This window comes from Sphaeramia orbicularis, chromosome 5, assembly GCF_902148855.1.
Source record: "Sphaeramia orbicularis chromosome 5, fSphaOr1.1, whole genome shotgun sequence".
In the NCBI taxonomy this organism is placed as follows: domain Eukaryota; kingdom Metazoa; phylum Chordata; class Actinopteri; order Kurtiformes; family Apogonidae; genus Sphaeramia; species Sphaeramia orbicularis.
This window is the reverse complement of record NC_043961.1, coordinates 17,573,804-17,824,317: the sequence shown is the minus strand read 5'-3', so window position 1 is coordinate 17,824,317 and position 250,514 is coordinate 17,573,804. Positions and strand designations below refer to the sequence as shown.

Genomic DNA, 250,514 nt, shown 5'->3' with positions numbered 1-250,514 from the left:
TAAATAAAAGTAGGCAAAGTGGAGGACAAAATGTTACCAAAATTACCAAATATTGGAAAATGATTGACAAAAAAAAGAACAAAAATAGATATAAACTCATCAAAACAATCAACATGAGCAAAATTTTTAAAAATATGTACAAAACATTTGACAAAATAAACAACAAAGTGACTAAAATAAACAAAAATGGGCAAACTCCCTAAAAAAGAATTAAGAATAAGAACAAAAAAATAAATAAATATATAAAAATGATGAATAATTAACAAAATAAATGAAAAATAAAACAAAATGGACAGGAATTGAACAAATCATCAATAAAATTATAACAGTCATAAATTAAAAATAGACAAAAATATGTACAAACAATTTAACAAAATAATCAACAATGTGAAAGTAAACAAAAATGAGGAAAAACTTCCCCCCAAAAGTCAAGAATTTTAATTACAAAATTTTTTAAGAAAAATTGATGAATTGACAAAATAAATATAAATAAAACAAAATGGATAGGACTGTGACTAAATAATCAACAGAGTAAATAAAAATGCTTAAATACTCCTTGAAAATGATCCAATTATCTGGTGAAAGATCTTGATTTTGACTTGTTTTTCTATTTATTAACTGATTAAGTCCTGATAGATTTAATATAAAAGTTCAAATATAGATATGAGAATGTTTTCCATGTCTATAGTTGTACATATATTTCTATATTTGTGTGATGTCATCTGACCCAGTGGTCCAAGCTGTGGTCTGTGTCCCCATCCCCAGCCTCTGGTCACCAGGTCATTTACAGTAACAGTCGTTCTTCTGTCTGACTGATGTTCCATGTGAGTTTAACTTTAGATGGAGGACCTCCATAACCTTCTGATTTCCTCTTGTGTCTCTGTTGAGAATAAAGACGGGCTTAAACAAATGCTGTGTCTCCGGCGTCCAGTTACCAGGCAGCAGCAGTGGACTATGCAGAGCCGTTCATCTGATGGGGACGAGGACGTACAGGGAAAGGACAGGTCCACGGCCTCATACATACATATGCGTCACCATGTGGAGAAGGTCAGCGTTCTTCTGCCAGGACTCCAATCACATGTTCAGCACTCACCCTTTCTGTCCATGTGAAGCAGAGTTAATCAATATTTAACAAAAAAGAAAAAATAACTTTAAAAAATGGACAGAAATGAAAGCAATTATACAATAAATGAACCAAAAAACATGAAATATTCCACAAAATTAAGAAAAATGAACAAAATAATAATAATAATAAAGGATTAAAATGAACAAAAAAGAAAAGAAAATCTACAAAATTGAATGAAAAAAGGAACAAATCAATAAACTGAACAGAAATTAACAAAAAGGGGAAAAAAATTGTCAAAAATTAGACAAAAATCAATTCAGTAATACAATAACTGAACAAAAAAAACCATGAACTATTCCACAAAATGAAGAAAAGTAAACAAAATTACTTTTTAAAAAAAATTATTACAATGAACAAAAAAGAAAAAAAAAACAAAACAAAATGAAATTAAAAAAGGAAGAAAACACTCAATAAAATGAATAGAGATTAGCAAAAGGAAAAAATAATCCAAAAAATTTGAAAAATGAACGCAATAATACAATAAATGGGATTAGTGTTAAAAATAAAAATGTAATGGTTATAAATGTTACAAACCTACATAACTTTATGTTACAATTACAGATGACATCTATGTTATTCATTATGGGATACTTCTACAACTGAATTCATGTGATTGATCAATAATAATATTAATCTACCATTAATCCAGTAGACTTCATATTAAACCTCTGTTAGTCTTCGTGGCGTCCTGGTTTGTTTCCACCCCCCACCCCCCCGGGTCCAGTGTTATCTCCAGCCTTTTGTTCCATGTGTGAGTCAGAGTCTCGGTGAAGTGAGGACAGACTTGGCTCAGACTCAGCAGATCCACATTGTGTTCATGGCCTCCTTCATCCCCTGGCAACGTTTCAACATAAAGCCCTGTTTCTGTGAAAAGGAAGAAAAAAAATACTCCAGAGATGGTTTAGAGTCTGAAAAACAACCTGAGGAACATCCACAAGGTGTTTCTACATTAAACTGGAGGATGTTTAAAATCTGTGTTAAGACAGAAGAAGAATTCAAACTTTATAAAATAAACTTAATGTAACTTAAAACACAACAAAATCAGCAAAAACTGAACAAATCAAATTAATGTCACAAACAAAAAATTTGCAAAAACTGGGAAAATAAACAAAAATGAAATGAAAAACCCTTTTAAAAAATCAAGAATATGCATAAAAATGAACAAAAATGGGAAAAGAATTGAACAAAATAATCAACAAAATTAAAAAGGGAATAAACAAAAATGTACAAAACAAAATACTGGACAAAGTGAAAAAATAAACAAAGAAAATGGACAAACAAGTAACAAAATAATCACCAAAAAGCAAAAAAAAAACAAAAAACAAAAAAAAAACAACAACAAAGAAATCAAAAGTAACCTATGTATTAAAATAAGCAAAAATAGAAAATGGCACAAAAGAGGCAATAAAATCAACAGAAAATTGGCAAAAAAAAATTGGCCGAAAAAAGGGGAAAAAGTGACCAATAAAATGAACAAAAGTAGATACAAATGGTGCAAAATAACCAGCAAGATGAGCAAAAATGGAAAAAACAAATAAAAATGGGCAAAAACCTCTTAAAAAATCAAGAAAGAACAAATAATCAATAAAATTAAAAGCTCACCAAAAATGGGCAGAAATAAATGCATAAAAATATACAAAATACTTACCAAAATAACCAACAAAATGAGCAAAAAAAATTTGAAAAAGGCATAAAAATAAACAAATGGACAACATAATCAACTGAGTGAATAAAAATACCAATATACTACTTGAAAATTATACAATAAACTGGTGATAAATCTTGATTTGGACTTGTTTTTCTCTTTCTTAACTGATTACAACCATAGAACAGGATCATCTTAATAGATTATGACTAACTGATTAATTGATAATAGTTTACATATCCTGAAAAGTGATGAACAGGAACTAAAACAACTTATTATACTCAGTATTGATGTGTGTCAAGGGACAATTTGAGTCTCTGGACAATGTGAGTCGTGCATGCATAGAAGCATTTATCTCTGTCGGCCATCTTTTATGACTTTCTACGGCAACCTTGCTTGGACAAATCACTGTTGTATGCGTCAAATTATGTAAAAGTACGAAGACTTGACTTTACCTTCAAGGAGTATCTTTCTAGCTATCAGAAGTGATTTCAAGCATCACTTTATATGTCTACTTTTGGTTTCTTTCACAGCTGAGAGCCTATCCATCTGACAAACGTTTTGATCTAAATCTGGGGGAAAGTGAGCGGTGGAGGTTAATCGCAGTGAGTAGTGAGTGGTTTGTATTAGTGAGGTTGCCGCTGCGAGTCGTAAAAGATGGCCGACACAGAAAAATGTTTCTACACCTGTGCGACACATCATCTAGAGACTCACATCATCCCTTGACAATGGGGTCATCTAAAATGTCTGCTTTTCATTGCCAGGCCTGTCTTTCATGGTCTCTCCTCTACAAAAACAACTTCTCACCTCATAACTACTTAATTTGGAACGACAAAGACATTTTATATAAACACAAAACTCTTGTTATGGAATACTGGTTTGAAAATGACATCAAATGGGTAGATCAGTTGTTTAATGATGTGGGATTTTTACTTACTTATGGAGAATTTCTTGTAAAATACAATATCCCTGTGACTCCTGGAGATTATATGAAGGTTTCTGGAGCCATCCCTTCTGGTGTGTGTACACTTTTCAAAAACCAACAGAGGCTCGAAGTTCATAAACTGACTCCTTTATCTCCACCTGAAACACCACCAGGGAAGGTTTGTCTCTCCACTCACCCTGTCAATCACTACAGATCTATAAGAGCGTTATTCCAAAAAGATATAACAACAATACCCTGTGTTATATCTCACTGGAATAGGTTGGTAGATGATATACCATGGAAAAAGGTCTGGCTTCTACCTAATAGATATCTGATTACCAATAAAGTTAAAGAAATATCCTTTAAACCCATTCATAAATTCTATACAGATAAGTCTTATATTAAAAATAGATTTAAGAAAGATATTGATATAACTGTAGTTTTTGCAGTGAATGTCCTGAAACTGTTATTCATTTATTTTGGCACTGCCCTACTGTTAAAACTTTTTGGCAAAAACTCTGATTTTCTTCACAATAACACTGAAAGACATTTTATGTTGTTTTGGAGGAATGTATTGTTTGGCCTATCTCAAAGTAGCTTGCTCAAAAGTGACTCATTATACCTGGTAAATCTTTTAATTTCAGTGTCGAAATTTCACTTTCATTGTTGTAAATACTCAGCAAAAAAGCCATGCTTTACTGCATTCTATAATACTTTCAAACAATACATACTCTCAATTAAGCACTTAAGCGAAAAGCAATCCAAACTGTTGAAATCTGTACTTCTCTTGATATATTCATCTGAACTCTGACACCCCTGGTATAAGTTGGCATACTTTTTTTCTCTTTTTCCTGTCTTTCCTATCTTGTTTTTCTCCTCTCCTTTCTTTCTTTTCCTTATGTACATGATTATAACTGAGCATTTATATAATGACTTCTATTACAACTGATCACTTTGTATGATTGTTATGAAAAGCCTATATTTGTAATGTAAAAACTGTGCTGTTTTATATATATATATATATATATATATATATATATATATATATATATATATATATATATATATATATATAGACATACATATATATACATATATATGTTATATATTATAAAGTATATATATATATATATATATATATATATATATATATATAAAATATATATATATAAATATTTTATATATATATATATATATATATATATATATATATATATATATATATATATATATAAAAAGACAATGGAGTCATCTTTTTATATATATATATAAAAAAAAGACAATGGAGTCATCTCCAGAGGTCAGAGGTCAGCAGTCACGTCCGTCTTCTGCCTTTGAATCACTGCGGCTCATATTTCACGGTGTTGGTTCTTGTGTCTCAGATTTAAGACTCATCTTCACCCTGAGCTGCTGTTGACTCAGGCTTTTATTGGCCTCCCACTCATGTGTGTTCACGTGGTGGCGGCCGCCGTCGCATTGTGTGGTCACTATCTCAGACAACCATGCAGTGGAAAGCGGTGCAGAAAGCTGTAAACCCTGGACGAAGCATCCACGGGACACAAGGGAGGACAATCTGGATCTGGATTCATTGACCTGGACCCAGTTCCACTGAACTGAACCAAGCCATCTGTAATCAGTAGATCAAGACGTGTTCTGTCACCTGTTAAGTGTAATAATAGAACATACTTTTAATAGAACATACTATTAGCTCTACTGTCATTGAAGAGTAAGAATTAGATTATTATTATTATTGTTGTTGTTGTTGTTGTTGTTGTTATAATAGTAACTGAATATAATAATAATGATATAATTAAATATGATAATAATTATTGTAATAAGTATTTCAGTACTTCCGGCTCAAACGGAAGTTCATTTTCTAATAAGGAAGTCGACGTGACTCGTAAATGGCGCGTAAGGCAAAAGAAAAAAAAAAAAAAAAGTGAATGATTGACAAAATGGTGAATAGATACAGACAGAGAACAGTACACAGCGGTTTCCTTTAATCGAGGCAGGAAACAAGGTATTTAAGTGCATTAATGTGTGGATTAATTTCATTTTGAAAAAGTTTTGATGTATTTAATATGCTAACTGTTAACGTGTTACTATGCTAAGCTAATAAACTGTTCTTTGTTATGAATACATCATCCCGGCTCCAAATTGGTTTCTGATCCAAAGAAGAGTGAATGAAAGTAAATAAACCATCATTATAGCTCATTTCTTTCAGCTGGACACCACACTTTATGTATTTACTCATACATTTTTGCTGTTTCTCACCATTTTTCTTCATTTCTTTTGGCTGTCTTGATACTGTTGAACCTGTCACTACCGTTTACTCTTTAAACTCATTAAGAGAAAATAGAAATCAGATGAAGACAGACTTTATAAATAAAAACTTTATTGTATCAAAATGCAGAATATTTGCTGACAGTATAAATTTTGTTTACAGCCGTTCCCCTGGTCCAGTAGCAGTAACAGATTCAGTTACATCATCTAGACACCAGATGGCGCAACAGGGTAGTACATCGCAGCATGATGCCTTCACGTACTCCTCGGTGCTGAAATATGCTGAATTCAGGTACTTCTCATGCTAAACTTGAGCCTCTAATGTCTTAATCTTTTTGTTGTGCTTTTTCTTTGGAACAAGAATAAAATGGACCTCAGTTTGGTCTTTTTTTTTTTTTTTTTACTGTTTTTATTTTCTTCACATCTGTGATTTAACAATTTGCTTCCAACCTGTTTTCACTATTGTAATCATTTTTGTTGATAATTTGGGGTTTAACATGAGTGACTATTTTAGTGTTTACATCTAGATTCTTTAGTCTGTTTGAGTTGTATTTATTGAATTCAGAATATTTCTTCATGTCCTGTGTTTTTGACAGGACTTTTCCTGCTGCTAAAGGTTGCAAATGTATGTACATTTGTCCCCTGAATAAACACATGCCACAAGATAATTGGTTAAAAAATAAATATACTTAATATTCAGACTTATTGACCAGTAAAAAATACGCTCCATGGTTGAGTTTTGACAAATCCTGTGTGCTGAAATTTCATGGTTTACTGTGTTTTCACCAGTAGTTAATACTATAGGTATTCAGTTAATGGTGTATTTTTCAAAGTTTTAGTCTCAGGAAGACATTGAATTTCTCTCTTAAAGTTTGTCAACACATCCCTCACATAAATAAAGATATAAACAGTACAAACTTGTACAAAAAGGCACAAATTGACAGAATGCAGAAAATGAAATGGCTCATTCGAAATGTACAAATAAAGCTGGGCCCTGTGTGTCTGTGTAAAAGTCTCGACTCATCCATTCAGGCTGCGCTTTATTTCCATGTGCACATGGTACGTTTGCAGTCCTGAAGGATTTCAGCCATGCACTCAAAGGCGTCTCTGATCAGCAGCCCAGACGCTGGTCTTTGAGCTGTTGGTTGAACATGTTGCACAGCACAGATTTGGTTCCTGTTTAAGGATCTGGACCAGAATGTGGACCAGGATCTGGTGGGTTTAGGAGGCGTGCAGCCGTTTGCCGCTGCTCCTCTGGTTGAGTCCCGGTGTCTTGGACAGGGTTGTGGTCTGGGCTGTGGCCCCGTCCTGATGGACTGGTGCCGCCGCCTCTTCCTCCTCCTCCTCTTCCTCCTCCTCCAGTCTCAGGGTCTGAACAGTCCTCTGGTCCCGGGCCAACGCGAGGACCAGCTCTGCATCCATGGGTTCATCAGACATGAAGGGCTGACACACGGTTTGGACCAGGCCGATGACTGTACCAAGCACTGCAAACACAGACCCGACAAGGTAGACCTTCAGGAGACCCCGAGCTGGTTTCTGACTCAGCATCTCTTTGGCAAAGGGGATCAGCTCCTGCATCGTCTCCATGGCAACGTGATCTGAGGAAGGACGAGGGTTAGAGACGGATCTGAATCCCTTTTCATATAACAACCCAAATCCAGCAGCTTTGGTAACAGCTAAAGAATGTTCTCAGGTGGAGAAGAGGATTAGAGCTGGACTTAGATAAATGTTATGTGTGACAAGTTGAGCTGCAGAAATATGAAGCACTTTAGAAAGTTATGTTGGTGTGTTTTGATGTGTTTTTTTAGTCCACATTGATTTTATCACAAACTATATATATATATATATATATATAATGTATATATTCCGTGTGATTATAGAAATAAGTTTGTCCTTACGTCCTCAACATATGAAATGTTGAGATTTTGTTGTTTTCCTTCATGTTGAGTTTTGTTCTTTTGGTTTAATTATTTGTTTCATTTTAAGCTAAACTACCGCCTTCACCCATAAGTAGCTGGGATAGGCTCCAGCCAGCGACCCCAACGACCCTAGTGAGGATAAAGCAGGTTCAGAAAATGAATGAATGAATAAACTAACCTACCTTTTCTATACAAGATCTCTACTTGTCTTGGTTTAATATTGAAGCAGGTGTTACACATTTTCTGTAAGAATTAGACACAAAGCACTATAAATGACATTTAAATATAGTAAACTTAAACCCAGGTGAATCCAGATTTTATTATTTAAGGAACAGGATCTGTAACAATTATTCTATTAATTTATTTAAATTAATCAGGGAATCAGCTGATCTTTTTTCTTTTTTAATTAAGACAATTATGATTCCAGTCAAGTTTCCAAGTGAAATGAATGAAGAAAATAAAAAATGTGAGACAATGATCTGTGAGAATCCAGTTTAATTCACTGTTTATTACTTTATCTTATAATTTATCATGTTTTAGAGATCATTTTATCCCTTTTTTTACTGTGTTCATTTTGGGTCAGTGTATTTTTTTTTTTTATAGATTTTTGTTCATTATTTTTCTCTTATGTTAATTTTGTCAGAATTTAGTTAAGTATTTGTTCTATTTCATTCATTGTTTTTAATTTAGTGCCTATTTTGTAAATGTTTTGTCAGTTTTGTTAATCATTTTGCTCCTTTGTCAATTTTGCTGATAGTTTAGTTAAATCCTAATATTTGTAAAATAAATAAATAAATAATAATAATAATAATAATAATAATTTTGTTCCTTCAGTTGATTATTTCCTCTGTTTTGATAATTCAGTGTAACTTTTTTGTAAATCTTTCCAATTTAGTGCTTAATAGTGAGTAAAAATGAGCAAAGTGCTGTGTGAGTGCTTATTCAACCTTCTCATTTATTAACGTAACAGTCAACAGGTGAAAGTAATGTTTAGTTCTAGCCTTAAACATATCTATCAAACACATAAAACACAATATAAATATGAGTCAACTGTATATTCAGAAAAACACCAGTGTTAATGTGACTCAGTGTAAAATAAACTTACTGTTATTTGTTCTGTCAGATGTTCACTCTGGTTCCTCTACTGGTTCCAGTTGGTGGGGAGTCGTTGCTGTCACTGACTGAACCTGGTCTTTTATAACCCACTGATTCCACCCACTCATAAATATTCATGCAGAACAAACTCCAGTGCCTGGACGCAAAAAAAACCAAACTCAGAGCCAGAAACTTTGACCCAGTTATGTGTCAACGTCTAATACAGTCGACACGTTCACTAATCTGCTTCATTAAACTCCACTACACCCACTGGGATCCAAGGCCACATGAGACCAGAACAGCAGACATGTGAGATAAAAAACAATGAACAGATTTATTGTCGTTGGTTGTTTTTGGTGTTTTGGTGCAGGGTGGGTTGTTGGTTTGTTAAACCTCCTGTTCTGTTTGGATCAATTTGACCTTTTACTGATCAAAATGGGACCTAATCTCATCATCAGTATGAACTAATGCACATAAAACATGAACAAACAGAAAATATATTAACACAATGCCTTATCCCTGTGGTATCCCACCCATAGAGGTTCTTCTAATCCTCAAAAGTGCATAATATGAGCAGTGCGATAGTGATGTCAGTGTTTTTCATAAAGTTTGTTTTTAACTTTTTTTCTACATTTTTTTTCATCAACTTGAGCCACAAACAAAAATACCAAATTCTCAATAACTGTCATATTTTTAACCCTTTAAATGCCATGTTTGTAATATAAACAAACCATATTTTTTTGATGCAAAGACCAACATTGGTTAATATACATTATTATTTTTTTTGCTTGATTAAATGCTGAAATGTGTCAGTATGCGTTTTTTACTCATGTGATAGAAGGGTGTTAGTGTAGGAATTTAACATTGGTTACAATGTGCTGATATTAGTGGATGGGTCAAAATTTAAAAATCGTTTGAATTGTGACCTAAAATAAATTGTGACACATAATATGACCTTTTATAACATGAGGTGCAAAGTGTGCATAATATGCTCCCCTGGATACTGGAAGGTTAATCAAGTGTATTCACTAAAATGGATAAATTAAGTCTATTTTTATTTTCTACACATGGTAACTTTGTAATCTAAGACACATAAAATACTAAATTAAGTAAAGCAGATAAAATATTTGAGTGTATTTGAAGTGTTTTTTCATTCAGCTCATTCTGAACGGAGGGTTGAATTGGTCCAGTTGGGTTGAATTGGATGTTTTCCCATCAGTCTGTAAATCTACCACATCAACAGGCCCAAACCAGGCCAAAGGTTGAGTCAACCCTCTTACCCTGAACCGTGACTCTGCAGCCGTCGTGGTAAACTGTGGATGGGCACGTACTTCACACAGGAAGACAATGACTAATGGGAGTACAGGAAGTGGACAGATTGACGTCCTGAATCACAGCGTCCACTGTGTGAAGGGTAATGAAGACCAGAACACTGGGTCTGTGTCTTCAGGGTTCAGGGTCCTAAACATGATCAACTTTAACCCAAAAACTATCTACTGTCTCAGTCTGAACATCTAAACTAGACATTTCAGAGTGAAACCCTACACTTTACCTGACATTTTAATACATATTGATAGGATTAGTAGCTCAAAACTTGTACATGTTATAAAATAATAGATATTTCATGTCTTTGGGGGTTAAAAGGTGTAATTGTAATCTGGAATTTGAGCCTAGCCTCATAAGGACCTGTCAGAGGTCAGCTTAAGAGAAAAATGGTGCCACTGACAGGTTTGAAATAAACTTGTGCCCAATGATGAGGCTGGTGGATGTACAAAAGGCTAAATAAATGAAAAATAACATGACGTATTTGCTGCTAAGTAGCTTTACTGAACTAGAGAGGCATTCCAGATCAACAGCAGCTCATTCAGGACTCTTCTGGTACACAGTTACATTTTTGATTATTTTTGTTTTTTATTCATTTTGTTTATTTGGTTCTTTTTTTTATTTGATTTTGTTGATTTTTTTCCCCTTTTTTGTTCATTGTAAATCACTTTTTAATTATTTTGTTCATTTTTCATCATTTTGTGGAATATTTAGTGATATTTTTGTTCATTTGTTGTGTTGCCTTAATTTTCGTGCATTTTTAATTTTTTTTCTTTTCGTTTTTGTTCATTTTGTTGATTATGTTCTTTTTTTATTTGATTTTGTTAACTCCCTCCATTTTGTTCATTGCACTTCGTTTTTAAATTATTGTGTTTTTTTCTTAATTTTTTCCATTTTTTTTGTTATTGACCATTTTTGATTTAGTTAATGTGTTGGTTTCCTGTCTGTGTTCTCAGGAAAAGGAGACAGTGACTCATTTAATTACAGATTATGCACTGAGCTGTCTCATAACCCACCTCCATTCACTGTTTCACCTCTTCTGTCATATATTTGCTCCACTTTTTGACAACTACCTATGTCCTTTTCAGAGCCACTGGGTGGTGAAATGGTGGAAAGGTGTTAATCTTGGAGCTGGACTGGATTTAGACAGAGCCCTGATGTTTGGAGGTATTCTGCTGCTGTTGTCTTGGACAAAGCACTCTTGAAAAAGAGATTTTTAATCTTAGTGAGCTTGTTCCTGGTTAAAAAAAGCTTATAATAATGAATAAATTCCACCGGCTGATGCTGCTCCTACAGTCAAGGCCTTGTCCTAGATGTGGTGAGATTTAAGTTCACAAATTCTCCAGATCTGGAAACACAGAGATAGTTAAAATAGGTAAGACATGACCCCAGAGTCACGGACAGATCACAGTAAAACAACTGATAAGAGCAGGTATTACTTTACCACACCTTTCGTACCAACAGAGCTAATCTACGACTGTAAATATACAATCACACGTTTCCCAGCCTTTTCTGATCCACCATCAGGGTTCAGGGTGGTCACATGACCCACTTACTGTGGAGCGTTTGAAGTGGCTGATGGGTCATCATGAGGTCGACGTATGTATTGTGTGTGGTTTGTGAAGACCATAAAACAAACAGTTATGTCATGAACATACGATCCATCCTGGAGGAGTCGTAGGTCCACAGTGTAAAAGAGGAGAAAATCCACCTCCTCCTCCTCCTCTTCATGCAGCTTCTCTTCTGCCCAATCAGACTAAATACACAACTGCCCATAATCAATCAGAATTACAATACTGAATTAATCCCAGGGTAATTATTGTGTTACAGTTGCTCTGTCCAAATATAATAAAAGTATCAGGAAAAATTTTACAAAAATATTTGTAGCTCTAAAAGAAGAGCACTTTTTACAATATGTACTAGATAAATATTAATGTTAGAATAAAATATTTTTTACCTCTTCTCATCAAATTTTGTGACAGTGTGATTTATTTTTCATAGATAAAGCAACTGGGACTCCATATGTAATCATTCCACCTGGTCAGAGGTGTGATTAAATAGGAATAAAAATGAATATATAAACAACATTATTCCAAATGTATGGACAACAGTGTATAAAAACAGATGAACCTAATGCTGTTTAACGAAGTCACTTTGTGAAAGAATCTCTTTTTCATATGTTCAGATGATTTAAAACCTACATTTTAATCTTAGTTTTTCATTGAGTATAATGATGAAAATGTGATTTGGGTTGCACTACCATGAGTGTCCACGGGGGGCACTAGAGACAAGACGCAACTAAGATACAATAAAGAAATGCACGGCAAAATGTATTTACAATATATGTAATGATCTTATACGACAAGACAAGTTTATTTACATAATAAAGATCTATCTATCTATCTATCTGTCTATCTATCTATCTATCTATCTATCTATCTATCTAAAGGTAAGATATGACTTTATTCATCCCACCATGTTGGAAATTATACTGTTAATAGCAGCAAGTGACGCATGAAATATAAAGATATTTCTACACTAATAAAATCATGATTATGGATATTCTTTCCCATATCTACAGGTTGATCCTCCAGTGCAGACCTGGAAACAGGAAACACCACCAGGTTGTTACTAAATCACAGCCTGTGTCCGCGGTGAGCGAAGGCGTGACCAGACTTGTCTGAGCGGCATGGACTGTGTTGTGTCTTTTAGTCAGAGGACACACCCTGTACTTGGACTTAGTCAGTGTGTCTGCAGGGAAGGTGGAATTCAAACGGTGTGTGTATTCAGCTGCCCCGAGGCGGCGGATTCTGTTCATACAGGTGGTGATGAACGGGCTGGAGTTCCCAGTCACTCTGACGAACATCCAGACTGACGGTGGTACGGGGATGTTGGGATGGAAACGGACACAAAAGCGTGTTACATAACAGCACCACACCCGAATTCACTTCAATAATAACATAACGCTGTCACACGTGAATTGACTTATGAACAAAACCAATGGTGTCAAACTCATATTAGTTCAGGCTCCACACTCACACCAATGTGATCTAAAGTGGATCAGACCAATAAAATAATAACAGAATAACCTATAAAAAATAATCTAAATGCTTCTCTTTGTTTTAGTGTGAGAAAAGTAATATTACATGAAAATATTTACATCTATAAACTATCCTTCAAAAAATGGGAACAACCTGAAATTTCTTTAGAAAAATAAGTGCATTTTTAACAATGTTCCACTTCAGTTTATCATTTACACATGTTGCAACTTACAGATCACAGTGGGTTTACAAAAACAAAACATTTAGTAATTTTGAGATATTTGAGAAACTTGATCACAATTAACAGGAAAAAAAATCCAACGAATGTGAACAAAATAAAGAATAACAGACAAATCTTGTACAAAAATGAACAAAAAATTTGAGAAACATGAACAAAATGAATGAAAATGTGAACCTGAACAATCATGTACAACCTGAAGTTTCTTAAGAAAAATAAGTGCAATTTCAACAATATTGTTACAGCTTTTTATTAACACAACTTACAGATCCCAGTAGATCTACAAGTACACAAAACAATTAGTAACAGGCAGAATATTATTAAAATTGCACTTATTTTTCTTAAGATATTTCAGGTTGTTCATATTTGTTGAGGCTTTTCACATTTTATTGTGAAAGAATAGCTTGGAAATGTAATATGATGTAATTTTACTTTTACACATTAAACCAAAAAGGAAATTTGTAGTTGTCATTATTTTTAGGTTATTGTGTTATTTTAGTTGAGTTCATGTTGGTCTGAATGTGGAAGCTGAACTAAAACCAGTTCAGCACACTTGACTGTTCATATGTTCATTGTAATTTTTGCACTGAAGCGCCAGATTGGATGCTTCGGCGGGCCAGTTTTGGGTCGCGGGCCATATGTTTGACACACCTGAACTAAATGATATAACGGTCATACTCGTGTTTCTGTCCATGTACAATATACAATACATTTACAGATCAAGGCAACACTCAGATGTTATCGAGACACGTGTGTTTAAACTTCTGGTATTAAAAGAATTTGTTTTTTTCAGTCCAACACAAACACTAGAGATATGCATGAACCAAAGTCCACTATGCAACAGAAGTCAACGCACCTGTCATTTAATACAGATGATAAAACGTCCTGAAACAACAGACAGGAAACGTGACTACTGTGCACTACATCATGGGATATCCGCTTTAATACTTTCATGGTTTTTGTGATTGTTTTGTACATAAACATGAGGTGATCCATGCAGTTGAAACATAAAAACGTATAAATCTCACTCGCACATATTTTTCAAGTTCATTTACTCTCACATTATAATTTTATTTTCACTCTAATACATGCTGTTGTCATTAAATCTAATGTCGACATGTTAACCTTCCCCTATCCGGGTTAGCATATTATGCACACTTTGCACTTGCTGTTATATAAGGTCATTATTTTACATCATTTGGCAGAGTCATGGTTCAGGGTAACAGGGTTAACTCAACCTTTACCCTGGTTTGGGCCTGTTGATGTGGTACACGGACTGATGGGAAAACATCTAGTACCTGGACCAATTCAACCCTCCTGTTGTGTTCAGAAAGAGCTGAATGAAAAAACACTTCAAATACACTCATACATTTTATCTGCTTAACTTAACTTGGCATTTTATGCAGTTTAGGTGACAAAGTTACCATGTGTAGACACTAAAAATGGGCTTAATTTATCTATTTTAGCGAATACACTTGATTAACCTTCCAGTGTCCAGGTGAGTATATTATGCGCACTTAGTACTTCATGTTCTTAAAGGTCATTATTTTTCACAATTTGGTTTAGGTCAGAATTCACAATTTGTAAATTTTTTGGAAGGATTTGTAAAATTCTGACCCATCCACTAAAATTATCACATTGTAAACAATGTTAAATTTCTACACCAACACCCTTCTACCAATTGAGTACAAAATGTACATTGACACATTTTAGCATTTAACATTTGACGTAGCACAAAAAATAATAATGTATATTAACCAATGTTGGTGTTAATAATTGACATATGACAAGATGTTTTAAAAAAAAAATCCAATTTTTATGCAGAATATTGAAAAAAAAACAATTGTATTTTTTGCATAAAAAAGTATGGCATTTAAAGAGTTAAAAATGTGACTGTTATTGAGTATTTGGTATTTTTAAGGCTCAAGTTGATGAAATACAAAAATGTGTAAAAAAGTTCAAAATAAAGTTTATGAAAAACATTGTGACATTACTACGATGCTGCAGATTATGCGCTGTTGGTGGTTATGGAGGGCCTGTCTAAGTGGGAAACAGGAGAGATAATGTGTTATATTTCTGTGGTTCTGATCAGAGTTCAGGTTTTGTGTGCTGTTGTGTTGCCTGTGTCTTTCTTGCCTGTGCACTGTGTGTGTGTTATGTGTTGTGTTGATTCACGGTGTGGAGGGAGTGTCGAACCAGGGCGTGACTCTGACACATTGTGTATCACTCTGTCCAGGTGAGACGGCAGTGTTTAAGGAACAGCCAGCGCCGCCAGCACACACTTGAATACAGATCCCAGACCTGATACGTGGACCAGATGAGACACAAACCAACGCCAGCAGATTTCACCTCCACTCTGACTCTGAGCTTCTGTTCCAGACGGTTCAACACTATGAGGATACTGTTACTTGTGGCTGGTAAGACTTCAGTCTTATTCCTGTTTCTGAGGTGGTTTTGTTTTCATTGTCAGATTTCACTGACTTAAGAAACAATCAGAGCTGTCAAACCTTTTGTGGACGTTTATTGTGTGGAATCGATGCAGTTTGTTTTGAAATTATTTGTTCAGTTACTCCTCTCCCCTCGTCCCTAAACATTCTCATTTTTCTGCATCATAAATGATGACTCAGGTTCTTTTGCTTTCCATTTGTGTCGTGCATGTGTCTTGGATGTTTTTATTATATCTGTTTAGTTCCACTGGTGTCACATAAATCTGCATTATCCATTTGTCTTTTAAGACGGGAATTTATTTATTTAGTTTGAACTTCTGCTATAATAAGCCTTTTGCCACTGTTCCTTTGGCAGATCTTTCCAGTCATTTAGTCTCTTTTGTGAGTTTTCAGATGAGAGGAGTGTCCAAAAATGATCACTTTAGCCCACGCATCTGTAGATGTTCATCCAGCTCTAACAGTATACGTATACGTATACGTAACAGTAAACGTATTGGTTATGGCTGTAACTGACTCAATAGTCGTCTAGTTATTGACTACTGTAACAACTAGTCGACCAGTCACATTACAAACTGCAAATAAATAAATGTGTGTGTGTGTGTGTGTGTGTGTCTCGCTGTTGACAAACGTTTGAGATAAATGGACATTTAAAGACATAACCATATATCCTGTTCTTCCTCCTCCTCCTCTTTCTCTTCCCCCTCTTCTTCCTCCTCCGCCTCCTCTTCCTCCCCCTCCTCTTCTTCCTCTTGTTCTTCTTCCTCCCCCTCCTCCTCTTCCTCTTCGTCTTCCTACCTCTTCTCTTCCTCCTCCTCCTATTCCTCCTCCTTTTCCTATTTCTCCTCCATCTCCTCTTCCTCCTCCTTCTCTTTCTCCTTCTCCTCCTCCTCCAGCTCTGGCAGCTGCGTCCCAGGCCCAGGACGTGTGTTCTCTGGGGGCCTGTTACCCCCCCAGTGGTGACCTCCTCCTGGGCAGATCCCAGCGGCTCCAGGCCTCCTCCACCTGTGGCCTCATGGGCTCGGAGGTCTACTGTACCCCCTACCAACAGGTAGGACCAGACTCACTCGGGTCGCATGACCTCTGAGTCAGAGAATGAATGAGTTTTTATCAGTTTGAAATAACGTGTTTAAAAAAACAAACTGACTCAAAAGCAAACTACTTTTCATCTCCTCTGTATCTGTTAAGCGTTTCTCTACCAGGAACAACCTCAGAAACACTGATAATGTATCATAAACCAGAGAAAATCTGATCTAAACCTGATCCAAACCTGATCTAATGATGAACAGCTTCATGCAAAACTTCTGATTCTGATATTATGACACGTCCATGACCCCGTTTACATGACCTTAAAAGTCTGATAACTATTAGTAATCAGATAATTGTAATAATCAGATCTGACACGTTTACATGCACTAAAGAAATGCAGTTTAGACACTCCAGTCCATTATTGGATTTCTTTCAAAGTTCGTACATACATAGTGATTGTAGATTCAAACTTTCTGTTATTGTCTTCGACTCACGTTTGACCACGTGACTTCCATTTTCTACGATTTTAACTGTTTTTCCACATGTTCAGATGTAACAGAACTAAATAAATCAGATTAACCTGTATACATGCATGAAGACATGGGAGTACTGGGGACAAATCCGGGTGTGTTAATCTGATTTATTCTAATCAGATTACTGTTATCTGATAAAACAGATCAGATTATACTGTTTACATGATCAATAATAATATGATAACTCCAAAAATTAGGTACTGATCAGAGTATTAGTGTGGCTGTAAACAGGGTCAGTGTCATCAGTGTACATCTGTAGACCTATATCTGAAAATTAATCAATGTAAAGACATAAATGATAGGGCCAAAGACCCTGAGGGATCCCAGCACAGACTTATGATCTCTAATAATATGAATAACTCCAGAAATCTGAAAAATTAGTATTAATGTGCATGTAAATGGGCTCCATGTGTCTGGATGTTGAACCTGTTCAGTGCTGTGTCCATCCAGGCCACGTCTGGGCGTCTCTGTGGGTTTTAGTCTGTGGGTCAGAGGTCATGGTGAACAGACGCTGCCCATTTATGAAACTGTCTGCTTCCATTGCCAGAGTGTCATGTTGCAACTGTATTGTTTGTGCCCTTTTACCGTCCAACATGATTGCCTGGACAGGAGTCACGTTCACATAGCACGTAGATGTTCATGAAAACTCTGAGTAAATCCAAAGGTTATTAAATCTGAACAGGGAAAACTGAAGAAAAAGGGACTTTTTCAGTCAAATCTGTCATTAACTGAACATAAAACCATTCGTCTCCATCCACTGTCATTCATCAAACTCCATGGGTTTTACTGGTGAATCAATGTTGTACCTTATAACCACATAATTCTAATTACACACAACTATATTTTACACACTTATTATGTATATTTCTGTAATTATTACATTGATAATACATTGTCAAGATTGATAATACATTGTCTAGTACATATTGTACAAATTGCTGTTCTAATTTTTTGTCTTAATAGTGTTTTAATATGTATATTTGGTGTGTGTGTATGTATACATCTATATATTCAGAGCTATATATATATATATATATATATATATATATATATATATATATATATATATATATATATATATATATATATATATATGTTCCAATATTTAAAGCTTTATATACAGTATGTATATTTATATATATTTTTTCCTTCGTTTTTTTCTGTTGTATTGATAATTTGTTTCCTGCTACTTTTTATGATACTTGAATGAAGCGACCGTAACACCCAATAATTTCCCCTTGGGATTAATAAAGTATTCTGATTGTAGAAGATGACAGTGTTTCCACAGTAACTACGGAGCCTCTGAACATCGAAAATAGTCAAATATGCCACAGAAAAGCTAAGAAACTCCCTTTTATCTGAATCATTCAAATGTATTGACAGGATTAGTGGTTAAAAAGTTGTTAAACACTTTAGATCAGGTTCTGGTTCTGGTGTTAATGAAGTTTCATCACATTAAGAACCAGGCTGTTGTCGTAGAATCAGGTTTGCTTCATAGAGGAGACGTTATAAGAGACAGGATTTTGTTTTGCATGATTTTTATGGTGAAATGTGATTTGACGATGGTGTAATGCAGAACAAATAGACAACTGGACAGTAGCCCAGTGATTCCCAAACTACGGCCCGCAGTCAGGTCAAGGGTCATAAATGTTCACAAAGCATTATGCCAACAACTATGTTATAGGAAGTGTTAAAGACACTGAATTAAAAAAATGCATATTACAAGAGAAAATATGGGGAAAAAAAGAGAATTAAGTTGTAATATTGTGAGAAAAATAGTCCAAATATAACCTGAATAAAATCCCAACATTTCAAGACAGTCTGCATGTTACAGGAATAAAGTCATAATAATCTGAGAAAATAGTGTAAATATTACATGAATGAAGATATCATATTTGAAGAAAGAAGTATAATATTCTCAGGAAAAAACCTAAGAAAAAGTACTAGTATTATGAGAGTTGTCAAAATTCCCAGCTGACTGAAATGCAGCAAACTTACAGCTCAACAAATATATTATTTAATGCAATAGGATTTATTAATTTATTAATTAGTTAATGGAATACTCTTAAATATTATTACTTTTGTCTAAAACCTGCCTGCTTCCTTTTGATAACGGTCAGTTTTTTGTCTTTAAATATCCTGTTACAAACCATTATGCCAACAAACTAATGTGTAATACTATTAAAGTTAATCAAATGCAGTTGATGCAGTTTAAATATTTATTATGAACTAAAAGAAAAGAAGGTTGAATCTCACTGAACATGTGTGAAAAACATAGTTATATTTACTAAATATTCAACAAGTATTCACATAGTGGATTATATTTTTTTATTTTCTATTTATTAAAACATTAGTTAAAAATTAGTTAGATTCAGACAAATGTGTGTTAATGTAACTAATTCAATCTCATTTCTTAAAGCATCAAAATCAAGTGGAATTTCCACATGATTTAAACAATTAAAATTTTAATTTGTAACATGGATCAATTTTCTTATTTTTTATTGAAGTCGGCTAAGTGTTATATGATTACATGATAATTTTTCTACTGATTTTTTAAAATTTAAATATTATAAATATATTTAATTCCACTTAATATTAGCTAAAACCACCTTTAGTCTGTTTTATGAAGTAGATGATGGAATCTTTATTAAACTGATTGATCCTGGTCCCGGTTTTCACAGTGACGGTAAAGTGTTTGATCCAGATCCAGGCTCCAAGAGCAGCTAGTGCTGTTGGATATGAACTCTTTCACTGCTGCAGAATGGACAGTTTTCTTTTCTACCTGTTTCCAGTCCTCATTCAGACAGGAGTGGGGCTCAGACTCAGACTTTATCCCCTCGGGGATTAAAAACTGTGGATTCATGCAGTAAAAACCTGTCTGTGACTTAATGCAAACAGAGTGTTTGTACATTAGAAGTGATAAACAGCAGTGCCAAAACACACAAACCTTGGATTAAAAAAAGCCTCCACATCAGGTCACTTTTCACCCACATATGCAGTAGGAGAACATTTACAACTTAAGATTAGATCAGATTCAAAAGTAAAGAAAAGGATTCACATGGATTTACTCTGTCCTCAAGCATGTGGGTCTGAAACTGAAACTAAAGACACAAAATACAGAATGTTTGACCCACGACAGTATGGCGGTGTCCATGACCCTCACAGATGGCCCCTTTCTTTCTTTCTTTCTTTCTTTCTTTCTTTCTTTCTTTCTTTCTTTCTTCTTTCTTTCTTTCTTTCTTTTCTTCCTTCCTTCTTTCTTTCTTCCTTTCTTTCTTTCTTTCTTCTTTCTTTCTTTCTTATCCCAGACTGGGAAATTGGAGTGTTAGGATGAGACCCAGTAAAAATAGAATAAAAGATGGTGATTTTATTTTCAGCTGCTGAGTTTAAGGGGTAGATAAAGAATAAATAATACAAACCCACTGATGATCCAGGATTAGAAAACAGAAGTACCACTCAGACCCTGTGGAGACGTGGGCTGGTTCATAACACAGAACCAAAGTTAAAGAATCTGAACCAATGTGGTGTAAAAGGCCTGGATATGATGTGTCCAGTGAGTGGCCAGTGGACTGGCCTCGAAGGCAAACACTGGACCGTCAGGATGACCCAGTTTTAACACATGATCTAAACCTATTCTTGATGTGTTGATTCTGTGTTTTTACTTCAGAGGAGGATGAAATGCTGCCCATGTGACTCCAGAAACCCAGACAGTCAGCTGGCACATACCGTCCAGGACGTCCTCTCTACGGCCGGGCCGGACCGCTGGTGGCAGTCCAGGAAAGGTGAGGGATGGATCAGTACCAGACAGCAGATTATTAACTCTTTCATGTCCAGTGTTCATGTGTTCTCCAGTTGTTCTCTTGCATATTCATGGGTTTGGTTGTTTTTGTTCTGTATCAGTCAACACAGTGGACGCTGGTGCATCATTCCATACACTGACACCTATTGGCCAGTTAGGGGAAGTGCATTTTTTTTTTTTTTTACTCATAACAAAGATGACCAACAGGAAGTCAGCAATGCTGAACATTGCAGGAGTATCTTGTAAATACTTCTGTATCAGGACAGCCCCTGAAGGTAGAAAAAATATGGAAGCATCAAGTAACATCTAAGGATTAATATCATTGGTAAAAATTCCAAAGATGTCTTTTATATTAGAAGGAATTTGGAAAAAAACCCTTTATTTTACACCAATTATTTACATGTATTGATAGGATTAATGGATCAGTAGATAGTTTTGGTCACCAGTGGACATTTGGGTCTTTATGAGTTAAACTTATGGTGTACAGCTGAGTGAACATTTATGGAAGTCCATAAAAAACAGGTTAAAAAAAATTTGATTGCGTTGTTTTTTTTTCATGTATAAAGAGGAATAAAAACACCAGACTAAGGTTTTCATCATCCATGCATGAAAGGGTTAATAAACCACTGCTCTGTGTCATTTTTGAGGTTTGTCCTACTTTTGTCCATATTCTGATCCTGTCCTCTGGCACTGCAAAACAATCCATCAAAACCAGCGGAAAAATCAATACTGACCAAGACAAAGTGCATTTGATAAAACAAACAAGTAAATAGGGATGAAATGGACACTGATCATTTACACAGTACGTCCTGTTTCGATAAAAGCCTGTCACGTATCGTTAGTCTCATAGCATAATTGCCTGAGTCATCCAGTATATGGCCAAAAGTGTGTGGACACGTTGAATTCAGGTGTTTCTTTTCTAACAGGGGTCTGGGATACAAAACAATAATGACAAATGTCATATTATAGTTTTATATTGGGATAAATATCATTGCATTGGTTAATTTGGCTTAAATTGTTATCTTTGCTTCCAAAATGCCTCAGAGATGGTTTTGACTTAATTTCTCCCAACACTGACTTTTTTTTTTATCCATGACTATGATCTTAAATGTTCTACCTTTAAATTTCTAAAATGTTTTTTTGTGCTCTGACTGTAAATAATAATTTTCTACCTTAACTAACCATCTACTTTCTTCACATCTCACTGAAGAAGAAACATCTCCCATTAAACTTTAAGGACACATTGATGTTTCTAAACTATGTGGACATAAATATTGGGACACATCATGTCTACAGCTGTAAGATGTCCTGTTCATGAGGATCTGACATAGAAACATCAATATTAATAATCAGTATGATATTTACCACAATATAAAACTATATTATGACATTTGTCATTATGGTTTTGTATTTTAGCCCCTGTTAGAAAAGAAACACTTGAATTCAATGTGTCCACATACTTTTGACCATTTGTGTAAAATGCATTTTGGACATCATCTTGGACGTATGTTTGAAAAGTGTAGCTTCATAGTATTTGAAGTGAATCTGAAAATAACTCAATTAGAGAATGAAAAAGGTCATTATTTAATTTTTACGCAATAATTCACTAATGTACATATCTGTTCATGGAGTTAAAGGTTGTGAATGGTCTGAAAAGTATTGATAAATATTTATATTTTGCCTGTTTTTGGTGCTGAGTGTTTTGCGTGTGTCTGTGTATTGTCTCATGCTGTTGTGTTCTGTCCTGTAGGAGTGAGTCCGGTCACACTCCAGCTGGATCTCGGCAACTTGTTCCAACTTGACAACTTGGTCCTGAGCTTCAAGGTGTGATAGGATATGGTTTTATCCACACGTGTTCATCATGTTCTACTGTGTGTTCATAACATGTCTCCTAATGTCCACAGGGTCCTCGCCCCAGCGCCTTAGTAATCGAGAAAACGGAGGATGGCGGCAGGACGTGGCAGCCAGCCGTTTACATGGCCACAGATTGTCACAGAGCCTTCCCGGGGGTTTCCACGACAACGCCCCTGACCCTGGATCAGACCTACTGCTACACACTGCCCCCTACTGGAGGAAACCCCTACCAGGATCACACGGTATGGAAAACACACACCACCGAGGAAAAAAAGACAAACAACAGAATATTATCAAAAGAAAGCAGGCAGGTTTTAGACAAAAGTAATAATATTTAAGAGTATTCCATTAACAGAAATTAATAAATCCTGTATTATTAAAAAATACGTTTGTTCCGTAATAAAGTTGCTGCATTTCAGTCAGCTGGGAATTCTGACAACTCTCGTAATATTAGTAGTTTTTCTTATTAAAAAAACACAACATTTTTCCTTTAAATATGTCTTTTTCCCATATTATTAAGGCTTTTTCCTCAAAATATTACAACTTCTTTTTTCAAATATATCTTCATTTATGTAATATTTACACTATTTTCTCAGATTATTATGACTTTATTCCTCTAACATTCCAAATTTCTTCTTGAAATATTGTGATTTTATTCAGATTATATTTGGACTGTTTTTCTCAGAATATTACAATTTAATTCTAAAAAAAATTACTTTTTCTCTTGTAATATGCAGACTTTTATGTGAGTGTGTGTGTTTAACACTCCCTTTAACATAGTCATTAGTATTCTCTCTGTTCAGAATCAGTTTTAAGTTAATAAGTGGTAAAACAGAAAAGGGAGATTAACTTCCTGTGTGTTTTATGTTAATGGATTTTAATTTTCATTTAGAGGTAGAAAACTCTGCTGTTTGTCTTTTATAAGTTACAAATTCTGAGTTTTATTTTGGATAATGAATGTTTAAACTTTAGCTTTCTACGTAACACATTATTTACAGTGACATAAAAATGTGTCTTGTGGATCTAAAAGGTCGTTGAGGGAAAAGACTTTTGGTCAGAGCTGTGTAACTGTTAGTGAAATTAATGTATCGCATCATGAAAACCTACTGGTTCCTGTCCTACAGATCCAGTTCAGTCCTCTGCACCAGTACATGTACGTCCCAGTCCCTAAAAGCCAGAAGATCGAAGGTAAGTCTGTTGTCAGGACAACTGCGTCCTTCTGTCGTCAGGACAACCATGTCCTTCTGGTGATGTGACGTGAGGTGATGTGTGCTGGTTGTCATCGTCTGTCTCTGTCTGTCTCCGCCTGTCTCTGTCTTCACCTGTTTCCGTCCTACAGATGTGTCCGGGGTAACAGGGCTCAGGGTCCGTCTCATGGAGCTGGGAGACGTCCCCCGTCTTCCGGGTCGAGCCCTTAGTCAGTTCTACGCCCTGAAGGAGATGAGGGTGATGGGCAGGTGCATGTGCCACGGACACGCCCACAGATGTCTGCCCGAAACCCACAACAACCTTGCTTCTAACGGCATCCAGGTGTGTAGTTGGGTGGTTTTAGGTTCGGAACATTAATCGTATGCATCTGGTTCTGAACCGTATGGATCTACTGATCAGTGTCTGTGGTTCAAACACATCTGTGAACGTATGAATGTGTCTGTGCAGGTGAATCCTCAGTGTGACTGTCAGCACAACACGGCAGGAGTCAACTGTGAACGCTGCGCTGATCTGTACAACGACCTGCCCTGGAGACCTGCCGAGGAAGACCACACCCACACCTGCAAACGTATGACTACATATACTACATATACTATATAATACATTCTAGACCTGCAGAGGAAGACCACGCCCACACCTGCAAAAGTATGATTATACTATACTACATACTATATACTACATATTACATAGACTACATATTATATACTACATAATACATACTACATAAACTACATACTACATAGACTACATACTATATACTACATAATACACTCCAGACCTGCAGAGGAGGACCATGCCTATGCCTGCAAACATTTGATTTTACTATCCTACATACTATATACTACATACTACATGGACTACATATTATATACTATATACTACATACTTTATACTACATATACTATACATACTACATAATACATTCCAGACCTGCAGAGGAGGACCATGCCTACGCCTGCAAACGTATGATTATACTATACTGCATACTATATACTACATGGACTACATACTTTATACCACATATACTATATACTATATACTACATAATACACTCCAGACCTGCAGAGGAGGACCATGCCCACACCTGCATACATATAATTATACTATATTACATACTATACAGGGTAGGGAAGCAAAATTTACGATATTTTGAGGCAGGGATTGAAAGACAGTGTATGACCAATTAGTTTATTGAAAGTCATGAGAATTTATTTGCCACAAGAAAATTTACATAATAGAAAATGTTTTTATTCTATGTGTCCTCCTTCTTTCTCAATAACTGCCTTCACACGCTTCCTGAAACTTACGCAAGTGTTCCTCAAATATTCGGGTGACAACTTCTCCCATTCTTCTTTAATAGTATCTTCCAGACTTTCTCATAATAGTTTTGCTCATAGTCATTCTCTTCTTTACATTATAAACAGTCTTTATGGACACTCCAACTATTTTTGAAATCTCCTTTGGTGTGACGAGTGCATTCAGCAAATCACACACTCTGACGTTTGCTTTCCTGATAACTCATATGGGCAAAAGTTTCTGAAAAGGTATGGATAATAGTGTTAGGTATGATTATGACATCAATATATGTTTGGTTTCAAAACAATTGACGTAGTGCCTGCTGAGAAAAAACAACTAAATGTTCATTGTAAATTTTGCTTCCCCACCCTGTATACTACATAGACTACATACTATATACTACATATACTACAGCTGTGCTACATATCAGTGAAATAACTCTAAACTGTCTAAACTGTGACTGTGGAGTGAAACGGTGATATTTATCTCTATCTTATTGCATTTTATGCATTTTCCTTGTGTTTTGTGTCTTATGTAATTTTCATCTAATCTTCTTTTAAAAATAATTTAAAGCCTCCAAAAATAAAGATCTGGTTTCTTCACTTTTACTCAGGACTGAACTCTGTGACGGAAGCTCTGATTTGATCTTTGTGGTGATAAATGTGATGATTTGGTGTCCTATTTCCAGGCTGTGAGTGTAATAACCATGCCCAGCGTTGTCGGTTCGACCCGGTCGTGTTCGAGGCCAGTGGGCGGACCAGTGGCGGCGTGTGCGAGAACTGCATGCATCACACCACGGGGCCCAAGTGTGACCGCTGTGCTGCAGGATACCAGCCCAACCCCCGCAGCCGCATGGACCGACCTGACGCATGCATCCGTAAGTGTCACCTCAGACTTGGAGGGGCTCTGGGTTTATGTTCTCACAGGTTTTTTTTATTAAAGCTTTCATTCTTTCTTTGAATGTATACATTTTGGAGTTTGTATTTTTAAACCATATTGTCTCTATATCCTGTGTTATTTTTCAGTCTACAGGTCTTTTTCTCCATCCTATGTATAGTTTGCATGTTGATTTTTTATGTGTTTCTCCTCAGTTCAACACAGTAACTTTTTTTTTTAATTTTTTATTTAACCTTTATTTAACCAGGAAATGTCCCATTGAGATTAAGAACCTCTTTTACAAGGGTGTCCTGGCCAAGATAGGCAGCAGCAATGCAACACAGTTACAAAAATACATTCAACATACACACACACTCGACAAAAACAGATGATAAAAATTGCATGTACAGGCAGATTAAGAAAAGCAGGTGCAAGTGCAACTCAAACATAGTTAAACTAATGTACAGTATAACATATGTAGCTCCTGTGATTGTTGCAGGTTGTGTGTGCAGCGCTGACGGTACAGTGAACGGCAGTGGATGTGAAGACGTGACGGGCTCCTGTCGGTGTAAAGCCAACGTGGACGGACCACGATGCGAGCGTTGTAAGAGTGGATTCTACGGCCTGAACGGTGCTGACCCGCTAGGTTGCTCCAGTGAGTCTTTACCTTCTTTTACTGCCTGTAAATTACGGCAGTTTATGACTTAAACGTCTATAAATCCAGATAATCCTGCAGGTATGTAGGTCATTCACACACTGACCGTGAGAACAGTTTATCTGAATGTTAACACTTTGATACCACCTATAACACAAATGTATCATGGATTAATTATCACTGACCTCCACTCCAAATATAAGACTCAGCTCTGCAGTAAAAAGATATGACTGCCCTAATAGTCAGATTAATCTGTTCAGAAGCACAGGTTTTTGGGGTTTTTTTGTTTTGTTTTTTTTTCATTGTTTTTATTGCAATTTTTTTGTTTTCCATTCAACAAAACAGTGTCATCTAAAGACTAGACACAAAACAAAACATACATGACAGCTATTACATTAAAAATAAAACACTAAAACATAGCTTTATACAGAAGGTGATAGGTCAAACTTACAATGTACGGGAGTCACATTTATGAATATCATTTAAGTGCATAACAGTCCTTTTAATAGGGTGGAAGAGAGGTCCGTTCCAATATAGTCCAAAAATGGGCGCACTGTTATGTATGATATTGGTCAGATATTCTAGGGGGATCAGTTCGAAAATTATTTACCACAGATAGAAGGAATCTTGTCACTGACCCACTGCAAGAGAATATTTTTCCTTGCTGCAAATGTTAGAATGTTATACAGTCTTTTGCCAGCTGCTGTTTTCACATATTTACTTGGAAGACCCAGGATCAAGGACATGGGGTCCATTTGTATATCAGTATGAAAAATTGTCTCCATTTCACAGACAATTTAAGACTAAGATTTTTACAGTTTACGACAAGACCAGAAACAATGAGAGAAGCACATGTTTTAAAGTAGGGATTAAGACTGGTATTATATCGTTAGCCTCATCGCATAATTATGTAACTCATGCACAAATGGACAAAAGTATGTGGACAAGTTGAATTCAGGTGTTTCTTTTATAACAGGGGTCTGGGATACAAAACAGTAATGACTAATGTCATACTATAGTTTTATATTGGGATAAATAGCATTGCATTGGTTAGTTTGGTTTAAATTGTTATCTTTGCTTCTAAAATGACCAGAGATGGTTTTTACTTAATTTCTGTCAACACTGATTTTTTTTAAATCCATGACTATGAAACCTACAAAGTCCACTCTTTAAAAAACCAGGATTCAATTTGTCTTCAGTATTCAACGTTCCATGTTCTGTCTCCCATTCTCCAGAGTGTTCCTGTTCTCCAGATGGATCTCTGTCTGATGTCTGTGACCCAGTGACGGGTCAGTGTCTCTGTCGACCCCACTTCCATGGCCGCACATGTAACACGTGTGCGAAGGGTTTCTGGAAACCAATTGGGTCGACGCATTGCAAAGCGTGTGGATGCGATGCCACCAACTCACTGAGTGACGCTTGCGACCAGGTACCATATCAACTCTGTCGATTGTCACTGTGGCTTCTAGGACATTATTAATACAGACACCTGTTTCCACACAGTGATGCCTAGTTTATGTCTTTAACCCTTTGATGCCTGTGTGTCTGGACCCTCCACTCCAACATAAATGAGTCAAAATGACCCAGGTTAAATTCAATGTGTTGTCACGACACTTTTGTCATTTTTTCATGTTAATTAGTTGGGTCATTTTGACCCATTTATGCATCTAAGAGTTAAATGACAGTAAAACCTTTGTGTTCCTGTATTTCCTCCTTGTGTTGTGTTGTGTTTTATGACGCTCTCTTGGTTTGCAGTCAAGTGGTCAATGTCAGTGCAGACCTGGGTTTGGAGGCAGAACTTGTGCAGGATGTGCAGACGGTGCGTTCGGGGACCCTCTGATCGGTTGTCAGCGTGAGTCCACACAACTCTATATAACCATGTGGCTTAGACAAAGACGGTCATTTCCAGGTCCTGGGTGTTTGGAGCTGATGCTAAAGCTCATCTAAAAACCTCATTGTTGATGTTATGTGTTATATTATCTTCACAGTCTGGACAAACATAATTATCAGAATGAGTCGAACATCAGTAAATTTCACATTTCCTTATCCTCATATCATAATTACCTAACTCATAGACAAATGGACAAAAGTATGTGGACATGGTGAATTCAGGTGTTTCTTTTCTAACAGAGGTCTGGGAGACAAAACAATAATGACAAATGTCATAATGCAGTTTTATATTGCGATAAATACCATTACATTGGTTAATTTGGTTTCAATTGTTATCTTTGCTTCCAAAATGCCTCAGAGATGGGTTTGACTTCATTTCTCTCAACACTGAGTTTTTTTTAAATCCATGACTATGATTTTAAATGTTCTATCTCTAAATTTCTAAAATTTTTCGTGCTTTGACTGTAAATAATAATTTTCTACCACAACTAACCATCCATTTCCTTCACATCTCACTGAAGAAGAAACCTTTCCCATTAAACTTTAAGGAAATATTGATGTTTCTAAACTATATGAACATAAATATTGGGACACATCATGTCTACAGCTGTAAGATGTCCTGTTCATGAGGATCTGACAAAGAAACATCAATATTAATAATCAATATGACATTTATCTCAATGTAAAAATATATTGCGATATTTGTCATTATTGTTTTGGACCCCAGACCCCTATCAGAAAAGAAACACCTGAATTCAACTTGTCCATATACTTTTGTCCATTTGTGTATGAGTTAGGTAAATATGATATTAGGATAACCATATTAATAATGACTAGAAATAAACACAAATACTGGCACAAATATGAAAACATATACAGCACCAGTAACATATCTGTAACCAATCTGTCATTCCATTTCTATTCATTTACTCCATATTTCACTTATTTGGTCTCAGATTCCTCAACACTGACTGGTACCTGAGTCACCTGGTCATGTGATACGTTTTAGTTGTAAAAATCAGACCCTTCTCTGGTTGACATCTAATATTTATACTCTAGGGTCCAGACATTGGCCTCATTTGGTTCAATTCAGTGAGCTGGTATATGATATAATTTTCCATACAATCAGTTTGGACTTTGAGCTACAGTCATAAATACTTAGATTAATTTAACCCTCTTAACATTCACCAAGTCACTGTTGACCCATTCAAGGGTCAGAGTTAAGGTTACATATGGGCCATGTAGTTTAGGTAGAGTTTCATCCATATGTTAAACACAGAACCTAGGACATATTCCCTTTCAAAGGAAATTGAATTCATGCATTTTGGACGTAGACTTATTCTGCCATAATCATTTATCTATTTATCAATACATCCCTTTTACTCTGGTGTAGATCTTGAGGATGGTGTTGAGTTATTTCTGTTCTGACCTTTCTTCTCATAGATAGATAGATAGATGGATAGAGTGTTTGTAAAGCAAAAGTATAAACTTATATGTTCCCATCAAACACAACTCAATTGAATTAGTTTAACTCTTTCGGTGCCAGACAGTTAAGGGGCTAATAAGCGTTAAAAGTGCCACAGAATTTGGCCGTTTTTCAGTATTTCGCGTCGTTTTTATAATATTTGAAGAATCCTGCAGGAAACCGCTCAGTAACATCCGACTGATTGCTGATTAGATTCAAAACGCACCGGACGCAGCCGATTCATTATTGATCGTAATTTGCATAATTCATAATAATAATAATAATAATAATCTTTATTTATATAGCACTTTTCATACATTAAAAACTGTAGCACAAAGTGCTTTACATATCAGTTTAAAAATCAGTACCGCCCCCCACCCACACCCACCCACTCACCTGCACACACACACACACACACACACACACATATACATGCAAACCCACAAGCTCACACATACTTAAGAAGACTGACTGAGCACGGGTAGACCAGAAGAAAAATGTACAAGTAAAAGTAAAACATCAATTTAGGAGGCGCTGTCTCAGGGAGCCATCCGCACCAGGAGGCAGCCGCCGACCCCGGCGACCAGGCACCAGCAACACAGCCCTGCATCCCAACTAGTGGGAGAGGGCCAACTGGGACCCCCATCCACCAGAAAGGAGCAGACCCCAGTGAGAGAAGGCGCCACAGCCCCCAGAGTCCACAGCCGCCCCCCGGCATGGAGGGCTCCCTCTGATGAAACACCGGAGAATAAGAAACATTAAAAAGATATAAAAATATTATTCGGTCGCGTGACCTCAAATTCCCGTCTGATTGGTCTCAAAAGGGGGACACAGAAAGAACGTCATCGAAATGTGAGAAAGAAATGGGGGTGGATGGTTTGTCTGTACACAAATATGGCGTGTTCTCCAAAGCCGATCTGATCGGCCCGTGGCACTTTAAAGGTTGTATTCGTAAAGCCGATTTAATCGGCCCATGGCACTGAAAGAGTTAAATAAAGAACAGAACAAAACAATCCAGATATATTCCCTTCTTTAAATACCTCCTTTACTGTCATGGATTAAAGTGCTTTTCTTCATCCTTATATTTATTTAAATATTGTATTTTATATATTCCTGTAAACTGGTTTATGATTTTACTTTGCTTTAATTAATCTGTTAGTCTGTTCCATAATTTAACCCGTGGGATTCAAACACTCATCCTTTTACAGTTGCTCTGGCACAATATATTTATATATTCAGTTTCCTCTTTTTCTCTCGGAGAAAAATTTCTGTATTTTATTTGGAAGTAACTTCTGTCTTGCTTTAAATATTAGTTGTGCTGTTTTAAACTGAATCAAATCTGTAACTTTCATTTCTAAACAGAGTTCATTTGTGTAGTCCCTGTATCAGTCTAATGGCCTTTTTCTGCGTCATATTTATACTGTTTGTTTCTTTTCTCAGTGTGCCGGTGTAATCTTGAAGGAACCATCCCAGAGGTCTGCGATAAACTCACCGGAGCCTGTCAGTGTCGTCCGGGCGTCACCGGGACTCGCTGTGATTCCTGTGGTCGAGAACGCTGCAGCTCCTTCCCTGACTGCCCATCATGTCCGTCCTGCTTCTTCACCCTGGACGCTCAGATGCAGAACCTGAGCTCAGTTCTGAACGGGCTCTCCGTCGGTTTTCCCGCTCCACCTGGAGGCTCCGGCGATCCTGGAAATTTTGGTCCTCGTATCCATGCCCTGGAGTCCAGCCTGAACCGCATCCGTAACTCCATCCACCTTCCGCCAGACGCCGCCTCGCAGGTTGACGATGCTTTATCCGAGTTGGACCGACTCAGGTGAGGCCTTTTTGATTAAAATAAGCTCATTCCTATGATTACACAGTAAAAGGATGTAATAACTCTGCAATAATAGATCCTTTTACCTGATTAAAGCGTCCAATCCCTCCCATGTGATGATAGTCATTATTACTGATCATGGTTTTTATTACTGAGAATATATACATATATATATTTTTATTTTTACTTGTCACATAGTCTTTATAGGCATATTTATTTTATCTTGTATATATAGTGTCTGTTTTATTTATTGCTGTCTCCTGAGCCAGTTACATCAACATTTCATTTTTATTATTGCACAGTAAAAGGGTCTAATAACTGTGCAATAATAGATCCTTTTACTGGACCGATTTTTTTATTACTGATCTTGGCTTTTATTACTGATAATAGTTTACATATATATATATATATATATATATATATATATATGAAATGCTCTTCATCTCTGACAGTTTTGCACATTTAACATACCATTTACCTCTGACAGTTTGCACAATTACTCATACACTGCACATTTATGTAAATATATATTTACTTCGTAATAGTAGTTTGTGTTTTTATTTAGTTTTATAGTTTTTATAGTTTATGTTTTATCCTCATTCTCTTTTGCATGCCATTCTTAAATGCCACTTTGTTTTGTTTGTTTTAATTTTCTAGTTAAATTATTCTATTTTTATACATCTTAACTCCTCTTGTTCATTTCACTGTGGACGGTAAAATAAGATTTTCATTTTACAGGGAGACCTGTTCCTTTACTGAACATGACAATAAAACATTTTGAATCTTTGAATCTTGAATCTTTTATTACTGAACCACAGTTTTTTATACTTGACACATAGTCGTTGTAGGCATATTTATCTTATTTTGTATATATAGTGTCTGTTTTATTTATTGCTGCTGCCTCCTGAGCCAATTACATTGACATTTCATTTGTACATGTAAATCTGGAATGACAAATAAAGTCTGTCTATGTCTTGGTTTTTAATTACCTCTCAGTACTAGCACTCGGACACTCACTCTCTACTTTGATTGTTTTTGTCTTCCAGAGACCAAATCAACAACGTTAACAACGACCTTTCACCTTTGGAGCGAACACCTGGTCTGGACTCAGACCTGGACCAACTGCAGGCTCTGTTGAACCGGCTCAATGTGGAGTACAAGGCCAAGAATGATGCCCTGAAGAACTCCATCATTCCTATTGACACAGGTCAGAGCCAGAGACGCTGCAAACTCTCAACCCAGGCATTTTACAGTAATATTTATTATTTATTTTAACTTATTAACTTAAATATGCAAGTTGTTATTTATTTTTTTTTAACTGACCAACTTCTAAATTAATTGTGTCTTATGTGTTATATGTTGTGTGCTACATTTTGTATGTGATAGTTTTTTAGAGTATCTTTTTTGGAGGTGCACCCAGATCTAATTGTATGGAAATACAAGTCAGTTCACTTATGAAATGCACTCGTTTACACACACACACTAAAAATCCAATCATTATCCGATTTCTGGAGTAATCACATTATTCAAGTGATCATATAAACAGTATAATCTCATCTGTTTAATCAGAAAACAGCAGTAATCGGATTATGAGAAGTCAGATTAACAGACCTGGATTTATCCTCAATATTCCGATGTCTTTGTACATTTATATACCCATTAATCTGATTATGTATTATATCTGCGCATGTATGAAAAAAGAAAATCTTAGAAAATGATCGTGACATTAACAATAACAGGAAGTTTGAGTCTACCGTCATTACATAAATACATACTCCAAAAGAAATCTGGTAACGGACTGAAACATGTAAACCAGGGCTTTATGATTATCACATTTCTGAAGTGCATGTAAACATAGCAGATGGGATTATTATAATTGTCTGATTCCTCCCAGTTATTGAGTTTTCATGGTCATGTAAACGGGCTTAGTGACACTTCAACATGTCTGTATCTCATTTTCACTCAGAGACATTAAATGTACTCATGTCTCTTTCAGGAACTTTCAACACCATCAAGGATGCCTACAAAGAGTCGAAAGATGCAGCCAATAAAGTGGACGCCACTAAAGACACCGTCCAACAGTCAGCAGATGTTAGAGAGGACGCCCTGAACCTCAGGAACCAGGTTCAGCTGCCCAATATCAGAGACCTGAACAAACTGAACCACAGCATGGCCTCTGGACCCAACCTCACCCCGGTGGCCAAACAGGTACTGGGCCGAGCCTGAGGACAGGGGGGAAAAAAAGCATATTAACAGGGTTCCCACAAGGTCTTAAAAAGTCTTAAATTCACAAATCTGCATTTCACACCTAAAAAAAGTCTTTAAAAGGTATTATATTTGATATGGTAGATCTGAAGTTATGTTGCACTAAACTTGTTCGCTCTGTTGTGTTTAAATGTGTCTGTTAAATGTTCAAGCTACAAAGAAAGTAACGTTAGTCTACTCTGTTCCACCCATTCCAACCTGACAATTTATATTGAAATTAGGAACCAGTTATTGCTAACTTTGCAGCCCCTGGTGCGAAATGACTCCGAATGAACCGTGGGAATCAAGGCAATGGAGTAAATAAATACATTTTCCTAAATTCTAGGTGTCAAGAATTTTTGCCATTATGGCCATGAAATAGGCATTAAATTCTAAGTAGTCTGAAGATGGTCTTAAAAAGTCTTAAATTAAACTTTTAGAAACCTGTAGGAACTCTGATTAACCATTATAAGTTTTGAACTTTTAATGACATATTAAACTGTGACATAACATCTTCCTCCCTCGTATCATTGCTTTTTGTTGCAGGTCTGCGGCAGCCTTCGGTCCGAGCCTTGCACCCCTCTGCAGTGTGACGGAGGTGACTTTTGTCCACCGGAGGGCACTCCTCCTTGTGAAAAGGGGAAGAAGTGCATCGGTGCTCTGCCTCTGAGCAAATGGGCCATGACTGACGCTCAGGATGTCAAAGAGCGACTGGACAGACTTACCCAGAAGATCAGGGAGGCTGCAGAGATGGTACGTAAACGCCACACGTGGATTGGACTCAAGTGTCTCTAGAATCCACTCACTCAGGACTTTGTTTGATGATGTCCAGCTCCAGGACACACAGGATAGGACCAACCAGGTGAGAGACTCTGCAGGGAAACTCAACAACAGGGTGAAAAAGGCCAGACATGAGCTGGAAGGAGACTTAACGGACACCCGCAACGTTGTCAAAGAGCTCAAAGACTTCCTGTCAGGTAGGATTCACCAGCATCAATGCATAGAGGGGAGTTTGGCCATTTTTCAATACTTTTGATGTATTCAGCCCAACCTCACCTGTGTGACTGTACAGTTATTATTTTCATTTGCCAAGTTGTATTAACACACTGAACCTAAAATTACACAAAAAATAGGAAATCCCAATATGAAAAGTTCGATTCTTTACTATTGTTCACCAAAAATATGTTGAATGAACAATTTTTGTAACTTAGAATGACCATATAAATTGACAATAATAATCTTATACCCAACTATTTACATGAAAATGCAGGCGTTGCCTCAGGCTTTTTTTGTTTTTAGAAAATTGTATACAACTATTACAACTAATTACAACTATATACAAGTATTACAACGATATACATCTATATACAACTATTTATTTTATTTATTTTATTGGTTTATTTAATAGGGACCATGCACATTTATGAACATTGCTGTATAAAGAATACACTCATGTAAATGTGCCAAAATTAGTAAAAATAACTACTTTTCATCTGCAACTATGCAACTGTGCAACTATTACAACTAATTAGGAGTATTACAACGATATTCAACTATTACAGCTATATACAATTAGATAAAACTATTACAACTATGTACAATTATTTATAATAACAATCAGGTGTCACATGATGCCACACATCTGATTGGTTGATGTAATTCACTTTTCCACCTTAAAAGCCTGTTTTTACAGTTAGTTTCAGTTTTGTGAGCATTTAGTTGTAGTTAATGTTGGAGTTAAAGTGTGATTTATAGGAGCTGAAAATGGTTGATGATGTATAAGGATTATTTATCAAAGGCTCCAGATTGTGTAAAGTTTTCATTCTTGTGCTAAATAAACTGTCAATAATAATGGGGGAAACTAAAATAAAGCTCATCTGACTTGATATTTGGTTTCATTTTAGTTAGCTTTATTTTGCTTTAGTTGGTATTTGATGCATTTATCCAGTTTTTTTGTTTTTTGTTTTTTTTCATCTTCTGTCTGTCCTTCTGCCATGTCCTCGTCCTCCTCAGACCCTACATCCAACCTGAGCCACATCCAAGATGTCAGCGACTGGATCCTGAAGGCCAAGCAGCCTCTGAATCTGGCCGATCTGAAGCAGAAGGTGGAGCATCTGAAGGACCTGGCCGCTGGTCTGCCCGACAGCACGGCGGTCCTGAAGGAGGCGGAGCCACAGCTGGAGGCAGCCAGGAAGCTGCTGCAGGAAGCCCAGGATGCACGGTGGGTAACTGGGGAGTGGGGATGGGATGAGGGGAGCGTGGTCTAATGGTTGTTCAGCTAGAGTCACGTGTTCTAAGTCCAGCAGGGTTTCTGCACCTCCTTAAACACAGGTGTCAAACATACAGCCCATGGCCCAAAACCAGCTGCTAAAGAGTCCAGTCCCTCCCATGGGATGAATGTGTGAAATGCAAACATTACACTGAACATATTAATAATCAATGATGTTGAAACCATTATAGTTGAGGTTCCACATACAGACCAATGTGATCTCAAGTAAAATAATAACATAATAACCTATAAATAATGACAACTACAAAGTTTTCTATTTTTCTCATGTTTTAGTATAAAAAAAGGTAAAATTACATGGATATATTTACATTTAAAAACTATCCTTTAACAAACCAACCTTAAATGTCTAAAGAAAAGAAAGTGCAAGTTTAACAATATCATGCCTCAGCTTATTATTTACATTAATTAATTAATTCAGCAAACATTTCATGATAATATTTGAGATTGCGTAAAATTTTAAAGGTGTCTGAAAATTAGTTCCAACATGGTATGTTATTATTTTACTGTTTTGACCTGTTTTAGATCAGATCGGGCTGTATTTCACCCCTGAACTGAAATCACTTTGACAGCCCTGGTTTAAACTGTTGGACTCTGGAGACTCTGCTCCCTTAAGTCTTATTAAACACTCAAGGATGAGTAAATGATGTCTACTTGTGACCAACATTTGTAGCAACAGGTGAACCTCAGACAGGAAGTGGAACTGAATAATAACTGGATCACAGACAACCTGAACAAATGATTGTTTCTAACACCTTTAAAGTGTTTTTGATGAACTGAATAGGCTCGTCATCATCCAAACCCTCCTCGTCCTCTGAGACAAACAGGTCCGTGTTTTCAGAGCTAAACCTCACTCTAAAGGTCATCCTCTCTGCTCATTTCCAGGGAGACGGCAGAGGCCTTGAAGACTAATGTGGACGGGATGGAGGCCGGGTTCAGGACGTTGGAGGAGTCCCTCTCAGACATGGAGGACAAACTGCAGGACAGCATGGACCTCATAGACAACCTAAACCAGAACCTGAAGCAGGTGGGAGGAGGAGGAGTCAAAAACATGGACTTCACTCGGGTGAAGTGGACTGAGAATTAACATGGTTGTACTTGTTCAGGTCCAGGACCAGCTGAGTCCAGCTGAGGAGGCTTTGGACGATGTGTCCAAGCTGATGAGGCCAATGAAACCACAGCTGGATGAGCTCAGAGATCTGCTGCATAGAGGTGGTCAGTTGGCCCAGGATGCCCTGGATGACTCCAACCGAGCGGAGGACGAGGCAGCGGCTGCAGAGCAGGTACAGACCAGACCTGATCCTGGTCCTGCAGGTCCACTGGTCCATGTGCAGCTCCAGGATCTGTGTAACCTGAATGTTCTCCTGTGTGTAGGACCTTAAGGCTCTGGAGAAGGAGCTGCAGCGTCTGAAAGATGAAGCTGGTCCTGGTGAGGGGGCAGGTCCTGAAGGGGAGGCGGGGCAGATCGCGGACCGTGTGGCAAAGCTGCATCAGGACGCAGGAGCTCTGGCCAACATGACGGAGAACATGCTGAAGGCTCTGGAAGGTAAAACATACAATAACATAGGCACAAATGTAGACATTTCATATGAACGTCTGTTCAATATGTCATGGAAGTTTTCTAGCACTCTCGACACAATTTGAAGCAAAAACACAAAAAAACAACTGAATTGGGGTTAAAGCAGGTACATTGTTACATATGTAAGAATATTGAGACAACGGACCACACTAGTCCAGAGTCGTACTTTTTGCTGTCTACATCAGCAGTGAAGCTGCAGAGCTTATAACCATTCAGTTGTTCCCATGTTAGGTCAACTTGTAAGTGGTCAATCCCAAACTCCACCCATGTACCCATTTTACCTTAAACAGTAAAAAGGACACTTGGACAGTGAGGTCAGTGAGGTATTCTTTTTAGAGAAGGTAGATGGAAAAGCCCCGATATGTCAGTTTTAGAAAGTGAAGGAAACAAATAAGCCTGACATGTTCACAGCAGGTGGTCATATGTCATGTCATGTTTAAAATGAGAACACTGGAGATTCCAATATCCCACTTTCTTTGTCAGATATTTGAGTTTTGTTTCCCTCTGGATGTTCCTTTTATTTTGTACCTTTAGTGGATGAAATGTGCTACAGAAATAAACTTTATTTCCCTTATTTTGCTTTAGATCAAAACCACCACAAAAAAATGTTTGATGTTTTTGTTTCATCCATGGGTGCTCACTCTCTCTATTCATTGTATATCTCGTTTGACTGCTGCTGTTCTTGCCCTCAGGGGGCAGAGTCTCATTACTTTAACCCAATGACAACACTGTAACTTAAATCTAGTTTAGAATTATCTTTACTTTCAAATCTAAAATGGCAGGAGGGGCAAAGCGTTGTGTAATTGGGCATGGGTATTGGTAAGATCCGCCTCCTTTTCCCACTTGTTTTTAATTAGAAATCAGTTGTTCGCTGAAGAACTGGTTCTCCAGACGTTTAACTCCTGAATCAGATGCATGTTTAATTCTGAACTTTAATTCATCTGTTGTTTATATCATCAGCTGTAAAATGTGCGTCAGTAAAACTCAGACTTCGCCGTCTCTTCTTCAGGTAAAGCAGATTCCCTGAGGTCGCTCCAGGACCAAGTCCTCCACAAGTCCACCAGACTTCAAGGACTCGACGCCAAACTCCGAGACCTTCTGCAAAAACTTCGAAGTAAAGCATCTGAGTTGCAGGCCTGCCAGGGTTAAGGTCAGAGGTCAAACGTCCACACCGCCTCCTCGCCATCGCACACGCATCTGGAATCACTGCATCACATTCATTCTAATTTCACCACAGGAGCACGGCTCAGTGTTACATTATTTATTTTCATTGTTTTCATTTCTTGTTTGTGCAGAATCCACAGTATTTAATAAAAGTGTTAGTAGTTTGACTGGTGTCAGACGTTAATGAACAGGATAATGGGCACAGCAGGTGGAAACTCAACACAAGCAACAAAACTGGTCACTAAACACTGTTAATATGGAGGAGGTGATACAAAAAAAAGAACTGAATATGGGTTCATCTAGCACTTTGTGGCACTTGATAAGTTCTGTTGATTAGCATTAGCAGCTGATTTATGTACATGACAGAACAGTTGTGATAAATCCATCCCAAAACAAATAATCTCATCAATATAAAGAACTTTCTCCTTTCAGCATCGTGTGATGTGAAACAAACAAAACAACATCATGCAAAAAACAGTCCAAAAAAAGTCCATCTTGTTCAAACAGAAGAACGTGAATCTGAAAATTCCACCTGATCCATACCAAATGGACAGAAAACAGAAGAGCCGACCTCTGACCTCTACGTCTACATCAAAATACATGAACGTCTGGATAAAATACACACATTCTGAGGAAGTCGTGACTGTAATGACTCAGTCCTTATGTTTTATCACAGGGGTGTCAAACATATGGCCCGTGGACCAAAAGTGGCCACCAAAGAGTCCAATCCCTCCCATAGGATAAAAAAAATTACCTGAAGATATTAAACGTCAAAGGTGTCAAACTCATTTTAGTTCAGGTTCCACATTCAGACCAATAGGATCTAAAGTGAAATAATAACCTATAAATAATGACAACTATGATTGTATCTATGTTTTAGTGTAAAAAATTTTAATTATATTACATTACATTACATTAATTTACAATCTATTCTTTTACCAAAAATGTGAATAATCTAAACAGCTATGAACAACCTGAAATGTCATTACAGAAATCAGTGTAATTGTACCAATATTCTGTCTTTTATTAAATGTTTTGCATATTTGTAGATCCACTGATCTGTATGTTATAATGTACAAGAGGAAATGATAAACTGATTCAAAATATTGTGAAAATTGCATTTATTTTTCTAAATAAACTTAAAAATTTATTTTTCAGGTTGTTGATGGTTTTTCAGGTTATTCACATTTTCATAATGTAATGTTTCTTTTTTCACACTAAAATAAATGAAAACTTTGAATAAAATGACTATTGCTGTTATTCTGTTATTTTTTTACTGGACCCAGTTTAGACCATGTTGGGTTGTATGTGGAACCTGAACGTCTCTGTTTTATCAGTTTCACTGGATGAGAAACAGACAGCGTTCACGGTGACGGACGTTTTCTGCAGACAAACACTCCGGCAGACGTCACGAAGCGTAACAGCAGGTGAACGGACACCAACATCTGGAAAATGAAAAACACCAAGTTAGAAACAAAGCAGTGACGAAGAACACCAATGAAAGTCATAGCAGAAGTAAAGACCACATGACTCTGGTTTTAACCCATAAAGACTCAGAGGTACTTCTGTGGCAATTTACAAATGAATTTTTCTGTATTTTTAACCTGTCTTAAGTGATTGGTCACCATTTATTATAATATTAGCCTCTGTATTTTTCAGTTTTTCATTGTAAATCATGTATTTTCATATATTTGATTCACTGATCATGTAGATGTTCATAAAAGTTCAGAATAAAGTTGATGGTTATTGTATCAGAAAAAGAGAAAAGTGAAGAAAAAGTGACTTTTACAGCAAATCTATCATTAAATTAACATGAACATGAACATAAACCAAGTGTCTCCATCCACTGTCATTAGGGTTTATTATTTTTTCATCAGTTTCATTCAGTTTGTGGCTAATTTTGCTCTTGTTGCTTTTTTAAAAATGTATTTTATTAATTACTTTCTTTTGTTCATTTTTTGTTCTTATTTTCTTCATTTTCATTATTTTGTAAATTTTCTTATTTGATTTCATTCATTTTGTTAATTTTATTTTTTTATTTTGCTTGTTTTTGATCATTGTCTTGCCCATTTTTAAATTTTTTTCATTGACTTTAGTTCAGTTTTTGGCTTTTGTTTATTTGTCTGTGTTTTTTTGTTTTTGGTTTGTTTTTGTTTTTTTCCAGTTTTATTCATTTTATCCACTGTCATTGATCTAACTCCATGGATTTTACAAGTGAATCAAAGTTGTAGAAGATGACGGTGTTTCCACGGTAACTACAGAGCCTCTGAACATCCAAATGGGTCATATCTGATGACCATCTAAAGATGACAAACTGTATTTTACACCAATTATTTATATGTATTGATAGGATTAGTGGATCAACAGGTATTAAACAGTTTACATCAATAGATGTTTTGGGTCTTTATGGATTAAACTCTGACTCTTTACCTGAATCAGATTCTCAGGTGAGGTGGTCGATCACATGACAGAACAGACTCCAGACTGGGGGTGGTGGTCCCGTCTCTTCCCTCTGAATGAACAAAGACAAACATGGACTTTAAGACGTAGGACGAGGACAAACAAGGTCACACTTAAACCACAAAAACAGACACAATCCGTATCAAACTGAACCGTAGTTTGGATCAGGGACCAGATATGGATGTATGAGTGTATGGATCTGGGTTGTGGGCCAGTTGCAGACACTTAACCCTATGGTATCCAACCCCTAGAGGTCGTTCTAATCACCAAAAGGGCATAATATGCACAGTGTCATAGTAGTGTCAAAATGTTTTTCATTGTTTGTTTTTTAACTTAAAAAAAAAACAACTGTATTTCATCAGCTTAAGCCTTTCATTGTTTAATCAGACCCTGATCTATAAACCAAATGTCTATGCCTCCATCACGACTCAAGAGTCAAACCAACCTGAACTAGTTTAAATGAGTCTGAGTTTGTGATTTTGTGAATAATTTCACTTTTACATAAATAATTTGCTTCAGAGGTAAAACATGGTAAAAATTCCACACTTTGATAAAATGAATTAGAAACAAAAGACTGAACTGGTTTACTGGTGAATGTTTTTAATGTATATGATAAAGGTTCATACATAAGGAATAAATGATACAAATAATTTTATAATAATTTTGACTTCATTTTTGTTTAATATTGATTCAAATTTGATCAAGTTTCACTACTTTTCCTCTCCATGTGTTGTCGTATTGTTGATTGTAGATCGGTGTTATTGGTGGAAGTGGGCGTGGCCTATGTCAGGTGCAGCCCCATATAAAGAACATGTGAATAACATGAAGTATTTAATATGATTTTTTTTTTTGTCTAAATAATAGGCCTGTAATGGTACACAAAATTTTCGGTTCAGTACGTTTTCGGTTTTGAAAGCCACGGTTCATTTTTTTTTTTTGGTTCAGTACGGGAAGAGAGAAAAGCCCTCAAAATGCCTTTAATGCATTTATGCATTTTTGAACATTTTTCCCCTAATTTTTGAAGACAATAGAATATAGAAAAACAGGAATTGTATAATTCTGCTGCTATGAATTAAATAGAAAATAAAATAAATATTAGTAAATGTATTGCACTTTTCCTTGAAAGGGAGTTTTGAACAAACGACAAAAATCTAATCCCAGTTCTGTCAGTTCACATTCTGCATAAAAAAAAACAAACAAAAAAAATTCCACATGAAGTGCAACATTAAGAAGAGGGCTAACTGGTATTCTCTTTTAACAAACTTAAGAGCAACATTGACAATAAAATTAATCAAATTATTTATTTTAGGACAGTGAACCAACTGTTTAGGCCACTTTGTGTATTTGTGTCTGTGTGTGCAGGGTGCGATTTGTCAAAGCACGGGGTGGGGGGGCAGTTATATACTTGGGGGTGCGGTCCATAACTAACGCTGGCGTGAAACTTTACATACTTTCAGCGTCCAACTCCCAGGTTCTATTCCTCTATTATACAGAGTGTGTGTGAGAGAGAGCGAAACAGACAGACAGATACAACGTTCATCTTATCAACGTCTTTCCTCGTTCTCTTTCACCTAGACCTGATGTGATCCCAAACAGGACTGTAATGATGGCAGAGGGTCTTCAATCTCCTCCTTCCAGGCTGACATCATATTTGTTGGTTTTTGTTTTTTTTTTACCTTATATCAGCTGCTATTTCATATTTTGGGTCAATGTGCGCTCCTTCAATATATCCGTGTGGAACTTGCGCGGCTTTAAAGTTCCACATCGAACAACGTCTTTCGTTCCTTTTTCTTTTTCTCAACATACTGTGCTGTTTCGGTACAGATGTGTACCGAACCGAAAAAGGTACATATCAAAACGGTTCTGTTCAGTATGTGTACCATTACAGGCCTAGTAAATAATATATAAATAGAATTAAAGACGCTGTTGAGACTGGGATTAAACCCAGAACCGTTAGTATCTGATTGTTGATTCATGAATCGTCCTGGGGTCAAAGGTCATCTACACTGCATTTGGATCGATGCCGTCTGTTACACTTATTTAGAACACCCTGTTGACTCTGGGTCCAGAGTCCTGGTCCTCACCTCTGGGACAGCCTGAACGCGGCCTCACTCTCTGACTGGAAGGCGTGGATGTCTCTGGACTCCTGTGGATTCTGGAGATGTCCTGGTTCACTGTGGAGGGTCCTGAGGGGCCGACAGGGGCCCCTGCTGGGCTCCGGGTCGTTGAGCGGGTTCCCGTTGGGGTCCAGGGTCCCGGGCTCCGGCGGCTCCATGTGGTTCTGGGAGGAGCACTGGACCAGGATGCTGGGCATGGGCAGAGGAGTAGGCGTGGCCTCGCTATGGGACAGCTGCAGCTTCTTCATGTGGTGGATGGCCGTTGCTGCGTTGAAGGCCCGCTGTGGACGACGAAGACGGACAGATGTTAGAGGACAGACTGGACATTTTTCAGTGTAAATCCTGTATTTTTCTATATTTGATTCAATGATCATGTAAATGTTCATTAAACTTCAGAGTAAATTCAAAGGTTAATATATTAAAACGTAGAAAACTGAAGAAAAACTGACTTTTTAAGTCAAATCTCTCATTAACTGAACATAAACCCAGTGTGTCCATCTACTGTCATTGAGTCTTGTTTGTTTATAGTTTTTTTCTGAACCATGTCTTAGGTTTTACATGGTCTAGAATCCACTGACCTTCCATTTGGATTTGGCAAAGTTTTTCTCCATCTGTTCACAGACAGACTGGTAGATGTCCAGGTCTTTGGCTGTGTTCCCAGCAATCCTGAAATGAGACGGGACGTGGTTTAATGAGAAGACGGGTTTTATACAAGTGGCTGATGGACTCGGATCGGGACCAGGACTGACCAAGGATGTCTCAGAGCCTCCTCGGTGCTGAAGCGCTTCGTTGGGTTCTTCTCCATCATGTTCCTGATAAAGTCTTTGGCTGGTGAGACACAACAGGTCACACATTGAGGCCAGAAGTCGACGTGAATTTTACATAATATGGCGTTTTTGAGGCTTTGACAGTAATTTTAGACCTCCTGTGCTGGGCTCATTCATGTCTTTAGTCTCTGAACATGTTCTCCGGAGGTTTAACCCTTTCATGCATGAATTATGAGAACCTTAATCAAAAGTGTTTTTGTTCCTTTTCAAAAAAAACAATGTAATTGAATATTCATTCATTCATTCATTTTCTTAACCCGCTTTATCCTCACTAGGGTCACGGGGGTCGCTTGGAGCCTATCCCAGCTACATAGAGGCGAAGGCAGGGTACACCCTGGACAAGTCGCCAGTTCATCGCCGGGCTTGTAATTGAATATTTTCCAAACTTATTTTTCATCAGTGATTTCAACGTGGATGCTATGACTTATTTTATTAGTCATGTTGACGAACCTAAATAACTTTCCCTTTGCTTTATGAAACCATAAAATAGTTCCCTGTTAGTGTTTGACCTCCATGTTTCTAAGTTTAGAGCAGGATTTGTTCATATAACCTCAGAGCTTAAACTGATATAGACCAGAGTATCGCCTACCTTCACTGTCCAGTACTTTGACCTGCTTGGATTAAAACACCAGCAGTCAGAACAGAACAGATTAAACCAGGAGGACAAGTCCTCGTGACCTCGTAAAATCAGGACTGAAACCTTCATGAGGTCTCATTGAACAGAAACCCCTTTTAGATCCAGTTTCACCCTTTCATGCCCTGTGTTCAGTCCAGTGGTCGTCTGTTTTACAGCTCTGCTCTTGTATATTCATGGGTTTGGTTGTTTTAGTTCCATATCTGACAACACAGTGGACACTGGTGCATCATCCCATACACTGACACCAGAACATCCCAGAAATATCCTGTAAATCCTTCTATATCAGGACATGCCAGAAGGTAGAAAAAATATGGAATCATCAGATGACATCTAAGATTAATATTGGTCAAAATTACCCATTTATTTTATACTGAAAGAAATTTGTAATTAATTTGATTAGACTTTAAATTAGATTAGATAGAACTTTATTGATCCCTCAGGACATTAAGGCTCTAGTAGCAGCACACTGAATATATACATATAAGAAATATTATAAGAAAATAGTAATAATAACTATAAAACAGTAATGGAAAACAGGCAATTGAACATTAGAAAGTACTAGAAACAACAAATAACAGAGTAGTGATGATAACTAATTATGCTATAATATTATACACACAATAGTTGTTAAAAAAAAAAAAAAAAAAAAATATATATATATATATATACATACACACACATACATATGTGTTTGTGTATGTGTGTGTATATAATTTCATAATGAGAGGATAAAAGTTATAATAAAGTGATAACAGTAATAGTAGTCATAACAATGATATATATAAGTAATATGTAATAATAATAAGAAATAATAAGGAATAAGAAAAATAAATTGACAACAATAACAAACAAAACATGTGGATTAATCCCATGTAGACTAAATGTGTCCCCATCATCAGTGTCTGTATTTACAGTGTAATTCACACTATTACTCGTGAACCCTTGGGAACAAGCATTGCGCGTGCCAGTACTCTGGAGGCGTGGCTTCAGAGGGACATCTGAAGAAAGGAGTTTGGACTTTTGAATTGAGTATTTTCAAAATGTAGCTTGCTCGAACCATTTTTCTAGGATCTCATACCCTATCTTTAAGTTAAACTCATGGTGTCCAGATGAGTGGACATTTAAGAAACTCCATGAAAAATAGGTTCATAAAGAAATTCAATCACATTGTTTTATTCAAAGAGGAATAAAAAAACTAGACTAAGGTTTTCATAATTCATGCATGAAAGGGTTAAACATCTTAGAGACAAATCCCTGGAATCAGAGTGAGTTGTGAATGTGCAACAGGTGGAGGTGAAAGTGTTTCGTACCAGACTCGGAGATCTCGTCCCAGAACGGTGAGTGGAACGCGTACTCCGCCCTCATGATCTTGGAGAACAGACGAGTCTCATTTTCCTCGAAGAACGGAGGATAACCACTTAACCTGCAACACATGACATCACAACCAATCAGATGAGGAGGAGAACAGACTGGTACTCAACTGTCCAATCAGAACCTGGGACTCTGGATCCAGATCCAGATCCAGACCCCCTTTACCTTCAACACTAGACTGAAAACCCTTATGACCCAGTGTATAGTCAGGTCTGGTTCTGCTAATCCTGGACCTTCCCATAGTTTCAGCTGCATAGTCCTAGACTCCTAGACAAGGGATTCATGGCCAATGATAAACAATGAGTTTATTAACGTTCTGCTGCTGCTAGCTGATGATTTACACATTTAAAACATACAGTTTGATTTAAAAAAAAAAAAATGCTTTATCAGATGACTGAACATGTCCAAAACTGTTTTACCATAAATTGTGTTTCAGCTTTTTTAAATTTCACAACAACAAAAGCACTTGAACACAACACAAATGTAATTTCAAATTCCGAAGTGGAAAGGTTAATCTTCCTGATTGCACCTGAAAGCAGCATCAATTCATGGTGAAACTGGAGAATGAAATTTAGTTTTTTTGCTGAACTTACATCTTACACCCCCCATCCTGATCACCAAACTCTTAACTCTATGATTAATGATTATGACAGAATAAGTCTATGTTGGCTGATGATTTACACATTTATAAAATCTACAATTTGCAAAAAAAAAATTAAAAAAATTCTCTATCAGATGAATGAACACATCCAAAGCTGTTTTACCCAAGCATCAGGTCACCATAAATTGTGTTTCAGCCATTTTTCATTTCACTACCACTACAAAAGCACTTGAACACAACGCACTGGTGATTTTGAATTTACAAGCGGAAAGGTTCATCTTCCTGACAAAACCTGAAGGCAGCATCTGTTCATGAAGTTGCTTAAATGAATGATGTTTTATGATGAATAAAACAGAACTGAATACATGTGTAAATAACTAATACTGTAGTGTTTTTGTTACAGTGTTTGTTGGAAAGAAGAGACAAACAGTAGGTTTTCAACACTCTTCAAATTTTACACAATCTCAAATTCTATCATGAAATATTTGCCTTTTTGTGTTTCTGCATCAGACAGACACAAACAAATGATTTTTTTTTGTTTATTGTTAACAAAAAAAAATAACTTAAGTACATCAATGTCAGTTTCAACATGTCCAGTTTGGACTTGGATGGAACTGAGCATGTGCAGAAAGAGCATGTGCGTTTAATCTAATGGACCAATACTGGACACAGTTCAATGACTTCAGACTTATTCTTAAAGTAACATTTCATTATGACATTTGTCATTCTTGTTTTGTATCCCAGACCCCTGTTAGAAAAGAAATGCCTAAATTTAATGTGTCCACATACCTTTGTCCATTTGTGTATGACTTAAGTAATTATGCTATGAGGATAACAATTTGTCAAATACATGGGGTGAGCTAAACCATTTTCCACCACCGTCCATGTTGTAAATATTTGAATGCGTTTGTACTCACAGTATGTAAGTGATGACCCCGATCGACCAACAGTCCACGGTTTTACTGTACGGCTTCTGAGCCAAAACCTCTGGAGCTGCAGACGAACACAAACATCAGGTTTCGATCCTTTATTAAACCACTGAAAACATCACAGTTACTTCAGTAAAAACAGACAAAAGGTTGATTTTAGGACGAACAGTCACTGAATCACTGCTCACATTAGTTCAGTGTCAACATTTTTACACCTAAACATGGACAAATCTGTTTCATTTCTTAGAAAAAGATGAACCTACAAATATCTGTAAATAATCAGAATCTGACGAGTCTGAGATTTAAAATATAAAAAAATAAACAATAAATAAATATCAAAATAAACAAACACACATGAACTGAATGTGTCAACAGGTCGTGACCCATTTTACACTGTAAAACTGAATTAAATTATTTAATAATCACTTTATTATTAAATATTCACAACTGTTTAGTAAATCAAATTAAAACAAAGACAAGTCAACATGAACTTTTTCCACCTGAACCAGTTATTTCACAGTAAAATTTAAAGTAAGAGATTTTTGTTTTTAACTATTATGTTGATTATTTTGTTAATTTTTTTCTTTTTTTTTTTTGGTTTATTGATTAATTTGTTCATCTTTTGTTTGTTTCTTTGTTCATTTTGTTAACTATTTGGTTTATTTTTGTTCATTTATTAATGATTTTGTTCCATTTTTATTATTTATTTTGTGGTCACTCAAAATTTCCTCTTCATTTTCCGAATGTTTTGTTAATTTTTTCATTTCATTTTGTTTGATTATGTTGCTTATTTGTCTTTTTTTTATGACTACTTATTAGTAAAATATGGAGTAAAAGGTGAGCTGTAATCCTGTTGGTTTAAGTGAATAGTTCACTGTATTTCACAGTTTTCATTATTACCACTGCTTTACCTACTCATGATGAAATTATAGTGATGCGTTCAAATGTCAGTAGAAATAGCTGGTACTGTTCATTTCTCATTGGATCCATGTCCGATCTACTGTCTTTATCTTACTGGACGCTCAGGTGGACTCATGTTGACCCTTCTGTGATGAACCAGACTCACCCACGTATCCTGGCGTCCCGCATGCCGTCGACATCACGCCGGTCTCCAGCGTCTTGGACAAACCAAAGTCACTGATCATGATCTTGGCGTTTTCGTCCATGTTGTAGTACAGCAGGTTTTCAGGCTGTGGAAAGAGGCGGAGTTAACCAAACAGAATGAGCACAGACCCGGCAGTCCGGTCCGGTCCATTGGTCCTGTCCAGTCTAGTCCTGTCCAGTCTAGTCCAGTCCAGTGATCCTGTCTAGTGGTCCTGTCCAGTGTAATCCGGTCCGGTCCAGTCTGGTTGAGTTCAGTCCAGTGATCCTGTCCAGTGTCGTCCAGTCTAGTGAACGTGTCCAGTGATCCTGTCCAGTGTAGTCCGGTCCAGTCTGGTTGAGTCCAGTCCAGTGATCCTGTCCAGTGTAGTCCAGTCTGGCTTGGTCTAGTCCAGTCCAGTGGTCCTGTCTAGTGAACCTGTTCAGTGTAGTCCGGTCCAGTCTAGTCCAGTCCAGTGATCCTGTCCAGTGGCCGTGTCCAGTGTAGTCCGGTCCAGTCAGGTTGAGTCCAGTCCAGTGATCCTGTCCAGTGTCGTCCGGTCTGGTTTGGTCTAGTCCAGTGCAGTGGTCCTGTCTAGTGGACCTGTCCAGTGTAGTCTGGTCCAGTCTGGTCCAGTCTGGTGCAATGGTCCTGTCCATTGTAGTCCGGTCCAGTCTGGTCCAGTCCAGTCCAGGGATTCTGTCCAGTGGACCTGTCCAGTGTAGTCCGTTCTGGTCAGGTCCAATCCAGTGATCCTGTCCAGTATAGTCTGCTCAGCCCCGGTCTGGTCGAGTCCAGTCCAGTGATCTTGTCCAGTGTAGTCCGGTCTGGTTAGGTCTAGTCCAGTCCAGTGGTCCAGTCTGGTCCAGTGGTCCTATTCAGTCCGGTGGTCCTGTCCAGTCCAGTGGTCCTGTTCAGTGTAGTCCGGTCCAGTCTGGTGGTCCTGTCCAGTCCAGTGGTCCTGTTCAGTGTAATCTGGTCCAGCCTGGTCCAGTCTAGTGATCCTGTCCAGTGTAGTCCAGTCCGGTCCAGTCTGGTTGAGTCCAGTCCAGTGATCTTGTCCAGTGTAGTCCGGTCTGGTTTGGTCTAGTCCGGTCCAGTGGTCCTGTCCAGTGTAGTCCGGTCCAGTCCGGTGGTCCTGTCCAGTCTAGTCCAGTCCAGTGGTCCTGTCCAGTGTAGTCTGGTCCAGTCCAGTGGTCCTGTTCAGTGTAGTCTGGTCCAGCCTGGTCCAGTTGTCTCCGTACCTTCAGGTCTCTGTGGACGATGCTGTTCTCATGCAGATACGCAACGGCTTCAAGAACCTGTTTTATGACCGTCCTGGCATCCTTCTCCGTGTAAACGCCTTTACTGAGGATACGGTCGAACAGCTCACCACCGGACACCCTGAAAACACAAACAAATAACATATAAACAAATAAACAAACACGTAAATGTAAACAAACATAAACATTCAAATAAACAAAAACACATGAACACATTCGGGGGGTTTTTTCATTTTCATCAGATCTTGTTCCTTTTATTGATTAACTTGTTCATCTTTTGTTTCTTCATTTTGTTAATTGTTGCTAAATGTTTTGACCATGTTCATTTTTTTTTACATTTTACATTCATTTCATGTCCATTTAGTTGATTATTTTGTTCATTTTGGTGACCATTTTGTTAATTTTTTATTTATTTATTTTTTATGATTTTGTTCAGTTTTTGTCCCCTTTGTTGACTATGTTGCTGATTTCCAATTTCTTCAAACTTTTTTGCTTCATTTCACATCCATTTTGTTTATCATTATCATTTTTTTACCTTTTTTTGTCAAATTTGTTGACTATGTTGCTTACTTTAGTCATTTTTGTTGTTTTTTTTCATCACTGTCAAAAAAAATTATCTTCATTTTTTTGTTCCCTTCATTAATATTTTTTTGTTCATTATATTCATTTCTTATTTTCATTTTGATTTAACATTGATAACATGAACAGAATCAATTCCATTTTCATTCTATTAAAATTTCCTCTTATTCTTCTTATTTTCTGCAGCTGGTGGAGATACTACTGGTTTATGACATTAGCATGCAAATGATTGGCTTCACTGTCAAGGTTTTGTTAAATGTGAATATTTCCTGGTTTCTTTTTTTTTTCTTCTTCCTGTGACAGAACCTGCAGATATTTTTTATTTATTTATTTATTTTAGTTCATCTGTTATACTACTTTATTTATTCTTATTCAATGTTATTCATTTATTCTATTTCTTTCTTTCTTTTTTTTTTTTTTTCAATTACATGGCGTATAGTATCAAGTGATGAGAGAAACAGCCTTTCAGTTCTCTGTATGTCCTGTGCATTAGTGAATATTTCCTGTTTTCTGCAGATTTTGATGTATTTGATGTTGAATCCACTTACAGCTGCATGACCAGGTAATAATGTGTCCGAGTCTCATAGAAATCCTCCAGTCCCACCACGTTTTCATGTTTTATCCTGTTGTAAATAAAACACATATAAAACACATTAATGAGTAAAACTGTCTGTGCATGTTGTTCATTAACCCTTTAACCCTTGATGTGTTTTACCTTCGCAGGACGTTGACTTCGTTTTCCAGGTTACTGTGAGCCAGGTATTTCTTCTTCAGACACTTGAGGGCGAATAGTTTCCCCGTCGTCTTCTCTCGGACCATGAAAACCTCAGAGAAGGATCCTCTGAACCATCAGAAACACAACACAGGAGTTAATGTCCACGGTAACAAATCTCAAATTAGAGGTAACAGCAAAGGGAATAATGTTGAGAACAAGGTCTCCTCAATAAAAGGATCACATACATGTGTTATTTTCAACAAAAAGAACAAAAACTGAACGGAATTGTTTAAAAAATAACAGAATAATCTAAATTAAATCAAGATGAAAATAATAAACTTGAATAATATAATGAACAAAATCATCTTAAAATAACCAACAAAATGAACAGAAGGTAACTAAATAATCAACAAAATGAATGCAAAATGTACAAAATCATTTAAAATAAACCAAATGATCAAGAAAAGGAACAAAAAGGACTAAATATTACCAAAATAATTAATCAAACTTAATAAAAAAATGAACAAAATCATTTTCAAATTAACAAAATAATCAACAAAATAAAACTGAATGTAATCATGAAAAAAAACCCATCAAAATAAAATCAAGATAAGGAAAATAATGTCAAACATAAATAATAAAATTAATAAAATCATCTAAAAATTTACAAAATAACCAACAAAATGAACAAAACTTGCCTAATTAATTGAAAATGCATAAAAAAAAGTAATGCAGTCGTTTAAAACTGACAAAATACTCAACAAAATGAACAAAATAACCAGTAAAAATGACAATACTTAATACAAAAATTAACAAAACAATCAAAAGGAACAAAATGGACAAAACAATGAACAAAAGAAAACAAAATAAAAATGAGCAGAAAAATCAACAACGTGACTAAAAATGGACAAAATAACTAACAAAAAAAACAATAATCAATACAGAAATGAACAAAATAATGAATAAAATGAACAAAATCATTGAGAAGCTGAAAAAAAGAACAGAATAATCAACAAAATAACAAGAAATCAACAAAATAATCAAGAAAATGACCCACAATTAATAAAAAAAAATTGACACAAGAAAATAAGAAAAACTGATCATAAAAATTGACAAAATAATTTTAAAAATGAACAAAATAATCAAGAAAATGAACAAACCACAAAAATAAATACTGAGTCTTGGTTTCTCAGTCTGGACCACAAACATTTTCTATATATTTAATAAAAGGTTTATTTTTATTTATAAAATCAGGCCTGATGCAGTAAAATGAACATCGTGAAAAAAAAATTGTATATTAAAGAATCATTGCTGAAAAACACACTTAACCAGTAGATTTGTGTTTTTATTTGATATTTTCTAATGAATTCAGAGACAATGAGATGTCACATGGTTCATATAGAACAAACAGAACGTATAGAATAGAACAGAAGGTACAGACGGAAGTGGAAAGTCGACTTATACATAGATTAATAAATAGATTAATGCGATTAATCCATAGATTAATGTGATTAATTGACACCACTGGATGTTTTATAAACTCAGCAGAACTCGGCTCTGATCGGTGGACCATTTTAGATTCATGAGGATTTACAGACCAAAAATAGATTTTAAAATAGCAAACAAGTAAAGAAAGAAAGAATGACATATAAACTGAAATTGAAAACTGATGGAGACCTTTCACTGATTATGTCCAAAACATAAAAACATAGTCCTCGAAGGCGATGAAGGATGTTTACATGGAGTTATCATGTTTGGGAATATTTTATTTTATTTTATTAAAAAAAAAATAAAAAAAAAAAAAAATATATATATATATATATATATATATATATATATATATATATATATACACATATATATGTGTGTATGTGTATATACATATATATACACACACACACACACGTTTTTCATTTTATTTTATTTGTGTTCCTCTCTTTTTAGATATTTTTTTCATTTAATTATATGTATTTATTTTCCATTCCATTCATTTTGTCAGGATAATTAAAGTTAAAGATTTAATTATAGTTTTATATTTTATTTCATTGTTTTAATAGATGAACTGCTGTTTTTATATATTATATATAACAGAGAAGTTATGTTGTTGATATGTTTTTTGCATCTTATTTGTAAAACTTCTCATGAATCATGAGGTTGTTTTTCAGGAGAAGATTTACTTTGATTAGATCCAGAATGTGAATATGGTTAAAGCAGCATTTTCGATGAGTTTGAATCCATTTTCCTTATTTTCATTGTCTTTTTTCATTAGTTTTTACTACTTTACTGTTTTCTATTTGTAACAAACTCATTGATGTTGATTTGTTTCTGATTGGATCATGTTCCAGGTGCTTGTTTTACATATTTTTTCCTGATGAATTACAGTGAATAAACTAATGGAGCCAATGGATAAAACATCAATGTTCTGAACTGACCCACTGTGGACTGGTTCAGACCTGCTCCCTGGATCTGATCCAGACCAGTTCCCTGGGTCCGATCCAGACCTGTTATCTTGGTCTAATCCAGACCTCACTGACCCAGACGGACCAGATGCTTCTTTAATCCCAGGTTCTGGCGTTGATTCAAAGTATCAGAACAGATGAAACGGCAGTTCTTTCATTAAACCTGTTCCCTGGGTCTCATCCAGAACCGTTCCCTGGGTCTGATCCAGACCTGATCACTTAGTCTGATCCAGACCAGTTCCCTGGGTCCCATCCAGACCAGTTTCCAAGTGAATCCATCTAAGATCATCTGATTTTATCACAAGTGTTTGTTACTGTTTCTAATGCTGTCTTGAACAGTTTTTTGGGTCTAAAAGCTGAAAAACATTATGAACGCTTCTTTAAAGCTATACTGTATGATGTTGCATTTTTACACTTTTCTTTGTGTGTGTGTGTGTGTGTGTGTGTGTGTGTGTGTGTGTGTGTGTGTGTGTGTGTGTGTGTGTGTATATATATGTATATATACACCAAGTGTCTCCAGCTACTGTCATTTATCAGCATTTTGTGGCTTATTTTGTTCATGTTGCTCATTTTTTTCTTGATTTATTAGGAGTTTTTGTTCATTTTATTCATTCCTTAGGCTGTTTATTTTTAAAGTGTCTTTACTGAGTTGTTGAATGGATGTTCTAATGTGTGTGTCTCTAATTCAGTCCTTAAAACTCCAGGTCCATGTGCGTTCCCATGTCCTCGTCCATACGTCCAGTCGCTGTCACCGTTATAGTCACTGAGGCTTTAATCCTATAATGAAGTAGTTCTAGGATGTTCTGCTGCTCGCCGCTGACGTCACCACTCATTCACATCGACAGACGAGGCAGTGTTTAAGCAGCTTTAAGACTCCAACACCTTCACTGGTTACGGGTCAGTGCACTGCCAACCCACCGCCGCCAGTGTTTAGAGCAGAAACAGCCACAGGTGAAGTTGGTACTTTATGCTCTCAGGTCATTTGTAGAAACAGGAGAGCCCAGATTTCCCATAATGCACCTCATCTTTGAATCATTTCATCACGTTCCCATCATAACATCTGAGATATACTCTGTCCACATGTAAACTGAGGTTAAATCTGTCAAGTCAGATTATTTATAACAGTGTCTTATTATAAAAATGATCATAATAGTCACAGCAGAAGTCAGATCAGTGTTAATTTCAACTTTAAAGGTTGATCTGTGGTCCTGAAAGTTGACGAAACCAGATGAAAAAAACACTAAGATGAAGTCGAACTGAATAAAACGAGTTCAGTCTGAACTGAATATTTGAACCATGAAGACGAGTGAAAACTGTGTATTATGATGTTCATATTTATTGTGATATTGTGATAAATATTATTATTTCATTATAAGGCATCAACACTAACAGGCTCCTTCAATATAAAATGAAAACCCAAGCACTGAGCATGAGCAAAAACATACAAGTATATTTTTGATAAATGTGTTTATCTTATTTCAGTCTCATGTGTTGGATGTATAAAGGCGGCGGTGATTAAAACCCGCGGCCTCTCATCTCGGCGCGGTGAATGGATTGGATTTATACACTCCATTGACAAAAGCTTTGAGTGACGTGATTGGAGGATTATCTGGACTCAGACTTGGAACAGGTGATGCTTTTATATGAAACAAACCATGTTTTCAGAAAATCAGCTGAAGAAAAGGACTGTTTCCTTCTGTTGTTTAACCCTCCGGTATCAGAGTCCTTTAATCACCTAAAGTGCATAATATTTTTATTTTTTATTTTTATGAACTTGAGCCATAAACAAACATATTAAATACTCAATAACTGTCATATTTTTAACCCTTTAAATACCATGTTTGTAATGTAAACAAACCATATTTTTGATGCAAAAAACACAAAACTTTTTCCCCCCAATATTCTAAATAAGAATTGGATTAGTTTTTTGGGTTTTTTTTTTCATCCTGACATATGTCAATGGTTAACACCAACAGTGGTTAATATACATTATTTTTTTGTGCTAGGTCAAATGTGCGTTTTGTACTCAGTAGAAGGGTCTTAGTGTAGGAATTTAACATTGTTTACAATGTGCTGATTTTAGTGGACGGGTCAGAATTTTTAAAAAATCATACAAAAATGAACAACTTTGTTCCTGACCTAAACCAAATTGTGAAAAATAATATGACCTTTAATAACATGAAGTGTAAAGCGTGCATAATATGCTCACCTGGATACCAGAGGGTTAAACAAGAGCTGGTTCATCATCATCATGGCTTAGACTATTGATGTAACAAGGATTCAGGCAAAATTCTGGACCTGGTTTTAGTTTAGTCCGGTCTGGACCATATAGAGATGTGATGCTCCGCCCCTTCTGCAATGCATCATGGGACCTAACATCAGCAAAACCTGACTTCTAAAATGATCTTTTACACAATATATGAGTAAATGATGTAATAACACATTTCTTGTCTGTCACCTTTGTTTCCAATACATTTTTCTTTATAAATAAAGTCCCATGATGCATTGCAGAGGGAGCAGGGCTCCACCTATCTACACTCTTCCACTGTTTACGTCCTGTTTCAAAGATTTTTACCCGTGTACATATTTTCAGCTGTAGACAGTGTTCCAGGTCTTCGAGGGTTAAATCTTGGATGTTGATCATTTGTAAATATAATGATTAACAATGCATCAATTCAACAGCCAATCAGTGATCAATACCAGCCTGTGTTCATGTAAATGCAGGATGGTGATGCTGAAAGACTTAAAACACTTTGGTTTTTTCATATATAATGAAGTTTTCATTATTTCCAGGCTCAAACATGAGCCTTTCTGTGCATCCTGTTAAAGCACCAACGGACAAACGCTGTCGCCGTTACTTACGATCCCATCTTCCCCTTGAAGTCGAACACATCCTTGATGTTAGTGGTGCTCTTCTTCCAGGTGCAGACGATCTCCTTCCGCCCCATCGTGGCTCTGACGTCGCCGTAGACTCCTGAACAGAAACATGCTTTATTTTACATGTTTATACATAAGATAAGACTATTTACATCTTTCTGTAACTTTTTCATCAGAGATAATCAACTTATTCTAACAGTTAATAAATATGTACTAGATCAAATGAATTAATATTAAAAGGCCTAAAACTAAACTTTATCTGTATATTTTCACTTATGAAGTTGAATGACTGACATATCCATGGTCAATATGACATCTTAAATGGCCAGTTAGTGTAATTACAACATTAACATCATCAGGTTGCTAAGCTAGTCAGTCCTTTCATAGCGATATATTAGCATGAAAGTGTTGTGTTTTATTGTCTTTAACCTGCAGAGTTTGTGTAACATGTTTTGCTGCTGAAGATTTAATGACAAGACAAAAAAAATAAATCTCATTTTACTGTGTTTCAATCAGTTTGTGTTGCATTTTTGAATGTCATTTTACATTTATTTTTCTTCCTAGTTTTAGTTTTTGTCAACTTTAATGAGGCAACTGGAACTTGATACAAAAGAAAAACAAAACAAAGCAATAGATAACTCTTCTATTGATTTGTTGGATTCAAACCATATGTTTTCTATTTCATAAGTAACATAAACTTTTTACAATTTATTCATTTATGCAGCTGAAAGAGTAGAATATTGGATTTATGTATTTGACCTAAACATATAGCTTCTCTTACAAATCAGACGATTAAATCCCCAAATATCCTTCTATGCAGATGATACTCTATGATATGTAAGAAAATCACATTAATATATCAAAAATTTAGAAAAAAAAAAAGGGTTCCCATTTCATGTCATTGTTTCATGGGCAGCAAAACATGTTACACAAACTCAGCAAGTTAAAGACTATAAAACACTTCACTTTCACTTTGCTAATGTATTGCTATGAAAGGACTGCCTAGCTTAGCAACTTAGGCTAATGATGTAAATGTAATTACACTAAAAATGGGCCATTTAAGATGAAAATGAGCTCAGCAGGAAGGTTTTGGCGCAAAATTTATTTTTTGTTTTCAGGGTGTGAAAACTAGATCTATGACAAATTAAAATTCATTCTGATCTCACAACGTGTTCATTGGTTTGTATTAATGAATCTATATAAACATGTCAAAAACGGACTGAGCCAAATTCCATCAGAGAACCTGAACTCAGCAGTGGTTTCCAGGTTTTATCAGCTGATTTCTTTCAAAAACAAACAAAAAAGACAAAGACCATTGGTGCACTGGTCCAAAGATCAGTGGATTTTACCATACAGTTGGGAGCACAGCTATAAAATACCAAACTCAACCAAAAAACAGGAGTTAAAATCCAGCACATGAAGGGTTCGGTGATACATTCACCATCCTCCTATCAAATGAAACCCTGTCACATCAAAATTTTAGCTGTTTTACAGGCAGTTCATTGTACAATACTGTACATACTAAGAGCTTAATTTCATTCTATTTTAAATGATTTGATGGTAGTTTATATTCCATTCTGTTCTATTTTTTTATTCACTATTTTAATCCTATATATGATGTACACACCCAGACTTGGGGAAACAACTGTGAATGATAAGAAAGCTGATTCTTGAGTTTTATCTGATTTTTGTGAACTTTTCTCCATTTCACCAGAGTCTGATCCTGAAACACTGTTCATTAAACCCTGAAATATCTCACACACATCAAGGTAAAACATTGAGCTATGACCCCAGTGAGGAAATACTGAAGCTGGAGCAGAGGTGTCACACATATGTCTGCCTCCCCTCCACCCCAAAGGGTCTAATCCAGCCCTTCAGTGCAAAAATTACACTGATGATATATGACAGTGTCCAAATGGTTTAGTTCAGGTTCCACATTCAGACCAATATGATCTAAACGAAAATAATAGAATAATAACCTATAAAATAATGACAACTACAAATTTGGCCCTTGGTTTAATGTGAAAGAAGTAAAATTACATTATGAAAATGTCAACATTTAGAAACTTTCCTTTCACAATAAAATGAATAAACATAAATAAACATGAACTGCCTGAAATGTCTGAAGAAAAATAAGTGCAATTTAAAGATGTTCTGCCTGTTACTAAATGTTTTATGAATTTGTGATGTATAAGTCATGTTAATAATAAGCCAAGGCATAATATTGTTGAAATTTCAAATTGTTCAAGGACATTATAAAAGAAACGGGAAAGTGCAGTGTCCTGGAGAGTATTTTTTTTTTTTTTTTATGTTTATTGCAAGTCACTGTATTATTGTCTTTTAGGTTGTTGTTGTTTTTTTATTTGTTTTGTTTTTCTACTACTTAGATCTTTTATCTTTTTACTCTTGATTGTATTTTTTAATCTTTTATGCTTGTACTCACCGCACAAGAATTCCTGTGCACCTGAACAAGTGCACAAATGGCAAATAAACCTTATCTTATCTTATCTTATCTTATCTTATCTTATCTTATCTTATCTTATCTTATCTTATCTTAACTTATCTTATCTTATCTCATCTCATTTTAACTTACCTTGTCTCATTTTATCTTAACTTTTCTCATTTTAACTTAGCTCATTTTATCTTAATTTATCATTTTAACTTATCTCTTTTTAATTTATCTTATCTCATGTTATCTTAACTTATTTCATTTTAACGTATCTCATTTTATCTTATCAAGATTGTACACAATTGTTCGGGTTATTCACATTTTCATGTCATTTTACTTTTTTCATACTAAAACACAGAGAATATCAGATTATTATTCATAGGTTATAATGCCTTGGATTGTTTGATTGGTCACTTCAGATCACACTGGGCTGAATGTGGCCCCTGAACTAAAATGACTTTGACACCCATAATATAGAGTTAGTGTTTGAGTTGAGGTTGTAATCTCAGAGTATTTCTATCACCTCCAGGGGTCAAATGTGTAAGATGTTCCCTGTGGCACCATTACATAAACACTTATATACATGTCCAGGTCTGAGGACATTAACTAAAGCCCTTTTGTTCCTATCAGTTACATCGGCTTCAAAAAGGAAGAGGATTAACGGGGTAAATAGCAGTGGACACTTAATCTATCCATCCTTCTCTCCTGGACCTGGATCCTCCTGGACCCTCTGTGTCTGAGGACAAGGGAAGGATTAACGGCTGATTCCCTGACACCACGGCAACGGCTCCATTCATCAAACACATGCATCAATGAACTTTAGAGGAATATTAACTACTATAGTCCAGGTCCAAACTGCAGTCTGGATTTAATCTGGATTAATCAGGTCCATTATTTTACATGTGTAGGATAAATAGAAAAACAGGCCATTTAATCTGCATTTATTAATGCTATTTTTTTTTTTTTTAAATCATATTTTCTAGTTTCAAAAAGTTTGGTTAATTTAATGCTTTTTATGGAACCTAAAGTTAAAAGAGGCAACATTTGAGGTGTGTTAATACATTTAAAGCTATTTTAAGATGTTTACCACAGGATAATTAAATCAGTAAAGATTATATATGTCTCAAAAAGTTATTACTCAGGTCCCTAAAGGCAGAAAAGTTGGAAAATAACATTTAAGCGGCATTAAACACAACTTTTTAAACCAGGAGGTGATTAATTCATTCTATAAGACATGAAACATGGTAAAGCTACATTTCTATGATATTTACTATTTAAGAGGTTTGCAGAGGTTATAAATGCTTCATTAGACTCACTTCAACTTATTATGAATCATACTTATTCATAAGTGAACAGGTATTGAGCTTCAAGTAGCTAAAGTGGAGAAATATTATTAAATAATCTTAGGCTGCAAAATATAAGACTTTTTAACCTAAAATGGAATCTGTAAGCCATGAAACCAGACATAACCCACATGTCTAAGATATTTACTGCTAATTTAAGATGTTTTCTAAAGACATGGGTTCATTTGATTCCTCTGGGAGAAAAAAAACTACGAAACAAATGACTGAATTTTATGTACAAGCATAAATTTGTCAGATTTTTCTACATAAAACAGATGAAAATATATCTCAATCGGAGTAAAACTGTAAAACCAACCCCTTCCTGATGCATAAAACACTACTTTTAACCATCCAATGACTAAATATTATCCACACAATATAAACCATGATTAAAACTTTATTTCTAAGACATTTAACGCTACTTCATCTAGTTTTCCTCAGTCCATGGAGCAATAAAAGGATCAGTTCACAGAGTTTAAAACCTGTAAATACTCCTGGTTTATCAAACTGATCATAATGAGTCGATTCTGTGAAATGAATGGATTAAGAGCCTCCTTACCTGAGGAGCGGTGCCGAGAAGCCGCGCTAAGGTCTCCGTGGATTCACCTGAAGGATGAGCAAATGATCCACGGAGACACACGACGGCGGGCGGGGCCTCGGCTGCGGGGCGGGGCGTCACCATCAGTACATCCTCATCCTTAGCGGTTACTCAACAGGCTGCCTTTAATGACCCTAAACATGGGTCTGACATGGGCAGAATGCGGTCCGAGGAGCAGATCAGGTGTCCTGTCGAGTCAAAACACCGGTCCTCTAAGAAAAAACAAACAAACAAACAAAAAAAAAAAACAATACCTGGAGACCGGGGGAAATTTAATGCTAATCCTTTTTTTTTTTTTTTTTTTTCTTTTCTTTTTTTTTTTCTTTCTTTCTTTTTTTTTTTAATTTATCGTAATTTAAATTGATGATAATAATAATAATAATAATAATAATAATAATAATAATAATAATAAACAGACAGAATCAATTATGTCTCCTTTGACTGTAATCTATTTTATCTTTGACTCAAACCGCCTCTTAATTTTATTTTATTTATTTATTTTTGGGTGAAGACATGTCTACTAAGAAAACACAACATGATCATTTAGTAACACATAAAATAATTTGTCTTCTTTACCTACACTGTTTATGTAACTTGATGACCTTTGACCTGACGTAAAGTCGTACCTTCTCGTGCCGGTAGAGGAATAACAGAATTAGCTAACGCTACGATTAGCTTCACTCTGAAGAGGATAGAGTCAGGTTTTTGTCATCATTAAGTGTGTGTTGGTATGTTTTTTAGAAGTGAGCGGCTCATTTTGTTGATAACGGTGGGCGTTTTACAACATTTTAAGACATTTCTGCGGCTTTAGTCCGGTGAGTTATCGCTATTCATGAACATTAGCATTAGCTTGTCTGTGTTAACCGTTAGCGCCACCTTCAGGCCACTTTAGTGCATTTTTGTCGTTTGCTGATAATTATGTCGGTACCCATCTTATGGCATGACTTTCTACGAGAATATTTCTTTTTAGAAATATTTATTTAATCTAATGTTGTTACAAATGTCCACGTGTAAATGAAAAATGATCATATATTTGAAATATCTTTCCATGTTGTTTAAAACAAATAGCATCACGTGTTCAAATTGGCATTTAAGAGGTTAAAATAACGTTATTGAGCAATTGGTGGTTCTGAATAGCTCTGAAGTAACTTATAAGATTAATGCAGAAAAAAACAGAAAATAACTGATATATGATAATTTTATAGCTGTTGTTTGTGCAGATTTATTTTTGGCTACCAGTGGGGGGTAAATTAGAGGAACACATGACGGTTTATCTGTTTATCTATTTATCTGTTTTTTGCTGTGGTTTTCTACAGGACAGAATATCAAACTGCTCATTTTGGCATCTTAATACCTGACAAACTGCACTAGCAATATTATTTCAAAGAATCTAAAATCGCTCAGTCTCAAGAAGCTTTTGCAATTCACACTGATTTATCTGTGTGTATTTTTATTTTCTTTTACATGGATCGTATTCTTTCATCAATAATATTTGATTCTGTAAAGATACATATAAGAGGTAAATGAAAAACTAAATGCGCCTTGTGTGAATATCTGTACTTGTAATTCAGTGTTGGATTGTAAATTATATTGTTGTCGATTCTTGTTCCTCATCCTCCTCTGAAGGCCTCAGCATGTTCCTGTTTCACACACTTGTTCACCTTCAGGAGGACTCTTGTCAGTTTGTGGCTGGTTTTGTGTGTGTCTGCAATGTTTGTAGCGTGTGATCATGGATGTAGAACTCAGTGTGACATGTTTAATTTGACCTGCACATGGACACACATGTTAAATCCCTGTGATAAACAGAGTGTGTAAGTATATAGGCCTAAGTGGGTTTATATATGACGACCTCGTTATGAAACATTGAGGACATCCATCACTCATCAACCCTCTGGCAAAGGGAGGAAGTCCTCAAGGTTTTTTATTACCCTTTGAAACCCTTATGTCCACTTATAATAACATAGAAAAGAGTAGTTTCATTATAATGTGTTTTATCACAGAACAACACCGGATATCGGTAATGTTCTGCAGTAACACAATGGCCTTGTAAAGTAAAATGACACAAAAGATGCAATGAAACACAAAATTATGTTTAAGATACAACAAATAGATGTAAGAGACACAAGATAAAAATGAAATTAAAGATGCAATAACATGATAAAGTTAAGAGCTCAGCAAATGGAAACCAACGTAAGACACAACAAAATAAAAAGACACAAACTGGCAACTCTGTAGAAGATGAAACAAAATGAAAATGTTAAAGAACACTACAAATTAAAAATATAAAAGCTGTAACAAACTAAAAACCTGAAATGACGCTACAAAATGAAAATATTGCTGAACACAACAAAAGTAAAACAATGTGGGAAAAAAAGCCCAAAAATGAAAACAGCGTAGATGCAAAAAATCAAAAATGTTAAAAAGTACCAAAAAAATTTGAATGTGAAGAACCCGACAAAATGAAAACAAAGTAAAAGATGCAATGAAAATAAAAGTGTAAAAGATGCAACAACCTGAAAACATTGTAGAAGATGCAACCAAATGAATGTGTTAACCCAAGAAACTAACAACAATGGAAAAGACATAATGAGACAAGAATCTGAAAATAACTTGTGTCCGGTTGTTTTTTTGTTTGTTTATATACCAAACCAAAATGTCACTCGGGCCTTTTCAGGAATTTTATCGCAAAGTGCTTTGTGGGAATGGAAGTTCTACGCAGCCGCAACAAACATGGAGACAACAAGCAATGAAACCATGTCCACTACTCAGAATAAATGGAAAGAATCACATTAAGTCAATTGTCATCTTATAATACTGGGTATGTGATGGTGAAAAGCAATACTTAGACATCAGTGTCATTGCGTTTTCAGAATATGTCATTATGTCGGCTTATCATACACGCCTCACAAGCATACAGGGTATGGTCTGGCCCTCATCGCTCACGCCTTACAGTACGTGTATGATAAGCAAACAGACTGCTTGTGATGGAGTCATCTTCAAAGTTGTTCACTGTGAGGGAAGTGATTTAGGTGCGTAAGCACAGAAACACTAATGGATTAGTGATAATTACGCTATCACTGGGGTTGGACACATCTGAAGAAAAATTAGTGATGAAAGTAATACGCTGCGTTAAAGGTCTGAAACCCTCTGATGCTGTGGTTTGGTCGATGCTGCATCTATCGTGTATTATTGATGGACTGCAGGTGTTGACGGCTCTGATAAGCTCATTATATACGATGAGCTGCTGCAGAACAGTTCTAGGTATGGGCCACAGAGGCTGGTGGAGGATTATTATCATCAGTTTAAACCAAGGATGTCAAAGTCATTATAGTTCAGGTCCACATTCAACCCAGTGGGATCTGAAAGCAAGAAAATAATAGGTATAATAACTTAGAAATAGAAACTCCACATTTTGGTCAGAGTTTTTAGTGTGAAAAAAGTAAAATACATTATGAAAATATGAATAACGTCTGGGCCGGATTAGACCCTTTGGTGGCTGGATTTAGACAGTAAGACACAGAGAGAGATGACCACAAACACATCATCCTCTGGTTCAGTACAACACAGAACACTGGCATGATTGCTTTCAGGGATCTAGATCTGATGAACTCATGACAGTAGATTAACTTATATTAAGGAACTGAACCAGAAGAAATGAAACGGAAAAGAAACGACACAAACAACAAAAGGAAAAGTTCACTCAGACTCCGAAACTAGTGACATTTGTTTAATCTGTTTATGTTGGAGTTTCAGCTTTTACACAGATTTAACACGAGTCGTATCAAACAAACGTCGGTACCATGAACCTCATAATGACTGAAACAGACATTTATTAAGGTTGAATCATTTTGTTCATTTTTGTTAATTTTACTGATTTTTAAAAAAATAATAATTTTGTTCATTTTTAAAAATTATGTTGATCCTTTTTAAATGATTTTATTATTTATTAATTTTTGTTGTTTTGTTTCTCTGTTCTCCTCAATTCACACCTGTTTTATGAGACATTTGAATTCTTTATAAGCATTGTTGTTGATTATTTGGTTAATTTTTCTTCATTTTATTAATCATTTTGTTCATTTCATTGATTGTGTTGTTCATATTACTGATCATTTTAATAATTTTGTTTATGTTTGATTATTTTGTTGATTTCTTTTGATTATTTTGTTGATTTAAGTTGATTTTATTCTTTTTTTCAGTTTTAATATAACTATCTATATGTAATATAATGCTTGCCCTGAATAAAAAATAAAACCAAACAGTGAATTTAGATTAGAGGTCAGTTATAAAATCATTTGTTAAATTATCTCGATGAATATGATGAAGTCAAACCTCTGTGGCTAATTTGATCTGATTAAAGTCTGAGGACTTTGTCCATTATCTGACTAACTGAATCACCCAGGACTATAAACAGACTTCTGTCGCCCCCTGCTGCTGTGAAGGAGAATTACAATGAAAACCATCAACACAAACTGGAAACATTCTTTCAAAAGTCAGGTTTTTTTTTTTTTTTTCGTTTTTAATTATTCTGTGTTCTGTTTTTGTTCTTCTTTGTTTCATTACTTTTCTTATTTTATTGATTATTATATTTTCATTCATTTTCATTCCTAATTTTATAGACAATTGCTTATTGATTATTTTATTCATTTTGTTAATACTGTCTCGACTGTTTTTTTCCTTTTGTCTTCACTTTACTATAGTTTCGTTCAGTTTTTATTTGTTTTTTTTTCTTTTTGACTGTTTTGTTCCTATGTTCTCCTTAGTCCATTTTACATATGACTTGTTTTAACTGTTTAGGGGCTGATCAGTCTTGTGATGAGTGAGTTAAATATTCGTTAGATCTCAGTTTATTAAAGGTATCTTTCATGTATCAGCATTGAGATTAATGCTTTGCTAAAAGGGACAAAAAAAAACCCCACATGTTCATGCAAAATTCAGCAGCTCTGATTCAATCAACGTTTTCATTCAAATACAAAGTTTACAGGGTTTTTTTTTTTTTTTTTACTCTTTTCTTTGTCTTTATTGTGTAACTTTAAATCCTCATCATTTTCTTTCTGTTTTGTTTTTTTTTTTTTTCCAAACCAAATACAACCATCTTCAGAAAAACATGTCCATATTTGGTCTTTTATGACATTTTATCAAACACATTTAAATAAAAACAATCTATGTCATAATCAGTGACATAACTACAACAGAGTAAACTTTTTTCATTGAAACAGCAAAAAAAAAAAACCAAATAATAATAATAATAAAATCTATTAAAAGTTAATCATGAAGTGACAGGTTAATTGTACATGTGCAACCCTAACCCTGATGGACACTAGAGGGGGACAGAGGTCACTGTCAGGGTTAGGTGGAATTCTGTAGTTTGTTTAAAGGAGTGATATTTTGTTTTTTTAAATGGAATTATGCATTTTCAAACATTTACCTGTGGTCTACATAAATTGTAAATGCTATGCTTGGGTCTGAATTCTTCATTAATTCAACTCCACAGATCCATCTTCAACCCTATTTCTGACTAATGACCCCAGAAAGGTCGTTTTGAGCACTGGCCCTTTAAATGCACATGCACCACTTCAGGCCCCGCCCCCTCCAGGTTGTTGACTGTGGTGCTCTGTCCTGTTCAACCAACAACTGAACATTTTGGGTAATCGGCTCGAAGTTTGGACGTATTTTCAGAATGGACTACAACCGCTGCTGCTGATAAACAATTATGTTGTACTCGGAGAAATGTTCGTTGGAAGTCTTGACCTTACATTTGCAAATTTCGTGACATAATCAATTATAGATGTAACAAATTAAGCAAGAATTAAAACAGGTTGTAGAAATTCACTCAATTTTTGCCAAAATGAATATAAAGATAGCTTTGCAGCACCAGGAGGGTTCAAATTCAAACTTTTTGAACTATTAGGGTCCAGATACACGAATAAATGAACCAAAGACCAGGCTAATAAAAGTGGGTTTAGCAAAAATGACCCCTTTAGGGTTTAGTTTGTTGTATTTTTACATTATTTTCCAGATTCATTCAGGCTTTATTTAACTGAATTTTTGCTTAACGATAAATATTCTTCACTTGTTTATGATGCAGTGTTTCAGATGGATTTTTCTTTTTATGTCCTAGTTTTAATGCTGTGTTGTTTTATTATTTATTGTATCAGATATTGAGAATATCTATATAGTAAATTTGATCACAGGGTGATGCCTGATGCCAGCTAAATGATAAAAAACAAACAAACAAACAAACATAAAGTCACAAGTTTATAACAAATGTTTGAAGTAATAAAACTAACAGTGAGAAACAAAATATTAAAAACATTCACAGATGTAAGATTTATGAATTCATGATCAGAAAAAACAGGATGTGAAGTGGATTTGAGTTTTAAATGTGTTTATGTCCATGGTCTCTGTCCCCCATCGGACCAGGAGGCGTGGACCCGGGTCTCTGTCTCCCATCAGACCAGGAGACGAGGACCCGGGTCTCTGTCCCCCATCAGCCCAGCAGACGTGTACCCGGGTCTCTGTCTCCCATCAGACCAGGAGACGAGGACCCGGGTCTCTGTCCCCCATTGGACCAGGAGACGTGGACCAAGGTCTCTGTCCTCCTGACCAGGGGATGTGGACCTGGGTCTCTGTCCCCTGTTGGACTAGGACACATGGACCCAGTGGACCTGGGTCTTAGTGTTTTCTTCTCTAACAGGTGAAGCCCTCAGAGTCCGGACCTGGAGATGTGGACCCGGGTCTCTGTCCCCCCCCAGATCCGTCCTCGGGCTCCACCAGTCCCTGCAGGTACTTGATGTACCGGATGGCGGCCCGCAGAGTCTCCACCTTGCTCAGCCTCTTGTCGGCGCTGTGACCCGGCAGGTGGTCCCGCAGTTTAGCGTAGCCCTGGTTCACGCACTTGACCCGCTGGCGCTCGCGCTCATTCCTCTTCTGGATGAAGGCGGGCTCAAAGGGACACTCGTAGACACTGAAGTGTCCGTGGTGGTGGAAGGGGGGCAGGTAGGGCAGGAGAGGGCCTTTGTAGAACCCTCCCAGATTGGCCCTGTCCACAGGGGGAGGGTACAGGAGGAACGGGACCGGCCCCGACACTGGGTCCGAAGGTTGCGCCGCGCCATGGTCCTCACAGTGTCCGCTGGAGGGCGCCAGACCAAACCTCAGACCACCAGGACCGAAGAATGACGAAGAGAAGGTGGAGCTCATCCTGTGACCCCTGACCTTTGACCTCTGACCTGCTGATCAATACGTGGCCTGAGAGACGACAAAGGGACGGGTCATCATCAGCAGAGTCCTGCAGATCTGAGGAGACCGGGACAGGGTCAAAGACATGGACAGAGACCAGGACCAGGACTGGGACAAGGTCAGAGACAAAGTCAGAGACCAGGACCAGGACTGGGACAAGGTCAGAGACAAAGTCAGAGACCAGGACTAGGACTAGGACAAGGTCAGAGACATGGACTGGGTCAAATCATTTCCGTTCATATTGAAGTGTCATGTCTCATCATTTTGATTCTCTTTTTTGAGTGGAATTTCCTTCTGTTGTTTTGACATATTTCAGATATAAACAAATGTTTGTTCAGTCAATAGAGACATGAGTCATTTCAGTCACTTTCATTTCAGGTCTTTAAAATCGATGATAAAAAAAAATCTAAACTCTTCAGACCCATGTGAGTTAAACATTTAATCAATATGTTAATCAATATATTCTTATCTGTCCAGGCCGTTGGACCCAAGGAGACATGGAATCATCACCTGAACTTTCATCTGAGCCTGTGGACCTGACCCAGACCCCGTGGACCTGATCCGGACCCCTTGGACCTGATCCGGACCCCCTGGACCTGATCCAGACCCTGTGAACCTGATCTGGACCCCGTGGACCTGATCCAGATCCAGGTGGGTCCAGGTGTTGCTGATGCTGTTCTACGCATCGTCTTCACTTCTTTATTTTTCTCACTTTTCTGTTTTACACTAAACTACGTCTGGACACAAATCATCATTGTTGTTGTCACATAGTGTCCAGCTCACACAATCATTAGTTGATGCCTTTACTTGCACTACAGAAGCTGGGAAATATCAATGATGCTGATGAAAAAAAAAAAAAAACCTTTTTATCGTGAAATATTGTCGTGTGACACAACAGCAGCAGAATGTTAATAAAACCATCATTTATCATTGACCATGAATCCCTCATTGCTCTCCACCATGTTGAAAAGGTCAAAGGTTATTTTCGTCTCATGGTCTACATTTTTCCCAGTTCACCAGTGGAAAATATTACTTCAGGGGGCGTTCATGTGCAGTTTTGGAGTTCGTTTACCATAATTCCCATAGCATGTGAAGGCAGCATTCGGCCACAGAGATGTTTCACACTGAACTACATGTTTCTTTAACATCTTTAACAGAAACAATGACTTCCTTTACTTGTAAAATGTCATTTCACACAGCCTGACATCATATGTGTAAATGATAAATATACTCTCTATTGACTGAAGTTTGGTCCCATGAATCACAACAGAATTGAATTCACCTCAACTCGTTTTAATTCAGTTTTAATTAATGTTCTAAAAAATTGTGACACAAACTGATGTGAAGACTCAGTTCATCATCATTACAGTTCAATAAGCCATAAACCCATGATCAGCAGCATTACACACAGAACACAATAATTACACACAAATATTGATAGAAAATTTATAATTATCTGGTAAATTCTGCCTGGACAAAGGATAGTAATAATAACATTATTAGTAGTAATGATAAAAATAGCAATAATAGTAATGATAATTGTAATAATGATGATAATGATAGTAATTATACTAATAATGATAGTAATAATAATAAATATAATAATGATGATGGTGGTGATGGTGATAATAATAATAATAATGATAATAAATATAATAACAATAACAACCTAATTTCATCCAACAAACATGTATGAAATTCACTTTTATATGTTTTTTTTTTTTTCGAAATGATCCTAAAACATCATTATAATAAATGAAAATCATCAGAATCTTAGTGGAAATAAGTAAAAATGAAGCATCACAGGTAGAAAATGACATGTTCACATGTAATCCATAAAAACACATAAACAGAACAATTTCTGAAATGATGTGTCAGGCTTTTCTCATTTTGATTAATTAACATCATTAATCATTAAAAAAAATCATTTGATTTTCTATTTGTTTAATTCTTTGTGGTTCATTTTATCTTACAGTGACTTTACATGTGTATAAAACATGGTACAAAAGAAAACGTATTGATCTGTTGATTAATCAGGTGAATTTCTCTTTAGTTTAAAGTTAAAACTTGTGTAGTTGATAAGTTTAATTTTTGACTCAAAGCTGTGTTTTAAAATGTATTTTTCTTCATTTTAATTTTGATTTAACATGAAATCATGATTTAATCAGGTTTATATGTGTTAAATCTGCATTGAATGTACTAAGATACTTAATAAAATGGAACATGAGCATAAAAATAAATATGAATCCTTAAATAGAGGGGGTAAAAAAATGAATAAATGAAACTAGGAGATAAGAAACAAAGACATTTGATGAAACTTATTTAAGTTGCGTTAAAGTGATTTAATCAGGTTTAGAGTATTTTTGTCTGCCTTTAAATGTGACCATAAAATGGAAACAAATAAATACAAGGAAGATAAAACTTTCAGTGAAGAAAGCAAGATGATTAGATAGTATATAATAATATAAAGATAATATTAAATTAGATTATTAGATAACAGTATTTAGAGAAACTAATTTTAATTAAAAAAAAAAATTCTCATTTTAAAATGACAAAGGTTAACAATTAAACCACACTGAGAAGGAAAAAAAATAATGTTATTTAATAAAAATGAAATCCTTAAGCAAGAGCTTTTGAAATGTCAACTTTAGGTGTTTACTTCAGCGTTATAGAAAAATCATGTTAATATTAGAAACTTAAAATCCTGTAAATGAATGTGAAATGTGAAAAGAAAGTGTTAAAGATAAATTAATCTGTCTTTTAATCGTAGGTAAATATTAATTAATCCTTTGAACATGTTAAGAAAATGTAAAAGTACAAAATAATCAGTGAACATAAAGTTTTAGAGAATTAAACATATAAGCATAAGAATAAAATCTAAAACAATAAATGCTAAAATTACAAACTAAAAACATATAAAAACCGTTAATAAAGACATAGAACTAATTAAAGACATTAACCTGTCCGTTCGTCTGTCTGTTGTCTGTCCGTCGTCCCGTTTCCTCTCCTCTGTCTGATGTGATGAAGAGCTCAATCTTTACCTGCTTTTACACGCTGAAGCTCCACCCCCACAGGTGTGTGACGGACAGTAAACACACCGTGACAGGAAACGTAAATATCCCCCATGAATCTGAGCGTCGGTCGGTCAGCGTCTCGGCCTCGTCTCCACCATCATTTCGTCCCAAAATGAAGACTTTTAACCATGTTTCCGAAGGTTGACATGTTACAGTGTCATGGTGCGTTCGGGGAAACTCGGCTGCTTGGTTTTCATCTCTGTGTCGTTAAACATCAAACATCAAAGATCACGGCAGGAAAAAATGAGTGTTTGCAGTTTCCTCTTCCTAAATCCTGTGTTTCAGGATGAAAGGCGTGAACGCCACACGCCCTTCCTCTGTCAGTCTGTCATCACACGGAACGCACTGATGACTGTTTACATACAGGTAACCTGAGCCCTGAACGCACCGTGCACACCAACGCACCACGCACACGAAGGCACAGAGCACACGAACGCATCAGAAATATGAACACATGAACGCACTGATGACTGTTTACATATAGGTAACCTGAGCCCTGAACACACCGCACACATGAAGGCACAAAGCAGACGAACACACCAAACACGCGAATGCACTAGAAATATGAACACATGAACACACGAACACACTGATGACTTTTTACATACAGGTAACCTGAGCCCTGAACACACCACACACACGAACGCACCACGCACATGAAGGAATCGAGCTCACAAACACACCAAGCAAATGAACACATGACTACACTGATTGTTTACATACAAGTAATCTGACCCCTGAAGGCACCACGTACAAATATGCACTGAGAGCACAATCACACTGAGAATATGAACACATGAACACACTGACAACTGTTTACATATAGGTAACCTAACCTCTGAACGCACCACACACACCAACGCACCAAGGATATTAACACATGAACACTCTAATGATTGTTTACACTCAGCCAACAGCATTAACATATGAACACATGAATAGACTGCATCATCCCTCTGAGCATCTCGGTGTGATTTAATCATGACTGAACTCTATTCATCTGTTCATTGACTCCTCTTCCATTTCATTTACATCATTTCACACTAGTTGAATAAACCAAACGTGGTGTTGGTTTAACACATTCATTCACGGCGACTCCAGTTTGACTCTTCGACCTCAGCTTCCATTTCCACCTGGTTGTAAACTGTGATCTAAGACCAGACTCTTTATCTGGACAATAATCGATCTCACATTTCCATCTGGTGTTTTTAATCCGGTCTCTGAGTAAAACCTGCAGAGACTCATTCAAGCAGGTGTTAAATCAGTGCCGTCTCTTCTGTGTGGGTAAGAGTTGTGTGTATTTTTTGTCTTGTTGTGTCTTTGGTGCTTCTCTATTGTTGTGTTTGTCATGTGATATTCTTCAATGGTTTCATTAAAGCAGGGGTGTCAAACAGGCCAAAACCGGCTTGCCAAAGAGTCCAATCCCTCTCATGGGATGAATTAGTGAAATGCAAAAATTACACTAAAGATATTAACAATCAATGATGTTAAAGTCATTTTAGTTCAGGTTCCACATTCAGACCAATATGATCTGAAGTGGATCAGAACCAGTAAAATAAGAACAGAATAACCTATAAATAATGACAAATACAAAATGATCTCTTTTAGTGAATAAAAGTAAAATTACATGAAAATATTTTCATTTACAAACTACCCTTTTGCAAAAAATGTGAATAACCTGAAATGTCTTAAGAATTCAATACTTAGAATAATTAATCAGTGTAATTGTACCAATATTCTTCCTGTTCTTAAATGTTTTATTTTTAGATCCATTGTGATCCGTAAGTTGTAATGCACATGTGTAAATGATAAACTGAGACAGAATATTGTTAAAATTGCAATTATTTTTCTTCAGGTTGTTCATGGTTGTTCATGTTATTTGCATTTTTTAAAGGATAGTTTGTAAATGTAAACATTTTCATAATGTGATTAAAACATAGAGTTTGGAGTTGACATTGTTTATAGGTTATTATGTTATTTCACTTGAGATCATATTCAGCTGTATGTGGAACCTGAACTAAAATGAGTTTGACACCTGTGCATTAAGGCCTCTTCTTTTCTATGAGGTATTTTTTCATTGGTCTAAGTTGAAATCAGAGGCACAGTGATGTCAAATAAAAATGCATTAAAACAAAAACCTGGTTCTGAAGTATAAAGAGTGGAATCAGGGTAGACACAGATCTATTATTCTATGGACTGTTTGGTTGTGACTCTGGTTCTGGTTCTGGATGTGTTTGTGTTGGGTCAGACCTGGACCCGGACCCGGTCTGTCTTGTACTGTCCTCATAAAGTCTCCCGGCGTGAACAGATCCTGGTGTGGAGTCGCAGACCGTCCCAGAGGAAGTCTTCGTCCTCTTCATCCTAATCTCCAGGTCTCTGCGGGAGGAAGCTCCGACACACACTCCTGTTTGTTGTGGTTTAATGTGTGTGTGCGTTTGTCACATCAAACAGTGGCATGAAAAACCCAGACGTGCACAGACCTGAATCCACTGGATCAGTTCAGTTTGTTCCCAGTTTATTTCAGACCCGGTGGGCGGAGCTTTAGTGCACATGTTTGGCCTTCGTTTAATATGAATTTACCTTTAACATGCGTCTGTTACTTTATCTGATAAATGTCTCATCATGAAGCTCCTCCTGCACCTTTCACTTAAAACACCATAAAATCAGACCTTTTCACATCCTCCACTTCTACGCTTTTTCTGCATTATATCGTGTATTTTCAGTTATGACGACGTTAAACTATATCAGTAACTGTAGAGGCTCAGTCTGCAACTGATTTTTCTTAATTTTTTTGAGTATATTTTATGTTTTCATTCATATTTGTTAGTTTTGGTGAATATTTTGTTAATTTTTGTTACTTTTGATGAATATTTTATTAATTATTTGGTTAATTTTTGTTCATTTTATCGATAATTTTGTTCATTTTTGTTAATTTTGTTGAATCTTTTGCTGATTTTTGCTAGTTTTGTTGAGTATTTTGTTCATTTTTGTTTGTTTAATTTAATTTTTGTATTACTTATTTGGTTCATTTTTGTTCATTTTATTGTTAATCTGGGTAATTTTTATTAGTTTTGTTGAATATTTTGTTTATTTTTGTTAGTTTTGTTGAATATTTTTTAAATTTCTGTTACTTTTGTTGAATATTTTGTTTTTATTTGTTAGTTTTGTTGAATACTTTGTTCATTTTTGGTAATTTTATTGATAATTTGGTTCATTTTTGTTGTTGTGTTGAATATTTTGCTAATTTTTGTTAGTTTTGTAAAATTTTTTTGTATTTCGTTAGTTTTGTTGAATATTTTGTTAAGTTTTTATTAGTCTTGTTGAGTATTTTATTGATTATTCGGTTCATTTTTGGTCATTTTATTGATAATCTTGGTAATTTTCGTTAATTTTGCTGAATATTTTCATAATTTCGGTCACTTTTGTTGAATATTTTGTTATATTTGTTAGTTTTGTTCAATATTTTGTTCATTTTTGTTAGAAATTACCAAAATATTCAACAAAACTGTTACTTTTGTTGAATATTTTGTTCATTTTTGTTGTTTTTTTGAGTATTTTATTGATTATTTGGTTAAATTTTGGTCATATTATTAGTTTTGTTGAGTATTTTGTTCTTTTTTGTTAGTTTTGTTGATTTTTTTTATTTTTTTCCATGTATTAGTGCTATGCTGGCTTTTGCAGAGTTACTGTTAGGTACTAGGTTAGTTTTTTCATGTCTCTGGTTCTAATTTCCATTACAGATGAGTTAAATGTGTAAAAGCAAACGGTTCTGTGATAGGTTTCATGGAGACTTTGACGCCAATGAAAACGCCAACGCAGTGTGTCATAGCTAATTAAAATCTCTTTATTACAATCACATGTACATGGTCATATCCAAAAAGCTCACTGTAGTGAAAAGTGTTGTGTGCATTTGGACGAGGGTCAGCAGATGGAGTCGGACCAGTTCCAACAGCAGCAGCAGCAGCAGCGTGTGCTTTTAATTCACATCACATGAGGACGGCAGCGCTATTTTCAGCTCTGTGTGTGTCCTTGTGTAACGTAAGCAAAGAGAGTGAAGGAGGGGGCGGGTGGCGAGAAAAAATAAAACCTCTCATCGTCATCCATTATTCAGACTGTTTGAGTCACAGCAGAGAGAGGACAGGTTTTAAAGGAACACTTTCACTAAATCTTCCCGTCCTCGTCCTTAGTCAGATTTATCAGCTCTGCTGCGAAAAATGGAAGGAATGTGAAACTGTTCGCCTCATTCCAACCAAATATAGACAAATAGGTCTCATATTGAGCAGAAACTGGTTGGTAATAGTTAAAATAGACACAAATTACTCGTCATGAGATATTAATTTTGTGATAGAACAATTCAGTGTCCACTAACAGACGTGTAAAGCTTTAGATTTCTGTTTTTACATGTCATGAATCGAGGTAAAACATGTAAATCAGATTCTAAGCAGCTGGAAAGACATTTAACCCTTTTCTAAATCCTTTGTCCTCTGGTTATTGAAGCTTTTGGTTCAACATGGCATCACTAGATTTGGCCAAATGGATGATAATTAGATGTTATTTCCAATCAGTCAGCACATTGTGATTTCCTAACAGAACCAGAACAGTCAAATATGGATCCACAGACACCATCTCAGTTTGGATCATGAATGTGACGCTGTCATTAGCTTAAATCCTCTTTACTAATCAGAAATTTAAAGTGCTTAATGCTTATTTTGTTAAATAAATTTCATGTACTATATTTACCCAGTGCAAATCTTGTATATGTTAATGTTCTCCCAAAATACAAAATATTTAATCCTCTGGTACAACGTTTGACAACACCAAAGGGCATTTGTTGATATCAGTGAGATAAAACCAAGTTCTGTAGTAATAGCTCTGAAATATCCCTGGGAAGTTAACAGAAAAAACTTGAAAATGTATTTGAGAACTACATTCACATTATAGGTTTAAGTTGATAAACAAAATTTCAGCATACAATGCTTAGTAACATTAGCTAGCATAGCACATGACTGTTAGCAAACAGGAAAACACGTCAATAAACCAACATTACCAGTGTTTATCAGTGTTTCAACCTCAAAGTGTTCATTGCCTAACTTAATGAGAAAAAAATTTAGTATATTTATCATCTTTGTGTTTTGTGTTTTTTTTTTTTTTACCAACATTACAGGCTTTAACTGTAAAGACTAAGAATTCTAAGAAAATACTGTATTTCACATAAAAGTGAAATGCTAGCACTGTTAGCTTAAACACAGAGACTCATTTTCTTTGTTTGCTAAAAGGTGTGCATGAGCTAGCTAATGTCGGAAAGTTGAATATTAATTCTACTTAAATTTTTATCCTTAAATCAGTTGAAAATGCTTTACAACATAACAGAAACACCAGTAAGTTAGCAAGACATGCTTTTCTTTGTTTACTAATGATGGTGTTCTCAGTAGTTGAGTATTAACTTTTAGTTACTTAATTATATGATAACTTAAAGTCAGGTCATAGTGTAATATTTGAGGCTGAAAAAATATTGAATAACATGTTAAAGAAACACTAGTAATTTTTGTCTAAAGATACATTTTGTCATTGCTAACAGTGGTCTACTTAGCAAGCTAACATTAGTTAGCAACTTAACTTGGAGGAAATTAAGGAATTTTATTCATCAAATTTGTTATAGATGAATGTAGCTCTCGGAAAATTGTGTTTTACCTGTCCTTCTCTAATTTCTAAAGACCTCATTTAGTTTACACATAAGTAACACAAATAGATTTTGGCTTAAAATTTTAAAAATAACCAACATAAAATAAATAGAGACACTATGTTGTACTATTTTTTTTTATCTTTCTGCTGTCAGACACTAGTTTCATTTAAATACATATTTAAAAACATTAAAAATAAATATAGAAATTAAGTTTGAGTTACATATAAATCTCTGTATCGTCAATGTACATGTTTTACATTACATTGCATTACTGATTTAATTTTGAAAATGACTTTTTCCAGATGACCAAGTGGCATATATTAAACATTAGCACACATTAAGTGGCTAAATAATAACAATAAAAAAAACTTTAATTAGTGGTTTCCATATTCATACTGTTGTGGTATTTTGTGTCTACTAGGTATGTCAGGCCTCCAGTGTCATAAGGTTTTACAGTTGCCGACATTGGATGTGACTGTTTCTCATTTGTTGGATCTGGTATTTTATCATCTTTGACTGGTGAAGACGAACAAACGGATGTTAAATTTCTGCTTTGTATCAGTGTCTGTGACCCTTCTGGTGCTGTGAGTGTAAAGTTCTACACAATGATAATCTCTGCTGTATGTACAACCTCTGAAACACGTCTACAGAACCTATACCTCCTGACAAAATCAATATATACATGTCATAATGACACAAAACAACAGTAAAATTCAATTTAGCCATTTCAACAGATAATAATATTCACATTTTGTGTTCACTCTTTCAGAATGGTCAACCAAAGCATTACCAGCTGTTAAAGAAATTTCTTTGAGCATAAAAACTGTTCACATTTGTTTGTAACCATCACAAGAAAAATACTGAAATATGTCCAACACAATGACAATAAACTGATTTTTTTTTTCCTCCATAAATCACTAGGATAGTTTATAAAGAAAACATCAACACACTGTCATTCTATCTACAGTCGTTCCACTGGCCTTGTCCCGTTACTCAAAGGTTCATATAAAAAACGATGTGCAAAAAGTTGTTTTCACAGGTCCCTCTGGTGGAAAACAGAGTGAAGAGATAATATAATAAATATGTACATAATAACCTTTGCTCTTGGTGTTTTTACGATTACTGTGCACTTGTGGTGACTCGTCACTGTTTGTGCATCAGTTGGAATTAAAACTGTATTCGTTGGAAACCTGACGTCATCGTCGTAATAAAACTAGCTTGAGGTATTATTGCACATTATCCCGAACTGCAGACCTGGAATCAGCAGATCTCAGCTCTACCAACTCTTAGTGGAATGTCATAAACGCTGATTTGGGATCAGTCTATTTGGACTCTGGATAAATTTGACTTGAGGTGTTTTCTATTGGTCTTGGTGAACGTGTACGAGCAGTTTCCTGGCAGGTTGATCTGTAAACATCCAAGAAACAGGAACAGGAAACAATGAACTACGAAGGACAAAGAGTCTGAATGTTTCCAAATAAAGTCCAACGTTACAACCAAGATGTTCGCAGACAACTTCAGATCGATGTTTCTGATGCTTTATGTGCAATAACAATGAAATCCACCTGACCGTACACCAAAAAAGTCTCAACAGTAGCTGATTTTTGAAGATCTAGTGTTGACAAGAGAAAAAGTGACGCTGAAACTGGAGGAATAACAAGTCATCATTCCTTAAACCTACTACTAGGTGGGTTTCAATCCACCTGCTTTTATTTGCCTTTTCAATTTGTGGAATTAAAGGGGTGAAAATGAGAAAAATTTCAGAAACTGGTCAAATGTCTGCTTTGGGAGAGGTGAAGTTGGTGTATGGATAAAATGGAAATGTGTAATGGAAATAGATGCTAAATGCTCCTTTTACAGCCCCATAAAATAACTATGTGGTGATTTATTGCTTATTACCACTGGTAAATAACATAAAGAACAAGTTAACCAAGGTTAGTGAAGTTATGATCATTGTTAATAACTCTGATATAATCACATACCTTCTGGTTAAGGAATCGTCTTAAGTTATGGTTCCAGTCAGCAATGTATCTTCACTTCAAGTAGTATTTCAGCTGTAGTTTCACTGTATTTACCTACTTGATTACAGAGTGGTAACTACAAACCAATATACCATAATTTACCACATAGTTACAGGGTAAATACTGTAGTAGGGGACTGTAAAAAGAAATTCAGGAATTATTTCTGTGTTTGTGTGGACCCCATAAGGAGATACTGAATACGGCCATTTGATAAATGAAGAAGTTATGGGTTCCAAACCAACAATTCGATTCTAACGTCAACTTCTGGTGTTTTTTTTCTTGTGTCGGTCAACTTCTCCATCGTACACTAATATATGAAACACTGCATCAAACTGGAAAACTTTAGCCGATAAAAACATTCATAAGTTTCCGATGTTCAACTCATCATCTTCCATTTGCCTTTTTCTACAACTGACTCAACATAAAACTGTCCTAGTCTTTCTTCATTGGTTTAACAAGACAAACGACATTTCTCATTACACGTTCTTGTCTGTTCTGTTCTCACAATCTCGTGAAACAACATCAGTTGAGGTCTAAGTTCTGTTCCATTTAAAAGCTTGCACAAACCAAGATAGGATGGAATTCCCGAATATTGCTCTTGTCTCATCTGTTAAACCAAGGACAGACTGGTTGGTGACTCGTGTGGAAAATATCCCAAGATGCATTTCATGCTACTGTCAACTTACTCTCAAAGACAATGGTGGCTTCTGTGACGACTGCATTGGAGATTACCCACAACTGCTCGTTTTTACTTCAAGGAAATACTTTTTGGTGATTGTAGTCGTTTTATAGAAGTCAGTATATGTTTTAGAAAAGATAAATGATCACAAAACGGGCAGTCTCCCAAAAACAAACAACTAAATAATTATAAAAATCCCTTGACAGTTCAACCTTCACGTTAACATTAAATGTCAAAGCAAACCTTTTATAACTTTTGTAACGACAAAGCTAACCTGTCATTAATGACATCAGGGAGCCAATATCAGAAATACAGCAGAACCAGGGAGGAAAGTTACCAAGCAGCCATTCCAGTAACAGAGACTTGTGTTTTGAGGAAGTCTATTTTCTGGAGCTGTTCTTACCAAGACCAAATTTGCAGAGTTCACAAGTCTGAATTTGGTGAATTTTAAGTTTTAGAAACCATTGTTTTCGGTGGGTGGGTGTGACCATCGTTGTTGTGTAAACAATAGGCACAAACACAGAGAAGAATCTATGTTTTGAAAGATACTGGCTACGTGTAAATGTAGCCTTAGTTATCTAATTTCATGTCAGATTTACAGCATTATGAGGTAACAAAAACTCAGACTGCTACTATGGAGGTTTTCTACTCGGTTTCTTATGCTGTGTTTTTTTCTGACATCCTTCACAGCTCATTGCTTCCTGTTCCTGTCCAACAGTTTGGTGAGCGTTGCACAAACGATTAACCAGATCTCATTTTTCTCCATCTAGTTCCAAACCCTCCCACTGATGAGTGTTTTCACTGTAAACAGAGTATCTATAAAAACGGTCCAGGATGTAGTCTGTACCCTGGTCTCTTTGTCTGCATTGCTACAGTTTCTGTGTTCTGTGGCCCTGATGTGAAAGCAGTCATGCGATCGATTGATAGTGCACAGCCTGGACAATATTGCCCCCCAGGTTTTTATCCTCTAGTCAAAGATCGGATGAAGTAAATGTACCTTAAAATGTGGCGTGAGACACATAATGCGAACACTCATCATGCACCGACATATTTAGTCCAGTGCTGTACAGTGGTGACACACACACATAAAGCTATCAGTTGAGGTGAAGTACAGCGATGATGGTGAGGTTTCCAGTCACACACACATTGGATAAAACAACACTTTATAAAATCCTCTTCTGTCTTTCCCAGTTTCATCTCTGTGAGTCCAGTACAAAGACCGGCCCATATCTCATTCTTTATGGAAAACTGCAGTGTCATTTGCTCCAAAGAGGAAATTTGTAAAGAAATGGAGAAAGTGAAATTACAGTATGATTCTTGTTTCATTTTGTCCTCAAACCTCATTCCTAACAGTTGTTTCATCTTCTGTGACAGTAAACGGCATATTTGGGTTCTGGACTAAAAAAGACATTTGAGGATGACATCTTGGGTTTGAGAGAAAAAGCTTGTCATCACTTTGTTAATTCTATAGACCAACTGCTTAACTGACTGATCAACAATGAAAATAATCACCGGTTGCAGACCCACTGTTATGACTCTTTAACCCATGGTAGACCTGCATCTGTAGTAGATCCACAGAGATGAAACTGACGTCTGCAGCAGGATTTCTTGACACGTTGCCTTCGGTTGCAGGTTTCTCCATGGAGTTGGTGCAATTAGACGGTAGTGACGGTCAGCAGCGAGCTGGGACACAGCATGTCCTCATGGCTGTCCAGTCTGGTCCCATGGGTCAACAGCTCCTCCACTGTTGTCCAGTCGTCCAGCAGCTTCCGGTTCCTCAGGCGGCTCAACTTCCTCTGGCTCAGCTCTAGCACCGTGTTGCAACGGCCTTCAGTGAATGATCTGCTGTCCAACCCATTGCCATCACCCACAGAGGCTCCGCCCCCCATGGCAGCAGTAGTGGTGGCTCCTCCCCTGGCCACAGCCTCCCGTATTGTAGCTGTTCCTCTGGCCATCTGCTGCTGCTGCCTCTGCTCACGGGCCAACAGAAAGTGCTCCCTCCTCTCAGTGCGGCTCCAGTAGCGACCCATTAGCATATCGGTGCTGGTTTCCTCATCAGTGCTCATCCCGCTGCGTTCGTCTGCCAGCTGAGATGCACGGTCTCTGAGCAGCTGGTTCCTGGAGATCCTGGATGTGGTGCTGGGTCTGGACATGGGGTTCAGTTTTGGCTGAATACTGGAGTTCGGAGTGAGATTAGGATTAGGGCTGGAACTGGTATTCACGTGTCCTTTCTTTGCTTCCCATCCAACTGACGAACCAGTGCCTGTAAGTATGAAATACAAACACCTTAGTGAAGTGATATAAAAATTAGAAGCTTGAAGATTACCTAAACCATAGAGTTTTGGTCCAAGTACTAACATTAAAAGGGTGATCAGTAGTTATAAATTAACCCATCAAGACCCAGAGCTACTTTTGTTTCAGTTCCCAAATGAATTTTTCTCTTTATTTAACCTTTCTTAAGTGATTTATCACCATTAGTTACAATATCATCCTTTGTCTTTTGCTGTTTTTCAGTGAAAATCAGGTATTTTTCTATATTTAATTCTCTGATCATGTAGATTTTCATAAAAAGATCAGATTAAAGTTGAGGGTTATTATCAGAAACAGAGAAAACTGAAGACAGTGAGTTTTCCTGCAAAGATGTCATTAACTGGACACAAACCCAGTATGTCCATTGATCAAACTGTCATTGATCATATTCCATGGGTTTTTCTGGTGAATCAGTGTTGTAGAAGATGACAGTGTTACCACGTTCAGTACGGAGCCTCTGAACATCCAAATGGGTCATATCTGATGACCATGAAAAGATGACAAACTGCATTTTACACCAATTATTTACATGTATTGATAGAATTAGTGGATCAACAGGTATTGAACAGTTTAGATCAGTATATGGTTTTGGTTTCCAGTGGATCTTTGGGTCTTTATGGGTTAAATGAGTTTAATGGAACCCCACTGTTACCAGAGCCTATTCCTGTTTTTACACTGAAAGAAAACTGTGAGGATTTCCACCACATTTGTCTAATACTTCACAACAGTGATCACCAAATATGAAACTGTTACCCAAATGCCGTCTTACCTATGTGACCCTCCAGGGTGCTGTAGGTACCCCCTCCTCCCCCTCCACCCTGGGACTGGCGACTGGCTGGTTTAGGCCAGGTATCATTGACGTCGCCCAGGGTTGGAGGAGGGGGAGGGTGGATGTGGCTTTGCAGACGCTGCTGTTCTCTGGCTCGGCTCTCCCGCTCCATCTCCTCCTGGATCTGGACCTCCCTCTCCAGCTCCTCCTTCTGGATGAGTCTCTTCTGTTCCAGATCCCTCTCCAGCTCCCGGTCCCGTTCGTTCACCAGTGCATCAGGTATCCGGTTTCTTTCCTGCGAGTGCCACCAGTCGTGGTGAGTGTGCTGGCTGTTGGAGTTGTCGTAGAATCGTTCGTGGCTGCTGCTGGCCCTGATGTGGCCCAGACCATTAGGGTGTTGCTGTGGTGACAGATGCATCACCCCTGGCCCCAGCTCCGTCTCTTCTGGTAGACCTGGTGGCAGGATGTTATGAGGAGCGATTCCTCCGCAGTAGTGCAGGGTGGCAGCGCAGTAGGAGGGCGACGCGGGATGACTGGCCCTGCGGCGGTACTCCTGAGGCGGGGGCCGATGGTGCAGTGTTCGGCTCCTCCTCAACATCCCCATTGAGCCTGAGGCCTGGTGGTGCTGCTGTTGTATGGGAACCAGTGGCCTTCGGTGGCTGGACGGGGTACTGCAGGTGGACAGGACCGGTGCCGTCATTCGGGAGACAGCAGCATGAGTGTGGGAGGGGTTAAAGAGGGCGCCGCTGCTGGAGCTGTGACGGTTCAGACAAGGGCGGTCGGCTTTGTGGAACTGGACCGATGATACCCTGAAAATACAAAAAATAAATCAACAAAACAACAACACACTGACACATTTCTGATGTCACAGTGACACTGAAATTAGTCAAAACTAGAGGGTAACTTATGACGCATTATCACTGGGTCAAAATCAACTTACTCTGACTTTACGTGACATGGCTTAGTCTTAGTAAGTATGAGCCTTCTTTATACCAGTTAGTACCACTGTTTAGATTAACTGGTACTTTTGGCGTATGGGGCTCATGGTCCAAACATACAGGTGCTTTAGTCCCTGTGTGACCAGAGGTTGGTTTACATTGCTCACAGTAAATCAAGCTCATTCCTGTGGGACTTATGCCGCGTTTCCACTACGTGGAATTGACTCGACTCGGTCGACTCGACACAGGTACCAGGTCGTATTTCTGGTGACCGTTTCCATTACAGGATACTACTGACTTTACAGTACCTGGACGTCATAGTGATGCGGTGTGTTACTTCCGTGTCGTCTGCTCAGAGAGTTGCTGATAAACTCGCTTGTTGCATGTTGTCTTGTCAAGCTCACGCTGAATTTTTACGTCTGAATCTCCTTGACAAACCATGATGTAGTTTTACAGGCTGTCATCACGTGGATTAACCTACCGCTATATTTACTGTGAACTTCCGCATGTGTTTTTTGTAAAACGGTGGGTCGCAGAAACAACTCTCTGACCAATCAGTGGTCTGCAGTGTTTACATGTCACATTTTAGTATCTGGTCCCCAGTCCTGGAACCTCGGCAGAGGTGATGCCAAAAAACTAGTACCGGGTACCAGACACCAGGCCCTTTTTCGTAATGGAAAAGCAAAAAGGCCGAGTTGAGTCGAGTCGAGCCGATACCACGTAGTGGAAACGCGGCATTAGACTCCACCATGGCCACCAAACCATTCAATAAATGTAGTTAAACACTCAGGCTGGGATGGAGTTTTACACTAAAGAGACATAAAGTTCATTTTAACCATTTTGCCACTGAAGATGTAAAAACTTTAAAGTTATGAAATGGAGGAAAACAACAGAAAACATGAATAACATGACAATGTAAAACACACATTCTTTCACAGGAACATTCTAATGTACAAAGGTTTCTGTTTGCTTAAAGTCCAAACTAACCAAAAGATGATTTCAGATTATGGCATGTTATTGTCGATGACCAATCAGCAAAAGACATTCTTCTTAATACAGTATTTATTACCATCAAGTTATTTAACATTACTCTCCTGTTTGCAGTGTCTAACTGTCTTTGAACACATCAACTATATAACTTTACACATATATAATGGGCCCTTTTTAAACAAATTGAAATGTAATGTCATAACAATTTCATAATTTTTGTCTCCATTGACAGACTGTTCATTAGAAAGTCATCTCAATACAGTATATTGGTCAACATGGTAAAGTCAGTGCATCAGGTCTTTAGATGTAAGTGTTGGAACAGATCTGTATAAACTGCAGACGCTTCACTGATATATGAAATGTATAAATAAATCAATAACATACAACATGTATATAGATTCTCACTGCGTTGCTGCCAGCTCATTCCTGTCAGAAAAGCTCTGACTAGAACATTTTCTCAGCCCATCATCGTCGGCAGGTGTCTTTGGTCGTTACTATGGAAACACAGCAGTGTATATTTGCCTCTTTAGGCTTTAAATCATCCTGTTTTAATGACTGAAGCTCACAAACCCACATCAGAACAGACGTAGGCCTTTTCCCATACTGGTCACCTGATTACACAGGGCTGCAGGAACAGATGTATAGGATAATAGGCTGATTGTTCTGTAAATTCACCAATGAAATGCTTTAAAATAATCATTTCATCACATTCATTAGGTTTAATTACCTTGAAGTCTTGATAGTGACAGAGATGCTTTTGGAGATAATTTAGGCTGTGATGTTGTAAGTGTGAGAAAATTCCAACACCTCCGACTCAGTTTTCAAGAAGAGCTAATTTTTCCTACTCATCGGCTTATAATGAAGGTTCACACAGTATGACATTGACGTGAAACTAGCCTGGTGCTAAAAAGATAAAGTGAAAATGGGGACAAAAAACTACAATTAAAACAATGTGGAGGTACCACGGTGACACCAACATAAAAGACTTAACGAGACAAAAGATGAAAATGATGCAACAAGATAAAACGACAGTTGGCTTTCCACACAGATGGTAAAAATGTCCTTCAGAGGTCTATTTTTTACTTTTATACTCTGACTACACAGCCTGGACTTGTTATACATGTAAAAAAAGGTAGCGAGATGGAAGAGGAAATTGATGTTTAAAACATAGCAAAATGGACATGACATAGAAGATGAAACAGGTTGTTTTTTAGTGTGTAGTCTCAGCTCAGAGGATGGAGGAGAATGAAGTCTGAAATAGTCGCCCAATGGCAGGATTATTCCACCAGAAGATGTCCTGTGAGATGAACTACAGATATGGTTCACGTGATCAGGATGGAACCACCTCCACCTTACTATGACCCTGACATTTCTGGACTGTCCACCAGATGTTGCTCACCTGAACAGTCCTCGCGGTGGCAGATCCATGACGGGGCCGTGGTCCGCCTCCTCCATACCATGTTCGTGCTGCAGACGTGGACACGGCGGCTGCATGGTGAGTGTCTCAGGGATGGCCTCCAGCAGCTCGCGGTGGCTTTTTGGACAGCTGTCACGGCGTTCCCGCCTCTCACAGGGCTCAGCCTGATGCTGGTGCTGGTGTTGATGTTGCAGCCGGGCGTTGTACAGCCGCATCCGCTTCTCCAGCAGCCTCTGGAAGTGCCTGAACTCCCCGGTGCTCACACTGTAGAAACCAGAGTCGCTGAGCTCCGACGATATGAAGGACTCAGACGAAGGAGAGCCTCCACCTCCTAGACCCCCGCAGCCTCCAGGGACCAGGGCCCCATGGGGGTGGCAGTCCTCCAGGCCTCCCTCTTCAGTCTCCAGACCAGAGAGGTCCCCCTGGTGGAGGGATCCATCAGTCCAGCCCAGACCACTATCCAACTCATGGTGGAGGGGAAGGAAACCCAGCGGCTTCTCCAGCATGAAGTCATCGTCATCCGTCTGAAACGAGTTGTACTCATCGATAATATCATGCACACAACAGCTGTATTATCAGAAATCCATTTTATTTTCATTTGACACATTGCATCTATATTATAAAAGCAAAGTGGCCTCTGCGTGCGTGCGTGCATGCAGATGTGGCTTGGGATTCACACAAAATCTGCTAAGAGCTGACTGCTGCAGTTTGTCTTACTAATGTATTTTTGGTTAAGGACCAGACTAGCGAAAACGGCAAGTTGATAGGACCAGTATTTTGGGAGATATTAGTCATTTTGAAATACAATAGCCTTACAATCACGTTGCTATACCCAGAACGCTTTGGCGGTGACTGCTGGACAAATGTGGTACAGCATGCATGAATACACAACAGCATAAAAACTACCGCCTCTAGAACCCATGGATCCCCACTGGTCAACATGCCAGTCATAAGTGTTTATGGTAATGGCAAAATCTGAAAAACAAAAAAGGGAATTGCCTAAAAAGGTGTTTCAATTGAGATAGTTTTTCATAATTCATAAGAGGGTGGAGATAGATGAATGACCTGATCCCATTTCAGTCAAGTGCCAGTATTTCACAGTTGTGGGAGCTGCCGTGTTGCCTCTATATTAAGTCTTTCAGTAGAGCTGTGGAGTAAAACCCGACAGATTGTGAACAGTGGACCAATAGTCCACAGCATCATAGCGCTGAATGTAAGGTGTTTTAGATCAATAATGAGAAACATGCCAATGCAATGAATGTATTGTATATGTGCACATAGGGCTGGGGGATAAAACGATAACGATATGTTTTGCAAAATAACTTTTCCTCGACAGAAATATGAGACATGCTCGATACAATTTCGATAGAATTCATTCATCCATGTTTTGAAAGACATAAGAACAGCCAATCATAATTAAGTAGCACCTCACCGAACCAATCACACTAGAGCCTCATCAAGTTAGGTTGACCCACACAGCACAGGTGTAAACTAAGCTGCTTTATGTGGTCAGAGGACAGTACTGTAGGCTACAATAAACATGACTATAATAAACAATAGAAGTATTGTATTCTGTTGTTATTTACCATTTAAAAGAGAGCAATAACTCTGTCTCCTCTAGCATGTCTACCTGTCATACAAACATACTTTAGCACAGAACTGGAATATCTGGGACAACGATACAAACAGCTGATCAGTTAGCTGATCGATCATATAAGTTTCATTTCTTTTGTCAGAAGTTTCTTCTTTTCCACCTTTTTTTCTTTTACAGAAAAATCACCTCAAGTGAGTGAAACAATTTGTTTTTTTTTCCAGTTGTTTCCATTTCCATAAATATTTTCTGAAGGAAAACTTCAGCATGTGAATTAGATTGAGTTACTGAAGGACACCTATGGTGAATCTTTGGTTTAAACACATTGTGAGACGTCTCAGGTGTTTTACCTGACTGTGGCAGCCGTTGGGTTCTTCTAAGTTGGTGTTGCAGCATCCCATTAGGCAGTTCTGCTCCTTTGGACGACGACCAGTCAGTTCTGGATCCTGATGGTTAGACAGTTTTTAAACAAACATAAGTTATTGCTTTACTGTGAACTTTATAAAGGTGGAGCTGTGACTGTGTTTGTGTGTTAGCGCCACCTGGTGGCTGATGTCCACTGTGTCCCGGGGGGAGCTGGACAGGAAGCTGTAGCGTCCGTCACAGTGGTCTTGTGGCAGAGACAGATGGTTGTAATAATGTCTGAAAGAAGAGTAAACCAGACTGATGAATTATTACACACAATTGAACATTAAAACAGTACAGTCACTTATTTACATAAAACAATTTGAAGGACCCAAGTTTTCAACACAATGATAATGATATTAAAGGCAGAGACAACTTGAATAATATAGAAAAAAGAGCCCAGACATTATGTAGATTAGCATACAAGGCTAAAAGCAAAGTGCAGCACAATAAGGATAAATGCAAACTACAGTGTCAGTTAAAAAGCAAGAACCATTTCAAGTTACAGATAAGTAAAATCTTGTAGTTTAATACAGTTGAAAACAGATTCAGTATTTCTCTTTTTGGTAGATAAAGGAGGAGAAGATTTGTTTTTTACTACAAAACCACAATTTCAGTCAACGTTAGAATAACTGTCAATACGGACGTTAAAATTATCGTGTTATCAGTCAGGGGAAAAAAAAAATATTGACTTGATTCACAGTAACATTCATTTTAGCTTCATACACTTTAGGACATGTTTCAGTTTATGGAGGTGTTTGTAGGAGTATCATTTATACAGTTTACACAACAGTAAGGATAGTGTCGTCTGCATAAAGATGGACGTTAAAGCTGTATACAATAGACATCATGTCAGTGGTCCAAGGATAGAACCGTGGGGAGCTAAATTTGAAATCGCTACAATGAATGGATACTTCTGTGATATTTGTCATGTGTCATGTGATATCCTTATTTACTTTACCTGTCCGTCATTTACTTATTTACTTTACTTTTTAAATTATTTACCTGTCCTGGTAGGAGGGGCTGGAGGCACCAAGCCCCGCCCCCATCAGTGGGAGTGGTAGATTCAGGTGCTGCAGGTTAAGGGGGAGGGCCTCCCAGGTGCTCCGATCTGTATCATTCCCACGCCCCCTCTGACTCTTTATCTGCATGGTGATTGGACGCTGACTGGCTGCCAGAATCCGCAGAGCATCCCGCTGGCTCAGGTGTGCGAGGCTTCGCCCATTTAACTGACAGACAGAAGCAGATGAAAGTATTTTATAATAACTGGAAAATGTCATACTCTATTTTCAGAACTTGGAGTAGATTTAGTTTCATACGAACCTTCAGATAAAACCAGGATAAACTCAGATTACGTCCACATCAACACATATAAACATTAATCACCTGAGGACTGAGATACAACCCTGCTCTTTACCTTTTCTCTTCATCACCATACATGCAGTTTAATGAGAACTGTGTCATCAGCTGTGCAGATACTTAAATTGCAGGACTGAGTTGTTATTTTCCGGGGCTGCCATGGTGTTTCAGTAACAGTTTGACTCCGAAAAGAATATACTTTATGCACTTTTGAGATCATTTCCCAGTAACTTTAAAAGCAGCTGCATTAGAGGCACTGACCTGAAGTCCATTAAAGAGTACAGATCATCATCCTATACTGTACCCATCAGATCCAAACAAGCTGATCCTTAGAGACAACCTGCTAATGGTCAGAGGTTCAAAGTCACTAATGTAAGAGGACAATCCCTGATTTTAGAGTCCATGTCCGTGTATGATGACCCTTGAATAATACGTTACTTGACCTTTGAATCGTACATCTGTGGTTCTTCGATATGTTTTCATAGTAGTCCCTGTCCAACATAAGTTTGCTTCTCTTTTTTTTTGTCTAGATATTTGTCTGGTTTTGGATCCTCTGTCTGGTCTCCAGGGTCGTGACCCAATATTGGTGCTGACCATTTTCCAAAACCTTGAATAAAACAGAGCTCAGGGTTGACATTCTTTATTCAAATTTTCACCAAACCTACCGAGCTGTGGGTTTCATGGACTCTGACAGTATCATTATTTCCACTTGGAAGTGTACAACCTAGTAGTAAAATTCAGTATGCTGGGTCGGTCTGGGTTTTGCCAGGATCTTCTTGCTTCACAGCAGAATGGTTTGCCTTTTCTTCCTGTATTTGCATGGGTTCTCTCGGGGTACTCTCGCTACCTCCCACCATCCAAAGACATGCACCTTAATAGGTTAAAAGATAAATCTAAATTTTCTGTACATGTGAATATGAGAGTGAATGGTTGTTTGTTTGGCAACTGACAACACATCCAAGGGGTATGCTCGAACAGTTTAATCAAAAGCAACTGGATGGATGGATGGATGGAGTTTGGTTTTATATCAAATTGGGTTTTACACTGACCCAACCAGAGCATAAAACATTGCCCATAAGACTGTTGAAGACTGCTGCAAATATAAAACTATATTATGACATTTGTCATTGTTTTTTTGGGTTGTTTTTTTTTAATCCCAGAACCCTTTTAGAAAAGAAACACTTGAATTCAACTGGTCCACATACTTTTGTCCATTTGTGTATGAGTTAAGCAATTATGCTATGAGGCTAATGATACGTATGATTTCACTGTAGCAGCCTCTGACCATTTTACTCCACCTTTCTAATGAATATATATCTCTAATGCAGTGGCTCCTAAATCTTCTCCAAACCCAAATGTTCAAAAATATGTCATGAGTTATCATAATATGTATGTTTTCACTGACTTTTCAATAATTCAGTTAAATGCACTTTACTGGAATGTTAGAACATCAGTCATGGATTAAAAATGAAAAGTGATAATTAACAACAGTGACACACTGACACATGAAACAAACACTGGAAATACTGACAGTGAGCATTTTAATTAGTAATAAACCAGTGGGTTTAAGTCAGTTTCAATCCATTAGTGGATACATCATCATTAACATGTTTCAACTAAAGCAGAATAATAATTATAAAAAACTGACCACTTTTTCAGTCTCCACTCAGACAGAAACAGCACCGTAAACATTGTGTTCTTAACGTGTTTTTATGAAGTTACAACTTAAATCTTCCACCGATTCTTAAAAAACACATTCCCTGTGTTTCACATTGTCACTGATTGTCTATTTATTTGTGCACATCCATAATGCTAATGCTAACAAAACTTGACTCACTCTATAGAGTTAAAACAAAGTCTATTTACGTTATTTTCATTCACCTGTCATTTAGGACCAGAAATCTACCAAAAACTACTTTTGGGGCAACTTGCAATTAAATTTTTCTCCACATTTAACTTTAACATTTACTATTATCCTCTGCATTTCACATTTTTCAGTGTAAATCATGTATTTTTCTTATATTTAATTTACTGATCATTTAGATGTTCAGTGAAACTTAGAGTAAATTCAAAGGTTATTATATCAAAACAGGGAAAACTGAAGAAAACAAGACTACATCATGTTAATAAACCACTCCCACTTTGACCTTTGACAATAAAAGCATTGAACACTGCAGATCTGAACCCAAACCCACTGCTGCAATAAAACTCTTCAAACTAGACACTGTTTTACATTTACTACAGTTTCTCTTTGTTTCCCCAAACAATTATTACGCTGACTTTTCTCTACATTTAACCTTTTGTAAGTGATTTCTCACATATTTTATCTCTATTTAAACCTTACTAACCTACAACGAGTTTTGTGGTGCCTTCCAAATGAATTTTTCTCTACATTTAACCTTGATTTATCACCATTTATTATACTATTAACCTCTGTATTTTGCATTTGTCAGTGTAGATCCTTTATTTTCCTTTATTTAATTCACTGATTATGTAGATGTTCATTAAAGCTCAGAGTAAATTCAAAGATTATTATATCAAAACATAGAAAACTGAAGAAAAAGTGACTTTCTCAGTAAAATATATCATGAACTGAACATAAACCAAACATCTGCAACCTATTTTGCTCATGGCACTTATTAATTTTTTAAATTAATTTTGTTAATCATATCCCCGAAATCAAGTTTTGAGGATATAATGGTTTTACCCTGAGGTTTTACAGGTTTTTTTTACATGAAAAATTGGATTAGTTATTTTTTCATTTTTTTATCCTGGCATATGTCAATGATTAACACCAACATTGGTTAATATGCATTATTATTTTTTATTATACTAACCTTTATTGAACCAAGAAAAAATGACTTGGGATTAACCTTCCGGTATCCAGGTGAGCATGTTATGCACACTTTATACTTCACATTATTAAAGATCATACTATTTTTTACAATATGTATTAGGCCATAATCCAAAAGTTGTTCATTTTTGCATGATTTTTAAAAATTCTTGTCACAGCCACTGTATTATATTATTGTAATATACATATAATAATATAATATTCTACATTTTTATGTTTTCATCCTGGCATATGTCAATGATTAACAGTAACATTGGTTAATATATATTATTATTTTTTGTGCTAGGTCGAATGTTAAATGCTAAAATGTGTCAGTGGACATTTTGTACTCACTTGGTTGAAGGGTGTTAACGTAGGAATTTAACATAGTTTACACTGTGATGATTTTAGTGGATGGGTCAGAATTTTAAAAATCATGCAAAAATGAACAACTTTTGAATTCTGACCTAAAATTGTGTAAAACAGTATGTCCTTTTTTAACATAAGGTGCAAAGTGTGCGCAATATGCTCACCCGGATACCGGTAGGTTAGCAGTGTGCATTCATACACTGGTGCAGATGCATTTAGTGCCTTTAGGAAAATGGCCATTTACAACATCTGTCATCAACACACAGCAGTAGGAGGCTTTAAAAATACGACTACAACATAGATACAACTCTAATACAGAAAAACACTCCAGTATTTGCAGAAACATCATGTGTGGGAACAGAGTGTGTGTGTTTCATAGTTTAACACTAGTAGAAAATGTTCAGAGTGTTGTATCAGTATCAGTGCATGGAAACATAGTGTGTGTTCCTGCTGCCATCTTAACTCTGGGCTGTCGGTGTGTTTTTTATTGCAGGGTGAACACCGAACAGACTGAAACTGTGAATTCAGCAACGTTATGCAACCGGGCCACAAATACACACACACACACACACACACATACACACAGAGTCCAGAAGGAAAGAGTTAATTCACACACAAACAGAGGAAAGCTCCGCAGCCGTCGAATTAGACGCAGGAACAGTATCGTGAACTCCACACAACCATGAGTCACCCTCCACCACATACAACACACATGTAAAAAACACACACACATATGCACAACATGAACACAGACACGCAAAATGGCACCTGAGTGACTGACAGCAGCAGGAGGATGAGGATGGAACAGGTTTAAGGACAAAAACACACAAACCAGACACACAAATGCACTAACTGAACCAGCTCCACATCATCAATCACACGCAGATGCATCCTTCTGTCCATCCTTCCTTCCTTTCCTTCTTCCTTCATGTTTCTCTGCAGTCATTTTTCTCACCGTTTGATCGCCCATCCAGGGTCCAGAGAGCCAGCAGCCCATCGTCACGGCAACAGAGGAGGATGGCCGCCTCCTTGCAGCTCCAGAGAAAATCGACGACGCTGCTGTTTCCCCTGGCAGATCTCCTCCTCCTCCTCCTCCTCACTCTGTGCTCAGCATCTGTCCTCCTTCTGCTCTGATTCCTCTTCTCGTCCTTTTCGTTGTGTTTTTTCTTTATATCCGTTTATTCTTTTGGCCTCTGTGTCCTCTCCCCTCCCCCTTCTTCTCATGTCACTACTGCTGAACGCCAAAATCACACTCGTACATATATGCAGCACTGCAAACATGGGAATATGCGCAGGCAGGCGAGCAGAGGGAAACACGCAGGCACACCGTCAGGGTGCACTCTGATTGGTCAGGCTCCCCCGAGTGTCGTCAGCCAATCAGGCGCTGAGGTTGTGGCGGTTGTCGTTTCTCCTCTGGATCTCCTCGTCTCCTCAAGCAGAACTCAACGTCCTCCATCCATTTTAGAGCCGTAGTTAGGGCCATCCCGCAGACGCCACTGCTGCAGCTCAGGGCATGCTGGGAGATGAAGTTCCTCCTGCAGCGTATGCCTGAGGACGTAAGCAGTTGCCATAGTAACAGTTCAGGAACATTCACACAGCTGCAATTGTATGATGGGCTTTCGTCATGCTGTCGCTGCAGCTGCAGAGCTTTGCACATTTAAACCAAGAGCCAAAAGCAACGAAACCAAGCCAGGACAGAAGTATGTTAAAGTGTAATACCACTGATTGCCACTAGGGGCTGGAGACAAAACCACACTGAATCTACAGAAATACTGAGGCTGTTTACCTCACTTTGCTTTGTGTGTGTGTTAGCAAGAGAACTCAAAAAGTTATGGACGGTTTTGGATGAAAAATTCAGGAAATGTTGATACTGGCACAAGGAACAAATGATTCAGTTTTGGTGATGATTTGGTGGGGGGGGGACTGATCTGCCTTGGCAGAGGTCTGCGCTCTCCGAGCACTTTTCTTGTTTTCACATTGTGTATATTTGGATTTAGTTTTGTATTAAACCCAGTTTGTGCAATAAAAACAGAGTGCAAACATCACAAATACAGCCATTTGTGCAATATAAAGAGGTAGGGGAAGTTAGTGCACAGATGAACAGATGTAGTGAATGTGGAGCATGTGCAGTTATCTTGTCTTCTGTTTTTTGTCTTTCTTCAATTTATTTATTTTTAAGATAATTACTCTGGTTTCTTTCACATCACAGAAAAGGTTACTTTCAGCTGCACTTCATATTATGTATTATTAATTATACATATTGAACTTCATATTTATGAAAACAGACACATCGTTATAAATAAAATACTCTTCAGCTGCTTTTTTTTAGGCTCAAACAACATGGAGTTAAAGTCAGCTTTTCAGATCTAGGCTCTGAACATATGATCAACTTTACTCTGAAACTCCATGTTTATGAAATGAATGTGAGGAAATGAAAGGAGCATCAAGATTCTGGAACTTAAACTAAAAACGAAAAATCCACTTTTTTTTTTTTTTTTTTTTTTTTACAGACGCTACTTTCATTTTCATCTTGTAAATGACTTTAACTTCAGAGGATATCTGAGGTTTTCCAGATTTTTTGTACCTGAATTTGCCCAAATGCACATTGGAAGTATTTATTCATTTTTCATGACCTCTGATGTCACTTCCCTTTAAATTATATCTTCTCACCTTTAAATTCATCAAATCACATGTTAATTCATCTGTCCATCACTCAGTTTATGCCATCAGTTGTGAAGGCGTACAGCTGATGATGATGATGAGGATGGCGGCAGCGGGTTCCTGTCGCTGCCGTTTCTGAGCTGAAGTACGGGGGTGGAGAGACTCACACTCTGAGTCTGTGTCTAAATAAAGCCCACTCTGTGCTGTTGCTGTGAAGCTCAGATTCAACATTCAGTTTGTGATTCACAATCCAACATGGCTGCCGTTACAACACGTCTAAAGGAGCAGTCTGACGTTTTCCAGCATCCTCCGGCTCACGGATGGACTCAGCTTCAGCATTAACCTACCAGTATCTGGCTGAGCATATTATGCACACTTTTGCACTTCATTTTATAAAAGGTCATATTATTTTTGACAATTTGTTTTTGGTCAGAATTCAACAGTTGTTCATTATTGCATGATTTTTTAAAATTCTGACTCATCCATTAAAATCATCACATTGTAAACCATGTTAAATTCCTACACTAACACCCTTCTACCAAGTGAGTACAAAATGCACACTGACACATTTTAGCATTTAACATTGGACCTAGCACAAAAAATAATGTATATTAACCAATGTTGGTGTTAATCGTTGACATATGACAGGATGAAAAAAACAAACCAATTTTTATGAGGTTTATTAGGGAAAAAAAAAGGCAACATTTTGCATTTTGTTTTTTTGTTTTTTGTGTGTGTTAAAAATGGTTTGTTTACATTACAAACATTTATTGACAGTTATTGAGTATTTGGTATTTTTGTTTATGGTTCAAGTTGATGAAATACCAAAAAAAATTTTAAAAAACCAAACAAAAACAAATTGTATGAAAAATTTTTGACATAACTACGACACCGTGCATATTACGAGCTTTAGTGATTAGAAGCACCTCTATGGGCGGAATACTGTAGGGTTAATTAAAAAACAACAACAAAAAAAAACACTAAATAACTGTGGCTCAGTTGGTCAAGTCCAATGACCGAGGGGTCAGCCGTTCAAATCCTGCCTCAGACTGTCCAATCTGTCGAAGTGTCTTTGGGCAAGACACTGAACCCTAAATGGCTCCCAGTTTTATATTGGCGGCAGTGCCTTGCATGGCAGCAGCCACCTACTGGTGTATGAGTGTGTGTGAGAATGGGTAAAATGTTAGGTTTTGTAAAATGCTTTGGGCACCATAAAAGTGTGGAAAAGCGCTAAGTACCGACCATTTACCATTTAAAAAGATCAACTGATTTTTATTCATCTGTTTTCTGAATATTGAAATGTGTATTATTGCACATTAAAAGGTAAAGGAATTAGAGCTGCAGTGATCAATAGTCAAAATCTCTAATCAACTGTCACCAGATTGTACTTCAAGTGTCAAAGGACAGACTTCAGCATCTTTTCTATCCATGTGTTTTCATTCTACTGTCATGACCCCTCCCTTCTGGTCATGTGGGCTGCTTGTCTATCCTAACATTTGTCTGCAGGTGGAGTTAGGGGCGGACCAGCGCACGTGTGGCACGTCTGGGTCCGACGCGCCACGCCTATTTATGCCGGTGGTAAAGCGCCGGACACTCTCTCTCTCCTTCACCGCTCAGGCCGACACCAGCATTTTACACCATACAACACTCACACTTATTACATTCACTCACCTCAACACTCACCCCATTACTGATGCTAAAGATGCCACATCCCATACGAGTTATATTATTTGCACATTTGTCTTTATTTATTGTAAATAAATCACTTTATTCTTTACTGCACATTTTGTTGTTGGTGTCCTTTTGTCATGCCTGGAGCCGGGCCATGACACTACTCAACTATGGCCTAGTTTACACGACAACACTCTTGGATAAAAACAACAAAATATTTTATCAGATGTGCCTTTTGGTTAGACAGCAACTGTTTTTGGGGGTTGAAAATGCAAAAAAGTGAAACCATCTTCCAGAGTGGAAATCTTAAACGCTCCACTCTCGCATCACCATCTAAAGGGTTGAAAATGCAAAACTCTGTTTTCTCATCACGTATCATTTACATCACAGGCACACGCCAGTACAGGAAAACAACATGTCAGATTATTTCCCTGCAACAGACCTTCAAGTGGTGTTAAGCAATAACTCCACCTTCCCGTCTGTCCAGACAAAATTGTCAGTTTTTGTGTACTGCTTCGCCATGTTCTGTTTCTGTTTTGTGATTGTATTTCATGCTAGGAGAGAACAGGAAGAGAAGTAGAAAGGTTCTACGCAGGCACTTGGTCCTGGTGGTGGGGATGCCACCTAGCCACCTGGCATGCATGCTACATTGATAAACAGGACATTTCACAAACTTTTGCGTGCCCATCTGCATGCAGATTTTTTGTTTTGGGCTCTTTTTTTTTTTTAATAAATCAGTCCAGCTGCTTTTCGACAGCTGGCTGAACTCCTGAAATCACCACAACACTGCAAACAGTAAAAATAAAACATAACGTGCCTGCACTTGAAAACCCTCAGCCTTCAGTCCACACCAAAGTTTTTGCACATACAGACGGACGACGAACTGATGACAATGATGACAACAGGGCCGAGGGTAAAAACCACAAGGAAAACGGTGTTAAAAAAAAACGTCTAAAACCATCTATTTTTACCCCTCGGCTGAGGGGTGTTGTAATCGTTTTGTTGTCTATCTGTCCATTCAACGCCATAATCGCATTATCTGAAGAATGCATTGAGATATCTTCACCAAATTTACACTATGGCTACGTCTTGGCATGGAGCAGAATAGGTCACTTTGACCTACTTTATCAAGGTCTAGTGGGCTTGTGCAGTTATAATATGAGTACTTTCAAATATAAACATAGATGTAATAAGTTTTACACAAAGAGTCTAAATTATAGGGCAGTAACTTTCAGCAGAATCTTACACTATATTAGGCCGAGGGGTATTAAAAGTGTGCAGCACATCATGTTTATAGTGGGTCGGTCTCACTCACTGCTCTGTGTTTTACCCCCATTCCACAGACAGCAGGGGGTGCACTGAGCATGCTCAGATGTCTATGGAAAGAACAAGGTCTATTCTATCAACACACTTGGAAATTTAACTATTGAGCAAACAGTTGAATTCTTATGAATACTTAAAATAAATCATACATTCAGAGCAATCACCACAGACACATCAGGGGTTAAAGGGTTAATGCATTTACTGTTATATTTCCGTTGTTTTTTTTGGGTTTTTTTTTCATTTTATTGTTTATTTTCAAGGGACAGTGCACATCAACCAACATGTAAATGTATCCATTTTAGCTGAGCGTTAGTTTCCAGTCCTGTTGTTAAAAGGCACCCTAGAATAAATAAGACAACCATAAATACTACATATAAATAAAATATAAAATACTGTACAGAATACAGGAAACATAAAAAATACCAAATTATACATTTTAGACATTAAAAGCATAACCTAATGCATAGTTGAAGTCCCATTACAGGACCAGGATCAGTGAACACGTGTTTGGGAGTTGATTTTCACATCACATACAATAAGATGATAGAAATTTAGGAAGTTATCACACCAGGCAGGAGAGATTAGAAACCAAAAATGTCTTATGCAAATAGCTGAAAGAATCATAAAAACCACATAAAGTAACCAACATAAAGTCATCGATATAACATAAGAAAGAAAAATTTCAACAAAGTAAACAAATTTCGTCTGAGTACAAATTTCGTTTTATGTATAAACATGCAAATGACAATAAATTGAACCTTGAAAAAAATCACAGAAGCTCACGTTGACAGAAGATTTAACTTAATAAATGTCATGTCTGGATCAAAACAACAAAATGATCCACATGTGCACATTTTGACTGGACACCATCTGAAAAAACACAAAGAAAAACTATGGAAAAATACAGAGATTTTATAATATTTATAGAAAGTAAAGACAAGAAAAATATAGGGAAACAGAAATACAAACCTTGACCCTGTGGTCTCTACAGATCTAGTCGTCCTCTCATGTGGTCTATGTGGATTTGGTCATCCTACCATGGGGGGGGGGGGGGCTTATTATCAAATACCACATTAGCCCTGAATTTCTGATGCAACAAGATGTTCTCAGCACTCCTGTGTAATTTTTTTGAAATTTTCGTCCAAACCCCCCCCCCCCACCGAAAATAATTTTTTTAACTCGGAAAATCACAACTTTCACAGCTTCTCCACTCTTTTGTCCAGTGCAATGTATAAATATGTTCATGATGAGCCATTTAATGATCTTGTAAGTGCCATATTGTATCATAAGAGTACTTTGTACAATAAAAAGTCTAATGTCAAGGTCATGTTGTAGGTTAAAGGTCACCAAAATGCATAGTTTTTTCAAAAATTCATACCATTCCAACTTTTTATCAAATATGTCCTAAGTTCTCTTCCCTCTGGTTTCCTGGTGGGATCCCCCAAGGCCTTTGGCCCTTTCAAAGCCACATTAGAGACAAAATATTGCAACATGTACATTCCATTTGAATTTGCCACCATTAGTGTGGCTGGAAACACTAGCACACATTTTGGCAGGAACCACTAACACTTCATTCATTCATTCATTTTCTGAACCCACTTTATCCTCACTTGGTCACTTGGAGCCTATCCCAGCTACTTACAGGCGAAGGCAGGGTACACACTGGACATGTCTCCAGTTCATTGCAGGGCTGAACATATAGAGACAATCACTCTCACAACTATGGGTGATTTAGATTAACCAATTAACCTATCAGTGCATGTGTTTGGATGGTGGGAGGACCCAGAGTACCCGGAGAGAACCCACGCAGAGAATGGGAGAACATGCCAACTCCACACAGAACGGTCTCACCCCCATTGACTGGTTTTGGAATTGAACCCAGGACCTTCTTGCTGTGAGGCACCAGTGTTATCCACTGCACCACAGTGTCATCCGCAACAGGACATAGCCATGTAAATTGCAAAGTCATGTGAAACTATCATTTGTTATTTTTGACATGTCTATATGGATAATACATTGAGTAATACATTGGTTCTGTTGAATGTGTCTTATTGAATGGAAGTTGTTTGTGGTCAATAGATGTGTTATGAGGAGAGAACCAGAGACCAACATTTTGAAGAACCCACATTAACAGCTTAATTCCATGAAATATGCATTTTTGACCATTTGGGTGACCTTTGACCTATAATTTGACCTTGACACTACACCTTTTGTAGTGCAAAACACTCTTAAGACATGACATGTCTCACAAAAAAAACATTTAAGGGCCCAGCATGAGCATATTGCTACATTGTACTTTATCAAAAGTGAAGGTTTGAAATTTGCCAAAAACCCCATGTTTTCAGGGTTGAAAAAGTAATTTTTGGGGTGGGAGTGGGGGGGGGGGGGGGGGTTGGGTTTGATTTGAAATTTTTTCACATTTTTGTATTCCCAAGACATGGGAGAATTAGAAAATCTGGGCTCAAGTTGAATCTGAAAATTTTCCTGAAATAAGCCCCCCCCACCCCACCCCCCACTACCATGTGGTCTGTGTGGATCTGATCTTCCTCCCATATGGTATCAGCAGATCTGGTCTTCCTCCCATGTGGTCTATGTGGATCTGGTCTGCCTACCATGTTGTCTCTGTGAATCTGGTCTCCCTACCATGTGGTCTCTGCGGATCTGGTCTTCCTCCCATGTGGTCTACGTGGATTTAGTCTTCCTACCATGTGGTCTTTGTGGATCTGGTCTGCCTACCATGTGGTCTCTGTGAATCTGGTCTTCCTACCATGTAGTCTGTGTGGATCTGATTTTCCTCCCATGTGGTCTCTGTGAATCTGGTCATGCTACCATGTGGTCTCTGTGAATCTGATCTTCCTACCGTGTGGTCTCTGAGAATCTGGTCTTCCTACCATGTGGCCTCTGTGAATCTGGTCTTCCTACCATGTGGTCTGTGTGGATCTGGTCATGCTACTATGTGGTCTCTGTGAATCTGGTCTTCCTACCATGTGGTCTATGTGGATCTGGTCATGCTACCATGCGGTCTATGAGAATCTGGCCTTCCTACCATGTGGTCTATGAGTGTCTGGCCTTCCTACCATGTGGTCGGTGAGTATCTGGCCTTCCTACCATGTGGTCTATAAGTATCTGGCCTTCCTACCATGTGGTCTATGAGTGTCTGGCCTTCCTACCATGTGGTCTGTGCTGCAGAGCCCTGTGGGTTTCTTCGCGGTTTGAGGGGTTTGATCCTCTGCGGCCCCCGTCGCAGTGTTCGGGGACGTAGGTGGCGGCGGTCGGCCATATTGTCTCTGATACAGCAGAAATCACACTGTGGCACAGACACACCGGCGACCGAGGGAGGCGAGGGCCGACTGCTGGACGGAAAATCGACGTATTGGGAAGCATTTCGGCCGTCGAACTGATCAAGGGGGTGAATATGTCCTTCATGGTTTCTCTCTGGTCACAATCCCGCCTCTCTGTCCCGTACGAACCAGCGGGCGCTACCGTTAGCCGATTAGCATGTTAGCTAGCAGGGCCCGCCTAGAGCAGATAACTCACCGACAGCTTCTACTGACACCAAAACCACCCAGTCCAGTTTTTATTACCTCACCAGATAAATAACACGATTATGATTCAGTCATAAGCGCATGTAGTTCCTCCAACTCAGGCCCAAAGTTAACTGCCAAAGCCATTTGTATGTCTATGCTAAAGTCGCCCTGTCGTTAGCGGTGTTTGTGTCGCATAGCTCATTTCAGGGATGTTACGCTGTTATTTTTACATTTTAACGACAGACATGAGTTGGAACATAGATCTCATTTCTTAAGGGTTTGCTGTGTGCTTGTAAATTGCCCCAAAAGTCATAGTAGGGCCAGCAAGCACTAGAAAAATGAATGCTGACTGAAGGAGTTAATCCGGTCGATCCGGAAAAGGTCTTCATTCATTTACTGAAGGATGTGCTCATTGAACATCAGGAAATTAAATTACTACATTAACATGAGGCACGTGGAAGGATCTGCAGATGTTTGGTTCTCTAATAGGGAATGGGAATAGGACCAAAGCAGTCGATATTAGAGATGTTCTTCTCCATCCATGAGGCCGATGTGATTCATGATCCGATTAATTAATGTCATGTATTTTAATACTAACTAAAGCTTCTATTAATGATAAACGAGTCATTGAAAGTTTAGATTTGATGCACTGCAATTCGATGCATGAAGAATATGATGTTATGTTGTGTAGACGCATCTTATTTCTCTGGTCCTCTATAAATAGGAAGGATGAGCATCTAAATTAAAGTTGAAAGCTTTATTTGCTATATTACAATGCAATAAGTCGCACAGATACATTGAATTTAAGTACATAATATCTGGACAACACCAAAGAACACTGATGAAAAGAAACTCTGAAAGTCTGTATAATTGAAAACTACACAATACCCTCTAAAAAGAGACCCTCCCATCCCACTATTAAAAATGTAAAAACGCAATAATATGTAAGATATGTACATGCCTACACATATATATACACACACATGCATCTATGAATATTCTTTTGTACAAACATATATAGGCCTATGTAATCCAAAAGTGTACCAGTGTTTTCTTACAGACAGATGGACATAACCAAGTTTATATACTAGCCATAAGTCTAACTGGCCTGAAAACAAAAAAAAAAACTGTTGTGAAAGTGAGTTGTGTGTGTGGTCATACTGTCTAGTCTGCTGTGTCTCAGGATCTAAGTTTCACTGTTAAAGGTCTGCTTAATGTTTACCTCACCTTTGTGAGTGGTGAAAGACCTGAAAAGTCAGGGACATTACTATTTAATTTTCACGGTAGGAAAACGCATGAAATTAATCAACTGATATGAGATTGAAATGTGTTGTTTTTTCTCACTTTACAGATCAGAAAACCTTTAGAGTGTCAGCTTTAATTGGTGGATTTTAATGTGTATCCACAAACTAAAGTTGACATTCTAAAGATTTTCTCCTCAGAAAAACCACCCTGAGGGCTCAAATCATCATCAAGTTTAGACCCTGAAAAGGAATGATCTAAATGTAGTCAACCTTATGGTTTATGCTGGAATGGCTCAGTGTTAGTTGACTTGAGACAAAACATTTTTATGGTTTTGCAACTGTATCATCACAGTGCATAGAAAACAACGTTCGCCATAGTAATTTATTAATTGAATTTGATGACTGTAGGGGAAAAAACACAATTGGGGTTTAATATTTACACATTAACTTACTTGAATGCTCTTCTGTTCATACACATAAAAGTTATGAATCACAGAAGTTACCAACCCTAACCCTTCTGATTGTAGATTATGTGGCTGTGATGAGATCAACCACCAGGATCTGTTTGGGGGTCACAGCAAAGTCTGTCAAACAAACAGAATATCTCTTATTCTCTTTCTGTTTGACATCTTAAAAAAACATTTGGCTCTTGCAGAAACTTTTTTTTTCTCAAGATTGAGTGAAACCAGGACCTTAGATTAAACCACCTCTAGTATCCTGTCTATTTTAGTTACTTGTTTATAACAGTAGAGATGAGATGCAAAGGAGAAACAGTTCAGATACAAGGAACAGTCAATAACTAATAAAGACATGGGACTTCTACTAATAAATCTATATGAATGTAGATCTTTTTTTTTTTTTTTTACAGATGCAAAGTAATTATAAACGATGAATGTCTGCTTCATCCAAGTTATATTCAGTGTTCACTTTTTCAGTCAGATGACTTGCATCTTGAATTTGTGTAACTGCACAGATTCACATCAATGAATCTTAAATCCCTGGCAGCTGTTAATTGATTTCTGGAATTTAAAAGAATTGTATTGACGTGGAGGTTACTGGTAGTTCAACAAGGTACAGACCAGTTTATTCCAGTGTAAACGGACTGAATTTGGTTGTAAAATAATGTTATGTTCTTGTGAGACATTATACTATATAAAATACAAGAAAAGAGTGACATAAAGAAATGAGGCCAAAAAAAAATCACCACATGATAAGATTTCTAACAGACAGGACCTGAGATGCACATAAAGAGATCAGAAATTAACTTTTTAACCCTGAGACATTATTTCAAAGAAAACGGGCGGCTGTGAATTGTTGTCTCTTTCAGTGTCATAAAAGCTGCTGTGAGTATGTGTTTGTGCTCCTTTCCTTATGTGGTTTTGTTTTACTGTATGTTTTAGGGTCAAATCAGGGTAGAATAACAGAAAAAGACAGAGAGGAATTGAAGTTTGACAGGTTTTTATTAAATAAGGCACTCAGAATGTACATTAATAGGAGATTTAGGATGTTGAACATGAACTGTGAACTGGAACACACTGAACAACAAGGATTTGAATTTGGGCCCAGCAGTTTTTGTTTTGGGCTCTTTTTTCTAAATCAGTCCAGCTGCTTTTTGGCACCTAGTTGAACTCCAAAAAGCAGTTACATGGTCAAAACTCAATAAAAACACAGTAAAAAAAAAAATAAAGGAAAATCACCACAACACTGGAAACATCAGCAAAAACAAAAATCACAAGGAAAATAGTGTTTTAAAAGAAGCCCAAACTACCTATTTTTATAGTGAGTCGGTTTCACTCACTGTTTTCACTGTGTTTTACCCCCCATTCCATAGTTGGCGGGGAGGTGCTCTGAGCACGCTCAGAAGTCTATGGAAAGAACAAGGTCTATTCTGTCAGCACATTTAGAAATTGTCCTATCTGAGCGGCTGAATTTTTATGAATATTTAAGATTAATCATACATTCAAAATACTCACCACAGACATGTCAGGGTTTAAAGGGTTAAATAAATGTGGGTCCCTCACTAATTCCATCTGAATTTTTCGTAACATTTTGTTTTAGAATAATCACATAAATGTAAATTATTGTATCGATATAAAATCAATCATAATATCCTTTCATGACGACCATCGTCATCCTGCTCCTTACTGGTTGTTTTCCAAGTGCAGTCAGTTAAATCTACAACATGGATGTAGTGGTGTTTAGAACATGTGAATGTAGAACAGACACCTGCACTGAGGCCAATGCCGCTGGAATATGTTCAGTGAAATGTTTTCTTCTCTTGTATTCCCCAGCTCTCCCACCGTGCCCCTGGTGGCCCCTCCCCCCATCCTCAGGCGAAGCCCCCTCCTGAGCCCCTTGCCCTGTCGGGATCGGCCCCCCTCACCCCTACCTTCCCTCCTCTTCCTCCCTCCCTCCCTCCCACCCTTCCTCCCCGTTCTCAGTGAGGCCTCCCCACCACCTCTGCCAAGCTGTCGGACATGTCAGGACCCGTGCCGAGCCGGGCCCGAGTGTACACAGAGGTCAACACTCACCGGCCCAGGGAGTACTGGGACTACGAGTCCCACGTGGTTGAATGGGGGTAAGAACCTCAACCATTCCTCAACAACAGGGGTGTCAAACATACAGCCCACATGTCAAAACCGGCCCGTCAAAGGGTTCAGTCTGGCCCATGGAATGAATTTTTGAGGTGTAAAAATTACACTGGATATATGCTTTGTCAGATAACTGCAATAATTTGATTATGACATTTCTCTCCAGTACTTATGTCTTCATGCATATATAGATTAGATTAGATAGACCTTTATTGATCTTTTGGGCAGAGCCCTCAGGAAAGTGAGGTTCCAATAGCAGCACGAACAATGGATATACACACAATACAATACTTCAAGAAAATAGCAATGCACTAACTCAAAAAAAGAAAAATGGTAGTGAAAACAACAGCCAGTTGCATATTATAAAGTACTAGTATAAACACTTTGTCAAAAAGACTATAAAAAAATCCCAAAATACTAAAAGATATTGGCATGTGCAAAAAGCTACAGAATAAAATATTAAATATTAGGGTTGCACAATTAATCATTAAAAGATCGCAATCTCTGTTCACACATGTATGTGATCTCATTTCTATACATGTACGATTCTTAATCATTTTATTTCATGGGCCATATTATAAACAAATGCCCACAATCGCAGAACCACCGCTGCTTCTTCCCTCAACCAATGGTAAACCGTCTTTACAACACGTGAGCCTGCTGCTGTCGGCTGGAGTTGAGTGAGGAAAGAGTGAATTACAGCGGAGGAACATCTGCGGTAAAGACAGTGAAATGGATGAAAACCCCATTGGGAGTGGTGAGAGTCACCCACCTGAACTCATTAACAATAAAGCTTCGCATTCGGTGGTGTTTATCTCATGTCGGTCTTCTTTTCTGTCGTCCAGATCCAAGTGTGTTTTCATTTTCACTTCTCTGACTTCTGCGCTGCTGTTCTTCTTCTCCTTTTCTTTTGTTTGCCAGTGAGGATAACATGGCCTTTAACCAAGAATCAAAAGTCTCACCCTCTCTAAAAATTATATATTAAAAATATTCCATTGTGCCTCTTGGGAAGTTTCTTTGGCTGCAAACTTTCACAGATCAGCTGACGTCGCTTAGCAACAGGGACTATAAGTGTAGCGTTTCCGCTGGTAAGGTTTATCCATGCCGCCCCACCAAACATTTCATACAAAAAAAATCATCACCATTGTGTATTACACATATGTATAGTATATAATAGGCCAGGACAGGAGGGTAGGGAAAAAGTAAATGAACATTAAGTTTCACTTTAACTTCTGCAGGGGGCACGGACCGCACCGCCCCGTACCCCCATACTGTAAGTAGGACGGAAACAGACGCATGCGCGCGGGTAACCAGCCGAAACCCACGTGTGTGGAACTGCCCCGCCAACTGTGTGCGTGTGGCCAACACCCCACCCCACCGACCGAAACGCGCGTGTGCACCCCTCACCAAACCGTGCACATGCACACACACACACACCCCTTTAACACTGCCACACCAAAAGATCAATTCCACAGCAAACACTGCATAAGTGACCGGAGTACTTGCAGAGTGATATGAAAGATGCGAATCAGCGGTAAAAGAACCCATTTTCCTTGACAGCGGTGCAATAACCATTTTGTGAAAAAAATCGTGATCTCAATTCTAAGCAAAAGAATCGTCATTCAGGTTTCTGCCAGAATCATGCAGCCCTATTAAATATACATATACTACTAAAGTACTACCAAAACTACTGAAATATACAAAAGCTAACTGTACTATAGATGAGAAATATGTACAACAAATAAGGATATATACAGCATCTGGTTCCAACCGGCTCTATATGCCCTGAGATTACTTTTGTTATGATTTGGTGCTATATAGATAAAATTTGATTTTATACAGGCAATATAGGATATATACAGGCAATATAAAAGATATAAATAGGCAATAAAGGATATACATATATACCTAAAAATATCTAATTATGTATGTATGTTATGTATATTTATAGTTTAATAATCACAGAGTAAAAGGTAGAATAAAGTTATAGCAGTAATAGTTGTCCATACAACAATATATAATAATAATAATAATAATGATATACCTATTAATCGGCTTTATTTCGTTCTTTTACATCTGCACGTGTGAAAAAAACATCGTAGAAAACAAGTGACGTAGTTGAACATGAGTGGAAGACAATAGATTGGAGTCAACAATCACTGCGTACATACATCCTCCGAATGAAACCTGGTAATGGACTGAAACGTGTAAACCAGGGTTTTACAATTATCATATTTCTGAAGTGCATGTAAACATGTCAGATCTGATTATTACAGTTACCTGATTACTCCATTATCAGTTTTTTATGGTCATGTAAACACCCTCAATATTGGGCCTGTTATTAAATGTTTTGTGCATTTGTAGATCCACTGTGATCTGTAAGATGTGTAAAGGAGAAGCTGAGGCATAAAACTGTTAAAATTGCACTTTTATTTTTGGCATTAAAACATCAAGAAAAATTTGTAGGCAATTCCTTTATTATTGTACTGGTCTGACCTAGTTAAGCTCATATTGGGGTGAATGTGGAACCTGAACTCAAATAAGTTTGACATCCCTGTTTAAAGACAACCACATGCTTCTCTGAAACTGAGGTGTCTGATGATCTTTCTTTGAATAGAAACCAGGATGACTTTCAGTTGGTGCGGAAGTTGGGACGAGGAAAATACAGCGAAGTGTTTGAAGCGATCAACATCACCAACAATGAGAAGGTGGTGGTGAAGATACTGAAGGTACGTTTCTGTCGTTTCACATTCCTTAGTGTGATTCAACAGTTATGGCGGCGTCAAAGTCACAGTCAGCATTCATACGTTGATATCTGAGCAGTAGAAAGTGGCCAGTTTTTCTTATCACAGTTTCCACATCATTTCAGATTTGGCCGGTGATTCTTTTAATGACTTCATCTCATTGCATTTCCATTCGATAGTGTGTTTTCTATTTATGTGCAGTCTATCCAGTGCACTTTTAGTTTCTGAAGCTTAAACAACAAACAGAAATTTGATGATGATCATTATCCCTCCGGTATCCACCCAGAGGCCCTTCCTCATAACAGCATAATCTGCACAGTGTCGTACTAATGTCAAAATGTTTTTCTTACAGTTCTTAACTTTTTTACATTTTTTGTATTTCATTAACTTGAGCCATAAACAAAAATACTAAATATTCAGTAACTGTCATGTTTTTAACTCTTTAAATGCCATGTTGGTAATGTAAACCTGTATATTTTTTTTTTAACTTACATTTACAAACTATCCAAACAAAAAAATGTGAATAACTTGAAAAAAGTGAAATTTCTTTTGAAGAACAAGTGTAATTTTAACAATATTCTTCCTGTTATTAAATGTTTTGTGCCTTTGTAGATCTGATCAGTAATGCACATGTAGACATTATAATTCGAGGCATAATTTTGTTAAAATTGCAAGTCTTAAAAATTTTAGTTTTTTCACATAATTCACATTTTTTATGGATATTTTGTAAATGTAAATATTATCATAATTTAACCTAGATGCTAGTATTAAGACAGAAGACGCAGTATTTCTCACAGTCTGGAGATATTGAACTCCTTGACATTAAATCCTGTCTCCTCTTTGTCTGAAACTGTATGTATCATGGAATATAGAATGGAATAGAAAACATCTTTATTGTCGCTGTCACAGGAACAATGAAACTCTGTCTAGAAGCAAAACACTTTGTGGAAAAATGACTATAAAGTGATCACACAAAATACTTAGGAATGTAGGCAATATCTGAGCTCCTTTTCCATGGTCTGGTCTGAGTCCATTCCATCTGCTGAGTCCGTCTCTTCCTTCTTTACAGCCAGTGAAGAAAAAGAAAATCAAACGTGAGATCAAGATTTTGGAGAACCTTCGCGGCGGTCCTAACATCATCTCTCTCATCGATATTGTGAAAGATCCTGTTGTAAGTTAATTGTTTTAATTTTTTTTGTTTTTTCATAAACGCATCCACTCCCCAAACCCCAGTAGAACAAAGAACATCCAACTGTTACTACATTGTGCATTTGTATGTTTGGGTGCTGAAATATCATCACTGTACCAATAGCGTGATGATCTACCCGCCTGTGCAGCCTTATCCATTTCACTGGGGCTCGGTAAATGTGTTCCAGTAAGTACGTAGCCTGGCAGTGTTTTCAGTAAAATAGATGCATTTAAGAAGCTGTGCAGTCCCGTATTCCTATGTTGTTTTAGGGCTCTCTCCAAAAATATCCCTAAGATCCAGGATCTGTCAGTCTTGTCTTCTGAGGTTTCTTTGATTCTTGTAATTGACACGGTTGGGAGGGAGTAGGAAGCTTTTTATTTCCAGGTCTGGGTTTTTAAGTCTATGACTTAGTTAAAAAAATGGTTTAATAATAGACGAGTGTGTAACGTCTTGGTTAATTACTCAATTTTTAATGAATAAGTACACAGTGTGTTTACAGGTCAGGTACAAAGTCTTAATGTCATAAATGCATTTACATAAATATAAGCCTTAAGAAGTCATTAAATAATAAATGTATTTATTATTTTATGGATTTGTCGATATGAGTTAAGCTGTTTCTGACGTTGCGTTACAATGTGATCTTCATTAAGCCTATGTCTGCAGTGGCTTGTAAGAGGAGTGATCTAAATCACACTCTTAAATTTGGATAAAAATTTAGAAAATCTCTTTAATAAGCATTAAATGTGGTGCATTTTCATGGAGTTCTTTGTGCCGTCTGGGTTTTTTTGTTGCCATTCAACTAAAAAAATTCAAAGGAATTTTTTTGCAGACTTTGGGAAGAATATTACGTTCATTAGAAAAGAACTCAAAGAAATGACAAACGGAACTGACGGGAGGGTTTTTCACATTCTTCAGCTTGTGCAAAAAACAAACCCACACTTAAAGTGTGTGATGGTTTTCACTCTGATATGATCTGGATCCATGTTTAATAGATTTACTGTTTGACATAAACAATTACCTGACTGTTTAAATCTCACCAAACAGAAACAGTTATTTTCTGTCATAAACCTTGATCTTCATTTGTTGAAATAATGACGATGAGGAATGTGTTTCCTCTTTTAGTCCAGGGGAGAGTCCTGCTGTAGATTAAAACCCTTTGCTATTAAATCTAGTCCCCAGACTAGTTTTATTGAGTGTAGGTGACCTGCTCACCCTCATTATGTATTTCATCCAGTAGAAACGTCTTAACGTTTTTGGTTTTCTCTCTTCACGTCATTGTAACTAAAGTATGTCATCAACATGGATGTACATTCACACAGCAGCTTGAAAATTATGATAATAATAATGGATTAGATTTTTATAGCACTTCTCTATTTCCACATAGTCAAAGCGCCTACATTGGATCCATTATTCATTCACTCACACATCCACTCTCAGGTGGTGTTAAACTACATCTGTATCCACAGCTGCCCTGGGGCAGACTAATGGAGGCATGGCTGCCAATCTGCGCCAACAGCCCCTCCCGCCACCACCAACTGTTCACACGCATTCATACCCCAGTGTGAGCAGCGCTGGAGGTAAGGTGGGTGAAGTGTCTTGCCCAAGGACACAACTGCACATGACTAGGACAGAGCGGGATTTGAACCGCCAACCCTCTGGTTATTGAACCAGAGCTCAAGAGAAAAGTCCAATCCTTTACTTCAGTCCCAGATGTGGACATGACTCATCCTGTGACCTGTAGACTTGAACAGTTTAGATGGAGTCACTAGTCTGTAATGAGTTGTCCTTGTCAGCGGTGCAGAAGCTGACCTGAGATCTGCTCATAACAGTAAATGAACAGATGTCATGACCCAGTGGTGGCTTCACTCACAGAATCAATCAATCAATCAAATTTTATTTATATAGCATCACATGATAACAAAAGTGACACTACATTACTGCCTCATGAAACTACATTTCAAGCTGGTCTAAACCAGACTCTTGGGGGTTGTAGTCATGCTTTAGCTCATTAAGCTGCTGTTTGAGTCAAATACATGATGTTTAATCGATCTAGTTGCAGGTTTTCAGTTCCTATATGAGGTGATAATGTATTAAATACATAAATGCTCTTCCCTTTCAGTCTCGAACACCCGCTTTGGTCTTTGAACATGTAAACAACACAGACTTTAAGGTAGGATCCTGTTTGTGTTTGTGGTGGATTCTGTGAACTAGAGCTGGGCGATAACACTGATAACCTGTGTCTTTCCAAATCCTTATTACTTTCCCATTTAAAGGCACATTTTTGGTCCTGAATGAAAGTTGAAGAAACCACACTGTTGTTTTCAATAACAACTGGTAATGGTGTAAAGGACAAAAGCCCTCTATTATTTTTATTTGAGATTGAGAGCTTATTTTATACTTTTTATTTTGATTTAATTTTAAATGAGTGCAGTTGAAGACAAAAAACACCATTGAAGACACAAGTCTATTATTGGCCTGGTCTGTTTTATCGCCCAGCTGTGTCGTAAACCTCCTTTCTTGGCATACGCGGTGTTTTCCGTACACGTGTGTGTATGTGATGGAGGAAAATCAAAGTCCAGTGCTATGTCTTCGGTGCCAGAAAGTCCACCATGTTCTGGTTCTATCCTCAATCACTGGTACATTCCACATGTTACTGTGACTTTACTCCAGGATTATACCACTAATGTCGACATTAATGATTCGTTTTGTTCCACAGCAACTGTACCAGACCCTGACAGACTACGACATCCGATTCTACATGTATGAAATTCTCAAAGTAAGTTCTGCTGCTTCATGAAAAAAAAAATGGGTTCATAGGGCACAGTTGGCATTCTTTACGTTAACTCTGATAGATTTCTTGGTGAATTTTTTTTTTTTTTTTTTCATCCCGATATTGGTGTATTCTTCTTTTTATGATCTATTGTGATCTGATGCTTTCCTCTGCAGGCCTTGGACTACTGCCACAGCATGGGAATCATGCATAGAGACGTGAAGCCACATAATGTCATGATCGATCACGAACACCGCAAGGTGAGAGAACAGACACACAAACACCGCTATAAGGTGTTTTCCGTTCATGTGTTACACATTTAACTGAATATTCTGAAAATCTCCAAAAGAAGATTCATGCTGGCTTCCATCCATTTTTAACCATCCGTTACCTGGGTGAGCATGTTATGCACACTTTGCAATTCATGTTATAAAAAGTCATTATTTTTCAGAATTTGTTTTAGGTCAGAATTCAACAGTTGTTCATTTTTGCATGATTTTTTTTAAATTCTGACCCATCCACCAAAATCATCACATTATAAACGATGTTAAATTCCTACACTAACACCCTTCTACCGAGTACAAAATGCACACTGACACATTTAGCATTTAACATTTGACCTAGAACAAAAATAATGTATATTAACCAATATTGGTGTTAATCATTGACATATGACAGGATGAAAAAATAGAAAAATAACAAATCCAATTTTTATGTAGAATATTGGAAATAAAGTTTTGGTGTTTTTGGCATCAAAAAATTATATTATAAACATGGAATTTAAAGGGTTAAAATATGATAGTTGTTGAGTATTTGGTGTTTTTGTTTATGGCTCAAGTTGATGAAATATTTAAAAAAGTTAAAAAAAAAATAATAATAAAAAACAAACTGAAAAACATTTTGACATTACTATGACACTGCACATTATGCACTTTAGGTGGTTAGACCTCTAGCGATCGGATACTGGAGGGTTAAAGTGAATATTAAGAGCTGCTTCATCATCAGTGTGATTCTTAGTTGAGGTTTCTTCAGTTTTTGTTTTTGTTAGTTTTTTAGTGTGTGTGGTGTTTCTGTAGCTGCTGCTTCTTCAGTCATGTCACGTCGTGTCTAGATGCCAACAGTGTTGTGTGGTTTGTGTGTCTGTAGTTACGCCTTATCGACTGGGGTCTGGCCGAGTTCTACCACCCAGGGCAGGAGTACAACGTCAGGGTGGCGTCGCGCTACTTTAAAGGCCCCGAGCTGCTGGTGGACTATCAGGTACAGACACCTGGACTCTGGTTCTGGTCCTGGTGGGTTTGGGAACATCCTCAGATTTGATTCTTGATTCTAAATAGTTGGATTTTTTTTTTCGCTTTCACTAAGGATCCAGACACTTAGTTGTGATCTCTGTGGAATTTTTCAAATGGCACAACACTAAACTACAGCTGCGGTCTATGATTTTGTTGTTCACTTCCTGTTTTGTTCAACAAGATGAAAACAACGAACTCTTCCTCATTGTCACATTTCACAAACCTAGAACTTTGATGTTAAATAAATAAATCAAATTCAGTCATATAAAGCCTGTGTTCTTCATCTGCTGTGTGTGGTGGTTTGGTTGTGATGCGGGCTTTGCTTTGTCCTGTTGCAGATGTACGACTACAGTCTGGACATGTGGAGTTTGGGCTGTATGTTGGCCAGTATGATCTTCAGGAAGGAGCCCTTCTTCCACGGCCACGACAACTACGACCAGGTACAGAGACACAGTCAGTTTCATCACAAATATCACAATCTACATAGTGTGATTATGATCAGATTTAACATTTAGATATCAAATGATTATTTTCACATTATATGTCCTTCCCACAGACATCAGACTTTACCACAGTTCACAGTAACCCCCCTATATCATCAATATCAACATAATGTACAACTTAATGCAAATATGTTTATATGTACAAAGCAGTAATATAAATAGAATATTCTTTTATTTTTCCTATTCACTTCCGAATGTTTCTGCCTGTCTTTCTGCACTTTTCCTTATATTTTTGCTGTTGTTAAAACTGCATTGTCCCTACAGTGGGATCAATAAAGTCATGTCTTATCTTAAAAGACACAGAAGAAAAACATGCAAGAGATGATTATTTGTGGTGTTAATTTCTTTATGGTCAGAACATGACGCTCTCTTCAAACAGAGCATGGTTATGAGATGTAACTTAAAACCAAATAAATGCAGATAAAAGATTGAAAACAGGTTTAACTGACCCTACACAGCACACTGGTAACGATAACAGTTCAATAAAGAAAAATCAGTTGCAACAACACTAATGGTAAAAATAAAAACAAGATAAAACGCAATAAGATTACAGATGGAATGTTCTAGCTAAAAGATTCTAGAAGTTGTGTTTTTTTCCATGTTAAGGCTTTTCTTGCTTCTCACTGGGTGCTGTTCTACTGTTGTCGTCTTGTGGTGCCTCCTGATGGCCAGAACAGAAACAACAGGTCAATGAGATAGAAGTTCAGACCCGGAAATGAACCATGCATGAAAATGGAACAGAAACAAAACTAAACAGAGGATGCTTTGCTCTGGCGGCTTGTAAGGGTGTATTCACACCTGAAAAGTCCTTTGGTCTGCTTATTTGATTCAGATCGAATGCAGACTTTATTTTTTTCATTTGGGTTGGATCGTATTCTCATTGCACTTTTTGCTAGTGGACCAAAATGCGTAAACAGAAACATGAATGTGACGAACTGTGCTGGCATTGGGCAGAAAAGTCGGGGGCAGGGTGAATTGCAGATGGCCGGTGTTGATGAAAATAGACGTGGTGGTCCTACATACAGTTATCATTTTCAGAATATTTATTGTATTTTTACAGACACAAATTTACGAAAATAATGTTAACACTCAAGAACAGCTCATTCGGAGCCAGTTTCATAATGTGGGCATCTGACCAAACGTCAATGGCACATTCAATTTCCTCATTGTTCCACATCTGTCCATGGCTCATGACTGCTGCTATTAGCTCTGACCACCCGTGAACCTCGGCTACTTCCAGCGGCTACAGTGGCTCGTCAAGCACAAAAAGGCGCAAGATTCCTTAGTTTGGTTCGGTTCGAGGTCGGTTATATTCACATCAGAAGTGAACTGGCCCAGAGTCCGTTTGGAAGTGGACCGAGACCACCTCTTCTAGGTGTCTCGGCCCGCTTGTTTGATTTGAATCAGAGTTTGCATGTTTGTATTCACACCTAAAAAAAAGTCCGGACTTTCTGGGGAAACAAACTCTGGTCCATTTTGAACGGACCAAACGAGGTAGGTGTGAATACACCCTAAGAGACTAAAACAGAATTAACGGTCAGAGGTTGAACCGTCCTCTGTGCGGACTCCAAGGCCGTCCCCCGCCCATCTGCTTGCTGTTCTGTCCGCTGTCATGTCCTCGTGTCTCACTGTGACATCAGCGGTGTTCCTTGGGCACCGTGTCTGTCATGTGACCTCCATCCCTGAGTTGGGGGTTCATCCCCGTCCTCCAAGACAGGTGTGACCCTCCCTCACAGAGCCTAGCCAATCAGAAACTCTCACAGGGTACTCATTCAGGTCCTAGTAACGTAGTCACTGTGTATGTGAAGGTACATGAAGAACCATTTGCTCCTCTGTTGCAGTTGGTGAGAATAGCCAAGGTCCTGGGGACTGAGGACCTCTACGACTACATTGATAAGTACAACATTGAACTGGAACCTCGATTCAACGACATTCTGGGACGGTAAGAGCTGGTCCAGGTCATAGTCGGGTCCCGCTGCCATTAAAACATGACTATTGGTTTTACTGAAGCTACTTCATGTGAACAGAATCAGAATATTTACCAGAGTTTCATGGGGATCAGTGAGTTTCCTCTTTACACCAGTAAGAGTTAGTTCGGTTTAATGAAAAAAATATTAGTGAGCCTTTTTACATTCACACAAATACTCTGATTATTATCCGATTTGTGGAGTTATCAGATTATTATTGATCATACGTCTGTGTTTTATTAAATTGAGAATTTGATCCCTCAGGGTACCATCTTAGGCCCCATCATTTATGTTTGCATTAATGAATTTTCAGATACAGGTTTACAGATGTACACTGATGACACTGACCCTGTTTACATTTACACTAATACTAATATCAGGATCTGATTTGTGGAGTTAACAGATTATTATCGATCATGTAAACAGTATAATGTGACCTGTTTTATCAGATAACAGCAGTAATCTGATTATAATAAATCCATGTCTTCCTGCATGTATACGGCATGTATACGAGTTGAAGACACTAACAGGAAGTTTGTTTCTACGTGACTAGACTCGCATAAAATAAAACCAAACAAGAATTTAGTAAAATAATGAAAAAAAATAACAAAACCGATAAAATTAAACAAAATAATAAAACAAGTGGTGCCAGGCTCAACAAACCCCGCCCCTCACATGTAGTTTATCTCATTTTGGCATTGATCCAGCCGATGCCATCATGTCTATGCATGTGGTGATGTCAGCATATCAGTTGCCTCTATATATGTGCCAAGTTTGAAGTAAATTGAAACAAAATCTTCTCTGTTTTTATAGACATTTGAAATTTCGCCCATTATAAGTAAATGGGAGAGGAAAAAATATTTTTAAAAATCGTAAAAAAAAAATGTGAACTTTGACCTACTTTTCCCAAAATGTAACCACATCTGTTTTGGGTTACTGGCCATCTATAAACCCCATTTGGTGTGAATTGAAGCAAGTTTTGCTGGTAGAGTGTTAACAATGAAACCGAACCAAAAACAATACCCCTTGCCTCTCCTTCAGGGGTCGGGGTAAAAATGAACAAAACTGAACGTGAGTTAAAGACAATAATAGGAAGTTTGATTCTACTGTTAAAATAAATTCAATAATGAACTGAAACGATCTGATTATTACAGTTATCTGATTAATAACAGTTATTGGATTTTCATGCTCCTGTAAACAGGGTCAGTGTGACTGTAGTTACAAACAGGAGTTCATCATGTTCACTGGTGGTTATCGTTTTCCATGAGCAGGAGCATGAAGCCACTTTTTGAACCTCGATCCAGATCAGATCCAGTCCTGACTCTGAACATGATTTAGGTCATGATGTCTGTCCAGAGCGCCTCCTTCATTCTCGTCACATTGTGGTTGTTTGGTTGTTTTTTCGTGGCACAGACATTCCCGTAAGCGGTGGGAGCGCTTCGTCCACAGTGAGAACCAGCACTTGGTCAGCCCCGAGGCCCTGGACTTCCTGGACAAGCTGCTACGTTACGACCACCAGGCCCGGCTAACGGCCCGCGAGGCCATGGACCACCCTTACTTCTGTAAGACCCCGCCCACAGACCCCAGATCCCGCCCTTCTAACAGATCTGCACATACCACATGTCTAACCCCAGTCCTTCTGTCCCTTCAGTCCCCATCGTCAAAGATCAAGCTCGTGGAGCCGGATCTGCCAACCTGCCCAGTGGGAACCCAGCTGTGAGCACAGCCAGCATGATCACTGGTGAGAACCCCGACCTGGAACCGCAAAGAACAGGAGGAACATAAGAGAGCATAATGGAACATAAAGAACAGGAAGAACGATGGCCGCCGCTCAGGAGGCGGTAACGTTCAGGTCACTGTAGTAAAGCAGGGAGCAGAATAGAATAGCCTTTATTGCAGGGTTTAAAGTTCTCCGTCACCACGACGGATTTCCGTCAAATGGAAAAATTGAGGGGGGAAAAAAGTCATATTGAAGTAACTTCCCCTCGTGTTTCACGGAGTCCAGTCAGCACCGCGATCCTGTCCTGGGTCTGCTGTCCTGGGTCTGCTGTCCTGAATCTGCAGGTGTTTAACACAGGCACGCCACGCACAGGGGGCTGATAGGTTTAACAGTGATGATAATAAGATGACTTCTTTATTTTTTTGTCGGGAGGAGAGATTGATGATTATTTATCTTAGGAAGGAAACGCTGCTCATTCTGTGCCTCAGAAACACACGGACAAGTTCAGCTTTACCGAAGTTCAGCCTCCAGATGCTAACTTTAGTTTAGTGCTAACAAGTAGCTTTCATTATGAAAGAACCACAGTGAAAAGGGAAGAAGACAGAACTGATCTACATGTACCTTCATGTTTGGGTTCATAGCTTATCTCCTCTTGCCAGTATATGACTAGTGTGTGTGTTTGTGTGTATGTGCCCTTCCCGTGCGTGCGGCTCTGCGCGCCACGGCCTTACGCGGTTACGCGCCCGACTGCATAAGTGCTTTATTTTGACCCGTTTAGCATCTTATTTCTATCTGTGTGGTACAGTACGAAGATAAAATTGAATGAATGAGTAACACCCTTGGTATTTGCAGTGCTGAAAAGCAGAAAAAATAAAAGATTAGTTGGTTAGGGTTACATTTACACAGACATTTTCCCCAAAATTCATGTGCTGTTGGAGTTGGAGTTATGTTTTAGGAGTTCCTAAATTGTTAAATAAAAAGTTTTTCACTCATTTTTTGCAGTAAGGTTTTCTTCTAGTTATTATTTTCACTTGCTTCAAAGGTTTTCATACCCTTTAAAATTAACCAGAGAGCATCAAAATTGACCTGAAGCTTTAAAAATTTTCTGGAGGAGGACCCTCAGACCCCCCACCAATACCACTCATGACATTTCTTCTATCCATGTTACTGATGTTCTACACCTGTACACTCTCCCATTCAGTGTGTTTTACAGTATTGCCAAATTTGACTATATAAACTTGTATGCTATAGTAGTATTGTATTGCATCATTTTTAATAATGGCCAATGATTTTGACCAGAAGAAATTTTTCAGTCAGATGAAAAATTTTTGCTTTAATCCCTGCTTTATTGTCATTGTGTGTGCTACTCCAGTCAGTGCAACAATATTAATTTAAAAAAAAACAGCACATAAAATAAGAATAGAGCGAATATAAAATTACAAGAAACTAAAATATAAAATAGTGCATTTGTGTTTGATAAATATTGAAGAAATATCGCATTGTTATTGCAAGAACAGAGGATTTTGCACAAACGGCAGAGGATTATCCTGCAACTTATTCCACATTATTCACATTATACAGGGTTATAGGCAGATTGAATGAAAACTCATGAACTAAGAAAGCACACCTTTGGGTTTCATGTTTTTATATATATATATATATATATATATATATATATATATATATATATATATATGTACACACACACACACACAAAATTTTTATCATAGATTTGTAGTATTATAATATGTAGAAAAGAGGCAAAGAAACAGAATAAAGTCATTGATTTAACTAAACACACAACCCTCCAATTTTATAGAATAATACAAAACTCGACTTTTACATTTTAATTTCAGAAAAAAACCCCATGTCTATTTGGGTTAATATCCTAGAAGTCTTTTGACTTTTTCTGTTTTTGGAAACTCTTGATGGTTGGTAATTAGACGTCAGTGCAATGCCTGTTCACAGTCAAAGTTTCACAATGAAAGATGTGTAATTTCTATGCAGTAACGATAGTTGTGAACACTCTGATATCGACCTTTAGACTCATGAAGATGCGGGATGTATTTCTGTGAAGTGTGTGGGTTGAGTTGTTCAGACCTGTGGCTATTTTTCTATCTCAGTGTAACTGAGACTTAGTTTTATAACAGTGAACAGGGATCAGACATTAAAACACGTTCACTATATCATTAGATCATGTGGTGCTTATAAATTATGTATTCAGACAACGTCCACTGGTTTTAATAGAAGTTAAAACTATTCAGGGATATTTAATAGGGTTTTTTTTTTTTATATTTTATGTATCATTCATTTATCCTTTTTTCCCAATTATCTTTATTACATTTTATTACATTTTTATAACAACAAATGGTCAGCACAACACCTGGTCTATATGAAAATAAAAATATGAAGTTGTTGGAAGATAAACAGATTATTAGGATCAGATTTAATAGGTTTTTAATCTGAAAATAAATTTTTAATGAAGGGTTACAAAAATAGTCTGAACGTTGTGTTGCACATAGTGTAAGTCCCTCATCCGTTAAAAGTGTTTTCCATCAAACTTTAAACTGGTGCATTAATTCCTTAATTTCTCTGAAATTAAGCTGGAATAGTCTAGATCAGAGGTTCTGAACGTTTTTTGAACGAAGGCCCACTAACAGCATCATGAGCCTCCTGCAATGAGGGATTCATGGTCAATGATAAATAATGGATTTATTACGTTCTGCTGCTGTTAGCTAATTTTTTGGAACATTTATAACAAACACAGCTTTTTTTTTTCAAATTGTATCAGATGAATTAACACCAAAACTGTTTTACCCAACTATCGGATCACCATAAACTGTGTTTTAGCCATTTTTCATTTCACTACGCCAATAACAGCACTTAAACACAATGCACTTATAATTTGGAATTCACCAGTGGAAAGGAGGTTTTTCCTGACAGCACCTGAAGGCAGCATGTGAATAGAACAATAAACATCAAAATATATAAGTAGAACAACAGAGTGTGTTAGAGGGGATGATGTGACCTTTGACCCGTGACAACAGCTGTATATGATGTTTGTTGTTGTGTCTACCCCCCAGGTATCTCTGCCTTGCCAGCCTCCACTGCCCTGGGCCCCCTCACTGGCTCCCCGGTCCTGTCTGCCGCCACCAACGCCCTCAGCGCCCCGGTGCCCGCCGCTGCCGGAGCCCCGCAGTGACACCCCACCCCCAGTCACCCCCCCACTCCCCAGCAGTCTGTCCCAACCCACCACTGAGACCACCGCCCAGACAATGAGTGGGGGATTGGATTTCCAACAGGTGCCAGTCTGCCAGCCCCCACCACATTCAACCCCAACGGCGTCCCACCAAACCTTCGGGACAGGAGGAGGACACTGAAGAAAAGACCGATGTGTTTCCACCCCCTCTCCCCTCCTCGAATGACCGTGTTCCCCTGACATCTGACATGAATGTTCTGTGTAATTGAATAAACAGGTTCTCTGTCATTTTTCCACGAAGCCGCAGTTAAGACGGACGTGAAGATGTGGGCGTCAAGACCAAAAGGAGCACGTTCTGTACAGTTTATGACTGTAGCCACGCCCCCCAGACTGCCACTAAGACCACCAGGCTCCCCAACGAGCAGAGGATACGGCGGCCTGTTAGGGACATGCCCACTAAAGTAAAGCTGAAGAACGAGGACGTTTAGAGGAAAAAACATCAACGGTTTTTCCAAAGTTGCAAATTGAGGAAAAAAAATACTCAGCTGTTAAGATTTAATGAGAAATAGGAATTCATAATATTTTTTTCACTTTGAAATGATAAAGTCGAGCATTTACAAGAAAATGGATTTTACCTCTTTATTCTCAGAATAGTTGAGTTTGTCATTTTACTTTAATCTTGAGGAATTGTATTTTTTTTTTTCCACCAAATTTACAATTTAAGGGTAAACTTATGACTTGAATCTTGAAAATGTGGGTTTTTTCTCACAAATTTAGGATTTATAATCTCAAAAAGAGTTTACATTTTTCTTGCAAATGTGATTATATCATATCTAAGAATGTTTTGGGTTTTTTTACCACTATCTCAGAATATTCTTTTTTTTTTCATGTATTTGATATTTTTTGTCTGTTAAATATCTGATTTCTAATCCGATTTTTTTTTTTTTTTTTACATGAAAATTTGCAGGGGGTTATTTTTCAGAATATCTGAGGTTGTACATTTACTTTATAATCTCAGAATATTCAGTATTTTTTCCTCAAATTTTCTTGACTTTTATCTAGATACTGGTGTTTTTTCCTCTAAATAAGCCCCTCCTCCTCCTGTGCAAACGTTTTCCCCGATTGGCCGTCGTAGACTCTCCGTTCACATCTAAGCATTTCCATGTGTTCGCCACCATCCTCTGTAACACACCGACACTCGAAAGCGTCGTTCTCTGCCTTTCTGACCAAACTAGATCACACCAGTCGGTCTTTTATGCCCTGCCCCTCCGGCCCCTCCACCCTGTTGTCATCTGATTGATTTGTGGTTTGATTCTGGTGTCGTACTCTGATCTATGAATCCAGGTGCGGTGCATTCAGGTTCTCAACAGAAAACACGGCTCCTCAAACGTGCTGCTTTCAGACATAACCAAAGTTTACTCCGTCGGTTGAAGAAAAGACTGAATCAAACCTAGTTCTGTATTTTCTGGAGCCGCTGTAACGCAGGTAGATGATAAAACGGGAAGCAGGAAGCGCTGTTGGTGTCAGGTGGGTTGGTTCGGTTCAATCCACGTTTCACCAACACGTCGAAGGAAGACGAGTTTGAAGGTCAGATGTTGAGTAGCACTCGAAGGTAGGATTCCCCCGTGTTCTAGTGCCAGAGTTTGAACGTGTACGTTTTAGACCCTGCTGTACATATGCATCTTTTTATTTTAGATTTTTTTTTTGTTTCAAAACCTTAAAAAATGCAAATAAATGGGAACATGTATACATCGACCTGAGAGCGCAGCAGTTTGAGTCCCTACATCACTGTATATATTTTTATGTCCTTATGTAGAAGGCTAGTATTTGAAAATATTTGTGTAAATAAACACGTGTTTTATTTATCAGGTACATGTGGCTGATTCTGTTGACTTCATACACTTCACACTGATCGTCTGATCTTGTCCAGCTCTGAGCTGCAGACGAGACCAGGTCTTTATCTGGACCAGGTTTGGATCATACTAAGGCCTTTACTTCAGTTTAATAAGTACAAATGATCAGAATTAGTCTGAACATTGGTATGCGTTGATCCTCACATTTGCCAAAAGTGGACCAACAAAGAGTTCGATCCAGCCCCAAGTTCAAAAATAACATTGAAGATACGAACAGTCAAGGATATGAACACATACAGACCAATGTGACCGCAAGTAAGAGCATAATCTATAATAACTCCAAATTTTCTCCTTGGTTTAAGGTGGAAAAATAAAAATATTGACATTACAAATCCTGTCAGAGTAGTATTGACTAACCTGAACAAATGAGAAACCTGAAATTTCTTTAGAAACGCAAGTACAATTTTAACAATATTCAGCCTGTTATTAAATGTTCTGTGTTTGTAGATCCATTGTCATTGGTAAACTGTGTTAATAATGAGATGAGACATAATATTGGTCAAATTACTCTAATTAAAAAAAAAAGATTTTAGGTTGTACACGGTTCAGGTTATTCTCATTTTTATAATGTAATTTAACTTTCATTCTAAAACAGAACAATTTGGATTGTTTATCGGTTATTATAGTATTTTACTGGTCCAACCCATTTGAGATCATATATGAGATGGTTTGTACTGGTCTTTAAGATAAGATGTGATATGACTTTATTCCTGCCACCATGAGGAGGTTCCACAGCAGCAACAAACAACAAGCAAGTACAGAGTAAAAGACAGGTAGAAGAACCACAAACGAGTGACAAATGAAATGTAAAGAGATAAGTAAGAAAAAAGTAAGAAATGTGGTATTTATATAAATATTTATATATAGAATTAAAATTAAATATTTACATATACAGATTTGCCTTTGTTTGTTCATTTCCACCTTTAACTTAAACTTTCAACACCGTTTTGACCTAAAAATCAATCCTTAAGGAGAAAATGTTCAGAGGGAGGAGTTATGAGAACATCTGGATTATAGTGATTGTTTCCACATTCAGAAGGTAATTTAGTTCAAATAAACTAAAAACATTCAACATGGATTTGTTGCCTCCTGACAAAAGTAAAGTGAATTTACATGAACATTGAGCTGAAACACAATATACACCTTTAACAGCAAATAAAATGATGCAGTCAAATATATTTGTTTTCTTACATGTAATAAATAAACAACATTAGACCCACTTAAACATGAAAAATCCTTATGAACTACAACAACATCATCATACACCAACAACAAAATAAATGAGTTACAAATTAACTGTGGAAACAGTTCAGTTCATTATAAACTAAAGAAAGGACGTCCAGATCTTATTAAAGTCCAAAACCTTTCCTTTAGCTGGATGACTTTTTCCAATGTAAGGTTACAAAACATTTCTTTTTCAGTGCAGGGGTGTCAAAGATATGGCCGAGATGAATTTGCAAATTGCAAAATTACACTGAAAATATTAAAGGAGAAAATCATTTTAGTTCAGATTCCACACTCGGATCAATATGATCTAAAGTGGACCAGACCAGAAAAATAATAACATCATAAAAAATAATGACAATTCCAAATTTTTATCTTAGTTTTAGTGTAAAAAAAGAAAAATAAAAAGTTCAATTACTTAATGAAAAAATATTTACACTTACAAATTCTTACAAAAAATGTGAAAAATCTTAATCATGACTCTGAAATTTAAGGAAAATCAGTGTAATTGTACAAATATTCTGCCCGTTATTAAATGTTTTGTGTATTTGTAGATCCACTGTGATCTGTAAGTTATAATGAACATGTGGAAATGATAAACTGAGGCAGGATATATTGAAAATTGGCCTTTTTTGCTCAGAAACAAAGAGAAAATTTTGGATTTATTATCTACTGGTTATTATGCTGTTATTGTACTAGTCTACTTGAGATCATATTGGACTGAATGTGAAACCTGAACTAAAATGAGTTTGACACCATTGATTAATTCATTGTTTATGTCTTTTAATATGACAGAAATAATGCGCTTGACTTGGAAGAAACGCTGAACTGTTTTCTTCTCCTATTATTTGAAACTACTTGGGGACGATGTGAAAAATACACAATTTCACACCAGGAGGAGACATTCTACAAATATAGAAATACATTTAAGAAGTTTGTCTATTAGATCATACTGAACTGATATTTAGTTAAACTGAGGTGAGGATGTCTAAATACAATTTAATAGCTCCCAGTATCCCAGCAGTGTTGCATTATGGGACAAGTATTTATCATATTTCCCACAGTTAAACCTGGAAATATTCAAGAATTTCTCTGTCAATATGTCAATAATATGAATCACATAAACTAAGTCCTTTCCTCATGTTGAAAATGGAGCTAAAAGGCTGAAAATAAGTGAATTTACAGCCTAAGAAGTAGAATATCTTTAATTAAACATGAAATTAATGACATTCCAGGAGTTTTTGGAGCAGATGATTCAATCTAGGTTTAATTCTGTGTCTTTCATTTGATCCCCATGCAGATATTGGATGAAAATCCACATTTTATCTGTTATGGAATTTCCAAAACCAGTGAATAAACCTGTCAGGTCAAGAAAAGAAGTGTTAAAAATGGGGTGGACTGTTTCGTTTATTATCATGTCATTAGTACTTTACTCATATTCTCACAGTATTTGAAGTGAAAATAACAAACAGCATATAATAGCTGCTATTTGATTTTTTATTTTAAATAATAATTCAGTGACGTCCACTAATGTTCATGTACTTAGGGGCTGTAAATGTTATTAATCCACTCTAAGAAATCTAAGTTTTCACATCATAAAAAAAATATAAACACTTTTTATATGTTATAACATGATCAGTAGTGAATGCTGATGTTCTAGTTTTTATCCCTGATGTGGAAAAGACGACGTTCCAGTAAGTCGTCACACCCATAAACCTGTTGATCTGTCATTGACCTGTTTACATGAGCATAAACATCCAATAACTGTTATAATCAGATCATTGTAATAATCAATCTGATGCATTTACATGCACTTAAGAAATACGATAATCCATAAACCCTGGTGTTGACATTTCAGTCCATTATCAGATTTATTTTAACTGTAGAATCCAACTTCCTGTTATTGTCTTTGACTCATGTTGTTCAGTTTTACTCATTTTGTTCATTAAATTATTCAATTTTTGTTCAGTTTTGTTCATCTTTAATTATTTTGTTAATGGTTTTTTTTTTGTTTTGTTTTGTTTGAGTCTAGTGACATAGAACTTTCTGTTTTCAGCTCATGTTTGACTCCATCAACTCCTGTTTTCTATGATTTTTTTTCCCACATGTGCAGATGTAAAAATTAAATTAATCAGATGAACCTGTATACATGCAGGAAGACATGGTGTATTAATCAGATTTATTCTGATCAGATTCCTGCTGTTATCTGATAAAACAGATCAGATTATACTGTTTACATGATCAATAATAATAATCTGATAACTCCACAAATCAGATCCTGATCAGAGTATTAGAGTGAACATAAACAGGGTTAGGGTCATCAGTGTACATCTGTAGACTTACATCTGAAAATACAGTGATGTAAACATATAAATGATGGGGCCTAAGACGGTCCCCTGAGGGATCCCACTCTCAGGTTAATGAAACACAGATGTATGATCAATAATTATCTGATAACTCCACAAATCAGATAATGATCAGAGTATTAGTATGGATGTAAACACGTCCATCTTTACCAGAGAGGATCTTTGGAAACCGGACTCGAGTGTCAAAACCAGAAGAACGTGAAAACATCCCACATGAACCTGGAAACATCTGGAAAACAGTCTGAAGAGTTGAACATGAGTGTGAACTTCCTTGGCGCCTGACAGTGGTATCCATCCAGACCTGGTCCGTCCATGTTCTGTCCAATCAGGACGAGGCGCTGACATCACATCGGACCCTCTGATACCGAGCAGACGAGCTCCGCCTCCTCCTCCTGATGAAGGCCCAGCACCGCCCCACGTGGTCGAACCTACAGAGAAACAACACATATCAGCGTCTGGTTGCGTTGACAGTCCTCGGACCAGAACCCGCTGGTCGGCAGGTACCTGATGGACCTCAGCTCCTGGTCGATGTCCTCCAGAGACTTCCCTTTGGTCTCCGGAAGTGTCAGGGAGAAGAAAACCGCCGCCGCTACAGCCACCAACCCGAACAAGACGAACAGCCCCGACAGGCCAATGGCGTCTGGGGAGGAGGGGTGATACGTGACACATTGACTGACTGCTGACATATTTGAATAAAGTACTGGAAGGTCAGTGAACGCACCACAGTCCTCAGACAGAAGAAACTAATACAGTTCATTTTTCAGTGTCTGGACGTGAGGATTTTCACTCCTGACATGTGAACGCAAATATCTGTAGCTTTTACCTTTTGTAGTTTCAGAACAGGCTTTAGTTTTATTATTTTAATTTACTCCTATTTAACCAGGAAGAAAATCCCATTGAGGTTAAGATTGAAACTGAGGGAGTCAATAATCAAGACAGGTATTTATACATGTGAACCACCTCTATTTCATATCCCTCCAGAGTTGACACTGAGGGGATTATTTGTGGAAACCTCCTTGAAAACAACATACATTTATTCTTGTCTACAATGAGAACCAGTTTCAGGTGAATTAATGAGTTCTGGACTGAATCAAAGGCTTTCAGCAGGGATTCAATGGCCTGAACAAGAGTGGATTCACTGCTGTAAATAATTGTGTCATCAGCATAAAAGTGCACATAAGCATCTGGCACTTGTATGCCCAGATCAGTAATATAAATAACAAATAAGAGTGGGGCCAATACAGAACCCTGTGGCACCCCTTTGGACAGTACATTCAGGACAGAGACCATCATATTTAATGAGTCCTATCAGTGTTTGTATTTGTTTTGCACCATCTTCACAACCTGAAGACGACATGTTGGTGAATCCATCACTGCAAATCGCAACAAAACCTAAAAACCTTCATTGACTCAGAGCAGATGAACCAGTTGAACGGAGAAGGAACATGACTCACCAGTCACATCTAAGAAGGTGGAGGTGACCAGGAGGTTGGCGGCCCAGTTGAAACCGTTTGCGAAGGCGAATGCTCGACCTCTGACGGCGGCCGGAAAGATCTCACTGAGGAGGAGCCACGTCACTGAATGAAGGAGAAGAAAACAGGTCAGTTCTGTGGTTTCAGATGTAGACGAATGCATTTATACAGAAAAATAGGACAAGAGGATGGGGTTAAGAAAGTTTCAAATGATAAACACAATAATCCCAGTTGATAATTATTAAATTATTATTATTGTAAGTTTAAAGGATGATTCTGGGCCTGAAATAAAAGATACAACAAGAAACGAAAAGGAGGTAAAAGGCTCAACAAGTCGCAAAAACAATGTCAAACATGCAACAAAACAAAAATGACAGAAGACACAAAATAAAGACAATAAGGAAACTGACAAAAAATGAAAAATGATGCTAATGTTTGGTTTTAAACTCATGTTCAGAAGTCGAACACTAAAAACTATTAGAAAGATAAAATGTTTAAAACACGTTTAAATGTATTTAAACACCAGGAAAATTGGCTAAAACTACTCAACTTTGACACATTTTCAACTGGAGCTGTAAATACATTGTTGATACTGAAATGCACCGTGGGAGTTGTAGTGTGATACCGTTATTGATCATTTACTGCTTTTCTGAGTCATTGATGATTAGTTTTTTGGATGATGGATTTAAAATATGATAAAGACAACCCAGGACTGGACTGGAATGGACTGGACCGGACTGGACTGGACCAGACCAGAACAGAACAGGACAACGTTCCTCTAAACTCCACCATCTAGTCCCATCCCATTAGTTTTAGAATTGATTTTGGGATTTTATTGATCAATTTTAAAATGTTTCTGTGCCTGGATCCAGTTTAGTTTGCATTGTGCTTTAGAATTTAGCATTTTCTTTAGTTATTATCATATTTATCATGACATTTATTTATTTTAGTTCCTTCAGTCGTACTCTTTGTACCTTCCATTGTCTTCATGATTTTTAGCTCCTTCCTCCTTTTATTTCTTTTATTGGTGCAGTTGTGTCCAGTTTCACCCTTTTATTGCACTTATATCAGGATTGTGTATTGATGCCATTGATTATTCTTTTAACTATTTTAATAAGTATTTGTAGGTTATTTTTCTTTGCTGTTGGTATCTGCTAACACATTTACTGCTCTGATCTTAGTAAACTGATGTTTTTAAAAGTGCTGTAGAAAAAAAAGATAAAGATTAAAACTCACTGGGTCCGAATCCGATGGCGTAGGCACTGACCACGCCCATCATACTGAAGAGGATGATCCAGTTGACCACGGTACAGACCACACCTGAGTCCACTTCCAGTCCGGTCTCATCATGTCCTAACCCTCCATGGATGGTTGTGTTTTTACGGAGCTCAAGGACATGATTCAGGTCAACTGCTGACTGAGGACCGACGCCCACCGGTGGCAGATCTGTGGCGTTGGCGACCGCTTCCTGTGAAACACAAGGCCTGGTGGCACCAGCAGCTGAGCGTCCACTGAGGAGGCCAATGGTCATCAGACAAACCGCCATCACGGAGCATCCGGTAATGAGCAGAGGCCTCCTGCCCACACGGTCTGAAAACAACATGGACGTCACAGTCGCCAACACTTTGACCACACCCAAACCCACGGATGCCAGCAGCGCTGCCGCGTCGCTGTGGTAACCTACAGAGTGGAAGATGGTGGAGGCGTAGAAGAGGACGGTGGGCTGGCCCGTGAACTGCTGATACAGAACCAGACCCAGGCCGATGACCGTACGGACCCTCATGTTGTCTTTACTCTGGAGGAGGTACATGGTGCTGAACTGATCCGGGTCGTCCATTTGCTGGGTCTCCATCAGGCGTCTACGGGTTCGGTCTCTGGACGGTTCCTCTGTGTTGGAGGGAAGGAAGCATATGGAGACGAGCTGAACCAGGGTTGGAACCACCACCAGTCCAAACATCCACCTCCAGCCTCCCTCTGAGTCCGACAGGAGGTAGTTGACGGCATAGGCTCCCAGGATGCCCACGGTGACCCCGGCCTCATACAGGGTCACCAGAACCCCCCTGTGATCCGGACTGACCAGCTCTGACACGAAGATACAGCAGGACATGGATGAGACGCACACGGCGAAGCCCACGATGACTCTGCCCAGAACCAGAGCCCAGTAGAACCTGAGCATCAGGACCACGCTGCCTGTCAGGACCAGGACATTACCAAGGAGGATGGTGGTCCGGCGGCCATGACGGTCAATCAGGTACCCGCCAAGGATGGAGGCCAGCAGCGCCCCAACCAACAGGGAGCTGACCAGCGCCTCCTGCTGGACACATGACAGTCTGAACTCGGCCTTCAGCTGCAGAAGAGCTCCAGAGATGATCCCCAGCTCGTAACCAAAGACCAGGCCTCCCAGAGCCAACACGATGCCGGCCAGGAGGAGGTCTGATGAACCTATGGGGAGACACGAGGAGACACGAGGAGATGCTAAAGGTCTGACAAACCTACAAGGAGACGCTAAAGGTCTGATGAACCTACAAGGAGATGCTAAAGGTCTGATGAACCTACAAGGAGACGCTAAAGGTCTGAGGAACCTACAAGGAGACGCCAAAGGTCTGACGAACCTACAAGGGGACACGAGGAAACGCTAAAGGTTTGAGGAACCTACGAAGAGACGCTAAAGGTCTGAGGAACCTATGAGGAGAGATGCTAAAGGTCTGAAGCAAAAAACACAAAAAATGTCAGATCCGCTGTGATGATGAACAGAAGAAACAGAACAATAGTATCTCTGTCCAAATACTTATGGACACATCAACGTTTATGGTTCATGTTTTATCCTGTTTCTGTTTCATATTGTTTTCCAGTGTCATATGAAACCTCGTTCTCATTCGTCTGATGTTAAAACCTGTCGACTGAAATGCAAATGAACTCATTGAATATTTCATGAACGATCATCGACAGAAGGAAACATTAACGTACGTTCACATTGTCAGCAAATTTGAAGAGGATTTATATCATTTTATGTTGTTTTCATCCTGTTGAATCTGATCTCAGACACTGTTTTCATTGTGTTTTTCTATTGTTGCAACTTTTACATAATTTTATCTAGTTTTATCTTTTGTCTTTTTTTTTATTGTTACATTTTTTTGTGACATTTTGGATCTTTTTTGTGTGGTTTTTTTTTCTTAAGGTTTTTTTTTTTTTTTTTTTTTTACAGTATTTTCATCTTTTTCTGCTGTTGCATCTTTTCCTTTGCTGTTTTTCCTCTTGTCTCATATTTACATGTTGTTTTTATCTGTTTTATTTGTCAAATCTTCACTCAGAACCCGTCTAAATCTACTTTAACAGGACCTGAATGGACTCTGATGTTCATCAACCCTTTTACATCTTTAAATAACAGATAAATCAAACATACCCATGTCGTTCATCCGTCCGTCCGTCCGTCCGTCCGTCCGTCCGGTCACATGACCTGTCCTGCTCCTCGTTCTCTCAGCATCCTCTGTAAATAAACAACAAGCCAAGGATTAAAACCAGATCTGGGTCCAGATCCAGATCCTCCTCATACATAAAGACCAACGAGTCCACGAGAGCTTGTTGATCTCCGTTGCCATGACAACCCTTTTGTTGATGGTTTCATTATGCATCCACTCGAGACGGTGCTGTGTGATCATGTGACCTGACGGCAGGACGGCGAGGAATGTGGAGATGAACTGAGAGGACGAAGGTGCAGTCAGAGGTCAGAGGTCACGAAACGAGAGAAGACAACTTTTTTTTTTTTTTACTTTAGTGTCATTTCTTTTGCTTTTTTTTAAAATTGTTTTTCTTTATTGTCTTTGCATCTTTTTCAGTGTTTTCTTTTGTTCCAGCTTTTTACGTTTTTCTGTTTCCTATTTATTGTGTCTTTTGAGTCATGTTTGCTGTTTTTTTCTTGTGTTTCTATCTGTTCATCTTGTTTCAATTCTTGCATCTTTTTCTTCTTTTTCTTAGTTTTCTTTTGCTGCATAATTATCTCAACACAATAACCAAAGAAAATGGAAATAACGAATGATTAAAAAAATCTGGATGTTAAAGTGGGATTTCTATAGAAATACTTCGATATGAACATCTTCTGCTTCATTTCAGTGTTGAATAAGAACTAGAATAGAACTCATTATTATTTTATTTTAATGTCTTGATTATTATTAAAAATGATTCAAATAAACATGAAATCAGGAATTAAAGGCATGCTTTATGTTGCTTTAACCTTGTTTTTGTTCAGTTCATTTAAACCCAGATATCTTCATTTATCTCTGAACATCATTAAAAACATAGATTTATGATGATAATGATCATATTTATAGATAATTATCACCATCCACTGGTTTATTATCTCATATCTGACTCATTTAAATATAAATGAAATTAAAAACCTCCAAGATTTGACTCTGAAAAGTTGAATAAAAGTAGAATCAGATGGAAACCAAAACCTGAATCCTGCAGATGAAGTACTAAACCAGAACCAGACAAAAACCTGGATCCAAATGAACCTGGTTCTGGAGGAGGAGGTCTGGAGGACCCGGACCCGGGCTGAGTAACGGCTCGGTCGGTGTCCAGGTCCGACCATCAGTCCGTTAAAACCACTGGAACTAACAGGATCTGGTCCAGACCCTAGACCTGGACCACAGGGACTCGGACTCACCTCAGTCTGAACCGGGTGCTGGACTCAGATGCTCCGGGAGAAGTTTGGAGTCTTCAGGAAGTGGAAACGACGTGGCACGAAACCCGAGACCGGATCCGACGAGAAGATCCGAGTCTGGACGCCAGAGGTCGACAAGGACCACGTCTACATGGAGGACCCGGACCCGGACCCGGACTGAAGCGGACCTGGACCCCGTCCAAAATACACCGGGACCCGGACTGAGGAGGATCCGGATTGAAAAAGACCGGGATCCCAACGAGGATTCACCTGGACCTGGACTGAGGAAAACCAGGATCCATCTCGACCCGGAATGAGGAGGATTAGGGTCAGAGATCCGGACCTGAGGGGTCAAAGGTCACAGACATGTGGATTTTAAATTGTCCACATTTTCACATTTTAGTCTTAATCAATTGTATTATTTTTATTTTTAATCAGGATCAAATTAAAAGAATCAGTCAATAACAAATAAAGAACCGATCATCAGTTAAAATCACGCAGAACCAGATGAAAACGACGTAGAAGACGTAAAATGTTTCATTAAATGGAAAAAAACAAACTTAATTAAATCTAACTTGATGCGTTTGCGTCAACTGGGAATTTTCAAACTATGATATTGACTTTTTTTCATTTTCTCTCACGACTTTATTGACGTACGATATATATATATATATATACACACACATATATATATATATATATATATATATATATATATATATATATATATATATATATATATATATGTATATATATATATGTGTATATATATATATATATATATATATATATATATATATATATATATATATATATATATGTATATATATTTTTTTTAGTTTTGTTTCTTCATTAGTCTGAACCTTTTCTACATTCTTACCTAAAAGAAACATTACTTTTCCGCCCTCAAATTTCTTCTTGTATTTTTTTTTATTATAATATTATGACTTTATTCTCCTAACATTCAGATTTTTTCCTCGACATATTGCAACTTTATTCTCATCTATGCATTTGTTTCTTTCCCTCAAAAATTTAATATATATTTTTTGTAATATTTTGAACTTAGAATAGAATTTATTCTTTAACATTTTCTTTTTTGTTGAACTATTTTTTTCTTCAGCTATTGCAACTATTTAAACTTAATGCCTGTTTTTCACGTTAATAATCAGTTACAACTATTATGATTTTATTCTAGGCATATTTAGATTTTTCTCTCAATATATTCCATCTTCACTTTTAATAATAAGTCATATGTTTTAATTTTATGATTTTTTTTTTTTTAAATTGAATTGTATGACTTTTTTTTTTTTTTTTTTTTTTTTTTTTTAAATATTACGTTTTTTTTGTCCTCTGGATTTAGTCTTCCTTGTCTTTGACTCCATTAATTATTTTCTCTCTCTTTTTTTCTCCCTTTTCTTTCTGCCCAGTTGTCATTTCAGCTACTTTATTATTATATTTTTAATTTTGTACTATATGGTTTGGTATGTGTATTTTCTTTTGTTCAATACTATTTACTTTGTTTTGTACAGTGCAGTGTGTTTTCCACTGTTTTGTATTTTTATTTATTTTACTGTAGAGTTTATTTGTATATTTTTTCTTCAGTGATATATGGTTTATTTATTTTATTTTATGTACTTCATGGTTTATTCTGGATATTTGTGCTTATTGTACTAAGCTGTTTATTTCTCTGTGGTTTGTCTGTATTTTATCTACAGTACCGTGTCCGTCCACCAGGTGGCAGCAGTTGAACTCATAGAACCGGAAGTACCAGTCGTCTTTGCGGAAGTAAACAGTAAACATGGCGCAGAAGAGCTGCACGCCGGAGCTCCTGTCCGGGGCCGAGTTGATGAAACAGGGGGCGGAGGCCCGGCTGTACCGGACCCGGTTCTTGGGGAAGCCCACCGTGGTGAAGCAGCGGTTCCCGAAGCGGTACCGACACCCGGTTCTGGATGAGAAGTTGACCCACCGCAGGACGACGCAGGAGGTCCGCTCCATCCTCCGCTGCCGCAAAGCAGGCGAGTACAGAAGCAGACCCGGGCCCAGGAGCCGGACCAGATCTGGGTCTGGGTTTGGTTTTAATAATTCTGTTGTTTCTTGTCGGTGCCTCAGACTGAACCGGAACATGTGGAAAGAATCGACTGATCTGTTATAAACTAAACCACATCAATTTTTTTTTTAGATTCTGATTAAATACAGAGTTTATTAAAAGCAGCAGATGGTTCTGAAGGAAACATGAAACAGGAGAACCAGAATGGAATCCATGTGTTCGTGTTAAATGCAGTTCAGATGTTTGTCCACTAGGGGGCAGGATGGACTCATATTCTCATATTCATAGACAAACAGATTAAATAGATTCACATGTTGTCTTTGTAATCAGGGTGTTTGAGTAGGTCTTGAAAGTCTTAGAAAGTATGGAATTTTGAAACGCTGTTTTCCAGACCGTGAAAAGTCTGGAATTTTGTGTGAAAATCTTAATAAAGTATGGAAAAAGTTTTTCTTCTAATTGAATTTTAGCATATGCTCAAAGGCACATAACCTTATACAATTATAAATAAACGAGGAAAGTATTTAAAAAAACCAATATGATTTAACCAGTTGGCGCTGGAATGATTCTAGTGAAAGTTATTTATGTGATATTCATGCACTGTTGTGGTTTTTTGATGTTTTGAAAGTTTCTGTCAGTAAAACATAATTTACTGCGAATTATGCATTCATACATTTATTACATTGAACTTTTCTACTACACACAACAGGTACAATCTCAATCAAAAATGTAGGAACGCAAGTATAAAAGTACAGAAAGCCAAGGTCTGGAGAAAAAAACAGCAGTTTGGAAAAAGTCTAGATTTTTTATTTGGATAAAGAGCAAACACCCTGTCTAATGGATACTAGTATTTGTTGACATTGAATCAAATGTCACAAGATTAGAGAGGAATGTTCTTTCTACAATATCATCTTCTTTATTGTCAGGACTTTGGCAAACACTAAAGGATGTTTCACTAATCTACTGGTAGAACTGGGTACCTCCACCAGGAGGTATTGTGATCACTTTGCTTTGTGTTTACGTGTTTGCGTGCGTCTTTGTTTGTTTGTTAGCAAGGTAACTCAAAAAGTTATGGACAGATTTGGATGAAATTTTCAGGAAATGTTGATACTTGCACAAGAAACAAATGATTAGATTTTGGTGGTGATGGGGGGGGGTCTTGGCGGAGGTCTGCGCTCTCCGAGTGCTTTTCTTGTTTAAATTGAAACTATCAATAAAAACAACATAAATATATTTTTCAGCATTAGGTTTAAAACTAGAATCACTGGAGATAAAATGAACATTTACATGTGGTTCAGTTCTAATTCGACCCGGTTTGGTTTCATTAGAATCACCATGAAGGACATTTTTAGCCTGAAATTTGATGAGATAAAACTTATTAAAATAAATAACTGGGGGTTCATAGAAAACACAGTAAAGTACAAAATACTGCAGGATATATGAAAATAGTAACAAGATTTAAAAAAAAAAAAAAGAAGTATGTAAAAGTTTGTGCCAAAATGACATTTTCTCTTTGTTTCTGAGGTTTTTGTGATGGAATAATCATATTCCTCCATATGTTAGAACTTGATCTGTGTGAAAGAACTACTGCACTTATGTTGAATGTGTTTAAGGATTAGAAGATGTTTTATGATTCTTAGTTCTCGCTGATGTGTGAATAACAGTTTGACCTTCGACCAAGACAGCTTTGCTTTGTCTTCTATCCAGAATAAATTGTGCACATTCCTGTTTGTATCTACCAGTTTCATTCCCTCCTTACGTCCTTGGAAGAACTGAAACACTTTTATGAGGTTAAACACACACATTCCTCTGATGAACTGAACAGATAGTTTTGTCTATTGTCTCTTGTTGCATAGATTAGTTTATATAAGTTTACCTTCACTTCAGGGACTTGCTCTGATCAGACTACACAGTTTTAGTTTTGTTTTTTGTTTTTTTAGATAACTTTATTATCTCTTCCAAGGACAGTCAGACATGTTTCTTTGGCCACACCTGTTAAGACAGAATTAAAAAAAAAAAAAAAACACAGCCAGGCACTGAAAACACCCCAACACTTTCAAAAACATAGTAGAACAGATAAAAACAAGATAAACAGATCAAATAATAAAAAAATAGGACCAATGGCCCTGTAGCTTACTGGTTAAATTAAAAGCTTTGGTAAATGTATCCAGATGCCATTTATTATAACCCAGTTATGTGTATTTATTCTATTACAGAAATAGCCCATGTTTTGGTCATATTCCAATCAGATCTGTAAAAAATTCAAATTCCAACTAGATATCATTGATTCAAAAATGTTTGGGAAGGAATGCTTCTTGGACCAAAAAAGAGTTTTTTCGAAGTGCTCTTTGGAAAAAGGGATTCAAAAAGTATTTAACACACTGGAAGAAAAATCCAAGGCACTCTCTTTCAACATTAAAATGCCTTTATTATCATGGCATGGTCATATCTAGACCTAGAAACGGTCTAGATATGACCATGCCATGATAGACCTAGAAACGGTCTAGATATGACCATGCTAATGATAATAAAGGCATTTTAACCCTTTCATGCACAAATTATGAGAACCTTAGTCAAGATTTTTTTCTTCAGTGTTTAGCCATGAAAAAAACAATGCGATCGAGTTTTTTTTTTCTATGGAGTTACAAAAATATCCATGCATTTAATTTTTGAAGTAAAGAAACGTGTTTAAAACCCAATATCAGAAAGTGATGTGAAAACAATGAAATAAAAACATTTTTAATGCTGCTAATCTGATGTCTTCTCACATTTTAACATATTCTAATGCTAGTAATTACTCACTTCATGGAGATAATATGCAAAAAAAAAAACCTTCTTGTCTAACAAATAACAACTGATTTACACTCAAACATGTTAGTGCAGATCAAGTTTATCAAGAACAGTAAAGTTACAGTAATGATCTGAATTACAGTGTATGGGATGGTGCATAAGCGTCCACTGTGTTGGCTGATATGAAACTAAAACAACAAAACCCATTAATATACAAGAGAACAGCTGGAGAAGAGCTGTCCACTGGAGTGGACAGTGCATGAAAGGGTTAATGTTGAAAGAGAGTGCCTTGGATTTTTCTTCCAGCGTGATAAATTGACATCATTGATACTTACTGATTTATTGGATCAATCCACTTCCTGTCTCTTATAATGGGAAAATTTTTCAAAGTCGCACCAAATCCAGAATCAGATCCGGATCAAAATAATTTCAATACCTTGTGTCGACATCATCATACAGAAGCTGTATACCAAGTTTGAGTCAATCAGAACTGTAGTTTGGGAGAAAAAGACGATTGAAATTTTTTCCCTGTAAGAGCCCAAGTTAAATTTTCCATAAGTTCCCGGATCCAGAGGAAGATCCTGATCAGCATGTGGCCATTATGTTTTGGTCATCTCCCCATCAGGGCTGGACTGTAGAAATTTACACTTGGTATCATTTATATTTACTGAGTTATTGCATCGATCCACTTCCTATGTGTTATAATGGGGAAATTTTTCAAAGTTGCACCAAATCCAGAATCAGATCCAGATCCAAAAAATTTCACTAACTTTTGTTGACATCATCATAAAGAAGCTGTATACCAAGTTTGAAGTCAATTGGAATTGTAGTTTCGGAGAAGAAGATGATTGAAATTTTTGTAACAGACGACGACGACAGACGCCGCATGATGACAATAGCTTACAGCCTGTCGGCCAGTAAGCTAAAAACCCAGTGCAGTCAATTTTATATGGTCAAGAACAGCTGGTGCAGATGGGGACACACAAGGACAGGGACACATGTGGACATGGACACATGGGGACATGGGGACATTTACACCTGTCCTCTGCCCGACTATTTTCAGTCTGTACAGAATAAATTGACAAAGCCAATTTTTATCTCAGTAACTTTATGTCTGCTCGTCATCAGTGCCACAAGAAATTTCCTTCAAAATTTTCTGAATATTTTAAAAGTAAGATGAGACACTGAGAGTCAGATCATGATTGTTTTACTTTTTATTTATTTTTATTACATTTTTGTTTGTTTAGTTTGAAACTTGTTAAAGCCAGTGTTGACGTTTCTTCTTCCTCCCATCCATTTGTGCTCATATGTTTATCGGTGTTGGAAAAATTTGAGTCTGGTTTAGATGAGCTTGAAATGTAAAGTGTCATGAATTTTACTTTAGGTATAATTTGATGCAATATAAATAAAATGGGAGTGATTGATTGATTGATTGATTAATTGATTTTCCCCTCAGGTATCTCCGCCCCTGTTGTCTACTTCGTGGACTACGCCTCCCACTGTATTTTCCTGGAGGACATTGTGTCGTCCTCCACCGTACGGGACTACATCGCCTCGTGTCCGGACCAGGACCAGGACCTGGACCTTCTGGTTCAGAAGGTGGGTCGGATCCTGGCTCGGATGCACGACGAGGACGTGATCCACGGAGACCTTACAACTTCCAACATGCTGCTGCGGCTCCACCCTGATGGCACCAAACCCAGACACGAACCGGACCTGGTCCTCATCGACTTCGGCCTGAGCTACATCTCGGCTCTGCCCGAGGACAAGGGCGTGGACCTGTACGTCCTGGAGAAGGCGTTCCTCAGCACCCACCCCAACACCGAGGCCCTGTTCCAGACACTTCTCCACAGCTACACAGCGGCGTCCAACAAGTCCAACGCCGTCATTAAGAAACTGGATGAGGTTCGGTTGAGAGGCAGGAAACGCTCGATGGTTGGATGAGACAAACAAAACCGAAGAAGAGACGACAGACATTAATGTGTCAAAAAGACTCAAGTTCCATCACAAAATGAAAGAGGTTTGTAAAGAAAGGAATCTGTAAAGTTCATCCACACAAAGACAAACACTGGAGATAAAACCATGAGAAATACCGGTTTATATCATGTCTTTTTTTTTTTAATATCGTTATCATTTTCCTTGGACATCAGCGATATAATCCTCTGTCTGTCAGGTGTATGTTGTTTATGTCAAATAAAACTCAGTGATTTTCATCCTGTTTCATCTTTTAGTAATAATGTAAAACTACACAATCATCTACTTTGTAAACTTTAACTCAGGACTAAAAATCAGCCTTAATTAAAGAAATAATCATTCGTCTTGATACTTACTGATATGGACTAAATATTTTTAAGAATCATATTTACTGGTCTGTAATATTCTGTTGACTAACTTGAATTAAACGAGCTCACAAGAATAAGGTGGAGGCATCACATAACACTGGACCAAGCAGACTGTTACTAATATAAGCTTCAAATAATTGGAACAAAGGATCAAGAATAAACAAAATAATCAAGAAAATTTACCAAAAAAATTTAAATTAACCAGATAATTAAAATACACTAAATAATCAAGAAAAATCACCAAAGGGTCATTCCATCCCAAATCAACCAGATTTCAGAAAGTGCCCCGCATGACCCCCTCAGGAAATTCTGAAAACATTCACACTTGTTCACCTACCAGATAAACGAACACATCCAAAATTTTAATGTCATATCTGTAATAGTTCAGGAGATGCAGCCCTTTGAAAATGTTTTTTTTTTATTTTGCAAATTTGCTTTTCGGCCAACTTTGAGGAGCTATATCTCTTTAGGTATTCAAGCCACACTGCTGAAACTTACTGTCTGGAGTGAATTCCCCCTGAAAAGACCATATTTTGCATCAAAATAATTGTAGGTACCTTCATGTTTGGTCCATGAGACCTTGAAATCAGGCGAAAAGGCTAATTCTTCAAAATGTCCTCTCTCTTCAGGCTTGCACTGTGCCATAATGGATGAATGTAGAGACCTTTTTTTTTTTTTTTGCATGGATTCTTATGGTCAAGATGCAACAATATACTGCAAAAAAAAAACTACATTTCAATGAAAAGTGTTGCTGTGAGGCAATGAATAAATTGGGTCGATTTCAGTTTTTCACAAAAATACTCTTTATTTGAGCACCCAAATTACCATGTGGCCAGTTAATGAAAATTTTGAAATTTTTACCATGTCTTCATATATGTTTCAAGATGTGCACAAAATTTTAGCTTTGGGAAAGAACTGGTTCTATTTTTAATTTTTTTTTTTTTTTTTTTTTACTGCATGACTATATTTTCTTCAAATTGTATACAAACGTAGGTGTAAATGGCATTTTTAACAGTATAATGGCATTGATTATTGTGTGGGGACCATTGGTTGAATTGCCATGGAATAACCCCCCCCCCCCCCCCAAAAAAAAATGAACAAAATCAATAAAGTCAACAAAAATGATCTAATAAAATAATAAAACAGTGAAGAAATGGACATGAAAACAAGAATATTTATGCTAAAACACGGTGAAATGAGTGTGAACAGATGCAAATTCAACAATTTTTCTGTTATAAATGAAAACATGAGTTAAATCAGCTGGTGTTCACGAGGAGCCGCTGGGCGCTCACGGCGGACATGTGACGTCATCACGTAACTGCGCTCGGCGCACGTATGAAAAAGAAAACCCACTCAGTCCTGAACTGTCAGCGTAGGAGTCTGTTCATCACTTGGACTGAAAACTAGACCCAGATCCACCAAACCCGCCTGTTAGCTGAAGCGGGTCTGGGTTTAACCCTGGAGACGCGCACAAGAAGAAGAAACAGAATTGGAAGTATTAAAAGAAGAACCGGCGGCGGGACGACCGACCAACGAACCGACACAGGACCGATAGCGGACCGACACCGGCCGAGATGGGGGCTGTTCTGGGGGCCTTTTCCCTCACCAGTTGGGTGAGTTCACATGAACTTGTATCACATTTATTAGAGGAAAAACTCTGAACTCTCACGCGTCTCCGGCCTATTTTATTGTCATGGACCGGACTATGACCTGGTTATTTCACAAACTTCAATAAAACTGATTATTGGTGGTTTTTCCTCCTGGTCTGAGGTTAAAATATTTGTTAAATGTACAGGTTTTAATCCGGCAACAGGTAGATTTTATGAAAGAATCATGGTGTAAATGAAGTGGAAATAATCGGTTCTGCCCGTTTTACTGTCGGTAATTATCTAATGTAGGTTATGTGTCCGTTATGGGGTCTGTGTATTTACTGGACCACGCAGAGGGACAGTAAACAGAACCGGTAACATAAGGGTTAATTATAATTCAGTCATCTGCTTACACGTGATTAATTGGATTAACTGGGTTTTAGAGGCAGGTTGTAAGAACAACAACACAAACACAGATGGACATGATCACAATAACTGAGGCATCAGGGTGACAGAGAAACAACAAAACCAACAGAATATCCAAGAAAAACCACTAAAGGATGCAGAAAAGGAGCAAGATCATCAACAAAATGACCAGGATGATTAAGAAAGTGAAAAAAAAAAGAAAAAATGAAGGGAAGGTAACAAAATGAAAAAGAAATGAGGAAAAACAGTCATCAAAATAAGGAGTAATTAACAGATTATTGAACAAAGCAGGACAAAATAATGGACAAAATAATCAAAAGATTTGTAAAAAATAAACGAAATATTTAACAAAACAATCAAGAAAATAGGAAATAATTAATGAAATGATCAGGAAAATGAGTAAACGTGACAAAATAATCAACAGCAAAAATGAACAAAATATTCAAGAAAATAAGCAAAAACTGAACAAAATGACCAACATGAACAAAAATGAACATTATAAGAAAATGAGCAAAATAATGAACAAAGCAATCAAGAAAATAAGAAATAATGAATGAAATAATCAGAATAAAGAGGAAACAAGACAATAACCAACAGCTGAAATGAACAAAATAATCAAGAAAATAAGCCAAAGTGAACAAAAATGATCAAAATACTCAGAAAATGAAGAAGAGTATCAATAGAATCAGCTTAAATGAACCCAAATAAAAGCAGTTGTGCTAAAAATAAAGTCTGTATTTCTGTTGTAAACAACTCAATGGGATCTGTGAAGTTAATGAAGGCCTTTCAGACCCTAAATAAACCCTGTGTCTGTGGATTGGACTGGAATAACCAGATTCCCTGGTGTGTTGTGGCTGCACTGTGGCCTTCTGGGTCGTGTCCTGGTTGTGTGTTATCTGACACATTTAACACGGCCCAGTCTGGAAGACTCCGCACTAAGCCGACCTTGTCTGGTGTTAACATGGCGACGGCTTCCGGCTCGTCTTATCTCTTGACTCTGGTTTAGTGGAGGAGAACGCAGTAAATGCTGTCAGTGAATGAACCAGAGGAGGTCAGAGGTCACTGAAGTCATACTGTACATGGAGGAGATTCAGGTGGTTTGGTTTCACTGTTAAACCTCCTTCAGCAGAACATCTACAGATGGACTGGATGAACAAACCAGATGGTTATAATTACTGAAAACAAACGAACAAGGTGAACTTAGGACAACAGCACCCACTGACTGTGATCAGAGCTTAGTTTGGTCATTTTCTTTATTTTGATTTCAGTTAAAACCCTTTAAAACCTGTTTTTGTGGCCCCTTCCATGGGAATGTTTCTCCACATTTAACCTCTCCTTTGTGATTTGTCACCATTTATTCTAATATTATCCTCTGTATTTTACATTTTTCAGTGTAAATCATGTATTTTTCTATATTTAATTCACTGATCATGTAGATGTTCATTAAAGCTCAAAATACTGAAAATACAATATAAAATAGTCCTTATGTCTATAGTTTGAGTCCTGGTCCACTGGCCTGGACTGGTTCTGAACCCTTAAATGCCTACAATTATTTATACTGACTTATTAAATGAATTTTTATCTATATTTAACATTTAACAAATGATGTATCACCATTTATTATAATAATAAATAGATGCTCATTCAAGCTCAGAGTAAATTCAGAAGTTATTATATCAAAACAGAAAACTGAAGAAAAAGGGACTTTTTCAGCAAAATATATCATTAACTGAACATTAAAACATCTACATCCTAATTTTGTTCTTGACACTTATTATTTTGTCTTTGTATTATTTGTTTTTGTTAATTTTGTTTTATTTTTTTTTTTCTCACTGTTCATTTTATTGAATACTTTGGCTATTTTTGTTCATTTTGTAGCTTATTTTCTCTATGTTATTTATTATTTTGTAAATGTTCTTTTTTGTTTTTGTACATTTTATTTGTTATTTTATTTGTTTTTATTAATTTTGTTTCTTAGGGTGTATATTTTTCTATATTGTGTTGCTGAAAATTGAAGAAAAAGTGACTTTCTCAGTTAAATCTCTCATTAACTGAGCATAAACCTAGTGTGTCCATCCACTGTCATTGATCCAACTCCATGGGCTTTACTGGTGAATCAATGTTGTAGAAGATGATGGTGTTTCCACGTTCATTACGGAGCCTCTGAATGTCCAAATTTGTCATATCTGATGACCATGGTTTTGGTTAAAGGTGGATGTTTGGGGTGTTATGAACTCTGCTCATCTAGAGTTTAACACATTATCTATAGATTATTATCTCATATAACTCAGAACACAAATGAGGAAATATGAACAAATAAACAGATAAGATGTAATAAATACACTTTGGTTTGGTGATGGCTTTATTCTTGTTACTGGTTTAACACATGGTTGATCATTTAATTCATACATTCATCATCTCAGATCAGTCTGTTCTTCCTCTCCTTCCCGTGGGAATCGAACGTCCAGTATCCCAGCATCCTCTGCTCCATTAAACTCGCCACACGCTGTTGCATTAGTTCAGAACAGGGAACATAACAGATTAACACATGGCTTTAGATCGGACACAGTCGGTGTTCATCACATGACTCTGACAGATGACTCTCAGATGATGCCTTTTAGCGTCAAAACTGATTTTTCACATTTACACGAAGAGAAAAGTCATTCACCTCAGCATTTTATCAAATATGCACTAATGTGAAGGTATTTCTTGTAAATTCAGCTCCTTTTACAGCTGCCTTTCCCAAATGTTTCATCTTTTCCATCTTTTTATCAGCTTATGTCTTATACGTTGCTTTTCTTTTCTTCTGTTTGTTAAAAATAATCTAAAACCACCAATAACCCTCTTTTTTAAACATTTATTACTGATATTGACAGACAGGGATGTCTCTGTGTCAGTATCTTTTAGCTCTGTCTGTCCATCAGTTGCTCCGCCCCCTCCTCCTCCATGCTGATTGGTGGATTGTTCCTCTAGGTGCCGTGCCTGTGCAGCAGCGCCACCTGCCTGATCTGCAGTTGTTGTCCACACAGCAGGAACTCCACAGTGACCAGAGTACTGTATGCCTCCATCCTGCTGTTGGGAACCATTGTGGCCTGCATCATGTTGTCACCAGGTGTGGATCAGCAGCTCAAACGGGTACGAGACGAGCACAAAACATCCATTAATATTAACTCAAATGTGTCAAAGCAACTCAGATGTTGAACAGAACCACGCTAATTCAACATGAAGCGGCCATGTACTCTGGTGATTGATGTGTTCTGTTGCAGATCCCAGGGTTCTGTGAGGACGGAGCGGGTTCTTCCATTCCGGACCTCCAGGCCAGTTTGGACTGTCAGATGTTTGTGGGCTATAAAGCTGTGTACCGCGTCTGCTTCAGCATGAGCATGTGGTTCCTGGGCTTTTCTATTCTAATGATCAACATCAAGAACAGCACAGATCCCAGAGCAGCCATCCACAATGGGTGAGGGACGACAACAACAAACAACACAACAAAACAACAAACAAAATAACACCAACAACAAGCACAACAACAGCAACCAACAAAACAACAACCAACACAACAACAACCAACATGACAACAACACCAACAACAAACACAACAACAACCAGCACAACAGTAACAGCCAACACAACAACAACCAACACAATGACAACAATAGCAACAAACAATAATCAAGAAGATGACATCAACAACAACCAACACAACAACGCAAACGACAACCATCACAACAACCAACACAATGACGACAATAACTAACAACAACACACTATCATCAATGCAATTTCTGTTTCTTGTTTCATATGAGTATTTAAAAGGGTTAATTTGTTTTTGTTTGCTTGTTTTTTATTTTACCATCTAGAAACATCCACGTAAATAATCCTCATCACTGTTAAATCTCCTCTATATTTAGAATATTTCCTCCTGTTTTTCCTGCTGCCGTCAGTCATCTCCCATGAACAACTTAAGTCCGGCAGATTCATCCACTAAACATCCATGTTGTTGAGTCACTGTGATGTTTGAATCTGTTATTTTAGTCTCTTATTACACATGAACAGAATGATACAGTGGTTTCATGAGGTTCAAAACAGATAAAATGGATTCAGGATCATAGTTGATTTAAACCATATGGACTGAACACCTCTGATTAGAGGGAATGTTAATGTTTTTATACAGATTTTACAACAAATAAAGAAGGTTTGAATACAGGAAGTGGAGAGTTCAGTGGTTTGCGCTTCCACACCCAGATTTCATATCAGTATTTGACCGTTTTTATGTGTATTATTACCAGCAGTTAAGTCATATAATTACATTTACAGCTGAAAAACGTCTTAATGTTTAGAATGTACTCAGGAAACAACAAAACCCCTACTGTAGTTGTGGTTAACATCAGCATATAAACCTTATAGATTCTTAGGTCAAAGGTCAGATTACTTTGGGATTCATTGTAATTACCTGAGTACATTCACTATATGGACAAAAGTATGTGGACATGTTGAATTGAGGTGTTTCTTTTCTAACGGGGTCTGGGATACAAAACAATAATGACAAATGTCATAATAATGTTTTATATTGGGATAAATATTATTGCATTGGTTAGTTTGGTTGTAACTGTTCTTTGCTTCCAAAATGCCTCAGAGATGGTATTTAGTTTTCTCTCAACATTGATTTTTTTTTATCCATGACTATGATTTTAAATGCGCTTTCTCTAAATTTCTAAAAAAAAATTTTATGTTCCAATTGTAAATAATAATTTTTTACCACAACTAACCATCTACTTTCTTCACATCTCACTAAGGAAGGAAAATATCCCTTTAAACTTGAAGGAAATATTGATGTTTGTATGTCAAATCCTCATGAATAGGACATCTTACAGCTGTAGACATGATGTGTCTCAATACTTTTGTTCATATCATTTATAATGCATATTTAGTTTAGTTTAATGTATAAACCAGTGCTTTTCAACCTTGGGGTCGGGACCCCACATGAGGTCGCCTGGAATTCAAATGGGGTCGCCTTTCTAGTAATTGATAAAAATAAAAACTTACTAATAAAAAATGTTGAGTTGACAGAGACAATCACAATACGTAACAGACAAACTGTGAAACTGAAGCACTGTGGTACTGTTTATCTTTCAAATATTCAGTGTGGTCGGTTTCAGATGCTGCAGCTCTTTCATAATTCATAGTTTGAGTTATTGTTTGTTCAGTATTAATTGTCAGCCTTGTAAATCCAAGCTGGACTGACTGTACATGTCCTGACCAAGGAAAATAAAATTCTCACTTTGTGCAGTAATCTACACCTGGCTTTTCTGCCTCCATCCAGAATAATATACATTATATAGACTAAATGTCCTCTAAAATTAACCTTTATTTGCAACATAGTATAGCAAACTATTACATGATCAAAAACAAATTAATTTGAGCAAAACAAAATGTCTTCGTTCTGAATGTCTGGGGCCACCAGAAATTTCTGATGTTAAAATGGGATTACGAACTAAAAAAGGTTGAAAAGTACTGGTATAAACCTTCTAGATTCTTAGGTCAAAGGTCAGATTGCTTTGGGGTTCATTGTTATTCCCTGAGTACATACATGCCATCAGACACAACACCCATTTTCAGAGAAAAAGTTCATTGTCCATCATTGTTAAATGTTCAATGTGTTTCTAATTCTACTGGGATCTAAAATGCAGCCTTTGTTTTCAGGTTTTGGTTCTTTAAGCTTGTTGCGTTGGTGGGGATCATGGCCGGTGCCTTTTACATTCCCGATAGGCCTTTCACCTACAGTAAGAACACAACGCTTTTACTTTAACATCAGGAGCCTTTCAGTCAGCGGTGGAGGAGTGACGTCTGTGTGCTTCTGTTGTTGCAGCTTGGTTTGTGATTGGATCCGGTGGAGCTTTCTGTTTTATTGTGATCCAGCTGGTGCTGCTGGTGGACTTCGCCCACTCCTGGAACGAGTCCTGGGTGGAAAAGATGGAGAGGGGAAACTCTAAAGGCTGGTATGCAGGTCGGTGAACCAGGTGAAGTTTAGATAGATAGAGAGAGAGAGAGAGAGAGAGAGAGAGAGAGAGAGAGAGATTTTATTAACCCTTATAGGGCCGTTCATTTGCAGTTTATTCAGTCCATTCACACAACTTAACCTCTGAAAATCACATGACATGGTTCTATAGAGGTTCCACTGTGTCCTGTGAGACCAAAAATATGAGTCGGTAACGTCAAACAGGTAATTTTTTTTTCTCTTTTCTTTTTTTAATAACATTTAAACTGTAGTATCATTGAAGTGACTGTAAAAGTACGTAAATAAAAAGACAGCAGAGCCAAAAGTAGTGTGTCATTCGTCAACATTGAGCTAAGAGACATTTTGGCCTTTACTCTTTTTACCACAAACTGTGACTTTATGGACACTGTAAAATTGGATTTTAAATCCATTTTCTCAGTACATATTGTATATTTTATTCTACAAATATTAATTTGCCCATATTGTATATTTTATTTTGTGTATATGTGGTGATTGCATTCTATATGTCACTGATCAACATCCACTGTTACATCAATATGAGGATTAAACAGCAACATTAAATAAAACATATAAATATCTAACAAAAATGTACAAATCAGATGACGGATAAAGACAATGTTTTGGTTATTCTTTAAAATAATGTCTGTCTATGTTAATGGCTTCACAGCAGAAGGTTGTGTAAAGAACATTTTGTAACCACAGCCTGATAAATTAGCTGGACAGAACATGTGTGACATCATTTTCCTTTTTAATAAACCTTGTAGTGATTTTTTAAGGAATGTTGGACAGATGGACATTACAGTCCCAGTTTAATACATGTTCATTAGGGTTATTTGTGTGTTTTTTATATTGATTTTAATATTTCCATCATCTCCTCTTTTTCCTTTTCAGCTTTACTTGGTGTCACAGTCTTTAACTACATCCTGTCGATTGTTTCCGTGGCGATGATTTTTGTCTTCTACACTAAACCGGATGAATGCGCCATCAACAAGTTCTTCATCAGCTTCAACATGTTGTTCTGCATCGTGGCGTCCATTGTGTCAGTTCTGCCCAAAGTGCAGGTGTGTAACCATCACACAGACCAGTTCTTAAATCTACTCAAAGGTCATAGGTTTTAATGGCACTGTAGATGCAGAAGTCTGGTCCAGAGGAGATGGATTTGATTTGTGTTTGTGCAGGAATCTCAGCCTCGTTCAGGTCTGCTGCAGTCGTCCATCATCACCCTCTACACCATATTCCTGACCTGGTCCGCCATGACCAACGAGCCCGGTGAGAACTGGCCACAACCGTCACCACAACAACAAATGATACAATACAAATAAGGAAAGCACTCAGAGAGCGCAGACCTCTGCCAAGACAGATGCCCCACCCCTCAATCACCACCAAAATTTAATCATTTCTTCTTTGTGCCAGTATCAACATTTCCTGAAAATTTCATGAAAATCCTTCCATAACTTTTTGAGTTATCTTGCTAACAATCAAACATGCACGCATGCAAACACACAAAGCAAAGCGATCAGAATACCTCCTGGCATGGCGAGGTAACAACAACAAACAAGAAAAGCACTCACAAACCGCAGACCTCCACCAAAACAGATCCCCCCCCCCCCTCCCCCCCCGCCCCATCACCACCAAAATTTAATCATTTCTTCCTTGTGCCAGTATCAGCATTTCCTGAAAATTTCCTGAAAATCCCTCCAGAACTTTTTGAGTTATCTTACTAACAAACAAACGCGCACGCACACAAAGCAAAGCAATCACAATACCTCCTGGCGGAGGTAATAATAACAACAACAAATGAGATAATCACAAACAAGAACAATAACAAACAACAATACCTATAGAAAACAACAAGCACAACAATAACAAACAACTAACACAACAACAAAGACCACAACAGTAACAAACAAGCAAAACAACCAACATAAGAACAACAATAACAGCACAACAAAAACAACAACAAACAACACAACAACAACAAAACACTATCAGCAGCACAATGTCCTTTTTTTTTTTTTTTTGTAACGTTGTTTCATATGAGTATTTGGAAGGGTTAATTTAGTTTTTTATGATTTATTAATTAGATTTTATTTATGTAGTGCCAAATCATAACAAGTTATCTCATGACACTCTACATTTAGAGCTGATCTAAAGCAGACTCTTAAGCCAATTTACAGAACCCAACAGAATCCTCCAGGAGCAAACATTTGGTGACAGTCGTGAGGAAAAACTACCTTTAATAGGTAGAATCCTTAGGCAGACCCCGACTCCTGGAGGATGGATGTCTGCCTTAACTAATTGGGGTTAAAGAGAGAGGGTAAAGGAAGAGAAAAAGAGAGAGAGAGAGAGATTGGGGGAGTTCGGAGAAGGGGGAAAGTAGGAGGAGATGCATGGTTGCACAGCAAACTGAAGTAGAACTGTTAAAAACTGCAACAGCTGGTGTTAGTACAATTACCAATAACTAAAACAAATGTCCATAACTGTTAATACTACTACTGCAAATACAAGTACTAACAATGGATGTACTACTACTGTCACTGTTAGTACAAATAATAGAAACGTCTACCATCTATGTAACTATATACTAAACACTATCACAACTATGTGGATAAATGAGTGATGACGATGGAGGTAAATTTACCAACTCGAAACAGCCGCTTAAAAAATCCTCATCACTTTTAAGTTTATGCTATATTTAGAATTTGAGCTGTAGCTATTGATTATTATAACTATTGTTTTCTTTGATTTGATTGAACAATTATTTTAATTGGTGAAAAACAACAGACATGTCTGAAAATGACAAACTGAAACAACCACAAAAAGTATAAAAGCAAAAGTATATATAAAAAGTATATATATAGAAATAACAACAGTATATATAAAAACATCTATAGATATAAACAACAAACAAGTCCAATGACATCTACAACAAACTACATACTTTGTGCTTTTCATTAGTTCTTTTTTAATGCTTGACCTCTTTTTGCAGCTGATTTTGGTTTGTTTTTGCTTCTCGTTCCAACCTTGCATTTCTTTGGTGCCGTCGCTCAGATCGAACCTGTAACCCCAGCCTTCTGAGCATCTTCCAGCAAATTGCCGTCCCCACCGTGGCCCCTCTGGAGATCGACAACCAGACGGCAGTGATAATCATCGGCACTGAGGAGCCCGTCCTCTCAGCGCCCTACCTGCAGTGGTGGGATGCCCAAAGCATTGTGGGCCTCACCATCTTCGTCCTCTGCATCCTCTATTCCAGGTATGAGGATGGCAGCATAATGAGCATGTGCAGAAACACGATGGACTGAATGGGATTTCTGATATATTTGACATTCACCACATTAATATTTTGTACAACTGAAAGCATTGATTTTCTGAGATTCACCAAACAAAGTGATAACTAGAAATAGATCCATCTTTGTTTTGTTTCATGAACTCATCTTTTTTATTGATTTCTTGACATTGCTGTGGTTTATATTTCACCTCCTCAGCTCCAGGTGTTTTTCTTTTTTGTGTTGATGTTACACATTCATGTTTCCATCCTCAGCATCCGATCATCCAACACCAGCCAGGTGAACAAACTGACCATGGCGTCCAAAGACTCATCCATCTTGGCTGAAACCGGCAGCAGCCATGACTTGTCAGAAGAGGTGGCGGGGCCTCGGAGGGTGGAGGACAATGAACGGGACATGGTCCAGTACAGCTACTCCTTCTTCCACTTCATGCTTTTCTTGGCTTCGCTTTACATCATGATGACGCTGACCAACTGGTACAGGTCAGTCCTGGAGCTACAAATCTGTTATAAGAAACACTGAAAAAAAGAATTCATCAGTCCCCCCCCCGATCACCACCAAAATTGAATCATTTTTTCCTTGTGCCAGTATCAACATTTCCTGAAAATTTCATCCAAATCCGTCCATAACTTTTTGAGTTATTTTGCGAACAGACAAACAAACCCAGATAAAAACATAACCTCCGCTGTTCCTTGGCAGAGGTAACAAGCAGACAAACACACAAACCCCGATGAAAGCATAACCTCCTTGGCGGAGGTAACAAACCCAGATGAAAACTTAACCTCTGCCGTTCCTTGGCAGAGGTAAAAATGTAAAAAACTCAAATGTCTGTGATTTCATGATTTAGTTCTTATTCAACAAGGTGAAAGCAGGATATTTCTGTTTCTTCGTGCTCAGAACATGAACATTCAAAGCAGCTTCATTAATCTAGAACAGTCAGAACCATTAAAATATTTAGCGTTTCATTTAACAGTCGACTCCCGCTCCACATCTCTGGTTAACGTTGATAATCTTTTAAATTACAGCTGAAATGACAGATATGAAGTTTGGTTGTTCCTCTGTTTCCAGCCCTGAAGCCGACTACACCGTAACCAGTAAATGGCCGGCGGTGTGGGTGAAGATCTCCTCCAGCTGGCTGTGTTTGGCCCTCTACATCTGGACCCTGGTGGCTCCCATGATCCTCACCAACCGAGACTTCAGCTGATCACAGACCATACTCATCAACCACACTGCCTCCATCTTTCTGTCAAAATACACTCACCTTTTTTACCTTTTATCTGGGCTGTGGTTCCACTGTCTGGGTTGAAGAGATGCCATAACGGCTACTTCAGGTGCAGGTTTTTTACTGTAGTGAATCACACACATGTTTTGAGATGAATTATGGGTTTTGCTGTTATTCCAGTTTAATCTGAACATTCCATCTCTGATCCTTTCAATGCTTACAGTTATTTTTCTCCAGTTGTGAGCAGCTGTAGTTTGCTGCTATGCCGTCCGATGCCTTATGCATGTGTAAAATGTTAAACTATGTAAATACTGAGAGTGTATGAGTAAAATGTGAAGTTCTTCTGCCAAATATATTTAACTGAGATTGTTGAATGTAAATGTGTCTTTGAATGTAATATTTTAACAGATACAATCATGTAAAAGCTGTTCTCAGTGTTGATTTTATTGTTCTGTGAGACTACTGTATGACTCCAAATAGTATGGAATAGATTTAATATTTGTCATGACTATACTTTTTACGAATCTATTTTTAAAATCAAATGAAGACGTGTTTTGTAAGAAATGTCCATGATACTTGACTTGTATGTTAATGACTCAAATGTTGACCAAATGCCTTCTGTGCCACTGACTGTTTAAGTAATTTAGAGTTTTGTTTTTTGTATGTTAGCTTGGCTTGCTTTATTATCACAATGGAGATGCAACATGCAAAACTCTGAACGCAAATAAAAGCACTTTCCAGGTTTATCAGTGAGTTCATCAGATTATGGAATGAATTCCTATCCAAGTTTTATTTATAATTTGTTTCTCATACTAATTGTAATATGTCTTAAGTGGCTTAATCAGTTTTATAGATGTAATACACACCAATCTTCTGTTATTGTGTCTTAACTGGTATTATTATTATTATTATTATTTTATTGTTATTTTCATTTTCTACTTAACTGGCATTCCCACTTAGTGAATGTCATAAATTGTCACAGATTTTGAGTGACCAGATAATCAGCCAATCAGATGCTGATGTGAGGTGATAGCCCCGCCCCTTGTGGCCGGTATTGTCATCTGATTGGCGCTTGAACTTTTGGCGGGCTGATGGGGAAAGAAAGATGGCGGCCGCGTTCATAGCAAACATCTCGAATGAACTTTGTCAATTTAATGTCATTTTCGGCAACAAAACAGACAAAACGTGAATACGAACTACTGAACTGAATTTTACGAAGACAAGAAGAGGTTTTATGCAGAATTTCACTCAAGGGGTTTTCTGGCTAATAGCTACTTAGCTTTAAGAAGAGCTCATTTTTGATAGCAAAACTTATGTAATGAAAACAGACAAACTTTGCCTTCGTTTCCCAAAAACAAGCCTCTCGTTAATCTGAAACTGGAGGAGGAAGATGACATGTTAGTCAGAAAAGACAAGACACGTGGATCTCATTTGCAAATGACTGGTGGGTTACAGTTATTGTTCCTTGTGCGAGGTTGTTTTTTGTCAAGTTTGTGATTATTTGTGTTACCAGATGGAGGTTTCTGTGATGAAGATAAGATTTACATTTGCAGTGGTTTCAGTCTATTTTCTGCAAATGAACTTTGCTGTAATTACTATATTTGATGGTTTTGCCTGTACTTCCTGTTTTATAAGATCAGCTGTTTTCTGCTGGTGTTGATGCAGCAGTGCTTAGTGATAGTTTATACCAGGTTGTACTGACTCCACCTGATTACACAAATGTACACATGGTCTAAGCTTTGTGGGTTAGTTTTACAATGATCACTCAATGTCACATGTTAATTCTTAATGAAACCAACCATGGCAGGAGTAGGGCTGTGAAAATCAAAGTTTGCTGGTCATTTAAAATGTTCAAATGTGTGATCAAATTTATTTTGTGTAAATTAGAAACAATGTGACATCCCTACTTCACCTTCTGAAAATCTAATGTCAATTGAATAGAAAAAAATGTACTGCTATTAATTAATTAATTAATTAATTAATTAATAAATAAATTAATTAATTAATTAATTAATTAATTGAATGATGTGTACAATCCCTCAGAAACGCAGTGTATATTTTAATGTAGATTACAATGAATCATGGGATCACACAGCCCTAGTCTGATTATTGCGTATTCATTTATTTTGCTACTGGATCTTATATAGGTTTAGTTTAAGTTGATCATAGAATGTCTTTGAACTGATATTAATTACTACAAAATCATGTTGTTTTTTCTAGGTAAATTATAGAAGTATGAAACTTACACATAAACCAAAGTATTCAAAATGTACTGTATCAAAAAGAAAACAAAAATCCATACAAAAAAATACTGTAAAATCCATGCATTCCCATATAGATTTCAATTTTAGATTTGAGTCCAGATCTTCGGAATACTGGGTCTGGGTCTGGATCATCTGGAGCACTGGGTGTGGATCATCTGGAGCACTGGTTCCGGTTCCAGATCATCTGGAACACTGGGTCTGGGCCTGGATCATCTGGAACACTGGGCCTGGATCATCTGGAACACTGGGCCCAGATCATCTTGAATACTGGGTCTGGGTCCGGATCAGCGGTGTCAGTATGAACTCCCTCTGCTCCAGCTCCTTCTGAGCACTGTGCTCGACTTGACACCTGAACATGGATCCGCAGTCGTCCTTATCAGGGCTGAATTTGAGGAAGCTGAACATGGAGTAGAGGCCGTTGGTGTTGAGGCTCGGGGGGGTGTTGAAGACCCCGGACTGAACCAGTTCACCATCTTTAGTCCATGTTACCGTCACTGTTTCAGGACAGAAGTCTTTGATGCACAGGTGAAGTGTACACTCCTCATTCAGCTGAGGCTCTGGAGGCTCACAGTTGATGAACATGACGTCAGGAGGCGTTCCTGTGGATGAAAACGATGCAGATCAGAAAACAGACAGTTTATAGACTTTAAGGAAGACTCACTGTTCATATGTTACAGTTTGTTCTGATTATTTAAACAATACCTTTGAAACCATCTTATGAAAGTTAGTATTTTTCTTTTTACTTCTATATGTTTTTTTAATTAAATCCTAAAATCTTTAGCACATTGATTTCTGCAGAAACAGATTTTTCAAATTGCATTAAAATATCATTTTGAATAGTTCTTGGTTAACTCCATTGAGTTCTTGTACAACAGGGTTCATTTTCACAAATGCTGTGAATCCTCCAGGTCTAAAGACATCTAGTGGGTAGTTGTAGAGTAACAGAGCAAAGAAAAGGCAGGAACATGATCTCAGTGAGGTGAAAAAAAAATGCTGTGATAATGTTTAGAGAAATGACAGAAATTAACAAGTCTGATCATAAAATGAGACTGTTTAAACTAGAAGCACTCGGAGAGCGCAGACCTCCGCCAAGGCTGATCAGTGGCCCCCCCCCGTGGGCCCCCCCACGCCAAGGAGGTTATGTTTTTGCCAGGGTTTGTTTGTCTGTCTGTCTGTTTGTCTGTCCGTCAGTGTGCAACATAACTCAAAAAGTTATGGACAGATTTTGATGAAATTTTCTGGTCTGCGCCCCCCCCCCCCCGTGGCCCCCCCCGTGGCCCCCCCCATCCCCGATCACCACCAAAATTTAATCATTTCTTCCTTATCCCATTTCCAACAAACCCTGAAAATTTCATCAAAATCTGTCCATAACTTTTTGAGTTATGTTGCACACTAACGGACAGACAAACAAACAAACAAACCCTGGCAAAAACATAACCTCCTTGGCGGAGGTAATCATGAATATCTCTTTCTAATATGTTATAAAAATCAAACTTAAATTTGACTAAATATAGTCATAAAATTAGTATAGTTATTATGATTTTTAAAATCTTAATCATTTTTTAATTAGGTCTTTGACCTTTTTAAGTCATTTTAAGTGTATGAACAGTTTTCATTTTATTCAGGTGAATTGACTGTTTGCCTCCGCCAAGGAGGTTATGTTTTTGCCAGGGTTTGTTTGTCTGTTTGTCTGTCCGTTAGTGTGCAACATAACTCAAAAAGTTATGGACAGATTTGGATGAAATTTTCAGTGTTTGTTGGAAATGGGATAAGGAAGAAATGATTAAATTTTGGTGGTGATCGGGGGTGGGGGGGCCATGTTTGTCTGTCCGTTAGTGTGCAACATAACTCAAAAAGTTATGGACAGATTTGGATGAAATTTTCAGGGTTTGTTGGAAATGGGATAAGGAAGAAATGATTAAATTTTGGTGGTGAGCGGGGGGTGGGGGGGGCCACTGATCAGCCTTGGCGGAGGTCTGCGCTCTCCGAGTGCTTCTAGTTTTAGATTGTTTTTCAGGTTTTTTAACTTCATTTCAATCTTGTGAATTTTGTCTTCATCTAGTTTCATCATTTACAAATAATTTACAACCACAAAAACATTTCACTCTGGACCAAAAATCAGCCTTAAACTTTAACAAATAATGATTTGGCATTTACTGCGATAAGTATTGATGTTGACTGATATGTAAATGTTTATCGTGAACATTTTGTCTGTATTATTCAGACCTACTTTTTAATGTTAAGATGATTTGTAAATAATCTGTATTTTTACTGATGTCTAGTCTTAATTTTCCTAGAATTTTGTCACTAAGAGAAATTCTTTGCACAGAACCTTGAACATTAACCCAGGTCCCCAGAACCACAGATCATTATGTACAGTATTTTCCTGCACTTTTATAATTACATCCTAATATGCATATTGTTATCCTCATATCATAACTGTCTATCATATCATAACTGTCTAATTATACTTTAAGAAAATATTGATGTTTCTGAACTATATGGACATAAATATTGGGGCACATCATGTATAATCATCAATGTGATATTTATCCCAATATAAAACTAGGTTATGACATTATTGTTTTGTATCCCAGACCCCTGTTAGAAAAGAAACACCTGAGTTCACCTGAATATTTTTGTCCATTTGTGTATGTGTTAGGTAATTATGCAATGAGGCTAACGATATACATATATAGACATTTTGGTCAACAGAGATTATTATTACTGTTTATTTCAGAGTCTGGGCCTGGTTCTCGTGGCCTCCACAGATATCCAGATGGTTTTAAAGCCTGTGTCACCTTGAGTGTTGATATGGTAGCAGACGTCCTTGAATCCCGGACTGGGGTAACTGGGATGGTAAACCCGGCAGGTGTAGACTGCCCTCTCATCCTCTCGGGCCATGGTCAGCTGGATCTTACTCCACATGCTGTAGTGACGGCTGTGGTCAGAGAATGGCCCAAAGTGCATGACCTTGCCGACCTTCTCACCGTCATTCCTCGACCACTCCAGGTGTACGTCCTGTGGGTAGAAGTTCTCCACCCGACAGCACAGAACCAGCAGACGCTCCACCCTGGGGATCTGAGGGATGCTGGTGATCTGGAGGAAAGACGGCTCCTCTGGACCACAGTGCCGCCATCGCATTGGTTAAACACAGTTTTAGGACATATATGTTACGCTTAAAAAAATAGTAACATAAATAGATACAGAATAAAAATATGAACATAATGTCAGCCTTCTCTGATACAGACAATTCACAAAGACGTATATGTTTTATAATCTACAAATAAGATAAATACTTTTGCAGTAGTTATTATGACAAAGGTTTCCTCTTCTGCTCAAAATACAAAGAAAAGGAATATAAGTCAACAATGTAGTCAAAAATTGAGCAAAAACTAAGGAAGATAATAAAATGAACAAAATAATCAACAAAAGAAATAAAGTTATCTAAAAATGAACTAAAATAACCAACAAAAATAAAGTGATCAAGATTAACCAAAATGATCAACAAAATGTGCAAAAATTATAATCAACACAATGAACAAAATAATCAACAAAAGAAATAAAATGATATAAAAATGATCCAAAATAACCAAATTAATCAATAAAATGAAAGTCAAATCCAATGTGAACATTGAATGAACCTAATATAAGCCCTGTAACAGTGTTGATATGGTGATGTACAGATGTCAGATCAGTTTATACACATTCATGATGCTCTTTGCTGTCTGTTGACTCACCGTTGACCCGGACTGTGGTCTCTCTGATGATCGTCTCCTGTCTCCACTGGACCTCACACTGGTACCTGGTTCTGTCCTCAGTGATGGTCAAACACACACTCAGGATGGACATGTGGCGTCTGCCGTCGGACTCCAGTCGGGCCTGTTCACTCACGTCCGTTCTGTCTAACAGGGCGGTGTCTTCGGTCTGGGCCTCGGGGTCGTCACCGTGTCCCAGCTTGTACCACCTGACCGTCAGGTCTGCATGTCCCGCTCCCCTGATGCTACATTTCAGCTCGTTTTCTACCCGAGCAAGTACCACGCTGGGTTGGCTGATTTCAGAGATGATGGGAGGAACTGAGGATGGAGACAGTCACATTTCAGTCACAACTGAAGGAAAAATAAAGTAAATATTCAACCCTCTCTCCTGTCAACCCTTTAACCCCTGAGACATGATTCCAGGTAAACGTGCTGCTGCGAAATGTCGTCTGTCTCAGTGTCATAAAAGGAAGTAGTTAAGTACATCAGTTACTGATTAAGTAACATATTAACTTCAATGTATGAACGAGTTTGCCAAAAACAACAAGAAATAAAACAAATTAACAAATAAAGGTATTTTAGATCAGATATTGTCGCTGTTGGGCGCAAACCTCATAAGTTCATTTTTGGTCTTTTTTTTTTGTTTGTCAGAAAATGATTCTGTTGGTCAGTCTTCCTGTCAACCTGACAATTTTAGAAACGTTTAAGCAATGGCAAAGTGTTGAAAATGGCTTGTGACATTCATTTAATAAAAATCAATAATGGATTAGATTTCTATAGCGCTTTTCAAGGCACCCAGGGCACTTTACATTAGTGGTCCATTATTCATTCACTGTCACATTCACACTCTGGTGGTGGTTAACTATATGCTGCCCTGGGGCAAGCTGACGGCCCCTCCGACCACCACCAAACATTCATACACCAGTGTGAGTGACACTGGAGCCAATGTGGGTGAAATGTCTTGCCCAAGGACACAACAGCACATGACTAGGACAGAGCAAGATTCAAACCACCAACCCTTCAGTTACTGGACGACTCACTCTACCTCCTGAGCCACGGCTGCCCCAATTATTTAGAATATACATCATTTTTCCAGTTTCCTGAAAATAACCGTTTTAGACATAAGAGGTTTCCACCCGATAACAATGATATGAACAATACACTTAACCAAAAAATGACTTAGGAAACTATGCTTGAGGCTAATGATTTGCTTGGACCCTTATCGTGTTACCCACCGTCCCACTTCGCCTTTCTACAGAAATATCTGTAGAGAAGCAAAGCTCCTCCGATGACTGACACGACGAGCAGCAAACTGACAACACTAGTGACGGCGACGAGTTTGACGATGCTGAACTGAAGCTGTGATGGAGCTACAGGGAAACATATTCAGTTTTATCAGTGACTCTGATACAGAAAATACAAATAAGATAAAGAACTAATAATAAAAGTGCACCTTGAACAGTCAGAGTTACAGTTCTTCTGTAAGGGCTGATGTAGGTCTGGTGTTCCACCTGGCAGATGAGTCGAATCTCTCTGTTTTCCATGGCCGACGAGGGCAGGGTGATGCCGCTGCGAATGCTGTATGTGCCGTCAGAGTTGTGCGCTGCCATTTCAGTGCAGACTCTGTAGAGCTTGTTGGCGCCGGCGTGGGTAGTGTGGGAGGCGTTTTGGATGTGCCACGTCACCGTCAGTTTCTGTGGATAAAAACCTCGGATGTCGCACTGTATCATCTTCTCCTCCCCTTCTGGAACCGCCACCTCCTCTGGAAGTGACACCGAAGGCCGAGCTGGACAACAAACAGAAGATGTGAGACATAGGATGCAGAGGACGGACAAAGGATGTCAGATGGAGGACGTCAAACACACAATGACAAGTAATGGACATAGGACTGGACAAAGGGCATCAAACCCAGGAGGTCAGACATGGTTTTTTTTTCTACTGAAATGACAGTATTATCATTATTGTGATATGTTGTTTTATTTTGTGATAATTATATTTATTGTGAAGTACATTTGTCTTTAGTGTCCATTTTGTTGCCATTTTCAGCTAAAACACTTGAAATTGTCTTGGTTTTTAGATATTTTACTTAATGGATGTTAATCTTAATGTTTTAGATCATTTTGATCTTGTCTGGTTTCTTGAACTGTCCCTCAGGACCAATAATTACAGAAATCATGATTAGACAATTGTGAAAATTTCAGTTTGGCCTGATTTCACCCAGTCTTAGTTTCAGTCTCCTCACGTCTCCACATATGAACACATAATCATTCACTATATTTTCACATGTAAATCATATTTAAACAACATTGACGTGTCTAACAAGCCCATTTTATCCATTATTTTCAGAATTCTCAAGGTGTGAATAGGTCATATGGAAACACATCTACATTCTGTAAATGATGTGATGAACTACAATTCACACCTGAGCTATAAAAAAACAACTGCTCCTAACCTTCCAGTATCCAGGTGAGCATACTATACACACTTTGCACTTCATGTTATTAAACTTCATTATTTTTCACAATTTGTATTAATTCAGAATTCGAAAGTTGTTCATTTTTGCATGATTTTTTAAATTTTGACCCATCCACTAAAATCAGCACATTGTAAATAATGTTAAATTCCTACACTAACACTCTTCTACCAAGTGAGTAAAAAATGCACACTGACAAAAGTACAAAAAGTAGTACAAAAAATAATCATGTACAGTATATTAACCAATGTTGGTATTAATCATTGACATATGACAAGATGTAAAAATAAAAAAATAACTAATCCAATTCTTATGTACAATATTGGAGAAAAAAAGTTTTGGGTTTTTTTTTTTTGCATCAAAAAAATGTAAGGGTAAAAAATATGACAGTTATTAAGTATTTGGTATTTTTCTTTATGGATCAAAAAATCTTAAAAAGTAAAAAAATAAACTGAATTTTTTTTTTACATATTACTACAGCAGTGCACAGATTATATGCTTTTGGTGGTTAGAAGGGCCTCTATGGGCGGGATAATGGGGATTTAAAGAATGAGTTTTTATTTTTTATTTTTTTTTTATTGCCGTTCGCCTTTTGTTTTAGAAAATGGATCGTTTCATTTACTGAAAGAAACTGAGACATTTCCTCCTTTTTCTGGATTAGTTTGTGACCCGTTGAACCATATTGAGTAGGATTAAATGGATGGGTACCCAGGACCTCCAGGGTGGTGGAGAAGGTGTCAACCACTGGTGTGATGACCCTGCAGGTGTATTCGCCGTCATCTGCCAGAGTCACATTACGAAGCTGCAGAGACGCGTCGCCTCGCAGCAGATTCAGTTCATCTACTACGGCTCCTTCTCTGGTCACATGTGCCGCCCCGTCTACGAATGTGTACATGGTTTTCTTGGTTGAATGTTTATCCACCATTTTCCACTCGACGGTTAGAGTTCTCCAGTCCAGTACTTTGGGCAGTTTGTCAGATCGACAGCACAGAGTCACATCAGAACCCATTAAGACACTGAGGCGCTTTATGGAGTCGGTGGAACAGCCTGGAACACAAAGGTCAAACGTTTCCATGTCATAGTAATATTATGAGAAAATGTTTGAAACCATTCCAACTAAACCAGGTCTGGCAAACTCATGTTAGTTTAGGTTCCACATTCAGACCAATATGATCTAACGTGGATGAGACCAGTAAAATAATAACAGAATAACCTGTAAATAATGACAACTACAAACTTTTCTATCTTTTAGAGTAAAAAAAGTAAAATTACATAAAGAAAATGTTTACATCTACAAAGTACCCTTTAAGAACATGAATAACATGAGCAAACTGAAATTTATTCAGAAAAATAGGTGTATTTTTTTTTTTAACAGTATTCTGCCTTAGTTCATCATTTACACGTACATTGTAACTTACAGATCACAGTGGATCTACAAATACACAAAACATTTAATAACAGGCAGAATATTGGTACATTTCAGACATTTCAGTTTGTTCATTTTTGTTCAGGTTTTTCACATTTTTTGTGAAAGGTTAGTTACTAAATGTAAACATTTTCATGTAGTTTTACTTAAAAAAAATACTAAAACAAATAGAAAAATTTGTAGTTGTCATTATTTATTGGTAATTGTGATAATGTGTGATAATAATTTATTGGTCTGATCCACTTAAGGTTGAACCTGAACTAAAATGATTTTAACACCATTTATTGTTAATATCTTTGGTACAATTTTTACATTTCACAAATTCACCTCATGGGAAGGATTGGACTCTTTGGCAGGTCGGTTTTGGCCCCGGGCTTTATGTTTGACACCTGTGAACTAAACCAATCAACCAACTAAAGTTCTGCAGTCCTTTGTAAAAGTCTAATTCCACCTTTATTTGTGTTGTTTTTCAGGGCTGAAGTGATCATATATATTTATTTCACATTCTCTGTTCTTCAAATACAACAAGAAAACACAGGAAATATGTGCGCAGCCTTAAAAGACACAAAAAACTGAACTTAATGTGTTGGAAAAAGACAATTCTACCTTGAACTGTCAGCATAAATATCATCACAGTAACAGCTGAAATAACAACAACCTACAAAATACAGTTTGTACATGAAAGAAAATCCAAAATAATAATAAAATGTCAACTGCTGCTGGTTTTCCAAATCCCTCGTGTAGCATTTACGAACACATTGCTTAGTAGTAGCGGCTCTTACTTGATATCAATGACTCAAAATAAAAACAAACAATTCTGATCAGAAGGTCAATCAATCAAATTTTATTTATATAGCGCCAAATCATAAAAACAGTTATCTCATGACACTTTACATATCAAGGCGGTCGAAACCAGACTCTAAGCCAATTTACAGAAACCCAACAGAATCCTCCGGGAGCAAACACTTGTGACTGGTGACAGTGGAAGGAAAAACTCTTAACAGGCAGAAACCTGGAGCAGACCATGACTCCTGGAGGACGGCCGACTGCCTTGACGAGTTGGGGTAAAAGAGAGAAAGATAGAGAGAGACTGGAGGAGAAGATGGGAAGTAGGGGGAGACACATGGATGCAATTGATGCACAGATAACTGAACTAGAACTGTTGAAAGTAGATCATCTGGTCTTAGTATAATAACTCAAAACCAGAAAAAAGTACAGATATTTATCAATAACATATAAGATATTAATCAAAAATGAATATTTAAAATACAGATACTTGACAGCTCAACTGAAGTACAGTAATGAAGTAATTGTACTCAGTTACTGTGCATAAGCGAAATGACAATACCAAACCTGAAAACTGAACAGTAGCATGTACTCTTACCTCTGCAGTGGAAAACAATGACCATGACCTGGACTAGAGTCTCAGCGCTCCATCGGCGGTCCATTGGGCTCTGGTGTCACGCTGCTCAGCACATTGTCATTATGAAAGAAATTGACGCTTCAGTCTCAGCCTTCGCTCAGTTCAAACACAAGCTCTGGGCTAAAGGTCAGAAGTTTGTTGTGTCACTGAACGTCTCGGGGCAGGACTTGGCAGAGAAACATTCGCCTTCACTTAATCACCTGCTTTCATGGACTTTGACCTGCAACAGTTACAGCCACGCCTCCTGGACAAGCCACGCCCCCTGGACAAATGACACACATGGCGCTAGGGTTTGGTCAAAATCATGGGAGATAGGTTTACGATTTATCCAAAGCATAGTATTCTCTCCTTTTTATTTGTTTATTTTTATTTTTCTTATTTTTATTTGTTTTATTTTTTTTCAAATTCCAGTGTTTGTCCAGCGTGTCTGTGAAGTAGACTATCACATGTTCTAACTGCACATCCATCTGTGATGCTGCAGTGTTTCCTTTATTCTATTTGTCCAACAGTTTTTGAATGAATCTAAATGTTTTTGCACTTTAATGTAACTCTAAACCAAGGCTGTCAAACTCATTGTTGTTCAGGTTCTACATTCAGTCCAATGAGATCAAAAGTGCATCAGACCAGTAAAATAATAACATGATAACCTGTAAATAATAATCCAGATGTTTCTCTTTAACTGTGAAAAAAGTAACATTACATTATGAAAATATCTTCTCTGAAACTACTGGTCAGATTCATTTTAAATTTTTTTAGTATCTTCCTTGGGGCAATGTCTACAAAATTTGTTTACAGGTTCTAAAAATTTAGATTTTTGACAAATTTTTTTGAAATATTATAAATGTTCTTTTCCTTCTAATGGTCCATATTTTGATGGTTTATAACATGTAAATGGTTACAGATATCAATGTAGTTCCTATTGATCACTGATATAAGTCATATATGGGCTTTGAATGACTTGAGTTCTCCAGTGAAAGTACCGCCCACTTCTATTGGGAGATTGATCTCTTATATCCAGACCACAGGACTCTAACATAGAACAGAACCTGACAACCTCACACACTCAACTGGGGATTGATTGAAATAGAACATGACACTGACATACAGGGACACTGGAACTATTTTCTCACAAAATTTTATGGGCGTCATCTGTGACTCCATGAACTCCTCGTCCAGTTCATGGAAACCACTGTTTTAATTCACAGATGGTCAACTCGTGACTCATTGGTGTTTATATGTCGCTAAATTTCTTCAGATATGGTTTTCAGATCCAGATGAAAAGTCTGATGGTCGACAGATGTGGAGAAACATGAGGACGAGGCTGATGAGAAACCAACAGTGTCAGATCAGACCTGATGCCATGTACATGCATCTATAAACTGAACGTAGATACAGGATAAATCTACCAGCTGAACACTAAAAAAAATACATCAAAGAACACTAAAATAATAAACCACCTAACATTTATTATATGGGACATATTTGGTGGCTCATATTCGCCAGTGACTAAAACCATCTACTGATATAACTGTTTAATACCTGTTGATCCAATAATCCTATCAATACATGTAAATAATTGGTGTAAAATACAGTTATTCATCTTTTCATGCTCATCAGATATGACCCATTTGGACGTTCAGAGGCTCCGTAGTTACCATGGAAACACTCATCTTCTACAACATTGATTCACTAGTAAAACCCATGGAGTTGGATCAATGACAGTGGATGGACACTGGGTTTATGTTCAGTTAATGATTTGTTTTTCTGAAAAAGTCACTTTTTCAATTTTCAGCAACAAAATAAAAAATATACCACATAAGAAGCAAAATTAAAAACTAATACAATAATAAATACAATGCACAAAAGCAAATAAACTTTACAAAATAAATAACATGGAGAAAAGTTACAAAATGAACAAAAACAGCCAAAGTAATTAATAAAATGAACAACACTGTAAAAAAATAAAACAGGAAAAAAAACAAATAATATAAATACAATGAAATAAATGTCATGAACACAATTAGGATGTAGATGTTTTTATGTTCAGTTAATGATATATCTTTCCTGAAAAAGTCTGTTTTTCTTCAGTTTCCTGTTTTGATATAACCTTTGAATTTACTCTGAACTTTAATGAACATCTACATGATCAGTGAATTGAATACAGGAAAATACAGGATTTACACTGAAAAATGGAAAATACAGAGAATAATAGAATAAATGGTGATAAATCAAAGTTAAATGTAGAGAAAGATTTGGAGGTTGCCACAAAAATAGTTGTAGGTGTTTAAGGATTAAAGAGTTGGTTACAGTTGCTGATAAATTAATTTAGAAAATCCTCTCTGTATTCAATATGTGGAAAATATTGTGTTCTTTTTTTTTCCCTCATATAACAGTGCCATTATGCAAAGACACACAATATTTACAATTTTTATGGCCAAAAACATGTAAATATTTAATGTTTGACTGCTTTGTCTCTGGATTTAAACCAAACCTGGGTCTTTAAACTGAAACACTTGAACAGTTTGTCTTGTTTCCTTCGATACAACTTCAACTAAAATAATAATAAGTAATAATAATGGTACAATAATTTACATCAGTCAAGAATTTTCTCCACATTTATCTTGTACGTTGTTTTGAATCATGTACACTTTTGTTCATTGAGCTTTTTTATTTATTTATACAGACCTTTACTGTTTTTTTCCTGATGCTAATCTTTTTTTTGTTTTTTTTTTCCTGTGAGCTCATGTTCCTTCTTCCTCTGAGGTTTGGTCTTACATATGAACATAAACTCTCCGATTAATTGTAGAGATGATGTTTCCTGCAGTTTTTTTTTTTTTTTTTGTGCATCTCTGCTTTTTGAAAACATTGTCTTCATTTTACCAAAAACCTACAGGTTTCCCATGATTCTCCTTCTACCTGTCAGTGTACAACTCCATACATATCTCTGCTGATTTAATCAATAATCAATCACATATGTGGGTTTATTAATATCTGCTGGTGCATTATTAACAGACTGAGAGCATCTGACTGTCGTCAGTTTGTCTTCAACCATCAGATGGAGACAAATCACTAGAAAACTGTCTTTAAATTCTCACATATTATCATTTTACAGCTTTAAAGACTATAAACTAAATTTATTTGTCCTTTACTGGATGTGCTGATACAGAAACACACTAGAAAATACATGTAAATATGAATTATGTTTTTTTGAACTGAGACTAGAGTGAATTATTACTTAGAAGATAAATTAAAAACTATTTATTTCACACATTAAGTCACTGATTTCACTTAATTTGATTTATCATATATTTTTAAAAAAATATATTTCATGATTTAATCAAGTTAGAAGAGATTTAGTGTTTAAAATAATTAAGTAAATAAATAAGTAATATTTGTCTAAAACCTGGTTTCCTTGCACTTCTTTAATTTAGTCTGGTCTATTTTTATCATTGATGTCAATGTTGTGAACAGTGACAGATGTTATTGAGTGAAGTGGAAGTAAAATATTGAGGAAAATGAGACTTAATAATCTAATAATATTCATTATTAGAGAGTTTTTATTAGAGTTTTTACAAAATGCCGACAAATCAAACTCATGTTTTTTTTCACACAAGACAATCAGTGATTCATTCATTTTCTGAACCCACTTTATCCTCACTAGGGTCATGGGGTCGCTTGGAGCCTATCCCAGCTACTTACGGGTGAAGGCGGGGTACAGCCAGGACATTTCACCAGTTCATCACAGGGCTGAACATATAGAGACAAACAATCACTCTCACATTCACACCTATGGGCAATTTAGATTAACCAATTAACCTATCAGTGCATGTCTTTGGATGGTGGGAGGAAGCCGGAGTACCCAGAGAGAACCCACGCAGACACAGGGAGAACATCCAAACTCCACACAGAAAGGTCCCACCCCCTGTCGACTGGTGTTGGAATCGAACCCAGGACCTTTTTACTGTGAGGCACGAGTGCTAACCACTGCACCACCGTGTCACCATATAGCAGTGATTACTCAGTCAATAATAACCGCCCAAGGAACACTGATAGAATTAACTGAAAATACCTGATCTCATGTCACTTCAAGCTTTTTGTTTTGTCTCACAAACTACACAGTGAGAATCAATTAGACAGTGCCCGTATTTTTAAAATGATGTTGACCCCAACTAAATTGCAATTTAAAAATAAAAAAATAAAGGTTTTATAAATTAAAAAAAAAAAACAGTTGGTGTAAAATATCATACACCCGATGAGTGTGAAGTCTGGATGAAGGTCTGAAATAAATACATGTAGACGTTACTTGTGTGTTTTGGATGTAAACAACTGGGCATTGGCTCATATTTACAGTTAAATTTGTTTGTTAATATGTTCCAGTGACATTGGATGATGACAGAGTGGACCACACAGGCTCAACTGAATGGACCACAGGGAGAACTCCACCCAGACCTCCACTACCAGATCCTGCAGCTGCTCTGAACCTGCTGCAGTGGGACCTCCATCATGGTCAGTCCTGTTAAGACCAGGTCCCAACAAACCAAACATGGGATCTGTTATCGGATTGCTTTCACAGTTCATACGTACATAGTGATGGTAAAATCAAACTTCCTGTTATTGTCTTCAAATCATCTTTGACTTTGTAGCTTCAGTTTTCTTCGATTTTAATTCTTGTTATGCATGGTCAGATGTAACAGAACTAAATAAATCAGATTAACCTGTATACATGCAGGAAGACATGGGAGTATTGGGACAAATCCAGGTGTGTTAATCTAATTTCTCATAATCAAATTACTGCTGTTATGTGATAAAACAGATCAGATTATGCTGTTTACATGATCAATAATAATCTGATAACTCTAGAAATCAGTTAATGATCAGAGTATTAGAGTGAATGTAAATAGGCTCAATGAGTCCGAGACTTAAATTTAACTGGAATATCTTTGTGTCTGGAAGGGATGCACCGATACCACTTTTTTACAGACCAAGTACGAGTACAAGTAATTACATTTGAGTACTTGCTGATACTGAGTACAAATACGAGTACTTAATAATCCCATTCCACTTCTTTTTACCTTTTGTAAATGTGCTTTATTGTTGTTGTCATTAGTCTGTTGTGCTGCTACTGACATTTAATGTGTTGGAATTAGCGTTTCTCAATCCACCAGGGGGCTTCATTCTGAATTAACCACACAGGACAAATACCACGAAGAAGAGTAAAGTTTTTTGAGAAGAAGAAAGTCAGTAATAACGAACATGGAGGCGACAGAGGTAACACTAATGAGATACTAATATTGCAGCGTTTTTGCTGGTAAGGTTTAAAAGCTTGGCTTCGGGAGGTAGAGAAAAGATAAATGAGCGATAAATTTCGTTTTCACTTCTGCTGGCAGCGGTCCACACCGCTTCTTACCCCCATAGTATTATAAGTAGGATGGAAACCGTCCCAGCCCTGGGTAGCTGTCATAAATATCGTATCATAAATAAATAAATATATAATGTCAGTAGTTTTTCTCTAACTCACACAGTCGCTGATATTCTCCATCTGGGTACGCATCCGCGAGCACCTGGAAAATGGATGGAATTTGCTAAGAGGACGGACAGAACGCTCCGTCCATATCTGTCTGTGTCTTTAACGTTACTTGCAGTCAGCATTACTTTTATCACTGTCATGTATTTTGAAAAATCTCCACACTCTTTACACTCCCCACACATTATTCCACCGCCGCGTACCTGCTGCACTGAACTGTGAATGTCACACGGCCATAAATGGTGTCGGTGCATTTGTATCGGATTACTTTTACAAGTACAAGTACACACACTGAGTATCGGCGCCGATGCCCGATACTGGTATCAGATCGTTGCATCCCTAGTGTCTGGCATACATTTGTCTCCTCAGGTCCACTACACATTACTCGATGTTTTATCTTAAAATGAAAATAATAGGAACTGAATCAGAACTCACGCAGCACTTGTTTTGGTTATGCAAAATAACCTTAAACAACATGGCATTTAAAGGGTTAAAAATTTGACAGTTATTGAATATTTGGTATTTTTGTTTGTGGCTCAAGTTGATAAAATACAAAAAATGTAAAAAAAAAAAAAAAAAAAAGTTTAAAACAAACTATGTGAAAAACATTTTGACATGAGTACAGCTCTGTGCAGATTATGTGGTTTGGGTGATTAGAAGGAACTCTATGGGTGGGAAACTACTCCCAATAAATACTGCGAGATGCAAAGATCTGATGAGTAAATGTTGTGCTTTTGTGCACAGTGTTGCCTTTTCCTTGACTACATAGATGCGGCAGCTCTCAGTTTTCCTTGTGTTTCATCAGCTTAAATGAAACGGTGTTTACAGAGAACCAGCCAGATGTGAATATTTATGTATAATGACATTGTGTTTTTGTTCTGGCTCCTGAGACACCATGAAGGCAAAAGGACGTGAAAGGAATGGAATGAGCAGTTCTCTGATGTGAGTCACAGTACATTGAACAACTCTGGCATATTCTGTCTGTGGGAAAACATTCTCAAAAAAGTGAATGACGCTGCACGTTTGGTGAGATTTTACTCTACTTCCCTTATTCTGTCCACATACGAAGTATCATTACATCATCACCAGTGTTTGCACAACACTGAGCAAAACCAGGATGATGGATCTACTTCAGGAGATCCCCAACCTTTTCAACTCCATAAAACAGGATGTTTTCATCTACATTTATACTTATCTCAAACTGTTCCACAGTCCTTCAGTAATCTTGTGTTTTTAACAGTATGTTTTTTAAAGTATCAAAAATAAAAGCTCTCATTCTGCAGAGTCTCAGAATATATTCATACAATATTGTTTATCACTAACAAATATATGTCAGTGTTTTGAGGACAGAGTTTATCAACATTTTAGATTTTTTTTTTAAATTACTGGGTCAATTAGTAGTGTAGTACTGCATCAAATCATGTCTACATCATGTTTTCAATGTTCTATTGTACTTTTGTATTGTAACTATTAGTGTGTGTGTGATATCTATCTATCTATCTATCTATCTATCTATCTATCTATCTATCTATCTATCTGATAGATCTATCATATATATTGTTGTAGCCAATTTAGATTTGTGCTGCATGTGTGTTTGTATGTGTGAAAGTGGGCGTGTATTTATGGTGAGGCACTTGGTTGCAAGGGTCACCTGCACACCTGTGGGCATAGGTAGCAATTAGCCAGGCAGAGGTTATATAAGGGAGACACAAGTGATCAGAGAAGATTTTTGAGCCATGGGAAGCCACACAGTTTTCCAATCGTGCCTGTGTGTGTGACCGTCTGAATGGGTGTTATTAGTATTTTTTTTTGTCCTTTTGTATATGAGCTCATTTTAAAGTCATGCAGCCCCTTTTGTAGGTGTTTTTTAAGATTTGCAAGTAAATAAAATATTAAACGCACATCCATGGCGGACCTTGTTTTTACACACCATCACGAGTTGGAAATGGCTTCAAAATCCCCAAGTGGCATTTTTTTGTAGCTAGATTGCCACTATATATATGATAGATCTATCATATATATGATAGATCTATATGATAGATCTATCATATATATGATAGCTAGCTAGCTAGCTAGATTTATACATTATGTATATACATAATTACATACGTATTAAAAACACAGTTAGAATAGCAATTTGTACAATATATAGTAGACAAATATTATCAATATGATAAGTAAAATAAATAAGTCCAGAAATATTGTTGTGATAAATTTAGAGCAGCATCAAATGAAAATACATGCACAGATTACTGGAATCGCAGTATTTTCGTGTGTTAAACAATTAAAAATGTTCCCACTGTGGATCCAGACCCTGAAGGTTTGATCCACATAGTTAATAAATGAAAGTTGTGAATGTGAAGAAGGATGTGACCGTCACCATCAACAGGTTTTAGTGTAGGTGGGCAGAGTGTTCAGGCCTGAATATCATTTCGTTTGTCTGGACCATGGGGGAGGACCTAGTCCTGTTTTTTTTTATAGTGTAATACCATTGCTGGCTACTAGATACTGTTCCAAAACACCTTGGCACCCCTAGACATGTTTTTACAAGTCCTCATCCATTCAGGTCTCATTTGTCCATGTACGTGTCCATCTGTGGAAGGAAAATAACACAACAGAAGGTAATTTCATTCCATGGGGAAAGAATAATCAAACATAGTCATTATAGTCAGAGCAAAATGGTGGATTTCCTGTAGGGTTTAGGGTGTTTTGTGCTTCTGGACCTGATAGGTGTATCAAGTTTAGTTTGTCAAGGTCAAATGTCAACATTTACATCACTGCCTTAGTAACACTGTTAAATAGTCATCGATTTACGTAATTTTCATCACTTTTCATGTGGTCTTTGGATGAAATCAGTCAAATTGGAAGTCAAGAAGGAGCAGAAGGAGTTTGTGGAAGTACATCCAGTTGGAAAGGCTTAGGATGTGGCTCCAAGATCCTTTCATGAGGATTTTAAAAAATTAAAAGTTCTATAAAATCTGATAGCTCTATGATAAAATACATTTAAGGACTAAACTTTTTTTTACATTTTAATGGGGAGCATCATTGATCATTCACAGAATAATGAAAGTCTATAAAAGGAGTTGGTTAAAATATGGCTGTAAATGGCAAGAACAGGGCAAAAGTTGCATATTCAAGACAAAATATTAAACTTTTTGAGTTTAGGGTTTGGGTCTAAGAGACTTTTCTGTGGGTCTGGACCTGATAGTGGTTTCTACCTGTGCTGAAGTCTAGGTCTGGGGTGTCAGAGTCATGTTTGTTCAGGTTCTGCACTCAGCCCAATTTGATCTAAAGTGGATCAGACCAATAAAATAATAACATAATAACCCACAAATAATGATAATTACAAACTTTTCTCCATGTTAAAAAAATAAAATTACATTATCAAAATGTTTATATCTACAAGCTATCCTTTAAAAAAAATTTAATAACATGAACAACCTGAAATTACTTAAGAAAAATAAATGCAATTTTAACAATATTCTGCCTCATTTACAAATGTACATAACAACTTACAGATCACAGTGGATCTAGAAATACACAAAACAGGCTGATTACACTGATTTATAAAGGTTTTTCTTTCAGGTTGTACATTGTTGTTAATGTTATTCCTTTTTTGTGAAAGGATAGTTTGTAAATGTAAACTTTTTATTGTAATTTTCCTTTTTTTCTCTAAAACAAAGAAAAATTTGGATTTGTCATTATTTATAGACTATGTTATTATTTTGCTGGTCAGACCCATTAGATGCAATTGGTCTGTATGTGACCCCTGAACTAAAATGATTCTGACAGCTTTGACTGTTAATATCTTCAGTGTAATTTTTGCATTTCACAAATTTATTCCACTGGCCAAATTGGACCCTTTGGCAGGCCGGTTTTGGCCCATGGACCATATGTTTGACACCCCTGAGGTTTTCCATGGTGCCATGTGGCACTGTTTTGCTGTACACTTGCACAAGACCCATAAAGTCTAACATTTGTTGGCACTTTTTGGTGCCATTTTTAGCTTTAAGATTCTTCCCCTCATCATCCTTTCACTTTCTTGAAGCTTATCGGTGCTAGGGCTTTAATTACCCGTCAATCCAAACAAAACCGGCTTGTGTACAGTTGAATGAGCCACTGGAATGTTGAGTCAGAATGCAGATACTCATTGTGTTACTGGTTCCTGTTTATATATAGATCCTGCTCTGATTTGCCAGTGAGAGGAAGCCTTAAGACAGATATCATTTTTCATTATCGCTAACAAGCTCAGAGATCACATATGCTTTATCAGGGCAGAGCAGGTCATGGATCTAATAAGTCATTCACTGAAACACTCCCAGGGCTCAGTTTATGAGCGTCTATCAGGATGTAGCCCCGTGGCTTCGGCCTGACTTCCTGCTCCATTGTACTGATGACTATGACAGAGGAGGACAGGATGTCTCCTCCATGAAGGACCCGTTCTATAGAACTGCTCATTACTGGGCTTTTCCAGTAATAACATATCCGGACACTTTCCGAGTTCAGCAGTCAACTGAAATCTTCAACCACATCTGCATGTTTTTTGGTTTCCCAACACCAGGTTGACATATTGTTACGCATCCTTTAGTATTTACTGTAGCTTACTGTAGATCAGGGGTGTCAAACATGTGGCCCTTGGGCCAAAACCGCCTCTCCAAAGGGTCCACTCCAGCCCGTGGGATGAATTTGCAAAGAGCAAAAATTGCAAGGCTGTTGAACTGGTTTTAGTTCAGGTTCCACATTCAGACCAGTATGATACAAAATAAAATAATAGCATAATAACTTATGAATAATGACGCCAAATGTTCTTATTGGTTTAATGTGGAAAAAAATATTACATTATGAAAATATGTACACTAAAACTATCCTTTAATAATAAAATGTGAATAACCTGACCAAATATGAACAACCTGAAATGTCTAAAGAAAATTAAGTACACTTTCAACAATATTCTCCCTGTTATTAGGGATGTCTGATAATATCGGCCCACCGATATTATCGGCCGATATTGGTATAAAAATGTAATATCGGTGAATATCGGTATCGGTTTTTTTGCCTATCATTAAAACCGATAAAATAATGCCTTGATCTCACTGGCATTTACCGACGCGTAAATGAAGCATTGTTTGTAGCTGAAAGAAATGTGCAGTTTTCAAAATTGTACAGTAGAGTTGCCACACTGTAATAGACTCATGGAGGGAGGGAGAGAAAATAAATAAATATAGCATTTTTTCCACAACTTAACTCTTTCTCCGCCAATGACGAGACTTTCCATCAGTCCGTGTTTTCACTGTTATACTGTAGCTGAAGCTGTTGCGGATCGTGTGAATTACTTTCCTTAGTCCAAAAACAAACAATTAAGCAGCTTTTTCAGAAAAATGAAGGACCGGGTTTAACGTTTTTGCACTGGAGTCTCCGTATCCCATGGCAACGCATCCAGCGGCAGTCACTGAATGAGGAAATGCAGACTGTACAGGAACCGCGCGCAGTTTCAAAAACCTTAAAGATGATTATGGAGACAGAGTCTGACAATTCAATATATGATGGAGGAACAGAAGAACCATTTAGAGACAGAAACGGAGAAATAGAAGGTGAGGGAGACGGAACACGGGAAACACGGATCGGCTCAGGTCCAACACGAAGTGGGTGGGGGGGGGCATGGAGCAACAAGGAGAAAATGACAGACAGGAGGAAGAGAGAAGAGACATTTCTAGTGGACATTCGAGGAGAAGACAGACACACAGACATGGGACAAGACAAAAGACAGCTAGTCTGCATCTGTTAGAGTGAGTTCAGATTCAGACTGAGGACACAGAACAGATTCAGCTGTATAATGTCAGCAGGGACACAGGTAAGACACTGTTGGATTTGGCTTTAGTAGGAAATATATAAATTCTACATAGATAAATAACTAGATGTCCATATAATTATTTCCAGATTAAACACAGCAGGTGGTCCAACAGGAGGACCTGGTGCAGCCAAGGAAAGGCCAGAAATGAACAGGATTTAGTGCATTTGTTTCTTTTTTTTCTTGAAAACGAGGAATATTTAAGTGTTTATATCAAAAAACTAAACTAATATGTGGAAGACTTATCACTGATGTATGTAAATGTGATAAGTTTAGAAGGAACCTGGTGCTTTAGACGATGTTTGGTCTAAAGTTTGGTGTAGATTCCTCTAATATTTTGTGGAATGATGGGATATCTTAGAGCTGTTTATTATTATTGTTGTTATTATTATTTTATTTTGTGATTTGGAATACAGCGTTACTGTTGGTAAATGAGAAAGAGTCAAAAATGTAAATAGGAAATCAATTTTATCTTGAAAATCAATATCTTTGGGAAAAAAAATGCAGTTTTCTCCGTTTTTGCTCAAAATTCAGTTTTTTCCTGAAAATGACCAATATTCAAACGTTCATATCTCATGAACGAATAAAGATAGAATAAAATCGTTTCTTGTGTTTAAAAGTTGAAGTTCTGTTCTTTCGTTTGATGTATTCAGTGTTCACATACTCCTAACACAACATTTTCAGTGAGCCTCCAAAGATTAGTGAAAATGACCAAAAAGGCTGGCGCTGGCTACCAACTCACTGGAAAATGCTCTGGCGGGGAAAGAGTTAAGTTGAAGTATGTATTCTTTGCACAGACAATGTTTGCATTTTAAAAGCCTTGTTGCATTTGAGAATGCATCCAATGGGGCATCACAATAAAATTAGGCATGATGTGTTAATTCCATGACAGGAGATATGTGATGTTACCTAAAATTAGTTTAATATCCCACATATAATCGGCAGCAATATCGGTAGATATCGGAAATTAAACGTTGGACAATATCGACATATCGTTTTTTGGCAAAAAAGCCAATATCGGACATCCCTACCTGTTATTATATGTTTTGCACTTTTATAGACCTGATCTGTAATGCACATTTATTAATGATAAGTTGACACATAATATTGTTAAAATTCAGGTTATTCACATTTTTTTGTTTGGAGACTTTGTAAATGTAAATATTTTCATAATTTAATGGGGGAGTTTTTTGCACTAAAACAAAGAGAAATTTTTGAAGTTGTCATTATTTGTAGGTTATTATGTTATTATTTTACTGGTCCAACAAACTGGGCAGAATGTGGAACCTTATGGTGTCGTTGAACAACACAGACTGACATAGATCACAGAAGTCAATGACAGACTCACCCTCCTCACATTCTTCTGCCTTGTGTGAAGTTAACACAGGACAGATGAATATCTCTGACATCAGGGGAGTCGACACAGATGTTTACATTCCCCTCTGCAGACCTGACCGACGTCCACTGTGATCAGACAGAACAAAGACAAGCTCTAAAATAACCAACTACCAGTTGAGCTGAACTTTACACATACTACACACTGTTTATTGATGACACATTTATAACTCTGGATCAAACAGAACTAAGGCCATAAAATATGGAACAAAGCAGTATTTCTTTGGTGTTTTTCATGGAGGCAGACGGACGTCATGGTGACGGGATGTGGAGATTGGTGGATTAATGACTCACATGACCAGGAACAGGGTTTGAGTCCCACTCTCAGTTTGGTTTAATCATTAAAACGTCCTGTTGACAGTCTGATGGTTGGGTCTGTAGCTCTAGTTCTGCTTCCATTTAACCTGTTCCTTTCACCCAGTTAGTGTTAATTTTCTCCTATTTACCAAGTCCCAAAGCTTTGAACTCAAACCACAGGGAGAAAATTAATCAGTAGCCCCTTTTACACAGTATTTCTGTTGTGGGAATATTTCGCCTTCATTCTGGAACGTCGGTCTAAACAAAATGGTGGGATCATTTGGTCCCACCTTTATCGCGGATTTGTAACCCCTCTGGAGGTAGTAACAGAGCCGTGATAAATGTGGAATCATGATTCTGGAATGCTGTGTCAAAGGAACACCTCTTGTTCAAGGTGTGATGTTTTGATGATGGTGACCCCTGCACCTGAGAAACAGCGGGCACACTGGCATGGATTTTGCGGCTGCCACCCTGGGTGTGCCAGGGATGTCACAGGTGCTGTGGCTTCCTGCTAGGGAAACTCTGGGTGCTGCAGCTACATGCCATTTTCACCTGTTGCACGAAGCCGCAGCACCAGCACCCAGGGCAGCTGCTGCAAAATCCATGCCAGTGTATCCATATGTGCTCTACACTGCACTGCGTCACCGCTCCTTTGATTACGGAATCCAGGTCCGCTGTGGAAATCGGTCAATGGTGGAAAATGGTGGGATCGCTATCTGGCCTTTTTTCCAGGATCTCTGTGTAAAAGTGACTAATGACACCTCATTTGAAAGGCAATACTCACCAAACTCACCAAAAGCGCAAAACTCACCAAAAGCACAATATCTGTACAGTGATGTTGTAATTTTGTTCAGTTTTTTTTTTTTACCTTTTTTTTGTATTTCATCAACTTGAGTCATAAACAAAAATACCAACTACTTAATAACTGTCATATTTTTGGGCGGTGTCTCCCTCAGACTCGGGTCTTCTACCAGAGGCCAGGGAGCCTGAGGGTTCTGCACAGGATCTTAGCTGTTCCTAGGACTGTGCTCTTTTGGACAGAGATCTCTGATGTTTTTCCTGGTATCTGCTGGAGGCATCCTCTCAGCTTGGGGGTCACTGCCCCTAGTGCCCCGATCACTACTGGTGCCACTGTTGCCTTCACACCCTCTCTATCTCCTCTTTCAGCCCTTGGTATTTCTCAAGCTTCTCGTGAGCTTTCTTTCTGATGTTGCTATCACTTGGGATTGCTATATACATATATAACTATATATAATTTACATATATATATATATATATATATATATATATATATATATATATATATATATATATATATATATATATACAGTATATATATATATATATATATATATATACACACACATATACACAGGGTGGGGAAGCAAAATTTACAATGAACATTTAGTTGTTTTTTCTCAGCAGGCACTACGTCAGTTGTTTTGAAACCAAACATATATTGATGTCATAATCATACCTAACACTATTATCCATACCTTTTCAGAGACTTTTGCCCATATGAGTAATCAGGAAAGCAAACGTCAAAGAGTGTGTGATTTGCTGAATGCACTCGTCACACCAAAGGAGATTTCAAAAATAGTTGGAGTGTCCATAAAGACTGTTTATAATGTAAAGAAGAGAATGACTATGAGCAAAACTATTACGAGAAAGTCTGGAAGATACTATTAAAGAAGAATGGGAGAAGTTGTCACCTGAATATTTGAGGAACACTTGCGCAAGTTTCAGGAAGTGTGTGAAGGCAGTTATTGAGAAAGAAGGAGGACACATAGAATAAAAACATTTTCTATTATGTAAATTTTCTTGTGGTAAATACATTCTCATGCCTTTCAATAAACTAATTGGTCATACACTGTCTTTCAATCCCTGCCTCAAAATATTGTAAATTTATTTTATTTTATTTTTGTCTTATATTTCTTATATGTGTATATTTGGTTTTGTGCTGCTTCTTGAACCTTAATTCCCTGAGGGATCATTTAGGTTATATCTAATCTAATCTAAAATATTTATATGACTAATATGTACAGTTTATAAAAAAAGAATAGGTCAGTTATTAAAACACTGAAAAAGAGAACAAATGATAACTATCTCTATGGAAAAGAAGGTTTTTATGCATCTTGATGTTTCCATACAACAATAGACTTAGTTTAAAATGTGTCCAGAACAAAGTATTTACTGTTTTATTGTGTGAGACTGTTGTGCTTTTTCGATGTCTTGGATGGCTGATCAGAAATTTGGAGATGTTTCAGAGATGTTTTTATCTCTGGCTGAAGCAGAGACACTTCTAAACAGTGGTCAATATTTGGTTTGAGTCTGATTTAATCTGGTCCTAAAATATTAGTCACTCTGACTAAACAAAGCCAAAGCCGCCCCATCCATCCAGACACACAGCTGCATTCACTGTCGCTCCGACGCTGCAGTTCTCAGTGGTAATGACCTGTTTTCCATGTATCATATATATTTGGAATTAGATCAACTGAAACTGGGTGCAAACGTTTAGAACCACATGTCTGAGGATATTCATATTACAGCCAAATGACAACATCAGCTCTGAACTAATGAGGCGTTTACTGTCCACCCATCAGGGAAGTGGAGAACAGGACATGATGATTACTCACATCCAGGTCTATGTCCAGACTCCAACAGAGCTGGACCAGGTCTGGAAATGAACCTGGTTTAGTCCCTTCATATTCTAGAGCAGGTGTAAACTCGGTATCGTTTGGTTTGTATTTCTATAAACGAGTTATATTCATTAAATTTAGGACAGTTTCTTTGTACAACAGTGGCTGTTTGTGCGTGGAAAACTGAGTTGTGGCATTGAAGTTTTTGTCTAAACTTGCCTTTTTTTTTAAATTTGTGGCGCTTCTGGTAGATGCTTATGGTGCCTTCCTGTGCTATGGGAATTATGGTAAATACTAGTTACGAACTCAAAAACTGCACATGAACAGTCCCTCACGTCGTATTTTCCATTGGAGGACCGAGATGAAAATAACCTTTGACCTTTTCAACATGGCAGAGAGCAATGAGGGATTCATGACCAGTGATAAATATAGGTTTTATTAACGTTCTGCTGCTGTTAGTGGATGATTTCACACATTTATAGAATAGAAAATTTGCCCCCCCCCCCCCCCCCCCCCCCCCCCCCCCCCAAGGAAGAAAAAAAAAAACCCAAAACGCTGTATCAGATAAATGAACACATCCAAACTGTTTTATCCAAGTAGTAGGTCACCATAAATTGTGTAAAAGTTTATTTCTATAATCTCAAAGTGTTATTATGAACATTTACAGTTTTTCATTATACATATGATGAGGGGTTTTTTTTTTTCACTTTTTTTGTACTTTTTATAGTTTTTACTATTACTGTTTCAAGCATTTATTTCATATAATAATGATAATTAATGGCCAGATACTGAAAGTTAAGTTCTTCCTAAAAAATGTGCAAAATAATTGGCAAAAAAACCCTACATTTTGTGACACTATTATAGTAAAAACAACATAAATAAATCTAGGCCTGTTATAATGGTGGTCCTTAAAGGGTTAATTGTGAGACAAAGCCTTTGAGGTTTTCTGTATTTCATGATAATGGTGTACGTTTTACTTTCTGTAGGCGAATCAGGCGTCATTTACCTGAAGTGTGGAAACGAACTAAACACTGGTAACTGGGGCAGAGGTCCAACAGGGAAATTCCATTATCACAAACCATCTGTCAATAAAAACATACCTGGTGGATTCACTTTCAGTTGCTGCTCTTTACTCACATTCACAGAGTGACTTCATAACTGATATATTCATCCATAAAAATGTGTCAGTGTTGACATCCTCCATCCACCATACGAGCTGAAGCAGACTTTCACATCAGACCGTCAGACATGTGAAACTGACGTCCTTCTGCTTTTGTACAAATACTACTGAGTGGGAGTTGATGTAACAGATAAATACATGCATAGAGATGAGGAAGTGGGATTATTTACAAAAAGTTTCAGAACAAACTCAATGAAAAAATAATAAGGTTACATTTATGAATATACAAAAATATACACAGTGTGATAATAGAACACAGTTTTACAGTGTATTGTACAGGTCTTTAAACAATATTATGATAAAGTGACTTAAATTGAGTTAATGTGGACGCCACTAAATTAAAATGGCCAACTACCAGTTCGACACAAATACCATAAAGTCAGTTTTTTTGGTGCATCCCTTTGTGGGTCGAAAGATCTGGGTTCCATTAACCAATAGTTTCAATAACATCATGATCTTCACCTGTTGAAACCAGTTCATATCACAGTTTCCTTCAATCAGTAAAGTTCAATCAAACAGTAGATTCTCATCATCTTAAACTGATGACGCCGGGACAGAAGGACAATCACATCCTGCTACTTGGCCTTTTTTTTTTCCACCTGCTGCCGCAATGTATGATGGGTAGACGCTTTGGTCTGGCCTAAGAGTGTCTGTCAGATCTCACCAATGCAGTTAAATAACAATGTTCATATCAGCGATCAATCACTTCAACCAGTGTCTGACTTTGAATTAGTTAAAAAAAACAAAAACAAAACATAATTAACCAAATGAGACCAAAATGTTGTAATTTTACGATTCAGTTTTAAAAACTGACGACATGAAAGCGATGGAAAAGACGCAACATGAAGAAAACAGAAAAAGATGAAAAGACAAAAATGAAGTAAAAACATTGGAAAAGATGCAACAAGAAAAAAAGTCTTTACAGATTTTCAAAGTGAATGAACATTTAAATCTTTAAGACAAAAACATTTTGCTTTCTTCAACTGTGAATCAAACAAAATACAACATTTATATTGTGATAAAGATCAGTATCGTGATAATCGCTGATGAAAGGAAAATTATAGATTTAAAACTGAGTTTATAATACTGTATGATCTGATGTCATGATAGTGATAGGGTTTAGGGCCGATCCCTGGTCCGGTTGTCGTCTTTGGTGTCTTTGGAGTTGGCTGGAATCCTCCTCGGGGACTCATCCACCAGTGGGGGTTTACGGTACTGGACCGCGTCCCTCCAAGACACCACCGAGACCCGGACCCGCTGGCCTATATGGTGCAGCTTCATGAGGAACTCGTCATTTCCAACAATGTAGATGAGTGGGTTTAAGGCGCTGTTCAGACAGGCCAAGCACCGGCCCACCTGGTGGGCGATGTAGACCCCCCGGAAGCTGGGGTAGCAGACCCCCTCCTGCTTCAGGATCCGGGTCTCCAGGTTGATGTTCCGGAACACGTGGTATGGGATGAAGCAGACTGAGAAGAGGATGACCAGGATGACCACCAGCTTCAGACAGCGCTGTTTCAGCAGGGGGTTGATGTTGGCCTTGGTGGCCAGGACGTAGACCACGTGACCATAACAGGCCAAGATGACGACCAGGGGCACGGCGAAGCCCGTTACGGCCCAGCCCAGGCTGTAGGGCTGGTACCGGTCCACCTGCCGGTCTGAGGTGGTGTCGAAACAGGCCTCGGTTTTGTTCGGGTTGGTTTCGTCGTTCTTATCGAAGAACATATCAGGCAGGATCTGGATGAAAACCAGGACCCAGACCAGCACGGCCAGGGCCGTAGAGTGTCCGGTGTGGATCCTCCCCATCACCCTCATGGGGTGCACGATGCCCAAGTACCTGTAGACACTGATGCATGTGAGGAAGCCGATGCTGCCGTACAGGTTCAGGTTGAAGCAGAACCGGGTCACTTTGCAGAAGGTCTGTCCAAAGGTCCAGCGGCTGCCGTGGGAGTAGTAGTAGAAGAGGAAGGGCAGCGTGGACAGGTAGAGCAGGTCCGCCACCCCCAGGTTCAGCATGAACACGTTGATGCTGCCGATGCTCCTCCAGCTGCGGCACACGCTCGTCAGACCCCAGGCGTTGGCCGCGGTCCCCACCACGAACACGGCGGCGAACACCGGCGGCAGGAAGGCGTGCGTAAAGCTGATGTCGATGTCCGCGCAGCTGACGTTCCCAGACATCTCCGCCGCTTTTCGGACTTTTCACGCAAACAGAAAACACGCACCGAACATGACGGACTGTGCACAGGTCGGAGCCGCCTGAACGAAGTGGAAAGAAAGCAGAAGTAGATGAGAAAGGGAGACCGGGTCCGCCCCTGGACCGGAGCAGAGCGCACAGACGCACGGACACGCGTTCCCACCCAACTTATCCACGACACAATTCCAGTGAAATACGTAAGAATCCGGTGTTTCAGATGGGAAACAGAGGAAAAAAGCCTCCAGCAAGGAGCCTCCTTTCACTTTCACATTTAGGTAAACGCACCCGTGGACGCACCCACGGATCAGACACTGATAATGGAGGGGGAAAAAACTGACAACATCATGAACTAAACCAGGATGGACTTGGACCAGGAACCGGTTCTGGACCAAGGTGGTTCTAGACCCTGTTGGGGCCGACAGATTCCCAGGGGCCCATATCAACAAAAGAATCTTCATATTGATATATTTTAATACTAATTCTTTAATCTTCTCTAGAAATTCATCATAACCAAACTTTAATCCACAAAGAGAAAATTCTTGACTGTGCATCTATATGACCATAAAAATCGTAAATATTATTGTGTGTCTTTGCATACTGGCAGTGTTATAAGAGGGGAAAAAGAAGAATAAATAAAATGGTTTTCATATAATAAATGCAGAGTGGATTTTTTGATTAATTCATCACAGTGAGAAACATCAGCAACTGGAACCAACACAAACCCTTCAACACCTACAACTATTATCGTGGAGACTTCCAAATGAATGTTTTCTACATCTAGCATTTCTTAAGTGATTTGTCACCATTTATTCTAATATTATCCTCTTTATTTTCCATTTTTCAGTGTAAATCCTATATAGTCTATATTTAATTCACTGATCATGTAGATGTTCACTAAAGCTCAGAGTAAATTCAAAGGTTATATCAAAACAGATTAAACTGAAGAAAAAGTGACTTTCTCAGCTAAATATTTTATGAAATGAACATGTTTTAACTGAGAACTGAGATTATCATCACAAAATTTATATTGAGAAATAACAATAAATACAACAAAAAAAATTAAGTCCAAAATTGATGCATTTTGTAAGAGTTTAAGCTGATGTGAACAGAATAAACCCAATTAAACCCAAAATTAGAACCATTTACACTGATAATATTGACTGAAAATACATTAGAAAAAGGTCCTTATCGCTGTTGTTTATTGAGTTCTGGTCCATTGACCTGGACTGGTTCTGAACTCTTTAAGACCTACAACTATTTATTCTGACTTATGATTTTTTTGAATCTATATTTAATATTTGATAAGTGATTTATTTCCATTTATTCTAATATTATCCTCTGTATTTTACATTTTTCAGTGTAAATCATCTATCATATTTAATTCACTGATCATGTAGGTGTTTATTAAAGCTCAGAGTAAATTTAAAGGTTATTATATCAAAATAAAGAAAAGTGAAGAAAAAGTGTCTTTTTCAGTCCAGTCTCTCATTAACTGAACATAAACCAAGTGTGTCCATCCACTGTCACTGATCCAACTCCATGGGTTTTACTGGTGAATCAATGTTGTAGAAGGTGATGGTGTTTCCACGTTCACTACAGAGCCTCTGAACGTCCAAATGGGTCATATCTGAAGACCATGAAAAGATGACAAACTGTATTTTACATCATTATTTACATAGATTAATTTATTTATTCTATATGTGACTCGGGTCTTAATGATGATGATAATCTTAACAGATACAATAAGGCTCTGAATATCAGTCTTATTTAAAGAAATAATGATTTGATATTTGTTGTGATAATTATTGACACTGACTGATCACCCAGATCTATTTATATTTATAATGTACATTTTGTCCAGTAAAAACTGAAAATCACAGTATATTTTATTAAATGTCCCTTCACTACTAGAAACAGGATTAATATATAAGTGGATCTTTAAAAAGAAATAAAGTATTAATTGCATTAGTTGAATTTAATGAGCATCAAAAAATCCCTTGGATAATGTGATACCAAGTGTCATTAAATTAATTTGTTGTTTTCAATCATTTGTAAAAGATGCGACAAGAAGGAAATGTTGTAAAAGATGACCGAGGTTCACAACATTAAATCAAAGTAAAGAAACCGATGATGTGAAAGATGCTTAATGACATCTACCGAAAACTAGAGCATTTACTGAACATTGGGATACATTTTTTCAACAAACAAAATACAATATACACAAATAAAATTAAGTAAAACAACAAGTGGTTAAACTGAGAATGTGAATTAAATATAAAAAAACAGATCAATTAAAGTCAATCATTACTTACTTCAGATGAAGCTCTAAATGTAACATCACCTTCTATGCTAATAAAATATGTGATGTGCACTTTTAATACTCCATGCCCAAATATAGTGTAAGATTCTGTTGAAAGTTACTGCCCTATAGGTCAACTATTTTCAATAGGCTTCTGCTCCATGCCAAGATGCATCCGCAGTAAAAATTCAGTGCAGATATCTCGATGCATTCTTCAGATAAGATGATTAGATGTTGAATGGACACACAGACGACAAAACAATTACAATACCCCTCTGGCAGTTGGCCGAGGGGTAAAAAACTCTGAAATAACATATACATTAAGAATAATTCCAAAGTATTTATGTCAAGATCAGAAAATCAGAAGGTGATGTTAAATTTAGACTGAAAACCATGAAGGAAAAACATTAACATAAACAGAGAAATCTATAACTTTATGACAAACGTGTTAGTTTAATATCATCAGCCATTTATAAATTAGTTATAAATGTTACAGGGAAACAGTTAACTGTTAAAGCTTGCATATGATGTTCCTCACCAATTTTTCATCAAATCTGTAATCCAAGCAGCTGCAGCATGGCCGAAGCAGCAACAAACACAGAAACAGCTTCATCACTCCATGCTGCTGCGGCTGCGTGGAATTCTGAAAAGGGCAGAGTGACGGTTCAGTTTCGGTTTGGTATGTAAATAAATGGATTGTTTATGGTGGAGTACACTTTGAAGTTGTTCACCGTGAGGGGAGTGATTCAGGTACGTAATCATGGAAAGACTTACAGAAGCATGACACTTAGGCTATCACTCGGGTTTTACAGATTTGATGAAAATCTGGTGACGAACATCAAACGCAGCTTTAATGAACTGTTAGCTAATGCTTATTACTGTTAATATAATATTTAGTAACTTCAAAGTATAAATTAAAACCTTTTTTTATCAAGAACAGGATTAGTAAATTATTACTAGGCCATGGTTAACTGTTTGTTAATTGTTAGTTAACTGGTAATTAACTGTTAGTTAGCCATTAATACTTAAAATTCTTTAATGTATTTTTAAGTTCTAAAACTGATTTGAGTGCACGAAAACTAAAGACTTATTAGGATTATGGTCATTTAGTTTTTGCTAAAATGATAAATCAGTCTCTATAAAGGTATCTTTAGAAGCTGATGAAGCCTAGGTATCGGAGCTGGTTCTGGTTTCCTACAAACCCAGTTCGAATCATGATTCTTCTCAAATCTCTGCCGTCTTCAAATGTCCAGTCTCTCATGGTTGTAATCGTATTTACATCCTGTTGAAACCTCAGCTCCATCATCCTGGTCCTCATTCTGCAGATGGGCCTGGTCTGGACCAGGGTCCAGTCCGTCCTCATCCTGGTCACAGCCAGGGCAGGACAGTGCTGCGGGACAGCGGGCGGCAGTTGGAGACGCTGCAGGAGCAGGACTCGATGACCATGACCTGGTACTGGACCAGCCTCCTCTGAGGGCAGAGGAACGCCATGGCAACAGTCCTGGTGAGGGCGGGGCTGCAGCAGTGTCCATCTGGGCAGGAGGGGGCGCAGAACCGGGGCCAGTATGGTCGAATGCTCCAACAGCCCTGGTGCTCCAGCTGAACTGGGACCAGGGAACTGAAGCCGGTCTCGCACAAACCCAGACCCTGAAACCCAGAGACCAAGGATATCCGTAAAGATACAGAACCGGTCACCAAGAAACCAGAACCAAGCAGCAGAATCCTTACAAACAGAATAATCAGAATACTGTATTAATCCCAGAGGAAGGTGTTGTGTGTGACAGATGGTTCATGCAAGTGTAAGAAAAAGTAGCAGGAAAGATATATACAGGGGTTGGACAAAATAATGGAAACACCTTAAAAAATCAACAAAATATAATTTAATATGGTGTAGGTCCACCTTTTGCGGCAATTACAGCCTCAGTTCTCTGAGGTATTGATTCATACAACTTGTGAATTGTTTCCAAAGGAATTTTAATAATAATGTTGAGGTCTGGGGACTGTGCCGGCCATACGAGATGCTCAACTTCATTAGAATATTCCTCATGCCATTCTTGAACAATTCTAGCTGTATGGATTGGGGCATTATTATCTTGAGGTGAAGGTGTTTCCATTATTTTGTTCAACCCCTGTATAGTCTATACACACACACACACACACACACAATAACTATAAATATCCCAAATATACATATTAAAAACACTATTAGAACACAATTACAACAGTAAATCATACAGTAGGTACTATATAAGTATTATTAATATGATAATTAAAATAAATCTACATAAATAAGTGTATAAATATATAGTTGAGCTGCTTGTACTCAGGACGTGAGTAGAACAGACCCAGAGTTCTGGGTGTTTCACTGTAAAAGTAATATCATATGTCATCAGGTGTGGATGGCTGTATGTGTTCTGGCAGGTTCTAAGACCATGACTCAGTACAGATGATTTGGTTCCTGACTGACGTGAAGGAACACAACCATCCTCATCAGAGTCTTTCTACATGTGTGTTCCTGTTACAACACATAAAAAAACCAGCAGAACCAAAAATCACCGACTCCCAGGAATCCTAATGGGACGGATCAGCTCCACTGTCTGTTACGTAATGAACGGAACTAAAGGAGCGGGCGCGTAATAATGAGTCAGGTGTTACATACAGTATAAATATTCATATCCAAGGTTTTAGACCGTTTCTAACATGTTTAAGTGTCTGGGAAACAAAATGTTACATCCATTCACATTAATCTGGAAAAGCTGGAACAGATCAGAACAAATAAAAAGTTAACTAGAAGCACTCGGAGAGCGCAGACCTCCGCCAAGGCTGATCAGTGCCCCCCCCCCCCCCACGCCAAGGAGGTTATGTTTTTGCCAGGGTTTGTTTGTTTGTTTGTCTGTCTGTCTGTTTGTCTGTCCGTTAGTGTGCAACATAACTCAAAAAGTTATGGACAGATTTTGATGAAATGTTGTGGTCTGCGCCCCCCCCCGTGGGCCCCCCCACCCCCGATCACCACCAAAATTTAATCATTTCTTCCTTATCCCATTTCCAACAAACCCTGAAAATTTCATCAAAATCTGTCCATAACTTTTTGAGTTATGTTGCACACTAACGGACAGACAAACAAACAGACAAACAAACAAACAAACCCTGGCAAAAACATAACCTCCTTGGCGGAGGTAACTAGAGGCACGCATAGAGCGCAGACCTCCGCCAAGGCAGATCAGTACCCTGGATTTGGATGAAAATTTCAGGAAATGTTGATACTGGCACAAGGAGCAAATGATTAAAATTTGGTGGTGATTGAGGGGGGGGGGGGGGGGGGGGGGCACGGGGGGGCACTGATTTGCCTTGGCGGAGGTCTGCGCTCTAGGAGTGCTTTTCTAGAAAAGACAGCGCAGACCTCCGCCAAGGCAAATCAGTGCCCCCCCCCTCAATCACCACCAATATTTAATTACTTGTTCCTTGTGCCAGTATCAACATTTCCTGAAATTTTCATCCAAATCCGTCCATAACTTTTTGAGTTATCTTGCACACAGACAAACAGACAGACAAACCAACGCCGACAAAAACATAACCTCCTTGGTGGAGGTAATAAAGAAATCATTAGATCTGGGGAATTTGTATGAATTTAGTTCAGATTGTGTCCGGAACTGTTCACCCCCCACTCCCATCCATGCGCTTCGTGTGTACTTCACAATTTCACTCTGCAGACACGCCTGACCCTAACCCTAACCCTGAAATATGATAAAATAATCTATAAAATCCAAAAATAATAATGATAATAAAAAAAAAAAAAAATTATCAAATCTACAAAATAATCAACAAAACAGACACAAAAAAAAAAAAAATCAAATAATCTATAAAATAAAAAAAATTAAAAAAAAAAGAAATCCATAAAATTAACAAAAAGTCAACAAAACAAACAGAAGGTATCTACAACCAACCAGCATTTGGACTGATTTTATATTTATTAGATAACCCTATTAAATAATTAACAAAACATGATACAATAATCCATAAAATAAAAAAAAATCTGTGAAACAAAAAATAAATAATCCATAAAATCAACAAAAATACATTTAATATATTAAATGAAATCTAATATTTTATTATAATAGTGACTCACACTTGGTGAAGTTTCACTTCTTTTATTGTTTATTTGATGTTTTCTTGTTCAGTGTTAAATACTCAGATATTAGATGTATTAGTTTTTAAAGACCTGCACTGACGGAACATAGACATTCTGCGGTGGAGGTTAAAACCCTGGTTCCGGGCCCTGCTGGACTCACCGGCAGCATCAGACTCTGACAAGGTCGGACCTGACACAGTCTGGTCTGGGTCTGAGGGCGACAGAACCGGTTCCGGTTGGAGACCCGGGTGGACACACCTGGACCACAGCTGTGGGAGCAGGGGCTCCAGTCAGTGCTCCACTCCACACAGGCGGGGACTGGTCTGGATCCGGGGCCCTGGTCCTGAGGAGCCAGCTCTGCTGGAGAGAAATATTTACTTTATATGTGAAGCTGAAAGTTGTTTGAACCTCACGGCTTTGATCAGATGTTGTGAGTCAGAACATCCAGCATGTCCATTGGCTAAAAATAGGACCCACAGATGTCCAGACAGATGTGGGACCATCGACACACACAGCCTTTAGAGAAACATGTTTACACCAGGGATGTGGGCTGGTCTAAATGTAGACTCTGTCCAGATGAGTCCAAACAAACACTGAAACTCAACAGGGTGGACAGATGGAAAGAAACAACGATGAACGAAAAGGAAAAGTATGTAGAAAATAAAACTGACGTAAAAGACATAAGAGGATAACTACGCAAATTATTAAAATAAATGAAAATGAGACAAAGGATTTAATCCAGTCTAATCCAATCCAGTTTAGTCGATGTCTAATCTAATGTAATCCAATCTAATCCAATCCAGATTAATCCAGTCTAATCTCATCTAATATAACCCAGCCTAATCTAATCCAATCTAGTCTAATATAATCCAGACTAATCTCATCTAATCTAACCCATCCTAATATAATCCAGTCCAGTCTAATCTAATACAGCCTAATCCAATCCAATCTAATCTAATCTAATCTAATCTAATCTAATCTAATCTAATCTAATCTAATCTAATCTAATCTAATCCCATTGGTGGTTCTAGTTCTGTTGAGTCTGCTTACCTGCTGGTTGACCAGTGGAGATGCTGTTGTCCAGGCCGTCACACACCCACTCCTTACAGCAGCGTCCGGGCGGTCTCAGCAGCTGAGGGTGGGGGCACCTCTCGGCAGGGGGGGGTTTCAGGTCGTCGGTGCACAGAGGGACACAGGTGACCCCGCCCCCCAGGCAGTGGCAGAGCTGAGCGCAGGATGGCTGGAACACCTGCCCCTCCTCCAGCCTCCGGCCGTTCAGTTCACAGCCCAGTTGGTTCTGACCTGGCCCAGACACAGAGAGACCACGGTTACGGACAGAACCACGAACACATCAGCAGGAGCTCAGTCTGATTTCAGAACAGGTCCATGAGCAGGTTTCAACGCTCTACCTCTGCATCAGTGAAGTGTGATGGTGGTTGACTCATGTTCCACATGTTCTTATCATTTTATAAATTAAGAAAGTCACAGTTTGAGGTAAAGACCATAAAACACTGTTCAGTTTGGCATAAACACAATAAGAACAAGGGTGTCAAATATATGGCCCATGGCCCGAAACTGGCCCACCTAAGGGTCCAATCCGGTCCAGGGGTGAATTTATGAAATGCAAAAATTATACTGAAGATATTAATAATCATTTTAGTTCAGGTTCCACTTTCAGACCAATATGATCTAAAGTGATCAGAACCAGTAAAATAAGAACAGAATAACCAATAAATAGTGACAAATACAAACTTTTACATGTGTTTTAGTGTAAATAAGAAAATTACATGAAAATGTTTACATGGACAAACTACCCTTCTACAAAAAATGTGAATAAACTGAAATGTCTTAATAGAATCAGTGGAACTGGACCAGTATTCTGTCTGTTACTAGATCTTTCTTTGTGGATCCACTGTGTTCTGTGTACCGACACACTGTCCCGGTCCTCCTGGGTAGGTGGCGCTGTAGTCACACTGTAGGCCTCTGTGGGCGTCGCAGGGCAGATGGGCGGAGCATGACTCGCCCTCCTGTCGGGCGCAAACCTGGCAACACCTGCACCCGTCCAGGACCGGAAGAACCCCAGGAGGACAACGCAGAACCACAGGAGGACACCGACACGGGTCAGAACACGGCTGAGAGGATACCTGGACACAAGACAGGACAATGTCAGCACTGGACCGGAACCGACGGAGCCACGGAGTGGACCACATTTAGGGATGTGAAGACGGAAACAGACAACAATGACTGAAAAGTAAAAGAGACAAGAAGATGAAACTGACATAAAAGAAATGAGAGGAAAATAATGTAAAAGACATAGTGAAATGAAAATGAGGTAAAAGATGCAGCAAAACAAAAATTCCATAAAAGAACACAAGATGAAAATGTCACAAGACACAAAACATGAAAAAAACAAAACGAAACATGAAATAATGTTGAAAAAACAACATAAAAACAACATCAAAGGTGTGATGACATTAAAACACTTAGACTAATTTGATGATTCAGTTTTGATTTGGTTCATTCTCTTTGTGTCATTTACATTATAACATAAAATGAAGGGAGTTCACAGACTCAGAGGTTAAACCTTCATGTACAGATTAAACCTTTGTGCAACATCAGAAGAAACACAAAAACTCATTTACATGCAGATCAGACCAGTTGGAGGTTCTGGTCCAGGTCTTACCTGAGTGATGATCCAAAGCATGGAGCAGACGAGTCGGACTCTGTCCATCCTCATCCTCTTCATCCTTCTTCTTCTTCGTCTTATTCTTCTCCTTCTTGTATTCCTGTCGTCTGTCGGTGTATTTATTAACGCCGCCTTCTAGCCTCAGTCATGATGTCACAGGTGGTCGACTGTTCAGTAAATCTTCCGAAGCTCCATCCTCACATTCCAACACTGTTCACACTCTTCAAACATGGCCGAGCAGACATTACCGTTAAAGCTGCTTCAGAACATGACATTCACACTTTTAGGATGGTTCTTCAACTTAAACCTATATTTTAATCCAACACTTAAGAATAACTTGTGTTACTTGTCGATTCTTCTCTTATTTTATTTTATTCTTTTCTCATCATGTGTCTCAGTTATTTTAATCTAATCCAATGAGATAAAACTATTTTTGTCCTATGTTGTTGTGTCTTTTAGGTGGATTTCCTGTACATGATCTTCTGAAATCAAGGGACTATATTATTTATTATATTATGACATTATAATTGATGAATAAAAACTGTAATTGACCATCATGATAATGTTAACTTAGCACACGGTTGTTGAATCAAGAACATTTGTCTCCATCTCAAAGTTCTTATTTATCCCTTTATGGACAATTGTGTCTCCGGTGACATAGTTTTGCATCCACCGTCATTCAAATGATTATAACTAGTAAACCGTTTGTGCTATTGACAAAATGTATTCTAGACCAGTGGGTTATAGCTCAAGACCCAAAAGAGACATGTGGCTTCTACTTTATCTAAAAAAAACCCCTAAAAAATCAATTATGAACTAATTTATTTAAATTATTCTACATTTTTATGACTGAGTAATTATAAAAACTAAGAATAAAGGTTAACACTGTCACAAAACTGAATTAAAATTAACAAAATCTCAACAAGTAGAGTACAGTATGGACAAAGTAGTCAAGAAAAGTAATGTATATGAACAAAAATGAACAAAATCATTAAGAAAATGGACAAAAATGCAAATAATGATAAACAAATGGCTGACCCATTAAAATACGTTCCATGACCTGTTTTGGATCCAGAGCCAAAGTTTGATGAACACAGCGTTACTGTCAATCACACAAACAACCATCAGACACTGTTGAACCTTGAACCTGTGGTCATAGATCAGTGTTGATGTTGTAGTGGTGGTGTTTCACCACATGGGGTCAGTGTTGAGTGTTTCAACCTCAGTCTGTAGTTACAGAAGATCCCTGCCCTGTGGAAGACATCTTGTCTTGTCCCTGTCCCAAAAAAGAGACATCCAGCTGACTTTAATGACTACAGGCCTGTAGCCCTCACCTCACACATAATGAAGACACTTGAAAGGCTGGTCCTCTCCCATTTAAGACCCAGTGTGAGGATGTACATGGATCCTCTACAGTTTGCCTACCAGCCTAACATCAGTGTGGATGATGCTGTCATCCACATGTTAAAGAGGGCCCATGTACACCTGGACACCTCTGGTGCAGCTGTGAGGATCATGTTTTTGACTTTTCAAGTGCCTTCAACACAATCCAGCCAGGGGTGCTTGGTGTGATGATGAGAGAGATGCAGGTTGAGTCAAAGATGGTCTCCTGGATCATGGACTACCTGACCTGCAGACCACAGTATGTGTGACTACAGAACTGTGTCTCAGGGAAGGTCCTGTGCAGCACTGGAGTGCCACAAGGAACTGTTCTGTCCCCCTTCCTCTTCACACTGTTTACATCAGACTTCCAATAAAACTCATACAGCTGCTTTCTTCAGAAATTTTCTGATGACTCAGCGGTTGTCGGTTGTATCAGAGGAAAGGAGGAGGGGGAGTACAGGGGCCTGGTTAAGGATTTTTGTGGACTGGTGTGACCTCAACCATCTTCAGCTTAACATTTCCAAGACCAAGGAAATGGTTTTGGATTTTAGGAGGAAGCGGTCCAAACTGGTGCCAGTCACCATCCACGACACAGAGGTAGAAGCTGTCTCCAGTTACAGGTACCAGCTGGACAACAAGTTGGACTGGTCCTGTCATATGGAGACTCTGCACAAGAAGGGGCAAAGTAGACTTTATTTCCTACAGAGATTAAACTCTTTCAACATCAAGTCTCTTCTGAGCAGCTTCTACCAGACTGTGGTGGCTGGTGTCCTGTTTTTTGGTGTGGTGTGTTGGGGGGAGGGAGCTCGCATTTCAGATAGAAACAGACTGAACAAACTGATTAAGAAAGCCAGCTCCATCATTGGGATGGGACTGGACACAGTTCAGCAGGTGGCTGGGGTGAGAATGCTCAGGAAGCTGGACTCTATTCTGAGGAACGCATCTCACCCACTTCACCATCTCGAGGTGTTCAGGGAGAGCACCTTCAGCCACAGACTGATTCCCCCTCGGTCCAGGACTGAACACAGTAGGAGGTCCTTCCTGCCAGCTGCCTTTAGACTTTTTAATATCGCTGTGTGATAAATTATTGTATGCTGTGCATACTATAGGTGTTTTGTTTTATTGTATTATTTACATTACTTTTATTGTACATTTTATATATATATATATATATATATATATATATATATATATATATATATATATATATATATCTTTTATTCTGTTTTTAAACACTTCTTCATTCCATTGTTGGTTGAATGTGGGATGTCTGTTGTGATGGGTCAATGTGTTTTTTGTACTGCTTGTACTGCTGCTGTAGTAACCAAACAATTTCCTGCAAAGGATCAATAAAGTATCTATCTATCTATCTATCTATCTATCTATCTATCTATCTATCTATCTATCTATCTATCTATCTATCTATCTATCTATCTATCTATCTATCTATCTATCTATCTATCTATCTATCTATCTATCTATCTATCTATCTATCTATCTATCTATCTATCTATCTATCTATCTATCTATCTATCTATCTATCTATCTTTTACTGACTGTTGTGACTGAACTCAAAGCTTTTCCTCCAATGTGTAAATGTAAAGGAAAAATATGATAAAACACACATGAAGGTCAAAGGTCACTGACCTGATCCTGATGTAGGGTTGGGTTCTATAGCTGCTCATATGGTGTGAATGTGTTTCTGTTTGTCAGAGCCAGGACCTGATGGATCCAACATGAAGCGATGAGACAGGAGTTCATCACTTCTTTTTATTTTAGTTTCTTCACATTTACAGACTCACACAGAGACTGGACTTATCATCAACATCTGAGGAAAAGACAAAAACAACGAATAAGGAAAATGTTCTGGGTGTGTTTTAACCTGTGAAGACTGAGATGAAGAGAAAACACTCATGATGGAACCGTGACATCTCCAACTGCCAGATCACAACAGATCATCAGCAGATTACCCCTCATCCATTGGTTCTTTCACATTTTTACACCTGCTTGCATTGACTTTCACCCAACTCGTAGTTTAATGTTTGTTTAGTTTTTGTTCTTGAGTGAATTAAATATTAAATGATTAGTTGACTAAGTATGAATATTTAGTAAAGATGTAAAATATGCACTAAAGCTGAACACAATGGATTCAACTTTTATTTTATTGTTTAATTCTGTTGTTTTGTTGTTTATGACTTGGATATTTTTACTTTTATTCATGTGTTTTTGTTTCATTCTTTTTCATTCTATTCTTGTCTTTTATCATCTCATTTTTAACTCTGTTCTTGCGTTGGTTTTGTATGTTTTTTATGGTTTCTTCTACCGCTAACCCTATGACTCCTGCACATTGTGAACCGTTGTTTTTCTGTAATTAACACCTTCAGTCTGTTGTTTAACAGGTGTCTATGTCATGTTGCATTCCAGCAGTGCATCCTGGGAAACTCTGAAGACCAACCACAGAATGTATTATCTGAGGTTAAGGAACATTTAGATGGACCTAAGTAATTAAATAGAACAGTTTTTAACCGTATTTGGTAATATGTCCAAAATGACCTATTTTACAGCCGTACCACTCGGCCACCAGAGGAAGCTGATGAATCTTGGAATAAAGAAAAGCAAAAAAAAAAAAAGTCCTTAAGGAATATTTAAATGGACCGAAGTGATTATCTAGAACAATTTTTGACCAAATATGAGATCAGGAAGCAAAGGACTCCTGTGAACTGGACTCATCCAGACCAGAGAAGTGGGTCTGGAAATTGGACAAAAAAAATGTGTAGTTAATGGATGATTTACAGCAATTCAGGTGGCGTCACAGAGACAACACTGACAGTCTGACATCAGCAGTTTCTGGTTTAGTTTCTTTATTCAACAAATCTGTTTCATGTAACACTGGTTGTCATGGCTACAGTACAAATAAACAACATTCACCACATTTGTGAGGACATAATCATCTTGTGTTTAGTTGTGAGTTGAGGTAAAATGTGTTAATCTACCTGTATCTAAAACTCAACCTCCTTCAGCCATATTCACAATCCAAACACATTATTCACTCTGTGTCTGTAATAATGTTCATGTCACATGATTCTGCAGCTAAAACCTCTTTATAAACATTACAATTAAACAGGATATTTAGCATTTTGTGTTTGCTTTAGTTATAAGAACTACCATGTTTCTGCAGTTGCTCAGAATGGACTTCTTTTCTTTTTTTTTCATTTCATCTGAGATTCAGTGTTGAAGTGCAAGAGAATAAATCTGAAACTTCACCAGTAGATGTCACTATTATACATTGGACCTTTAATTTTAAAACAACTGCAAAATACAGTGACTTATGGAGCATTTAACCCTCAAAGTTCCAGACATCTGCATCTTCTTTATTTATTCTGTTTTTCTGTCAGCTGGCATCAGTTTTCTTTGATTTAGAACTCAAAGTTTCATTAAATTTTACATTTTCCTTGTCTGAGAATGGATCATTTTATTGAAATTTAAACTAAAAATTATGTTTTTATTGTGAACACTTAACAAAGTGACTGTTTTCAGGTTCCAGATTATTTGTTTTTCTCTGTATGTAATCTTTACTAAGCAGGTTAAGGCCCTTCATCTTAATATTTTTCACAGGATTTATTTATATTTAATTAACTGAGCATGTGCACATGTGTGAATTGAATTATAAAATCAACTAAACTAATACAAACAGTCAAAATTATGTGTTTGCATAAATTGTGGAGCCTCTGAATGTCCGAATGAGACAAAGAAAAGGGAAACTAGAGGTTATTTTACAGCAATAGATTTGTTGGGTTTGGGCTTTTGAAAGTTAATGTTTATTAATTTGTTGTGATAAATATTGTTTGAACAGCTGAGTTTCCCTGACCTCCATCAGCATTTCATGTTTGACAGTGTCTAAGTAAACACATACAGTACATGTACAACAGAAACACCCCTGTGTGTTTGTGCGTCTACTGGAACATGTGCAGTGTTGTATATATTTACATTGTATTTATATACATGGACAGTGTTGCATGTGCTACATATTTACATGTTGTGTATTTTTACATGTTTACACGGTGCTGTTGGAGGCGACTTCGCTCCCTTCGATCATTTCTCTCAGTCCTTTGCTGAAGTGAAGGTTTGCTCCGATCACAATGTAACCCTAAACACAAAAACACAAGTAGTTATGATGAAATGGGTGTCAAACATACACCCCGTGGGCCAAAACCGGGTCGCCACAGAGTTTAATCCGGCCCATGGGATGAATTTACAAAAATTATAATGACGATTTTAACAATTAAGGATATTAAACCAGTTTTAGTTCAGGTTCCACATTCAGACCAATATGATCTCAAAATAATTGCATAAGAACCTCTAATTAATGACAACTACAGATTTTCTCCTTGGTTTAATGTGAAAAAAGTAAAATGACATTATGAAAATATTTACATTTACAAACTATCCTTTCCCAATAAAATGTGAATAACATGAACAAATATGAACAACCTGAGATGTCTAGATAGATCGATCGATAGATAGATAGATAGATAGATAGATAGATAGATAGATAGATAGATAGATAGATAGATAGATAGATAGATAGATAGATAGATAGATTGATTGATTGATTGATTGATCACTTTATTGTCATTTCAGGACACATGCAAAATAACAGTGCACTTGAGCGAAATTTCATTGCATGACACTTGCAGTATAAAAAATAAATAACCTGTCAAATATTAAATCTTAATATGTAAAACAAACTGTGTGCACACTATTAAAAAAACAGTTTTAACCTCCTAAGACCCAACTATGGGTTTTCTGTCCACATTTGTGGACAAGAGTTTCACAACTTTATACAAAAAAAAGAAAAGAAAACTGTCCACCACAAAGGACATTCCATAAAATTTTTAAAAACTGCATCTGAAAAAACTGTTGCATCATGATGTTTCCAATATAGGCACTTATTTCATAAAAAAAAAAAAAAAAAAAGCTTGTACTTTGCTGGCTTTTCCTGGATTTTAGGAGGTTAAAAGTCAAAAATCTGTTTAACCCATAAAGATCCAAACACCCACCATCAACCAAAACCATCTATTGATCTAAACTGTTTAATACCTGTTGATCCACTAATCCTATCAATACATGTAAATAATCTGTGTATAATGCAGTTTGTTATCTTTTCATGGTTATTAGATATGACCCATTTGGATGTTCAGAGGCTCTGTAGTTACCATGGAAACACCATCATCTTCAATAACATTGATTCATCAGTGAAACCCATGGAGTTGGATCAATGACCGTGGATAGAGACATTTGTTTTTATGTTTAGTACAAGACATTTTGCTGAAAAGGTCATTTTTTCCCTTTTTTTTCTGATTTGTTCTAATAACCTTTGAATTTACCCTGAGTTTTAATGATCATCTACATGATCAGTGAATTAAATACAGGAAAATACAGGATTTACACCAAAAAACTTAAAATAAAGATGATAATACTACAATAAATGATGATAAATCACTTAAGACAGGTTAAATATGGAGAAAAATTCATTTGAGAACTACTGCAAAAGTAGCACTGGGTCTTTATGGGTTAAAAGTCTATAAAATAGTTCTAGCAGGAGATTTTTATTTTTTTTTTAACTAAATATTATGTGTATTTGTAGATTGATTGTGAGGACTTACATTATGATATTCAACCACTTCCTCAATGAAATCCATGCCGTCAGCCAGAGGAATCTGAACTCCTCTCTTTGTCCAGTCTGAAAACAAAACAGTACAAGTTTTTCATTTTGTCTCTGGTTGTTTTTGTTTGTTCAGTCGAATCATCAGGATGTGGTCAGATATCTGTAACACCATCCAACTCAGACAAACATCTGTAAAGATACTGAACAGGTTTAGTTCCACTTACTGTTGATTAAAGGAACTACAGACATCTGCAGCATCGTCTTCAGAGGAGCCTGAAGAGGAATCAGCTGATGGAGACAGAAGGACAGACACTGGCTGTGAAACATTATGTCAGAGTGAAACAGCTGAAAAACTAAAAGTGCAACATTTAGGGTCCATGGTGTCCCACATCAGCTCAGAGTAAAGTCAAAACAAATAAAAGCAAAGTAAAAGGTGTGCAAAAATCTTCTGTTCTGCAATAATAATGCAATATTAACTCAATATTTATCAAAATATAAATGCATTATTTATATACAGACTTGACTTCATAGATGTACATACAGTTAATATTGTGTCTATTTATATTTTATGTTTATTTTTAATTCTTTTTATTCTACTTTGGTCTATTCTTATCGTACTTTTGTAAAATTTTATGCTCTATTTTATCTTTTTTTTGGTAGTACAATTTTACATTCGTGCTATTATTTCTGTAGTTCTGGTGTTTTTTAATATTGTTGCACTGGCTGGGCTAAAACAACGACAATAAAGGCTATTCCATTCTATTCTATTCTATTCTATTCTATTCTATTCTATTCTATTTTATTGTGTTCTATTCTATTCTATTCTATTCTATTGTCAGTGTTTTATGTCCATGTTATTTCCTTGTCCCAGTAAACTACATTCTACAGCAGTGAGTTCAAACAGTGCTGTTAAACGCTACAACATCACTGAGTCTAAACTAGACATTGACCACTTGATGATCCTTCTTAATTATAATTAGGCTGAACATTGACATTGACATTAATAGTCTATACCGGGGTGTCAAACATGCGGCCCGCAGGCCAAAACTGGGCCACCAAATGGTCCAGTCTGGCCCATGGGATGAATTTACAAAATGCAAAAATCACACTGAAAATATTATACCAAAACTATAACCACAAGTATAACAATAACCATAACTATAACCATAACTGTAACCCCTTCACAGTCCTGGTTAATTTACAGAAGCTAAAGATTGGTACTGAGTTGTAAAGTTATGCTTTTAGTTGGAATTGGCTTCAACAATTCTTTAAACTTCTTAAATTCACTGAGACATTTTCAAGGTTAATTTGCTCATTTCATTGATTAAATGACTCTAGTTCTCAACTGAACTTAACTTTACTTTTGCTTCAGTGTTTTCCACCATAACTTTTTCTATAGCAATGTCCAACTGCACCATGTATTGTTTAATTTTTTTTTTACCCCTTTATTTATTTTATTTTTTAATTTTTATTTATTTGGGTTTTTTTTTTGCGCCTTGGCACAATTGAAAATGAAGGTTTCCACAATGGATTTTCTAAGGGTTTAAATGAAGGAAGGAAGGAAGGAAGGAAGGGATAAACTGGTTCTCACTGCCAGAGATTCCAGAGCCGACTGATTGGAGAATATTTTAAACCTGAAAAACAATGACATAACAGTGAGCAAAACATACTGGAAATACTGCATTAAAAGTAGAAGTACACAGATGAAGTAGACAAATGTTGTGTTACTGTTAGTAATATGTCTATTACACTATACTATTGTTGTGTTTTACCTGCGCAGGTCAGCGTGAACAGCCAGACGTTTTCCCTTCATTGAAACTTTTGCATTAAATTTATTTTCCTGCAAAAGAAACGAGTTTTATTAGTGCGAAAACTATGAAGACTTACCTGAACAGTACTGAAAAGACATCAGTTAGGTTTTAAAATAAATTAGCAGCAGATTTTTGTTCATTAACTGCCTGGATATCATTGAACGTATTTGTCGAATATGTTTAAAGAATAAATAAATAAATAAATTCTTAACTAAACTAAATTAATTAATTTAATTGATTTATTAACATTTTCCATAATTTTGAGATGGAAATACAAACCATACAGATTACCAGGGATTCTTTAACCCTGGTAAACATATTCCTGGGAATAAAAGTTCCAAGGAATGTTAGTGGAAAAGGGGCTAGTAGTATCAAAATAAACAAAACCATAATTTAATTGTCCATCAGGTCCGGCCGATGTGGAGAGACTGTCTGTCCACATCACAAAGAAATCAGAGTTAAAGCGTCTCCATTTTACAGACGTTAACTCTGCGGTGAAGCTGAATGTGTTGGTGAGTTCAGTGTGTTGTTGAGTTGTGTGTTGGTACCATGGTCATGCTGCTGAGCTGGACTGGAGGCTGTCCTGGAGGCAGAACCAGCACCTTGACGATGGCCGTCACGACGACTGTTGCTCCCGACGTCTTGATGGTGGTTTTTGGGGGGGAGTTGACGGCGAGCTGGAGGGCGAGCGGAGCGTCCATCAGCGCCGGGTTCTACGAAATAAAACACTGAATGAGATGGATGAAACTGAGCGACACCAGCCAAAGGTGCTATGTCTGGCAGGGTCGTCTGCGTCGTCTTTGTTGCCATTTTTGTCGTCTTTGTCATTGTTTTTGTCATTTTTGTCATTTTCGTCATCGTCTTCATTGTCGTCTTCGTCATTGTTGTCTTTGTCGTCTTTGTTGTTGTCTTCGTCGTCATTGTCTTTGTTGTCTTCATTAGCAGTTTCTTTCTTCAATCTTCTCTGAAACTTTTGGTCGGATTCATGTCTACAAAGTTTGTTCACAGTTTTGACAAATTTAGATTTTTGAATTTTTGACACATTTTTTGAAATATTGAAAATAGTCCTTTCCTTCTAATGGGCCATATTTTGATATTTTATAACATGTGAATACTGATCACTGATACAAGTCATATATGGTCTTTGATTGAATTAGTTGAGTTCTCCTCCAGTGAAAGTACCACCCACTTCTGTTGGGAGATTGATCTCCTGCATCCAGACCACAGGACTGGAACATAGAGACAGAACCTGACATTCTCACACATTCAACTGGGGATTGATTCAGATAGAACATGACGCTGACATACAGGGACACTGGAACTAGTTTTGCATATATTATATATTTGTATGTAATTCACAGGCTAAATTATCTTGTCAGTTTTCCCTGGTGATGAACTGGTGTAAAGAAAAAATAACTGTGATCTTTGCGTTAACATTTCCTGTTCTGTGTCAAATTCTTTATTGTTCTCACCAACATCATGAGGGCTCCAAAGTAGGTAGTTCTCAACAACAGCTCCAGATCTTTGGGCATCTGTAAGAACAAGACAGAAATAGTGGAGTCAGCCCTAAGTTCCCTAATACCTTGTACCTGTGTTCCCCAGTCCAACATACATGAAAGGACTGTAGTTCCATATGTAGGGATGAAGGAATAATTACAGGCACTGGTGTTTTGTTAGGGTTAGGGTTAGGGGTAACCAGGTACCAGGGAACATAGGTACCAGGGAACCCAGGTACCCGGGGAACACAGGTACCGGGGAACACAGATACGCTCCCTAAATAGGCACCAGGAAACACAGGTACTGGGAAACATAGGTACTAGGGAACATAGGTACTGGGGGACACAGGTACTGGAGAACATAGGTACCGGGGAACATAGGTATCAGGGAACATAGGTACGAGGTACTGGGGAACATAGATACTGGGAAATATAGGTACCAGGGAACATAGGTACCAGAGAACATAGGTACCAGGGGCCATAGGTACCAGGTACTGGGGAACATAGGTACCAGGGAACATAGGTACTGGGGAACATAGGCACCGGGAAACATAGGTATCAGGGAACATACGTACTGGGAAACATACAGTAGGTACTGGGGAACACAGGTACTGGGGTACACAGGTACTAGGGTACACAGGTACACTCCCTAAATAGTAGAGTTGAAGAAGATTCCACATGTAAATGAGTCGTATCTGTGATAGATCAGGATCTCTGGTGGTTTGTACCTTCTCGTTCACTATGTCCATCTGGAATATTCCAGCTTTGTAGTAGGAGAACATTCCGCTGTCAAAGAAGAACTCGGACAGAGCCAGGTAGACCATCCTGTCGTACTCTGTGATGACCGGGTCCACGGCGCTGTTGGCCAGAATGTCGTTCTCATTGGCCAGGTTAAAGAACATCCCCTAAAAGGACGTCATGTCATTAAAACGTCATTATATAGATAATATACCATCATATAACCTGGTGTGTGTCTCACTCTGAACTCCATGTCCAGACTCTTAGAGGTCACCAAAGGGTCACTGAGCAGAGAGTAATCAATCCCGATGTAGCCATCGACCTCTGTCTTCACAGGGATTGAATCCAGCATCGCATTGACGTGGACCAGAGCAGCGTGGTCCAGAGCCGGACAGATCTGAGACCAGAGAGAGGACAGACAAACACATGGACAAATACTGGACCAAATTCAAAACTATTTAGGTCATTTCTGACAAATGATGTTTGGTGATGTCAGTGTTTTTGACATAGACTTGTCCTGAATGCAAAGAAGGCTGAGGGACTGAGTCACATTCAAAGTTAAGAACTGAATTTAGGACGGAAACCTTTAGGTTTTCAGATCCTGGATCCTTCAGTTTGAGCTCCATCTACAAACGCTGATTCCTTTGACTGATTTTAAAGAGCATTAAGACTCTGGAATAAAGACTGTTGATCTGTTAAGGTTTCTACTAATTGTTTATATGTTTTTCTGCGTTTGCAAATGCTGTCATTATTGTAAACTCTAAGGATGTGACTGTATTGCTGCTGTCTTGGTCAGGTCTCCCTTTAAAAAAGAGACCCCCCCATCTCAATGGGACCAACCTGGTTAAATAAAGGTTAAAGGTTTTTTTAGCTGATTCCAATCTTTCATTGCTGTATATTGAAACCATGACTGACCAATGACAGATTTAATCAGTGGTGTTTCAGTGTCAGTTGTGATGCAGCAGATATGATTTGTGGTAAATGACGCAGGTCAGACAGAGTTAAACCAATAGAGTATGCGGAGATGAACATGAACCAGTGGATGTTACAGCCACTTCAGTGTTGTAGGTAGATGGATATTCAATGGACACAACTAAAAAGAGTCTTTAAACTCCAAAAAATGGTAAAATCCATGAAACACCTCCAAAGTGTCTCAGGTTATTGACAGATGGGTAACACACCTTTTGGTTGAGGAGGAAGCGCATACCACTCGTCAGAAAACCTGAGATGAAATCGTAGACCTTCCTAAAAACCAAAGCCAGACAAAACCAATGTGTGGAGAATTCCTACTTAACATTCAACATTATCTGAAAGTCAAGTTAAAATGTGTGACTAACTAATAAATGTCATGATACACATTAATCTATCTCTGGCATGATTTGGAAAAGGCTGGAAACTTACCCGAGCGTCCCGCTGAACTTCGCTCTCATTTTCTCGATTCTGGCGTCACAGGTGATGTTGTTGATCTTAAGTCGACCTTCATGGTCTCGGATCAGATTCAGAACTGTGTTGATGTTCACACCATCCGCCGATGCACTGATGTTTCCTGTGTCGTAACTAGTTAAAAAAAACAGATAATCATTAGTACTATTGTCATGGCTTTATGGTTATTGAGGTGCTTTGACATGTTGGTTCTGTTGGAGAACTAACAAGAACCAGTAGAGGATCCGTCTGTGGAAGCTCAGAGTGATCGACGAGTTCTGGACGTCAAACAACAACCCGACGGTTGGGATGAAACGCAGATCCACGTGAGTCAGATTCATCTCTGTGATCTTCACACTGATGATGCACAGGATATACAGTACATGAATATACCAAAAATCACAATACAATAAATGATACAAAAATATATACATCACATTTTTTAAATATGGGTCCAATCCCGTGCCACAGTGAGGTCATGTAGGTTTTTATAAAACTATACAGTGATTCAGACAGATTTTATAGACATGTTGAAGATGTAAATCGTGAATATGAGTCATGTTTATCAGTTTATGACCTTATAACAGTTGTTTTATTGATTCAACATTTCAACATTTCGTTACAAACATCGTTTTAACCCTGATTTCATCCCATGGAAACAGAATCTGTTGTTTGTATTATCTGGTGGATGGTGGATTTAACCTGTTAAACCCTGGTACATTTGTTTCTAGTCTGAATCATTTCAACATAACATGAAACAATGGATTCATTTATTCATATAAAACTAAGTTATGATCATATAACAGCAAAGGTAAGACAAAATCTGTTATGTCTACATAATGCAACCTGTACTTTTACTCTTCCTTGTCTCATTCAGTGAGTTTTAGGTTCAGACAGTAAAGGTCTTTGATTAGGGTTAGGAAAAGATCCCAGCTTGGGGTACATGCTAATAAACTATATTGTATTTTAAATATTATATCTTAAAGGAAAGGTGTACAGGATGGTAATGAGACCAGCTACGTTGTACAGTTTAGAGATGGAGGCAGAGCCGAAGATGTAGTAGTACTAGTAGTAGTAGTAGTAGTATACTAATACTTGTCCATACTTGTACTAATACTTGTCTGTACTTGTACTAATACTTGTCCATACTTGTACTAATACTTGTCCATACTTGTACTAATACTTGTCCGTATTTGCACTAATACTTGAACTAATACTTGTCCATACTTGTACTAATACATGTCCATATTTGTACTAATACTTGTCCATACTTGTACTAATACTTGTATTAATACTTGTCCATACTTGTACTAATATTTGTACTGATACTTGTCCATACTTGTACTAATACTTGTACTAATATTGTCTGTACTTGTACTAATACTTGTACTAATACTTGTCCGTACTTGTACTAATACTTGTACTAATACTTGTCCATATTTGTACTAATACTTGTCCATACTTGTACTAATACTTGTACTGATACTTGTCTGTACTTGTACTAATACTTGTCCATACTTGTACCAATACTTGTCCGTATTTGTACTAATACTTGTACTGATACTTGTCCATACTTGTACTAATACTTGTACTAATACTTGTCCATATTTGTACTAATACTTGTCCATACTTTTACTAATACTTGTATTAATACTTGTCCATACTTGTACTAATACTTGTCCGTACTTGTACTAATACTTGTACAAATACTTGTCCATATTTGTACTAATACTTGTCCATACTTGTACTAATACTTGTATTAATACTTGTCCATACTTGTCCTAATACTTGTACTGATACTTGTCTGTACTTGTACTAATACTTGTCCATACTTGTCCTAATACTTGTACTAATACTTGTCTGTATTTGTACTAATACTTGTACTAATACTTGTCCATACTTGTACTAATACTTGTCCATACGTGTACCAATACTTGTACTAATACTTGTCCATATTTGTACTAATACTTGTCCATACTTTTACTAATACTTGTACTAATACTTGTCCGTACTTGTACTAATACTTGTACTGATACTTGTCCGTACTTGTACTATTACTTGTACAAATACTTGTCCGTACTTGGTGATGGTGTACTGGAAGCGTCCTTCTTTGCCCTCCATCTCTGGCATACTGATGTTACTGAGCTCCTCTTCAACAAACCTCTGAGTCTCAGCCTTCACTGGAAACACAGAACACACAGGAAACCCCTGCTCAGGTCACACTCGTCCTTTATTATCTGAGCTTCAATCAGGTTTAAGTCACATCCATAGCTCTTACACATGTCCAGTCCTTTATCGGTGATCCGAATTTTACATCCGGCCGGTTCAGCGGCCATGATGGAGGGCAACAATGGGATGAAGAGGACGAGGAGGGTCAGTAGACAGGACGCCATCGTAAAGCAGGAAGACTCAACCTGTAAAAGAAGAAGATAAAGCAGTCAGAGATGGACTAAAGACAATCCACAGGACACTTTAATATTCTTTACACAGCTGATTAACCCTTTAAGCACTAGTCACAATATTGGAGCATCCAGCATACCTGACTGAAACAGACCAGACAGTTTCCAAGTCTTGTTACCACCTCCCACCAATAGATGGCGGATGTGTGCCCTTTCAATCCTAACACCATTTCAGGGTATGTTTCTATTCAAAGTGAAGAAGAAAATCCAGTTTAAGGGTGTGAACCCCAGCTGGTTTAGTAAGTAAGTAAAGTTTATTTAGTTTTAGTTTGGATAGATAAGAACAGATTTGGCTACTCTGCTGCTTAGATAAAAAGATATTAAAACTTACTGCATTTTACTTTCTACTAATGTTTAAGTTAATTTATTTTAAGGATAAGGAGAACAAAAAACAAAAACACAAAGACAACTTCCATGTAAATATGTTCAAAGATCAGTTTTACTAAAACTTACACAATCCAATATGGCCGCCAACCTGTGATATTACAATATGCAAATTAGATGAGTACATTCACTCCCATCATAAACTTTGGCTCAAACCCATTGTTTTTATCATTTACAGCGTGACTTTATCTCTAAACACTTCCAAGATACAGCTTTTTGAAATCTGGATATCCAAATTATTTATATAATTATTATTATTTATATAGAATTATTTATATAGTTATATATGATTATCATGAATTATAATTATATAATTATTTACATAATTACATTATATAGTTATCGGCCAGTGAGATAAAAACCAAATTGGTCAGAGCACCGAGGCCTGTGGAGCTAACACTAGTGCTAATGCTAGTACTGATGCTAATGCAACAGGTTGCACTTGAGGCCATTTGAACGTTCTGTGAGGAAACTATGAATTATACTGCAGTCACAGCCTCTGTCCACTTGGACCAACCACAGGACACAGTGAAGAAGATGAACGCCATGGTTGAGACCACAGCGAACTGGGTTAGAAACAGCAGTGAGTGGCCATTCCAATGCTAGCAGCACCTTGGAAGCCCAGATGCTAACAGTGAAGAGAGAGACAGTTACACCGATGGAACGCTGTGAGGACCTGGAAGCAAGATCCTGCCGTCGCTATATTGGAATGAAAGGGGACGAAAAGATGATGAATTTTACAGTAAAACATCATCGCTGCAAACACCACATCAATCCACCAGTTCATACACAAGAGCTGGAGATACAGAACCTAAAGCAGCAACTAATCCCGAACCCTGGCTCTACTCACTCCTCCAGCTCAGAACCATGTCCTCAGACCTGGAGATACTGTTTTCATCCAGGTCATTCAAGTTCATGTGTGTGTAAAGGCAGTGTCCCAATACTTTTGGCAATATAGTGTATGTTCCTCCATAGCAAACACTATGTTGGAATATAAAGTTGTTCATCAGTGTTCATGGTACCAGGACACTCTAGGCCACAGGTGCCAAAACTTGCCCACCAATGGGTCCAATCCCTCCCATGGATGAATTTGTGACATGCAAAAATTATACTGAAGATATTAACGATCAAAGATGTTCAGGTTCCACACTGAGCCCAGTTTGATCTAAAGTGGGTCAGAGCAGCAAAATACTAGGATAGTAACATAAAAATGTGTTTTAGTTTTTGTGTGAAAAAGTAAAATTACATTATGAGAATGTTTACATTTATTTACAAATTATCTTTTGAAAAATGTGAATAACCTGAACAACCATGAAAAAACAGACATGTCTTGTGTATATTAAATATAATATAATATAATATCAAAATTAATAATATATAATAATATAAATAATAAATTATTTACAACTTACAGATCACAGTAGATTGACAAAGGTACAAAACATTTAGTACAATTTTAGGGGTTGGACCAGCAAAATACTATCATAATAACTCATAAATATTGAGAACTCCTAATTTTTCCTCTTTGTTTTGGTGAAAAAAAAAGAAAATTACAACTATTGATTCATTTCACCCCAGCTCAAGGTTGAATGACATATACTGATTTCATAGTGGTGTTACCAGACCTGTCAACTGATCATCAGCTGGAGGCAAATTAAATCCGAATGTAACATCATTAACATGTCACCACTTTGGAAAATGTTTAACTGAAGGAATGAAACAACTTCAGTCTGTTTGCTGGAGGGGTTTTTTGTTGCTGCTGTGTCTCATCCATTTAAACACTGTTCCACTTGAACGGCAGTAACCCCTGTTTCACAACCCCCACCCCCCCATCCCCCATCCCCTTTCCTTTTCCTGGCTGCCTCTGACCCATTTTACCCTCGTCTTAAAACAAACTGTAGGACAGAATGAGTCTCAGCAGTTTGTTTATTCACATTTTGTTGTAAAAGCAAATCAGCACCCATTATATGGACAAAAGTATGTGGACCTGTTGAATTCAGATGTTTCTTTTCTAACAGGGGTCTGGGATACAAAACAATAATGACAAATGTCATAATATAGTTTTATATTGGGTTAAACATCATTGCACTGGTTAGTTTGATTTAAACTGTTATTTTTACTTCCAAAATACCTCAGAGATGGTTTTGACTTCATTTCTCTCAACACTGATTTTGTTTTTGTTTTTTTTCATCCATGACTATGATTTTAAATGTTCTACCTCTAAATTTCTAAAATATTTTTGGTGCTCTGCAGTAAATAATAACTTTCTATGACAACTAACCGTATACTTTCTTCACATCTCACTGAGGAAGAAAAATCTCCCATTAAACTTTAAGGACATATTGATGTTTCTAAACTATATGGACATAAATATTGTGGATGGATGGATGGATGGATGGATTTAAAATTTCTTTCATATTTCCCTGAACTCCATTCAGAGCAGAACACTGTTATAAATAACTTGGAGTGTGAAACAGAGACAGACTGAAGCCTCTAATCAGCCTGTTAATGACAGCTCAGTGATGCTGGCCAATCAGCATCCAGCTGCTCCTCCTCCACACGTGGACATCTGGCTAACCGCTAACTGCTAGCCTTTAATTTAAGCCCTCAGATAAAAGGGAAGGATTCAACACCCCGCCTAGCCTGACCTTTGACCCCTGACCTCCCACACCTCAGGCTTTGACTCATCATCGTAGGAGGTTTTTCTGACGCAACGGTTCTTTAAAGTTTAATGATTTATGACAAGACATGTCTTTAAAATCACTGGTAGAGCCACTGATCAATAATTGATATGAAATGTTTAAAGCACGGATGTATTTAAACAACACAAAAACATCAGCATTTGAAGCAAAAGTTAATGTAAACCAGCCGAAAAAGTGTTTAAACTGTAAGAATTATCTTAAATTCCAACATAAACAACAAAAATCAATGAAGCATGAAACATCATGAAATACAGTATTTATTTTCATGTTCAAACCTGGAATCACTTTAAAAAATGACCATGACAGCATTAAAATAGTTAATAAAGACTGAAACTGAAAAAAATATCATTTACTAAAAAAAACTGCAGTGAACAAGTTAAACCTGAACTAAACAGAAAATCAAAAAGTAAAATCTCTTTTTGGCCTTTGATATCACACATTCTTTTATTGAACGTTTTCAGCTTCTATAAATCAAGGCCTTAACTCATAAAACCAGAGAAAAACACAAACTGAAGAACAACTGAAGTAAATTCATCCAAATAAAAGTCAAACTGTGTATAAAACGAACAAAATTGACTGAAGCAAAAACATGAACAAACTCACCTGTCCATCAACACCCACAACACCCTGTGTGTGTGTCTGTTTGTGTGTTTTCTGTTCCTGTGTGTGTGTGGTTTTTTCTGTGTGTGTCCATTTGTGTTTGTCTGTCTCTGTGTGTGTCAGGTTGTCCTCGACTCTGTGTGTCCTTTTGTGTGTGTGTGTGTGTGTGTGTGTGTGTGTGTGTGCGTGCACATGATGTCTTGTGTGTGTGTGTGTGTGTGTGTGTGCGTGCACATGTTTGTCTTGTGTGTGTGTGTGTGTGTGTGTGTGTGTGTGTGTGTGTGTGTGTGTGTCCTACTCACAGATCAGCCGGTGGATGAGTTCAGTCCTGTTTCCAGTTGTTCGTTCGTTCGTTCTGCTTCTGTTCCAATGAGGACGTTTGTTTTTATCCCAAGGCTCAGACTCCACCCCCTCCACTGTGTGTGCAGTTAATGTGGGTTTAATGTGTGTGTGTGTGTGTGTGTGTGTGTGTGTGTGTTAATGAACACATCTGCAAAGAAATACATGTCATCATCTGTCTGCTTCATTAACCACATTCACATTTCAATAATTTACTCCAAAAATACTAATACTACACTAATACTACACTATGAAAATACTCACTACCAGTAAACGTCATGTAATCAAATCCTTCAAAGGAGGCTAAAGTTCACCAACAGAATCGCAGTATAAAAGTCAAAGCCTTTGGAACCGTTCCTATCTGCTGTTTGTGAACCTCACATCCTATTAATATACTGTGAAAACCATTCAACTGTAGAAATAATGAGCATTAACTTCATTTAACTACAGATCAGGTCAAAGGTATAAAACCTTCAGTTTGGGTACAAAAAAAAACTGTAGCAGGAAAAGAAAAGGGGTGAAGAAACGAGAAAATACTGACATGCTGATGAATGATAGAAAAAGAATAATTACTTGAAGAAGAATATAAAAACAATCAACAATTTAATTTTTTTTAAAAATAAAATTTAAAGTAAGTACCTTTGGTTTTCTCAGACCTCCTATGTTTTCTTGTTCTACTTTTCTTATATTACGAAGTTAGTCCACTTACCAACAGGGATGTGCATTTTACTCCACAAGCAAACAATAAAAAAAATACAATAAAACTCACTTAAATTTTAAGAATATGTTTTAAAAATACAATAACATTTGGTAATATAACATGAATTGTATTTATTAGTATAGAAATATAATGGAAAACCAACTAAAAGAATCAAAGCAAACCTATGGTTAGACCATTAAAAAATAGGAAATTATATGAAATATAAATGAAAAAAAAAAGTGAAAAGAAAGAGAAGATGCGTAACAATTACACAACAGATGGAGACATTAGCATCTGTCCTGAAATATTCAAAGTGTTCAGTTCTAAATTCATCCGTTCACAACTGGTGAAAAGAAAGAATCCACTTCAGATCAGATCTACCGGATGAATCTGGACTCATTTACTGATTTAATTCACTGTTCTGCTTGAATTCAGCATTTAGATAATGTACAAATGTTTCATTCAGGGGACCAATGATCTGCAAACATCATCTAACACAAGGCATCATGGGTAAGTCAGAGGATGGTAGGAGAAGGACAGACAAAGCACGGGACAGAAATAGAGGATTAGAATAATTCTTTGGACATGAAAATTACAGAAGTTGACTGTTCGCCGACTCACAGAGACACTAATGAGTATGTTGGGCCTGGACCTGACCCAGTACAGGGAATAATTAAGTTAAGCTTAAATGAAAAGCTCCACCAGAGTCAGACCATCTGATGTCCAAAAAAAAGACCCTGAAACCTGTAGATGTCTTTATTTAATTCTAGGTACAGGATGGAACGCAAGGTTTAAAGAGGACCAGAGTCTAGAATCTAAAACATGGACGTCAAACTCATGTTAGTTCAGGTTCCACATTCAGACCAATATGACCTAAAGTGGGTCAGACCAGTAAACAATAACATAAAAACCAATAAATAATGTCAACTACAAGTTTTTCTCTTTGTTTTAGTGCAATAAAAAACATTAAATTATGCAAATGTTTCCATTTATAAATTATCCTTGAACAAAAAAGATGTGAATAACCAGAAAAAAATGTAATTTCTCAAGAAAAATTAGTGCAATTTTAACAATATTATGCCTCAACTTATTATTTGTATATGTACATGTACACAGAACATGTACACAAAACATTTAGTAACAGGCAGAATTTGTTAAAATTGCACTTAATTTTCTTTAGACATTTCAGATTACTCATATTTGTTTATGTTATTCACATTTTATTGTTAAATGATAGTTTGTAAATGTAAATATTTTCATAATTTAATGAGTTTTTTTTGCACCAAAACAAAAAATAATTTGAAGTTGTCATTATTTATAGGTTATTATGGTATTACTTTACTTCTGTATGTGGAACCTGAACTAAAACCAGTTTGGGGACTGTGCTGCCTTCAGGGCCCCTTGGTTTTGAAACCACCAGGACTTAGAAATATGACTTCATTGGGTTCTGTGTAGTATTGAGTATCTACAGACTGTATTAGTCACTGAATAAAGTATAAAGCTCATAGTTTCCACACATCTGTATAATGGATTCATCATGTTTTCTTCAAATACTAAAACCCATAGACGCTCATTTTAACAGTGGCTAAAATAACGCTATGTCCTATAATGCTGACGTGCTGCGTTAGCTGATAGTTTACATTACAGCTCTTTTAGTTTAGCTCTGTTAGCTTAGCTCTGTTTTAGATGGAAAACAGCCACAGTAAAACCACAAATCACCTCTGTTTTCTGTACGATTTGTGTTGTCAATAACTGAACTAAAGCTCTGTTTGGAATCCAACAATCAAGGTCGGAACTGTCACAGTTTAGTCTGAACTGTGGATCAACAAACGGCAACTTAGCAACGATAAGAACATCCCATAATAACTCTATAGCTTCATAAGCCTCAGAATCAAACTCACTCATGTAAAAGAAACGCTGGAATTTAACGATCAAACTCCATTCTTTACATTTATAGCTGAGTCCAGTGGAGAAAACAACAGCTTCAATTTTTATCAATTCTTTCTTTGACTCTGACAGTTGTTTCTTTCTGATTCTCATCTTCAAATTAACCTTGAGTGACTCACTACTCCCTCTAGTGGTCACATAAATCCCATCCATGGTAATTTACTTCATATCTGTTCAATCCAATACATCGGCATCTTTAGCAGAACTTCACAGATCTTTGTTTTAAACACCAATGATACATTTATGTCATTTTTTTAAAAACTTGAAAGTAGAAATACAACATATAGACCCTTTAAAACACATTTTAAAGGTGTTGTTTTATGCCACGTCAGCCTTTTATTCTCTTTATTCTATTGTTTCATTGGTTTTCATCGCCTGGTACAATACTTTTATTACCTCCTCCATGCAATGCAAGGCATGGTATTACAATCCGTCATATTTATTATTATGACTGACTGACTTATTACCATGAAACTTTGAAAAAAAAAATGTGGCCCCGAGCTTTGGAAATAAACCCAAACATATTTTTGCAAAAATGTGCAGCCTGGTCTCAAAAGATGTGATGTGTTATGACATGTGTTAACAGTCCAATGCACCGATTTTGTTAAAATTACAAAAAAACAGTTGAACTTGTTCATCTGAAATGAATAGGGCCTGTCAGGTTCAAAACACCTACATATAAAGAAAGACACAAGAACACACAGGAGTCAAGTATCTCTTGCTCGCGAGGAGAGTAGCTGACAGAACACTGCTCAGTTACAATGTCTCAACTCACTCTGAGGGTCCTGCCCTTGCTCTCCTCATTTATTTCATTTGGGTGTTCCCTAGTTACATGGGTGTGATTAGTCTGAGGGTTTACGTATTGATCACATTGTTAGTACATGGGTGCATGATTATTTTCCTCTTATTAAATGTCAAAACTGAATCGTCCAGACACATCTGTGTAGCCTTTGTGTGAACTTCTGCTTTTGATCAGACGACATGGGTCAACTGGTCTCCAAGGCGTGGTCCCCATCCTCCGAGGTGCTTTCACTTCTGCAAAACCTGTAAAAGAATTCTAAGAGCACTTTGCCCTCATTCAACATAGCATATAATAACATCATAAGTATGGCATGAATGTGATAACTTATGTACAATTATTCTAACAGGGCCATTTATGAATTGCTACCAATCTCATTCTCTTTTCTTATTTATTCAGCTGTATTCTGATTTCCACATCTGTATTTTGGGTCTTTTATCCTCCTGTTTTTTTTTTCTCTGTGTTTCATTTGTTTGTCCTTATAGTTCTGTCATATCCTCTGTTCTGAGTCTCCTGTTTTTACTTTGTAAATTGCCGTCTTTAAATTTGAAATATGGGTAATTTTTTATCATTAACACTTTGTTCTGATTGTAACATGTTTTTTCTGTTTGAGGTCATCAAACAGGAAACTAAACTTTCCATGTAAACTTGAACTTTCCAAGAAAATCCATGTTTTTTTAAGTAAATGATGAGTCTGGACATGGACAGGAAGTCAGCTGTTTGTTTAATGTGTGTGGGCGGCAGCTGTTCGCTGTCAGGATGAATCATACACACATTAAACACACAGATGTGGGTTTTTTTGTTTTTGTTTTTGCTTCTTTTTCTACACTGTTAAAAACCTGAGCAGATCTCCGTTGCCATGGTTATGGTGCTTGGACACAGATGACCTGTGGTAACCCCAAAAACCATCTAGATGTCACATCGTCCCCTTCAGGACAAAATCAGAAACACATGAAAGATATAAAGTGGTAATAATAATTGTACAACCCCGAATCAGAGAAAAACAGGAAAATATGGAAAATTCTAATTAAAAAATAAAGCAGTTTACCTCATTCTAAACACAACATAAGGTATTTTTGTCTGGTTAACCTCATTTCATTTATACATTTACATCCATTTTTCACAATCAAGAAAAAGTTGTAACATGAGCATTTTAGGATGAATACTGAGATAAAATAATGTAACAACAATGTGATTTGAAAGGACAGTTTGGTTCAAAAGCAGCATCCAGGAAAGATCCAGTCCTTTAGGATGGGATAAGGACCACCAGTTGGACAACAAATGAGTGAAAAAATTATTGAAATGTTTAAAACAATGTCAGTCAACGTAAGATATGAAGAGATTTGGAGATTTGAGCTTCTGTGGTGCAGAACAGAATGAAAAGATTCAAGGAACCTGGATAAATTTGAGTTTGTAAAGGACAAGGGTCACAGCCCATCCAAAACCAGCATTCATCTAGACCTGATAGAACCACATGGGTCAGGATTAGTGGGGAGAACATTGTTCCATTTCAGTCTTCAATGATCTAAAATTAAGCCAAATAATAATAATAATAAAAGGATTAGATTAGATTAGATTAGATTACATTACATTACATTACATTAGATAGAGCTGTATTGATCCTTTGGGTAGAGCCCTCAGGAAATTGAGGTTCCAATAGCAGCACAAACAGCGGATATACACACAAGAAATTACCAAAACCATTACTGTAAAAAAGCAGTAGCGAAAAATTGCAATTGCACATTGTAAAGTACTAGTAGAAACAACAAGTAGCAAAGTGATACTAAAAATAAAGTAGTAGTAGTAGTAGTAGTAGTAGTAGTAGTAGTAGTAGTAATAATAATAATAATAATAATAATAATAATAATAATAATAATAATAATAATAAGCAGCAGCCGCAGCAGTGAGAGAGCAAAATTACCAACAGCAAGAAAACTAGAAGAAGTAGAGATGGAAGAAGAAGAACTTCCTCCTTTGCGTCATTGAAATATATGCGACATTTAGAATTAACCCAGAAATCATACAATTATTAGTGGAGCGAGTACATTCGGCATCAACGCCTCTGTCTCCATGGTAACAGCAGCTATCCAACCAGCAGAGGGCACTGTGGTCTGCCGTCTCCACGCGTTGCCGGACCCGGTCACAAACGAGCGCATCTTTTTAACCAGTAATAATAAAATAAATACGTAAATATTTCTATAAAATACATTTATCTTCAAAATATGTGCACAAGAAGAATTAAAAGTTCTAAAATTAAAAAAAAAAAAAAAAAAAAAAAAAAAAGGACTGGTCCCGGAAGTACACCACTCACACTTCCTGTTTTCGTCATCACACGTGTGTATGTAAGCGAGACTGATCCAAGCGTTGGACCGTTTAAAACCCTCCAAAACCCCTCTTATAGGACCCGTTCAGACCCGGTCCGCTGTCCACCGCCATGCTGGAGCAACTCGGTCTGATTGGCACGATCCGGGACGAGGACCAGAGCCCCGAGGAGCCGGACACCGAGTCCGAACCGGAGGTGAGAAGACCCGGACCAGGTCTGAACTCGGTCCGAGACAGGACAGGAGGACCGGGATGTTCAGGGTTCAGGAGTTTGGACCGAAGTCTGAGATAAATCACACATGATATAAAACCTCATCTATGTCCGGTTCACATGTAAAACTATTAACAGTGATTTCATGTGAAATGTGTGTAAAATAATGTGTGAATCACGTTTGAGTGTTTATACATATGTGTTTTTACTGACAGAATGTGTGTCCTGTGACTTTTAACAGCTAAAATAACTCTTAATAATGTGTTATCGTTAACAGAGAAATTTTGATTAGTTTAAGATATATATAAAATTTTGTCAATTGCATAGAACAGAAAGAGAATTCAGAATAAGAATAAATGAAGTGGTACAAAAGATAAAGTATAATAGTAACAAATCAGACCTATTTACAATAGTGATGATTAGTGCAAATGTAGTAACGATAATGTAAGGGGAGGAGTTGCATGAAGTAACTAAAAGCAGCAGATGCATTACTAGTACAGTGTCTGTAATATATAAAGTATCATCATCATTTAACTTATACTTGCCTTATGATGTAAATAGAATTTTACTTGTACTTACAGGAGCGTAATTCAAGCCATCTACACCCACACTGTTAACTAAAGTCTGTTCTGTTGGGGATGAAATACTTAAAAACCTGAACAAAACAAAAAATGAAGAAGTATTCAGATGATTTTCCTCAGTGAGAATCGTAATAGACACCATGAAAACACTCCACTACAAGTAAAAATGTTTGTGTCATGTACTTACTTCACTGAGAAAAACTAGCTACTAGAGCTCCCACAGTACTTGTATAAAAGAATTTTATATTTAGAATTAAATAAAGTTTTTCTAGAGTTGTTGACCTGTTGCTAATGTTTAAAGAAATGAAATTGAATTATACACATAAATTATACATTAAAGAACTTCATTGACAAAAAAAACCTACCACCACAACTCTGGACTACTACTACCTGCTCTTCGTCTGCAGAGACGATAACACGCTTTTGTCTGGTTTCTCTCAGTGTTGTAAAACTGAATGATACAACCAAAAAAATCCAAAGGTTATAGGTGAGAATGATCATTTTCAGAAAAACTGTCCTGACCACAGTCAATCAGTCACAGGTTTAGAGCAAAGTAGTAAGATCTGTTCATGTTTTAATCAAAAAGTTTTTTCTGTGGTCCTGTCAGGACCAGCCCATCATCCTGAACAGGAAGAAGAAGTTTGGGAAGCAACACCGCGGAGCGCAAGACTTTAATGCTGACTTTGAGTTTGGAGAGAGAGATGGAGTGAAGGATGACGATGACTGGGCTCTGGCTGACGTCATGAAACAGCTGAAGAAGAAGGTAGAACATACTCGAAAACTTTCAGGCCTCCACATCCTGCACCAGGGTTTGGGTTCTGGTTTTTCCATTGGCCACTGATGTGACTTTATTTCTAATGGTGGTGTTTGACCCTGACTCATGAGGTGTGTTCTGTGTTTGCAGAGGACTCTGACCACTCTGGACCAGAAAATAGAGAAAATCAGGAAGAAGAGGAAAGCGGAGGTAAGACCGCTCCGCCCTTTACCTGTGGTGGGTTTGGAATACAGTGTACAGAATAGAATGTTTTTATTTTGTAGGAAAAATCTGCTCCTGAAAAGAACCAGGATGAAGATGAAGGGGAGGAGGAGAAGGACGAGGGGGAGGGGGAGGAGGAGGGTGAACAGGAAGATGTGAAGCCTGAGACTGCAGAAGCTAAAGAAGATGATGGAATTGAGGAAGAGGATGAAGATGACGACGAGGCAGAATTTGACTCAGGAGATGAGGAGATACTAACCAAGTCAGGTAGGTCTGTCAGAGGCTTGGATCAGGGTCTGGTGCATGAGCTGGTCTCTACTGGTCCTGGTCTGTAATGGCTCAGTTGGTCATTGTTGAGTCTGGTCTTTGAGGGGGATTTAAGATCAGTCCTGATGATGTGTGTTCATGTCACTAACATAACGTTTTCTGCCTCAGCCTTGAACACATCGTAGCTTCATCAAGGTGTCGATCAGACCAGATGGTCCTACCCCAGATCTAATCCAGCACATGGTCCAGACCACAGATCAGAGTGTTTATGTGTCAGGGATCTAATATTATCTCTGGGATCTCTGTTAATCATGACATTACATCATTATACATGAATACAGTTGCTATTTCATAAGAACAAACATGGAGAAAAATATTTATCTGGCAAAATATCCTCATTAAAGTGGCCGGAGTGAGGTTTAGTTAGATGAGACACAGATTCAACAGACTGAACCTCAGACCAGGTCTAAGACCAGCTGCTGTCCATCTGTAACCATGGTAACATCTGATTTACACTGTGTAGACACCCTGAGAGACAAAGAACGCCGTGGGAAGAAGAGGAAGGCAGGAGACGAGGTGAGGAAGAGTAGCTACTGCGTTTCCATGGTGATAGTGTTTTCTGCATCTCCATGGTGACAGCTGTATGTGTTTTCAGGCTCCGGAGGAGTTTTATGAAGATGCGTCTCAGTTTGACGACAAACTGACCTTTGAGGACATGAACCTGTCCAGACCCATCCTGAAGGTACAGATGATGTACTGTGGTTTAGGGTTCTTGATTTACAGAACCTGTCTTCCTGGACTGGTCCTTGGTCCACTAAGACCATGGTCTGGTGTTCTGGTCTGTAATGTCTTGTTGTATTCCTGCAGGCCATCACAGCTCTGGGCTTCAAACAGCCAACTCCAATCCAGAAGGCCTGTGTTCCGGTCGGTCTACTGGGGCGAGACCTCTGCGCTTGCGCTGCTACTGGGACAGGTATGTCTCCTGGTCTGGAACCAGTTCATCAGACTGGATTGGGACCAGTTGACTTTAAATAAATGCTGTTCTTTCTCTTCCTCAGGAAAAACGGCAGCTTTCATGTTGCCAGTGTTGGAGCGTTTGGTTTATAAGCCCAGGACGTCCCAGGTGACCCGGGTGTTGGTTCTGGTTCCAACTAGGGAGCTTGGAATCCAGGTTCATTCTGTGGCCCGGCAACTGGCCCAGTTCACCTCCATCACCACATGCCTGGCTGTCGGTAAGACTCAGCAGTTTACTCCATTTACCTGGGTCTGGACTCCGGACTGGGTCTGGACTGTGTATGTGGACTCTGGGCTGGTTCTGATTCATGTATCCGGTCCTGGTCTCTGTGCAGGTGGACTGGACCTGAAGGCTCAGGAGGCGGCGCTGAGGGCAGGTCCAGACGTTCTGATCGCGACACCAGGTCGTCTGATTGATCATCTTCACAACACACCGAGCTTTGAGCTGACGCACATAGAGATCCTGATCTTGGACGAGGCCGACAGGTATTTACTGTGGCATGATGGGTAAAGATGGAGGCTGCTTCACTGTCTGGAGAAGAAACAGAAATTGGTCCTCCTGTTGTTTAGTAAGAAAGATTTCTGAGAGTATGTGTCTGAGAAAGATTTGTGATGTCTGTTCCTCCTGTTTATGAAGTAAACTAATGTGATGGTTTAGTAGGAATAATATTTCAATAATCAATAATCCTTCAGTAATCAATAATCTTACAATAATCAATACTCCTTCTAGCTGTAGATCTGACCGGTCTGTGTTTGTTCTCCAGGATGTTGGACGAGTACTTCGAGGAGCAAATGAAGGAGGTCATCAGACTGTGTTCCTACAACAGACAGACTATGCTGTTTTCCGCCACCATGACTGAGGAGGTACTCCTACATACCTGTTTGTGTGTCATGTGACTGGTGTTCAGGTCACTCACTCTGTGTCATGTGACCTGTACCTAAAGGTGAAGGACCTGGCAGCGGTTTCACTAAAACAGCCAATCAGGATCTTTGTAAATAGCAATACAGACGTGGCTCCATTTTTACGGCAAGAATTCGTCCGAATCCGACCGAACAGAGAGGGTGACAGAGAGGCTGTGGTGGCTGGTAAGTACTACGACTAATACAGTACTAGTACTAGTACTACTAATACTGTAGTACTACTGATATACTCGCTGCCTGTACAGAAACTACTCCGGTTCTGACTGTTGCATTCGGGGTCAGCCCTGCTGACTCGTACTTTTCAGGACCACGTCATGCTGTTCACTCAGACCAGGAAACAGGCTCATCGGCTGCACATCCTACTGGGACTGATGGGCCTGAAGGTCGGAGAACTCCATGGAGAACTGAGCCAGAACCAGAGACTGGAGAACCTCAGGTGTGTAGAACCAGAACCAGAACCACACATCACGCCCAGAACCAGAACCACAGAGCCTGATTGTGTTTGATTCCTCCAGACGGTTCAAAGACGAGCAGATCGACGTGTTGGTGGCGACTGATGTTGCGGCTCGAGGTCTGGACATCGACGGCGTGAAAACGGTGAGTGTGTTCAAGTTCATATGAGAATCTGCTGGTTCTGAGCTCCGTCCTTGGTTCTAAAGAGGTTCTCCTGTATCCTGATGCACCAGGTGTATTTTAAAGTTCCTTACCTGTATCTGTCTCTGCTCAGGTGATAAACTTCACGATGCCGTCGACAGTCAAACATTACGTCCATCGTGTGGGTCGAACGGCTCGCGCCGGTCGTTCTGGACGGTCAGTGTCGCTGGTTGGAGAGACGGAGAGGAAGACGCTGAAGGAGGTGGTGAAGTCAGCCAAGAACAGCGTCAAGGCCCGAGTCCTGCCACCTGGTGAGTGGTCCAGATGGTGACGTCCTCAGGTGTGTCAGGGACAGGGGACGTCCTCAGGCGTGTCAGTGATCTTGGTGTCATCTATTTCAGAGGTCATCCTGAAGTTCAGAGATCTGATCTCCAAACTAGAGAAAGATGTGGACGCTGTGATGAAACTGGAGAGAGAAGAAAGAGAACTGGCAGCATCTGAGGCCAAGGTAACCAACAGAACCAGAACCTGAAACTAAACTACCAACGGCCCACCAATAAATACAGCAAGACAAATTAAACTACAAGTGTACAGTTTCACTAAACCAATCTAAACTAATCAAAAATGTCAAACTGGTTTACTGTGTTTTTAATCTGTAGTTGAGTGTCGCCCAGAAGCGTCTAGAGGGTTCTACCAGTGAATCTCAGAGAACCTGGTTCCAGACCCAGCAGGAACGAAAACAGAGTCGCAGTCAGTAACAAAACACACACTTTACTGCAAGAATACACAGTGTACCTCAGTAATACACAGTGTACCGCAGTAATATACAGTGTACCGCAGTAATACACAGTGCATCTCAGTAATACATCCTTCCTCTTCATCAGTGTCAAAGGCTCTGCAGGAGTTCGACCTTGCTCTGCGAGGGACGAAGAAAAGACAAAAGTTCCTGAAGGACGGAAAGAAGAAGGAGATGACGGTGAGGGGGTGGGGATGGGGCTACAGCGAGGGGCGACCGTGTCCATATTGCAGTACTAATGTTTAGTGTTATTTTCCACTGAGTAGAAGTGAGAACTCTGCTTTAAAATCGATGGTCTCTGTCTCAGGCTGAGGAGCGCGCTCAGTTTGAGATCCTCAAGGCTCAGATGTTCGCCGAGCGAGCAGCGAAGAGGGATCGACGACAGAAGAGGGCGAGAGCAATGCCAGAAGAGGAGGCGCCGTCTAAAGGTCAGATGCCAAAACCAACAAATGGCTGTCGTCATGTTAAAGACGCTGTTTTCAATTCTTTTTGTCTTTGCAGCAGCCAATCAGAAAAAAGGAAAAGGTGGCAGGAAATCTGTGTTCGACAAAGAGCTGACGAATACGAGCAGCAAATCTCTGAAACAGTACAGAGCTGGGTGAGAAAAGCCGTCTGTGTCTCAGATATCCTCTACATCTACAGACTGCCTCTTTACTGTCTGTCTGTCTGTCTGTCTTAGACCATCCTTCGCAGACAGGAAGCGTCTCGGTTTGGACAGGAAGCGTTCAGGTGGATCCAGGTACATTTTTACCTCCTCTCTTTCTGTTTGTCAGTTCACTTCTGAAGGTAAAAAAAAATGTTGTAGAAACTCTCAAAATGGATGACTCCTTCTTTGTCCTTCAGGTTCAAGAGGAAGTGACATCACAGCCTGTGTCATCCATGTTTCCTCCTCCACATGTTCTATTTGTGTTCACTGTTTAAATGCTTAACTTTTGTTTTCTTTGTTAAAATAAAATCGAATAAACCTACAATGTGAAAAAGTGTGTTAATCAGAGCAGAGGTTGCCATGGCGACCACATGAGTTGCCTTAGACCTGTGTCTGTGTGACCTCCAGTGTCGGGCTGTACATTTGGTACCTGGGCCTTCAGTGGGTACTTACGCGACTTACTCCACCTCAATGATATCACAATTATAGAAACCATCAATACTATCAAAAAAACATGAAATAAGGTGTGGCATTAAAGAGAAAGAGAGAGAGAGAGACATTTGTGGTATAGAGTGTGAATCCCATTCTGACAAAAGCTGTAAACCCAGTTAAGACAACTCCAAACCTCTACAGTACAACCACCGCTACCATGGACATCATCTAGAGCAGTCCACAACCAATATTTATCTAATAACATGACAAAAACATACAAAATGTAAATAAAAAAACGCCATAGCCTACTTACCATATTTGTCATTATTTACATACAAAATCCAACCTCCTTTCTTTTAAAACTTCCCTGACTCTGTCATAGAGGTGATCTGTGTGTTTCAGTTCCATCAATAAGTCCATTTTTTTGTAAATGGAGGCCAAGGCTGAGAGTCCAGTCGGATTCCTGGCATGTTTATGTTCTTTTGAGGACAAAGAATGTCCACTCCACCAGCTAGCTGAGGTATGGCGCTGTATTGGGGCCAAAGTTTTGCACTTGAAAAAATAAAAGCTGCATCTCAAAATTCAAATTTTGAACTTGAATTGTGAAAAATGCAACAATGTATTCAAATTAAAAATAAGTTTATGAAAATTTTTTTCAGGTTAAATGTAATTTTGATTCACTTCAGTAATTCTTTTGAATAAATTATGTATTTTTCATTTTTCACTTTTATATATATTTTGATATTTGATATTTTATTTTTTTCAGTTGCATTTTTGATCTTTTCAGATTCAGATCTTATTTTTTATGCTTTCAAATCTTGAGTGATGAACGTCATACGCTGCTTTAACCAATTAACCTATCAGTGTATGTCTTTGGATGGTGGGAGGAAGCCAGAGTACCCGGAGAGAACCCACGCAAACATGAGGAGAACACGTAAACGGCACACTGAAAGCAGCTGGTGGAGGAACCCAGGACCTTCTTGCTGCGAGGCAACAGTGTTAACCACTGTACCACTGTGTTGTGCATTTTTTTGTTTGTAAATTATGTATAGCAGCAGCAGCAGCAGAATGTTAATTGTTTATCATTGGCCATGAATCCCTCATTGCTGTCCACCATGTTGAAAAGGTCAAAGGTTATTTTTATCTTGTGGATCAAAACTTTTACCCAGTTCTCCAGTAGAAAATACAACGTTTATGTGCAATTTTCGAGTTCATTACTAGTATTTACAATAATTTCCTTGGCACGTGAAGGCAGCATTAGAGCTACACATTTTTTGATAAAGAAGATGGAGGCATTTTCAGATGGGGAGGTTTACAAAGAAGCATTGATGATAATTGCAAAAACTGTATTTAAAGATGAGAATAATGGAGCATGGATTGAGAGGAATCACTAACAGATAGCATTAATCATTACCAATAATATATATTCACAACCCATACATCTTTTTTCTTAATCTTACCCGTATATGCCCTTTATTGCCTGTATAAATCCTATAATACCTACATATATCCTTATTTGTTGTACATATTTCTCATCTGTTGTATAGAGTTAGCTTGGTCTATAGTTTTTCTAGTACCTTAGTAATATAGTAGCGTATATATATTTAATATTTTATCTTGCAGGTTTTGTACATAGCCTACATTTTTCAGTATTTTGTGTGATTTTTTTTTAGTCTTTTTTTTTGCACTAATTGTTTTTGCTGCTAAACAGAACAGATGCTAAATGAAATGTCACTGTTCCTATGACAGTGAAGCTCTGTTCTATTCTGTATAAACTGTGCATAGTTTGCTATTTCAGAAGTGTGCTGGTAGCCCTTCATATTACTCAGTACCCTTGCAGTAGCACTCATTGACCCCCGTTCCTGACAGTAAATCATCATGTGTGGAGTGGATGAACAGGTGTGGAAGTGTTTACCTTCTGTTGGTCCGAGTGTGAAGGTCTTTACTTCAGCTGAACTGGGTCTGGAGGTCTTTACCCTCAGTTGGTCCATTTGTAGAGGGTCTTTACGTCCACTGATTGAGCCCGTTTACATCCACACTAACACTTCAATCATTATCAGATTTCTGGAGTTATCAGATTATTATTGATCATATAAACAGTATAATCTGATCTGTTTTTATCAGATAACAGCAGTAATCTGATTATAATAAATCAGATTAATACACCTGGATTTGCCCCCGATACTCTAATGTCTTCATGCATGCATACAGGTTAATCCGATTTATTTAGTTCTGTTACATCTGAACATGTGGAAAAACTATTAAAATAATAGAAAACACAAGTGACGCAGAAGACAATAACAGGAAGTTGGATTCTACAGTCACTGTGTGCGTATGAAATCCGAAAGAAATCTGATAATGAACTCAAACGTCTAAACCAGGTTTTTCCATTATCACATTTAAATGCGTCAGATCTGATTATTACAATAATCTGATTACTCCCAGTCATCAGATTAGAATAGGCCCAATGAAGTGCACAGGTCTTTACCTTTATTCCATTCAGTTGAGGAGGTCTTAACTCCTGGTCCAGCCAAGGTGGTCTTGATGAAGGGGGAGGTCTTTACCTTCACAGAATCTGAATGACAATCAGTAATTAATTACATCAGTCAATCAAATATTTAGTCTTCTACCTCTTTGAAATTGTCATCAGGCAAAATCCACATTTTCTACAACCAGAGAGTAGGTGCAGACGTCAGGTTCAGAACACACAGAACAGCTGAAGATGCTTCATATTCCTTCAGTTTGGATTAAAGGTTTTTAATGAGTATTGAAATATAATAAAACAGGCAGCATTTCATTTCTTATGTTTCCGCTCACATTTGTGTTAATACTTGTTAAAATATGGCTGAGCTGTATCGAGTCAAAGGTCAGAGTCAGCTTCACTGGGTTCACAAATTAAGTCAAAATGTGGAAACGTGTCATATCTACAGTGTGTGTTAATAAATCAGTTATTTTAACAGAGCTTAATCCTGATGATGTCAGCAGGTCAGAGGTTACCGTGGATTACAGTGATGCTCAGAGGAGCTGAACTCAACTAGTCTTGTAAATTCTGATGACACAGGCTGATGCTGAGCGCCCCCTGCTGGACAGACCAGTGATGGACAGTTCAGAGATGTTTGGTTCATGATAACATTCATGTGACTATTATTAAATGTTACAGAACATCAGGATTAATATAAACAGTATGAATACATTGAGCACATATCAGTGTTAGTGAATAATGTCATGATTATGATCCTCCTGATTAATGCTCATCAGACTGTGGTGGGTTTTGTGTTTTGAGTTACAGTGGTTTCCAGTTTGTGAAGGGCTTCTTCGATTTGAGACAGAAATATTCAGATATATCAGAAATAATAGCATGTAACAGAATAAAGTTAGCTTAGCAGGTATTCACGGAACAAAAAGATAAAAAATATGTGCATCTTCAGCTTAACAATAGTAGTGAATCTTTTATATGGTTTACTGTATTTATACAAGTACCTAAAGACAGAAGAAATTTCATGTTCAGCCATCTTTGTAACTGCTGTGAGGTACGTTCACTAATATTAGTTTGCGTCTAAACCTGAACTAAACCAGGAACCTGATCTGTTCTACATAAAAATGTTTCAAGTATTTCTAAGTAAAATGCAGATTTAATTAAATTAATGTTTTCTTTGGCTGGACTAGCGGTGAAATAGAAGATTCACATTTCTCACCTTTAGCTACATTTTCTTTAATCATTAACTGAACTCTAGACGTACGGGCCTTCTCAAAGTCCCTGAATATTTTAGGTTTTCAAAACAATTTCACCTTTTTTGGAACTGACTGAACTGGAACTGGAGCTAATGTCAGCTGATTTGATTGTAGATGACTACATGTATTTGATTATCTTTTTTTTTTAAAAAAGCTCACTTTAGTTAATAACTCTTAAAACCAAAGGTCACATTTAAATTGATTATGTTTAAATACCAGAAAAAATGTGTAGAACAAATCAGGTTTTTGGATCAGATCAGGTAGGGATTTTAAGCGAAGGGGGCGGGGCTTATTAAAGGGTGAATGCATAAGTAGCCACATCCACAAGATCAGAAATCTGTACCTCCACAGTTGAAGAGTCTGCTGCCAAAGCACAAGTTTAGACACCTTCAACTGACCCTTTTCCCTTCAGTTCAATCAACAGGTAGCGTTTCAACAGAGGCGACAGACAAAGCTGATATGAGTGAGATTAATGAAACATTATTCATATGGTCATATTATGAAACAGTTTATCGCTGCACACAAGTCAAACCTTAATGTGACACTGTTACTGTCAGTTACCTGTGGGGTCAGAGGTCATCGTTCACCTGTGGTGTCACACATTTAGAACCATCCTGTGTCAAACAAAACCAACCACAATGATGTGTTCAGGGACCGTGAGATTTTAAACAATTAACAAAAGGAACAAAGTACCTGTCAGGTGACAGTGTGTCCCAGTGGTGAACCAATCAGGTGACAGTAGCCGTGTTTCCATTCCCGTATTTTTTTTTGAAGAATCGCATTAGAAAATGTGGAGATTACTATGAGAATAAGATTTAAAAGGATTTAAAATATGTTTACCTGAGGTGGAAACACCTTTTGTGAATATGTCATGATGTAGTGCACATATATTCCATGTCTGAGCAGTGGTTTGCACTGCAGATATTCTAATTAAGTGTAAAAACATGGATAGAAGTATCAACAAAGCAGTCATTTTAAAGTTGTGATAGTTGTAAAATTCTCATATCTTTGGCAGTTGGTAACTAACTGGTTTAGCTTCTGATTTGGAACCTCTACTTTGGTCTGCTTATTAAATTGGTTTCCAGGACTGCTTGAGATTCTGTTTCCAATCTGTAACAGAGAATGGTTTCAGTTGTGATTTTTATCAAAGAGGAAATGGATGAGGGTGATAAGTTACAATTCTAAAATACATTAAGAAAAACAAAAGTTTGGTGCAGACTGATGTTGGTGCGTATACCAGGTGTTTAGGCTTTTTGGTGTCATCCAGTTCAGAGGAACAGACAGAATGCAGACTATTTATTGATCTGATCTTGTGTGTAGATTAAGCCTCCGACTGAAACACACAGATGTGGGTAGAAATGATAAAGAATCCACTTATGTTTCAAGTCTGGATTTTTTCTGTATGGTTCTATTCATAGTGATCATCTGCCATCATTGCAGTCAACATAGAAACATTTTAAAGATCCACACAGAAGAACCAGCACAGATGTTCAGCAATGCAAATTTACCCTCATCTGAGTTAAATTAATGCTTTCTGCAAACTGGTACCTCACAAAAACTACTGTAACAAAGTTTACAGATTCTGCTACTGTTGAAGTTTCAGCTGCAGAAATGATTTTCATAATAGTCATGACATCAGATTTAATAAGCAGAGTGCCATCTTCAGACCAAACCACAGATTATTCACTACAAATCACTTTTATGGAATTTTCATTTTGCGTTACTGCACCAGTTTGGCTCCAATGCCCCGGTTCTATGGAAACACGGCTACTGAGACAAACATTCACTGCACAGGTTTTAACATTCACATGTAGAAAACGTGTCCCATGATGCTTCACTCCAGGTGCATTCCTTTAACTCTGGCTGGTGTTTGAATATTTCGCCTCCTCTTGCTGGTTCTGCTCTACTTGGTTCCGGTCCAGGCCCGGTCCGAGTGTGGTGAGGGAGCACAGAGCTCTGAGTCGGAGTCAGACTCACCCTCAGCGATATAAGGCCGGACAGATGCGCAGCGGGCCGAGCCACCTGCCCCGCCCCCAGCTCCACCCCCTCGGCCTGAGGGGTAGTAACTGTTGTTGAGGAAGTCCAGGTTCTCTCTGGACTGTGAGATGGAGAAGCCGCTGAAGGAGCGCTCCAGCTCTTCGTGGTCGACCGATGGGATGGAGATTGACGTGTCACTGTCGGGTTTCCCTTCCTCTCCTCCGGCTCCTCCCCCTCCTCCTCCAGCCCCGCCCCCCTCTGGCCGCTCCATCCCCCCTCGCTCTGCAGCACTGTGTCGATGCGATCGGTTCCCACCATGCCTTTCTCCAGCGGGAGGAGGGGGGAGTCGAACCAGTGATCCATCGCCCACTGGGCTTGGAGTGTTGCCATGGCTACGAGGGTGAGGGGCTGGGGCTTGCTGGTGGAGCTGGGAGCTGATTGGCTGCCAGGAGGTGGAGGGTGGGCAAGTTGGTGCGTTGTAGTTTCGGTGTCCGGTGGAGCTGCTGGACCGAACCATCTTTGTCACAAAACGAGGCTTTTCCACATGTTCGCCAGGTAAAACCCTGCATGGCGACAAAGAAACAACATGTAAACAACAGTTAACGACAATAAAGTAAAGTCAGTCATGGAGTTTACACAGCTGCTGCATTACATTCTGTAAACTAAGCTTGGATCTGGGTTTGGTTTATAATACTGTTAAAGGTATTTGCCATTAGAGGAGACTGACTGTAGGATCTTGGAGATGGACTGGCTCTTTTCCAGCTGGTCTACAGGACTGTGGTATGGCGGTGCCGGATCTGGTTCCTTGGATCCAAAGTAGGCGTCGGTCTCGGCCTGAGGGATCCCCATTCGCTGGATGTAAATGTTCACCAAGAAGTCCAACTTTCTCTCCATGGAAAGAACCTGAAGACACAGAAGGTTCAGGGTCAGAACTGAAACCGGGTTAGGGAGACCAGCAACATTAGGTTCAGATCTGATGGGGGATGAGGGTAAGATGTTCAGCACTCACCTGTTTCTCCACCTTCCCCAGGCGTCCCATCATACTGGGGTCCTCTGGCAGCTCCTCATTGGCTGTTTTAGGACGGTCCTTATCAGCTATTGGTGTTCCTCTGCCAACAATCTGATCCACTCTGCCAATCAGGAGACAAAGAGTCAACCTCTGGCCTCTGAGCTCTGCTGAACCTGTGGGTCCCCTGTATGTCAGGTGCACTGCTGTAGCGGTTCTGGTCTCACCTGGACTGCAGGTTCTTGATGCGGGCCAACATATCCAGGTGTCCTGCTGAATACTGTTCAATCACGTCCATCACATCGTATGGTCGCAGACTCTCCTTAAACTTCCTCTTTGACACCATAAAGCGCATGATGCTGAGGGAGACACAACACCAGTCAGCTGTGACCTCTGACCCCTGCTGAGCCTGGGTATCCAACACCCGAACACCATCCAGGATTTCAAGAAATTTTGAATTTATGAGAAACTAGATTCAGATAATTTTTTTATTAAATAAATAAACACTTTAATTAAAAATATGTAATATACAGTGCTAATGCAGTAGAGAATGATCTTCATCTTCCATCAGTGTCTTTGACTAAACCACAAACTCTGGTTCTGGTTTTACATATTAAATCTCCTATTCTCTAACTGTTAAAACCAAATGACATTTTCTTCCAATCTGAGAGGGACTGATATGGAGTATTACACTGCTGGACAGCGCCGTCTTAACGCATGGGCCTGATGGGCACTTCTCCATGGGCCCCGCGGCCATAGGGGCCCCATGCTAATCTGTGTATGTTAACCCTTCAATGCACCTTGTATCATATATGATACATACCCATCAAAGGGCTATAGTTACTTCACTAATTGTGAATTTAAGTTCTTCTCTGCTTTTTTCAATTATTTTAAATTTTTTTTTTTTTTATTTTGTACTCAAATGTTTTGTACTGGAATTTTTCTAGCATTTTATAAAGATTTCATTATTTTGTACTGAAATTTTTAAAATCATTTTACAAATTTTTTTTTAAAATTTTGAACTAACATTTTTCAATAAGTTTTAAAAGATCCTAAAAAAAATTGTACAAGAATTTGTACAGAAAAATAATTTCCAACAATTTGAAATCTGTATTCCTGAATGTTGAAATGTCACTCCGAGTGTTCATGTGCATGATGGTGACCAACTGTATGGGAGAACATTCTTTTTCAGGACTGAAAGTTGTAAAAAAAATCTGTCTTGTAGTACAATGGGCAGCATCATTTGAACTGGCTTTGACTTATGTGCATGGAAAATGACATCCTAAAGACCACTGCTTTCAAGTGAATAATAATTCCTTTGAGTACTTGTTGCAGGGGCCCCAGTACACTGCTCTGCCCAGGGGCCCATAATGCTGTTAAGACGGCCCTGCTGGTGGTTCAATGTAGCCTCGTTTTCACAGATAGAGAATAAATCAGGATTCTGGACTGGGTTGGAGAGACAGGGTGGACGGATGAACCTACTGGACCAACGTCTGAGTACCTGTGATTATTGAAGAGTCTAATGAATGTTCCATGGATGAACCGCGTAAGTCTAAAGCCTCTAATCTCAGTTTTATTCTTTAATTTACTGAGAGAGAAACTTTTATCTGTTTTGAATTAAGGGTGGTACACCAATAAAGGAAGAATGAAAGTGGAATTTCAAGGAAACATTCTTGCATATTTTAAGGTTTAGTATTTAAACACTATCAGACAAATGTGTCAATTAAAGGGAAGTTACTGTGTTTTAATAGATCTGCATTTCACTTCAATGGACTGACACTCGAGTCTAGATTCTGTGGTTTACCACAGTTGGTTTTCGTCACCTGATTATTTTAATTTTATTTAATTTATTCGTTATTGAATATGATCATTATTTTATCAATTAACTACTGTTCGTGAAGAATAACAACAAAAAACGAAACAGATATTCTTTGAGGAACATCATGATCACTTTTCAGTCCCAAACCCATAAAATATCATGAAAAGACCGATGAGTCAAAGTATGAGACTGAAAATGACTGATCTATAGTCATATGAAAAACAAAGAGCATCCTCTAATTCTATGGTTTTACATATCAGAACAAAAAACACAACAGATTCCACCTTGTCATTATTTATGTGACAAGAATTAATCACAAATGGAGAAGCAGTGCCTGAAACCCTCATACACCTCTGCAACATCCATGGGAATAAAGCGGATAAGTATCATCCAGGAGCCGTAACGCAAATACTGTTGCTTTATCGATCACCAGCGAGTGTACCCACCTCTAGAAAAGCAGTAATTTGATCCTTTCTGGAGTTTTCACATGTTTGTTAACTAAACACCAAAGAGGCCAAACTGCCCATCAATCTGGAAAAGGTCTAAGGCCTTTTCCGAACTATATGGGCCCAATCTCAATCTACCCTTTGGACCTCCCCCTTATGTCTACCCCTTGGCACTACCCCCTTGAAACGGAGTTGCATGGGGTAGGGGTTGAAACATTCCCCTGTGAAATGAGACAACCCTTTGAGCCCTGTTATGTCATCAGCAGTCATCGATGCCGCTATAAACAGATGCAATAACTTTGTTTCCAAAAGAATTCACCATGCTGTCAGCAGCTGTAATCATCTCTGTTGCATGGGCTTTGGGCATCTTTTTACGGCTATCAACTGCAAACCACAGAAATGCAGTCTATAACACATTGAAACAGCGTTAAAGCTATACCTACCGATGTGGCATTTCTCACAGCACTTAGTAAAAATTTGAACATGAACAACCCGCCTCCCTCCAAAGCCCTGCCCGCTTCCCCCTGCCTGAGCTCTGACGCTCTCCTCCTCTCACCTGATGCATGCGGTGGAGGCAGAGGTGGAAGTCCGATTCGCTTCGGTGTGTCCGCGGACCCCTCCCTCAGCCCAGGCGATGGGCATGTGCACTGTGAATGCACGGCCTCGACAAATTTTCCATGGACATTTGAAGTTTCATAGTCCATACATTTATCATCCTACATAATCCTAATTTGTGTGACACCAAGTACATGTACGTGTATGAGTCCTGCAGTTATAAAAGCTGAGCTTTGTGCAGACCTGTCTGTGGAGTCCAGTACACCAGACTTCTGGACTTTTATCTCCATCCTTCATTCATCGGACTCCTGTTTGTTCCCCTTAGTTGTTGTTTCTGTTAATAAATCAGTTTTTCTCCTTCCACATGTGCATTTGAATTCTATCCATACACATCCTAGACAGGAGACTGTGGTCAGTGACAGGAGGAGCAGCACAAGTGAAACGTCAGATTCAGAGGTACACATATCAGATGCGGAATCAGCGATAACGGATCGGATGCTGGACGGCTGTAATGGATGATTGACAGGAGGCTCAGCCAGGTTCGGCCAATTATTTCACTCGGACTGAATAAAATGATTGGTCATAATTTTATCAGAAATATGAGCAATATATGAGAATTAAACATTTTTGACTTTCAATACCTGGTGGATTTCTTTTACATTTTAGTTTGACACACACTTATTAGGAGCATTTTAAGATGACAAAAGAAAAGTGTAAAAATGCCACATCATACAGTATAGCTTTAAATGGACGATCAAATTATTAGGTTGTTTATGAAGAAAATACGTAAATTTGTGTGTTTCTTTCATCACACTGCTGCACTTTTTTGAGGTGTTTACCTCCATCTTGCCGATGATTCAAACAGAATTATGGGAGATTTCTCATACCCCTCCGTTTGTAGTGTGGTCCTGAAAAATCTCCATTTTGAGGGCAAAACAGCCCTCCCCCTTAGCCCTTCCCCTCCGACTCATTGAAAAACGGTACACCCGTACCCCTTCATGTGAACGTGCAAAATGGAGGGGTAAGGGGGAGAGCCAAGAGGTGAATTGGGATTAGGCCATGAAGTCCATCATTCTACAGCAAGAAAGATTAATGACAAGTGGAAAACATTCAAGACAGCTGCTGATCTTCTCAGTGGATGTCCAAGAAAATTTACAACGACGATGACAATGAATGCGATGACAACAACGATGAGGGCAACAACAACGAACGCAACAACAACAAAAACGATGCCAGACACAGCACCGTCACAGCATCTCACAGCCGCCCGTTCGGCCGGTGAGATAATAATAATAATAATGGATTGGATTTATATAGCGCCTTTCTAGACACCCAGATAAAAAAACTGAACTAGTACAGCTTTTTCAATCGTCGGAAGACTGGTTCAAGTTTTAAACCTGAACCCAACATGCCTTACAATTGCAGACTTTCATCTGAACAGATCATAAGACCCATGGAAGAACGTCCTCTGGACAGATGAGACCAAAGTGGACATGTCTGAGCATAATGCACGAAACCAAACACAACGCATCAGCACAAACACCTCACACCACCTGTAAGTACATTAGTAGTGGGTAGTCGATTGGGTTGTTTTACAGGTTTTGGCCACCTTTCAGTCACTGAGTTGACCTTGAACTCTTCTGAAGACCAGAGTGTTCCAGAGTCACATGTACATCTGTCCCGACAGCTAAAGCTTGGCCAAGTCCAGGTTGTAGAACAGGACAACGATCCCAAGTACACCAACGAAAGAAAAGAATCAAGATGTTGCAAAGGCCCAGTAAAAGACCTCAAAGAGATGAGCATAAACAAATGCATTCAAGCTTCAATGAACTGAAGCTGCGTTGTAAGGACTGGGCCAAAATCCTCCACAACGATGACAGATAAAGTTAAACAGAAAACAGTCGCTGCAGGTTTTTGCTGCTGAAGGTGGATCTACAAACTACTGAACGATGGAGTGTATTGAGGTTGTGAAATGTAAAACCATAGACTTCAGAGAGGATGGACTTTGTGTTTCATATGACAATAAGAACAATAAAAACAAGTACAATAATTAAAAAAAACTGTCTTACCAAACAACAACAGAAAGTAGTGAAACAACAGAAAACAATGAGGCTCATCCTAACTGGACGTCAGACTGACTGGTCTTACCCAACAGCTGATGGTGACCTTTGACCCTGGGGTGAGCACAAATAAATAAAAAAAAAAACTAATGTGAATAAAAAGCAGAATGATTTAGTGCATAGTAATAAACAAAGAAAAGGTGAGTAAAGCGATGAATGATGAGCAGATCAAAAGAAAACAAATTTGAGTTTTAGTGTAGATTCAGAGGAAACAGTCCGTACCAGATGGCTCGGATGGTGACCTTTAACCCCGGGGTCAAATCCTGGGGGACAAACTCACAGTGGCAGCTCTTGTTGTCATCGGCCATGTCTTCACCCGGGAGGCTGGCCTCTACAGAGACGATGACGACAACCATCAACACCAATAAGCATCAACAACAGTCTCCGTCCTCACTCTGGGATTATTACTGTTCACCAAATCTAATGAACTAAAACTAGAGGCAGAAAACATGGTGGTTAACTGAATAAATCACTAATGTAAACTGCACTATGTGTTGACGTAACTAATGCAGTAAGATTATAGATAATATGTTTGGTTTTGGTTTTTGCTGTTTGATAAGATTAAAGTTTCTTAATTTGTAAAATAATCTTTTGAGTATTACATATCCACCTGATGGCACAACTCACACGAGATCAAACTGTTTTTTGCTCCACAGTTGGTGACGTCAGGTGACAGGTCAGGCCGCCGTCTATTAAACTGTATGATCGAACCTGTGTGTTGGTGTGTTTGTGTGTGTGTGTGCGCTGACCTGGTGAGCTCTTCTGTCTGAACTCTTCATCCTGCATCTCTATCAGCACTACAGGAGGAGGAGGAGGACACAAAGGAGAGAGGACACAGTGAGGCTCCAACTCAAACAAACACCGGTCACCATCAAGGTCATCGTCTTCATCGCCACTGCCATTATATTCATCATCAGGGGAAAAAAATGCACCAATAATGCAAAACAAAGGCAGAGTGTTAGCCTAGCTTAGCATAAAGACCAGAAGCAAAAGCAAACCATTAACTTGGCACAAAGATGAGACGCAAAAGCAAACTGTTGCCTCCGTTTAGTGTAAAGACTTGAAGCAAAGACAAAGTGTTAGTTTAGCTTAGCAGAAAGACCAAAGGCAAAGCTACACTGTTAGCTCAGCTTAGCACAAAGAGTGGGAGCAAAGGCAAAGGGTTAGCTTAGCATAAAGACCAAAAGCAAAGGTAAACTGCTATGATTAGTAAAAAGACCAAAGACAAAGACAGTCAGTTAGCATAGCGTAGTACAAAAACTGAGGGCAAAAGCAAACTCTTAGCTTAGCGCAAGGGCTGGAAGCAAAAAAAAGCTGTTACCTTAGTTCAGCACAAAGTCTGGGGGTAAAGGTACATTGTTAGCCTAGCTTAGCTATTGGATGAAAATGTAAATTATTAGCTTAACTTAGCTTGAAGACACTAAGAAAAGGCAAACTCTTAATTTTGCTTCACATAAAGACTAGAGACAAAGGAAAAGTGTTAACCCAGGTTAGCATAAAGACTGCAGGAAAAGGCAAATTATAAACTCAGTTTAGCATACTGACTGGAACTAAAAGCAAACAGCTTAGTCCAATATAAAGACTTGAGGTAAATGCCTTAGCCTAGCTTAGCACAAAGACTGGATACAAATATAATCCATTATCTTAGCTTGAAGACAGGCTACAAAGATAACTCTCAGCCCAGCTTAGCATGAAGACTGGAGGAAAGGCAAACCATTAGCTTAAGTTTGCACAAAGCTAGAAGTAAAGGCAAGCGATTAGTTTAACTTAGCATAAAGACTGGAGGAAAAGGCAAATTTTTAGCTTAGTTTAGTATAAAGCTGCAAGAAAAGGCAAACTGTTAGCCTAGCTTAGCAAAAAGACTGGAAGCAAAAAAAGTTTATTTTAGCACAGGCGTGAAGATACCAATCCATTTAAAACCAGTTAAATCCATTTAAAACCAGTTGTGTCCAGTCTAGTTTCTTTTGGAGCCTCCGTTGTCCTCTCAGACTGTCCCCATTCCTCCTCATCTCCTCACCTCCTAACTGTTCTGATGCACAGTACATGTAGTGGAAATGCATCTGTCACTTGTCTTGTCTGTTTGGTTTATTTTCATGTGTTTCTAATTGCAAACAGAAACTCACAGTTTATATTAACAAACTGGTTATTAATTTTAAACTATTATTACTAAATTAAACTATTCGTTGTTGTTTTTGCAGAGACACCCACAGTTCAGCACACAACATGGACCCGCTGCAAGCATTTATGCCAATCAGGACACAAAATAACAGAATCAAAACCAGGTAAACTGAGCAGTTAAATATGAGTTACTTTCCATACCAGTTTCATTCTTCCAATAGATTTCTGGAATTATAGATTTCAACCATCTCTACTCATTCATTTCCTCCTGCACCATTTCTAGAGTTTCAGACACATAACATGTGATCTATTTCATTCTGTGCAGCAAAGCATGATGTGTTCACATACATATTGTAATTTCAGAAATCTAAATCTAAAATGGCCCTCAAGATTGTTGAAAACAGTAAATTTGACAGGAATAAAGCTGTCATTCACATCTTGTTCTGTTACTACTGAATAGTAACTAGATGCTGAACAATATCCAATTACTTTCTTCAGAGGTACATTTTAAAAATCTTGTGAAATCAAAAATACTTTTATTACATTATGTATCAATATGCCACAGTCTGTCACATTTTATTGTGGATCAACAAACAGCAACTGAGCGTAGATAAGAACATCCCATAATAAGTTTATACCTTCATAAGCCTCAGAATCAAACTCACCCATGTAGAAGAATGCTGATATTTCAGCATCAAACAGCTGTGTCCAGTGGCGAAAACAACCTCAGTGCTTCAGCTTTTATCACTGACTCACTTTCATCCACTATAAAAGTTGTTTTGTAATGGTTCTCATCTCATCTGGTCACTTTCTCATGCTTCGGTTTAAGGCCCAAGGTGTTCATTTTCCTCACCTTGATAGACTGGTAGAGTGACTCACTACTCCCTCTAGTGGTCACATAAATCTCCAGCCCACCGCTGGAAATAAATGTACTTCATATCTCTATGATCCAGTACATCAGCATCTTTGGAAGAACTTCACAGATCTTTATTATCAACACTAAAGATACGTTTAGGTCATTTTTTAAGATTTGAAAGTGAAACTACAACATATAGAAGCTTCAAAACAGGGGTCACCAACCCTGGTCCTCGAGAGCTACTATCCTGCATGTTTTAGATATATCCCTCTTCCAATATACCTAATTTTAAGGATAAGCCTATCATCAAGCTCTGCAGAAGCCTGATAACGACCATCAGGTGTGCTGGAAGAGGGATACATCTAAAACATGCAGGATAGTAGCTCTCGAGGACCAGGGTTGGTGACCCCTGCTTTAAAAGCTGAATACAAGAAGAGATTTTATGTTGTTTTTATGATGTTTTTTAGATATTTTTACTAAATGTGTTAAATACAGACGTAAATATTTGCACCGGTCTATGTCATGTATACATGTCTGTATGTGGAGGATATGAATGTGTTATTAGAACTGCATGTCGTTCTGTCAGAAACCAGACTTACAGACCGAGGGCTGATCCTGGCCCCTCCTACCTTCAGAGTTCTGGCGGGATGCGGCTCCGCGGATCCTGAAGGCCTGCCTGGACCTGCTGCGCTCTCCGAAGCTCCAGCTCTTTGGAACCTTACTGGGGCTCTCCTCCAAACTGGGCTCCATGCTGGGAGACCGCCGCAGGGCCTGGACCCCCCCAGGGACCCCCGGACCTCCAGGAACCACAGGAACTCCTGGACCCACACCAGGACCCACCGGAGGAGAAACACCAGGACCGACACCAGGACCAACAGTAGGAAGCACTACAAAGGGAAGAGGAATTACTGCTGCATCTCAGTGGCCGACAACACAAACCAAGATTTAATGTCATCAGATGGAGGTGACTGGTCTGAGGGCCTGCATATGACCTTGCATTCATCCAAAACAAAGTCGGCATTACATGGAAATACAAAAATAGTTCCAATGTCCCTGTATGTTGGCGTCATGTTCTATCTGAATCAATCCCCATTTGAATTTGTGAGGTTGTCAGGTTCTGTCTCTATGTTAGTGTCCTGTGATCTTGATCCAGGAAGTCTCCTAGTAGAAGTGGGTGGTACTTTGGAGGAGAACTCAACTACTTCAGTCAAAGTCCATATAGGACTTCCTATCAGTGATCAGTAGAAACTATGTTGATATCTGTAACCATTTACAAGTTATAAGCCATCCAAATATGGACCATTATAAGTAAAGGCACAGTTTTAATATTTCAAAAATTCATAAAAAAAATTCAAAAATCTAAATTTCTCAAAAATGTGACCAAACTTTGTAGACATTGTCCCACGGCAGATACATAAAATTTTTTTAAATTAATCCAACCAGTAGTTTCAGAGAATTTGTGTGAAGAAATTGCTAATGAAGACGACAGGAAAGATGAAGATGGACACATCGCCTTCACAGAAGCTCATGACCAATCAGCCGATGAGAAAGAAACAATGTAATGTTTCTAAATGATTACAACCAAAGGGCAGGTTTTCTGATCAACCATTTACTGTATAACATCAAAACAACCTCACCTTAATTTGTGAAGTGCTCTGAGATAACAGTGATTTGTGACAGTACAAATCTGTGTAAATAAAACTCTGTTGTGAGTAGATTTATTGTTCCCAGAGTCGGGAAAACAGTTCTATCCCTGGTGTTTTAGTGGAGCTGTACACACATTAACTTCAATGATGTTTAATGATGTAAAACCAATTGTTGGAATTTGTATATTTTAACCATTTCTCCAGATTAACTGCCTCCTGCACCATTTCTAGGGTTTGAGAACCACCAAGCATGTATGTGGTGTGTTCAAGTGCACTTCGTAAACTCTGCAATCTTCCTCATTCTACACACCAAAGCATGGTGCGTTCAAAATCAGCTAAGTGTCAACGCTCAAATGTTTTCAGGTTTTGCTTGGTGTTGAAATCAGGTCCAAATAAATGTGATTCCGGTCACTGGTTCTTTGTGTCCACTTCAAGTCCAACTGCGTTAACTTTAACTTTTAATATTGACAGTATGTTACTTTCCACTGCAGTTTTATTTTTCTGCATTTTAACCTTTCATTTCAGTTTGTGCCTGTTTTAGTTCTTGTAAATCAATTTGTGACTTTGTCTGTTTAAAGTCCTTTTTTAACAGTTAAAAAAAAAAAAAGATGTACAACATGTCTTGTGGAGTCAAAACCCACCGTGCTGAGGAGAACCTTTCCCTTTTGTTCCTGAACTCCGAGGAGAAGAGAAGACTCGTTCCTTCAGGCTGACCTTCTGACTGTAGAGACGAGACAAACAGAGTCTTAATGTCCTGTATCTTCACAAATGAAATACACACAAATGACCAGAGGAACCTGGGGAGGGATCTGAGAGGAGCTGGACTCTGACCTGGGAGATGGTTCAGGCTGGACGTCCTTCCTGAACACCAACACAAAGGATCATTAAGTGACAAAGTAAGCATTTTCTTAAAACTTCAAAAAGTTAGCTGTACTGACCTGAATGAGAGTCCAGATTTGTTCTTCAGGTTCCTCAGTAAATCCAGCTGATTAAGAGGAGGTATAAGCCTGGACAGACAGATGGACAGACAGATAAATGCACATTATTATATATGAGCTACACGTTCTACTTCATAACACTGTTCCGACTTATGCTCTTATTACCTCCGCTAGGAGGTATTGTGATCGCTTTGCTTTGTGGGTTTGCGTGCCTGTTTGTTTGTTAGCAAGATAACTCAAAAAGTTATGGACGAATTTTCATGAAATTTCATGAAATGTTGATACTGGCACAAGGAAGAAATTACTAAATTTTGGGGGTGGGGGGTGGAGGGGCCCGGGGGCCCACTGATCTGCCTTGGCGGAGGTCTGCGCTCTCTGAGTGCTTTTCTTGTTTACACTGTGGTTGCTGTACCAAACTCCAATGTTCAGAACAGTGATTTATTTCACTGAGTGACTGTTTCCATCTATTTGTTTTTTAATTAAAACCTGTTTAAACACCAAAGTTGCACAAAAACAGATGAACAGATCGAGTCTGGTGGCTTCAAACACAGCGATAAAACAGCTTCAGTTTTCCATCACAAAGGGCAAAGCACAGTCCTGACAATACTCTAAAAATACCCCATAAACTCATATTGATTGATGCTAGGGGCTAAAATAAGTTAAAGCTAATATCATTCACTTTGATTCATGTATGACACAAATTAAAAATCAATCCACAGAGTAAAAGATCTGACTAGAACCTGGATGTTGTGGTTTCACAATCATGAGACATGTCAAGTCTTTAAGTACTACAGTGCCCATGAACTTCAGCTGCTGCTGCCATGGAGACGAGGCCTCAACCTGTTTCTGTATGAGTAATCAGTGTGTCAGATGCTTAAAGCTTCAGATTTCTTCATCAACACTTTTGAACACAATGTGGTGGACAGGTGTGTAGGTAGACAGGCGAGTAGGTGGGCAGGTGTGCAGGTGGACAGGTGTGTAGGTGGACAGGTGTGTAGGTGGACAGGTGTGCAGGTGGACAGGTGTGTAGGTGGACAGGTGTGTAGGTGGACAGGTGTGCAGGTGGACAGGTGTGTAGGTGGACAGGTGTGTAGGTGGACAGGCGTGTAGGTGGACAGGTGTGTAGGTGGACAGGCGTGTAGGTGGACAGGTGGACAGGTGTATAGGTGGACAGGTGTGTAGGTGGACAGGCGTGTAGGTGGACAGGCGTGTAGGTGGACAGGTGTATAGGTGGACAGGTGTGTAGGTGGACAGGCGTGTAGGTGGACGGGTGTATAGGTGGACAGGTGTGTAGGTGGACAGGCGTGTAGGTGGACAGGTGTGTAGGTGGACAGGCGTGTAGGTGGACAGGTGCATAGGTGGACAGGTGTATAGGTGGACAGACGTGTAGGTGGACAGGTGTGTAGGTGGACAGGCGTGTAGGTGGACAGGTGTGTAGGTGGACAGGCGTGTAGGTGGACAGGCGTGTAGGTAGACAGGCATATAGGTGGACAGGCATGTAGCTGGACAGGTGTATAGGTGGACAGGCGTGTAGGTGGACAGGCGTGTAGGTAGACAGGCATATAGGTGGACAGGCGTGTAGCTGGACAGGTGTATAGGTGGACAGGTGTGTAGGTGGACAGGTGTATAGGTGGACAGGTGTGTAGGTGGACAGGTGTATAGGTGGACAGGTGTATAGGTGGACAGGTGTATTGGTGGACAGGTGTGTAGGTGGACAGGTGTATAGGTGGACAGGTGTATAGGTGGACAGGTGTGTAGGTGGACAGGTGTATTGGTGGACAGGTGTGTAGGTGGACAGGTGTATAGGTGGACAGGTGTGTAGGTGGACAGGTGTATTGGTGGACAGGTGTGTAGGTGGACATGCGTCTAGGTGGACAGGCGTGTAAATGGACAGGTGTATAGGTGGACAGTCGTGTAGGTGGACAGGATGGGGACAGGTATATAATCTCACCTGTACATGGGAACAGACACTGTCCTCTCATAATAGTCCCAGGTTGAGGTCAGATCAGTCCGGGTCAGGTTGGTGGCATAAACTCTCCAGGCCGCCTACACAGACCAAGACGCAGGACAACTTCCTGTTACAGTTACTATAGAAACATCGACAAACCACCAACAGATTTTCAGAATAAGAGCTCTACTCTTTCCTTCCAATAGCGCATGCGTGTCAAACACGTGGCTGGTGGACCAAAACCAGCCCCTAAGATTCCAATCCGGCTACTGGGATGAATTTCCAAAGTGAAAAAATAACACTGACGATATTAACAGTCAAGGATGTTGAACTGGTTTTAGTTCAGGTTCCACATACAGACCAATATGATCTTAAGTAAACTAATAACATAATAACCTATAAATAATGACTACATATTTTCTTCTTGGTTTAATGTGAAATAAATAATGCATTATGTCTATAAATAATGACAAGTCAAAAAAAGTTTGTTTTAGTGCAAAAAATAACATTAAATAATGAAAATATTTACATTTATAAACTATCCTTTAACAATAAAATGTGAATAACCTGAACAAATATGAACTACCTACAATGTTTAAAGAAAATTAAGGGAAAATTGAAGAAAATTTAACAATATTCTGCCTGTTACTCAATGTTTGTGCCTTTGTTGATCTGATCTGTAAAGCACATGTATAAATGATAAGTTGAGACAGAATATTGTTAAAATTTGACTCATTTTTCTTTAAAAATTTGAGTTTTTTTCAGGTTATTTACATCTTTTGTGTGTGTGTGGTTTGTAAATGTGAATATTTGCATAATTTTATTTTTTTGCACTAAAACTTGTAGTAGTCATTATTTAGCATTAGTATTAGCATTAGCAGTGAGCATTGAATTATCTAACATATACCTGGAATGAACCCACTCAGTTTGGAGGAGTCACCCAGGTGTGAGTGGTTACCTGTATGAGTCCAGCTGCAGGATTCCGTCTCTTCTCAAAGTGTTTCTGTCTGTGCTGCTCTTGAACTTTCAGAGCAAATCCAGATCCAAGGATTCCCTGAAACACAGACATAGGAGGGGTTCCAAAGGTTACCTGGTTTGACCTGAACCACAGCGTCCACCATGAACAGTGGACCAGGGTCAGGACTGAGACTGAATCTGCAGCCTTTCCTCTGGTAGATGCTTGACATCCAACACATTAAGTGCCAGTTAAAGCAAGTAAATATGTAATATTTATGCAATATTTATTCACTATTTATCAAAATATAATTGCACTATGTTTATATAGACTTGGTTCATAGATATACATATTGTTAATATTGTTCACAGATATACATAAAGTCACTTAATACTGTAATTTTGTGTGTATTCATATTTAGTCTATTTTTATTTTTATTCTACTTATTCTCTATTCTTATATTACTTTGTAAAATTGTAAAATTTCTATTCTGTATTCCTACCTTATTTTTAGTTTTTGTAATTTTATATTTGCTCTATTCTTATTTCTGTAGCACCGGTGTTTTGTTAATATTGTTGCACTAACTGGAGTAGCACAATGACTATAAAGGCTATTCTATTCTAGACACAAAACTTTATTTGTATGTTTGTAGTCTGCGTCTGAGGTCACACAACCAATTCTGCAGAATAAGTAGAGTCATCTATGACCAAATCTGACAAAGAATGGAAATACGTGTTGCAACAAGCCCGTCATGTTCCCTTTGGATTCATGCATGACCTGAGGATCAGCAGCAGCAGCACTAGTATGTGACATGATAGAAAGGAAATGTACGAGGGGGGATTATTAAATATACATCACATGGATACAAGGAGATCAGTAGAACGTGTAAGGAAACAAGAAAAATATTTGGTAAGAAGTTACAGTAGGATCTATTATGACTTCATATAAAGGAGATATTTATTCTATGTGAGAATGTGATTCCAGTTCATGAATAAGTGAATCAGTAAAGTTCATCTGTATTTGTAATAGTCTCTTAATGAGTCAGACTGAGAAACGCCCTCTCTGATGTGGAATTATTACTAAATCAAATGACGAGCTTCCTTAATCATTTATTTTTCGGAAGGATGAATGTACTTGAGTTGTAATTTATGAGGGGTAATTAATTAAGGGTAATTTTTCCAGGATGTTGTGGAACAGTGGGCCACCCATATTACAGTAAAGACCCTATAATTAAACTTCAAAACAGAGCTTTTAGAATAACAAGTGAAAAAGTAGGCGGAGCTTACTAATACCCCCCCCGTCACACAACACTTTGCCCCTTCTACTCACTGATACCCCGCCTACCCAGGGATTAATTTAGAGTCTTAACTTTCATTCTTTCAATCTTCAGGAGCAATAAAAGTGAAACATCATATAATTTTATACCAATACTGTAGAAGTAATGTTAGAGCCTTTAACTGACTCAGGTGAACTCAGGTGAACCCAGGTGAACTCAGGTGAATCCAGGTGAACTCACAGCTGGTAAAGCAAAGAAGGAGACTCCTATGAGGGTGAATGTTGCCGCCAGCAGGCGTCCGTTCCAGGTGATTGGGAATTTGTCTCCGTAACCGATGGTTGTCAAGGTGATCTGATGAAGGAGGACAGAGACCAATCAGATAATCCCGCATGTGGACGATTTGGAGAAATTCATCCAGATTTGGCACAAATTTTCACAGACATGGTCAAAGGTCAAAGGTCAAGATCATTTTTTGACCATAAGAATAACTAACTGATAGAACTTTCTGGAGAAATAATAATGTGGATTAATCCGATTGACCCTAAAGATGAATGAACCACACAAATAGATAGTTGTGATCATGTTAACGGTCGATTCAGTTGAGCATCATGGACAAAACAAAGATAAAAGACAGAAACAAAATAAGAGACACAACGAGATAAAATAAATAAATTATATATGTATGTATATATATATATATATATATATATATATATATATATATATATAATATAATATATATATATATATATATACAGATATATATATATATATATATATATGTGTGTGTGTGTGTGTTATATATATATATATATATATATATATATATATATATATATATACATACATACACACACACATACATACATATATAGATAGATAGATAGATAGATAGATAGATAGACAGACAGACAGATAGATAGATAGATACATACATACACATACACATACATACAACACACACACATATATATATATAAAGAAGAAAAGTATATATATATTTTTCTTCTTTTTTTTTTGTGACAAAAGGGGAGAAATAAGAAAACTACTGAACCAACAGAAGCTGCTTCACTGACGACCTGGACAGAATATTAAAATCCACACAACATAAGAGATAATATGTCATCTGGTAAATAAATCAGACCACATGCCTCGATCTTCATCATCCTGTGTTTCATCATTATTTCTTCTCACCATCAGATTGAACATACATGACTTTGATATCATGTGAGTATGGGTCTTACCAGTCCCCACCAGAGGGCGTCGGCATACGTCTCAAACTGTTCATTGTCTTCTTTTTCTGCCAAATAAACCAGAAAACTGGCCAGAATGAGACACAGGAAGCCGATGTACCAGGCAGTGATGAGCTCCTGCAGAGGGCGAGAGACATTAAGACATTACAGCAGAGAGAGAGAGAGAGAGAGAGAGCTCAGTGTTTCAGACTGAAAGTTAAATCTGGAGGTGATCAATAACTTAGTCAATACACAAGATCAATGAACACGATCAAATGTCAAGCAGAAAGTTGATACCACACTGCTGACACACACTAAGAGTCACAGTATGAAAGTAAAAGTCGCTTATTCTGTTAGAATAATAATAGTTTGTCTTATTCTCATTATTATTAAAGCTGAAGGCAGTGGTGTTCAGGCTGTCGAGGGTTATTTTTATTTGCAGGTCTACTAACCTGTTAGTAGAGTATTTTATATTTACATGTCGTCCAATTTATTTTATTTTTATTTGCTGACACATCATTAATTCAAGTATTCTATTCTGTTCTAAATAAAGGCGGCGGATAACCAAAACCCTTTACATAAATACTGATGGATCAAAGTTTTCTTTACACTATTGATACCAATTTTAGAACCATTAAAGGGCGCCGCAAATGTTAAAAGTTTATATCTTGTAATTGAACAGATTTCTACAAAAATGGTCTTGTATGATATACATTTTGGAGATCACATGTTTTATTCCAACAAATCTACATATTTCTTATTCAATATTTAGACACTTATGTGCATTAAAATTAATCCTTTTTCCAAAATATTTATTTGTTCTTGTGCATTTAAAGATCCAGTTTGTGGAGGATCTAAATGCACAAATAGAATTATTATTTCTGATTCTGCTCACACTAATGTGTAAATATTACATCTGTAAGTAAGTATAGTCATGGTTTTGTTTCATTTGTTTTATTGTTTTCTACTATATCTGAGTTATCAATCACTGACTCTAACAACAGTGTTCACTGCCGGGGAGGAGCAATCTGCAACTTCACTGCTAGATGGCACTAAATATTAAACAATGAACCTTTAAGGGAATATATTTATTTTTCATCTTTTGAATATTTAATTCTTATTGAATTACGTCATTGATTTAATTCAATTCCAGTGTTTTGAGGTTTTTGCCCAGGTTACCTTGCTGTGGGCGTAGACCACCGAGCCCAGCAGCTTCCAGGTTCCTCCACGTCGGTCCATCCGGATCATCCGCAGGATCTGCAGGAACCTCAGTGAGCGGATCGCTGACGTTGCAAAGACGTTTCCCTGAGTCCCCGCCGCCAAAACAGAGATGGACGCGATCAGCACCATGATGTCTGCAGATGAAGGTCAACGGAAAAAACAATGCTTAAAGCTGGTGAATGCACTCATCTGATGTTAACCCTTTAATGATTCCAGGTAAAGGTGCTGCTGTGAATTGTTGTCTGTTTCATTTTCAGCCGTTGTGAGTATGTGGTTACGTTCCTTTTCTTCAGTGGTTTTATTTTACTGTGTGTTGTAGGGTCAAAACAGGTGGAATAACAGCAAAAAAAATATACAGGAATTGAAGTTTGAGAGGTTTTTACTAAATAAGGCACTCAAAATGTACATCAATAAGAGATTTAGGATGTTGAACATGAACTGTGAACTGGAACACAATGAACAACAACAAGGGGTTTGAATTTGGGCCCAGCAGTTTTTGTTTTGGGCTCTTTTGTTCTAAATCAGTCCAGCTGCTTTTGACACCTGGTTGAACTCCAAAAAGCAGGTACATGGTCAAACTCAGTAAAAACACAGTAAAAAAATGAAAGGAATAATCACCACAACACTTGGAAACAACAGCGAAAACAAAAAAGCACAAGGAAAATGGTGTAAAAAAAAAAAAAAAAAAAAAAAAAAAAGCCCAAACCGTCTATTTTTTGTAGTGAGTCAGTCTCACTGCTCTGTGTTATACCCCCCATTCCACAAAGGGCAGGGGGTGAACTGAGCATGCTCAGATGGTCTATGGAAAGAACAAGGTCTATTCTATCAGCACATTTAGAAATTTAAACTGAGCAAATGGTCAAATTTTTATGAATATTTAAAATAAATCTTAAATTCAGACCGCTCACCACAGACACGTCAGCGGTTAAAGGGTTAAAACGATTAACTTTACAGAGTTACAGTAGAATTCATATGAAGACGCTCTAGAGCCTCTGAACAAACTTTTTCCAGTGTCTTCTTTCTATTTTCTATATTTTTTAGGTATTGTTTGTAAGTTTTACTGATGGATATAAAAACTGTGTTCATGTGATGATGAAAACTCACCGATAACACAGAAAGGTTTCCTGGCGAACTTGAGTCGTCCTCTCCATCCTCTGTAACGGCAGCAACATCCTGCCGCCCAGATCCTCACCATGTACTCCACCCCGAACACCACGATGGTCACCACTTCCTGTTACATACCCACACAAAAACAATAATACATCACAACGACACAAAGAGACTGAACGTGGAGCATCTTAAGTCAGACACAAACTATAAAAATAGATCAATACATGTATTTTTAGATCAATACACCTGTACTTTTAGAACTGTCACTTTTATTTTCAGACCGACACTAGAGTTTATTTCGGTCTGGTGTGAGCCTCCTCATCAATAAGCGATGGATTGTCTGGTGGAAGATGAAAGTGCACACTTACCAGGATGTAGAGTGCATCCCTGAACTCTTCTCATACTCTCTGATGGTGGAAAAAAACTGACAGAAACCAGGCAGGAGAACACCAGCAGGAACCTGCAGAACAAACACACTCACTCAGTGTCAAGTTTCTGAAATCAGACCTGTGTTGAGGGGGACATTTAGAGTGTGACACCTGATCTGAGATCTGCCTGACTTATTGATCTGCTCACATCCTCCAGCTGTTCCTGGAACAACCAGAAGCCTTCACACATTTACACCGTGATCGGCAGTTTGAGAGTTAAAAGGAGAGAAGGCATCGGTCTGGAGCGTCCACAACAGTCCAGAAAGACGCAAAAGACAAAAAATATGGAAGGCATGATGTAAGACAAAACTAAATACTTATGAAAACTAAATAAAACATGTAACAAGACCTAAAAAAAAAAAAACTAAAAGGAAGAAACAATACATAGGCATAAAAAGAATGCAACACAAAAGACAGAAAACACAAAAACAGCATAAAAGCAGATGAAAAAACAAAATAAAAATGTAAATACCATTAAAGATTAAAACCAAATAAGACAGAAGATGAGGACTCAAAACACACAGACAAAACAATCAAGACAAAAAAAAGATAAAAACAAGACCAAGATGTAAAAAAAGAAGCTAGACAAAAAAAGTAAAAACCCCCAAAAAGATGGCACAAGATTGAAACAGATTAAAAAGATATAAACATTGAAAGATGAAAAAGCAACAAGACAAAGAAGGACAAAAAAATGCACAACAGAAAACCACAAAACTGAAAGTTATGAAAAAGATCAAACAAGATGAAAAACACATCAAAACAGCATGAAAAATGAGGCGTAAGAGACATAAGATGTAATAAAGACATATAATATACAAAGACGACACAAGAAGAAATAGCTTTAAAGTTTCAACAAAAAGGACATAAGAGATGAAAATGCAGAAGATGATATAAAAAACATGAAAAAAAGACAAGAAAAAAA

General features: G+C 37.8%; 15 protein-coding genes, 2 long non-coding RNA genes and 1 other non-coding gene across 23 annotated transcripts in view; 7 read left to right on the top strand and 11 right to left on the bottom strand.

Moving 5' to 3' along the window:
• Nucleotides 1–6,074: 6,074 nt before the first annotated feature.
• On the bottom strand, nt 6,075–9,097 carry g0s2 (G0/G1 switch 2). 2 transcript variants are annotated; one of them, XR_003935386.1, is made up of 3 exons: nt 9,004–9,097; nt 6,703–7,577; nt 6,075–6,560 (listed from the first exon to the last, which is right to left on the bottom strand). XR_003935386.1 is itself a non-coding variant. In XM_030133656.1 (2 exons), exon 2 carries the CDS (start codon nt 7,564–7,566, stop codon nt 7,201–7,203), a length of 366 nt encoding a protein of 121 aa, XP_029989516.1. In that variant the 5' UTR covers nt 7,567–7,584; nt 9,010–9,051; the 3' UTR covers nt 6,075–7,200. The 2 variants fall into 2 exon arrangements, 1 of the variants encoding a protein (XP_029989516.1); XM_030133656.1 differs by having other exon boundaries at nt 6,075–7,584; nt 9,010–9,051.
• A 6,759-nt stretch (nt 9,098–15,856) lies between these two features.
• lamb3 (laminin subunit beta 3) lies at nt 15,857–40,223 on the top strand. Its single transcript, XM_030133644.1, has 22 exons — nt 15,857–16,012; nt 16,936–17,090; nt 21,269–21,383; nt 23,151–23,224; nt 23,305–23,496; nt 24,379–24,442; nt 24,594–24,784; nt 24,911–25,031; nt 26,448–26,636; nt 27,135–27,290; nt 28,526–28,719; nt 29,046–29,142; nt 32,086–32,461; nt 33,508–33,668; nt 34,458–34,669; nt 35,252–35,458; nt 35,538–35,682; nt 36,719–36,926; nt 37,878–38,019; nt 38,099–38,275; nt 38,367–38,538; nt 39,581–40,223. The coding sequence occupies exons 1-22, from the start codon at nt 15,913–15,915 to the stop codon at nt 39,718–39,720; spliced, it is 3,588 nt and encodes a 1,195-aa protein (XP_029989504.1). The 5' UTR covers nt 15,857–15,912; the 3' UTR covers nt 39,721–40,223.
• Nucleotides 40,224–40,972: 749 nt separating this feature from the next.
• Nucleotides 40,973–62,009, bottom strand: LOC115419041 (calcium/calmodulin-dependent protein kinase type 1D-like). Its single transcript, XM_030133650.1, has 13 exons — nt 62,002–62,009; nt 57,636–57,747; nt 52,315–52,440; nt 52,148–52,222; nt 51,003–51,141; nt 49,744–49,867; nt 48,666–48,741; nt 47,087–47,199; nt 45,062–45,140; nt 44,891–44,978; nt 44,280–44,593; nt 42,166–42,247; nt 40,973–41,180 (listed from the first exon to the last, which is right to left on the bottom strand). The coding sequence occupies exons 2-12, from the start codon at nt 57,719–57,721 to the stop codon at nt 42,196–42,198; spliced, it is 1,272 nt and encodes a 423-aa protein (XP_029989510.1). The 5' UTR covers nt 57,722–57,747; nt 62,002–62,009; the 3' UTR covers nt 40,973–41,180; nt 42,166–42,195.
• On the bottom strand, nt 54,463–55,169 carry LOC115419046 (uncharacterized). 2 transcript variants are annotated; one of them, XR_003935387.1, is made up of 2 exons: nt 54,937–55,169; nt 54,463–54,839 (listed from the first exon to the last, which is right to left on the bottom strand). It is a non-coding gene; the product is annotated as an uncharacterized LOC115419046 (long non-coding RNA). The 2 variants fall into 2 exon arrangements; XR_003935388.1 differs by having other exon boundaries at nt 54,463–54,815.
• A 5,976-nt stretch (nt 62,010–67,985) lies between the features above and the next one.
• LOC115419043 (achaete-scute homolog 5-like) lies at nt 67,986–72,288 on the bottom strand. Of its 2 annotated transcripts, none has more exons than XM_030133651.1 (2): nt 72,237–72,288; nt 67,986–69,333 (listed from the first exon to the last, which is right to left on the bottom strand). In XM_030133651.1, exon 2 carries the CDS (start codon nt 69,235–69,237, stop codon nt 68,728–68,730), a length of 510 nt encoding a protein of 169 aa, XP_029989511.1. In that variant the 5' UTR covers nt 69,238–69,333; nt 72,237–72,288; the 3' UTR covers nt 67,986–68,727. The 2 variants fall into 2 exon arrangements, with proteins under 2 accessions (XP_029989511.1, XP_029989512.1); XM_030133652.1 differs by having other exon boundaries at nt 67,986–69,285; nt 72,237–72,272.
• Nucleotides 72,289–76,173: 3,885 nt separating this feature from the next.
• Nucleotides 76,174–95,040, bottom strand: LOC115419037 (uncharacterized). Its single transcript, XM_030133645.1, has 7 exons — nt 94,670–95,040; nt 90,159–90,382; nt 89,291–89,390; nt 89,099–89,194; nt 87,140–87,681; nt 83,813–84,621; nt 76,174–82,996 (listed from the first exon to the last, which is right to left on the bottom strand). Exons 1-7 carry the CDS (start codon nt 94,709–94,711, stop codon nt 82,389–82,391), a joined length of 2,421 nt encoding a protein of 806 aa, XP_029989505.1. The 5' UTR covers nt 94,712–95,040; the 3' UTR covers nt 76,174–82,388.
• Nucleotides 95,041–102,636: 7,596 nt separating this feature from the next.
• On the top strand, nt 102,637–123,984 carry csnk2a4 (casein kinase 2, alpha 4 polypeptide). Of its 2 annotated transcripts, XM_030133648.1 has the most exons (14): nt 102,637–102,778; nt 106,432–106,718; nt 109,349–109,460; nt 110,545–110,646; nt 110,788–110,850; nt 112,784–112,834; nt 113,381–113,440; nt 113,611–113,694; nt 114,581–114,691; nt 115,062–115,163; nt 117,068–117,168; nt 118,607–118,755; nt 118,845–118,934; nt 121,997–123,984. In XM_030133648.1, exons 2-14 carry the CDS (start codon nt 106,618–106,620, stop codon nt 122,113–122,115), a joined length of 1,245 nt encoding a protein of 414 aa, XP_029989508.1. In that variant the 5' UTR covers nt 102,637–102,778; nt 106,432–106,617; the 3' UTR covers nt 122,116–123,984. The 2 variants fall into 2 exon arrangements, with proteins under 2 accessions (XP_029989508.1, XP_029989509.1); XM_030133649.1 differs by lacking the exon at nt 110,788–110,850 and having other exon boundaries at nt 121,997–122,115.
• On the top strand, nt 113,173–113,308 carry LOC115420264 (small nucleolar RNA SNORA57). Its single transcript, XR_003935532.1, has one exon. It is a non-coding gene; the product is annotated as a small nucleolar RNA SNORA57 (small nucleolar RNA).
• Nucleotides 123,985–127,155: 3,171 nt separating the features above from the next.
• slc2a10 (solute carrier family 2 member 10) lies at nt 127,156–133,878 on the bottom strand. The gene is made up of 6 exons (XM_030134428.1): nt 133,754–133,878; nt 132,491–132,574; nt 130,324–131,529; nt 129,070–129,192; nt 128,120–128,255; nt 127,156–128,043 (listed from the first exon to the last, which is right to left on the bottom strand). Exons 2-6 carry the CDS (start codon nt 132,501–132,503, stop codon nt 127,941–127,943), a joined length of 1,581 nt encoding a protein of 526 aa, XP_029990288.1. The 5' UTR covers nt 132,504–132,574; nt 133,754–133,878; the 3' UTR covers nt 127,156–127,940.
• A 1,657-nt stretch (nt 133,879–135,535) lies between these two features.
• On the top strand, nt 135,536–140,797 carry tp53rk (TP53 regulating kinase). The gene is made up of 2 exons (XM_030134431.1): nt 135,536–135,765; nt 140,041–140,797. The coding sequence occupies exons 1-2, from the start codon at nt 135,549–135,551 to the stop codon at nt 140,526–140,528; spliced, it is 705 nt and encodes a 234-aa protein (XP_029990291.1). The 5' UTR covers nt 135,536–135,548; the 3' UTR covers nt 140,529–140,797.
• A 1,477-nt stretch (nt 140,798–142,274) lies between these two features.
• On the top strand, nt 142,275–154,213 carry serinc3 (serine incorporator 3). The gene is made up of 10 exons (XM_030134430.1): nt 142,275–142,539; nt 145,915–146,076; nt 146,208–146,401; nt 148,645–148,724; nt 148,811–148,948; nt 149,852–150,021; nt 150,139–150,229; nt 152,012–152,213; nt 152,502–152,729; nt 153,316–154,213. The coding sequence occupies exons 1-10, from the start codon at nt 142,501–142,503 to the stop codon at nt 153,449–153,451; spliced, it is 1,440 nt and encodes a 479-aa protein (XP_029990290.1). The 5' UTR covers nt 142,275–142,500; the 3' UTR covers nt 153,452–154,213.
• A 1,775-nt stretch (nt 154,214–155,988) lies between these two features.
• Nucleotides 155,989–162,973, bottom strand: LOC115419512 (uncharacterized). Its single transcript, XM_030134328.1, has 6 exons — nt 162,673–162,973; nt 160,945–161,277; nt 160,727–160,861; nt 159,474–159,809; nt 158,535–158,852; nt 155,989–156,332 (listed from the first exon to the last, which is right to left on the bottom strand). The coding sequence occupies exons 1-6, from the start codon at nt 162,971–162,973 to the stop codon at nt 155,989–155,991; spliced, it is 1,767 nt and encodes a 588-aa protein (XP_029990188.1).
• Nucleotides 162,974–181,624: 18,651 nt separating this feature from the next.
• Nucleotides 181,625–184,037, bottom strand: LOC115418973 (P2Y purinoceptor 1-like). Its single transcript, XM_030133540.1, has one exon. The coding sequence runs from the start codon at nt 183,869–183,871 to the stop codon at nt 182,816–182,818; it is 1,056 nt and encodes a 351-aa protein (XP_029989400.1). The 5' UTR covers nt 183,872–184,037; the 3' UTR covers nt 181,625–182,815.
• A 3,461-nt stretch (nt 184,038–187,498) lies between these two features.
• LOC115420051 (WNT1-inducible-signaling pathway protein 2-like) lies at nt 187,499–193,066 on the bottom strand. The gene is made up of 5 exons (XM_030135208.1): nt 192,999–193,066; nt 192,243–192,459; nt 191,366–191,617; nt 190,476–190,672; nt 187,499–187,833 (listed from the first exon to the last, which is right to left on the bottom strand). The coding sequence occupies exons 1-5, from the start codon at nt 193,059–193,061 to the stop codon at nt 187,555–187,557; spliced, it is 1,008 nt and encodes a 335-aa protein (XP_029991068.1). The 5' UTR covers nt 193,062–193,066; the 3' UTR covers nt 187,499–187,554.
• A 4,162-nt stretch (nt 193,067–197,228) lies between these two features.
• On the bottom strand, nt 197,229–212,066 carry pltp (phospholipid transfer protein). The gene is made up of 15 exons (XM_030135103.1): nt 211,967–212,066; nt 207,798–207,933; nt 207,600–207,699; nt 205,748–205,876; nt 205,499–205,654; nt 205,279–205,342; nt 204,339–204,494; nt 204,088–204,264; nt 203,336–203,395; nt 202,412–202,576; nt 201,825–201,892; nt 201,644–201,686; nt 200,277–200,340; nt 200,051–200,127; nt 197,229–198,531 (listed from the first exon to the last, which is right to left on the bottom strand). Exons 2-15 carry the CDS (start codon nt 207,910–207,912, stop codon nt 198,439–198,441), a joined length of 1,467 nt encoding a protein of 488 aa, XP_029990963.1. The 5' UTR covers nt 207,913–207,933; nt 211,967–212,066; the 3' UTR covers nt 197,229–198,438.
• A 5,712-nt stretch (nt 212,067–217,778) lies between these two features.
• ddx27 (DEAD (Asp-Glu-Ala-Asp) box polypeptide 27) lies at nt 217,779–224,102 on the top strand. 2 transcript variants are annotated; one of them, XM_030134650.1, is made up of 21 exons: nt 217,779–217,967; nt 219,171–219,326; nt 219,468–219,527; nt 219,602–219,806; nt 220,330–220,382; nt 220,462–220,548; nt 220,674–220,779; nt 220,865–221,038; nt 221,156–221,306; nt 221,585–221,684; nt 221,765–221,906; nt 222,024–222,177; nt 222,257–222,338; nt 222,469–222,646; nt 222,737–222,843; nt 222,995–223,085; nt 223,220–223,311; nt 223,439–223,559; nt 223,636–223,729; nt 223,811–223,870; nt 223,975–224,102. In XM_030134650.1, exons 1-21 carry the CDS (start codon nt 217,884–217,886, stop codon nt 223,988–223,990), a joined length of 2,313 nt encoding a protein of 770 aa, XP_029990510.1. In that variant the 5' UTR covers nt 217,779–217,883; the 3' UTR covers nt 223,991–224,102. The 2 variants fall into 2 exon arrangements, with proteins under 2 accessions (XP_029990510.1, XP_029990509.1); XM_030134649.1 differs by having other exon boundaries at nt 223,633–223,729.
• Nucleotides 224,103–226,806: 2,704 nt separating this feature from the next.
• The window catches only part of LOC115419699 (potassium voltage-gated channel subfamily KQT member 2-like), a 26,964-nt gene continuing 3,256 nt past the window's right edge, over nt 226,807–250,514 (bottom strand). The window contains 19 exon segments of the mRNA XM_030134647.1: nt 226,807–230,481; nt 230,646–230,821; nt 230,928–231,048; nt 231,152–231,283; nt 236,087–236,195; nt 236,614–236,661; nt 239,468–239,725; nt 241,126–241,205; nt 241,316–241,345; nt 241,423–241,491; nt 243,374–243,468; nt 244,329–244,424; nt 245,842–245,952; nt 246,846–246,971; nt 248,013–248,188; nt 249,159–249,285; nt 249,533–249,552; nt 249,555–249,594; nt 249,597–249,624. Of these exon segments, the coding sequence (XP_029990507.1) occupies nt 229,845–230,481; nt 230,646–230,821; nt 230,928–231,048; nt 231,152–231,283; nt 236,087–236,195; nt 236,614–236,661; nt 239,468–239,725; nt 241,126–241,205; nt 241,316–241,345; nt 241,423–241,491; nt 243,374–243,468; nt 244,329–244,424; nt 245,842–245,952; nt 246,846–246,971; nt 248,013–248,188; nt 249,159–249,285; nt 249,533–249,552; nt 249,555–249,594; nt 249,597–249,624 (2,479 nt within the window). The 3' untranslated portion in view covers nt 226,807–229,844.
• On the top strand, nt 232,252–244,378 carry LOC115419701 (uncharacterized). The gene is made up of 4 exons (XR_003935460.1): nt 232,252–232,317; nt 240,074–240,079; nt 242,373–242,380; nt 244,369–244,378. It is a non-coding gene; the product is annotated as an uncharacterized LOC115419701 (long non-coding RNA).

What these genes read in the sequence shown, in the direction of transcription:
- serinc3 (XM_030134430.1), top strand. Translation starts at nt 142,501, where the DNA reads ATGGGGGCTGTTCTGGGGGCCTTTTCCCTCACCAGTTGG. An exon ending in CCTTTTCCCTCACCAGTTGG is followed by an intron (nt 142,540 to 145,914) that starts GTGAGTTCACAT and finishes TTGTTCCTCTAG; the next exon opens with GTGCCGTGCCTGTGCAGCAG. An exon ending in CTCTGCATCCTCTATTCCAG is followed by an intron (nt 152,214 to 152,501) that starts GTATGAGGATGG and finishes TTCCATCCTCAG; the next exon opens with CATCCGATCATCCAACACCA.
- lamb3 (XM_030133644.1), top strand. Translation starts at nt 15,913, where the DNA reads ATGAGACACAAACCAACGCCAGCAGATTTCACCTCCACTCTGACTCTG. An exon ending in TTGCTTCTAACGGCATCCAG is followed by an intron (nt 24,785 to 24,910) that starts GTGTGTAGTTGG and finishes GTGTCTGTGCAG; the next exon opens with GTGAATCCTCAGTGTGACTG. An exon ending in TGAGTGACGCTTGCGACCAG is followed by an intron (nt 28,720 to 29,045) that starts GTACCATATCAA and finishes CTTGGTTTGCAG; the next exon opens with TCAAGTGGTCAATGTCAGTG.
- LOC115420051 (XM_030135208.1), bottom strand. Translation starts at nt 193,061, where the DNA reads ATGAAGAGGATGAGGATGGACAGAGTCCGACTCGTCTGCTCCATGCTT. An exon ending in TGCTTTGGATCATCACTCAG is followed by an intron (nt 192,460 to 192,998) that starts GTAAGACCTGGA and finishes TCTTGTGTCCAG; the next exon opens with GTATCCTCTCAGCCGTGTTC. An exon ending in CTCCACTGGTCAACCAGCAG is followed by an intron (nt 190,673 to 191,365) that starts GTAAGCAGACTC and finishes TCTCTCCAGCAG; the next exon opens with AGCTGGCTCCTCAGGACCAG.
- LOC115419037 (XM_030133645.1), bottom strand. Translation starts at nt 94,711, where the DNA reads ATGGGCTGCTGGCTCTCTGGACCCTGGATGGGCGATCAAACG. An exon ending in CAGTGGACATCAGCCACCAG is followed by an intron (nt 89,195 to 89,290) that starts GTGGCGCTAACA and finishes TCTAACCATCAG; the next exon opens with GATCCAGAACTGACTGGTCG. An exon ending in CCAACGGCTGCCACAGTCAG is followed by an intron (nt 87,682 to 89,098) that starts GTAAAACACCTG and finishes AACTCGTTTCAG; the next exon opens with ACGGATGACGATGACTTCAT.
- LOC115419512 (XM_030134328.1), bottom strand. Translation starts at nt 162,973, where the DNA reads ATGGGTTCTGATGTGACTCTGTGCTGTCGATCTGACAAACTGCCCAAA. An exon ending in TAGAAAGGCGAAGTGGGACG is followed by an intron (nt 159,810 to 160,726) that starts GTGGGTAACACG and finishes CTCCATCCTCAG; the next exon opens with TTCCTCCCATCATCTCTGAA. An exon ending in CTACCATATCAACACTCAAG is followed by an intron (nt 156,333 to 158,534) that starts GTGACACAGGCT and finishes TTTCATCCACAG; the next exon opens with GAACGCCTCCTGACGTCATG.
- csnk2a4 (XM_030133648.1), top strand. Translation starts at nt 106,618, where the DNA reads ATGTCAGGACCCGTGCCGAGCCGGGCCCGAGTGTACACAGAGGTCAAC. An exon ending in TCCCACGTGGTTGAATGGGG is followed by an intron (nt 106,719 to 109,348) that starts GTAAGAACCTCA and finishes TTCTTTGAATAG; the next exon opens with AAACCAGGATGACTTTCAGT. An exon ending in TCGATCACGAACACCGCAAG is followed by an intron (nt 113,695 to 114,580) that starts GTGAGAGAACAG and finishes GTGTGTCTGTAG; the next exon opens with TTACGCCTTATCGACTGGGG.
- tp53rk (XM_030134431.1), top strand. Translation starts at nt 135,549, where the DNA reads ATGGCGCAGAAGAGCTGCACGCCGGAGCTCCTGTCCGGGGCCGAGTTG. An exon ending in CCTCCGCTGCCGCAAAGCAG is followed by an intron (nt 135,766 to 140,040) that starts GCGAGTACAGAA and finishes TTTTCCCCTCAG; the next exon opens with GTATCTCCGCCCCTGTTGTC.
- pltp (XM_030135103.1), bottom strand. Translation starts at nt 207,912, where the DNA reads ATGGCGTCCTGTCTACTGACCCTCCTCGTCCTCTTCATCCCATTGTTG. An exon ending in AAGTTCAGCGGGACGCTCGG is followed by an intron (nt 205,343 to 205,498) that starts GTAAGTTTCCAG and finishes TTTGGTTTTTAG; the next exon opens with GAAGGTCTACGATTTCATCT. An exon ending in AAGTGGTTGAATATCATAAT is followed by an intron (nt 198,532 to 200,050) that starts GTAAGTCCTCAC and finishes TTTTGTGTTTAG; the next exon opens with GGTTACATTGTGATCGGAGC.
- LOC115419041 (XM_030133650.1), bottom strand. Translation starts at nt 57,721, where the DNA reads ATGGGGCGGAAGGAGATCGTCTGCACCTGGAAGAAGAGCACCACTAAC. An exon ending in TATTACCTGGTCATGCAGCT is followed by an intron (nt 51,142 to 52,147) that starts GTAAGTGGATTC and finishes TTGTGTTTTCAG; the next exon opens with GGTGTCCGGTGGTGAGCTGT. An exon ending in GGGGTCATCACTTACATACT is followed by an intron (nt 47,200 to 48,665) that starts GTGAGTACAAAC and finishes CATGTGTTGCAG; the next exon opens with GTTAAGTGGTTATCCTCCGT.
- LOC115418973 (XM_030133540.1), bottom strand. Translation starts at nt 183,871, where the DNA reads ATGTCTGGGAACGTCAGCTGCGCGGACATCGACATCAGCTTTACGCAC.
- g0s2 (XM_030133656.1), bottom strand. Translation starts at nt 7,566, where the DNA reads ATGGAGACGATGCAGGAGCTGATCCCCTTTGCCAAAGAGATGCTGAGT.
- ddx27 (XM_030134649.1), top strand. Translation starts at nt 217,884, where the DNA reads ATGCTGGAGCAACTCGGTCTGATTGGCACGATCCGGGACGAGGACCAG. An exon ending in GGAAGAAGAGGAAAGCGGAG is followed by an intron (nt 219,528 to 219,601) that starts GTAAGACCGCTC and finishes TTTATTTTGTAG; the next exon opens with GAAAAATCTGCTCCTGAAAA. An exon ending in ACATCGACGGCGTGAAAACG is followed by an intron (nt 222,339 to 222,468) that starts GTGAGTGTGTTC and finishes GTCTCTGCTCAG; the next exon opens with GTGATAAACTTCACGATGCC.
- slc2a10 (XM_030134428.1), bottom strand. An exon ending in CGCCATCGGATTCGGACCCA is followed by an intron (nt 129,193 to 130,323) that starts GTGAGTTTTAAT and finishes TCCTTCATTCAG; the next exon opens with TGACGTGGCTCCTCCTCAGT. An exon ending in CACCTTCTTAGATGTGACTG is followed by an intron (nt 128,256 to 129,069) that starts GTGAGTCATGTT and finishes CCTCCTCCCCAG; the next exon opens with ACGCCATTGGCCTGTCGGGG.
- LOC115419043 (XM_030133651.1), bottom strand. Translation starts at nt 69,237, where the DNA reads ATGAGCTCCACCTTCTCTTCGTCATTCTTCGGTCCTGGTGGTCTGAGG.